The sequence below is a fragment of the Meles meles genome, chromosome X (genome assembly GCF_922984935.1).
Source record: "Meles meles chromosome X, mMelMel3.1 paternal haplotype, whole genome shotgun sequence".
NCBI classification, from domain to species: domain Eukaryota; kingdom Metazoa; phylum Chordata; class Mammalia; order Carnivora; family Mustelidae; genus Meles; species Meles meles.
Window position 1 is genome coordinate 100381153 of NC_060087.1, and position 288358 is coordinate 100669510.

The window sequence follows — 288358 nt, forward strand, 5'->3', positions numbered from 1 at the left end:
AACACCTGATGGGGGTTGGGGGTGTGTGCCTGGGTGGCTCAGTCAGTTAAGCATCTGCCTTCAGTTTGGGTCATGATCTCAGGGTCCTGGGATGGAGTCCCACGTCGTGCTCCTTGCTCAGCAGGGAGTCTGCTTCTCCATCTGCCTGCTGCTCCCTATGCTTGCGCTCTCTCTCTCACTCTCAAATAAATAAAATCTTTAAAAAAATAATAAAGTAGAGAAATTAAGGAGTCAATCCCATTTACAGCTGCACCCAAAACTATAAGATACCTAGGAATATACCTAACCAAAGAGGCAAAGAATCTGTACTCAGAAAACTATAGAGTACTCATGAAAGAAATTGAGGAAAACACAAAGAAATGGAAAACGTTCCATGCTCATGGATTGGAAGAATAAATATTGTGAAAATGTCTATGCTACCTAAAGCCATCTACATGTTTAATGTAATCCCTATCAAAATACCATCCATTTTTTTCAAAGAAATGGAACAAATAATCCTAAAATTTATAGGCACCCAGAAAAGACCTCAAATAGCCAGAGGAATGTTGAAAAAGAAAGCCAAAGTTGGTGGCATCGTAATTCCAGACTTCAAGCTCGATTACAAGGCTGTCATCATCAAGACTGTATGGTACTGGCACAAAAACAGACACATGGATCAATAGAACAGAATAGAGAGCCCAGAAATCGACCCTCAACTCTATGGTCAACTAATCTTCGACAAAGCAGGAAAGAATGTCCAATGGAAAAAAAGACAGTCTCTTCAATAAATGGTGTTGGGAAAATTGGACATGCAGACATGCATGCATGCAGACATGCAGAAAAATGAAACTGGACCATTTCCTTACACCACACACGAAAATAGAGTCAAAATGGATGAAGAACCTCAATGTGAGAAAGGAATCCATCAAAATCCTTGAGGAGAACACAGGCAGCAACCTCTTCAACCTCAGCCGCAGCAACTTCTTCCTAGAAACATCACCAAAGGCAAGGGAAGCAAGGGCAAAAATGAACTATTGGGACTTCATCAACATCAAAAGCTTTTGCACAGCAAAGGAAACAGTTAACAAAACCAAAAGACAACTGACAGAATGGGAGAAGATATTTGCAAATGACATATCAGATAAAGGGCTAGTATCCAAAATCTATAAAGAACTTATCAAACTCAGAGCACCTGGGTGGCTCAGTGGGTTAAGCCTCTGCCTTCGGCTCAGGTCATGATCTCAGGGTCCTGGGATCTAGCCCCGCATCAGGCTCTCTGTCAGTGGGGAGCCTGCTTCACCCTATCTCTCTGCCTACTTGTGATCTCTGTCCATCAAATAAATATATAAAATCTAAAAAAAAAGAACTTACCAAACTCAACACCCGAAGAACAAATAATCTAATCAAGAAATGGGCAGAGGACATGAACAGACATTTCTGCAAAGAAGACATCCAGATGGCCAACAGACACACGAAAAAGTGCTCCACATCTCTCGGCATCAGGGAAATACAAATCAAATCCACAATGAGATACCACCTCACACCAGTCAGAATAGCTAAAATTAACCAGTCAAGAAACAACAGATGCTAGCGAGGATGCGGAGAAAGAGGAACCATCCTACACTGTGGGTGGGAATGCAAGCTGGTGCAGCCACTTTGGAAAACAGCATGGACTTTCCTCAAAAAGCTGAAAATAGACCTACCCTATGACCCAGCAACGGCACTACTGGGTATTTACCCTAAAGACACAAATGTAGTGATCCAAAGGGGCACGTGCACCCGAATGTTTATAGCAGCAATGTCCACAATAGCCAAACTATGGAAAGAACCTAGATGTCCATCAACAGATGAATAGATAAAGAAGATGTGGGGTATATACACAATGGAATACCATGCAGCCATCAAAAGAAATGAAATCCTGCCATTTGCAATGCCATGGATGGAACTAGAGGGTATTATGCTGAGCAGAATAAGTCAGTCAGAGAAAGATAATTATCATATGATCTCCCTGATATGAAGAATTTGATAGGCAATGTTGGAGGTTTGGGGATAGGGAAGGAAAAAATGAAACAAAATGGGATTGGGAGGGAGACAAACCATAAGAGACTCAATCTCACAAAACAAACTGAGGGTTGCTGGAGGGGGGGTAGGGAGAGGGTGGTTGAGTTGTGGACATTGGGGAGGGCATGTGCTATGGTGAGTGCTGTGAAGTGTGTAAAACTAGCAATTCACAGACCTGTACCCCTGGGGCTAATAATACATAATATGTTAATAAAAAATAAAAATTAATTAATTAATTAATTAATAATGAAATAAATAAAAACCCCAGAGGTAAACACAAGTCATTTTGTGTTATAGCTATAACCAAAAAAATAACTGAAAATGAAAGCACTCCTGACAGGGCCACAGACTAGCTATGTGACTTGTTGTGAACTCTCCCTGGACCTCAGTTTTGTCCTCTGTAAAATGGGGAGAACTGCCTTTGGCACCAGCTCACTTCCTAAGGTCCTTATAAGGAATAAACAAGAGAGTACATGTAGAAAATGTAAATAGTTCTCAGTCCCAGACAGAGATGGCTTCTAGCAATTTCTCCAGCTTGGGTATATAATAGGGCTCCTGTTACAGCTCCCCAAAATCTATACTGGCTTCGGTCTCCAGACTGTCAACCAATACTACGGTCTACTCTTTCTAGCCTCTGACTAGAAAAACTTAAATCTTTGCGATTAAAACGCAACTGGAAGATCACCTACCTGTTATGATGTTGCCTGCAAAAGGAGAAAAAAAAAAATCAATCCTGGTTTCCCCTCCCTTTGTCAGAGGTGCTGAGAAGGATATCGATGTAGGACAAATGTCCTTCCCCCTAAATGGTTTTAATTCCAAGCTGGCAGAGCATGAGAAGCTGGTGGGGCCAAGTACAGTCATCTCAGGATAGGTCATGTCCCTAACAAACAGTAGAAAAACATATCTGGGGGCACCTGGGTGGCTCAGTGGTTAAGCCTCTACCTTCGGCTCAGGTCATGATCTCAGGGTCCTGGGATCGAGTCCCACGCTGGGCTCTTTGCTCAGCAGGGAGCCTGCTTCCTTCTCTCTCCCTCTCCCTCTCTCTCTCTCTCTGCCTGCCTCTGCCTGCTTGTGATCTCTCTCTGTCAAATAAATAAAGAAAATCTTTAAAAAAAATATCTGTGCTCCTCTGTCTGGTATTTATTATTCACAGGTCTGAAAGGAAACTGCCCATCTACCATCCCAATGTCTGGAAATATGCATGCACACACACAGGCACACACAGACCATATAGGCACCAGGCAGGCACCCTCCCCAGCTTGGTGAAAGAAAAAAAATACTTTTTCTGGCCCTCTGAGAGGATTTTGCATTAATGGATTGTGCAGTCCCACTAAGCAGAAAAATCAGAGTGACATTTTTTTACAGAAATGCACGCTTGTTCCAATTTTCTCGTCTAAATTAGCCAAAGCCCCTACAGTCCTGATCTGGTTCACTTAAAGATCATTACTCATGTTACTGAGTGGGCTGCAGAGCGATCATTCCTACGCAAGGTATTCTTCTGGGTGTTGAAAAATGACAGGAGTTCGCTCTAGTACTGAATGTAATGAAATTAACTCAAACTTGCGAAGTTCCATCAGCACCAAATAAGGGGAAGACACTGCAGCTGAAGTCAGGGAGCGGGGACAGGCAGGGGGATGGGAACAGTAAGTGATTTGTAATTGAAAAATGTTCCAGTCAGCAGACAGGCTAAAGGTCCCATAAGATGTTGCTAACAATAAGCAATAGAGCCATCAGGAGCGGTGTTTCATAGAAAGCACTAATGTAAATTAGAGGAGTTTACTAAATAAAGTCTGTCAATTTCTCCCAAATTACTGTATTTGACACAAAGGGCTATTTGTCATGTGTCATTGATAAGTAAGATCAAATGCGTACCATTTTTGAAAGAAACTGAAGAAATGACTGCCTGAACATGGAGATGGAAATGATTATTTCTAAAAAGTGAAGCAAAACCCCATTAAAAGCGTCTTGTGCCTTATAATACTCCCCAAAGAAGTGTCTAAGGTCTTAATTAGCTTTCCTCCTTATCTCTGGTAAAACAGGCTCACGAAGTTTTCTGTGTCGCTTCCACAAAGGCGTTTGGAAAATATATGCTCACCCACATGGAAGATTGTGTAAGCTCATTTCCATCCTATTCGAGACATATTGCCAGCAATGTGTAGTATGTTTGTACGTTTTGACTAATGACTATGGAAAATTATGGAAGACGCTGTTAGGAAAATCGGTTCCATTAGATTAGGAAGGAATGTTCTTCCAGTATTTCTACAGGCAGAGGTCTACTATCCTAAGAAACATGATTTACAAAATGAGTTTTAAGTCATTTTAGTGGAAATTATTCTCTAAGCTGTGATGATATATGCTTTCATTTGGAATTTGATTCTGCTCCATTGCGTTCCTTTTATTTTTTTATAAGTTCGTTTTTATTTAAGTACTCTTTACCCCCAAGGGGAGGCTCAAACTCACAAGCCCCCTGAGATGGAGTCCATGCTCCTCCCTCAGAGCCAGCCAGGTGCCCCGCCCCACCTAAAAACTCAGGAAGTTAAATTGAATTTTTTTTTCAAATATTTGTTGCCTAAAAAGGACCTTGTTTTTGAATGCCGTAAATAAAGGTATCCACAGATATCCTGTGTTGCCTCTCACTCTTCATTCGCCGACTCCAACTTTTTGATATTTTGGTGAACGCATTTTTTTTTAAGATTTTATTTACTGAGACGCCTGGGTGGCTCAGTCGGTTAAACGTCTGCCTTTGGCTCAAGTCATGGTCCCAGGGTCCTGGGATTGAGTCCCGCATGGGGCTCCCTGCTCCACGGGGAGTCTGCTTCTCTCTCTGCTTGCTGCTTCCCCTGCTTGTGCTCTCTCTGACAAATAAATTTTTTAAAACTTAAAAAAAAAAAAGGATTTTATTTACAGAGTGGGCAGAAGAAGCAGACAGCTCAGCACTCCACTGCAGTCAGTCTTCAACCATTTTATATGGGCAACCCTCCCCCTCCCCCACCCCCCAGTAGCACCAAGTCGGTCCCCTGGGTCCCCTGGGTCCCCTGGGTCCCCTGGGTCCCCTGGCTTCACACCGTACCACTGGGGTATATTCCTCATATACTCAGCCTGAAGCCGGTGCACAGCATCGAGCTGAGGGAAAATCAAAATGGCTGCACTACAGATTCAGAGAAGCTGATTTTTAAAGCAACCTTTTAGCTCTCTTCCTCAAACCTCCCCTCCTCCCTCCTCAGCTTGTTGTTTCAGGAACCCTAAAGATGGAACAAAGGAGGCTGGCAGGATGGCTAGATCCAGTATTCCCCTTTAAAGTGCCCCTAGCAATCCCTTCCTCCAGGAGGCCCTCCAGGTTTTTAAGGCAGAACAATAAAGCTCTTGTTCCTCTTGATCCCAAACTCTTTTATCTTGGCATTCTACTTTGGCTCCAAAGCCCCAAGGCGGGCTTTTGACAACGAAATCAAAGTAGCCATTATTTTACATACGGAGGGGAAAATCATTATTCAGCATAATAATATTAGGATTATTTGACATGCGCCTAAAAATCATAACGATAAGAGCAGCTCTCACTTACCTCGGGCATCCATGCTTTGGGAACCGTGCTCTAGGCTTTATGGACCTTGTCTCATTCCATCCCTACAAAATTCCTGTCAGGTCCATGACCTTAACTTCTCAAATGGAGAAACTGAGGCACAGAATGATCAAGTTACCCTAAACCATAGCAGCTAGCAAGTAAGAGACGTGGGGTTTTAATCCCACCAAATTCATACTCCCGCATTTCAAGCTGGTGACTCTTAACCCAGTCTGCGCACTAGCACCACAATTACATTTGTAGCTCTAGAAATAGGACTCACGTATCAGTAGTTTTTATCTTTTTTATTTTCTTAAACTTGTTTTATTTTATTTTTTGTAAGTGGGCTCCATGTGGGATCTGAACTTTCAACCCTGATATCAAGACCCGAACTGAAATCAAGAGTTGGATGTTCAAACAACTGAGCTACCCAGGCGCTCCTAAGTTTATTTATTTAAGCGATCTCTACACCCATCGTGGGGCTTGAACTCACAACCCCGAGATTAAGAGTTCCTGCTCTACTCACAAAGCCAGCCAGGCACTTTCGCATCAGCAATTCTTAAAAAGACTCCCAGTTGTTTCCATATTGCCAAACAATTTCTGAAGTTTTACTGAAACCTTATTCTCGAAAATATGTGTGGTATAGTTTAGTTACCTTTTTTTAAAATAAGATTTTATTTATCAGAGAGAGATACAGAGAGAAAGAGCACAGGCGGGGGGCGGGGGGGGGGAGCAGCAGACAGAGGGAGAAGCAGGCTCCCCGCTGAGCAGAGAGCCCAATGTGGGGCTCGATCCCAGGACCCTGGTATCATGACCTGAGCCAAAAGCAGGCACTTAACCCACTGAGCCACCCAGGAGGCCCAGTTTAGCTCCTTTTATAGGTTGCTGTATTAGAAGACATCCGTTTCCCACCTGGAAATCATATTTGCAAAACACTTCACTTCTGGTCCCCAAAAGTGTGGATGTTTTTTCCCCAATACCAAGCAATTCTCTGTGACACCAGCTGGGTATCTCACAGTTTAACTCAATTCTGACACAATCAAAAGACAGCTTCAGATCTCCCAGATTAAGGGTTCAGTTCTGTAAGACCGGAACCTCCCCGAACCCCAGCATGTGTGTGTGTGTGCACATGCGTGCACACACACACACACACACACACACACATTCCCAAGGCCAGCTGCAAGGCCAGGTCTTACCTGTGTTTCTGACCTACAGACGGTAGATCAGGGCGTTCCAATACGCCCTCCTTTGTTTCAATTACTTTGCTAGAACCGCTCACATAAACTCCAGGAAATACTTAACTTTTGGCAGGCAGTTCATTAAACGGATACAGATGAAGAGCCAGGTGGAGGAGATGCATAGGACAAGATACAGGAAAGGGGGGCCCCAGCTTCCATTCTCACCGCAGGTGCTCCATTCTCCCCAGATCGCCACATGTTCAGCAATCCAGAGCTCTCCAAACATCATCCTCTTGTGGGTATTATGGAAGGTTCATGGACTAAATCACTGGCTTTGGCAATAGAGTCAAGCTCCAGCCCCTCCCCCCTCCCTGGAAGTTGAGGGGTGGGACAGAAAGTTCCAACCCTCTAATCAGGTGGTTGGTTCCGCTGGCAACCAGCCCCCCATCCTTAGCGGCATTCCTAAAGTGACTTCATTAACATAGCAAAAGATGTCTTAATGGCTTTTATCACTTAGGAGATTAACAAGGGTTTTAGGAATCCGTGAGCGGAGAATTGCCAAATATATATGAAAAATATATTTTGGTTATCTGGGTGACAAAATATATATTTCTTATAAAACACAGTATCACGGTCTACCCACAGATCACTTACAGCAAAAACAATCCTAGAAGTCAAAAGACATGGGCACATTACTATCCCATTCAGTCCTTACTAACAACCCAGCAAATCACCAGATCCTGTGTCCCGGACCTTGCCACTCAGGTTTGCGAGGTTCCATTTGATCTTGTCCCAGGGGCGGCCATGTTTGATCTCGGGCAAGTTGTTTCCCCTATCCAAGTTTCACTTCCCTAACAGTGGCCATCTTGCCCTCTGTTTTCCAGAAGCTGGAATTCCCAGTGGCCCTTGTCCATGTTCACACCTAACCCTTTGCTCTTCAGTCTTTCTTCCATCCTTTATTCAACAAATAGTTACAGAGTAGATGCTGTGGACCTTGGCTCTGTCCGAGGGGCTGTGAATTTAACATTGAATAAACCAGACAAAAATCCTGCCCATAGGGAGCTTATATTCTAGTGGAAGGAGCTAGACAAAAATGACTGAACAAAAATGCAGTCTCTCTGATAGTAACAAGTGCCAAAGAGGAAAAGGAGACAGAATATGGAGTCAGAACACTGTTTAGGGTAGGCGGGTCTGAAGAGGGGATGGTCGAACAGAGGCTGAGTGAAGGGGAAAAGCAAAGCCATCTGATGCAAGAACATTCTAGGCTACGGAACTGAACATTTTTCTGGAACCATGCTGCGCCTAACCTTGCCTTTTTGCTTCCTACTTTCCAGGCCTTTGCTATCACATAATCATGAAAATAACCTTTGCACGAGCTTTGTTTAGCCAAAGAAGCAGGCTAAACAGCAATAATTAAATGCAGCAATAATTAAAGGCATACTGGTAAGAGAACAGAGTTTGTTTTGGTCAAATAATTTCCACGCCCAACATGGGGCTTGAACTCAAGACCCCAAGGTTAGAGGTCGCTACCAATTGAGCCAGTCAAGCACCCTAAGAGAACAGAGCTTAAGTCAGACAAACAGGAGACCTGATCTCAGTCCTAGCCTTGTAAGAGGTGTTCAACATGGACCAATATATGCCACTTCTCTGTCCCTTGGCTTCCTTGTCTGGAAAAAATGAGAGTAGCAAGTAAACAAGTAAAAGCTTTTTACGAGATCTGCCATAAGACATTTGTTCAATAAAATAATTATTACATTTCAAAACATGTGGGTGGAAGGAGAATGGGCCCTGGGTACAGGAGGCCTAAGTCAAAGTCCCAGTTCCACAGCTCCCTAGACACGTGACCGGGACTCCGTCTGTAAACTCCGAGTCCCACATGCCTTGTTTCATCTTTAGAAACAGGACAATAATCCACGCCTGACCTCAAGAGTTGTTATATTTTAAAAAATTGAAAATTGGGGCACCTGGGTGGCTCAGTTGGTTGAACAACTACTTTCGGCTCAAACATGATCCCGGGGTCCTGGTATTGAGCCCCATGTCAGTCTCCCTGCTCAGTAGGGAGTCTGCTTCTCCCTCTGCCTCTGTGCTTCCCCCAACTTGTGCTCTCTCTCTCTTTCTCACTATCTCAAACAAATAAATAAAATCTTAAAAAAAATAAAATAAAGAAATTTTTAAAACCCTAAAAATGGAAAATTGTGAAATACTGTTAAAACATGTGGGGGGACGCCTGGGTGTCTCAGTTGGTTAAGCAGCTGCCTTCAGCTCAGGTCATGATCCCAGGGTCCGGGAATCGAGTCCCGCATCGGGCTCCTTGCTCAGCAGGGAGCCTGCTTCTCCCTCTGCATGCTCTGCCTGCCACTCCTTCTTCTTGTGCTCTCTCTCTCTCTCTGACAAACAAATAAATAAAAATAATTTTAAAAACAAACAAAAAACAGGTGGGTTTTTTTTTTTTTGTCTTTCTTTTCAACTAGATGAAAAAATAAAGAGTAAAATGTGACCTGAGAACTACTGTTGGCTCAGGATCCTGTATTTACTGACACTTGGCAATGCAAATAGCCATTCTAAGCTAATTTTTGCAAAATCTCAAAAATAGTTCAGTTCCCCTTTAGCACTAATCCTTACCTTTTCTGGCCACCCAATTTTAACAAAATTGTTCTTTCTATTTTTTTGTTCTCTATAAAATTACTGGAACACAGATGTTTGTAACTGGAAGGGATCACATTGTTCATGTTATCCAATCCTATCTTTGTACAAACATACAAACGAGGAAATGAGGCCCAGAAAGGTAAAATGCCTAACCCATGCCATTCGGTGAGTTAGTGAGCGATCCAGAAACGGAATCGGATTCCCTCGACTCCTTCCAGTACTCTTCATGTTCTAGAATTGCTCTTCCCTCCAGTTTCCAAGCCTCAAGTCCCACCTATATTATTGCATTTTGAAAGGGGGTCTGTGCTTATAAAAACGCACTCCCTAGCTATGTTTCTTAAGATTTCTGTGTCTTCTTATCTGACTGTAGCCACAGGCTCATTTGAAAGTGGCCTATCGGGGTGCCTGAATGGCTCAGTTTTTAAGCATCTGCCTTCGGCTCAGGTCATGATCCCAGGGTCCTGGGATCAAGCCCCGCATTGGGCTCCCTGCTCAGCGGGGAGCCTGCTTCTCCCTCTCCCACTCTCCCCGTTTATGTTCCCTCTCTGGCTGTTTCTCTCCGTCAAACAATAAATAAAATCTTAAAAAAAAAAAGCGGCCTATCACAAAAATCTCGTAATGGTCCACATTGGTTGTTGAAACAGTACCAACAGCTGGACTGTGTTCAATTATCCATTCATTTCTCTGGGGCTGTTCAAACAGACTACAGTAAAATTCCTCTTCCCCTTATAAAAACCATATTTGAAATAAAAAGGAAAAAAGAAAAGAACAAGTGGCTTTACAAATCAGAGACCATGAAAACCCACAAATGGCTGAAATGGCCATAAAAATTCTAGCATGAGCAGAAACAACAAAGCATGGTATCCGGCCACAGGCTGGCCAAACCTAAGGATTCCTATGGAGAATAGTAGGAAGCATCACCTAGACAGACAGGACTTGTCATCCCGCTTGACACTTTCTTCCCAAGCCCTGGAAGCACTTAAGTCACAGATATGGTTTTCCCTAATGACCTCATGCTGTGGGGGAAATAATGAACAGACGCTTCCTCGAATGGTCTCTTAGGAAACTTAACAGCAAAACACACTCTGTGGCGAACTGTACCAGAAAGTTCCACCACCACTGAAGTTTCCAGGACATCATCTGAAAGGCTTGGTAAAGCCAGAGGGGTCAGTGGAGTGTGAGAATGTTCTATGGCAAGACATTAATAGAAACTCTCACAGAAACAATCTCTTTTCTTTCCGAGGGACTCAGGACCAGCTCAATTGTTCAAGAGACTGACACTCTCTGGCCACCTAACTAAATTAAATTTTAGAAATGTTTCCTGCTAAGTCAGCACCTCTCTTTATAGAGCCAAAGAGAAAAAAATGACCCTGGCTCACCTGGTCCTTCCCTCCTGCTCCACCTCACTGGTCAAGACACTGAGTGCTACCCAAAGACAATGGCGTCCTCTCCTGAAGCAAAAAATACCCAGTGTCATTTCCGATGCAGATGCTACGCTGGGCACGCTGATGACAGATCATGTTTCCTGAACACTCTACTCTGGACAAGGTAACTCCCTCTAGCTCGTTTAATCCTTGTAGCATGCTGTGGGCTCCATGTCACATCTTACCTTTACAGATAATGAAACAGAGCCTCAAAGAGGTCAAGCAACTTGCCTGAGTTGCAGGATAGGTGAGGGACGAGTAGGAATTAGATCTGAGCCAATATGGCTGCAGAGCCTACCTTCTCAACTATTCTTGCTAGCAGAGGTTAAAGCCTATGGAACCTACAGCAAAGGGATGGCTTAAGCTTAAGAGGACATAAAACAAAGATGGTTATGGTGTCTGGGTGGCTCAGTCAGTTGGGCATCTGCCTTCGGCTCAGGTCATGATTCCAGGGTTCTGGGATCAAGCTCCGCATCAGGCTCTTTGCTCAGCAGGAAGCCTGATTCTCCCTCTGCCTGCCACTCCCCCTCATTGTGCTTGCACTCTCTCTCTCTTAAATTAAAAAAAAAAAAAAAAGATACAACAAAAAAAGAGAGACTGCTAAGATTCCACACACTATCTCCAGAAAACCTACCCTGCTGATAGTTGTTACAAATAATGCACCTCTCTTTTAACAAATCATCACACCCAAATAGATAGACAGACAGATAGATATAAACGTTATAGAGATATAGGATAGCTATATCTATCGAGACTATCAGAGAGAAAGGGAGAGTCATACAACACTATGAAAGGGAGTTGTACCCACTTTGAAAGAGTCAGTCCATTTTATGTTACATGGAATTCGCCACAATAAAAACAGAACCTGTACCTGAGAGATTATTTTAGATTTTTTTCCCACTTTACAGAGGTATAAATGACAATCAAAAATTACATCTATTTAAGGGATACAACCTGACAACTCAATATATGCATACATTTTCAAAGAGTCACCATAGGTCACCTCCAACAGTCATGAGTTTCCTCTTTTTTTTTTTTTCCTTTTGTAGGGTGAGAACTGCCAAGACCTACCCTCTTTGTAAATTTCAAGTACATAATACAACACGGTCGACTCTGGCCACATTGCTGTACCCTGGTTCTGAAAAACTTACTCTTCTCGCCTAATGGAAATTTTGTACCTCTTGACCCACATCACCCATTTGTCATCCCCCAAGCCCCTGCTAGCCACCATTCTGCTATTTCTAGGGGTTTGGCTATTTTAAACTCCACAGGTAAGATCGTGCAGCATTTGTCTTTCTGCATCAGAATTATTTTGCTTAGCATAACGTCCTCCAGCTTTCTCCGTGTTTTCACAAACTCAATGATTTCCTTTTTTGTCATGGCTGATATTCCATTGTTTATATATACCACATTTTCTCTATCCATGCATCCATCAACAGACATATAGCTTGTTTCCATATTTGGGATATTGTGAATAATGCCACAATGAACACAGGAGTGCAAATACCCTCTTTGAGATCCTGATTTTACTTCCTTGGGATATTCCAGAAGTGGAATTGTTGGATCATACAGTCATTCTATTTTGAGTTTTTGGAGGAACCTCCCTATTCTTTTCCCAGTTGGCTGTACCAATTTACATTCTCACCAAGAGGGTAAAAGGATTCCCTTTTCTGGACATCTTTGCCAATATATATTGTATTTCTGAAAACAGCTAACCTAAAATGTGTGAGGAGATACCTCATTACGGTTTTGATTTGCATTTCCCCGATGATTAGTAATGCTGAACACATTTTCACATACCTATGGCCATTTTGGCCATAGACTTCTTTCGAGAAGTCTATTCAGGTCCCCTTACAGAAGTTGCTCTTTTACTCTGTTGACTATTTCCTTTGCTTTTCAGAAGATATTTAATTTTGGGGGTTTTGTGGGGTTTTTTTTAAGATTTTCTTTCTTTAAGTCATCTCTACAACCAATGTGGGGCTCAAACTCACAACCCTGAGATCAAGAGTCACATGCTCTATGGAAGAGCCCCAGAAGATTTTTGGTTTGGTGCAATCCCACTTGTCTTTTGTTTGTTTGTTTGTTTGTTTTGCTTTCATTGCCTGTACTTTTGGTGTCATATCCAAAAATTGATGTCCAGACCAATGTCAAGAAGCTTTCTGTGTCTTCCTCTAGGTAGTTTGACAGTTTCTTGTCTTACATTTAAGTCTTTAATCTATTTCAAGTTGATTTTTTTTTGAGTTGATTTTTTAATATGGTGTGAGATGAGGGCTCAGTTTCATTCTTCTGCATGTAGATAATCCAGTTTTCCCAAACACCATTGACCCAAACATCCTTTCCCCATGGTGTATTCTCGGTGCTCTTCTCAAAGATCAGTTGACTATAGACATTGGACACATTTCTAGTTTCTCTTTTCTTTTTTTTTTTTAAATATTTTTTATTTATTTGACAGAGAGAGGTCACAACTAGGCAGAGAGGCAGGCAGAGAGAGAGGAGGAAACAGGCTCCCTGCAGAGCAGAGAGCCTGATGCGGGGCTCGATCCCAGGACTCTGGGATCATGACCTGAGCTGAAGGCAGAGGCTTTAACCCACTGAGCCACCCAGGCACCCCTGGTTTCTCTTTTCTGTTCTATTGGTCCATAGGTCTGTTTTTATGCTAGTACCATACTATTTTATTATAATAGCCCTGTGATAGATTTTGAAATCAAGATATGTGATGCCTCTAGTTTTGTTCTTGCTCAAGACTGTTTTGGCTATTTGGGGTCTTTTGTGGTTCTGTATAAAGCTAAAGATTTTTTTTCTATTTCTATAAAGACAGTCATTGGATAAATTCCTAAAACATACAAACTACCAAAAATGAATCAAGAAGAAATAGAAAGCCTAAACAGATCAATAGCAAATAAGGAGACTGAATCAATAATCATTCTGAATCCATCTGACTGGGTAGCACAGTCAGGTGAGTGCCAGACTCTTCTTGGTTTTGGCCTAGGCCATGAACTCAGGATGCTGGAATCAAACCCCATGTTGGGCTCCATGTTCAAGACAGAGTCTGCTTGAGACTCTCTCCATCTCCTCCCTCTGCCCCTCCCTGACCTCTCTCAATTAACTAAATATATCTTAAAAAAAAAAAAAAATCTCCCAACAAAGAAAAAGCCAGGACCAGATGGCTTTATGCATGAATTCTGTCAAACATTCAAAGAAGTATTAATGCCAATCCTTCTTAAAGTCTTCTAGAAAACAGAACAGGAAACACTTCCAAACTCATTCGATGAGGCCAGCAATACCCTGATACCAAAACTAGAAGAAAACACTGTAAGATGAGAAAACTACAAGCCAATATCCCTGATGAACCTGGATGCAAAAATTCTCAAGGAAATACGAATAAACTGAAATCAACAGCATTTTAATAGGATCATACACTGCAACCAAGTGGGAGTTATCGCCGGGAAGCAAGGGAGCACATGCATAGCAATCAGTTAGAAGAGAAAACCCCACAGGATCATCTCAATAGATGCAGAAAAAACATTTGATCAAGCTAAACATCTATTCACCTTTAAAATGCTCAACAAAATAGGGGCACCCAGTTGGTTCAGTCAGAAGAGCATGCAACTCTTGATCTCAGGGCTATAGGTTTGAGCCCCACGTTGGGTGTAGAGATGACTAAAAAATATAAATTATTTTTTTTAAAAAGGCAAGAAATAACAAGTGTTGGCAAGGGTGCAGAGAAAAAAGGAACCTTCTTGCACTGTTGGTGGGAATGCAAACTGGTGCAGCTGTGGAAAATGGCATGGAGGTTTCTCAAAAAGTTAAAAAAAGAACTACCCCTATGACCCAGAAACTCACCTACTGCATATTTACCCAAAGACGACAAAAACAGTCATTCAAAAGGATATATGCCCCCTTATACCCCAAGGTTTATTGAAGCGCTATTTACAGTAGCCAAGATATGGAAGCAACTCCAGTGTCTAGCGACTGATGAATGGATAAAGAAGTGGCAGATATATACACACACACACACACACATATAGCAGTATTTCATCATATATATACCCATCATCATATATATGTATATATACATACGATGGAATACTGATGGATGTATGTATGATGGAATACTGCTTAGCCATAAAAAAGAGTGAAATCTTGCCATTTGCAACAACATGGATGAACCTAGAGGGCATTATACTGAGTAAAATGAGTCGGACAGAGAAAGACAAACACCATATGACTTCACTCATCTAAAATACCCCCCCAAAACGAACGAATACAAAAAAGCAGAAACAGACCCATAAATACAGAGAACAAACTGGTGGTTGCCAGAGGGCAGGGGAGGGGGGGGATGGGCAAAGTGAGTGAAGGGGAGTGGGAGATGCAGACTTCCAGTTATGGAGTGAACAAGGCACAAAGATGAAAGGCATAGCACAGGGAATGTAGCCAATGATATGGTAACAGCGCTATGTGGTGACAGATGGGAGCTGTGCTTGCGGTGAACCTAACAATGTACACACTTGTCAAATCACTAAGTTGTACACCCGAAACTAACAGAAAATTGCCCAATAACTATACTTCAATCAATAAAATTAAATTCTAAAAAGAAAATAGAATTTCAGTGCCTCAGAAGGAATGGCCATACACCAAGGGTTCGACAGACACATACGGCTCGGGGCCGCTGTCTTGACCCATGTAGTCCTAAAAACATTATTTCCATCTTCTCCGAAAGGTTTACCGGACCGTTCTCCTCTATAGCGAAACAGAATACTACATCCCGCACATGAAATGCTCTCCAAATGTTTCCCCTCAGTGATTTCTTATCCAGAATAAATAGCCTTGGTTCCTTCAACTTTGAGGAATGGGTGTGTTGGTTTTCTGCTACTGCATAACAAGGAGCAAGAAAGAGGTGGCTAAAAACAACATTCATTTATCTTGTGGTTCTGGAGATCAGAGGTCTGCAGGCTTACCTGGGTTCTGTGCTCTGGGCCTCACAAAGCCAAACCGAATCGTCCACCTCCGAATCTGCTCTTCGGGGGGTCTGGGGGGAGAATCTGCTCTCAGGTGCGTGCAAGCTGTTGGCAGAATCCTGTTCTATGTGGCTCCAGGCATGAGTTCCCTCTTCCCTTTGTGGATGGTAGCGGGGGATACTTTCCGCTTCTAGAGGCTGCCCTTCACTCCTTGTACGTGGACACAACGTGCCACAAAGCCAACAATGGTGCCTCAAATCCCTCTGAACTTCCTATCGTGCTACTAAGCAGAGAAAATCTCTCTGGATTTTTGTTGTTGTTGTTTTTTTAAAGATTTACCTATAGCTGGGGGTGGAGGAAGGGGGACAGAAGGAGAGAGAGTCCCAAGCAGTCTCCTCTGCTGAGCACAGAGCCCCAAAGTGGGGCTCGATTCCACACCCCTGAAATCATAACCTGAGCCAAAACCAAGAGTCAGATGCTCAGCTGACAGCGCCACCCAGGTGTGCAGAGAAATTCTCAGTTTTTAAAGGGCTCCTATGATTGGGTTAGTCCCACCTGGATAATTAACTACCATAAGGTCAACTTACAAGTAACATGCAAGGGGTGCCTGGGTGGCTCAGTAGGTTAAAGCCTCTGCCTTCGGCTCAGGTCGTGGTCCCAGGGTCCTGGGATGGAGCCCCACATCGGGCTGTCTCCTCAGTGGGGAGCCTGCTTCCTCCTCTCTCTCTGCTTACTTGTGATCTCTGTCTGTCAAATAAATAAGTATTTAAAAAAAAAAAAAAACGAAAAAGACAGTACCGTACAAAACCCATTCTCAGATATGTCCTCCTATTCACAGTCTGAGGATGAGGATGGGACCCCTTGGAAAGCCATCTTAGAATTCCACCGACCAGAAAGCAGTTGACCAGGTCATTTCTTCCTTTGCCATCAACAAAAAATATGTGCTAGCCCAGCAAGAAATAATTCTAAACTTGAATTTCAACCAAAACTTGGTTAAGTTGCAGGTTGAGGTCTCCTCGAGATGAGCAATTAGCCACAGGAGCACAACCAAAACCCAGAAGTAGGGCCCCTCGGTGGCTCCATTGGTTAAGTGACTGCCTTTGGCTCAGGTCATGATCCTGGAGTCCTGGGACCAAGTCCTGTGTTGGGATCCCCGCTCAGCGAGGAGTCTGCTTCTCCCTCTGCCTGCCCCTCCCCCGTTCCGTGCTTTTTCTCTCTCTATCTCTTTCTCTCTCTTGCTCTCATTCTCTCTCTCTCAAATAAATAATTAAAATCTCCAAAAAAAAACCCCAGAAGTAAAATCGTGTTCCACTAATTCACTATTCAAAGGAATTAGTAGGTCACAGTTACTCACTTAATGATGTACACATGTTCTGAATTAATGTTCAATTGGAAAACCTGATTTCGAGGAGAGTTCAATGGGATTAGCTGTATGTGGCTAAGACAAAGCTTACTGAGAGGCAATATAGCAGATTTTAAGAATTAAAAATTTAACACAGAAAATCACACAGAATTAGTAAAGGCAGTGGCCTCAGCAAAAGGTTAGCAAAATATTACATTTAATACTAACATACAATGATATTTTTCCATTATTCTCACCTGATTACCCTTGCTAACTCTTTCAAAATGCCAAGTGCAAAAATACTTCCCTCCATATGGCTTCATTAAAAAGACAGATGATTAGCACTTGGGACACCTTACAAGCAGCAGAGTGATATTCTAAAAAGTCTGAATCCTGGGGGCCCCTGCCTGGCTCAGTCAGTACAGCACGTGGCTCTTGATCTTGGGGTCATGAGTTCAAGCCCCATTGGGCATAGAGCTTACTATAAAATAAAATAAAATAAAATAAAAGGTTTGTGTCCTACTAGGGAACGAAAATGTTCAAATGGTGAACCCATGATAGCCTTCTCCCACCAGAAGTACCAGTTGGGGGAGAAATTGAAAACATACCTTACAACCACCAAGCATTCTCCCTTGAAGAATTCAGCACTTCCTGTGCTCAAAGGTCCACATCTGTGGATCAGTGTTTTCAAGCATATTTTCCTCCTCTACAAAGTGCAGTGGTCATGGGGCTCCTGGGTGGCTCAGTCAGTTAAGCGTCTGCCTTGTGGTCCGGTCATGATCCCAGGGTCCTGGGATTGAGCCCTGCATCGGGCTCCCAGCTCAGCTTCCATATTGTAATATTGTAATTATATTGTAATTGTCCTTTAGTATTTGACTTTCATGATCTTACTGCCTTTTTCTAAAGATTTTATTTGTTTGAGAGAGTCAGAGCACACAATCATGGGGGAGGGGCAGAGGCAGAGGGAAAAGCAGGCTCCCCACTGAGTGGGAGCCAGATGCGGGGCTCGATCCCAGGACCCTGAGATCATGACCTGAGCCAGTCAGACGCTTAACCGACTGAGCCACCCAGGCACCCAATCTTGACACTTTTGTTGAGCACGAGCCAGTTATTTTGTGGACCAGCTCTCAATTACATCAAATCATTTTTAGAGAAATCCAAATCACACGGTTCAGTAACGTGGTGCCTTCATTTTGCATCTTGGTCAGGCCCATATGTTTTACCACTCACCGCTACTTAAATAATACCTGTTTTGTTTTGGTTTGGTTATTGATGGACCACTCCCTAAATGATCGGAGGCAATTTTATCATCCCTCATTTGCCAGAATTAGATGGCCTTATCTTCCAGTGTCTCCGGAGAATCAGCTTGTGATGCCTTATGTCTAATGAGAGGCACTGTTGGGATGAATGATATGAAACTGATGAATGTGTGAGTCGTGAGTCTGTGCTGTTATCCGGCCCGGATTAATGAGGACGGAAGACTGTGATGAAGCGGAGCAACTGGACATAGTGGTACAGTCAAAAGCCATGAAAAGACAATGTGTTTGTTACACGCAAAGCTCTGGAAGCACAAACCATCGGAGGGCCAGGCAAAGTTAACTCAGGTCAGTCATATCCCAAGGCACCAAAATCCTCAAGTTCTGGGAGATGTTGGGCATGGCAGACATCAAAAAACATGCCAAGGGTGCCTGGGTGGCTCAGTCGCTTAAGTGTCTGCCTTTGGCTCAGGTCATGGTCCCAGGGTCCTGGGATCGAGCCCCGTGTCCGGCTCCCTGCTCAGAGAGAAGTCTACTTCTCCCTCTGCCTCTCTCTCTCTCTGTCACTCTTTGTCTCAAATCAATAAAATCTTTTAAAAATATATAAATAAATAAAAATTAAAAAATAAAAGCACTCGAAAACAATGGGTATCTCTTACATTCTCATTACATTATTTGAGATCTGATATGTACCCTCTTGGAGGGGCGGTGCCCCATGAAACCCACATTTCCATCTGTCGTGTTGAGATATTGAACAGATTTCCCGGCTTACGTGGTTGAGGAAGCTGAAAGGGCCAGTCAGAACTCCTGATCCCAATGGTGGTGGTAGAGCATAGAAGGGGTCAGTGCAGAGAGCTGATGCCTTGGTAAAAATACCATAGACTGGGTGGCTTGTAAACAGCAGAAATTCATTTTTCACGGGTCTGGAGCTGGGAAGTCAAAGATCCAGACACTGGCAGATTTGGTATCTAGGGAGAGCCTGTCCAGGTCACAGAGAGCCATCTTTTTTCTCTGTCTTCACAGGGCCAAACGGACAAGCTAGCTCCTCAGGGTCTCTTTTATAAAGGCACTGATCTCAATTACGAGGGTTCTGCCCTCAGGCCCTCATCATCTCCCAAAGGCCCAGCCTCCAAATACCATCACCTTGGAGATGAAGATTTCAACATCAGAATTTTGGAGGGACACAAACATTCAGACCATAGCTGCTGGCTTGCAGGGAATCCAAGAACCAAAACGATTCCTAGAGCCCCCCTGCCCCCCCAGCTCAGAAGGAAAGCGTTGGAGTATACCTTCTACGTATTTAATGAGGTGGAAAACCCAGAAGAATCCCAAAGGGTACAGGCATCCTGAGGCCTCGGCAGCCACACCAGGCTTGACGTCTCCTCCTTCTTGGGCCCAGGCGTGTGCCTCCCAGGCCCCACGTACGTTCTCCTGAGGTACGTTCCTCGGGTCAAGGAGTATGAGGCAGGAGGCCTGGCGGCCGCTCAAGGTAGACCAGATATTCATTCCTCCTAATTGATATATGCTCTCTGCTTTCTAGAACTACTAGGACCAAGATCCTCCTCCCCACCTGTGGCCTTCCCTGCTCAGTTTTCCTGAGAGTTACTAGACTTGGACACATGAGACAGCCCAGCCCCAGGCTGCCTAGCTCCCTCTTGACCCATCTTTTACTTCATTTCTGCCATGGCCCAAACCCACAGCATCTTCGCCCTCTCTTAAACCCTGAGGGTCAGAGGTGTTGACGGACCCCCTTGTTCTGTGTGGCCAAGGCAACTCCCTCAACTCCTTCTATCTTTGATCAGAGACCGCACACGTTCTCCCTTGGACCCAGAGAGCAAAGGCAGACACAGATGGGATTTCATTGTTTTCTCACCTCTCTGCGGACTCCTGGGACCGCCTATATGTCACCTCACACAGGCCTGGAAACAGTAGTAAGAACAGCCAATATTTCCTTGTCTCTTTGCAGCCCCTTTAAGAGTGGAGGGGACCCCAGTTTTCATTTAGTCGCTATTCCCAACAGAGCCTCTATCTCTCGTGTCACCACTGCTCTCCTTTTCCCTCCTGTGGACAGTCTTGAGTCATGTCCTTGTTACCATGCTGGGGCCCTTGAAGGCCCTGCCACTTTCGCAGAGGCCTCCCTAGTTCTGATAATGGTCACTAACAGCCACAGGGCAGATGTTCGGGGAAAATTTCCTCAAGAGATGGCTTCCCATCTAGTGTTGCTGCTGCCCCCAAAGGCACTCTAGATGGGGCTCTTCTCAAACCTTGGGAAGTACTATGAGTCCGTGGCCAAACATTTGCCAACCTGGGGCTGATTTACCTTTCCCCTTCCACTCTCAAGAACCCAGAATAGGCCTAGGTCCACTCTCTCTCACTTAACAACAGAGTCTTTTTTTTTTTTAAAGATTTATTTATTTATTGGGGTGCGGGGAGAAGGGGCAGAGGGAGAGAGAGTCTTAAGCAGACTCTGTGCTGAGCACAGAGCCCAACGTGGGGCTCAATCTCACGACTCTGAGATCAGGACCTGAGTAGAAACCAAAGGTCAGATGCTTAACAGACTGCACCACCCAGATGCCCCCCCAAAGAGTCATTTTCCAGAGACATCCAGGTGGTGGAATGGGCTCATTGTTCTTACATCTGATTCTTAGTCCACCCCCACGCTCCAGCACCCGAGGCCACACATCTGTCCTTTTCCTACATCTACTTAGAGTCTGAGCAAATTGGGTGTGGGACTCACTGGGCTCCCTGGTCTTTGTGAACCTGTCTGCTTGCTCTAGAGAGGGAAATAACAGATCGAAGGCTCCCTGCAGAATGAAAGACATGCTCAGTAGGTAGCTTCCCTACAAGACACCCGTTGCTTCCTCCCTGATACTTTGTGGGGACATTTTAATGATCTCTGCTGTTTTCTTGGATTTTTACCTATTGCAAGATAGCCCCTGGGTGTCCAAGTGGCGGCAGGAGTGGTGTGGCAGGATACCCCATGTGCATGGGGGCCACGATCTTATCAGGGCCACCCTCGCAGGTCGGCAAGAACACGAGTGGTGTGTGTACTTACCTCCCTCACCACCTTCAGACTCCCATGAGATAGGTGGCTCCTCAGAGCGTCTCTCTACAAAGGGATCTGTTCTCTCGTCCCTTTACATGCCCCGCCAGCTTGCTGAAAGCTGTCTTCTTGACCTGCGAGCACACATAATTTTTCCCTGGGAAGCAAAATTGGTGGCGCCTTCCTCACAGACGAGTGCGTGCTCTTTTACCTTCCAAAGTCTTCCACCCTTTCCGTGGATCCCCACTCGGATCTTTCTGTCAGATGGAAAAGAGCAAGATCTGCTCAGTCACATGATGAGGTAAGTGACTGATGGGGGTGCAAATGGGAAATCTGAGGGAAGGTGCCAGATGTCACCAATGTGCAGAGCCGTGGATTCCAGCCATGCCCCACGTGCCCGTGACACAACACTCCTTCCCCATCCTCTCGCAATGGAGCTCCAGTCGTGAAGATTGTTGGACAATAATCATGGGCCTTCTTTGAAGCACGGGCCTTGCTGGCCCAAGAGTCTTCCTCAGGCTCCAGATACCGCACTCAGACCCATCTAGGTCAGAGGTTCAAGTCCTCTGAAGCTTCCATAGGTGACCGGCTGACCAGTCCACCATGACCATGTCCTCCTCTTGACTTCTGCTCACTGAAGGGCAGTTTGTATAACTCTCTAGGCTTCCTGGGGCCGGAAGGCTGGCCAGTGTGCTGAGGACTGGCCTGGTGTGGCCTCCCTTACCACAGGAGCTTGCCTTCTCCATACTCCTAGCCACTGCCCCACAGAACCATCCATGCCATCGGCCAGGTTCTCCCCACCCTCTTATCCTGACTGATCCTTCTAGAAGATTGTCCTAGCTTCTTAAAACACCCAGGCTTCTTACCTTAAAGAGCTGGCATTCCTTGGGGCGCCTGGGTGGCTTAGACAGCTGAGCATCTGTCACTGTGGGGCAAGGCGGAAGTTCTCTGAGCTCCCATGCATGGGCGCCGCCATGTCAAGGAAGCTGGTCTGCAGGAGGAGGTGGTGAATCTAACCCTCAGGGCAAAGAAGAATGACAGAGGGCTACCACTCTCAAAGTCTTTGGGTTCTCCCTGCATCCCAGCTGCAGCTCTGGTTTTGCTCTGCTTCCGTGACTTGCCTCACCACGGGTCTAGGAGTTTTTCCCTCTTAACCTCAGCTGGTCAGAGTTTGGTTTCTTTGGTTTGCATTTGGGCCTTTTGTTCATTCCTTATTGATTCATGTCTACTATGACTACTGTTCCTTTGGGGAAATGCCTAAATTAAGAGATTTGTAGAAGGAAAACAAAAAGCCTGCTACCATGATTGTATCACCCATGCAATATTTGGGATGTGAGTTCTCTTCTAGTCTGGTCGTTACGCCAACTCCTGCAGGGCTAGGAGGGACTTGCTAAGTGGTTGTGGCTGCCTGGCTTTAATTAGTGAGGGAACAGGTAGGTTTTCAGACAAGACATGAGAATGGAGAAGTCAGACCTTAGGTGATCTATCTTTCGGTAGCAGCACTTCAAGTAATCCTCAGTGATGGTGCTAAGAAGGCCTTTGTGACATGGAGTGTAGTCAGGGGCCAGCGAGCAGCCCTTTCAACCACTCTCAATCAGGTCCTACATGAATAATTTTATTTATATTGTAACTACATACACACACACACACACACACACTCACAGGCATAAGTATTGTTTTGTGAATTTTATTAATTAAAATTAATCAAATCAAATCTTTTGAGATTAATCAAAAGAAACATTCACAAAACACTTGAACTAATATACGGGGTGTTCTATTTTTTATTGATTTCTGCAAAAACTGCTGCTAAAATTGATTTTAGGACTGATCTAGCAGTTCTCAAGCTTTTATGTCTCAGGACCTTTAAAATTTTTTGAGGACACCAAAGAGTGTCTGTTTATGTGGGTTGTATCTATTGATACTGTATTAGAAATGAAAAATGAGGTGGTTTTTTTTTCAAACACAAGAATACACAAAGGCATAACCCATCCCTTGACAGATGCATCATCGCACGTCCTTGACCCTCTGGAAATCTCCAGTGTCCACTTGGGAGGGAACGAGAGTGAAACAGGGAAATGATGTCTTGGGATTCTGATGACAACAGTCTTGACCTTGTGGGCCCCCTGAAAGGGTCTCAGGGACACCAGGAGCCTAGACCACACCTTGAGACTCTTCTGCGCTTTATAGCATGTGATCCAGACTTTGAAAAACACTCATCTAGAAAAAGGCAATTACAGATAAATTGGACCAAGTAAATCCAATTAGCTATATTTCATCCTCTGCGTTTCCCTCTTGTTCTTCCGGAGTGAGGAGGGTATTATGGTTAACTCCCCAACAACAATTTCACATCAGATAATTAATCTACGCCAATCCATGCATGGCATCGCAACCAGTCCGGGGGCTGTCCTATGTCCTGGGTTGGCTCCCTCGGTCTCGAGAGGAGGATTTAAATTCCACAGTTGAAGGGGATTTCCTCTCTTCCTGGATGTGAACAGAATCACTACCGGCAAAACAAAGTGTCGGCAATGCTGTTGCAAACAGAGTGGGGAGATACAAACCAAAATAAACAAAAAACTCCAGGTATTTGAGGACAGAGCTAATTCTAGCACATCTGGGGCCTCCTTTCCCTCCAGTGAGCTTTGCAGTTCTGTGAGTCCTTTAGGGGACAAGTTATGTGTGACCCGACCCGGAGCTATCCAGCGGGTGGTCCGGGTGATCACTGAGAGCTTTGTAAGGTCAAGTTGAATCTCAAGGGACGGGAGCTAGGATTTCAAGGATAGGTGGCTCCTTCCCTAGGGGTACGCCTTCATTTACAGCTATATTTATTAACACAGGCACTCTACTTTGTAGTCTCCCACTTTGTGAACTTCTATGCGTGTTACGGAGCTCAGGTGTTGCTTCTTTACATACCCGTCATGGCCATTAGCACGCTACTTCTGCTCAGCTCCTCAAAGCACCTTGAGGGCAGGGATTAATTTGCATTTATCTTTGTCGCCCTAGGACTTTTCATTGGCATTAATATGAAATAGGCTCACAATAAATGTTTGCTGAGAAAAATAAATGAACGATAATGAAACATACTCTTATAACGATAAGAATCAGCAAGGGAGAGACCATGGACCAAATCTGGTCTGTAGCCTGTTTTTCTTTCTTTTTCTTTAAGTTTATTTATTTATTTATTTATGTATTTATTGGTAATCTCCACACCCAATGTGGGGCTCGAACTCACAATCCTGGTATCAGCAGTCACATGCTCCACCAACTGAGCCAGCCAGGCTCCCCTGCAGCCTATTTTCCTATGGCCTTTGAGCTAAGAACATTCTTCCCATTTTTATTTTTGTTTTTCAAGATTTTATTTTTAAGTAATCTCTACGCCCAAACTCACAACCCTGAGATCAAGATTCACATGCTTTACTGACTCAGCCAGCCAGATGCCCCAGTCTTCACATTTTTAAATGGTGGAAAGAAGTCAAAAGAAGAGTGGTATGTTGTAATCCAGGAAAATTCTATGAACTTCAAATTTCATCATCCATAAAGTTTAAGTGGAACACATCCACACTCATTCATTTACGTACTGTCTGCACTCTAGCACTGACATCAGCAGAGCTGAGTAGTTGCTGCCAGACCATATGGCCTCCGAAGATTAAAATATTTACTGATTATTTACAGAGCAAGTCTGCCTCCCTTGTTGTTTCCTGGGGTTTTTTTTTGGGGGGGGGTTAATTGAGGTATGGCCTCTATAGTCATTTTTAAAATTTCCATCTCCATTTTACCTTAGCCACTTGGCCAAATAACACATGAAAGGGGAAGAAGCATTCAATGATGATATGGCAATACATGATTTGTGTATACACTAAGGGACACTAAATTTAAAATTAAGTTTAAGAGATTGAGGGACACCTGGGTGGCTCGGTCAGTTGGGCATCTGGGTCGTGATCCCAGGGTCCTGGGATCCAGCCCCACATCTGCATTAGGCTTCCTGCTGGGTGGGGAGCCTGTTTCTCTCTCCCTCTGCTGCTTTCCCTGCTTGTGCTCTGTCAAATAAATGAAAAAAATCTTTAAAAAATTTTATTTTTGTAAAGATTTTATTTATTTGAGAGAGAGAGACAGATAGCCAGAGAGCACAAGCAGGGAGGAGAGGGAGAAGCAGACTCCTTGCTGAGCAGGGAGCCTGACGTGGAGCCTGATCCCAGGATCCTGGGATCATGACCTGAGCCGAGGGCAGGCACTTAACCGACTGAATCACCCAGAAGCCCCTAAAAAAAAAAACTTAAATAGAGATTGAAATATTCATTTTGAAGTCTGGATTGTACAAATGACTTAGACTCACTGATTAAATAAATACTTATAGTGTCCAGGATCATTATTAATTCTGCAAACACCGGATTTGACATTAATGTTTCAGTATTTCTAAACTGATGAAAGCCCAAAACATTGCCCAGTAGTTATACCTCGCTTTATAAAGGGGCTTAGAAAATCTTATTCTAGATACTGCATTGATGTATTTTGTATCAGAAATTAATGCACTGATACATCAGAACATACTTTGTATTAGGAAATGTGATTTAGTACATAAAAACGTATGGTGCATACAGAATTTTTTAATAAATAATTTAAATCATCTTGGGCTGAAATTTTTTTTAAAGATTTTATTTTTTTAGGTCATCTCCACATCCTACGTGGGGCTCAAACTCATGACCCTGAAATCAACAGTCGCGGGCACTACAGACTGAGCCTGCCGGGTGCCCCTGTTTACTCAGATTTTAAATGACAGTGGTGGAAAAACCAATATCCTCATATTTAGCAGTAGTTATCTTGACATGGGGGAGTTAAATAACTATTTTTCTTCCTTCCTGTATTTTCCAATTTGTCTGTATTTTGCATGTTATAATTACCAAAAGAGTTTTTAAATAGGGCATTACTTGACCAATTTAAAATTCCCTTAATCCTCATGAACTTGCTTTGCATTTACTTTCCTCCTAGCCTAGCCAAAGAGCTATCTGATGTGGAAGGAAGTAAACCTGAGGTTTGGCAGTCTGAAAATGAAAAACAAAAGCAAGTCACAAGAGCCAAGAATAAAATTAGAGGCAGTGCCAACTTAGAAAGTCTCCTCGCTGTTCTTGGTGGGGAAAAAGCACAAAGGCCTTTGAAAAGGCAGGGGGAGGGGGACAGCGGGGGTGGTGGTGGAGAAAAGTTCACATGGTCAAAGTAATTAAATAAAACAGTACTTAACTGCCCCGTGGAATTCCCTCTCCGGGCTAAAGTGAGGGAATTATTTCAGCAACCTGCAAAGAAACACTACGTACCTATATATTTTCCAAAATCCCTCCAGTAGTATCAGACAGAAAACAGCTTTCAGGTCATAATTTTACTTTTCAGAGCAAAACCCAATTATCGGGTGCATTTGTAAAAATTCTAGAAATAGGCAAAGTAGATTTGTTTATTCGTCTTTCTCACCGTACCAGCATTGGCAGAGAAGGAAAATTATGAACCTTCTGAGAATTAATGTGTTCTAGAACTCCTTCTGCAAGGAGATCGAAAACCTAAGAAAGACAAGTTTAAGAAATGTTTGCGAGGCCAACTGATGACTGGCAGGTATTTTTTATAAAGAGAAATAGTTAATTCATTGGGAAGGAAAATGTGTAATCACTTATCAGCTGTTGGAACTATTTAATAATAGCACCATGTGACATTAATTGCTATTCCAAATGACACGTGGCATGGATGCAGAAAAGGTAAGCTGTCAAACGAAGCTGCGTGCGCTTTGCCTCATTCCCAATAGCGAACTACGAACAGGTCACCAACCCGATTCCCGTCTTTCTGGGTACGCAGCTATCCGCTGGTTCCTTGACCCCCTCTGTGCTTGCAGGTAAGCCCGGGACTGACTTCCGGCTGGGAGCATGTGGGTAGACGAGATGTATGGCTCTTTCCGGCCTGACCCTTATGGGCCTCACACCTGCCAGGCTCCATTTTTTCTCTGCTGACTGACTGGAGAGGACTCCAAGGCAGAAGAAGCGGAAGAGGCAACAAGGCGCAAAGACCCATTGCTGTTCAGAGGAGAGCCACCTGCCAAGGACACCTACACTGCACTGTGACAGGACCAGGAATCTGTGCATACACACACCTATCTTTTTTTTTTTTTTAGATTTTATTTATTTATTTGACAGACAGAGATCACAGGTAGGCAGAGAGGCAGCCAGAGAGAGACGAAGGGAAGCAGGCTCCCTGCTGAGCAGAGAGCCTGATGCGGGGCTCGATCCCAGGACTCTGGGATCATGACCTGAGCCGAAGGCAGAGGCTTTAACCCACTGAGCCACCCAGGTGCTCCCTACACACCCCTATCTTGACGCTGGTGTTTACCATGTGTGAAGGGCTACGGGCGCGCTGCCTCTGAGCACAGGACTGAAATCACTTGACCAGTGGCCCTGAGGGGAGGGTAATCTTTTTTTTCAAAGATTTTATTTATTTGAGAGAGAGAGAGAACGCGCACAAACAGGGAGGGAGAGGGAGAAGCAGGCTCCCCGCTGAGCAGGAAGCCCAATGTGGGGCTCCATGCCAGGACCCCGGGATCATGACCCGAGCTGAAGGCAGACGCTTAACGTACTGAGCCACCCCGGAATGGTGCCCCCGGAAGGGTAATCTTGACGAAGGGGGTCTTTCAAATTCATACAGGACTTCTTCCAACATTCAAGCTACCACAGATGGAAAAATTATTTTCTTCATTACGTTTAACTCAAGAGAGAGGTAGTGAGATCTGCGCTGCCAGTTCCTCACTGGGGAGGAAATCCGGTGACACTCTCGTTGTTTGCGAATAGCTCAAAATTTTTAGTTGCGACTTAGTGGGGTCATTTGCAGATAAAGGCAGGAAGATCTGTCACAAGGCCCTAACAGAATCCTCATACCATATTTCCCCAAAACACTATTCCCTTACAATCCTAGGTCAAGAACAAATCTCTTAGGTCATTTCACAGAACGTCTTCTCACTAGACAAGATGAATCTTCTCAAAGATCAGGGAACCTTGACCTCAGAAATGTAACTCTTCTCAGCGTTTCCACATGTCTGGCAGTTCTGTGGGGATGAGGCAGGGCCAATTAGCATCTTCAGTGAACTAATTCCACAGAGACAACCAGCCCTGAGTTTCGACCAATGAGGTTAGGCCTGGTCAAATGATTGTATTTCCTTGAATAAAAGTCATTAATAGTAATCCAAACTCTTCGGTGCTCTCAGTTCTGATCACTTAAATGTTGCCCACCCACCCCCGCCCCCCAAAAAATTAATGCGAGTCAAATCAGACAGTAATAGGATGCCTCAGACCAAAATCACATTAAATGCGTTTTTATTGAACAAAAAGAGATAAAACATGGAAGTTGAAATCACTGAGCAAAAGCAGCTCCCCAGGGGAGGCTGCTACACTTTGTGCTAAATAACCTTATGAATCGAGAGTATACAGAACACAGATAATATGCAAGTTACCTCAACAGCAAAGGAGAAGGCGTAGATTACAGTTTCGGGAGGAAAAATTTGGTCAAGTGACAAATTTAGTTGCTCAACATTTCTAGCCCTTGTCCACCTCAATTCAGTAGGATTCTCCGTGTGTGCTACTGAATTCCCATTTTAATGGAAGTTGCTTTTTGGCAGAAATTTAAAAAGATCATTCATATTTATTTGACATGCCATTCCACTTTTAAAATTTTGTGTCTGCTCAATGTACGTGTGTGTATGTATTTATACACACTTTAGAAACCCCAGGCTCTTGTTTCTAAGTAGAGGGGTCATGCTGTTTCTTTTTTATTATTATTATTATTAATATTGGTGAATTTCAGTTATTATTTCTCCTCTGTGTCTAAGAAACTTCATATGTTTTCAATGCGCCCACGCAGATCGGTGGGCTGACAGATATGTCAAAAATACTTTACGAAAAGAGGGAGGTAGCTCATGCGAGTTGGCAACCTTTTGTCTAGTGTTTCCTGTTGGAGCAAGCTGCCTCCCTTCGACATCTCACAGTCAACGATGAAAGGAAAACTTTTTACTTTGAAGCCGAGTTAGCACATTTGTACACTTACTACAATCCACCTTCGAGTTGGTTCGCTGGGCTCTCTAATATAAGATGACAAATACCTTACACCCAATACACAGCACTGAAAAAGTACTGAAGAAACATTTTATAGACAATATCTTGGGTTGGTTTTTTTTTTTGTGTGGTTTTTTTTGTGTGTTTTTTGTGTTTTTTTTTTTGTTTTTTGTTTTTGTATGTTAAACATCAGCTTCAATGGGATACACTTCCAGAATGGTTTTGTTACCACTTTATAAACACTCTAAGCCAAACAAACAGCACAAATAACATCAATGTTGTCTTTTTTTTTTCCAATATCTGTATCAATTACTGGAGGCTAATCCTAACATACACTACTAAAGGGGGCGCAAAAGAAGAGAATTCATGACACGCTGCAAAGATAGGACCACAGCATCTTAGTCGCGGGGTGGGGATGATCTTAAGGTGCAGAAAGGGGGGACTCTCTAGAAGGTGACGGTGTGGTTTCTTCAGGGGGGAACACCGTGAGTGTACAAGCTCGGATACCACCCAGGGACTCTGGGAGATCAAACACCTTATGCCACTCATCTTTGTCGGGATCATATTTCTGCACTATCTCCACCATACAGCGATTATTCCAGGAATACCCACCGACCACATAGATCTTATTTTCAAAGACCGCGACCCCGACATCGCTCTGCCCCCTTAACATGGCAGCAATTGGGGTCCACTGGTCAAGGATAGGTGAGTAGTATTCACAGCTTAGGACATCATCATAATCACTTGTGCCTCGGAAGTGATTGCCGCCAATGACGTAGAGCCTCTCGCCCACCGTACACATGCAGTGCAGGCCTCTGACCGTGGTCATCGGCGCCTTCTGGATCCATTTGTCGGTATCAGGGTCAAAGCACATGAGCTCCTTTTGGAAAGTGTCATGAGTGATTCCTCCTAGAGAATGAAGGTAGACACGAGGGTAAACAGATTATGATAAAGATGCAAAAGTAAATAAAAGGCTCTCTATCCTAGATCGTGGATGTTGAGCCAAATATTACGGATCTTATGGCTTATCACTAGTGTTCTTATAAATATCTGCCCTCCAGATATACTTTCTCTGGGATTAAAAATTCAGAAGGCAACACTTTCAGCTTCTTAAAGAACAACAACAAAAAAATATAGCTTATGTTATTGCAAGGACTTTCTCAAGCAGTGAGGCGTGGAATTTAAGAGGCTTTGCTAAAGGAAAAGAGATTTGGGCCACTTTTAGAGCTGGGTCTGCTGTAAATCTCATGTCCAAAGCATCATGCACTTCTTTAAAAAAAAAAAATTTATTCATTTGTCAGAGAGAGAGAACAAGTAAGGGGAGCGGCAAGCAGAGGGAGAAGCAGGCTTCTTGCTGAGCCAAAGAGCCTGATGTGGGACTTGATCCCAGGACTCAGTGATCATGACCCAAGCTGAACTCAGAGGCTTAACCCACTGAGCCACCTGGGTGCCCCCCGAATCACGTACTGCTCCTGCTTTGGGGCGGGCACACACTGGCAGCTGAGTGCTGGGCTCAGGCATCTGAATTCCAGTTGTCCATTTCTGCACTTAACCATCTAAGAATCTCTACTCCTGTTACCTCATTAGCATTGAGACTATGAAGTCAAATCAATCAAAATGCTTGGAAAAGTTGACAATATTATGCAAATGTCCCATCATATGAGACTACTCAGCGTTGTTTGTTTTTGTCGAGTTTCTGTCAGGTGGGTGCAGCTCTCAGCACGGATGAAGCTAGATGCTGAACACGTATGGAATCTATGATCATTTCTGAGAACAGCTGGTAGATCATCAGCAGTCTGCTGTCGACCCACTGAGTCCGTATCATCTACAGAGCATGTTCTGAGATCACACAGAAATCAGTCTACAAGGAAAGCACTGGACTCTATGTTCTGCGGATTGGCGAGAGAGCTACACAAATTTTCAGTCATATCAATCAAAGCGCTCCTATCTGGGGGCCAGTCAGCAATCACTGTTTCCTCTCTGCTTTTTACTTTTTTTTTTTCAGTTTGAGAGTCAGCTCTGGTCCTATCCTATTCTTGGCCAGGGAGGTCATTTGTGCATTTGTGAAATGCACGTTAGCTATGGCGAAGTGTCACAAGAACAATTTCACGTCATCCCCCCCAAGGATCTGAAGCTCTCATTATTACGGCATAGCAGCTATACCCATAAAATAGGTAGAGGGTGTAAATCATTGATTAGTGGAGCATATGATTTCCTGGATGGCTCTTTCAATAGAAGACACCCCGTAGTTGCTCATAAATTTAACTCCCCAAACCTGTCAATCACCCATTCAGGCCCTCTCGCTGATCTCTCCTGATTATAGCTTTCATAAGGCAGCGGCGGTCAGAGACCCAGACCACCACCATCACCTTAGTGCTTTTGCTTTCTAATAATGTAACTGCTGGCCTGGCACCGGCAAGCTCTGAGGAGAAAAATGTGTCAAAAGTAGAACACGACAGGGCCAGATGAGAAGAAGTGGCCTAACAAAGTAAAATGTCGATAGTGGAGGTGAGGATTACATTCAAATGAGACTCCTTTCTGCATCTGATGGAAGGATTATTTCAACACCAACAGTCTGGGAATGAAAGTTGCTGCAACAAATGGTAGCCATTTTAGAAGCTGTTATCAGAAAAATATAGGCGTGTGTGGCCAACACATATATAAGTAATCAGCATGGAATCATTCATGCAAGGACACCACAGTCGAGTCCCCTGATAATGCTGAGGAAAAGGGAAACCCCTATTATTGGTTGCACTAAATGAGGGTGTGACCATGATTACACATTATGTATATTATCAGGAACAAGCTTACGCACAGTAGAGTTTATAAGTTAAATGATGATATATTTCCTCATACAGTTTGGCTAAATGTAAGCTCAAAATGAATTAAGTGTTGCTACAGGGACTATGAATGGGGGTTGTTGGAGTACAGGGTTTATTAGAGTGCGGAGCGTGGGGACCGAAAGGCAAGCTGGAAAAGCTGAAGGCTTTCCAGTTTCTTCCAAGTTATGTATTCATAGCATGACTGGTTTGCTGCTAGTCTTATGAACTCCTAGAATACCAAAGGCATCTGTACGCAAACGCACATGTACAATATAGCTTCTAAAATCACCACAAATTATATTTTGATGATCCTTTTTTCTGGATTCTTTTTTTTCTGGATTATCTTTCTAATACTGTAGGAAAGATGGTGCCATAGTTAAAAGTGTATGTATTATATTAATCACATCTGTGTTATAATGGTTTACCTGAAATATACATGACTCCTCCATACACAGTCCCAGCATGGCCATAGTGGGGTTCACTCATTTTGGCAACATAGGTCCACTCATTTGTTCTTGGATTGTAACACTCCACTGTGGCTATTGTTTAAAAAAAGAAAAAAAAAGAACAGACAAGAAAATAATTTATAATTTCAAATTTAGCAAAGAGCTATTTTTCCCTTTAGGTAAAAGAATAATATTTAAACAATGAAACCCTATCTATTACAGATATGAGATACTCTTTGGGAGGTCTCTTTTTTCACTTATTGAGATTATATTACTAAGGTGAACCATTAATACACTTTACATTAGACTAGAGGCTCATGTGATAATCTAACACATCTCTGTCACTGCAGAAGTTGCTAGGATTTCCTTTCTTCTAGTATCTTGTTACATCTTTGTAATTTGACATTCCTCCCATTTCCTTGCTCTAAGTATGCAGGAAGATGAGGGTGCCTGGGTGGCTCAGTTGGTTAAGTGTCTGCCTGAAGCTCACATCACGGTCCTGGGGCCCTGAGATCGAGTCCCATCATCGGACTCCCTGCTTCTCCCTCCCCCCTCCCCCTGGCTCATGCTCTCTCTTGCTCTCATAAAAATAAATAAACCAAATCTTTAAAAAAGATAAATAGGTGGGAAGATGAGAAAATCATAAGGAAGAAGAAAAGTCAGTTCTGGTCCACCACCTAGGAAACTAAGGTTCATCGACAGGAAGCCAAAATCCGAGGTTGAGAATGAATGTATGTATGTACGCACACCGCCTGGTGTATGTTCCGGCTGCTTCTTGCTTTATTTCACATCTGGACTACACAATAGACATTGGCAATAATTCTTCTACATTTATACATTAAGGCCAATATCATTGTATCATGCTCCTACTAGAAGATGACTGGCAGTGTGGTATGACAGGAAGATTTCTAATAGGGGCACTTCCTTTCAGTAATAAATTTATCATCTTTAACAGAAAGTATTTTGGAGAAGTGGCCTCAACCTGTTTAAATATCACTCTGTTATAACCTCAAGAATAGAATGACAGATAGAAAACGTAATCCTTTTTTAAGAGGCAGAAAGAAATAGGGCTGTTCCGAGTACTCTGGTCAAAGACACAAAGTCTCGGGGCACCTGGCAGGCTCAGTCAGAAGAGTGCGTGCATCTTGACCTTGGGGTTCGAGCCCCACGTGGAATGCAGAGATTACTTAAATAAATTAAACTTTAAAGAAGAAACAAACAAAAACCCCATACAAAGTCTAGGTAGACTTGAAAAGTTTATACTATCGGCAACCTGATTTTTTGTCTCCCCTAATCCTGCTTTTTTCTTAGGAATAGAACCACGACACTGCACACAGAAGCGCCCTGCTAGACTCAACACTCAAGCTCCCTTGAACCTGGAGTTGACCTTATGATGTAGTTTTAGGCGATGGAACAGAAGCCGAAATCTACTGAGTGGGGCCATCTGATCAAGCCACTGGAATGCCTAACGGATGAATCATCCCCTGAACAAGATTTCTCCTTTAAAAAAAAAATAATAGTAACAATGAGAATGAGAGATGCTTTTCCTACTCTATTCAGTAATTTCATTTCCGCACCACATTCACTACGTGGAGCACTTATTTCTCGCCTAACAGCTCCTACATTATACCACTTCTCATATCCCTTCACTGATTGCCTTTTGCACTGGCTTGAGCTTTACATTTTCGGGCTCATCTCAAAGGCTTTTCCTGTTCTCATTTTGATCTACTTTGTTGGTTTTGTTCATTGCTTTAGGCCTGGATCCTAACCAACTCTATTTCTTCTTCTTTTTTCCCCCTCCCAAATCTATTTCTTCTAAATCCTTCCATTAAGTAGCCAGATCCTGCAAAGTCTTTCCCCCGAACAAGAGCTATTGCCACCATTCATGGCAAGCTGAAACTGATGGATACCGGTTTTGGCCATCTGTAGTCACCGGGCGTCTTCTCTAATGTTCATTTCCATTTGCCTTCAGCACGACTTTCACTTAATTGACAAGCACAGTCCTACTGGACATACATTATTATCTCTCTCTCTCTCTCTCCCCACTTATAGAGGATCTAGTATATTGATTGGTACTTGGCATCAGCAAAGTAATTAATGGTAGGGTTTTAGCTGATAAAAAAAAGTAGTCTAATCACACATCCTATCAGTGAAAGGGCTTTAAAAGACTTCCAGAGATCATCTTTTCCACGTATCTGAAGGCAAAGACAGGTTTTACTATAGTTCTGCTTTCCTTAATGGAAAAATTCTGCCTTGAACTTTGAAATTTCTAGAGTGTCACAGTCTCTCCTTATGTCTAATTCAATCTATTCTGATGGAGTTTCCATTAGTTTCCTCCTATTCCTTTTGGAGTGGAGCTAGCACTTGAACAGCTATTCACTCTTTATGATTATTAAAATTTTCCCATGTAGAAAGATAATGCCGTTCTTCTGTCAGTGAATTAATTGCATTTTTTCCCTAATAGGGGTTATAAGAATCCATCTATATTTTCTCATACAGGAGTAATCTAAGTGTAAGACGGCTATTAACCACCAATAATAAAAAAACTATGTAATAGTTCATCATCCCTCAACTTTTCTTCTTCGAGCTAAATTATTCGTATCCTTCAGGTTTTCCTATCATTAAATATCTACTCTCAACCTCTAGACTGTCTCCATCAAGTACTGTTGTTCTAAGTCAAACCAAGAGTATTTAGTTTTAAAATAGAACGCATCTTATTAAAAGTATATACACACACAAGTCCTTATTTTCCATATTCTCAAGGCAATGGGATATAGGCGCTTGTCAAAAACCTTGATAGGAGAAGGGGGCAAGGGATGATGCAAGGGACAAAACAGTGTTTCTGTCATAGTCTATGAGAGGTAGGAATGGCAATGAACTAATTAGGAAAGTCTAGAAGAGGGTTGGGCAATTACAGCCCATCAGCCAAATCCAGCATGCTGTCTGCTTTTTGTATGGCCCACAAGATAAACATGTGAATGGCTTTTTTTTAAATTTAAGATTTTATTTATTTATTTCAGAGAGAGAGAGAGATCACAAGCAGGCAGAAAGGCAGGCAGAGAGAGAGGAGGAAGCAGGCTTCCTGCTGAGCAGAGAGCCCAATGTGGGGCTCGATCCCAGGACCCTGAGATCATGACCTGAGCCGTAGGCAGAGGCTTAACCCACTGAGCCACCCAAGCGCCCCAAACATGTGAATGGCTTTTTACCTTTTTTAAAGAGTTGGGGGAAAAAAAATCAAAGGAAAAATGTTTGGTGACTTATGAAAGTCATGTGGAATTCAAATGCTGGTTTTCCTATAGAAAGCTTTATTGGAACACAGCCTCACCCGTTTGTTTATAAACCGTCTGTGGCTGCTTTTGCAATATGACAGCAGAGGCGATTCGCTGTGATAAGACCCTATGGCCTAAGACGCTGAAAATATGGACTTTCTGGCCCGTTTCAGAATTTCACTGACCCTTATTCTAGAAAGTCACCTTCAGTGACATGCAATTTCAGTTAGAGACCCTCTCCAATTTGAGAATTACATGTAGGTTGCTTAGTTCACACCAATCATGAAAGATTTGTAGTTGCTCAGGTGATTCTACTGGAGTCCAGAATTGGTCCCAAGGGATGTTGTGGGACTTACTTGTCCTTTTTGAGAGTAGGCAAGGGATGAACACTGAATCACCACTGGAACCACTGGTGCTTAATGAAGAAAACTGCAAATCCATGAAGGGATATAGGGGCAGTTGATAAATTTCAGTCATTTTACTGCACATTTATTTGAAAAAAAAAAAAACTAAACTAACATGTTTTTCTATAAGTTACTTCATTATCCAAAAGCTTGACTTACTAATAGTTAACAGAAATGAAAGCTATCTGAGCGTCATATTTCTCTTTAATATAGAAAACCTCAATGGAAGATCAATTTCTTAAATGACAGAAGGTTGAAAGATGCCGGGAATAACGGACCCCGCGTCCACTGAAGTGATAGCTCCTCTAAGCTTCACGTAGCTTCCAACTGTACCCGGTGTTAAAGGAAAGCAGCATTTTTAAGGAATTCTATTGCAGCAATATACCAGGCTCACAGACACACATCAGTAGGATCTTTTTGATGCACTATGGGTGTAGGTCCATGCATACACACTCCAAGAAGGGCTTTTAAGAGGCCAAATGCATTAAAACGATCTAAAACGTCTTGCAAATGCTGCCACTCTTTTCTTTTCAGAATTACATCTAGGAGATGGTCAGTGCATACATGCAGAATAAATAATATACTGGCACTAAATGAACCTGACTAATTTTTTTAAGAGAAGATTTTACTTTAAAGTAATCTCTACACCCAACGTGGGGCTTGAACTTATAACCCTGAGATCAAGAGTCACATCTTCTACCGACTGAGCCGGTCCGTGGTCCCGAATTGTTAAATTGTTAAATGACTCTCCCATTGATCCCCATTTGCCTGCCACCCCCCTTCCCCCCACTTCTCTATTTACACAGCATATTAATACGGCAATGTAATCAGTGAAGGTGGGAATGCGAAGTTACTATAACAGATGTTCTTTTTTTTTAATATTCTTTTTTTAAAAATATTTTATTTATTGGACAGAGAGAGACACAGCGAGAGAGGGAACACAAGCATCGGGAGTGGGAGAGGGAGAAGCAGGCTTCCAGGCAAGCGGAGAGCCCCATGCGGGGCTCGATCCCAGGATGCTGGGATCACGACCTGACCCGAAGGCAGACGCTCAACGACTGAGCCACCCAGGTGCCCCTATAACAGATGTTCTTGTGTGTGTGTGGAGGGCGTTCCCATAAAAAAAAAAAATATGGAGCAGGAGAAACGTTAAAAACTCAGCCTCTGGCTGGAACATTCAGAAATATAAGCAAGAGTCTTTTTAGGACCTAAATCTGCTATTGTACGAAAACCATGGGTCCAAGAAAACTGGAAAGGGCAAGAGACACATATACTAAGAGAAACATTATTAATAAAGAGAATTCAGAAGAAGTCAACAGCACAGAATGTGAGGAGACTGTTTTAAAACTGTCTACTTCTTGCTCCCAAGTACATCTAAAATAGGAGAAAGTCAAAGGAGGTGGGGTGGCCTGATTTCACTGCACTTAAGCCAATCAACTGATTTTCTAAACACAAACAAACAAACAAACCCTTCCAATATAATTTTAACTTAAAATATTTACTACAGACTGGCTTTTGCTGGGTATGCTGATTTTAAGGCAAACAGTCATTTTCTACAAAAGCATACTTACTTATAGATGACAGGAGGTAATTTCAAAGGGAAAGAAATGTCATTGGCCTTTAAATGGAATCAGAGTTGTTTCTTGGTATTGAGGGCTTGTGTCTCTATTACGACCATCTATGTATTTGTGAAACATGCAGTTTACAGACTTAGATAAAAATGGGCCTCTATTTGCCATCTGGAGGGGTAATCATTTTTGAGACTATGTAAGTCATTATCTTTAGGTTTAAACTCTGGGAGATTGTGATGTTAAAACCTAAATAGAATCAAATAGTTATTATGAATTAGGAATAGCTCATGAGAAACATGCTTCTCTTGTTTCTTTTTGCTTTCAAACTGAAACGCAGAAGGCTATTTTTAATAAGAGAGAGTGTGATTTCTGAAGGTCATGAGCAAGGAAGACAGCCGCCTGCCCAACGGGGTTGTCTACTTCTTGTTCCCAAATGAGTCTAACATGGCAAGAGCTCAGCAAAAGAAAGCCTCTAGCTTCTTGGTTTTATGTAATGACCGTCCTTGGCCTGAAGATGATAGATTCTCAGAAGAATAAGGCCTCGTTCCACCTATTAATTAGAGGGGATAACATCGCTAAGCAAGCACCGACTGAGAAACTGGAGCTCTTTCTCCTGAGGAAAGAAGGTCTGAAATGGCCACTCACGGCCAGGACTGATGACCTACCATTTGTAAACTTGCAGAGATGATCTCCTACGAGTGGGTTTCCTAAGAAAGAGCCAAATCACTAGTTACGGCTTCTGAATATTTCCAGACGTCCCCTAATTTAAAATAGTATCACAACATGAAAATCATGTGTGTGGGTCGAGTGAGGAGACCTGAAATGACAATTCGACGCGAAGGGTACTGGTGCCTCAAATGCTTTGAACGGCCTGATTATTAAAATAGATCGGGCAATCTGTGTGGTTCATGATGATGACCCCGAGTCCAACCATTTCGAAAGCCCGGTCTTAGGAAAAATATTACTGTGACAACAAAGGAAAAAAAACCCTGCAGGTAGGAGAGATTAGTAACATTGAGATGCCCCTAACAAGAAAGGGCTTGATCAGGTGGAGAGCGTTAAGAGCTGAGAGCAGTTCTTTTTGCCTCCAATAAACAGCTTATTCTTAAATCCATTAAGCTACCAAGAAAAAGATTCTGATAATTACTCTCAATTTATCCAGAGCCAAGGCCAATATTTTCCACGTCCCCACCATTACAGAGCCCGGAATACTGGTCAACTACAAGGACTCTATTCATTGCAGAATAAAAGAGTGGTGAAAAAAAGAGGCCAAACGATGATGGTAATGACAGATATGGAAGGCGTGACAGAAAATGCGGTCTTCCTGACTTCTTTTTGGACAGCTATCTTATTCCAATTTCATCTAAAATAACAAAATTAGAGTTCATTTATGTAGCCAAAGTACTTCTCTATGTTAACTGCACTTGAGACCAATCTTTGATTAGGGAGACAAAAAAAATGGCCATCTAATAAAGCTTACCAGAGCAGTTTACGGTGAAGAAAATTGGTATTTCACTGAGAGAATGCTTTTTTTTTAGGATTTTATTTTTCATGTATTTATTTGAGAGAGAGAGCAAGAATGTGTGAGTCAGGTGAGGACAGGGGAAGAACAGAGAGAGAGGGACAAGCAGACTCCGTGATGAGCACGGAGCCTGACGCAGGACCCGAGCTTGTGACCTGGAGATCATGACCTGAGCTGAAATCAAGGGTCAGACGCTTAACCGACTGAGCCACCCGGACACCCCAAGAGAGAATGATTTTAAAACTAATATTCACAGATCATATTACTCATGGTAAATACATTTGGGGTAATATTGAACTTTGTACATTTAATTGACAAAGAAAATTATCTTTCTATGTGGTCTAGGTTCTAGGATAGGGTAAAAGATTGTGTAAAAGAAGAAATGATAACAGTCCTCTGTAAGGAAGGATTTTAACCTGTACAGTAAAATATTATGTGGGCTTTTAAAAATGGAAAATAAGGAAACATGCCAGCTTCTGTCCAAGATTCTATTAGAATTTGAATGAGCAGAATATACTTTGTAGTTACACTGTCAAGATGAAAACCATACACACTGCCAAATAAAATATTCTGCAACATACTGATGTATTCCTAAAATATCATTTGTACCCTGGCCAAAAATATAAATCCGGATTAGGCATACAGATTGTCTCTGATATTTCCTGAGCAGAACAGTTTAAATGAAACCCTAGCTACATCTTTGTCTTTAATTTTCCAGAACTGCTTATTTTATGATTTAATGAGAATTTGGGGGTAAAGAAATTAGCCTCTCTGTTTAACATAAATGCATACACTTACGCAGTTCACCAGCTGCATTTCGCCCACCGACTGCGTACAGATATCCTTTGAGGGCACTTAGGTGGAAAAAGGTGCGCTTTTCATTTAAAGATGCAACCTGCATCCATTTATTGTAGCGAGGATCAAATCTGAAGACCGTATCGACTGCCGTTTTTCCTTTTGTGTCATAATTGCTCTGTCCGCCGACGACATAGAGGAAATTTCCAATGACAGCAATGCCATGCTGGTACCGTGGGGCATCCATGGGGGCTAACGATTTCCATTCATGGGCCTTTTCATCATACATGCGCAATTCCTTGCTGACAACCAGCTGCTGCCTCAGAACTCCTCCGAGTGTGACCAAATGAGTGGTGTCAGAGCGAATGGCAGTCCTGTCTGACTGCATCACTGGCTGCATGTATGGCATCATTTGGTAATTGCTGGCTTCCAAAAGGAGATTCACACAGGTATTGTCAGTTCTCATGAAATCCACGGTTTGCACATAATTGATGAGCTCCTGTGGTGTCATCAGTGGAAATCGTATGTTCTTCATTAATTTGGCAGCAAAGTCCATCCGAGGCTCTTCTAGGCGTAGCCAGCGACAGGTAGCCTTAAAGAGCTCAAGTTCAGTGCAATGCTTAAGGCTATTACTGGAAAGCACAAAGGCAAGACGCTCAAAAGGGAGCTTCAAGAACTCCCCAGTGCTCAGCAATGCAGGAAAATTCTTCAAGACAAAACTGTTGACATATTTATCGACTTCTGTCAGATTGTAGGTGTTGGCAATCCGACCAACTTCGACACAATTGTCTAAAGTGACCTATTAAACCAATAAGAAAAATTAAAATGCTACCAAGTTCATGACACTCCCAGTCTGGATAACATAAATACCTGTTCTAGAAGAAGAATAAACTAAGCCTTTTACTGTCCATATAGATGCTAATCAAAATTCTTATCTAAATACATTAGTAATCTAAAGAGAATTCACAAACCACCTTTACCTAGTCCCATAGAAAGGTAACTAAAAGAAAATTGTCTATATCACATCAACAAGAGAAAGGATAAAAACCCTGTAATCCTTTCAACAGATGCAGAAAAAAGCATCTGACAAAGTATAACATCCATTCATGATAAAAACCCTCAACAAAGTATCTTTAGAGGGAATATACCTCAAGCATAATAAAGGCCATATATGAAAAGCCTACAGCTAACAACACACTCAATGGGGAAAAACGGAGAGTTTCTCCTCTGAGATCAAGAACAAGACAAGGATGTCTTTTCTCACCACTTTTATTCAACACGGTACTTGAAGTCCTAGCCACAGCAATCAGACAAGAAAAAGAAATAAAAGACATCCAAACTGGCAAGGAAGAAGTAAAACTATCAATATTTGCAGATGATGTGATATTACATATTGAAAACCCTAAAGACTCTACCAAAAAACTATTAGCACTGATAAATGAACTCAGTAAGGTCACGGGATACAAAATCAATAAACAGAAACCCATCACATTTCTATATACTAACAATGAAGTAGCAAAATAAGGAATTAAGAAAACAATCTCATTTACAATTATACCAAAAATGATAGAATACCTAGAAATAAACTTAACCAAGGAGGTAAAAGACTTGTACTCTGAAAACTATAAAACATTTGTGACAAAAAATTGAAGATGGCATAAACAAACGGAAAGATATTCCATGTTCATGGACTGCAAGAATAAATATTGTTAAAAAGGCCATACTACCCAAAGTAATCTACACATTTACTGAAAACCCTATCAAAATACCAACAGCATTTTTCACAGAACTAAAACAAACAATCCTAAAATTTGTATGGAACTACAAAAGACCCTGAATAGCTAAAGCAATCTTGAAAAAGAAAAGTAAAGCGGGAGGTATCACAAGTCCAGACTTCAAGTTATATTACAAAGCTGTAGTAACCAACGCAGTATGGTACTGGCACAAAAATAGATACATAGTTCAAGAGAACATAAAAGAAAACCCAGAAATAAACCCATGATTATATAGTTTATTAATCCTTGACAAAGGAACAAGAACATGCAATGGGAAAATGACAGTCTCTTCAACAAATGGTGTTGGGAGAACTGGACAGCTGCATGCAAAAGAATGAAACTAGACCACTTACATACACCAGACACAAAAGTAAACTCAAAATGGATTAAAGGCCTAAAAGTGAGACCTGAAATCATACAAATTCTAGAAAGAGAACACAGGCAGTAGTTTCTGTGACATCAAATGTAGTAACATTTTTCTAGAGTTATCTCCTGAGGCAAGGGAAAACACAAGCAAAAATAAACTATTGGGACTATGTCAAAATAAAAACTCCTGCACAGCAAAGGAAACGTCAACAAAACAAAAAGACAACCTCAGAATGGGAGAAGATGTTTGCAAATAACATATCCAAAAAAGCGTTAGTATCTAAAATATATAAAAATTTATACAACATGACACCAAGAAGACACAAATGATCTGATTATAATATGGGCAGGGCAGAAGACAGGAACAGACATTTCTCCAGATAAGGCACTCAGATGGCCAAAAGACACATGAAAAGATGCTCAGCATCACCCATCATCAGGGAAATGCAAATCAAAATCACCATGAGACATCACCTCACACCTGTCAGAATGGCTAAAATCAAAAGCAGGAGAAATAAGTGTTGACAAGGACACGGAGTAAAAAGGAACACTCATGCACTGTGGATGGGAATGCAAACTGTGTAGCCACTGTGGAAAACAGTATGGAGGTTCCTCAGAAAGTAAAAACAGAACTGTATTATGATCCAGTAATTGCACTACTGGGTATTTACCCGAGGAATACGAAAACACTAGCTTGAAAGGATACATGCACCCCTATGTTCACTGCACCATTATTTACAATAGCCAAACTATGGAAGGAGCCCAAGTGTCTGCCAATAGATGAACAGATAAAGAAGATGTGGTAGACACACACACACACACACACACACACACACACAGAGGAATATTATTCAGTCATAAAAAAGAATGGAATCTTGTCATTTGCAATAACATGGATGAATCTAAAGTGCATAATGGCAAGCGAAGTAAGTCAGAGAAAGACAAATACCATATGATTTCACTTATATGTGGAATTTAAGAAAGAAAACAAGTGAACAAAGAAAAAAAGAGACAAAACAAAAAACAGATTCTTAACTACAGAGAACAAACAGATGGTTTCCAGAAGGGAGATGGTTGGGAGGATGGGGGAAACAGGTGAAGGGGATTAAGAGTATACTTATCTTGATGAGCACTGAGTAATGTACAGAATTGCTGACTCAGTATATTCTACACCTGAAACTTACATAACACTGTATGTCAACTATATTGGAATTAAAATTAAAAGAAAAGTGGACAACAAATATTTACTGAACATTGAAGAACTTAAAAAGTGTCAAAATCAGTAATCAGAAGTTACCCTAAGAAACAATGTTATAACTTGATTATGGCCAAAATAATTCCTTTTCTCTTCTTGAAAAATGTATGTTCCCTCTCAAAAAAAAAATACTAAATGAAATTCTGGCTAGATGGAAATTTTGGAAAAACAGAGTGTTATTCTATTGTGGTTCACCTTAATCCCCTTCTCAGTCATGATTTTTTTTTTTTAATTTTATTATTTGACAGAGAGAAACCACAGAGAGGCAGGCAGAGAGAGAGGAAGGGAAGCAGGCTCTCTGCTGAGCAGAGAGCCCGATGTGGGACTCGATCCCAGGACCCTGAGATCATGACCTGAGCCGAAGGCAGCGGCTTAACCCACTGAGCCACCCAGGTGCCCCACTCAGTCATGATTCTTGAAAGGTATATTGCAAGCAGAACAGCAAACAGAAAACCTCTTATACGGGATCTCTAGATCTCTCTTTCATGTAAACAGTCATGGTTCATTACTGTAATGCATTTTGATTCCTTCAAAAGTCATTGTTTCTAGTGAAGGGAATTTAATAAGGCAATTATTCCTAGGGTGAAGTTATTTTCACATTATTTATGTGGCAATACAAGGAAAGGATTCACTTCTGTGAGGATTGAAACAGGTGTATCTCCACCAAACTTAACTCATGGCACAGTTAATTTCTGGCGTCTATGATGATGGCTTGCGGCAGTTTCCTTGGCCATTCTCCTACTCCCAGCATACCCTAGCTCTGCCTGGAGTCAAAATGAGCCTAGTAAAGTCTCCCCTGCACAGAGGACAAGGCAGCAAAAATGGAAAATAGGAAAAGAAGACAAGTGATGGAGAGGCCCATCTTTAGCAAGATGGGCCTTTCTTTCTGATGCTTTCACAACTGGTCAAAAGTGAAAACAGGAAAATCATATCAGCAAATATTATGCGAGGCACAACTCACGGAAACAAGGCTACCATACAAGTACCTGTGTGTATACAAACACATGAGCAGGTCACAGGCAATGGACTCAACTCTTTTCTCTTAATTTTCTCAGTGTGTGTGTTCACATATGTCAGGAAAACTTCATGGACGCAACTGAATCGTTAACCGGTTGGCCGGTGATTAAGAGAAAACTGGCTACTCCTTGTATTATCCTTTTATTTAAAAGCTGAAATGAGACTAAAATAATTACTCCTCTGCATAAAATATCAGCCCAGGTAAGACATATCATCACTGAACGCTCTAAGGTCATGACACACACAAGGCTATTTTCATAGATTGATTACTCAGGAAGAATTTGAAAAATTTTAAGCATCTGATCTGCTTTATGGGAACGGCCCAAAAATTTTAATTGCTTTGTATCCTTAACAGCTATATATTAAAAAGCTAGCTAAAACAGAACTGCAACACAAAAGAAGTAGGAAAAATAAATGAAATTAGGAGCCTTTTGAAATACAGTTTCACTCCGTTCAGTACCTTGCATTTCCAATGCAGTTTAATAAAAAAATACATTTCAATCCAATTTTAATTACAAACTCCCCTCCTCCTTCATTTTCTCCTCATTGTTATTTTTTTTTAAAGATTTTATTTATTTATTTGACAGATAGATCACAAGTAGGGAGAGAGGCAGGCATAGAGAGAGAGGAGGAAGCAGGCTCCCTGCCAAGCAGAGAGCCCGATGCGGGGCTCGATCCCAGGACCCCGGGACCATGACCTGAGCCGAAGCAGAGGCTTTAACCCACTGAGCCACCCAGGCGCCCCATTTCAATCCAATTTTAGGCGTGGCATGTTGGCGTTTCATAAAAGTTTGCATCGTGTAAATGAGGTTACAGTCCATTCCCAGGTGCCCAAATCACCTTGGGTGGCAGGAATTAGTGTCTGGTGTAATGACTCCACTTTCTGAAGCACGAAAGACAGAGCCTTTCCCCAGAGCAAGGGTAATTTGCACTTTGGAACCCACTGACTAGTATGGATAAGCAAAAGCTGATGAGAACACAAAAATAATTATTCCCAGGTATGCAGATTCTCACCATTAGGGATATGATTGCCAATAAAAACCACAAAAAATGGGAACTTCAAATAGGCAAAACGATACTGTCAGTTGCTGGTCACCAAATGTAAGTCTCAATTTGTAGCATATAAAATGAACAGAGAGAAAAAACTAAAAACCAAACTATATAATTTAGAAATGTGATTAAGGTATTTAGTTCCTTCGCCTTTTCCCCCTTCAACTTCATCCAATAAGGAAACAATTAATAAAATAACAGTATTTTAAAAACCTACCTTTGATTTAAGGGCATTTGGAAAATATCCTCTATATATCAGTATCCTCAGAGACAGATAAACAAAACTGCAAAAGATCTTGACAGACCTCCTAGTATATCCAGATAGCTACCTACTCTTTTCTTAAAAACCACCAGAGAAAGGTATTTCATAACCTCCCAAATTATCATCTTCTTGATGGAAGGACTAGCATTTTCTATACCCCATGTACAACAGCTATCACATTGTGGGTATATAACGAAGGTTAAACACTCTAATTATCAGCAATATAAAAATTAAGATGTGAAGAGAGATACAACTAAAAATAGAACACATTCTGAATTAGTATAAAATATTACTAGACCCTTAATTTTTAAAAATGAAACCCAGATAAAAACTATGTAATAGCAAATTAGTTGTTTATGAAGTTCGTGTCATCAAAGCTAAAACAATTAATCATAGATTATAGGGATTATAGAAGCAAAGTCTAGAATAACAGTTAACAATATAAGCAGATCTGGGGCTCCTGGGTGGCTCAGTGGGTTAGGCTGCTGCCTTCGGCTCAGGTCATGATCTCGGGGTCCTGGGATCGAGTCCCGCATCGGGCTCTCTGCTCAGCAGGGGCCTGCTTCCCTCTCTCTCTCTCTGCCTGCCTCTCTATCTACTTGTGATCTCTCTCTGTCAAATAAATAAATAAAATCTTTAAAAAATATATAAGCAGATCAAAATGATGGTATAATGGTAAATGATTTTGGAAAAATATGCAATTATTCAATTATGGCTCATTTTCATCCACCTCTCAGTCATGATTCTTGAAAGTGCTTCAGTTAACACATACCCAAATATTTAGCCTAGATATTATTCAATAATGGATATGTGCAGTAATGTAACATTTAATGAAATTCATGTATATATTAGAATACATTATATTTTGAAATATAAAATATCAAGTTTAAAGCTTATTATAAAAAAGCTCATAAGTGGAAAGAACTCTAATTTCATCTGAATATATAACCTGGCCAAGATTCCAAAGAAGAGGGATTACAGACATGAATTCAAATATACATTCATGTTTTAAAGGATAGGGAAGCAAAAAAGGACAAAATTTTTCAACCACTTATGAGAACCAATAAAATTGTTTTTAAAATAATCAAGTACAGGGCGCCTGGGTGGCTCAGTGGATTAAGCCGCTGCCTTCGGCTCAGGTCATGATCTCAGGGTCCTGGGATCGAGCCCCACGTCGGGCTCTCTGCTCTGTAGGGAGCCTGCTTCCTCCTCTCTCTCTGCCTGCCTCTCTGCCTACTTGTGCTCTCTCTCTGTCAAATAAATAAAATAAAATCTAAAAAAAAAATAAAATAAAATAATCAAGTACCATCTAAGTTTCCTCGATATAAAATATTATAAATTATTCTATTATAATCAAACAACCTTCCTACGTCACCCTAAAGGCAGTTCCAGGCATCATAATTTTCAAAGTGGGGTTCTCATTAACACAGTGTTACTCACTGCTGCTATATTAAATTTTCAAATCACACTCAATGCACCCAAATATTTCATTACCATCACATGATATTTTAATGACAGGTTTCATCAGCAATCTGCGATGTTATTTTGTTGAAGATCACTGTGTTCTACAAATAAGCTTCCACTTAGGAGAAAAGCAAAACAAAAACAAGTATCTGCTTCTATACCTTCAAGGAAAATGCAAAGACTAAGAAATTAGTTAGCAAGAAATTAGTTAGCAAATTTGGGGGGACTCCTCAGATAGTCAATGCATCAAATACTCCTTGGTGGCATCTAGTTTATTAAGATGGGAGCCTGACATCAAGAACAACCAATGCAGAGAGAGACAAAGCGTGTCCATAGACTGGAAAGCAATCAAATAAGCTACTTTGGGGAAGGGGGAGCAGATGATGGAAGAGGCATCTTGTCCCGGGCCTCCTTCCACGGGTAGGAGCATCACAGGACACAGAGAAGGGACCTTCTGGTAAGAAGAACAAAAAGACGATTAAAAATCAGAAACTTCCTGTCTCAGGCTCTGTGTCTCTTCACATTCTAAATGCCATCTGAGGGGAATACTGATGGGGTGTCTCCAGCTTGGGGGGTCCAACTGTCTTACCGCTTTGCACTTCGAATGCACATCCCTTCTTGGATATACTATTACATATTATAATGGTCATGGGAGAATGGATTGGTTTGAGCCCAGGTTGGGCCTCTGCCTCCCCTACAGAGTCCCACATGGCAGATGGGCAAGGATGCAGTGATTCAAGTTACAGGGAGGAATAATATTTAGAATATTTAACAACCGGCACAGTCTGGTACCAGCTAGATGCTCAACCATAGACAACCAGTATCTGGGTGTGACTGGCTGAACATCTGCCTTGACAATGAACTCAAGAATGGTTTGGTTGGGGGAGGGGAGGAACAGTTTTGATTCATTGTAAAATTATCTACAGCAGTTTTCCTCTGATTTGCATTAAACCTCCCCAAAGGCCAAAAAAAAAAAAAGACCTGAAAAGACATGTTTGTTAATTTTTATGGGAAAAAATTTTATGGGAAAAATGGGAATTTTTATGGGAAAATCCAATTTAGAGCTAATAAGAAATATGAAATATAATTACTATATAGGAAATTCTGACATCAAGAACATTCCCAAAGCTTGCTGTTGATACCATCACTGAACAGTAAAAGAAACTGTCTTTTCCAATAATGTCTTCTGATTGCCTTCGTTTTTCCCTTGAGAGAACTCCTTTTTTCTCTGCCTTTTGCCTGTCCTACATATGCATCTCCTTTCTTTTCTTTTTATTTTAAGATTTTATTTATTTATTTGACAGAGAGAGATACAAGTAGGCAGAGAGGCAGGCAGAGAGAGTGAGAGGGAAGCAGGCTCCCTGCCGAGCAGAGAGCCCGATGCGGGACTCGATCCCAGGACCCCGAGATCATGACCTGAGCCGAAGGCAGCGGCTTAAACCACTGAGCCACCCAGGCGCCCCTCTTTTCTTTTTATTTTAAACATTTATTTATTTTATTTGAGAGAGAGAGAATGGGTGGGGAGGGGCAGAGGGAGAGGGAGAGAGAAACTCTCCAGCAGACTCCCTGCTGAGCATGGGACACGGTGTGGGGCTTGATCTGGTGACCTGAGCTGAAACCAAGAGTGGAACTCTTAACTGACTGAGCCACCCAGCCACCCCTCACCTCTTTTGTTTTCCACTGTCACTCATTCCTTATTACCCTCGGTTGCCTCAATAAATTTTCTCTACATTTCATTGTGACTTCCCACCCCACTCAGTGATAATAAATGTACAAGGGGAAGCAATGTTATACACGCATCAAGGAAAAAACACCACACAACTTTAAAAAGAAATGAGTTTAAAGAAAGTCTAAAACACAATGGCATCTTCATTCTCTGAATAAATATGCTTTTCTATAAAAAGAAAATGGTTTCTTGCTCACCTTCATTCTGGTTTGTTTATTCTGGATAATTGTATATTTAAATTATAATATTTCAGCTCAATGACAAATGTCCTCCTTAAGTAACCTCATATTAAAAATTGGGGTTTGTGGACTAGCCTGTAATCCTCTGTAACAGTAATTCCGTGGGGCAAATGCTAGATGTTACATGTTCCAAATAGCAGACAAACAATAAACAAAAAATGTAACCACAACCTGTTTGTAAAGCAGGGAATGGCTACACAGTATTTAGCATGCTGTAGTTATACAATGTCATAAAGACAAAAACAAATGCAATTCTTAGGCCTGTAACTAAATGAAGGTCATTTTCCATCATCTCCATGAGATAGGAGAGCAAATGTTTTTCGTTGAACAGATAATTTTACCTACTCTAACGTACATCCTTTGCTGGTATCCCTTTGTATCCATTTCATAGTCCTCTCTTCTACAACTGGCAAGAAAGAAACATAGCAAGAACAAAAGCGCCAGATTCCATAAACTATAATACTAATTAACACCTTAAGAGAAAAGCATTACTGCAAAAGATGGTGAAGTTGGGAGGGGAGGGCTTCTTGTTCTATGGAGCCTGATGCTCTGTTCTAGAACACTGGTGCTTCTACCTCACCAAAGGTGAGCGTGGCTTTATTACCTTATTTTTTTTTAAGATTTTATTTATTTATTTGACAGAGAGAGAGATCACAAGTAGGCAGAGAGAGAGGAGGAAGCAGGCTCCCTGCGGAGCAGAGAGCCCAATGCGGGGCTCGATCCCAGGACCCTGAGATCATGACCTGAGCCGAAGGCAGCGGCTTAATCCACTGAGCCACCCAGGCGCCCCGGCTTTATTACCTTATTTAAAGTTATCATTCAAGGGGCGCCTGGGTGACTCAGTGGGTTAAGCATCCAACTCTTGATTTCAGCTCAGGTCATGATCTCAGGGTCATGGGATCGAGCCCTGAGTGGGGCTCTGCACTCAGGTTCTCTCCCTCCCTCTGCTCTTCCCCCACCATTTGCACTCTCTCCCTCTCTCACATAAATAAATCTTGAAAGTTGTCATTCAAAACCACCATAAAAATGCTTTGGGAGTGATTTGGGAGTCACATTTTCACCTACATAAATGATTAAGAATGGGATAGACCAAAATTATATTGGAAGCTAATTTTTCTTTCTAAACACTCAAACCCAAGTAGTGTTTGGCTTATGTGAAGTATAATCATACCACGTCATTAAAAATATAAACCGACTCACTCAAAACCTTTGGTTTAAGCACAGAATCCTTAAAATATGAGATCATTTGATTTAAAACCTATCCATAATCTTAGCTTGTGGGAAAACTCAAAACAAATCAACCTTTGAAAAATACATTATCTGGAAACTTCCAGTTCTTATAAGTAGAAGAGACACCCAAGGGCGACTCTTCCGCCTGATCCACTTGATTGCTGAGAAGGAAACAGGAAATAAACAGGGTAAGGCTGAACATTTAACTAAGAAATGGAACGCATGCAAGAAGGATGAAGGAAAAGTTGGATTTTACATAATCCTTATGCTAATAATCCACCAACTGTTCTAAAAAATAGAACAGTAGAGTAGATTCTGAGATGGAATTATTTCCACAGTAAAATCACACAGACATATCCTCTGCAAGCAGGATGAAAGACAGGTTAAGTAGAATGGTGCTAAGAAAAGAGGTGTTTCCTCAGAGCTTGTAGAAAGTTCTAAAACCAAGAGAGGGAGGAGTAAACTATACCACAGGTAAAGCTTTGTCAGAGATAAGCCTCTTCTCCATTAGAAGTGGGTTTTAGGATGTCTGCAGAGGACACTAGAAATGAAGAATATAATCTTTAAGACAATATTAAGTGTTCACAAAAATGAAGAATTTTCCAAACAGGTAAAACACAGTTATAATAAATGCTTCAAAGAGGTAAAAGAACCGACATTCTGATTATAAAACATTTGTCACTATTGCAAAATTACTAGGATATCTTCTTTAAATAAACTTGTTTAAGAGTTTTCTAGAACAAAATTGTTTTCTAATGCTGTTACTTTGACATTTGTATGCGTTTATGACTTTTCATAAATCATGATTTAGGGGCGCCTGGGTGGCTCAGTCAGTTAAGCTGCTGCCTTTGGCTCAGGTCATGATCCCAGGGTCCTGGGATCGAGTCCCGCATTGGGCTCCCTGCTCAACAGAGAGCCTGCTTCTCCCTCTCTCTCTGCCTACTTGCGCTCTTTAACTCTCTATCAAATAAATAAATAAATATTTTAAAAATCATGCTTTATTCAATTTGGTCCTTTTCTTTCAGGTAACGGAACAGATCACAACCAGTATCTCAAGTTATAAGTACTGAACTCTGGTATTAGAGACGAAGTCGACAATACATGTCTATTATTAATGATTAGTTCCAAAGAAATTACCACACTGTACCAAGTTTGGCTCGGGACGACCACGTGTTGCTGAGATCAGTGTGAAGGACTGTTAAGAGTCTATAAATATAAGCCATCAGGTTATTACTAAGTTCATTATTGGCCTTGATACATTTTAAAAAATATATGTAATTCAGTTCGGTTTTTTCCTTGAGATGAAGCTGGCAGACAATATCAGTGGCACAAAACTAGAGGAGAGATGCGTATAGGTCCTAAGGGGAAGGATCTTGTGTGCTTAAGTTAAAAGGAAATTCAGTGTTCAGATTCCGTAAGGATGACAAACAGTATCACGGGAAATAAGCAAACTTCATGTGGTTACTTATACAGTAGTAAACAGGGCAACACAGAGCAATGTTATAACACCAGACTGCCTTAAAAGTGTGGAAAATAGCAGTTAATTTAAAAGTTTATAAATAATAGTGAGACAGTAGTCTGAGTCCTTTAAAATGGAAACAGGAACGAAACACATTTTCAATAGCCCAGCTAAATTAGCTGTAGGCTGACTCTGTAAGATAAGGAGTAGCTTATTAATAAAATCACCAAGGACATGTTCTCTTGAAACTTAGGGTTTGAAAAGCTCAACAGCAATTATTTACCAATATAAAAACTGGTATGAATTTAAATCAATTATAGAAAAATGTATTACCCACTAATTTAACAAATTAGAAAATATATCAAAATTGACCACTGCCATCATTTCCAGTCACAAAAGGCAGCTCTATAAGCTCTAGAAATCTCCTTGGCAATATTTCTTTGCAGCCAAAGCATTTCATTTCCCGGAAGTCAATAATTTAAGTATCTCCAATAGGGCGGTGCCTTCAGGAACCACGTAACTGCTACAGAGTTCGCTGATTGGTAGTTGTGCCCCCTCCTATCTCTTTGAAAGAGGCAAAAATGATTTAGTGGATGATGTGTTTCTATGGAATTAACATTTGTATCTTATAGGCTGTCACACAGGTGTTACTTCTTTTCAAGACCTAGCTCCCATATTGAAGGAAGAAAAAAAAATTACTGAGCCTAGTTTAAAAGACTTCGAGAAGTTCAGATTATGCTTTCATGGGATCCCACCTAAGAAAGCTTGCCCACCTAAAATCATGAAGGCAAACAAAACCAGATTAAAACATATAATGTCAGTAAACGGGTTAACGTGTATATTGTTATCAAACACTATTACTGTCTGATGTCATGGGATTACATGGAAGGCTTTTAGGAAATGATTCTGTTTTGTAAAAAAGACACCTGTACTGTTTCGCTCTCAATTTCATTCCAAAACACACACTCCCTGAGTCTTCTCTCTAAGGGCCAAAGTTTCAATTCACCAATTCACCAGGTTTTCCACAGGCTACCCCAGACTGTATCACAGGAAAAGATTTGAAGATTTGAAGACGGCTTACCCCAGATATGAGAAATACTTTGCAGAAGTCCAAAACCGGCAGAATCTGAAGAAAACTGGCAGCTTCCAGGGTGTCCTGAAGGTTGTCCATGTTAAGAGAAAGCTTTGCAGTATAAATGAAATCAATAATTTTCCTTAAGCCGACTTTGCTCACACCGTGAAGCTTAATGCACATTAAATCTTGTTCTTTCATTCCACCTTAAATAAAAAGACATTCAATGAAAGGAGGTGGGTAATTTAATTAAGGTCAAACTCACTTCTGCTGCTAATTAGATGCAATAAAATCAAGGAAGAGTTTTATTCTATGTAAGCATTCATGTCAGAGGCAGACTTCTACATATTTTACAGTTAAAAGAAAGTACTTAAGAAGGAATAGCTCTATACTAATGGAAGTCGTATATAACGCGAGAGCTTCCAAAACGTTCTCCTGTCACTTCCTATCTTTTGATGGGTTCAAGATTGTCTTAGACCCAGAGCCTCCGGTAGAGCATCCAGATGTGTAGCTGCAAAAAAGAAGTTGTGAAACAAAAGTGGACGGAAGTATGAAAAAGGCACCTCTGGTTCCCAAGTTTTAAAAACCGCCACCTACAACTACACATACTGGGTGTGTATTCCTTTGGAAACAATCTCTTCTTGGAAAGACAAGATCTAAAGAACTGAATTTCACTTTAGAAACACAAATATGGAAATCTGCCTTTTTCAGATTGTTTTAAGGGGGGTACAGAATTTAACAAGCCACCCTACCTGTGAACATTGCCTTGAAGTAATCACTAGCAGAGGCCATCATGACTCTGTGCACAGGGAAGGCGTCATCTGTGTCACCAGGCATCAGGGTCACATCGCAAAGCAATCCTTCAAGTCGAAGCTGGTCGAAGCCCTACACCAAGAGCATGAGTTGAGCCACAAATCAGAGTGAAATGCATATGCCAATTTCTGCCCACTAAAATTCTGTGTACACATTTGATGGGTGTTTTCAAACATAAAACCAATAGAATAATTAATTACTCAGAAGAAAACCAAACAACTTACTTGATGTGTGACGAACGTCGATTTAATTCAAAGTAGGAAAAGGTAAAATTAAGACTACTTTAGATTAAGAGCACATATTATGCAAATACCGGCTTTATCTTATTTTGAAAAGAAATTACCACATACGCTTTCATTTTCCTGCGTGCAGGATTAGGGTGGCAGATAACACGCTTTCTGTAATAATGTATTTATAGTTCTTCTATTGTACATTCTGGACACACCCTGTTCTTTTTAGCTTTTGTGGGGTTTTTTGCTTTTTAAGGATTTATTTTTTATTTGAGAGAGTGAGGGAGCATGGGGATGGGGGCGGGGTGGAGGGGCAGAGGGAGAGGGAGAGAGAGAATCTTAAGCAGGCTCCTTGCCCAGCACAGAGCCCACGTGGGGCTCCGTCTCATTGCCCTAAGATCAAGACCTGAGCCGAAACCAAGAGTAGGACACTTAATGGACCGAGCCACCCAGACACCCCCAGTTTTTGTTCTTTCTGAGAAAGAAGGTATAGAGAGTCTGTGTTAATTGCAAGACAGGAGTTCCTTTCCACTAACTAGATTGTTCCATCTCTTTGAGAATTAGGGATTGTTTTAGATATCCTTGTATGCGGCAGATTGCTGCTGTTTGGTCAATTATCTTTCAGGTATCAAGTTTGGACTTTAATTACCTTTGAAAAAGAGCTCAGGTAATGCTAACATGGGACATAATTGTTCCCAAATGCCTGAATTTCAGTGGAGAACTAATAGGTTGTCACGCACAATTCGGGGCCCTTGCGAGAAGAGGCCGTATTGGTTAGCTCTTCCGCTTACTCCCATGATGATCCCAACCTATGACAAACAGACAGGTGTTCCTTTGGTCTCTTCTTGGAAGAATGGAACAATATAAGATGATAAGATGCTGGTAAAATGCACAAAAGGGAGACAACACGTAATTTAATACTGAGGCTCAAAAATGAAGATTTTAGCAAGATTTACTCTATAGTTCCAAATGGTAATAAATTATTATTAAAAGTCAGGAAGGTCCTCATACAAGTTACTTTCTAATATATATTGTAATGTAATAATGTAACATAACAAGAACTAACAGCAAGGAGTACTCCATCCCCTTCGCATTTTAATGACCCCCAATAAAACTTTTCTTTAAAGTTGTGTTTCACAGATTTAAGAAGCAAAAGGCATGACATACTGAAGAATGCAGTTTGCGAAATATTGATCCTCCACATATGTAAAATATAAATCTCAGCCTAAACATCTTCTCATCATAATTTTTAAATCGCTTTTTAAAGAAAATGCTTGAATCTACAGAACTGGAACTTCAAAGAGATAATGTGATCCAGCCACTTTCTCTCTGGAGAGAGATATAAATATTTTTATTCCAAAAATATTTATACATTATACATATACTTTAGAACAGGATTATGTATCATATTTTTCTTTCTCCAACAGTGACTGACATATGTTTTTGTTCACAAATATCAAATCTTTCACAAATGCCTCTTTTCTTCTATAAACACAAACATTCTATACCCCGCCCTTGATGGTTTCCATTTTTCCATTGCTAAATGATCTCCAGCCTCTGTTATTTCGAGAAGTGAAGGTAAAAAGCGATGTCCATTGTAGGGGAATAGTCTCATGCAGAAGGTAAAAAGTAGCTCTTTGAAAATTTACATGTGGATTCTACCGTGCAGTAAGTTTAAGGGGGATTGCCTTTCAAAGGCAGACGAGCACTGGGAAGTACTGAAAGTGACCATGGGTGGGGCCAGGACTGTCAAGAAATTGACTGAGATGGAGGGAACCATCAGATGGAAGAGTTGAGGGACTAGCATGTTTGCATTCCCTGCTGCCTGGTATACAGTTGGCACTTAATGTATGTTCGATTTATGTCCAGTTACTGCAGGAACAAACAACCCTGATTTTACCAAGAAGCCGCCACCACTTGGTATTTTAAAACCATGGGGTCATGTTGAGCAGAGTTTTAATTTTGGGCCAAGCTGATGAGAAACCAGGCATTTTATTTGGGAAACTTCTCCCAATAATAAAAGCCAATTGTGCCCACGGTGCTTCTTTGTATTAAACTGTAATGGCTAAGAAGAGAGAAGAGGAATTGAACCAGGGTTGGCGGGAAAGGGTTGACTCACAAGGGCTTGGCCTTTTTCTCCCTCACACAAATTGCAGGTTTAAAAAAAATGAAATATATGCTTATTATAAAAATAGAAGATATAAATTGAAAACTAAAACACCATTTCTACATATAGGAAGTAATTATTGTTAACAGTTTAATATATATATGTCCAGACCCTCCCTTCCTTCCTTCCTCACTTTCTTTCTTTCTTTCAAGAATTTATTTCTTTGACTAAGAGAGAGAGAGAGAGAGAGAGAGCATGAGCCAGGAGCGGGGGGCCGGGGAGAAGGAGAAGCAGGGTACCCACTGAGCAAGGACCCTGATATGGGACTCGATCCCAGGACTCTGGGATCATAACCTGAGCTGAAGGCAGGTGCTCAACATACTGAACCACCCAGGCGCCTCTCCAGGCCTTTTTATACATATGCATAATGTACCGTTTGCTTGTATGTATAATGGGATTTTAAAAAGCAGAATACTCTACATATTATTGTGCCTTTTAAAAATTCACTTGAGCACATAAAATGGACAGTATTCTATACACACAGATCTACTTCATTCTTTTTAGGGGATTCCGTCATGGCGGCACCATTCATTATTCATCTGTTCCCCTCTGGACACTTGGGCCGACTCTCAGCTTTTGCCATTACAAGCAATGTTGCAACAGACCTCCTTGTATATATTCTGACCTGTGTAAGTAGATCTGTGGGAGGTATTCATAAAAGTGGAATTGCTGGTTTGAAGACGACGTATTTTTAACATTTTAATAGCTACTGGCAAGTTAAAGCATATGGTTTATCTTGGGAAACTGATTATACCTTGGGTACTGGCAAAAAAGATGCCAAAATACCAATGAAGTGAGACTAGGTACTGTATGCCACCTTGCTTCATTTTTAGTCATGAAAAAAATTCCTGAATCTTCTCTAAGGTATATACAGATAATTATCCGTGAAAGGCAATCATGACTTACTCTGTCAAAAGCAGTGATTGTATCCAATCCGTTATTTTCTTCCACTGAAAACAACAAAAGCCCAAGCGACAAACAAACAAAACCCTCAGTTCATTTGCTAGCCCTTCTGTCTTTAAACCATTCCTACAAGTACTTCATACTTGGGAACTGAATAATGTTACTAGGCTCCATTCCTACTCCTTATTATTCCTCCTTTTCCCTTTCGAACAAAGGAATAGCTGATACTTCTTGTATCATTATCTGTGTCCTTTCTCATTTTGTCTACATTCTATTAAAATATTACTTTTTGAGGTATATACTCAATCCTCAAAATCTGGATGCCTCAGCTAAGACACAAGCTGCACAAAATGAATCTGATCATTTTGCTTCCCTTTGCACCATCTAAAAAAAAATCCTCTGCCCTTCCTCAGTATGATCTGGGATCCCCAAAGAAAGGAAGCTGAAGCTCCAAGACCACTTTCACCACATTCTGAGTCTCTTTAATTCTAAGCTTAATCTATCTAGCTTTGCCAAAATGTCTGCTTCTATGAGGTTCTGCATTTATTTTCACCGCATATGAAGCAGTTTCCCTTTCTGTAGATTTCACAACCTTTATTTTCAAATGCATAAATGAACAATCTCAACATCCAATTCCATATTTGCCAATTTTATTCCTGATTATTGCTATCTTTATCTAAATAAGATCTGTCAATTCAGATTGTTTTCATACAGATTCTAAATATCTTGTTTGCATGCTGTTATCTGTATATCCCCACTCTGTCTCAAGAGAAAAAAAAAAAACAAACCAAAGTTCCTTCTACCATATATTCTGTTGTATAGAAGACAGTCATTTCTCTAAACAACTTTTATACTCTAATTTTGTGAAGAAGGCACATATTCAAAGAAAAGGGGAGGTTATTCTCCTCCACAATTGTCACCTGCCTTCTATATATCTACCTTTGGCTTTCACTCCCATAAATCTCTGGCCCTATTGAACTCTAGAAAGACCCTCAAAGATATCCTGATGGGCGGCTGGCTGGCTCAGTTGGTGGAGTGGGGACGTGAGTTGGAGCCCCACATTGGCTGTAGAGATTACTTAAATAAAAAAACTTACAAAAAAAAAAAGATAGCCTGCACACTTAAAATGTGCCCTTTTATTATAAAATCATTTTCCTCCACCAGATTTGTATTCATTCCTCTTGTCAAAATTCTATAAAGTCTGTTGTCTCTCTTTGTGTTTGAGTTCACCAAACACAGATACAGCTCTGCTTTACCAAAATGGCACCAAGTTTCCAGTGAGTCTTTTAGGGTATCTGTAAAATGGTTCCTGTCACTTTAACTGAACTTCTTTCTGCCCCAAGCCATATTTTAGTTCTTTATTTTTCTATTTCTTCTGGGCCTTGGGTTCCACTGACAGAGATTATTATCTGTTCTTGGTTTCTTTACTCTAACATTTCTCTTTCCCTCTCCTATAAAACTCCCCACAACTATTTTTTTCTTCTTCTTCACATACTTTTGTGGGGGGGGGAACGTGAGTATTAAAAAAAAGGGTTTTTCTGTTCCCTGTATTAAACTTACCCAATGTATCAAAACTTCAAATCCTATTAAGTAGAGGGAGGTACGTATGTAATACCCTGAAAGACTGAGCCATTTTAAATGAGTTTGATAAATTTTTAAATGGTCACATTAAAACACAAGGGGATATGCATTGACATTACACAACTATAGTATAGAAACCATATGAGCTACAAATAATTACTACCAAAAGTTGGTTGGATGTCAATAGCTTTCACATTCAATATAATGTCATTTTGAAAAAAGCTAGATTGATAATTTGGGGTATTAAAAAGCAATCTGATAAGCAAATATTTCCATTAAATTCTGCACGAAGTAACTTACTAGCATTTTGTATCAGTTTTTATCAGTATAATATTGAAAAAGAAGTAGGATAAAAAGGAAGTGCATCCTGAAAAGAGCAATAAAGATTATTAATGGAAAATGTGTTTTACGAACAAAGATAAAGGAACTCAAGAAAAGGTTAAGGAATGGGCTTATTCCCATCTTTAAGCAAATGTAATAATGTATTTGATCAAAACAATACCATATCCATGTTTTTATGATATTGTTCTTCATTTAATTCAGAGGACAGAAAAGGAACAGATGCATGCTTAAGGCAAAAGAGCTATACAGACTGGATATAAAAGTTTTTATTAATCTGAACTAAACTCTGCTCTTATTATGTAACACTGTGTGGAGTAAAAAACTCCCAATGGCTTTCTATCAGTGTTGTATCACAACATAGAAATTTAAAGATTTTCTGCTTTGTGTTGCTTTTTTAAGATTTTTAAGTAATCTTGGGGCACCTGGGTGGCTCAGTGGGTTAAGCCTCTGCCTTCAGCTCAGGTCATGATCTCAGGGTCCTGGGATGAAGCCCCACGTTGGGCTCTCTGCTCAGCGGGAAGCCTGCTCCCCCCCTCTCTGCCTGCCTACCTCTCTGCCTACTTATGATCTCTGTCAAATAAATAAATTAAATTAAATTAAAAAAATTTTTAAGTAATCTCTATACCCAACCTGGGGCTCAAACCCATAGCCCTGAGATCAAGAGTTGCATGCTCTACCAACTGAGCCAGCCAGGCACCCCTGGAATTTAAAGATTGTTTTAATCTGGCCCTAGCTCAACTGATCAACCTTATTTTTCATGATCTCCTTAAGTACTCCGACCCACTTTATCAGGTTGTTGTCTAGATTGGCTCATTGGTAAAAACCAGGCTTACCTCTTTTCTAGTACCTTTATTTATGCCACTATTTTCACATAGAATATCCTCCTTCCTACAAAGCCTAGTTCAAATTTGACCTCCTTTGTAAAGCTACCTCTAACCAAATCTCTGAAATAATCAGGAACCTTTAGTTGGAGTCTTACAATTTAGCATTTAATTATATCCTATACATTTTTTGTTTTCAGCGAAGATGAAATAACAGGGACTGGATTTACCTTACCTCTTGAAACACCCTAAAACCAGACAAAATATATGGGGAAAAAAAATTTAAAACTGCATGAAGGAGAAAGATCTGTGAAAGATGAGAGGCAAGTTAGATGAGCCCCATGATTGTTCTGGACCTTCCAAGAACAGAGGTATGGGGAGTAGCAACCCAGGCGAGGCCCAGCATTCTCTCCTGATGAGTCCTGTGGGAGTCAAGGCAGCTAGGTTTGTAGGGTAGAACACAGGAGAAGAGATCTGCATAGAGTGGGGGCTATGGAGATCAAAAAATAAATAAAATAAAATAAAATGAAATACAATTTTAAAAGTCTCCCTCAAGTATTCAGGTGAGTACTGATAAGTGTACTTGTCTGGGGAAAGAACCACCCAGAAGGAGCCCAAGAAAACACTGCAAGGCTCACCAAGGGCTGAGCACAATTCATTCCAACCATCAAAATGGAAACCTTATCTTTCTAGGGCCTTAGAGTACTCGTAAGTATTTGCCTCAGTACTGGGAAAAAGTTTGCCCTAGAATAAATAAATGGTGTTTTGGTGCAACCCCACAAAGCTTAAAAGTTAATGAAAAATAGGTTAATAAAAACAAAAGAATTAAGGAAGGAAATCAGAATGCCAAGTATGACCAAACTGAGGGTGAGTGTTCCACTCTATCCCCTACTTTCCCCTCCAATATATCCCAAACTGGAGTTAAGGTACCAGGTCACCTGGAGGCCATCATCGGGGAGCAGAGAAAAGTCCCAAAACTCAGAGAGAGCAGAAAAAATCCACTTTACTTTGATTTCCCTCTGCTCTTTTCCAGGCAATTCCAAGACCCTGTTGGCGGCAACAGTGACAGTGGGGGTGGCAAAGGCCGAAAACTGAGGGAGAGGAAACTTCCTCTTTGGTCAGAGGACCTGTGGTCATTCCTCTGCAATAGATGCGTCTCTGCATTTGGATGAGGCTCTGGGTTCAAGGGTGGTCAGTGAATGGCAGAACAGGATGAATAAAACCCAGCTTTCAGGCCAGAGGACCACAGAGAGCACCCTAGAGAACGGGACAGTACTGGAGAGATGGTCAAGACGGAGGAGCATGGAAAAGAGCCCCTGCAAAGTTCCACACCATGGAGTACTTCTCAACAATAAAAAGAAACAAACAACTGATACACACAACAAAGTGAATGGATCTCAGAGATATTAGACGAAGTAAAAGAAGCCAGTCTGAAAAGCTTCTAGGGTGTTCGATGCCATTTATGTAATACTCTCAAAAGGACAAAACTGCTGTGACAGGAAACAGATCAGTTAGAGGCGGAGATGAGTGGGACTACCAAGGAGTAACAGAAGTACAATGTATTTGTTAAAACTCATACATGGAGGGGCGCCCGGGTGGCTCAGCTGGTGAAGCATCTGCCTTCGGCTCAGGTTGTGATCCCAGGTCCCGGGATCGAGCCTTGCCTTGGTCTCCCCACTCAGCTGGGAGCCTGCATCTCCCTCTGCCACCCCCCTCATGCTTTCTCAGCTGAATAAATAAAAATTTTAAAAATAAATAAATAAAACTTGTAAAAGTAAAACAAAAACCAAAAACCTAACAAACTCATAAAGGTACAGTCCAATAAAAAAATCCATTTTGCTGTATGTTATTTACAAAGTAAAGATGTAGAAAGATGGCAAAAGATTTGCCAATTTAACACTAATTAAAAGAAAGCTGGCATAGGGGTGCCTGGCTGGCTCAGCGGGTAGAGCATGCAATTCTTGATCTTAGGGTTGTGAGTTCAAGCCCCATGTTGGGCATAAAGCTTACTTACGGAAAAAAAAAAAGCTGACATAAGTATAATATCAGACAAAACAAATTTCAGAGCAAAGAACACTTATTACCACTCTGATGAAAGATCTCAGCTTCCTCCTTCAGAAACTAGAAATACAAGAGTAGATTAACCATGGGGCACCTGGGTGGCTCAGTCAGTTATGGGTTCGACTCTTGATTTCAGCCCAGGTATGATCTCAGGGTTGTGAGATCGAACCCCATGTCAGGTTCTGCACTGGGCACGGAGTCTGCTTGAGACTCTCTCTCTCTCTCTGCCCTTCCCTCCCCATGCCCACATGCATGCTCTCTCTAAAATAAATAAATAAATAAATAAATAAATAAATAAATATTTTTTTAAAAAAGAAGAGCAGATTAATCCCCCAAACCAGGAAGTGGAAATAATAAAGATTAGAGAGAAGATTGATGAACTATGACACAAAAAGAGAAAAAAAATGATAAAACCCCAAAACCTGGTTCTTTAAGAAGATCCATACATATGATAAAACTCTAGCCAGACAGATTAGGGAGATAAAGGGAAAAAATGTAAATTACCAATACCAGGACTAAGAGAGGTGATGGTACTAGAGATGGTATAGCTTTTAAAAGGATAATAAGTAAATATGAACAACTGTATGCCAATCAATTTGACAATCAGTTGCAATGGATAAATTCCTTGAAAGATACAAGCTGCTAAAGGTTATTATAGAAGAAATCTATAACTGAATAGCTATATGTCTACATATAAAATCAAATTTTCACTGGTGAATTCTATCAAACGTTTAAGGAAGAAATAACAGCAATGCTACCCAAATATATCCTGAAAATTAAGAGGCAGGAACACATCTTAACTCCCTGTATAAGGCCAGCATTATCCTAATACCAACACCAGACAAAAGTAAGAAAATTAAGAAAACTAAAACCAAAATTCCTCACAAGCATAGATGCAAAAATTCCTAAAATTTTGGCAAATAAAATTTAATAAAATATAAAAAGGATAATCCATCACCAACAAGTGGGGTTTATTCCTGCAGTGCATGATTTCCTTAGTGTTCAGAAATCACTTAATAAAACTTACGATAGTAATAAATTAAAAAGAAAAATGATGAGATCATCTCAATAGGTGCAAAAAAGTATTTGACAAAATCCAAAATCCACTTCTGATTAAAAACACGAAATCCAACCCTCAGCAAATAGGAACAGAAAGGAACTTCCTCAGACTGACAGCTAACATCATACTTAAAAGGCGAAAGAATAAATGTTCTCCTCCCTAACATCAGCAAAATAGCAAGAAGGTATACTCAACCACTTCCATTCAACATTTCTCGGGAGTCCCTATGCAATGCAATAAGGCAAGAAAGTGAAATAAAAAGCATCAGATTGGAAAGAATGAAATAAATATTTTTATTCACAGGCAAAATGATTGTCTATGTAGACAATCCTACAGACTTTACAAAAAGAGTAAGTTGGTTTATCGAGGTTGCAAGATACAAGATCAATAATCATAACAAACTGTATTACTCTGTCCCAGCAACAAATAATCAGAAATTGAAATTATGTATTATAGCATATCTAACTACCAGTTGGTATGTGTTAGTTTCTCTGTTACTTTAAAGATTTTATTTATTTATTTGACAGACAGAGATCACAAGTAGGCAGAGAGGCAGGCAGAGAGAGAGGAGGAAGCAGGCTCCCCGCCAGGCAGAGAGCCCGATGTGGGGCTCGATCCCAGGACCCCGGGATCATGACCTGAGCTGAAGGCAGAGGCTTTAACCCACTGAGCCACCCAGGCGCCCCTCTCTGTTACTTTAATACATGCTAAATAACAACAATAAAACCTCATTTAAGAGAGCAGGGTAATACTATACTAAAGTAGACTAAAAGGAAAGGTGGTAGGCTCTCTTCCAACTGGTATCTTAATGATACACAATCAATTGTGGGAGTAGTAGGATAATTTATTGTACTCTATCCTGAGTGCCAAAAAAGCTATTCCCAAGAAAAATAATATATCCATTTCTCTATATTCTAGCTGCCTTTAGGTAAATGAAATAAATAAAAAGCTTCATTCTGACGAAAACTTCAACAATCTAGATTATTGAGCTTTTCTTTATGTAATATAATTTATTCTAAACCTTTATGCCTTCTTTTTTAATTGAAGTATAGCCGACACAGATGTCATTAGATTCAGGTGTGCCATATAGTGATTTGACAAGTGTAGATGCTACTTTGTGCTCATCACCAGTGTTGCTACCCTCTGTCACTGTACGACACGACTACAGTACCATTGACTGTATTCCCTACCGTGTGCCTTCTATTCCTGTGACTTATTTATTTCTCAACTGAAAGCCTTTACCTCCCACCCACCTTTACCCATGGGGCTCATCCCCCAACCTTCTCCCCTCTGATAACCATCAGTTTGTTCTCTATTTATGCGTCTGTTTCTGCCTTTTGTTTGTTTAGGTGTTTTGTTTATGGGTTGGTTTTTTTTTACATTTTACATTTAAGTGAAATCATACAGTATTTGTCTTTCTGCATCACTTATTTCACTCAGCATAATATACTCTAGGTCCATCCATGTTGTCATGGATATGTTGTCATAAATAGTAAGAGCTCATCCTTTTTTATGGCTTAGTAATATTTCATCATATATATGATTCATATATTCATATTATGTTTCATTATGTATAATATACAATAACTTTTATTCTTAGCACAAATAGAATTATGCAGAAATATATATGTGCATATATACTATTACTATAATATGTAATACATATTAAGTATACACATATATTAATACATATGTATGTCTCCTACATCTTTGTCCACTTATCTATTATGCCTCCCTTTCTTATGTTGATACATTTTTTTTTTGAGTTCAGCACCTTTATTTATTTTTTTTTTAACTTTTTTTTTCCATTTTATTTATTTTTTCAGCGTAACAGTATTCATTCTTTTTGCACAACACCCAGTGCTCCATGCAAAACGTGCCCTCCCCATTACCCACCACCTGTTCCCCCAACCTCCCACCCCTGACCCTTCAAAACCCTCAGGTTGTTTTTCAGAGTCCATAGTCTCTTATGGTTCATTTTTATTTTCAAAATTTTTAAGTAAATTCTACCCTCAACGTGGGGTTCAAACTCACAACCCTGAGATCAAGGGTCACATGTTTTACTGACTGTGCGAGCCATGGGCCCCAACAATACCTATTTAAAGTTGTTTATTTGATGATCATGAAGTATTAAAACTGGGCATAGTTCATCAACATGACATGATAAGCAACCCAAATGTCTACCTTAGCATCAGCATTTCATAAAGTTAGCCCACTGGAAGACAAGACAAGCTATTTTGTATAGGCTCTTGGGATAATTCATTTGTTTAACATTGTATTATACCTATAATAATGTGAGACTATAAAATGATCTTTTATTGGCTTTACAACTAAAATTGGATAGAAAAAAATAGTAGATAGAAATGCAGGAAAATATAGGAAGAACAATCTAGTAGGCACCAGTCTTAACATGAGAAAATGCCAATTAGGAGTTCAGACACCCAGAGCAAGGAGGCATTTTGAAACTCTACAGGTCTGAGTAAGTATAGCCAACAATCAAGAAATAGTTTGTTTCTACGTAGGTAACATTCTACAATTAATACACACTGCTACCAGCTGAAAAGGGTACTACAGTTATGGCCTCCTTGTCCTAAAAGGGATGTGTCCCACTGGCAGTTAACATTTTTTGTTTTGTTTTTTCCAATTTTGATAGGGGAAGGGAAGTAGGGCAGACAGGCAGGAAGACTTTCTTCCTAATTCTATTATTTCTATTAAAAATAAAATCTTGGGGCGCCTGGGTGGCTCAGTTGGTTGGACGACTGCCTTCAGCTCAGGTCATGATCCTGGATTCCCCGGGATTGAGTCCTGCATCGGGCTCCCTGCTCAGCTGGCAGTCTGCTTCTTCCACTGACCTCTCTCCTTTCATGCTCTCTCTCTCTCTCAAATAAAATAAAAACCTTTAAAATAAAAAATAAATAAATAAAATCTTTATGCAGCACCTGGCTGGCTCAGTCGGAAGAGCATACAACTTTTTTTTTTTTTTTTCACTTTAGCAGACTTTTTATTACAAAGCTGTTAAGCATAGCGGGGCCTGGGTGGCTCAGTCAGTTGAGCGTCTGTCTTTGGCTCAGGTCATGATCGCAGGGTCTTGGGATTGAGCCCCGCATTGGGCTCCCTGCTCAGCAGAGAGTCTGCTTTTCCCTCTGCCTCTGTCTGCCACTCCCCCTCTCCCTCTGCTGTGTGCTCTCCACCCCCACCGCCCTGTCAAATAAATAAAATCTTTAAAAAAAAAAGCTGTTAAGCACAAAGTGATACATCTTTTCTCTCTCTTTAGTTTATATGAGTAAATGTTCATTTAGTAATGTTATCTCAACTAGTTTATTGCCGACATTTATTAATGAGTGTGTAACATTGTGCTAATTGGTAGGCTCAAGTTATAAGCTAATATTTTGAGGATAGCTCATCTGTGTGTCTTCTAGATCACTATTTATCTTGGGGTTGTGAACTCGAGCCTTGCACTGAGTGTAGAGATTACTTAAAAAAAATCCTTAAAAAAAAAAAAAAAGAATAGGGACACCTGGGTGGCTCAGTTGTTTAAGAATCTGACTCTTTGGGGTGCCTGGGTGGCTCAGTGGGTTAGGCCTCTGCCTTCAGCTCAGGTCATGGTCTCAGGGTCCTGGGATTGAGCCCCACATCGGACTGTCTGCTCAGCAGGGAGCCTGCTTCCCCCTCTCTCTCTGCCTGCTTCTCTGCCTACTTGTAATCTCTTTCTCTGTCAGATAAATAAATAAAATCTTAAAAAAAAAAGAAACTGAGAGGCGCCTGGGTGACTCAGTGGCTCGGGGCCTCTGCCTTCAGCTCAGGTCATAGTCCCAGAGTCCTGGGATCGAGCCCCGCATTGGGCTCTCTGCTCGGCGAGGAGCCTGCTTCATCCTCTCTCTGCCTGCTTCTGCCTGCTTGTGATTTCTGTCAAATAAATATGGAAAATCTTAAAAAAAAAAAGAATGAAAGAAACTGACTCTTCAATTATCATATGGTTTTACTTATTTGTGGAGCATAAGGAATGACATGGAAGACATGGGGAGATGGAGAGGAGAAGTGAGTTGGTGGAAATTGGAGGGGGAGATGAACCATGAGAGACTGTGGACTCTGAGAAACAAACTGAGGGTTTTGGAAGGGCGAGGGTGGGAGGTTGGGTGAGCCTGGTGGTCGGTATTATGGAGGGCACGTATTGCATGGAGCACTGGGTGTGGTGCATAAACAATGAATTCTGGAGCACTGAAAATAAATATAAATTTAAAAAAATAAATAAAAATTAAAAAAAAAAGAATCTGACTCTTGATTTTGGCTCAGGTCATGATCTTTGGGTAGTGAGACCATGCCCTGATTCAGGCTCCACAATTAGCATAGAGTCTGCTAACGATCTCTCTCTCTCTCCCCACCCCTCTCCCCTCTCTAAGTAAACAAAATCTTTAAAAAAAGAATAAAATCTTTACTCTATCATTCAGAACAAATTATCTATTCACTTTTGTTAATACATGTTTTTAAACTTACAATGAAAACTTAATATTTACAGATATTATATTTTAAAAGATAATACAGTTTAGAGCAAGATTAAAAGAAACAAATTACAAAAACAGATTATAAAAACAAATTTGCAGTCAGAAAACCTGTGTTCAAGTCTTAGCTGTTGTCAGTTACTGGCTATGTGATCCGGGTAAGCTTCCCAACCTCCCTGAGCTTCAGTTTCCTAATCTATAAAATGGAGAGAATAAGTCTGGTCTTTTCTACCTCACAATGTTGTTTAAAGTCTCAACGAGGCAAGTATATATGAACGTTTTTATAACTGCCAGCCAAATTCATTTATTCTGCCAAGAATACAAATAATAGCAGTGAAAAGCTCTGAGTATTTCCTCTGTGCCAGGTGATGGGGTAGGCTCCTCGTATGTATTTCCTCTTTGAATGACAATAATAAGTCTTATAATAATAACAGTGGGTACTTATGAAGCAGTCACCATGTACCCCAGAACTCGATCAGAGGGCATACAGAAACAACAAATTAGATCCCACATGTAGTGAATCTCACTGATAGGTCATATTAACAGGGGCTAAGACGGAGGACTAGAAGAAGCTGGAAACTTTGCCTGGCTCCCACAAACTCTAGCTTCAAAAGTCAATTAAAGTAGCTGTCAGGAGGACAGACCCATGGGAGTGACTGTTTTCAGAAGTCCCACTCTGCAGGATTATCCATTATATAACTGTCGTGGGAAGGACATGAGTTTAGGGCAAAGCTAGAATTCTAGTTTTATTACTTACTGCTTAATATGGAACATTATGAATAAACAGGGGTTTACCAGAAACAAAAAGTAAAATAAGGGCATTTTAGGGATAGGAAGTGGGTGCAAAGACTGAAGTATGGAAAAAAATATACATGTAGAGAATAGTGAAAAGTCAGAAGTCTTCAAGCTATTTGCCTTGACCATCTGTCCTATGAACTCTACTAAGGTTAAGCAGAAGCAAAGATCATACGACTGAAATGAAAAAGGACAGGGGACTGGCCAGGCAGTGATGACAGTACAACAAGGGACTATAAAACCAAAGGTTCTTGGCAAAAATGCTGGCAAGTCATGTTCTCATAAGGAATTTGTATCTAGGATATACAAAGAACTCTTATGACCAAATAAAAAGATAAATAACCCAACTACAGATTGGGAAAAGGATATGAATAGACAGTTCTTAAAAGATGATAGACAAATGGCTATAAGCACAAATGAAAAGACAGTCAACATCATCAGCCATCAGGGAAGTACAATGCAAAACCACGAGATACCGCGTCATACCTACCAGTATGGCTACAATCAGAGATAATTAGTGTTGGCAAGAATGTGCTAAAATTGGAATCCTCATGCCCTGTGGGTGGAAATGAAAAATGGGGCAGCCACATTGCAAAACACCCTGGCAGTTCTTCAGAAGTTTAAAACACAGAACTACTGTATGACCCAGCAATTCCACCCCTAGGTATACATGAAAGATAAATGGATAAATAAAACCATGTCCACAGAGACTTCTCCCTGAAGGTTCACAGCAACATCACTCATAATAGCCAAAAAGTAGAAAAAATAAAACCCAAATGTCCATCAGTGAATGGATGAATTTTTAAAAGTGGTATATCCATACAATGGAATAGTATTCAGTCATGAAAAGAAAAGAAGCACTGATACAGGCTACAACATGCGTGAACCTTGAAAACATGATGCTAAGTGAAAGAAGCCAGACACAAAAGACCACATATTATGATTCCATTGGTAGGAAATGTTCAGAATAGACAAGTTTACGGAGACAGAGAGTAGATGAGTGGTGGCTTAGGTTTGGGGAAAGAGTTGGAAGGAGATGCAGAGTGAATGCTAATGGATACAAGGTTTCTTTTTGAGCGGACGATAATGTTCTCCAACGGATTGTGGTGATATTTGCAAAAGCCCGTGAGTATACTAAAAACTAAAACCACTGAATTATGCACTTTACATAGGTGAATTAGATGGTATATGAATTATGTCTCCATAAAGCTGTTTTTAAGGCACAACAGTGCCATGGAAGAGTATGATGCAATGAATGACCATAAACTAGGGTAATAAAAGAAAAATGCTGACAACCTGGGATAATAGGTGAAGCCAAAGGTTGGAAGCTTTCCATAGGATATAACCATAACTACAGTAGTACTGAAGGAGGGAAGAAAATGAGATAGTCCTTGATTTTACCAGTTACTACTCAAGTAAACCCTGGTTAACCTTCCTTAATTGAGTGAAAGCAATTTGCTCTGCTAACTACATCATGGATTCTCTGGAGATCCGTTCAAGTTTCTAGGAATCCGAGCCTAATAGATATCACAATTCTTTAGGCCCTTTCTTCGACAGCTGAGTTTGCGAAAGCCTGTTTATTTATTTATTTATTTATTTATTTTTAAAAGATTTTATTTATTTATTTGACAGAGAGAGATCACAAGCAGATAGAGAGGCAGGCAGAGAGAGAGAGAGGGAAGTAGGCTCCCTGCCGAGCAGAGAGCCCGATGCGGGACCCGATCCCAGGACCCTGAGACCATGACCCGAGCTGAAGGCAGCGGCCCAACCCACTGAGCCACCCAGGCGCCCCGCGAAAGCCTGTTTAACAGAGACAACTAATCTGCAGGAGCAGTTGAAGCCAACCAGATGGATGCCTCCCACCTTTGGCTCAAATGGAAGTAAAATAAGATGGATGTTTATGACACACCTCACTTTCCCATCAATTGTCACATTTAATCCTCACATCTCTTAACCATTTTATAGATAAGGAAACTGGCCCAGAGAGGATGGAGGGCTCCCAAGGTCATATAACTAGGAGTAAAATTAGGATTCCAGATTTGGCCTAAACTCATGTCTGTCCCACTAGAGGTATGCAGGGGGTAACCCTGCAGAGTGGGACTTCTGAAAACACTTTCTCCCCATGGGTCCCTTCTCCTGACAGTGACTCTTTTGAGGCTTTTGACCTTTTGAGGCTGAAGTTTATGTGATTGCTAATTTTAAAACAATGATAACTTTTACACATTAAACACTTCTCCAACTTGTTCCCTTGACAACCACACACCTAAGATAAGATACAGGGAAAAAGTTCTCTGTTACTGCTGCTACTTAAAAATATCCATTTGTGAGAACATCATCTTTAATGAACTTTTAAAGAAAGCAAAGTTTGGCAATAATGATAGACAGTGGGTATCTCCATGCTACTACAGAAAATAGTATAATAACAACAACAACCAAAAAAGTCAGCTGATGAAAGATCACCTTTACTCCATACAAACTCTCTAGTTACTTTCACCAGTCAGGACCAACAAAGGCTGAACTACAAGGTAATATCGCCAAGTGTCTAAGTATCTAAGACCCAGTCATACTGGTTTTTGTCAATAATTACACACACATATATATAGTAATAATATATATAACAATTATATATTATATGTGTATATAATAATGTATATAATATATATATAATTTTTAATTTCAATTCAATTTAGTTAACATAGCGTAGTATTAGTTTCAGGGGTAGAATGTAGTGATTCATCAGTCGCATTTCGCACCCAGTGCTCATTCCATTAAGTGCCCTCCTTCATCCCATCACCCAGTTACCCCAGCCCCCCACCCTGCTCCCTCCAGCAACCCTCACTTTGTTTCCCATAGTTAAGAGAACAATTATCTTTTTTAAAGTACACAGGCTATACACAAACATATTTCCATTGTAAAAAAAAAATTAAGCAGTGCAAGATTGTACAGAGCAGAAAGTATAAGATAACATTCACCAGCCTCCCTAATGCTTCCAGACATTTTGCTGTGTTTACATTCGTATATATGTATATATATCGTATAGTCTTTTTCTTTTTTAAAAAAGTGATTGATTTGAGAGACAGAGAGAGCACAAGCAGGAGGGGGAGAGAGAATCTCAAGCTGCTGAGCATGGAGCCTAATGTGGGGCTCGATCTCATGATCCTGAGGTCATGACCTGAGTCAAAACCAAGAGTCGGGCGCTCAACCAACTGTGCCACCCAAGCGTCCCGTTTATTGTATAGTTTTTCTGCCAACAGATGGGATTATCCACTACATACTGTCCTGTAACTTTAACAGCTTTATTGAGATGAATCGACATGCTATACAATGCACTTACTTACAGTGTAGAGTTCAGTGGCTTTTAGCACATTCACAGATAATGTGTGCAACCAAATCCACAGTCAATTCTAGGAGATTCTCATCATCTCGAAAAGAACTCCTGGAGCCTTTAGCGCCTTCATATCCTCGCATGCTCTCCAACTCTAGGCAACCACTAGTCTACTTTCTGTCTCTATATATTTCCCTCTTCTGGCCATTTGGTCTGAATGGAATCATATAAGATATAGCCTTTTATGACTGGCTTCTCTCACTTAGCATAAAGTTTCTAAGGTTCCATAGCCTTGAATAACCAACAATTAAACCATTTACATAGAGATTTCCTAGTCAAGACACATTTTGGAGATAAGACAAATGACGCCCAGAAAATTTACAAGCTTCTCTCTCCTGACCCTCACATTTCTGCTGATGAGACCCACAGCACAACAAACCATAAAACCTAGCTCCTATTACAAACCAAAATAATGGAAGATATGATCTCATGGAATTACGTATGGGAACTAGAATGGAATTTAGAGATTTCCTAGTCAAGACACATTTTGGAGATAAGACAAATGAAGCCCAGAAAAATTACATGACCCCACAAAGCCATACAGCAAGCAGAGGGCTCTCTTATTACATTATATGCTATACTGCCCACCAAACACCATATACTATACACTATATACTGCTTTAACTTAATGGTCATTGACCAGGAATATGCATGAAATTCACCTGGGGAGATTGCTTTGAAAAATACATTCAGAACAATTTTTCTTTATCTTACTAGAGGGAGCACTGATATAATTTGGTTCTATCTAGAAGACATTGAGGAACATCCAGTAGTATATTGTTTCCTAATTCAGCCATGCAACAGAGGTCAAGGGGTGTCCACAACCGCGGGAAGTACCAGGACTGCTTGTCCTTGTGCTAATTAGCTCCAGTTTGCAGTTTTTGATAGGTTGGGGTTTTGTTCTGGGTTTTGTTTTTTTTTTTTTGGCTTTTTATTGTATTTCTGTCCTCTCCTTTGAGGTCAGTTATTACCTCTTACATCTCACAATGTGTTTGCATCCAGCCATCCTTATCCATACTCCCACACCTACTATCATCAATGCGAGTTGAGACACCAAGTAAGTATGATCTTCAGAACTATGATAAAGGTGACAGTAAAACAGGTCACAAGTGAGGAACCAGGAAATTCAGCGTCGGGACTTGGTGATACGTATTTCGGCAGAGACAGAATGGAAAGTCAATGTTGCCAGACATAATATTCTATAAGAAAGTGACCTCCCTCATACAAACCAAACAAAGAGTACACTCTGGGTTTTTTTTGTTTTGTTTTGTTTTTGTTTTTTTGTTTAACATCAGGAAGGTATGTGGTTTCCCCCTCAAGTTTTCTTCCTTGATGTTTGTTTGCTCTTTTTTAAATTAATGAACTTAAATTTTTTTTAGAGCAGTTTTCAGTTCACAGCAAAATGGAACGACAAGGACAGAGGGTTCCCATGGGCACCCCGTCCACACACATGCACGCTCCTTGCCCCCCACTACTGACATCCCACACCACAAACACCCTGGGCGCTTTTAAATCCATTTAAATATTATACAAGGGACAGTTTAGATTACCTGTAACACCACCGAACTGTGGGTATTGCTGGTGAAGATGCGTGTGGTCCCTGCCTTGGAAGACTGCAGATGGGATGAGAGACCCATTTCGCTGCTTCCAAGGGACAATTTCATGTGCTGGTCCTCTTCCTCCACTAGAGATCTGAAAAGGTGGATAAATCAGAAAGAAAGGCAAGTTAAAAGTTGCCTTTTATATACTATATTTTTATATACTATAGAAGTATAATTCACAATAATGGCACTGTTTAGAGAAATAACCAGTCACTGGTGCCAATCATTTGACTATGATATAGACGGAATTTTGTTTCATTGTGCTTTAGGCTGATGCCATTGTACACCCTAGAAGAAATTATCTTCTATAATTGTAAAAAAACTTTTCAAGATCAGAAAAAAAAAAGTTAGAAGTGAGAAATCAACCTAAAAGCTGATTCAAAAGTACACACACAAAGGGTTTTTTTTTTTTTTTTTTTAATCTCTAGTGCCAGAGAAATTGCTTTTGGTATTGTGCTGTTTAGGTAGCAATAACATCAAATTGTGGTATTCACAGTTAAAAGTACTTTGGAATACCTACTTTGAGAAAGGTAAAAACAACAGCTATCATTTATTGAATGGTCACTGTGTATCAGGTACTTGCCCAGAAATTTACACACATGACCCCACATAATCCTTAAAACAATCCAATCCAATAGGTACTATTATTATTTCCTTTGTATGAAGGGTAGGGAAAATGAGCTACAGTGTTTAAAAGTTTAAAAGTAAGTTAGCTAGGGTCGCAAATTTATTAAAAGTAGTTGGGTCAGGATTCGAATATAAATCTAATGTGATTCCAAACTCCAAAGACCCCATTAATAAAAGTCAAAGATTAACTGTGACAGTAATACATTGCTTCCTCTTCTGTCATTAGTTATAGTTCTAATCAACCCCCAGCGGAACAAAAACTCTCACACATGAAGTAATTTCTTTTTCTAGCAGTATCTCTCACTCATCATTTTGGAATTATTCAGTTAAATTGCTATCATCTAGTGGCATTTCCATCTTTTCTAAGAAATAAAAAGTAAAAATAATGAATGCGAGCTATGCCCATGTATATATTACATTCATAATTTTTCGCAGGCCATAAAAACGATTGGAGAACCTGTAGTTAACAGGTCAGCTGGTTTCACAGAGATCATGGAAAATATTTAATGAAGGACCTCAGGTTACACTGGATGCTGACTACCACAGTACGACCTTTTATTACCCCTTAGACTAGGCAGGCCTGGGTTTCCTCAGATACACACTGCCAAAAGTGTCTCTGAATCACCTAAGAGCAGGGAGCGGGGGGCTCTGAATGGGTTTGTGTGTTCATGATGTAGACGCTAATACGGACACTGGGAGAGGGCGAGGAAGAGGACATCTTCAAGCGCTAGGAACTCCACTTTTGCTTTTTACCTCGAACTTCCTACATGTTGAATTATTTTTCTTTTTTCTTTTTTTTAATGATTCTCTTTATTTGAGAGCGAGAGAGAGGGAGGGAGGAGCAGAGGGAGGAGAAGCAGAGCGCAGAGCCCGACATGGGGCTCGATTTCACCACCCTGAGATCATGACCTGAGCCAAAGGCAGACGCTTAACTGACCGAGCCACCCAGATGCCCCTTTCTGTTTCTTTTTTAAGGTTTTATTTATTTTTTTTAAGATTTTATTTATTTATTTGTCAGAGAGAGAGAGAGGGAGAGAGGGAGCACAGGCAGACAGAGTGGCAGGCAGTCAGAGGGAGAAGCAGGCTCCCCGCTGAGCAAGGAGCCCGATGTGGGACTCGATCCCAGGATGGTGGGATCATGACCTGAGCCGAAGGCAGTTGCCCAACCAACTGAGCCACCCAGGCGTCCCTAAGGTTTTATTTTTTAAGTAAGCTCTGCACCCAACACGGGGCTGGAACTCACAACCCCAGGATCAAGAGTCACATGGTCTACCGGCTGAGCCAGCCAGGCGCCCCAAATTGTTTGTTTTTCTAACTCTGGCCTATCCACTATCGTGAAGATTTCACTTGTTCCCTACCATACCTGTAACCTCACTTGACCAGTCTGAACAAGAAAAAAAAAAACTTTAAGACTACCATACTTTAAGATCCTGCTTTTTGAATCCAGATTTCAATGAGATGGCTTTAAATCTTGTAATAATTAGCAAAATTCTGGCCTCAAGGGTGAGATCAATTCTTCTTGAGGATATTAGAGCCATAGTATAACCAAAAATGAATTAATAATACATGACAATGTTTTATTCAACCCTCATGGATATTTAATAAAGAGAATAATTTAAATAAGATTTTAACAAGCATAGCAGAAAATGAATATAGCTTTCTACTAATTTCAGAAATAGCCTTAAAAAGAATTAATTCTATACATGACATATAGCACACACACACTCACCCATCCTTTTAAACAGCTTTTGCAGGCAAACATTTAAAAGTACAGAATTTTTTTTAAAGCATGTTCAGTTTTGTTTTTTTTTAAAGATTTTTTATTTATTTATTTGACAGACAGAGATCACAAGCCGGCAGAGAGGCAGGCAGAGAGAGAGGAGGAAGCAGGCTCCCTGCTGAGCAGAGAGCCTAACGAGGGGCTCGATCCCAGGACCCTGAGATCATGACCTGAGCCGAAGGCAGAGGCTTTAACCCACTGAGCCACTCAGGTGCCCTAAAAGTACAGAATTAATGGGACAAGTGGGAAATAGATTGATGGTGATTGGGATCCCTAACCAGAAAATTTCCATTCAAACAGAATAATTTTAATGAAATATCCAAGGAGAATGTTTTATTCTTGTCTGTATTCTCTGCACAAAACCTAGCACATGAGAATTTTAGCATACGTCATTTGAATGAACACAGCATCTCATGTTGTGGACATTTCTTCCTCACGCAGTGCTTTCAATGACCATCAATTATCATTTTTATAGAACCACGGATGTAAAAGAGACAGGAATGAAGTTGAAGCCACATTGTGCCTATGACATATCCTGGAAATTGCTTTTTTTTTTTTTTTTAAGAAATCACAGATAACAACAACTTGTTTGCTTGTCATTTGTCTCTAGCTCCTAAAATCAAAAAGTAGAATGTGAAAATGTAGCCCTTTCTTGGCAAGATAATATGGTTGGCTTTCTAATTAATTACTTCAAAGGCTGAAGAAGCCTTCACTAAAGTCATCTTCTTCAGGACTTTTTATCAACATACTTTGACTTTTTAACATTCAGAGCCCTCCCTGTTATTTCTGCATCAGTAATAACACATGCCACGTCAACCTTCTCAGCAGATTCAATATTCTCTTCTGTCTCCTTTTCACTACGCTTACTGACTGGATGTGAAGAGCACTGTTTTCCAACACTGCAAAAAAGGTAAAAGCTCTCCTTAAAGGAATGATTCTCAGAGTAATTCCAAGGACAAACAACAGTTTTTAAATATTCATTTTTCAAGTCATGTGGTTCAAAGCCATAAAAAGACCAGGGGTTCTCAGAAGGGGTCAGGGGACCAAGGGGATTTTGTCTCTCCCCTCCCCACATTTGGGGACGTTTGGAGCTGTGCTTTGTCATCGCAAGGTGGGGGGGGGGTGTGTGCTTCCTTCTTCTAGTGGCATGCTGCTAAACCTCCCACCAAGGCACAGGAAAGTTCTCCACGGCAAAGATGTGCTTAGGCAAAAATGTCAAGAGTGCCAAGATTGAGAAACCCTCATACAGAGGGATTAACGTGCTCAGGAAAATTTTTCTAAAGCAATTTCATATTCTAAATGACTTCCCGGTCTGAGGGTTGACACTACATGACAATGTTGGCAGTAGAAACACAGTAGGATTATTAATTACCACTAATTCTTCTAAGATTACCTAACAATAAAATACCTCTGTTTCCTCCAGCCCTACAACTTGAACAAGCACGTGTTTACAGTAGATAAGTAGATCAATGGCTTTGAAGCTTAGAAGACAGTTGTGCAGGAAAGTTTTTGTTCTACGTAAATTCATGTAAGAATAAGAATTTCGGAGTTCTGCTTAAAACAAACGCTATTTGGGTTCACTTTCACACACTGACTTCGAATCAAGCAAATGTGGCCTGGATCAACACTATAAAATTATTCACGGGAGAGAGTATGTTCATCACTTTTCTGTCCCAAACTCAAATCTTCTTGCTACCTCGGAACAGTGCATCAGGCCTTCCAGCCCATCCCCCTGCCACTGGACACAGCTTATTTTCTTAACAATGACCAACCACAGAGCACAAAAGCCATCTTTCACAAAGTGTACATGAATCACTAGACTGTATGCTTGTTCAAAGAGAACAATTACTTTTCCAAAGAGCATTAGGGGAGAGATAGAAGCACCGTCTGATCATTTTACTGAAAGCATTGCAAAGCTGGTCAAAAGAAACAGAAAGTCAAAGCAATTATCAGGCTAACGGGGTGATGCTAACGTGCTGATCTTGCCTAAAAAAATTTCCATAATTTAAAAATCACCCCCAAGGGAAACGTGTAGATGCTATGAGCACACAAGTCAGAAAGACGTAAGTCCAAATGGTTAACAGAGAGAAAAATGTTCAAGCTCATTAGAAGTCCAGAATATGCAAATTACATCAAAGATTCCCTCTTTAAATTTATAAACGTACGGAGTTGAAGATACACTTTCGAAACTGCTAGTGGAAACATGCGCTGTCTACATGGCACTGTTCACCCAAATGGATTTTTAAGTTTTTTAAAAGTCATCAAATGGACGCAGTGAACACTGGGACGACGGAGGCTTGTGTGTTTCCACGTCTGACCTGGTAGGTAGGTTGCAGCCAGAGTGTTCTGTCAATCTGGCTGAAATGTGTTTTCTGTAGTGAATAGTTCTGCAGAGGTTAATAGTTTGGTACGTGTTCTATAAGGAAGCCGCACTCTCAGAATTCACTGCAGCAACTGGGCTTGTTGTGTGCAGTGTGAGTAAGGGAAGAACATCTCACAATTGCATCATTTGGCTCCAAAGCCTCAAACACTCTTCCAACGCTCCCTACCTAAATACACACATAGGAAAAGAATTAAAGTTTTAAAAATTCACCTCCAACCCACTGGGATGAGTACTTTTGGGTTTAAAAACTGGGGTCTTAGCTTGATAAACGGTGAAATGTCCATCTCAGTTTCTTGCTTTCTATCACTGCAAGCACTAGATGGTGTTACACAGAAAGCTAGGTGAGCGCTAACTTCCTTGTTGAGGAAAACGGGCCGTTTTAGCACTCTTTGAAATTATTAGCACAAAAACACGTGAAACACTTGGCTGTTTTTGGTGAAGATATTCTAGGTGGCTGGGGGGATGAATCAGAGAAAACTACAAAGGTACAATTATATGAATAACACCTTTAACTTTTCTCTGTTTAGTTCCCAATTAGCTTCATGGCACCATTATATTACAAAGTGGTTCAATCTATCAGTGTATTTTTTAAAGATTTTTAAAAAACTAATCTCTAGGGGCGCCTGGGTGGCTCAGTGGGTTAAAGCCTCTGCCTTCGGCTCAGGTCATGATCCCAGGGTCCTGGGATTGAGCCCCACATCGGGCTCTCTGCTCCGCGGGGAGCCTGCTTCCTCCTCTCTCTCTGCCTGCCTCTCTGCCTACTTGTGATTTCTCTCTGTCAAATAAATATTTTTTTTAAAAAAACTAATCTCTATACCCAACATGGGGCTCGAACTCATCACCCCAAGAACAAGAGTCCCATGTTCTGCCCCCAACAATGATTTTAATAACACAATTCCACCATGACAAAAGAGCAGGGGTTTCTAAGTTAGTGTTCAGAGTGCTAGACAAATGTTGTAATTTCTCAGAGTAATATTATCCTAACTGACGGTTAGCACCCAGTGGGTTAGCACGCAAGAACAGTGGGAATAACAAAACAACACATAAGTAACAACAGCAACGCAAGTCATGAATGGGACAACAAGGCGACAAATAGGGTTAGTTAATCAAGGCAGTGCCTCATGCTTTCCACCACCCGTTCCCCAGAAAAATAAAACACGCATTTGTCACACTCACAATTTAAAAAGAAAATCAAGAAAAAGGTTTTCTTCAAAGAAGTACTCCCCCTCCATTTGTTTTTCTGCTCTGAAACAGAGAAGTGTCTGCTAGCCGCGGCATTTGCTAAATGAAACATTTCTTGTGATGAAGTTGCATGGCAGGTGGGGGAGAAGTTTAGCCACCTGTTCTCAGACTCATTTGAATTTGAGTGCTAAATCTGTCAAGGTATTTCCTTCCACCCTTGAGAAATAAATTAAAAACTTAAGATGGTAGAAGTTATTCCCCATAGATTTTTCTATAGATTTGAAGCATGCACACTGCCTTGAATTCTAAAGATCTTCTTTTTTAGTTCTAAAGATCTTAACAACCCTCCTACCTCACACGAGTTGGAATCTCAGCTATCCTCCTTCAGCCCTCCCAAACAAAAACTGAACGATACACACACACACACACACACACACACACTCTCTCCATCTCTCACTCAACTTCCATTAAAGAAATGAGAAATGGTTTTTAAAAAATCAGCAAGAAAATTCCAACTTGTGAAATAAGGAAATACATATAAAATAAGCCTGGTACTTTCACAAAAAGGAAGGAAAAAACCTTAAAGACTTCCAATGTTTTAAAGCAATGTCCCAGTGAAAATGGCATTCACAGCATCATGACACAAAGAAATTACAAATATCATAGAAATTTTTCCTAATAAGGCCTAAATTAATTGCTGTTTAAGAAACAATGGAGAACGGGGCTCCTCCTGAGGTGCTTGCCTGAAAGAAATAAAAAAAGATAAAGCTTTGGTTAGCTGTTTATTTGTATTTTTTAATGACACAAGTCTAAGCACCTTATTGTCAACTTGCAATGAATTCAGTAATGGAAATCTTTAGCATGTAGCCTATAAAATGGAGGCTAATCTTTCCAAGGCTTTCTTTGTGCTGCAGCAATACCAGAATCCACAAAAGAGAAAAATGCTCGGTTCAAGGTGATAGGGTCAGACTGCAAAATGACTTTCTGAAGTAAAGAGGCTTCTTATAGGCATGTGTCTGTCACATTTAAAATAAAATCACAATAATAAATAGCTGATGTCAGTTTTAACATAGGAATAAGATCATTTACCCCAGCACCTGCTATGTACTGGGCATTGTGCCAAACGCATTCTCTGGGCTACTTAATCCTCAGAGCAATCCCATTTTAAAGATAGGAAACTGAAGCTCAGAGAGTTTAAGGCTTCACCATGAGTCTGGCAACTACGATTTGAACTTGAGTCTGATCCCAGACTCAAGTGTAATGTTCCCATTACACCAAGCCTGAAAAAAAAGAAAGAGAGAGAGAGACAGACAGACAGACAGACAGGACCTAAGCAATTGTCATTTCAATGCTTAATTGATAAATGCAAGCAAGATCTCAGAAAGACACGTTCTGTTACAGGAAAGTAATTTTTTGGTTGGATTAATTCAGTCTAAAAGCGCCCACTTTTCCCACTTCCATAAAAACAATACCGATGCTAAAGATCTCTCATGCCATTCTCGCGACACATGGAGGGTCAGGAGGCAGCCTATCTCAGGATATAACTCAGATCAAATTTAGGGAGAACTCTACATTACTGATACCAACATTTAAGGGAACACATTCCGAATTCCAAAGCCACCCATCACTCTCACAGAAATAGCACTACAACGCAGATGAGGGAAGCGGGCTAAACAAATGGAATGACAAATGATCCTCCATTAGATAACTACGACAGGATGAAAGTTAATTATCCAATGCATAAAGCATTCGCACTGAGCATCTCAATCCTGTCCCTGAAAAACTTTAAAATTAATGTTTGTTCCCTCTATCTACCATATTTGAATACTTTAGTCTTTCTTCATCTTGTAAAATTGATATACCAATTAAACTATATCAAGCCTCTTCTGTTTAGAAGCTTGGTTCATATACTAGTTCTCATTCTTCACATTTTTAAAAAGATTTTATTTATTCGGGGGGGGGGGGGAATAGTGAGCAAGCAAGCATGAGTTGGGGGGAGAGGAGAAAGGAGAGGGAGAAACAGCCTCCCCGCCGAGTCGGGAGCCAGAGGTGAGGTTTGATCCCAGGACTCTGAGACCACAAACTGAGCCAAAGGCAGATGCTCAACTGACTGAGCCACCCAGGTGCCCCTCATTCTTCATATTTCTTATTAATATTGTACTAAAGGCTATAGATAGATACATACATACATACCTGAAGTAGAGAGAAACGAGTAAGTGAAAGAATTCCTTCCTAAATGCTGATTCCATACCTGCTATATATAAAATAACTAAGTCAAAACTCCCTCGCCCTAAGAAGTCATACAGGGTAAGAGAGTCCACAAGAGATCGTAGTATAGGGAGATGGCAATACGTAGTTGTGAGCTGGGGAAAACAGCATGTGCTCCCATCACTGTCAATAACCCCCTTCCCAGGACACAGAGAAAATAATAGTTACAATCGTCTGGCCACACATAACCCCTACGTAGGGAAGATTCACCCTACAGCCAGCACCAGGCCTGCTGTTGAGAAGCCTAGCTGTACTAAGGCAGGAAGCATGCCTCCTTCTTCTACCCCCAAATGAAGAAACTACAATGGGAGTCCCAGTATCCTGGCCAACTTTCCTTGAAGGAGCTTTCTGCTTTTGCTCCCAGAAGATTTGTTAACCAAGGCGTCAATTTTTGTTGTTGTTGTTGTTGTTTTTGGTTTTTTTTTTGGCATCAATTTACTTCTATTATCTGTAGCCCACCAACTTTCAAATTTGACTATTGAGCTATGGTGCATTTCAATGGAAGAGCATGTTATTAAAGAATTGGGCTTCTGCCTGCCTAAAATGTCAGTTTGTTAAATACTCAAACATCCAAATTACCCAATTTTTTGAGTTTATTATAAAGGCAGATTTCCACAAACTCAAAACCAATTAGAAATCACTGAGATAAGTCTCTTTGGGAACAGAAGAATCATTAATCAAGTGGTAAAAATCCTACCCTTTTCTGTCTTTTCTGAATTTCTTAGTTATATTCAACTTCATAGTCAATAATTCATGACCAGATCTTAAGGGAATGTTTATTTCTCTTTTAAAAGGAAACATGACAAAAAACTCAAAGAGTAAGACTTTTAAACTTACAAAGTAATAGCCAATTGCATTTGGTTTTAAGAATTATAATTGGCAGCTCTGAGTCCCACTGCCTCTCTGTCTTCAAAGCCTGTAATAATGTAACAAATCTCAACCTTGATTTTGCAAGGACCTAGAGGCATCTCTAATCATTTCTATGAATGTGATAAAAATTTCAGTATTGAATCAATCATGTTTTAACACAGCATGTTTAGTGTGATGTAATCAAATCAATGTTTCAATATCACAACCAGTATTTTTCAGACAGGGCAAGGAAATACAAGAAAAAGTATCAGACAACATACCCTCAACTGCATGAATCTGGGAATCATCCTTCTTTTAAGCTCCTCTCAGATATGGAGCAAAGAACCAAATGGAAGCCAAGAACCAAATTTGCATAATATTTCATATTAAAATTATTTTTCATTTTGTACACCTCTGTATCACCATTAAGATTTTTTTTTTGAGAGAGAGAGAGAGAGAGAGAGAGAGAGGGGAGGCAGAGGGAGAGGGAGCAAGAGAATCTTAAGCAGGTTCCGAGCCCACCACGTGAGCCCAACATAGGGCTGACTCTCACAATGTCAAGATCATGACCGGAGTTGAAATCAAGAGTCGGACACCCAAATGACTGAGCCACCCAGGTGCCCCAGGGTGTTCTTTTTCTTCATAAAACTCTGAGTTAACCCTCTTGTGCTGTGTGTACATAACCACTGCCTACCTTACTCTCTCAAGTTGTTATGAGATGCAAAAAATCTTTACTGTCCTTTATAGTCTGCCCACCTACCCACAAATTCAAGTATCATAGTCTAAGGGTTAAAATTAAGTTTTTAACCTCAGAAATGGCTTCTGGTTTTTCTCCTCAAATACCATCAAGATCCACCACTTTCCTGGACTGCTAGAAAACTATTTGAGCAAGTTGATAACGTTCAGTTCCGTATCACAAGGCTATTTCAAGAACCAGCTACAGATATAACAAAAAATGCTCTGCTGATACAACAAAAAATGCTCTACAAAAATACTTTTGTAAGTTTTTTTCCACAGCACAGTAACACTACGGAAGGACTCCTTTGGGGAAAGTATTTATGGACCATGACTATATTTGTTTACTTTAAATATTAAATATTCTTTTTAAAAAATTATTTATTTGGCAGAAAGAGAGCGCAGGAGAGAGAGCGCGGGAGCACAAGCAGGGGGAGTGGGAGAGGGAGAAGCAGGCTTCCGGTTGAGCAAGGAGCCTGATGTGGGACTCGATCCCAGGACCCTGAGATCACGACCTGAGCTGAAATCAAGAGTCAGAAGCTTGAGTGACTGAACCACCCAGAAGCCCCTAAGTGGGAATTTTAAGTAGAAGATAATCCCAGCATTCTCAGACTGTGTGTGTATGTGTTTTGCAGAAGCCGGTTACGAATTGTGAAGGAGTAATGAAGTACTGCTTTGATCTGTTTGAAATAAATAGGAAAGAGGGATATTAAGCAAGAAGACAGAAGCTTCCTTTCCTTCCTTCCTACAGTCTTTCCTTTTTTTATTTAAAAAGTTTAAGATTTTATTTATTTATTTGACAGAGAGAGAGAGCACAGCAGGGGGAACAACAGAGGGAGAGGGAGAAGGAGACTCCCTGCTGAGCAGAGAGCCGGATGCAGGGTGGGATCCCAGGACCCTGGGATCGTGTCCTAAGCCCACGGCAGACACTAAGCTGACTGAGCCACGCAGGCACCTCCCTGTAGTCTTTTAAACCAGTGTTTCACACCCCACTTTATAATTTCTGACTCTCAGAGTATAGGTGAGAAGGAGACAGGGGAGAATCACCAAGTAGGTAAGGAGAGTAAAGAATCAAGGTGTTAAAATTCTGCCCAGCTAGTTGGAAAATGCTGCTATACACTACTTCCCTCACTCACCCCATCTACCTCAGCTACTTCTTGAAGCAGTAAGTCATTTTTTCCCTTTTTATTTATTTATTTTAAAGTCTTTATTTATTTATTTATTTAGACAGCGATCACAAGTAGGCAGAGAGGCATGCAGAGAGAGAGGGGGAAAGCGGGCTCCCCGCCGAGCAGAGAGCCCCATGCAGGGCTGGATCCCAGGGCCCCAGGACCATGACCTGAGCCGAAGGCACAGGCCTTAACCCACTGAGCCACCCAGGCGCCCCCAGTAAGTCATTTTCAATCTCCAAAATCTAATCTTTTCATAGATCCCACTTTAATGAGAACATTGGTTTATTTAAATGTACTCTCAATGGAAACAAATTCAACTACATAGTTCTTAAAGATTTTATTTTATTAAAGATTTTATTTTTTAAGCAATCCCTATACCCAATATGGGGCTCAAGCTCACAACCCCAAGATAAATGGCACGCTCCACCAATCGAGCCAGCCACTGCCCCAGACTACATAGTTCTTAGTGATCATTTTGGGAAGCTTGGTCAGACAGAAGAAAGTTCAGGAATCTAAGTGTCATGCATTCAAGAGAGCCATAGATAGGATATTTTGGATTCTAGAAGAAAATCATTATCATCAAAGTATTTCAGTCATCTTTGACTCCTGTTTCTTCCGAATCTCCTATGTCCAGTCAACTGTCAAAATACTACTGAATATCTCTCAATATGTTCCTATCCTTCACTTCTCTATACTGTCACTGTCCCAATACCATGCTTCTGGCATCTATTACTTCTTACTTGGATTTGGTTACTAATATAAAGTACATATTTGTCACATCATAGCTACTTTACATACTGTGACTGTATTTATAACTCTGAAAGTCACTTTCTTGCTCAAAAGTATTCAATGACTCCTCACAGCTTCCTGAACAAAAACCGAATCCCACACTCAGATTCAAGGCTCCTTTATTAGCCGTCTTTAACCTAATATGCATTCCAGCAAATAATTCAAAATAAATACATATTTAATGGTTAGAATATAAATAAAACCCCAATCTTTTCACAAACTATCAAATGTTTTGTTTTAGAGCATGTTGTTTTCATTCATCATAACAGTTATGCCTTATTTCTATTGTTAACCAAGTAATGTGTAAAAACCATTTATTTTAAATATTTTTATTTTTTTAAGATTTTATTTATTGATTTAGAGTGGGGGGAAGGGCAGAGGGAGAGGAAGAGAGAGAGAGAATCTCAAGCAGACTCCATCCTGAACTCAGAGCTGGATGTGGGGCTCGATCTCACAACCCCAAGATCATGAGCTGCGCGGAAATCAAGAGTCAGACACTCAGCTGAATGAGCCACCCACGTGCCCTTTTATTTTTTTTTTCAATTTGCATTCCAGTGTAGTTAACATACAGTGTTGTATTAGTTTCCAGTGTACAACAGAGTGATTCAATAGCTCCAGAGACTACTCAGCGCTCATCACGGTAAGTGTACTCTTAATCCCCTTGACCTATTTCACCCACTCCCCGCTGGTAACCATCAGTTTGTTCTTTATAGTCAAGAGTCAGTTTCGTGGTTTGTCTCTCTCTTTCTTCTCCTTTGTTCATTTCTTTTGTTTCTTAAATTCCACATATGAGTGAAATCATATGGTATTTGTCTTTCTCAGATTTATTTCACTTAGCATTATACTCTGTCAATCCACCCATGTTGTTGCAAATGGCAAGATTTCATTCTTTTTTTTAATGATTGAGCACTATTCCAGTGTGTGTGTGCATGTACGTGCGGATGTGTACGATACCATCTTTATCCATTCATCTACCAGTGGCTGCTTCCATAGTTTGGCTCTTGTAAATAATGCTGTAATAAACATAGGGATGCATGTACACCTTCGAATGAGTGTTTTCACATTCTTTGGGTAAATACCAGCAGTATAAATACTGGATGGTACAGTAGCTCTATTTTTAATTTTTTGAGGAATCTGCATTGTCCTCCATCCCAGTTCCACCATTTTGCACTGCCGCAACAGCATACAAGGGTTCTCTTCTCTCCACATCCTCACCAACAATTGTTGTTTTTTGTGCATTTGATTCTGGACTTTCTAAATGGTGAGAGGTGATAGCTTATTGTGGTTTTGATTTGCACTTCCCTGATGGTGAGTGACGTTGAGTTATCTTTTCATGTTTCTGTTGCCTATCTGGATGTCTTCTTTGGAGAAAACATCTGTTCATGACTTCTGCCCATTTTTTAATTGGATTATCTATCTTTTTGTTATTGAGTTATATAAGTTTTTTATAAATTTTGGATACTAACCCTTTATCGGATGTGTAATTTGCAAATATCTTCTCCTATTCACTAACGCTGTCTTTTAATTTTGTTGGTTGTTTCCTTTGCTGTGCAGAAGCTTCTTATTTTAATGTAGTCCCAATAGTTTATTTTTGCTTGTGTCTCCCTTGCCTCAGGAGACATATCTACAATATTTTAAACATTTTTGATATAAGGACAATTTATTTAATTTAAATCTAATATTTGCTAAACATGGGCAAATAGGTTGAAGTCCTTTTAAGTATAAAACAATTAAGTCAAGTAAATACGGATGATTTTTTGAATACTAATTTTTTTAAAAGATTTTATTTATTTATTTGACAGAGATCACAAGTAGGCAGAGAGGCAAACAGAGAGAGAGGGAGGAAGCAGGCTCCCCACCGAGCAGAGAGCCCGATGTGGGGCTCGATCCCAGGACCCTGGGATCATGACCTGAGCCGAAGGCAGAGGCTTAACCCACTGAGCCACCCAGGTGCCCCTTGAATACTAATATTAAATTCATGTCTTCTAAGCCTTAGTCACAGTTCCTTTCTTCCTAGTCTGCCCTTCTTTTTTTCAAATTAGACACACAAAACATGTTATCATTCAAGTGCAAACATACTAGCTTTAAAACACAAATTTGTCTAAAATAGTTTTTCCCATTATGATAAAGAACATGTGAACACAAGTCAAATCACTCTGAAGTCTAAGAGTGGTTTGCAGTCTTGGAACAGATTATAATCTTATTTTCTTTATCAAATTACTATTTGATGAACCATGACTAAAGTATTCTGGTCATTGGTAAATTGCTTCTACTAAAATTACTTTCAGTCTGTGCCAGCATCATGGTATTTATCAGCAAGCAAAAAACGGAATCAGGATTTTGGATTAGTTTTTTTCATAGGAAAGATAGGCATAACTTACTCTCTAATGAGACAGTGATATATTAGATTATTCCATATATCAAATGAAGAAATTCAACACTCTTAAGGGAATGATCTGCATAGGGCTACAAACCTAAAAACTGCTCTAAGTTCATTCATCTAACTCAGGGTTTACAGAGTACTTGCTATAGTGCTTGACCTATACGTCAAGACAGGTAAACAGATAGCAGGCAGAACACTTGCTTGTAAAGAAGTCACAGTAGGGGCACCTGGGTGGCTCAGTGGGTTAAGGCCTCTGCCTTCAGCTCAGGTCATGATCCCAGGGTCCTGGGATTGAGCCCCGCATCGGGCTCTCTGCTCAGCAGCGAGCCTGCTTCCTTCTCTCTCTGCCTGCCTCTCTGCCTACTTGTGATCTCTGTTTCTGTCAAACAATAAATAAATAAAATCTTAAAAAAAAAAGAAGAAGTCACAGTAAAAGAAATAATATGCACCACACCCAGTGCTCCATGTAATACGTGCCCTCTATAATACCCATCACCAGGCTCACCCAACCCCCAACCCCCCTCCCTTCCAAAACCCTCAGTTTGTTTCTCAGAGTCCACAGTCTCTTGTGGTTCGTCTCCGCCTCTGATTTCCCCCAACTCACTTCTCCTCTCCATCTCCCCAAGTCCTCCATGTTATTCCTTATGTTCCACTAGTACGTGAAACCATATGATAATTGACTCTCTCTGCTTGACTTTTTCACTCAGCATAATCTCTTCCAGTCCCACCCATGTTGATACAAAAGTTGGGTATTCATCCTTTCTGATGGAGGCATAGTACTCCATTGTATACATGGACCACATCTTCCTTATCCATTCGTCCGTTGAAGGGCATCTTGGTTCTTTTCACAGTTTGGCGACTGGGGCCATTGCTGCTATGAACACTGGGGTACAGAGGGCCCTTCTTCTCACTACATCTGTATCTTTGGGGTATTTTAAAAGCTTGTTTGTCCCAGATTACATCACATCATTTGAAAAAAAAAAAAAAAAAAAGGCAGTCTCTAACCGCACCTGTCCAGGTAATCCAGCAATGTGTCTATAAAAAATATTCTGATGATCCAGGTCTCCAGTCTCCTTAAGATCAAAATGTTGGTTTTGTTTAGCTTTTGTTTAGCTGTGAATCATTCAGAAATGATTACATGCAGACAACCTTTGTAGGAAAGTACTCATAATGAATGACAATTGTTTCATTTTGGTCATGCTAAGGGACTGGATAGCCAATTCACAATTTCAAACATCCACATACTTTTCAAAATTTTGTTTCAATTTTTTGTGGGTCCATTCAAAGTAAAGCTAGGTCAAACTAAGTGAGTTAATAAGGAATTGAGTGAGTTAATTGCAGACAAGAGAAAAGCTCCAATGTAGGCTCACCTAAAAGTCAAATCTAGTTGAGGCTTTTGTAGTAAACCAGTCTTAAACATTAATTTGTAATACAATTGATGGAATGGGATAAAATAATAAAAAGTAAATATAAATTAAGAATAGGTTGAATCATCAAATACAACCATGCAGGAAGGAAAAGCGATCCAACATGAATATCACATTCTCTTCCAAGGTATAAAGGTATGACAAAGAGTAATTTGTAAGGTTCCTTCTATCTCTTGGAATCAGAGAACGCTCACTGAATATGATAATTATGTTCTTTTTTTTTTTTTTAAGTAAGCTCTACACCCAACGTAGGACTTGAACTCATGACCCCAAGATCAAGACCCACATGTTCTATACCGACTGAGCCAGCCAGGCGCAGTCTTTTTTTAAAGTATGTTATTTTTAAGATGGCAAGGTCTTATCCCACTGATGAGTGCAAGGAAAGTATTTTTGAAACTAGAGAAACAAAACGTGAACATAGAAGATGTTACAGGGCAAGCTGTAGGGGAAAGAAAAGGTAATTTAGAATTTCTAAGAATACGTGGCAATGAGAGACTTCAATGTGGGAAGGAAAAAGGGGGAGAGAGAAGGGACAGACATATGGCATAAGCACTAACATAGTCCAGTAGCCCACGAACACCCAACAGAACTTGACCTACAACCTATCATTCTCATGATGTTTCCTTCTCAAATGTTAGTGCTGTAAAATATAGTAAGTGCTCAAGTCTTTTAAACAAAAAATTCAGTCAAGCCCCTATACCTTCCATAATAGAAAGGAAACAGTGTCCAGAAAATTAAAAATACCCACTTCTGAGTCCAGAACATTCCCATACTCAGCCCCAAGTTTAGAAATGGCACTTTTGGGGCACCTGGGTGGCTCAGTTAAGTGTCTGCCTTCGGCTCAAGTCATGATCCCAGGGTCCTGGGATCAAGACCCTCATCGGGCTGCCAGCTCAGCTGGAAGGCTGCTTCTCCCTCTGCCCCTCCCCTCCCCCACTCGTGCTAATGTGCATGAGTGCTCACTCACTCTCTCTCTCTCTCTCTCTCTGAAAAAAATAATGGCACTTTACTGGCCAGAATGACTTGCAGGAGAATCCAGTTTAATGCTCAACAGCCGAGTGGCATAGACAGTCCTCATTTGTGCTTTCACTGTTCCTATTTCACAGGTGTTAACAAAGTAACATCCAGATTTCAGTGTTTTCCTCTGCACTACACACTAAAGGGCATGAGCATGGCAACAGTATATAATTGTATGCCATCACCAGCTAATTTTTTTAAAGCAGGTTCCAGGCTGGGCATGGAGCTTGATCATGAGGCTTGAACTCAGGACCCCAGGATTGAGACCTGAGCTGAGATCAAGAGTTGGAGGCTTAACGGAATGAGCCCCAAGGACCCCATGCCAGGTCATTTTGTAGTATCTTTTTAAGATTTGTTGAAGGTCCTCCCCAGCTTATATTATGTATATGACATTCCAAGACATGTGAGGACCTTGTAGTTGTTAAATATGACTTTCTTGTAGCCTTCATGTTTTATCTGATTCTGAATAGTGCTCCAAATAAAATGAAAATGTTTTGAGAAAGCGGAAAGGAATGCAGAGTCCTTTGAAATGTTTTCTTTAATTCATCAGTACAATAAAACACAACATCAACCAACTTGTACGACGCACTCATTTTAGACAGCTCTAATATCAACCGAGTAATTCCGAATGTATCTGCCTGTTACATATAACCTTCTTAAGAAAACAAATTCTATGATTTCTATGATTTTATTCCAAAGATGGAGACTGGGTGGCTCAGTTGGTTAAGCATCTGACTCTTAGTTTCGGCTCAGGTCGTGATCTCAGGGTCATGAGTACCACAATGGGCTCTGTGCAGCACAGAATCTGCTTGAGATTTTCTCTCTCCCCTTCTGCTCCTCCCCCAACATACACTCTCTCAAGTAAATAAAGAAAATCTTTTTGGAAAAAAAAGGTGGCACTAATGCTTATTAGCTTTTAAAAGGAGACTTGGACCATGCAAATCATCTCAGAAATAGCCTGCATTTTAAGATGCCAAATCAATAATAAAGTTTGAAATGATTAGCATCTTAGTTTGAACCCACATCTGCATTTTACGTGTTTGTGTATACTTGCACATTTGATGTATACCTTTGCGCTTATTTTAGAGGACTTGGGAGCACAATACCACTTCTAACAGTAGAACTGGTTTTCATGATACTTTCAACAGAATCCCAGATCGTAAAGCCATGCCTGCAGAATTCTACTTTTTAGTATGATTTCCAGGAAATCATCACTTCAGAGTTTGAGAACTGCCTAGTTATGTCTGAATTATTAGAATTTTCAAGAGCAAAGCCTCTGCTGCAGAAATTAACAAATTTGGCTAGAAATAAAAATGCACAATTTGGGGAACCCCTCCTGTATTCTCCAGGCAGGCCCAGTCTAGTCACGTGAGTCCTCAGAAGTAGAAGAGGAAGGCAGAAGAGTGGGTCAGAAGAAGATTCATGTAAAAAGGAGTTTGGCCATTGTTAGTGTTAAAGACGGAAGAAAGGAGTCACAAGCCGAGACATGCAGGCCATCTGTAGAAGCTGAGATCAACTCTCAGCTCCCAGTCAGCAAGAAAACAGGACCCTTGGTGGTCCTACAATGGTGAAGAACTGAGCTGTGTCAGTGACCCCCAATAAGTGGGGAACGGGTTCTCCCCTGGAGTCTCCCATGTGAACACAGCCTTGCTGTCAACTTGATTTTAACCCAGGGAGACCCATACCAGACTTCTGAGCTAAAAAACTGTAAGATAATAAATTAGTGAGGTTTTAAGCCATGAATTTGCAGTGATTTAATATGACAGCAAGAAAACTCATACAGACTTCTTTTTGAGTGCTTGTGTGCAATTAAGCAACGGGACAATAATGTCTATCAGAAAATACTAAGCACACAGCCCAGGGAGTACCCTAGGAAAGCACTAAAAAGAGCCTAAAAGCTAGAGCACTGTCCACGGTGGCTGATTACCACGGTGGGTGAGAGAGGACGTGGGGAGTCAATAAAGGTAGAATGGTGCTTCAAGAGAAATAGGAAACAGGGGCGCCTTGGTGGCTCAGTCAGTTAAGCGGCTGCCTTGGGCTCAGGTCATGACCCCAGGGTCCTGGGATCAAGCCCTGTATCCACATCCCGCTCTCTCCTCAACAGGGAGCCTGCTTCTCCTTCATCTCTGCCTGCCTCTCTGCCTACTTGTGCTCTCTCTCTGTCAAATAAATAAATAAAATCTTTAAAAAAAAATGAGAGAAACAGGGAAAGGTGAAGTGAATCCTGATACCTTGATCAGCAAAGGAAAGATAACTGCCCCAACATTTTCCTACAACTTCACCACTTGCCAGTATAGTCAAGGAAAGCTCACCTCTCCTTAAGCCACTACCCAATTCAAAACAGCTTACCTCATCTATCTTACTTCCTTGTTCTTCTGACCCTAGTGAGATATTATCTAATTAACAGCTGGCATGAAAGTAGTAAAGTCGACAAAAACAAAACGGCATCAGAGAAGTTCAGAGCTTTGAAATGAAGCGGACCTGCATTTGAATTCTCACTTCGCCTCTTCCGTGGAGCGTGACACTGAGCAAGCGAACCTCTCTGAACCACTGTGCCCGGGTGTAAAACAGAGAAGACTTCCTCAGATAGTGTTTGGGAGACAGACTGCAAAGTGCTTAGTGTTTTTATAGGAGCACTCAGCAAACTTTATTAGATTTAGCTCTGTTAAACCAGGACAGTTCTTAAAAATTGCAAACAAATACATTTCACGTGATATGTATAATATTGGTCTTACAGGCTAGATTCAAGTTTCTAAGCTCCTGGAGTCCCGAAAGTTGTTTTTATTGACCTTTTTCTTAGGGAAGAATAAATTATTGCTTTTCACTATTTGAACCATATCCCAAGACATACTCTCCAACAAGGTAGAGATCCTCTTACCGTAGCATACCATAAATGAGGCAGCATTGGATGAAAGCAACATACATCCTCATCATGGGAAGTCACACCAGTGAAAATATTTTACTCTAACTGAAAACAAAATATAGTTTTATTTTTCACTAAGATGACAACCTAAAGACTGGGATCAAATTATTGCTGCTTGAAACGTAAGATATGTACACTTGTGCCCTAGAAAGCACCTATGCCCCATCCAACTTACAGGATGATACTCTGTTCCACTTGTTTAAAAAGGTTACTATCAAGTTCAAACATAAATTGGTTCACTTTCCATTCTACATGCCATGCACATTAAAGTCTGGTATCTTCATGGAACGCTACATCAAAAACTAATGAGGCACTATATCATACTTACATAACATAATACAAATAAAATTTTAAAAAATCTGGTATTTATTTTTGGGGCACCTAGCTGGCTCGATCAGCAGAGCATGCCACGCTTGATCTCAGGTCTGTAAGTAAGTTTGAGCCCCACATTTGGTGTACAAGTTACTTAAAATTAAAATCTTTAAAAGAAAATTTTTTAAAAACCTGGTATCTCTTTTCAGTTCAGGTCTTCATATTTAGCTCAGACACATTTCTCTTCTATAGTGTTTTCATTTTCTTTTTTTTTTAAGATTTTATTTATTTATTTGACAGAGATCACAAGTAGGCAGAGAGGCAGGCAGAGAGAGAGAGGAGGAAGCAGGCTCCCTGCTGAGCAGAGAGCCCGATTCAGGGCTCCATCCTAGGACCCCGAGATCACGACCTGAGCCGAAGGCAGAGGCTTTAACCCATTGAGCCACCCAGGTGCCCCGTGTTTTCATTTTCTGTTAAATCCATTATCAATACTGATAGTACAGTAAAGAAAAATTAACCTGATTATCTTGGATCAGAATTTTCATATCAGTAAAATACATGAAGCAATTTAATTGTTCGTGAGTGAAGATGGGACAGAAAGACAGTAACTTTGAGTGACGGCGAGGACTACACCCCTAATGCCCAGCAGAGTTACGCCAGGCCCATAACAGTAGTGAGTGATTCTAAATATTACAAAGTCAGTATACAAGGTGAGTGGAAAAGAGCTGAGCACTTTCAAAAATGGGTTGCTCAGCAATTTCTTTAGGTACTGATTCCCCAAGAATCATACACTGACACCAGCTTTTTCTCACGGTCTTGAGGAAATAAAGCAATTCCTGGGGGCTGCCATTTCAATTTAAAATATCATCAGGCATAGTGTTTATAATTCTTGGCCTTAACCACAAGGTAAAGTCATTAACACAAATTCTTGCCTCTTACTTCTTTCTTTCCCCTCCCCCCAACTTGGCCCAACTTGGCTTCTCATCTAAATAGTCTAACTTTCAAGCAGAATGTCTGGAATCCTCAGAATTCTTAGTTAACTCCAGACTTCCCGTGAGGCTCCAAGAGATTTGCATTTCTGCCACTTCCCTATGAGGCAAGTGTTTTGAGGGGTACCTGGAAGTCCCATTGAAGTAGAAAAAAGAAACAATGCATCCAGAGAAGTGCTTGACAAGGAAAATTCTTGGAAATCTCTGAAAGCATCAGAAATGCTAGCTTTCTGGCTTGTAAGTTTCTTTTGTGCAATATTCTAGAGTAACATTAAATGGTTTCAAGTGATTTTTTAAAACACACACACAATTGGCTCAAAGACAAGATTCTAACTCCCTTTGCACATGGCAGGCAGGCTTCCCCTGACTAAAAATTCTGAAGTAGCAAAGAGAATCCACACGGACTAGGAGGAGCAAGCCACCCATTCATGAACCTCTGGAGAGGAAGTTTGTCAATTCGGAATTCACTACGGAACAGTGTGGATCCTGTGATTAAAAATGATACAATCTCAGTCAGACAAGCAGAAGGTCTGTATAAAAGGAGAAAGGTGTCTTCTATTCAGACCACACAGGGAGCGCTGCATTGGGATGTAATCTCTGGTATAAAGATTAACATGAAAAAAGCGGGCCAGGTGAGGACAACCAGCAGAGCGAAGGGTCTGGAAAAGATGTCATATAAGCAAGGGTTAAAGAAAGAGATATCCAGGCTTGTAGGTAGTACAGAAATGAAAGATTTTTTCTATCCAGGTCCAAAAGGCTACACGAGGATCTGGAGATAAAAGATTTAGGAAAGATTTTGCTCAGCGCACGGAAGAGCTGTCCACGTGTGAGAGGTGCTGCCTTGGTGAGGTAATGAGCTATCTGTCATTGATGGTGATCAAGGAGAATGTTTCTTACCATCTTTCAGAGGTGACGCAGAAAGGATGCCTGCTTTAAAGGGGGTTTAGATTCTCTAATGACCTCTAAGGTCATCTTTAGCTCTAGGGTTTTCCATTAATGTGTGTTAAGCTAGCCCTTCTGTAGGCTCAGACAATAGAAATTCCCCAAGGACAGCCACCGAAGTTACACACTCATACTAAATGGTTCTTAGGCGATGTTTATGTTATTTCTCCACGTAATTTTGTTAGAGTGAGCATTTAGTAAAAACAAATTAAGCAGACAAATAAAAGTTTATGTATGTGGTAACTGTGAAAGGAGTTACATATATTCTTTTCTAATTTGAGATGATCAATTTAAGAAGTATTTTGCCAAATAAAACATGACTTCTAAAACCACGAGGTTTTATTATAATCATTAAATAAGAACAAAAGACAGTCGAACGGAAGACATGTCAAATTTTGAAAATGCCTGTTTTAATTCTCTTTTTTTGAATCACCCATAAACGAAGGATGCTTATACAGGCTGCGCAGTCTTTCCTCAGGAAATCTAGAGACTGAATTTTAATGATGCAATGATAGAAAACAATTGCTATAAAGTACTGTTCTATTGATATTTACTACAAACTCTATTTTACATATTAAACAAAATAACCGTAAACAGGAAGCTGACCAAAGCCAAATATGTTAGCTTAAGGTGCACAGGTCTAACACTCATTCTGCCCTCACTGTCTTTTAGCTTGAGAAAGGTAAAATTTCAAATGAAAACACCCCACTGCATGTGGCTCGCTAGAAAATTCCCTGTTACATTGCACTGCTTAATTCCTACCCATTGTCTTCCTCTTTAGTGCCACACCATTGTTATCAAAACTTACAGCTTGTGAAAAAAGATAAAAGGATTGCTAATGCTAATCCTGTTCTATTTCAGCTGCCCTTAGAAACTAACAATACATTAACCCTCTAACAGTAGCCTAAAGGAACCATTTGCTGTTTTAAAACATTGAATACCAAAACACCAGAAAACCACTTAGATGTGACTGCCCTTTCAGTTTTATTAATTTAGGCAAAATGATAGGTTAATTTATAGGGTTCACACCTGTCAGGAAGGGAGTCTTTACTAATTCAGTTTGCACTGACCAGGAGATCCTCCCTCAGGCTAAGGCTGAACTTCAACCTACTGTGGAACAGAGTGTAACACAAACACGTCACTTGGGTTTCTAGTAAGACGGTCCCTTCAGAAATCCGGATGGATGGCACACCACCTTGCAAGGGTTCCAAACGGAAGCTGAAGGAAGGCTCCATCTAACCAGTAAAGACTAGGCATTTGGTAGCCTGAAGGCCAAAGGATTTTTTCCTCCATCTTTTGTCTTTAGGGTACTCCCACTAGTCCTGAATCAGAGGCTAACACAACTCAAAGAACGAAGAGCGTTTATGCTATAGAAGAGACGATTCTCCTTGATATCGCCATCGACGTTGTCCCCATCATCGATCAGTCTTGAATATATGGACAGGTTGAGCCTCTCATTCAAGCTTTCCACAAGAAAGAAGGCAAACTTGGATTTGAAATCCACAAGGGCAAAATCGCCTTTCTGTTCAATGCTGGCAGTAAGTGAAACATTGTCTGTTGTCCCTTTCACGGGAGTAGCAAGCACTACACACCTAAGCGTCATCTACCTTGGGCTGAGAACGAGACCACAAGGAGCCTTTATATTTTTTCCATATTTGCTCAATTGCTACAGCACATTTTTACTATAGCCTCAAAGATTTTTATTGACATTTCATTCTTTGAAAAATGACCCAAATCCTTGATGAAAACCATGGAATGTGTTATTTGACAAACCACGATAAATATTAATACAACACTACAAACCAATACTGATGCAACTCAAGAAAACATACAAAAAGGTGTTTCTTGGAACTGTCCAGAATTCTGTATTCCAGATAATACTGTAAAGGGTTAAATATAATTTCATGGATCAACTCTAAAATATCACAACTGGCCAAAAAGTCAGAATTAAACTATTCCATTTCAAGGCAAAGACTCTAGACCCAAAGACACAAATAACTATTTAACCGAACAACTGTGAGAGCAAACGTAACATTACTTGACCCAGTTTTCTAACTTAGTCTTTGTGATTTTTGAAAGTAAAATTACACTCAACTTAGGTATCATTTTGTGTGCAGAAGTGTTGTGGAATATAAAGAAGGTCTGGTATTTTTATTTCTGGCCAAGTAAGGCAATGAACTCCAACCTGAAACAGTCAAAAACTAAGCAATGTATTTTAGAAACCAGACTTACACTCCCTAAGCCAGTCTTTTCCTATACTTAACATATTTTCCCTGAGTATATTGACATGATATTTAAAACGCTGTATTAATTTGTTTATAAAGAAAAATAAGTTAAGGCCAATTTAATAACTTAGACTGTGACAATGTCAAAATGGTGTAACCTAACACTAGCCCATCAAATGCACTTTCCCATTCTAGCTCAACATCAGCAATCAACATCAACATGCAAGATGTGTGGTATTTTCCAGCTTCCACCACCTAAATCAATTCACTCACATCATCAGGTCAAAGAGGCGAGTACTTAAAAGGAAGAAAGTGATTCATTACAGATGCTGCATTAAGCTGTACCTGAGCCTGTGGCCAGTATGAATTAATACAATATACATTTTTTTAAAGCATCTCTAAAAATCTAGCCACAGTAGGAGATACAGTTTGGATCCTCTGTATGGTGAAATATAGGAGGAACACCAGACTCATTAATAGCCATTATTAATTGTACCCCACTGATTTCAAGTTTGGGAGGGCATATGTTTTATTTTGTTTTTACAATGAAGTTGCTTTTGGTAAATCTTTGCTCATTTCTCACCAGCTAGGATTCATAAAGTCAACAGGCACATCACATTTTCTCAAATGATTTGAAGAAGCTCCATTAACTTGTCACCTCAATTAACTTGTCGCCTCCATTAATTTGTGCTTTTGACAAATTCAGCTTTTGAGAAACAAATATAGCTGATCTTTTTTTCCCCTTTCTTTCACAAATCTAACTTAAAATTTTAACTCTATGGGAAAAGTCAAACAAGCAAACAGATAAAATCACCTGAAGCATTTCTAAGGAAGAACATAAAAAATAATCTGAAAACGACATGATGTCAGAATTTCACTCTAAAATGTCCTCATCTTTCAACGCTTTCTAGGGAATCGTTTCCTTTGGACTGAGAGCACCAGTACAGTTCCTCAGCAGCTGAAAGCCTTTCAAAGAACCAGATACGACACCACCGTGCTTCTGAACCTCATATAAAACAAAAACCAATAAAATGGCAACTCACCGGCTTTCTAAACACATAATTAACCTAAAGCAGGAAGAATTTTCCATAGCTTTCCAACTGAAAAATATTGTAAAGGAAATACAGTTAGAACAGGCTTCTACTCCAAAAAGCTTTTCTTATGCTAATATTTAAAAAATAAAAAATAAAAAAGTCCAGCTTTCCCTTACTCCTTCCCCTACCGAAAAGGGGGAAAAAAAGGATCACAGACAGTATTTTAAAAGAAGATTTCATTATATCGCCTGGATTTTGTTTCTAAGGCAACAGTTTGCAAATTTAAAAACTCAGATTTTAAAAAATTCTAGTAAGACTTCCCAATATATTTTAGTATATATTTACTTAAAATAAATTTCTAAAACAGGCATTTGTAGACCATACTTTTCAACTCTATGTATGTACATAACTATTGACAGAACTAGAACTTGCACAAATTTGAACTTAAACTTCAGAACCGAAATTATAAAACTGGGAAAGATAGAACATTGAACTTATTAATATTCATCCACAAGTATAAAAGTCCTAGTTACAAGGCTCATTTTCTGATCAATGTGTTAACTCTGAATGTTTCCAATTGAACCAAAAATTATAGAGAGCATTTCCCTTCACCAGCAGTGTTTTGTGCCACTATACAAAAGAAGTCATCTTAAATATTTCAGCTGTACAAAAATTCGAAACAAAACCCAACCGGCATAAAACATGAAAGTCTATCCTTAGGCAATTCCTTAGGTATACCTTTAGACTTGTACATTAGTAGTCCGATGACCATTAAGCACATTAAATGAAAATAAACATCAACTCCTAGGACAAGCAACAGAAGGTAAAACGTGGGCATGCCAATATATTTCTTTATAAACCAGCTTGAGATTTTTTACATTTGTGGGTTTGGGGATGTTGCTGTTCAGGATTTTTTTTTTTTACCCCCGTTTGCCACAAGGTTGATTCAGGAATGAAACCCCACTTTAATATCCTCTTTTCTCTCACTTACATGTATGCTGGAGAAAGTGGAGTTGACCTGGATGTTTTAAGCACAGGAACTGGGAATTTCCAGATAGCAGGAGAGCTCGTTTTCCATTTCAATGGCATGTTGTCACCACGGTACTACAATAACAGTAAACAGCGTTTCCATAACAGACTACCAACTAGGACTTCCATTCCACACTGTCCCGACACAGCAGTGAGCGACTGCAGAGAACAAGCGAGCCATCTGCCCGTGCCCTTAACACCGAAGCCTCCGATCTGCAAAATAGGGCTGCAAGGTACCTCCTTTAAATCCTCCTGTCCCCTAAAGCAATATGAGGATTCTATCGTTCTAACTCAACAATAGTGCCACCTCTTTAGGAAAGCGTTGACTGCAGTATATATATACACATATATTTTTTTTAAATTTTTTTTTAAAGACTGCACCATGCAGACCACACAATGCAGCTTTATTTAATAAAAGCGGCTGGGGTTTTATTTTGTTGTTGTTGTCGTCGGTTTTAGCTGGCATTACCATTGTTCTACCTTAACAGGGATACTGCAGCGCTGTACTCGATTCTGCACCTATTAACCTGATTTCTGACCAATAGTAGAAGGAAAAAAAAAAATAGATGGGTTTCATATGAAAATGAAACAACATACCTACTCAGAATACACTTGTCATCCTCTGAACATTCTTCTTTCGAGCTGCAACAATACAAATGGGATATAAACCTCAGCATAGCCTTAGGCCACAGCTAATAGAGATCAGTGACTAAATTCGGCAGCCTGCTCGCCTCCCGCGCGAGCTCCGGCCACACAATACAAGAATGCCATTATGGGAAAAGCCCGTTTAGAAAAATGCCAGTCTCTCTGTTTTCCAGTTAGAAGAAGGCAAAATGTAAGAACAAGCATAAACTGCTGCAGAACTCTGCACGCTCTTCTAGTGGCTTCTGATTCAAGTTGCTCTCCTTTCCCTATTCTTATCTCCGAGCCGGGATGAGCAGAATCTCATCCATTTACAACATGCCGTGGTAACACGAATATCACTCTGTCTTCTGCAGCGGAGAAGTACAGAGTAGCGTGCTCTTAATAGCAGTCCTCGGAGGGACGCTATCAACAATCTAATTCAATGCTGCCCTCCCCTTCTTCTCTCCCCCTTTCCCCTCCCGTTCGGCTCCTCTCCCTCCTCCTCCCCCCACCCCCAAACAGCTCACAAATTGCCTAGAGGAGAGACCAATGCTGCTGGCCAAGCAGGTGTCCAGCAGGGACCATTCCAAAGCTCAGCGGCGGGTCCCGTAACCTCTAGGGGTTAGTGACTGACAAGGAGATTGAAATATTCAAGCTGCCGTCAAAGGCAACTTGAGGTATTTCATGAAAGCCCTGGCAAATACATGGTTCATCCGTATCATTTTAAAATACTGCCAGAAAACAGCCTTGCAAGTGCCCTGAAAGTGGCTGGCTATTGTAAGTTTCTCTTTAAAGCGCCAAAGTCACACATTTCCTACGCAATTCTAAGTAGTGAGAATAGGAGAGGCTGGTATTATGCCGGACTCCTTTATTTACGGGCTGATGTCAGGCAAGTCGCCATCACTAAGCATCTACCTTCATAGCACACCCTTCTACCTCTGCCTAAAAACAGAATTATCCTGCCTTCACCAGTGCGAGCTTAGTAAAAGCAGAACGTCCTCAACACAGAAGCCACTATCTTTAACAAGGGAAAAAAAAAAAAAAAAAAAGCACCGCAGTGACAAACAGCTCGTATTTACTTTCAGGTCCATGTGCAAACAATAAACTTGTGCTTCTAACTTCAGTGGCTGGCTTTCGGATACTCCCTCCAAATTATTCCTAGTTTTTAAAAAGACTGAGACTTAGTCACTTAAGAGGTTTCTCATTTGTATTCAAAAAGCACAGATGGATGTTACCATAGGAAGAAACCACCTTCAAAAATTCCACAATAGAGAATTGAATATACCAGAAATGCAGTGTGAAATGAGCTCGAGGTAATTACAAAGACCTTCCTTGAAGATACACATCAATATTCAAGCGAAGAGTATTTTCCTATGTCGGCCACCCATACATGTATATGCAGTATATACACACACCACATGCATACACACATCTATGGAGAGAAAGCTTATTCTGAAAGATGGACCAGTAACGCATAAACTTCATTAAATAGTAGGTAGATGTCAGCCATCACTAACTCACAAATAATTTGTATTCAGTCAACCATACGCAAGCACTCTCAAAAAACCCAGGCAAGCAACATAAAAAGTTAAATTGTATTTCTCTTTTTAGTAGCCACACACAGAACTGTCTCATAAAATTCTTCAAAGAAATCAGAGAAAGGAGTATTTATCAACACTTTAAAGAGAAAAATACATTTAAGAGGTAAAAAAAAAAAAACCCACTAATACAAGTAAGTCATAGTCAATATTTTACATTACAAGGCTTTCTGTAATAATGCTTAATAGGTACGGAGCAAAAAGGTCCCAGGTTCAACAACCAGCAGTTCCAACTTGTTGGAAAGCCTCCGAACAAAACACACACACATACATGCGCGCACACACACTCATCAAGCAAGTTTGGAATGTCCCATTCCAAAAATGTAAAGCATTCTCAGTTACAAATATAAAACGTAAAACAGTTACAAACTAGCTATATGTAGCAAAGAGGTGATGTTTTGGAAAGGAAATTCAACCACCTTTCCAGCTTATGAAAATATTATAAAGTAGTAATTGCAAATACAACTTCTGAGAACAAAGACCCCCCCAAAACTACATAAAAACATGGTTAGTAAAGCATTGTGAGCAGTCTATGAAGTCAACTCAACATTTATGAGTGGGATATAGGGCAAATGTGGAGTTCTCAAAACAAGGGGGTAACCCCCACAAACAGGCGAAGATCACTTCATTGCAAAGCTTCTCCAGTTATTCTTCTTTGCAAACAACTTATTCAAAAGACCCACATAAACTTTATCTAACCTCAGGCTCCAAAGAAATCAACCAATAGCACCAACCTGTTTTGGGGGCCCTCTGACAATTGTCATATTTGCCTAAAGTGAAAAGGAAACAAGACTGTTTTCCCTCCACACCACACTCAGCACTGGTAAAGACACCCAAACCCTAAAAGCTTACATCCAATGATGAACATTTATTTCTATTCAGTTCTCCTGCTCTAATAAATTGCTAGGAATCATTTTTAATTAGCTCTCATGAGCAAACAACTAACATGCCAAAGGCTTTAAAAATAATTCCTTTAAGTAGAAATACGGTCCACCAGATCTACTTTACATTATTAATTTGCTTAACAACAATGTTCTTCATACATTGTTTAGAAATAAACTTCAGCCAGGTAAAATCACCCCAGTTACAAATTAGAGGGGTCCAAATTGATCAGATTTTACTACCCTGATGGCAACTCCAGTAGCAACTATCGAGCGTAATTACCATTACATTCTGGAACTGAAAATGTGTTCTCCTCCAGAGTGAAAGGGAGAAAACGATTAAATGTGTATTTTAAATAGAATTTTATGCAGGCTCAGTGTCCCACTGCTTTCATATTTAGACTGGGAAATGTCAAAAACCCTCGTTGACTTTACAAGGAATGCTGATTTCATTTACAGAATGCTTGGTTTCTATTAGGGACCACTGCATGAAAGCAGACAGAAAGACAACATACACAAAAGCTTCAAAGCATTTGAAGAACATTAACTAATCACTTGAAAATACCTGTGAAATGCGTACTGCAGACATGTCCTAAACAAAGGACAATGCTGGGACTTGGCCAAGGCCACAAAAAGAGGGATTCTTGGCCAAATCTTACAATGCAGAATTCCCTGGTTCCCAACATAGAAAGAGGAGATACATTTTTTTTTTTAAGATTTTATTTATTTAAGAGGGAGAGAACGAGAGAGAGAGAGAGAACGCATGACAGGGGGAAAGTCAGAGGGAGAAGCAGACTCCCTGCCAACCAGGGAGCCCAATGTGGAACTCAATCCTGGGACTCCAGGATTCTGACCTGAGCTGAAGGCAGTCGCTTAACCAACTGAGCCACCCAGGCGCCTGAAAGAGGAGATATTTTATAATTTTTAGAATTCTTACAAATCATCTTGTTCAGTACCCTCATGGTACAGATGAAAGACCTGAAGCCCGGAGATATGAACATGTCCAATGTCACCATGTTAGCTACCAGCATGGCTGATACTAGGAATGAGGTTCCCATCTGCTAGTCTGGGACTCCCATTCTAGAATCCCTCCTGTCCCTCCTTCTCTATAAGACCTTTCCCGAAGACATGTGTTTCTTTGTGATGCGAACCACATTCTGTAAGTACCTCCATGTATTCTAAAGAAACAAGAATTCCCAAGAACTAGTTATTTCTTCCATGATATGTATGCTCAAAGATAGAAGTGGGAGACAAACACCCACAATACAAAAGTGTGTGCAGACCATTTGCAAAATCTTCATTCTAGAAGGTGTTGAAGAATGATGAGGGAGAAAAAGGTAAGTAAGAATTAAGCCAGTCACAGTATGGGAGAGAAGTAAAATACATAGCTAGGAGTGGGAATTTTTTTTCTAAACAAATATTTCTAAGTAACTTTACAGGAAAATCTCACTCACTGGCTGGCAGGGACGTTCTTTCGTCCCACCACACTCCACAAACGAACTGATATGTCACCTATCCGATCTCTCTCTATTTTCCTGATATTCCCTAAGAACTGACCTGCCTTCTTCTTGCAAGTTTTGGTGAAATCTGTGGTAGGTACAACTAGACACTGACAGCATTGAGCACAGTTTGTGTGAGCGGGCACTGTGTAATCTTCTCTTTGGTCCCGACGATGTCTTCTCAGACTAATCTGGGATATCCGTGTCATTCGTGTTGCTTGGACAAGACCATAGATCAGCCAAATTGTGTCCTCTGTTACGTTTTACCAATCAGTAAGAGTATTTGGATGGCGACCAGGTAGGGCTGTTAAACCTTTTTAAACACGCAAAAACTGGACTTGGGCACAACAGAGCAAAATTCTTAATACATTCAGGGCTCCTTATTAACAAAAAACAGAACCGTTCACATGAATGGCTACAAGTGTGTGTGTATGTGTATGCATGCACGTGTACATCTCCTTCTTTTGTTTCGGGAAACTGAACATCAATGACATTAAAAATTTTTTACTAGATACTCAAATATGTAGCCTTGCTAACATCAGAATGGAAAAAAATCCCAGATGTCTCTCAAAGATGACTACATTGGAAAGTCATGATTTCATCTTTTATAAGTACCCTTCTCACATGTCAATTTCGTTAGCAGAGTTCCTTCGAGTTCCACGAAGGATTTCGAGGGCTCTGTCTTGGATTAATATAGTACTTATGTTCTTCACATTACCAACAAGTACACAAACACAACTGTGCAGGCACACACTCGGGCACATGTGTGTGTACACGCGTATGGAACTTCTCCATGCTGGCAGGAGTGAAGCGAAGGGAAGCACGCTTCCCACCTCTAACATTTCCAAAAGGGAGGAAGGATACTGAGTTTTGGGGTAGGAGGCATAGAACAGCAATAAGCGGTGCTGGTAGGCTGGCAAGCCGGGAAACAATAGGAAAAGTGACAAAAGGAGAAAACGGAAAAGGAAAGGAGGGGAATGATGGGATGGAAGAAGAAAGAAGAGCCAGAACGGGACTGGTTTCAGAATGTGGCAACTTTTGTAATTGGGGGTCAGATGGATGAGGTTTTGGGGCTAAGACAGGAGTTGGGATAGGAAAGCAAATCCAGGGGACTGAGCAGGTGACAAGGAAGGTCTAGCTGTTGGGGGACCAATGACCCGCAGCTTCTCACTACCATTACTCTCCCATGACAGCTGAAAACAGGATTAGCACTGAATGAGACATTTATGAGTTCTTGCCTTTCCTTTCTTTTCTTTTCTGGAAGTATCTACACTCTAGTAGAATCTGTAGGCTTTTTTGTTGTTGTTGTTCTTGGCTATCATTTGTGATATTTGTATATGGGTGCCTCATTTGTATATGATTTCCAAATCCACACACCCAAGTAGGTCTTTATACAACTCTTGACATGCACCAACTAAATTAATCCTTAAGTATTCCCATAGATTCAAAACTGCCTTAGGAGGGCCTGGGTGGCTCAGTGGGCTCAATGCCCAATTCTTTATTTTTCTTAGGGTCATGAGAGTGAGCCCTGCATTGGGCTCCATGCTGGGTGTGAAGCCTGTCTAAGAGTCTCTCTCTCTCTCCCTCTCCCTCTGCTCCTCCTCCCGTCCCTTCATGCGGGTGCCCATTCTCTCTCTCTCAAACAAATGAAAAAACTGCCTTAAACTCCAAACCAGAGTGTCTGTATGTGTCGGGAGTGGCGGCGGTAGAAAACAATGATTTTTAAATGTATAGTATTTGAATAGCTGATTTTCTATTACAGTTATCAACCTGTTTGAAAAAAGCAACCAAGAGAGGGAGTATCTAGGATCTAGTGCCTCAGTAAGAGGCCATGCTTAACATGCCCTGTGTTCCGGCCCTGGGACTTCATCTGCCTGAGACCCTCTTCCCAAATTCCCGCACCTCCTGCAAGAAGGAATCCCTGAACCTTTGTATCTTCCTAACTGAGCACCACTCCCAGCATACTGGAAGGCACTCTAGAAATATTTGCTGGGTAAACTGAAAGAGAAGTTTATAAGCAGAGCGGCGATTAAGCAAGACCTGGGCTGGGTATCGAAGCCAGGATATATCCCGGAAGGATTTTTAAGTGTTATCAATTCTGCTAGGACTAAAAAGCAGAGTACAGGTAAAAAGAATATTCATTTGTTAACTGGATAATTTTAGGCTATGAATTCCTTAAAATGAAAGAAAAATTATCTCGTTGAAAATAAGTATATGTTAAAGAAAATCACCCAGAATATAAGCTTTTTTAAGAATGAAGTAAACACATCACTTATAGGGATGGTGGATTGCTCTAATGAAAAATCCTTGCTCTTGTCTCAAATAATGATAATGTATCTATTTAGCTGTTTTTCAGCTAATTCCTAAGTATCTCCTTAAATTACCATGGGTAAACAAAACAGCCAAACCATCATTAGATTTTCCTGACGTGTTTGTACATTAAACCTGCAACTTGTCAAAATAAAAAGCCATTAACAATGTACAGTTTTGGGGGGCCCGGCCGGCTCAGTCGGTGGAGCACGCGACTCTCGATCTCAGAGCCAAGAGCTCAGGCCCCACGTTGGGTGTAGAGCTGACTTAATTTTTTTTTTTAATCTATAGTGTTACTGAAAGAAAAGTTAAGAATATGGCTCTCCTGGGGCATCTAGCTAGCTCAGGTGGTGTAGCATGCAACTCTTGATCTTGGGGTTGTGAGTTCGGGCCCCATGTTTTGTGTAGAGATGACTTAAAAATAAAATCTTCAAACAAAAAGAATATGGCCCTCCTGCTAAAAAACACATTCATATAGAGTTTTTTAAATAGTTTCACTACGTTCTCTTCTTTTGGCATCACATACAGAAGCAAAACTATAGGAAATGCATGAAAACAAGGTAATAAGTAATATTATAATCGTAATTTTTTAAATTAACTTTTTAAATTTTTTATAAACATATAATGTATTTTTATCCCCAGGGGTACAGGTCTGTGAATCGCCAGGTTTACACACTTCACAGCACTCACCATAGCACATACCCTCCCCCATGTCCATAACCCCACCCCCCTCTCCCGACCCCCCTCCCCCCAGCAACCCTCAGCCTGTTTTGTGAGATTATGAGTCTCTTATGGTTTGTCTCCCTCCCGATCCCATCTTCTTTCATTTTTTCTTTTCCTATCCCCAAACCCCCCATGTTGCATCTCCACGTCCTCATATCAGGGTGAACATATGATAGTTGTCTTTCTCTGATAATTGTAATTTTTTTAATCCTGAACTATTTTAATAAGAGTAAACAATTTCTAATAATGCTTATCTATGACGATTGAAAAACTTTTCAATAATAACCACATTATATACCCAATCTCAAAAGGCATGTCAATTAAGGAAAGGCAACATTTGCCATATTCTGCATTGTTTCAGAAATGAGTATGCTATTATAAAACTCTGAGTTACGGAAAAACCTTTAGAATAATATATGAATTTTCCTCACCATTCTGATTACAATTAATGAAATAATGCTACTTCTTCAAAAATGATATTTATGGGGTACCTGAGTGGCTCAGTCAGTTAAGCGGCTGCCTCCAGCTCAGGTCACGATCTCAGGGTCCTGGGATAGAGCCCCGCAACGTGCTCTCTGCTCAGCAGAGACCCTACTTCTCCCTCTCTCTCTGTCTGCTTCTCTGCCTGCTTGTGATACCTCTCAATCTCTCTGTCAAATAAATAAATAAAATCTTTTTAAAAAATGATATTTATTTCCCTTTATCCAAAGAGTTATGATGACATTCACATCTATACTATAGACGATATAGCTAAAATGAGATCTAGAAGTAAACACTTCCATGGAAAGCTAATTCTAATGACTCTCTAAGATCATACAACTCTACTTAAAATTTCCACGAAAAAGGGCCCTTTATATTTAATTGGTTTAATTTTATTTTTGACATTTCCCAGGCCTGACTATTACAATTTCAAATTTCCTACACATACAGCTATAGAAACTATTGTTAACTAAAATAAAAGGCTGTAGCCAGATATGAATGAGAAAATTACTTCAACTCCAGAGGAGACTCAACTTCAAACTTGAACCCTATGACCTGTTGCCATGACATGAGGCTCAATAGTTTTCCTAAGGGTGTGTAGTTTTATAGTCAAAAGAGTTGCCTCCTATGGTGGCATCCAAGAGATTTAGCAATCAGTTCAATATCTCTATTTTCGTATTTTGAAATCCTTCTCATTTTCTCATTTATAATTCTTCTCTTAGGTGCTCTTAACTTAGAAAGATTTTATTCTTAGGGCAAGAAAAGGGGGTATAGAAACACACTGAAAGATAACAAACGTATGCTGGTAAGTCTAAATGACAGAAGCCAGCCAAATAGTGCAATTTAAAATCGTTACGCCTTGGGGCGCCTGGGTAGCTCAGTTGGCTAAGCGTCCAACTCTTGATTTCAGCTCAGGTCATGAGATCTCAGGGTCGTGAGAGCGAGCCCGGCATCAGGCTCTTCACTGGGCATGGATCCTGCTTAAGATCCTCTCTCTCCCTTTCCCCTGTTTAAAGTTATGTCTGACTTCCTTACTTAGATGCAATGGTTGTCCAGTAGGGGGCAATAATTTCTTTTCCTTTATCTCATGTTCTACTACTTACTAAAATAAATGCAGTTTTGATGTGAGGAAGCAAGAACCACACTTCATTTTCTAGGGTGTCCCTAGATTTAAGCTAGATGAAGTTTTTATGTATGTATTTATTTAAGTTTCTTTATTTAAGTAACCTCTATATCCAACGTGGGACTTGAACTCAGGACCCCAAGATCAAGAGTCACGTGCTCTTCATACTGAGCCAGGCAGCTCCCCCTTAAACTAGATGCAATTTAAATTTGGGTCTCATGACTGCCTTTCTAAGTCTGTCTACTTCAATCAGTTAGTTCAGAACCACTTCATGTCTTCAAAATCAAATATATGTTTTAAATAATTAGTTACTTCTCATGGAATTCTGAAGTTACATAACATTTAAGGGAACTATTATCTTCCCACTTGCTAGCATGTATTTATTCATTCGTTCCTTATTCAGCTTCGTCTAAGTCACAGTCACTGTTGAGCATTTTTATGAGTCTTCACCACCAGGTCTGGACATGTTATTTAAATTCCTATGATGCTGTTCAGTCAGTAAATGAAAATATTTATGTTTGGGGATTTCCAGAATTACCAGTTTTTGAGATGTCGATCTGTAAAGCACAGAGCAACATGACTTATATTCCAAAAAGGGAGAAGAGGCAGCAAGACTGAGCTTAAACTGATACTCTAAACAGGAAACAAGCATTCGCAAATGAATTAGGACCATGTTTCCATATCTGTCCACTAAAATGCATTTGTTTCCACTGAGGACTCCTTCCTGGATTAGCCATTGCCAACAGTGCAAGATTGACTCCTTGAACTTCACAAATACCAAAATCAATCAACTTGCTATGCCTGGCCCAAAGTCTATAAAGAAGAAGTGCATGAATTAGTTCAACCATCCATGAGTACTAAGAACTTAGGACTTTGCTAGATGTTACATGTATACAGAAGAACACATGTTCCCTGGTCACAAATCTCTAGTAATCTAATCAGGCAGACGGTGTATTCACATATGGAACATGAGTGGTAAGCATAAATATATTGCTACTGTAAAGCCTTGACTATCCAGAACCCTGGATAAGCCTAGTTTATTAGCCAATTTTAAAAAATTAACTTCAGGGGCACCTGGGTGGCTTAGTTGGTTAAGTATCTGTCTTCAGCTCAGGGCATGATCCTGGGGTCCTGGGATCGAGTCTCACGTATCAGGCTCCTTGCTCGGCGGGGAGTCTGCTTCTCCCTCTGCCTGCCGCTCCCCCAGCTTATGCTCGTTCTCTCCCTCTGACAAATAAATAAATAAAATCTTTAAAAAAATAACTTCAATTTAAAACAACAGGAATGGACTAACCCTTCAAATATAAAAACTTCATTATTTTTCACCCTTTGACAGGAATCCTTTGGCCCTTTACCGTCTTCAAGTCTAAAACAGACCCAAGTGGGGCGCCTGGGTGGCTCAGTGGGTTAAAGCCTCTGCCTTCGGCTCAGGTCATGATCCCAGGGTCCTGGGATCGAGCCCCGCATCGGGCTCTCTGCTCTGCAGGGAGCCTGCTTCCTCCTCTCTCTCTCTGCCTGCCTCTCTGCCTAGTTGTGATTTCTCTCTGTCAAATAAATAAAATATTTAAAAATAAAAAAAATAAAATAAAACAGACCCAAGTGTTTTCAAACTACTTCACAGACACCAAAATGCACAAGGGCTACTGGGGTAATGCCTCAGATGTAGAGCCAGCAATCTGGCCCAGCAATATCCGTCACTCCTCACCCTTGCCTGACTCCGGCCCCCGCATATACCTGGACATGAAACACAGATGCTGAGGGAGAAGTGGCTCTTTTTTTTACACTCTGATACCTACGCCAAGAGAAAAGTCCTATACCTTGAAGGCAGACAGTCTCCAACTTTAGTATTCCTAAGACGCATCTGGGGTGGCTATTTTAAAGGCAGAAGTCTGGACGTCCTGGGACCTAGGACCCTGAATTTTAACCAAATACTCCAGTTGATTTTCAGGCCTGGTGTACTGAACTTGGAGAAACACTGCTTTAGAGTCAAGGTCGCTAACCCCCACGCAAGACAGCCCCAGCTATGGCAAGACTGTTCTCTCTCTCATCCTTCCTCAACATCTCAGCGTCGGCTGCCCACCACTCATCGTCAGCCTGCACTGTCCAGGGCCATTATCTTGCCCTCCCACATTCTAGATCCTTCCACGTCTGGGAGAGTCTGACAGCAAGGTCTGCAGCTGGCTGACAGGAACAAAGGCAGACCAACAGAGACACCTGCGAAGTGGGGAATTGTGAAATCCCAACAATTAGGAAACAACGGCAGTATACATTACAGAGATTGTTCAATACCGTGTAGAAGTTAAAAAAAAAAAAAGAAAAGAAACTTGTCTCCAACTTTTCCGATGAGGAAGGATGGGGAAGAGGTCAGAGGCAGGCACCTGTGGTCTGGCTGCCGCTCTCCCACTAACGAGCTTTATGGCTTCCTGTGTCATCTTCCCTTATCTGTAAAACAGATGCCCCCTTTCTTTGCCCAGTGCATGGCAGTAGTCTGAAAACCAACTGAACTTTTGTTTGAGAAAGCCCACTGGAAAATGCAAAGCACAATACAAGGATGGATGTATGGTATTTCTGTAAAGGAATAATTTATCATTTTCTCAGCTTAATAAACACAGTAACCTAGACATTATCGAAAGTTTCCTTGATGACTAAACGTCTTCTAGTATCTCAGGGTCTTTACTGACGAAAATAAATTCTCACTGACAAAAAGGTAGAGGAAAATGCAGACCCTTGGACATACCCTGGAGTTGATTTTTTGAATATATCCTTGAAATCGGCTTGTTTTAAAGACAATTGCCTCCGTCTCCTGAAAGTGGAGTGCAAAAAAAAAAAAAAATCTGGTTAATGGTGACTTTACTGTATTTAGTTCGGATTTTTCAAAGCATGCTCTGCAGATATTTTAGCTGTAAATTAATAATCCATGTTTCTAAATCCTGAACAGCTAATACCACACAGAATAATTTTTAAGCATGTAAATTAACTGTAAAAACTTAACAAGAAAGCCATAAGATTCCATTTGTTTTTAGAAGCTCTCTTAATGTTTCAGAAAGTCTGGAATAAAGACTGACACGAAGTACAACATCTATTGGCAGTTGATCTGAAAGACTAAACTAGCCAAATTTGGACAGAAGGAAACACTTTTCCAGTAAATATATACGCGGCCTTGGAATGCTTTGTCATTTCTCATCTTTGCAGCCTAAAGTTCAATTCTTTGCTGAGAGACTATTTTGCCATAAAAACCTGAAAGCAAATGACACACATTACAAGCTTTCAGGGAACAGATGGCTAATGTTCTCCTAGGTTCATTTACTACCAGTTTTCTTATTCTCATACTGCTTGTAATTAATAAAAACATACAAATAGACGCACCGTCTCCTAAGTAGGAGATTTTGCTTTGGCGAACTTCTGCCATGTATCTCGCCCCTTTGGGCTGATCTAAAAAACGACGACAGACAGACAGACTTCTGCCACTGTCTGGGGAAGGCAGCTTTCAAACGAGAGACTGCTACCGGAGCGAGCACAGCGGTGATGCCGTCACCAGTCAACTTTGTGAGAAAATTAAAGTAAGCTGGCAGGTGCTGGAGGAGCTCTGAGCCCTAATTTAATATATTTAACATGTACGACATTTACGTTGCTAATAGCTTACAGAAAGTGACCATTACTAGGCATCACCCTTATCAAACTTTTGCTCCAAAATCAGCAGTTCGGGCTCTTTTCTGGGTCATCCCACAAGCCCCATTGCATCGTTAAAGTCACAACGAAATCAGAGTCATAGGCTAATAGTATCTTCTGCAAGACCCTGACCGAGACCTTACCCAACATGTGATCCTCAGTCTAAGGACCCTTATGCCAAAGGTAGGCAGCAACTCTTTTAGATCTTTTTTAGAACGATGAAGTCAAAACAGCATCCCTATAATGGCAATACTATTTCAAAATCTACTTTGAAAAATGCTATCCACATAAAAATTATTATTTTGAATCATAAAAAGCTACAATGGATTGAATTAATATTTGCCATGTTTTAGCATTAAGCCTCACCATGCAAATATCAATTATGTTATCTTTTCTTAAAAATGCAGGAAAGTATCTTTCAATACAGCTTATTTTATATTCCTATTAATATTATTCCTTTTCTTTGTGTATTTAAGAAGAATCTGGTGTGCCACCTTCTGGCAGCTGAGTGAAATTATGCATCTCTACACAAGTCACTATTCTTTATTTTAACTTTTTAAAAATATATCTATTTCTTACCCTGTATTACATTTAAGCTATATAGAGAGACATAGACACACATCTATACCACACCCTGAAATACAGCAGACTTTCCTCAGTGATTTTCATTTTTAAATCAAGCTTTATCCATGCTTCCTATGATTTTTACATGGTTACCAATATGTCTTCTGAATTCTACAGCACATATAAAATTGATTTTTGTACACCGCTTCCCAGGCACATATGAAAACAACAAGCTTGCTATTTCAATGAATAAGCAACAGCAGTAAATAAAGGAAAAGAAAGGTCTCTTACCAATAAGCCCATTTTTCTCTTAAGGTTTGAACTCTCATCATTTGTCATGTTCTTGTGGATCCCTCTCTCATCAAATTCTCTGGAGTTTTAAAGTTGAGAGCGGTGATGCACGGCTAGGCTCTGCTACCTAGTAGCGCACCCCAGTGCCTTTGCCTGGTATTACACTTCGGTTGTAGCTCCCAAAAGCAGCAAACAGCCTTTATATATTCAAAAACCTATGCACCGAACACTTTCCCTTGGTAGCAAATCGTAGCCAGCCTGGCTGAACTATTTCTATTTCTTATCTTCAGCGCGGATCCGATACGTATATCAGAACCACATGAATCTTGAGCTTAGTTCCAGTTAATTGAACAGGAACAAAATGTTCATCTTTAGAGCAGAGGTGGGATGAGACAAATACTAGCATCAGGAGATCTGACGTAGGAAAAAAACATGTTTACCTGAAAGTAGTCTCATTTTTTTCAAGGGTCACTGCTCTGTTATCGGTCGTATTACCTTAAATCTTCATTACCTATAACTCTCTCCTCTCTCGTGCCTCTAGCAGCCAGTCATTAAGTGCTGTCCTTTATTCTTGATCAATTTTACAGGTGTCTAAGTCCTAGTGTTTGTGTTTAACAAATGAGCTACTTCCAAAAATACATATGGGCTGGACTCTCTGCCCCTCCCATGTTCAGTCTATCCTTCGCCTTGCTTCTGGATGAGCTCTCTTAAAATGCAACGACGCATGATGTAAATTAAATGTACAATAAATATTTTATTAAACAAGTATTTGTTAAGAATTTGCTTTAAGGGGGTGCCTGGGTGGCTCAGTTAAGTGGCTGCCCTCTGCTCAGGTCATGATCCCTCAGTCCTGGGATCGAGTCCTGACATCGGGCTCCCTGCTCAGTGGGGAGCCTGCTTCTCCCTCTGCTGCACCCCCTGCTGCTTCCCCTGCTTGTGCGTGCTTTCTCTCTCTGTCAAATAAATAAAGAACGTCTTTAAAAAAAAATAATTTGCGGGGCGCCTGGGTGGCTCAGTCGGTTGAGCAGCTGCCTTCGGCTCAGGTAATGATCCCAGGGTCCTGGGATCGAGCCCTGCATTGGGCTCTCCACTGAGTGGGGAGCCTGCTTCCCCCCTCCCTCTGCCTGCCTCTCTGCCTACTTGTTCTCTCTTTCTGTCAAATAAATAAAGAACATCTTTTAAAAAAATAATGTGCTACATGTTTGGTAGGAAGTCTGCTAGGTGATATGGATATAAAGGTGAACAAGACACAATCCCTTGCTCTCGGGAAGCTCTTAGTTGAGTGAGAGAAGCAGACATGCACCCTGACAGCATAAAATAGGGCACAGAAGATTTACTAGTATATGTCTAGGATTCTACAGAGGAACAATAAAAATCAGAGAAGCAATAAAAATCGGGCTGCGACTGAGGTCGAAGAATGAGGCGTTCCCCAGGCAGACCCCCGAAGACACAGTCTGTGCAGACACAGAGAGATATAAAGGAGTCCATCATGTTGGAAGGATCGAGAAAGTCTTCAATATTACTGGAAGGACTATAGGTACATAGTGTTGACAGGAGTGGGTTTTAAGGTCTACAGAGTGAGTGAAGAGGCTTGGATTTTAGCTATTGAGCTATGAGAAGCAATTTGTTGAACGAGTAGATCACTCGAGGAATTAATCAAGCAACAGCACCCAGCACTAGGAGCTCATTACCACCAACTGCCCGTTCTCTAGCTCACAAGCTTGTTTGTTCTTTGGCTCCCTTTGCTCCAGAGGTCCTCCTACGTGAAATCTCTTTCCCTCTCCACTTTTTTAAACTCAACTCATCCTTCTAGATCCAGCTCAAATTCCATTCTTTTCTGTGATGTCTCTCGTGGTACTGAGTCTCCTCCAGTTTTTTTTAAAGGTTCCTCCATTACACCGGCCCTGCATTCCTTTTACCGTTGAGCACATACTGTTTGAAAAACCCTTTGGATTCTGCCTATGAAGCCAAGTGAGCAGAGCGATGGCACGAAGGCCAGCAAGAGCCTGAGGGTACAGTGGCCGAAGAAACCACACCACCCCAGACTTCACAGTACACGCTAATCTCGGTACCTTCTTTTTGCTACTCTCAAGCCTGAAAAGGAAAGTCTATGAACTGTGAAGTGAACTCCATTTGCATTGGGCAGCAACTCTGCATTATCATGTAACAACGCCGGTTGTTCGAAGGCCCCGTTCAAAAATTCCAGAAAATTGATGAGAAAGGGATACCAACAGAATAGCTTAATTATGGAGCTGTGATCTTTGGAGTGGGGGGGGCGGTTAGAGCTGTAAGGGGGTTTGGGTGGGGGAGCTGTGCTTGTGTTTTACTACTTGCCGTAAACCAAGAGAATTCACCTGAAGGTGCATACAACAAAAGGAATTCATGAAGACCACAGAAAGAAATGGGAGACAAAGTGAGGGCAGGACATTAGATCTAGAAGGTTTAGCATCTCACGAGGTTTAAGGGAGAAAAATCCATGTGCAAGAAGGGGGGATGTTTCGAAAGGGGGGCAATAGTGTTAGCTGGAAGATGAATCTAGCACGAGACGCTTTACCAGAGAAACAAGTCCTGGGGTGTAAATATTGAGTGTTCTCTCCCTGTGGAAACACACCCCATTATGCTCAGTGTCAAATACTCAGACAGGCTTTCGTTGATGTTGGCATTTAGCATTCAGCTTTGCCTCATCCTTTTTATGTATGCAAAATCTCTTACATTTATGCAATGATGCAAAAACCGTGGAGCTTTCTTTTATGTAGACAATAAAAAAATCTTTTCATCTTATCCAACCATTTTATGTTAAAGTGGGTTAAGAGGATTCTGCCAATAATTTCAAAAAGCAGTTAATACTTGAAAATATTCTTTCAATGACATAAAATGTCCCAGATAAAAGCTGTCTACACCTTCTTTCTTGTTTATTGAGTGCAAAAACTGACCACTTCCCTTTCCATTAACTTATAAGGAAAAAATTCAAATACAGGGAAAAAAAAGGAGAATGTGATTTTGGATATGGGCCACACTTTTCTCAAGAATTCTTCAAAAAAGGGCAGTACTTACGGAACATAAAAATGATTTAATCCACTAGGTCCTCAGAAGAATGTTTTTAAACTATGTATCAATGGTCCAGACTTTAAAACAAAGAGAAAATAAACCAGACCATTTCCTCATTTACTTTTGGGGGAAACAGAACAATTGCCAGAGTATTTCCCCCAAGCCTGGCAGGAAAAAAAAAAAAACAACCCATCATCATTTTATATTATAGTTTGAACTAGAACAGGTATTTTATCCAAATTCACATACACCTTCATAGGCACGAGCTCATCCAGGCGAAGTGAAAAGAAAAGAATAACTACCTCCTGGTAAGTACACAGTAAATCTCTCAGGTTATTAGTGATTTTGATGACAGGCTCTATATTAATCTAGTATAAATAATTCACTTACATTCCGCTTAAAATAACCTCATTGTGTCATCTCATCCATGGCCGTACTGGACGCTCCTTTCTTCTGCTATAGGTAAGATGGCTCAGAGCAGGACTTAAGTGTTTTAGAGAGTTTTCAGTCATGCAGAAATGTCCTTGGATGACAGATTTGGAAAACCATTGATCTAAACAAGGGCTGGTCAGGGGTACTTATACTGGGAGCAATGGCTCATATACCCACAGCCCAGAAGTTCCCATTAGTCCAGATTCCAGTAGTCTTACCATTCAGTCTAGCGGGCTAGGTGGGGTCAAAGGGGAAGAGAGGTCCTTTCCTGTTACTAATAACTCTACCTGTACTGTCACTGGATTAGGAAAAATGCCCCCCCCCAAAAAAAGGCAGAGCAGAAGTCCTGATTCATAACTTCCCATTCCTGCTGGAATGAATCACAACCTTTTTATGTATCCCTGAAATGTAACAAAGTGCAGGTCCTTCCACTATATGGTAACAAAAATAACTGAGGGTAATTCATGAGTAATTCAAATTACCTGATGGATATAAATTATTCAAGGTTGACCATGAAATACACCAGCTCCTATTTTATTAGCCTGTCTTTTTTTAAAAAAAGATTTTATTTATTTATTTATTTATTTATTTGAGAGAGAGAGAGAAAGTATGGGGAGGAGCAGAGGGAGAGGGACAAGCAGACTCCGCACTGAGCACGGTGCCTATGTGAGGCTCAATCTCACGACCCTGAGATTGTGACCTGAGCCAAGATCAAGAGTCAGACACTTAACTGACTGAGCCAGCCAGGCAGGTGCTGCAGCAGTCCGTCTTAAATCTATTATATTTAATAGCTACCGTGAGAATCTAAAGTGGTGAAGTTATACACGGCAGACCGTGGCGAAGAAGGAAATGTTATCATGTGAGTGAAGAAACACAGAAATGGGCAAAACGACATGCCACAGACAGAAGGGCCGATGTAGGGCGTTAATGAGGAAGCAAGAATACTCCTATTTGTCAACATGCTTTCAACCTAATTTTCATCTCCAGATACTCCCTGAAGTATTTTACTTGTCTTAAGCATCAGGTGACAGACAGCCTTAGCTAGCAGAGTTCCAAATGAAAAAGTGTTCTATGCCTTTTAATTTTTAAGAGTCTCGTTTTCCTTTTTGCCCGGACTCTGAGGTAGGCAATGCAGGTGTTAACAGTCCCATTTGAAAATTCCCATTTTCGTGAGGAAACCGAGTTATTAAATGACTTGGCTCAAGTGACGCAGCGGCTGAGAGAGCTGGAAAACAAGAATCCAGGTCCCCTGGCGCCGAATTTGGTGTCCATTAGTCAGCCCTGTGTTGTATTAATATTTATTTGAGGGAAAAATCCCCGCAAATATGACTCCTCAGCTCCCCCATGGAGATGCTTCACGACGAAAAGAGGAGGAAAAGAGGGCTGCGTCATGGGAGACGTAGGATGATACCTGATTAAAGTTGCAGAATCATCGACCTGTACCTTTGCCAGAAATACCCTCCTGGGGCAACCCTCAGAGCTCCCCTTTATCCCTCAGTTGGCACTTCTTGGCATGGATCTCTGACATGCCACGCTCCCTCGTGCCTCAACAGGTTTTCCCAGGACACTGTCTCTGCTTGGAATCCTTTGCTCTCCTCGTCTACCAAGCCAATTTCTAGTCACACTGAAGTAAGTGTTCAAGTATATGTCCTCCCATGAAACCTCCCCTCACACCCCTCAGCAGCCTCCGTTGCTAGGTTTTCTTTTTTTTTTTTTTTTAAAGATTTTATTTATTTATTTGACAGAGAGAAATCACAAGAGAGGCAGGCAGAGAGAGAGGAAGGGAAGCTGGCTCTCCGCTGAGCGGAGAGCCTGATGTGGGACTCGATCCCAGGACCCTGAGATCATGACCTGAGCCGAAGGCAGCGGCCCAACCCACTGAGCCACCCAGGTGCCCCATTGCTAGGTTTTCTAAAGCCCCATGACACTCTGAATATTCTAGGTCCTGTCATTTTGCATTGTAACGGTTTCTGTAAGCTAGAAACTAGGCTGTAAACTCCTGAGAGCTGCCTCTGGGTCCTCCTTAATGTTTTTATTCTACCCATCTCAGTGCCTGTCACACAGGAGCCCAACTGTAGGAGGCAATTTTGGTGAAATCAAGTTTGGTGGAGGTAGGTTTTTTCTCTCCTCCAAGACTAAGCTGTTTGGGGGTAATAATGAAACAAGAAACCGGGAGAGGGCCTTAGGCTTCCTGAACTAAGTTATGAATGGTAAGAAACCAGCGAGAGGCTCTAATTGCAAACAGAACACCTAAATACCTAGATGGCTCCTTTTTGATGTCTGCTTGATTGACCCTGTGTGTGCCTAGCAGGGTGCCCAGAACAGGTGTACAGCTGTGTGATGGGGTGACTGACTCTGCGAGTGACGGCTGAATTAAACTGAGCCAACCAGACACTTCGCTACAGTAAGGAAGGGAAATGCCAATCATCCTTTGTCTCAGCGAGATAGGACTGCTAAAACCGGAAGCTGAAGAAACGCCTTTCACCGGTTCGCCCCCTAGACCAGAACACTGAAAGATGAAGCAGCATCGCAGAAAACCAATCATTTCTACAGACTGCTAATTGCAAAGGATAAAAGCATCTTCTTTGGACTGTTAGATCCTCTTCAATTATTGTAGTCAGTGAGGATGAAAAAGTAAGCCACAAAATCCAATTTTGCCAATAACTGCTCCACGAGATGGAACAAAAAAATAAAATAGCAAATTCAACCAAGCAAGCCACTGCACATCACCAATACCCAGTCACTCAAATGGCACAGTGGGCAGTCAAGAGGAAAATACACAAATGGGGCACGGGAGGGCCCAATGCTAACAAGCCCCTGTAACTTTCCAACTAGAGAAAAAAAAATATATATTTTTTGATTAAAGACCTATGAACCTTCTGTTCCAATCTGAGAATTATAATTTAGGCTGAAGGAAAGGCGTCAAATCCTTTTCTCATGCCATTTCCTGGCCTTCCCATTTATGCAAACTGGCAGGGTAGAGATATCAAGGACATCAGCATGATGAGTAATAAAAAGAATCAAAGATAATGGAGTTCCCCATAGGGAAGAGCATATTCACAACCCAACTGTAGCGTCCGCTTAGGGTCGCGTCGAGGGGGTAGAGGTTCCCACCGCTGGGACGAGCTAACTATACAGATTAGCCACCATCTTGCGGAGTGTTCTGGGGTACGAAGGCTGGAGGTTTGTATGTAAATGAAAGTAATGTGATCTTATAAAAGGGAGCCGTGTTTCACTAACACTGCCCTTGAATTTTGCTGCTGGGACACAGAAACAGAGTGTATAGGTCCCTAGGAGATAGAAACATAAGAATCGTCTAGTTTCTAGGATTCTGAATCAGAGAGGAAAGATCGGCTCAGAACCCACACAGGTCAGTCAGATAGGCACAGATTCAGACACTAACAGTTAATGAAAGTCCCAGAACAACGAAAAAGGGGTAGCAAAAATTAGGATACTATACTGACCACTCGCAAGAACCAAGAGTGAACTTGACACCTGGTCATTACTAATTCAAAACTCAGAATGAATTATGCCCTCCATATTGCTTGGATCATCTCAATCCTCTATTCAAAAATTGTCTATGACTCCTTCGTGTGTGGTTGTACTTGTCGACTCTGCACTCAAAGTCCCCTCCACCCCAGCTCTTCCTTACTTATTTAACCTTATTTCCTGTTACGGGTTGTCCCAGATTTGCACACAACAGAAAAACGTGAAATCTCTTTAGCCAAGAACTGTCATGGGAGCTACAATTTTTTTATTTTTTAATGCAGCTTACAGTTGCTGTGGCTTCCAGAGAGGAATATACCAAAAATACATAGAGGAGGGTTTAGAGCAGAAAGGGAAATTAGCAAAGGCTTTCCCTGTCCCAAAATATCTTCTCCTCTAGTGCCAACTCTGTCTCCCAACAAATTTTCTCTCCCTCCGACAATGTTTGGACCTTCACTTATTCTCTCCCTCCCACTGTTTGCTGTGTACTCTGGCCAGAAATTCTAGCAAGTACGTGTTCTTCTGAGCTCCAAAGAATGCTGTTAAAATGATAATAGGGAGAGCAGCTGGAATAAGGTGGCTGTCAGTTATTCTCACATTGGTGTGAATGAGTTCAGTCAGGTTTCTTCAAATAGCAAAGAGCTGTTGCCCTCAGGGAATGGGGAAAGCCTGGTGCGAGAACCTTCTGGAGTTTGGCAGACTTGGATGGGGTGCTCTATGAAGGAAGTCCGGTGCTGGGGCGCGGGGTGGGGGGTGGAAGCTCAGGGCCTAGAGAAACTATGTCTAGAGGTAGAGAAGAGAAACCGAGATACAGAGAAGTGTGCGGAGAGGGTTGTAGAAGAAGAGCAAAGCCCCACTTTCTCTACCACTCCCTGTCTTCCAGCCCGGAACCCGTGCGGCCTTTCCTGACTCCCTGCTCCCAGCCCCTGGAGCTCAGGAGAGTACTGTCCAGGGGACAGATCAGCTACTTAAGTAAGTTAAATACAATATTTTGGGCACGGCCAGAAACTTCACTGTCAGGCAAACAAACAATCTGTAATAAACCTTCAGAACACACACTGCTGTGAGGCTGGAAACTGCTTGTACCGTCTCTTGCCTCACCCCTGCTCACACACCCTTGTCAGGCTGCTCTCTTCTGTCTTTGGGAGATGCTACAGATCTTTTTTTTTTTAAGACTTTATTCATTTATTTGACAGAGAGAGAGAGATCACAAGTAGGCAGAGAGGCAGGCAGAGAGAGAGAGAGAGAGAGAGAGAGAAGCAGACTCCCTGCTGAGCAGAGAGCCAGACGCAGGACTCAATCCCAGGACCCTGAGATCATGACCTGAGCTGAAGACAGCGGCTTAACCCACTGAGCCACCCAGGTGCCCCAGATCTTTGGTTTTTTATTCTGTTATCTATTCAACTCATAAAACACTGCCCCCCCCCCGCCTAAATTATGGATGTTCTGCTGTTCCTTTTTATTTCTTGTCAAGATTTTAAGGAATCTTTGCACCCAACATGGGGCTTGAACCCATAACCCCAAGATCAAGAGACACATGGTCCACCCACTGGCCAGCCAAGAGCCCCAATTCTATGTGTTCTTAGGTTCCAAATCAAGCTCTACTGCTTTTTTAATTTTTTAAAGATTTTATTTATTTATTTGAAAGGGGGGGGAAGGGAGCGTGAGCAGGGGAAGGATAGAGAGAGAGAGGGAGAGGCAGACTACCCATTGAGCAGGGAGCCCGACCTGGGGCTCGACCCCAGGACCCTGAGATCATGACCTGAGCCAAAGGCAGATGCTTAACCAACTGAGCAACCCAGACGTCCCTCTAACTCAGCTTTTTGAAGCCTAATTTGATTTGTCTGACACCCACCAAAAGCCCTTTTCTGAACTCTGGCGGGCCTTAACACACACTGTCCTTATTTAGCCTTCTGTGTGCTCACCTCAGCTAGCAAAATCTACACTGTGAACTTGCTTTCCAGAGGCAGAGACCATTCATTCATCCACCCAAACAATTAATAAGCATTTGCTTTGTAACAAGTGTTGTATTTCGGCTGGAAGTTCAAGCCTGAGTATAAGCCCAGATCCTTACCCCTCCAGGTGCTCACAGCCCAGGGAATATCAAGTACGGTCACAGTACTGTGACATGCGCTGTAATGGAGGCGTGCTCAAGGTCATAGGAACACACGCAGAGAACCTTAACTGGGCTCGGCCAGGGAATCAGGGCAAGTTTCGCAGAGGGCACACCAGAGCTGAGTGCTAAGCCTAAGCAAGAAGGTTTCCGGCAGTCAAGTGAGACAGAGGGAAGGGTGGGGCAGAGGAGGCCAAACTAGCTAAGGCACCACTACAATCAATTGTAACAACATCAAGTCTTAAACTAAAGCAGCAGTGTGGGGGGGGGGGTAGGTAGGATGTGATTCAGAAAGATTTGGGGCAGCTAGAATGGATGGGAGATGACAACAGTGGCTAATGTTTGTTAGCCTTCTAAATGCTTTACCCATTCACTCACTTAGCTGACTTACTCTTCACCGTGACTGTATTCTGTAGGTACTATTATTATCTCCATTTTACAGGGGTGCCTGTGTGGCTCAGTCTGTTAAGCATCTGGTTCAGGTCAGGATCTTGGGATCCTGGGTTCCAGCCCCACATCAGGCTCCTTGCTCAGCAGGAGCCTTGAACTGTTTCCTCCTCTGCCCCACTCGTGTGCACAAACATGTTCTTGTTCTCAAAAAGTATTTTTTAAAAAAATCTCCATTTTACAGAAGAAGAAACTAAGGCACGGAAAAGTCTAGTGACACGACTAAAATTATACAGTGAGTAAATGTTGGGACTGGGATTCGTCCGCGTGCAGTCTAGCTCCAGGGTCTACCATGTGAGCCCTCCGCTCTGCTACCTCTGAATGTGAGATTGCTGGGGAGAAGGGAGTCCAGGATGACCGCAATGTTAATGAGAGAGAGGGAGAGGCACAGAGGGCCACAGCAGATGAAACTCGAATACTGAATACATTGTCAGTTGCAAGTGTTAATTCCCTCTGTTCCTTGTTCCTAATGGCAAAGGCAAATTTCTCAGTTCATGTTCTCTTGGTATATTCTAGCATTTTCTTCAATGGGACTGGTCACCCGGTTTGGATCTCGGTTTGTTTGTTCTCGGTTTTGGCACTTGGCACATTTAGCCTCTTCCTAGAATTATTTATCAATGTAGCTTATCTCCTTTACTAGGTCAAAAGTGTCCAAGGCAAAAAACAGGTCTTCTTCACCTTCAATGAACAGCAGCCAGGACCCAGTAGACACTCAATAAAAATTAATTGGCTTACACATAGAAAATAACATTTCTTCAAGTTTCTGATTCTTCAGACAGCTGTGAATTACTATCATTTGTTGTTATCTCAGTGACACCTTTTTTTTTTTTAAATCAGCCCTTTTAAATTCACACTTGTCTTCAAAGGAAAACTTTCTACTTATTATGGCAAATGGCAAACTGTTACAACTTACAATAATCAGAAGGCAGCTATAAAAATAGATGCATAACTCCTAAAACCAGAACTGCTTGCACACAACTTAACACATCATCCTATCCTCAGGACAGAGTTTTTTTTTTTTTTAATTGAAGTGAAATTCACATCACGTAAAATTAACAATGTTTTTTAAAGTAAGCTCTGCGCCCAACATGGGGCTTGAACTTATGATCTAGAGATCAAGAGTCACATGCTCTACCAACTGAGCCGGCCAGGTGCTCCGAAAATTAACAATTTTAAGCTAAAGAATTCAGTGACACCCAGTGCATTCCTAATGTTGGGCCATCACTACCTCTGTCTTGTCCCCAAGTGTTTTCATTACTCCCCCCAAAAAACTAGTATCTGTTAAGCAGCTGCCCCCTGTTCTCCTCTCCCCACAGCCCCTGACAACTACCAATAGGTATTCAGTCTCTATGGATTTATCTATTTTGATGTTTCACACAAATGGAATCGTACACGACGTGATCCTTTGCGCCGAGCTTCTTTCACCAAGTGTGATAGTTTAGAGGTTTACCCACAATGTATGCTCATGGCTAAATATTGCATTGTAGGAACACAGGCCGTGTTTTGTTTGTTCATTCATCTACTGATGGATATCTGAGCTGTTTCCACATTTTGGCTCTTGTAATGTATTTCGTTGACTATCTGTTTTCAGTTCTTTGGGGTGTATACTTAGAAGCGGAATTTCTGGAACAACAATAATAGTAACTTTTCTTAACCTTGTGAGGAACGTCTGGGGTAGGTTGCGTACAACGCTCTGTGGGTCTCAAAATAACATGTGACACTGGAAGGCCTCATGTCAGGGTGTGTGTGTCCCGACATGATGTGTGAGGAAAAGAGCTCATTCTCGGGGCGCCTGGGTGGCTCAGCTGGTGAGGCGTCTGCCTTCAAATCAGATCATGGTTCCGGGGTCCTGGGATTGAGTCCTGAGTTGAGCTCTTGGCTCAGCAGGGAGGCTGCTTCTCCCTCTCCTTCTGCTTGCAGCTCCCCTTGCTTGTACTCTCTCTGTCAAAAAAATTACTAAAGAAAAAGAAGCTCACTCTCATCGTGCTTCCTAAAATAAAAATGTCAGATTTCATCATATTGGTATGAGAGTTGTTTTCTTTGCACTTGTCCTTTGACATCAAGTAGCAGATGGTTCAGGCAATTATTAAATGAGGTCTTCATATCTGAAGATACACGATTGACTTCATCAAAACCATGCCTGCCTACTAGCATTTCCCTCAGAGTCTGGCACCTTCACGTTTTCGAAATTCCATTTTATCCACTGATTCATGTTAGTTCAACAGAGAAACAGGAAAAAAAGTAAAGAAAACCCACCACCGTGACAAAAAAAGAGCACAGGCCTGATTCCAATTCACAATCACATATACTCTAAATACTTGGTATTTAAAAGTTAGCATTTTCTGGGCATCAAGTTTTGCTCTGTCCCTAAAAAGATCATAGCCACACATTCCCAGGCATGCCTGAGCGCACCACTAGTCATTCGGTTGGTGTGGATAAGATGTTGTAACCTGCTCTAGTTTTGACTTCAGCAATAGTATTCATGAAATCCTGGGTTTGGGATACCAGACTTTTTTTCCCCCCTCTAATAGCATTTAAAAAACAATAACAGAACTACTCAGATTGAAAGCACAGTTCTGTGTACAGCCAGTTATCTGCATACCCCCGGTAGTGTGCACACCAGACTTCAGAAAACACTGATCGGTTAGGAGTGATTTCTTAAGGCTGCACAAGCTAGGCTCACATACCCTGCCAAATAAACAGGAAGTTTCCATGCTATCTGCAAACTGACAAAGAAAGAATGCACAGCTCATCCCAAAGAATTCAAAACCAGAGATGGGCTTTCTAATGACTCTGAGGATGCAGATCTCCCGATGAATTCTTTGGTGGGCATCTCATAGAAGCCAATCAGTGAAGACAAGGGCTTTTGGAAGGACTCGGAGTCCCTTGCACTTTGCAATATCTTCCACTGGGAGATGCACTCATCCTGTGATTTGACAGAACACTGGGTATTCAGAGAGCATCCATCTCTAATTTAAATGGCATGCTGCATTTCTTCCCGTAGCCAACCGTGTCATCCCTGAGAATGTACTACGCCCACCGACACCCTATTTACTGACCAATAAGAGGGAATAATTTTTAAACAAATCATTTCCCTATTTCAATATAGAGGTGATAGGGAATCTTTCTCTCCATCCTTGTTCTAACATGAAAACATTTGATCAATTTTTCCAATGCAGGTATCCAGGGAGAGATACAAAAATAGAATATACCTGAAATGCTGCAATAAAAAAGTAAAATTTTCTATCGTGAAGACTTTCACTGCCACTGACTACTCACATGTAAGTGGAAGGGGTTTTCAGTTCGAAACAAAAAAGATGAACAAAAATCTGTCCTTGAGCCAAATATTTAAAAAAATGAATCCAAGAAATAATAAGATGATAAGAATAAATTTAAAGACTAAATATGATAATATATGTAAAGTGCCCAGCACAAGGCCCATTGGTATCACAGAAATTGGTTGAATGGCAGCTTTAGCTCCTTCAAGACTAGGTGGCTCCCGTCGGAACTAAAACACCAATCCTCAGGCCAAAATTAAATCGTAATTGTCAGGGCTCCCATAATCCTATTTGTTCCCCAATTTTAGCACCCAGCACATTCTGCCTCATCTAATAATTATATGTATTTACATATCTGTATCATCAGGTTGTAAGTACCCTTGAAAGCTCCTTACAGCGTTTAAAATAAGATATAACCTAAAAATTCAACACATGGAAGAGGAAACTATTTAATAAATGCAAGTTATCACACCTTACTTTTGCATGATGCCCTACCAATTACAGAGCATTTTCATGTCCTAATTTCATTAACTTACGATCTTTCATTATCTCGGCCTCAACAAGACAGATCCTGAGACCAAGGGAGGTCACATGATAGCTTATTAAAGGTGAGGCCGAGATTAGAAAGAGTCAAATCAGGCGAACAGGGAGAGACGGGGAGGAGAAGAGTAACAACAGGTAAGAGTGAAGGCGGGGGACATGGAGAGAGAAGGGAGAGACAACCGCACAGGTACACAAAGACTCCATGGGAAGAACATTTCAGCTTTATGGCATTTTAAGATACTTCCTTGAAGACTGAAATGCACGGTCTTAATTTTTTCAGCTGCAGGCACAGTGGTATCAACTCTTAAGAATCATCTTGGAAGGGATGCATGTACCTCCTAGGGACTTTAACTGCTTGGATCTGCCTAGGCCTAATCAGCAGAGAGAAACCAAACAGGAATTCGAACTGGGAGAGTTTTACATAGGAGTAATTAACTGTGGTGGGATTGGAATAACAGAAAATTGGAGTGATGAACAATGGCCTTGTAGTAAGTTAAAAAAAAAAAAAAAGAAAAAATAGAGGCATCGTAGATATCAGAAACAACTACAGTCCCTAAGGCTGAGACAGAGCACCCAAGGAAGAGATCCCTCCCCTGGGCTGCTGTATAGCATCTCAGTGTTCAAAGGAGTGCCGCGCACCCAGGAAGAGATCCTGACCTTATTTGGAGATAGTAGAGCTGTGGCTCACTGAAGGGTAGAAAAGATGCAGTGACCATCTTCTGGAATTGACTGGAAACCCATCCTTAGAACTTTCTGAGACTCACCCTCTGGAACATGCCCCAAATACATCCTCCTGAAAGTGTCTTATCAGCAGTAGTTGGCTATGAAACTACCTAAGGGGGAACCAGAAAAAGCTCCTGACCATTGGGTGACGAAATCAAGCACTAAAGAACATGCCAGAGCTGTAGGAACAGTCTGCAAGCAAGCACACAGGAAACAGGAAGCAAAACCCTCTCCTTCTGATGTGCCTTCCCAGCACCCTCTACTAACAAAACTTCAATGCCAGGTGTGAAGGAAACAAATATTGAAAGGGCTCTGGCAAAAAGGATGAATTCGAAGCTGAAGGGCAATAAATCAATAACTGGCACCTTGGTTAACAGAGAAACGCTCTTTGTAAGCATGCAGGAGCCAAATGACAGCACAGCTGGGTATAATACTTGTTTTACCAAGTCCACACAAGAAACAGATTTGGTAGGGTAACAATTAAGTAGCTGTGCTGCTTTCATTCTACTACTTTCAGACTTCTTACTTAGATAATATATCCTATTAGAATGTTAGAAAAGAGAACCTTTAAAGATCACATAAAGAAGTCAATCACCTCTCCATCCAGAAGCCAGATTGGACAGTTATACACAATGAACATGTGGTATGAAGGGTAATATATTGCAGTTACAGAATTACTCCTCAAAATACCAATTTTACACATTAAATTGGTCTTTACTGTTGAAGTGCTTTCAAGGCTGTAGCCTCATTTTAAACTTGCAAGATGGAAATTGTTAGCCCCATCTGATGGGTAGGAACATAAACCACAAATGCCAAAAATTCATCAGTTAACTCAAGTTCACATAGCTATTTGCTGTTACCCTTTCCCAACACAAACCTATCTCCAGGGTCTAAAGTTCACGTATATATTTGGCCAAACAGATGCATTCAATAGGATCTTTCAGGCTATGACCAATTCCTATCAGAGAATCCCACGCTATCACAGGGAATCATGGGTGGTTTTCAGCTACAAACTTCTCTTCTGCTCATCTCCTAAAATTGCTACAAGACAAACTTAATTTCAACTTACTTTTATTAGAAGTATATTTGAGGAATCATCCAGCATTCAAAGATGACATTATCACTAGATAGGGATGAGTATAAAAGTCAAGCTATCCTCACTTCAATAGCTTTCAAGGGCATGTCTTTCTATGCTCTTGGATTTTGCAGACCAGTGAAATTGCAAAAACATCTTGGGGTCCTACAAAGGGTAGCCAAATTTATTTTGCAAAGTAAGAAACTTTAAAAGGCAACTATAAATCCATGACCCCTTATCCACAATTTCAAAAATCTAAACAATTGGAAATCAGATGGCCTTTTTTTCTTCTTGCCTGTAATTCATTTGGCAGCAAAAGTGAACTGACCTGAGCTCACCTGGCAGTTAAGCCTGACCTGAATGAATGTGAGGCTATCCACAGACTTTTTCTGTTTAACTTAGTATAAATATTCTTCCATTTCACTGCAGAAATATTACTGAAACTGATTTTGGGGTGTCAATTCAGTCCTGGCTGGGCTGTTTTTTTTTGGGGGGGGCTGTTATATAATATACCATACATGCAATTTATTACGTGTACAAAATCCAGAAAGAACCTAAATTCTGAAATGTATCTTGCCTTAAGGTTTTCAGATAATAATGATGCACAACCTCTTATCGCCATCATTCCATTACAGAAAGGGCAAGAGGATTTTTTAGCAATCAAAAAGTCAAGGGCAATCTCAGAAAAAAAGGATGGTTCTTTATAGACAATAGCTTTAGCTTTCTGGAAGAAAAAAAAAATCACTAAATTGTGTTTTTTCTTTTTTTTATTCTAAACATGTAACAATAACCACAATAAACCAGCTTCCATGTACTAAATGGCATCTGGGAACCGTTTCTGTTCGAAGACACTGCACTCAGAAGCCTTCACACTCAGATGAGGTGCTCTGGACTCTTTCTGTAGTCTCAGGCAGAACTGAAATTCTAGGACAGAAACAGGTTAAGCCACGCTAGGACTCTGTAGCCCAGAGATAAATGATGCTCACGCAGCACAAAAGCTAGTGGTCACATGGAATCCTCCAACAACAGGAGTTCTACAACTTTCCCACCTTAAACCACCTCTAGTGAACAGATCAGAAGGTGTTCGCACCTCTGTTCCAGACCTAACTGGAAAGGTTCTTTGCTTTTTAAAGAACCAATGCAATTGAATGAACATGTATATATAAGAATAAATCTAGAAAATCTAAAGATGTATCCTGATGGTTAGAACACTGGGCAAGTGAGAAGGAAAAACCACCAGAAGACCCGCTTGTGGCATATCTTCTGGCTTTCTCAGACTGCTGATTTCCGAGCACTGCCTATTCCCTGAACAGTCCGATGAAGTAACAAAAACTGAACTTCTTGGACATGTCAAATTCTGTCCTAATAGATGCTAGTGAATCGGGTCTCCTGTAGTTTAAGAGAGAACATTTAATCACTCCTACAAGGGCCACCATCATCTGCATCCACAGACAGGACAATGAAAGATTCAGTTCGACAATATTTAATGACTCTCTACTTTGCGCTAGTCACTGTGTTAGACACGGGAAAAGGATACCTTGATAGGAACTTCTCATTTTCCTCATGGACTTCATAATCCACTTAGGAGAGACCATTACAAAAAGTAATTATTACACCATTTGCTATGTAATATGATGGACATTCAGCCAAATACTGTGGGATGGGATATCATGTAATTCAGTTGGGGGCAGGGAGCAGAGTTCACAGACCCAGCAAACCACAGGCACAGAGGAAGTTCTGAAAAAACCTCGAGAAGCTTTCATCACAGAAAAGGCCAAGGTAACTCTCTCACATGTATTTCAAATTACAGATTCAACAAAGTTCTAATGTCTTTGATGAGAGCAAATCTGACGCTTGTGGAATAGCAAATACTCTTTTTCTCCCCTCATTGTTTGGGACCTATGCCTGCTTGGTTTTCCAAGCATGTGCTTAACCTACCTATTGGGTAATCCAACAGTACCACAGAAATATGCAAGAATGTGGTATTTTGGGGAAGGACAAAAAACAGGGTGCAGGAACAGCATGGGGTGCTGAATTGAAGTGGCAGGAAGTAGGGCTGGAAAGGTGGTTCGAAGCCCAGTACGAAGGGCTCTCTATGCCATGCTAAGAAACTCGGACTTCCTGAGCTCAGGACCCCAACCTTAAAAAACCGGGGGAGGGTTACTGTGCAACAGGTTTTTAAATAGTCTTCATTTCAGGATGTTTATTATGAGAAAGCAGTAGTGATTCTACAAATTATACCATAATTATCTGAAAAACCATCCTACTCCCAACTGCCTCTTTTTCAGACAGTTGATTCTATAATTAAGTAAAAGTGAAATCAGCAATAATAATAAACCAGTAAGCTAATTAATATTCATCTAAAGAAAGTACTCAAGTTGAGAAGCAAAAATATCGTCAAACATAATGAAGAGAAAAAAAAAACATAATGAAGAAAATATAGATGTTGATGGCAGGGAAGTGTTATTTAGAAGAACAACAAGAGGTATGTGAGGTAATGGAGCATCCAACAGAAGGGTAGGAATCATTAAAAATTATGTTTGTAAAAAAATTATGTTTGTAAGGAAAAATATGACAATAACTTCAAAGTCAAAATATAGAGAATGTTCATTGCCTTCCCCTTTCTGAAGAGTTTAGTCCAAAAGCCATTAGTTAAAGTAAAGCAAAGAAGGCATTCTGGCCTAGGTGAGGGTGGGGGGTGCAGAGAAAGCACCTTACGGGGCTTCAAGGGATGAGGGTCCCTGTGGTATTGCTGCGGGCCCGACACAGTGAGTTGAACCAAATGAGAAGGGTATTCATGTAGAGGGACAGTGGCCACAGATGGGCAGGGACTGTCGCAGGCCAACATTTGAGGAGGTAAAGGGCAAGGCTGCATTGGTAGGGTCCTGACTACCTACTACATACAGGGGCATTGGTCAAATAATGAGACACATTTGTTTCTCAATGTTAGAGATGAAGGGGTGAAAACATGGAAATGGAGAAATCTAGAATGATCTCCATGGCGTTGGACTGAAACTTGAGGTATTGGTGAGAACTCATGGTTTTCAATATATAAAGATACTGAAATCTAGATGTATATATGTGTGTATAAATATTCATACATACATTTCCAAGCTCTGTCCACTGAGAGGGCCCGGAGACAGCAATACTGCAATAGCAGTGAACACACATTAGACGCAGATTTCAGCTCTAGATACCATTCTCCACGAAAAGGAACCAAGATGGCTGATTCCAGGGCTAAGGCAGAAAAAGTCCAAGATGAACCGTAATGTACGGAAGTGCTCAGAAAATAAAAGATAACTCAAAATGCAAGGAAGAAATGATGGAAACATGTCAAAAGGACATAGAAACCAACCTAAATGGGCCCCTACTGGCTGAATCGGGGGCCGTTTGGCATCAAAAAAAGTAACAATAATTCTTTGATTAAACTGGGAACCTATGACTACATACTGATACAAATAAATAAATAAATGCAATAGTAAAAGTACGCTGAAGAACAAGATATTTACAGACCCTCAACATCCTCCCAATACCCCCTCCCCAAAATATCACTGATGAGAACAAGCTGAAAACGTAGTTTTACAGAGGAAAAGCTAACACACACCACCTTAAGCCACCTAACCTCATCAGTATGGGTCAAATCAAAACCACATGTCACCTGATAGGGTGCCATGAGAATACAGCATCATCACCGTGCAATTCCTGCCAAAGCAGCAAAACCTGAGTATAATCATGAAGAACCACTGAGACCAACCCAAACTGAAAAACATTCTGCAGAATAACTGCCCTCGAGAGTCCTCAAAAGTGTTAAGGTCACGAAAATCAAGGAAAGACTGAGGAAGTGTTCCAGATGGAAGAAAACTGAAGAGACATCGCAATTGAATGCAATGCGTGACGCTGAACTGGAAATTTCTGCTATCAAGAACACTTTGGGGATAATTGGAAAAATTTGAATAGACTTGATTAGAATGTAGTAATGTATTAATGTTCATTTCCTGATTTTGATGGTTGAATTGAGGTTATATGGGAGAATGCTCTCATTTATAGGAATTATACTCTAGAGAATTTGGGGCTGATGGGCACCGTGTCAGGGGGAAAAAAAGTTCTGTGCCCTGATCCTGCAGTTTTTCTGTTAATTTGAGATGTTTCAAAAGAAAAAGATTCACAAAGAGAAAAATGCTAATATAAGTTTTGGCACATACATACAATAAAATAGTTCTTAGGATGAGGTTGACAACGACTACAAGAAGAAATGACATTTGAGTGCTTATTATGTTCAGACAGTTTGAAGTACTTTATAAGCATATCTCATGTGATGCTATGTAGAATGATGCTGAAAAACAATGAGGGCACAAAATAGACCCTTGTCATACTGAGTGAAAAATGCAAATATAAAAGAGTATGGATAATATGAGTCCATTTTTATAAATCAACCACACACACATTTTATACGTATATAGGTCCAAATATCGACTGAATTATGAATGATATAAATTTTCTTATTTTTCACATGTGTACTTTCTAAGCTTTAAAAATAATTTTAAAAAATTAAAGAAAATAAAAATAAAAATAACGATCGGGGCACCTGGCTGGCCCAGTGGAGGAGCATACGACTCTCGATCTCAGGGTTGTGAGTTTGAGCCCCATGCTGGCAACTTAAAAATAAACTCTTTAAAAAAAATAAAAAATAACAATGGCCATATTAATTTTGCAATACAGTCTATTTCAATATTTACAGTTGAAAACAATATACACTAAAAACATGGGGAAGATGTTAAAATTATATTATTATTAGAGAAAAGCATGCTACAAAGTTATGTACAAGATAGGAGTAAAAGAGTAGTGAAATTTGAATAATGGGATAGGAAATTATTTCTTATTTATACTTTCCTATATTTTCTAAGTTTTCTACTAGGAATACAGACAAACATTATAAGAAAATTGTTATTTTTCTCATTCGGTGATTAGGAAGACTAGTAACAATATGGAAAGTGTTCATGGTATCATGTTTGTAAGAAAAACAAAATCTTGGGGCACCCGGCTGGCTGAGTTGATGGAGTGTACAGTTCTTCATCTCAGGGTTGAGCTCAAGCCCAACTTTGTATGTAGAGCTTACTTAAAAAAAAAGACAAAATTGTACATAATCATGTTAACTATGTAAAATATAGGCATGGAGAAAGTTGAAAGGTAGTATACCAAGACGGTAACAGGTTTATATTAGGCAGGGTGGAGTAATGTGTGATTTATGTTCTTTTCTGCATTTTCTGAAACTTCTATAATTTTCATATACATATATCATCTTTAATGTGTGGAAATTCTCTTAAAAAGCAAAAAACTCTCTTAAGCAAAAATTTTCATATACATATATCATCTTTAATGTGTGGAAATTCTCTTAATAAGCAAAATCCCGATACATGGGGGTATCGGGATAAGCATTAATGATGAGTGTTTTTAAAAATAATGTTTATAGGGGCGCCTGGGTGGCTCAGTGGATTAAGCCGCTGCCTTCGGCTCAGGTCATGATCTCAGGGTCCTGGGATCGAGCCCCGCATCGGGCTCTCTGCTCCTCAGGGAGCCTGCTTCCTCCTCTCTCTCTGCCTGCCTCTCTGCCTACTTGTGATCTCTCTCCTCTCACTGTCAAATAAATAAAATAAAATCTTAAAAAAAAATGTTTACAGTCGGAAAAGGGCCATTCATCTTAATATCCTCAGAAGAAAAAGACAATATGGAATGACTGGCATGGAGAGTGGGTGTAACAGGCAAAATAATGTCCCTCCCCCAAAGCTCTGTACTTCCTAATCCCTGGGACCTGTGATTATGTTAACTCACGTGGCAAAAGAAACCTTGCAGATGTAATTAAGTTTTACAAGATGGAGAGATTATCCTAGATTACCCAGCTGGGCTAAATACAATAAAAAGGGGTCATTTAAATTAGAAGAAGAGGGGCACCTGGGTGGCTTAGGGGGTTAAGCCTCTGCCTTCGGCTCAGGTCATGATCTCAGGGTCCTGGGATCGAGCCCCACGTCGGGCTCTCTGCTCAGCGGAGAGCCTGCTTCCCCCTCTCTCTCTGCCTGCCTGCCTCTCTGCCTACTTGTGATCTCTGTCTGTCAAATAAATAAATAAAATCTTAAAAAAAAATGAGAAGAAGAAAGCAGGAGAGGTCTAAGGGATGAGATGTGAGAAGAACTCAACCTACAGTTGCTGACTCTGAAGGTGGAAGAAAGAGACTCCAGCAAAGGAACACAGGTGGCTTCTGGAAGCTGGGCAAGGCAAGGAAATGGATTCCTCCAGAAAGGAAGGTGGCCCTGCCTGTATCTTGGGGTTCGCCCAATAATGTTCCAAACTGTCAAACAATAAATCTGTGTTGTTCTAAGCACTGGGTTTGTGGGAATTTGTTACGGCACCAAGAGGAAATGAACGCATGGGGTTATGGATAGCTAGGGGGAAAAATCTGAGTTTAGCCATTCATTTTAGTGAAAACAAAGTAACTGAGGCAGGAAAGTGAGTTGGAACAGAATAAACAATGTTGTTAATGGCAACATTTTGTACATGTTACATTTCTCCTATGTTATTTGATGGTAAATATTTCAGCCTGTTCTTTGGATGTAATCTGGATGTAAATGGGTAAGTAGAGGCTTAGGCCAAATGATACACCAGAATTGCATTCGTAGGAAAGGGTAGGACAGATGGGGTTGAGTTTCCCTTCTATTTCAATCCAAGTCCCTACTCCCCACTGATCATTAGAGTAATACTTATTTCCTATCCAACCCACAGAATAGAAACTACTTGAACTATGTAGCCAAAAGAAAAATTATTTTACACATAAAAATAACAATAAAGGCTATACCAATTTACCTGTAAATATTAAATGTATCGGGTTGCCTGGGTGGCTCAGCTGGTTAAGCGACTGCCTTCGGCTCAGGTCATGATCCTGGAGTCCCGGCATCGAGTCCTGCATTGGGCTTCCTGCTCAGCAGGGAGTCTGCTTCTCCCTCTGACCCCCCCCCCTTCTCATCTCTCTCTCTCTCTCATTCTCTCTCTCTCTCAAATAACTAACTAAAATCTTTTAAAAAATGTATCACAAGCCCTGTACAATATAGAAAATCTGACAAAATAGCTTTTAGTAAGGAAGTGTGTTTTCATACTTGAAATAGATAAAATGCAGCTTTCTGATGTTTAACTAACACTCAAGTGTATCAGAATACAGGGAGACTCATGTGTTGGCTGTTTCCCTTGCTAGGTGAACTTCGGGAAGCTCTCTCGACTTTGCATATCAGATTCCCTGTCTTTTTACATTTAAGGGTTGAACATTATCTCTGCAGTCTTCTCCTATCTCTAAAGAAATGTAGGCTGGTATTTGGGGAGCCACAACTATAATTAGCAAAACAAATAAGCGTAACTGTGTTTTTCAACTCCTTTCAAAAATCAAGGTGAACCGATTCAGCATCTACCTTCCAGGGAGAACAAAGTAATTCAAGCATATCACCTCATTAATTTTCAAGGGAAGGGGAAAGTATTTCTGTTCAGAAAATAAGGAGAAAGAAAAAGAAACTGCTAGCCGATTAAATAAATCGTCTCCACTACAAGATGGCAGCGCCAGGGCCAAAAAACAGGGTTTCTCAAGCTCCAAACTCTGTTCTGCATTCTGCCTTTTCCACAGAAGAGTCAGTCAGGCAAATGAACTATGTTTAAGGGGAACGCGTAGGAACACAGGCTCCAGAGCTAATGTTGAAGTACTTCCCCTTCACAGGACACGGTCAAAGGATAAAGGTAACATGGGGGTGCAGACTGCACTGCCTCAGGGAACCCAGAGAGAAAAGTGTGTTCTGGGTGGCCTCCCAATGATGCGAACAGCCACTGAAGCCTGGAGAAGGCCAAGAACAGGAGCTTCATGAAGCCTGACAGACCTGCCAACTCTGGACAATGGCTGATCTCAGACAAGTTCAGACAAAGTTACATAAGAGCATTTTCAGTAAGGTGCCAAGGAAAAATAAACAACAATGTCAAAGCTCCTGTCAAAAAGAACATCAAGTTTAATTCGAATTCACTCTGCTGTCTCTGTTATTTTGTTCCCCAGAAAAGAGATTGCTAAGACCACCAGAAGATTTCTTCCTGGCTGTCTCTAGCCTGTATCTGTGTCAGCCCATGCCATGCTGTACGGATACAGGGAAAGTGTCCTCGCCTCCAGGAGAACTGGTTTCATAACATACTGTGAAGAAGGAGATCCCGAGGAAGGGAGGAGGATGCATTTCTTTTTCTTCAATGCCAGATTAGGGCCTTGGGCTCTCAGAGGAGCCCCAGAATAGGGTTGTCTAAGGTTCACAAAGTTTAAATTGCCATAGCTCGATGCCAAAGGCAGGTACGGAAACTCTAAGCCAGTGAAAGGGTAGAGCTTCCAAGAAAGAGTAAAGGTATCAATCTTTTTCTGCTCGTTTCAATCCAAAATGAAGCATGGTCTAAAAAAAAGTACTTTTTTGTTTGTTTTTTTTTTTAAAGGCTTTGAAAAAAAAGATTTTATTATTTATTTGACAGTGAAAGAGAGAGAGAGAGAACAAGCGGAGAGAGCAGCAGGGAGAAGGAAAAGGAGGCTCCCTGCTAAACAGAGAGTCCCACATGGGGCTCGATCTCAGGACCCCGGAACCATGACCCAAGGCAAAGGCAGGAGCTTAACTGACTGAGCCACCCAGGCACCCTTAATAAAAAAGTGTTGACGGGGCGACTGGCTGGCTCAGTGGGTATAGCAAGTGACTCCTGATCTTGGAGTTGTAGGTTCAAGCCTAATGTTGGGTGTAGAGAGCATTTAAAAATAAAATCTTTTTTTTTAAGATTTTGTTTATTTATTTGACAGAGATCACAAGTAGGCAGAGAGGCAGGCAGAGAGAGAGAGGGAAGCAGGCTCCCCGCCAAGCAGAGAGCTTGATGTGGGCCTTGATCCCAGGACCCTGAGATCATGACCTGAGCTGAAGGCAGAGGCTTTAACCCACTGAGCCACCTAGGCGCCCCTAAAAATAAAATCTTTTAAAAAAAAAGTGTTGGTGGATTGGGAGTCAAAATACCACACAACACCAGTAACTGGCAAGATAATGGAAACCTCTATTTTCTGGCAAATTTTTGAAAAGCATCCACATGCATTAAGGCTCTGAATTATTTCATTGGTCCATATGCCTTGTTACCCAAAATAGAAACAAATGTAACCCAAAATAGAACGTGACCCAGCTGTGCTTCAGGAACCCTTGGAAATTTGACATCATCTTTTAACACTCTCCATGAAACTGCATTTGCTGGGAAGATGAAAAGGGAGGGAAATGAAAGATAAGAAAAGGAGAGAAGTGAAAAGTTTTAAGAGGAAAAACTTACTTTTATCCCCTTTCAAGTTCCCAATTCATTTATAGCACTAAACCTATCAGTTAGAATGTATGTAGACACCGCCAGTCAGCAGAACCGGCCTGGCCTTAAGGTCAACACCGTGGGTAGCAGATATGAAGCTCTTCACAAAACGCAGAAAGCCATTCCTTTTTATTCATGTGCTGCTCACTCTGAAAGAGCGTCATGGAACTGGTTACCCATTACCCACCTACCGTGTCTTTGCTTGTCAGAGATTAGCGAAGCAGTTAATGGAATGCATTTAGGGAAGGGAACATCGGACCGGTGACACAGGACAGTCAAAACCCCCCTCCTTAGGGAACTCACAACCCAAGGAAGGAGAAAGAGAGGCAGAAGGTTAAAGGCACAGACTTGGGAGCTGAACTTCCTGGATTTGAACTCCGTGTCCACGTATATCAGTGTGTGATCCAGACAACTTAGCTAAACCCTCTGCATCTCAATTTCTTGTTTGTACAATGAGAATAATGATAGTAGCTACTTCATGGGGACTATTACGAAAACAAGATCAATTAATAGGCAGGGTTTGAACCTGGCCCAAAGCAAGTGCTACTTAAGTGTTAGCTAATATAAGGACAATTGCCAATGGAACTATTAATACTACTTACTGGGATGCCAATCGCTGCTACCATCGCCAGAGGAATGAGAGTCGTTGGTAAGGAAGCCGTAAGAAAGGACCCCAAATTCTACTTGGAAGAGGCAAGAGGGTACACAAGCTTCACAGACGAGGAGACACTTGTGCTGAGTCTTGAAAGATAAACAGGAGTTGGTTGGGCCAAGAGAAAGAAGGCATACCAGGAAAAGGGATGGAAATATGAGGGACTATGTCACATTCCAAAGTTGGGGGAACGTTGCAACGCGCGTTCTAGGCAGAAGAGGAGGCCGGTGAGATGGAGAGGAACAGCACGAAAGGCCCTGTCACACCGTGAGTCACTGAAGAGACCTAAACAGGGAAATGATACAAACACATTTACATTTCAGAACGATCATCATGGCAGCAAAGGGAGGGCTGGACCAGAGAGGGAGGCAGGGGAGGAGAGGACCGGAGAAATAATTAGGAAGGAGAAATAGGACCTGGTGACTGGCTGAACATGGGGGATGAGAAAGAAAAATTAGAGTCCAGGATGATGCCTCTGTTTCTGACTCAAGCCACTGAGTGAGTCGGGGGTCGTTAAACAAACCCAAGACTAGAGAGCAGGAGACAGGTGCTGGGAACGGCGATTCTATGGGTTTGGACCCACGGCGCTTACAATACTGGGGAATCTTTGCATGGAATAAACACTCATGCATTTCAAAACATTAACAGTGCTTCAGAAAAGTGGGATCATACTTTTCCAAATACTTCACAGTGGGCATCAATTATACATTAGGGTGAGGAAAACTTTAAGACGGATATATGAATGGGCTGCCTTCCCCAACTTCCCACTAAATGTCAAACAGACAAAAGAGTGAGGAAAACCAGCACCAGCACGTCAACTGAGAGTTGGCGAAGGTGCTGTTCCTTTCTGCTGGAGGTCCCTTCCGAACCCTGCCAACCCCAGCACCTCTTCTGCGTTCATACCAAGTCAGAAATGACCATGGCCGGAATATACTAGGAAGCCTAAATGCACGCTCCACCAACACGGTATACTCCATCCTTATTGCTGTTGTGACAAATTCCTACAAACTCAGTGGCTTTAAACAACACAAACTGATTATCTTACGGCCCTACGGGTCAGAGGTCTAAAATCAAGCTGTTGGCAGGGCTTCAGGGGAGAATTTGTTTCCTTGCCTTTCCCAGGTTCTAGAAGCCACCTGCACTTTGTCACTTGTGGAACCTTCCTCCATCATCAAAGAGTAAAGCTCTAACTTCTGTTTCCATCTTCCTATCTCCTTCTGACTACAACTCCTCTCGCATCCCTCTTAGAAACTGTCCCTTGTGATAACACTGGGCCCTTTGAGATAATTCAGGATAACCTTCTCATCTAAACTCGATCATGTCTGTAAAGTCCTTTTTGCTATGTAGAGTATCAGTCACAGGTGCTGGGCATTAGGATTCGGGCCTTTTGAGGGGCCATTATTCTGACTACTACAGGTAGTATTTGCCAGATTTCTTCACTGTAAAGGTATTTTTTCTTTTCCACATTCATTTCTTTGGAAGTGGATCAGGAAGTCCACTCAAGGACTTCCCTGAGTGGACTCAAGGGAGGAGGGAGATGAAGTTCTACTTCATCTGAACACATACACACATGTAAAATTTGGAATTCCTCTGTAAGGAAGATTTGGGTCTTCTCCCTCATTAATTTTTTTCTTAAAAAAAAAAAAGATTTTATTTATTTATTTATTTGAGAGAAAGAAGAGTATGTGTGTGCAAGTAGTGGGGAGGGGCAGAGTGGGAGGGAGAGAGAGAGAGACGCAGACTATGGGATGAGTTTGGACCCCAACACAGGGCTCGATCCCAGGACCCTGAGATCAAGACCTGAGCCAAAACCAAGAGTCGGATGCTCAACTGATTGAGTCACCCAGGTGCCCCTCATTTATTTGTTTCGATCATTTATTTCTCTCAGTATTGACTCATAGGTAAAAGTCTGAGAAAGGGGTTGGATTAGTACCCAGGAGCACACGGAGAGGGACAACAGTTAATTCATTCACTTAGCAAATATTTATTGAGCAACTAATATGTCCCAGACTTGGCTGTGAGTAGTCACATTAAAGCAATCAGTAACACAGACAAATCACTGTCCTCCTACAGCTTCCATTCTAGTGAATGGTGGTAAATAATAAACAAAGGAAGAAACAAAGATTGAAACTAAGGGGATGTGTCACTACATAGGTAGCCATTTCAGACTGGGTAGTCAATGAAAACTTCTCGAAGGAGAGGCCTTTTAAGTGGGTATCTGAAAAGAAGAGTCAGCTACACAAAGACCACAGGGAAGGACGTTTCAAAGGGAATAGCCAGTACAAAGCCCTTCTGGGAATCTTTCTTCCTTTGAGAATAAATAAACAGAAAAACAGCAAGCACGGGGCCAATGAAAATGTATTGAGAAACAAGGAAGAGATTTGTCATCATAAACACTCAGGGAAAGAGCAAAACTCTGCAAATGTTTTCATAGAGTAGCCAGAAAACAATGTTGAAAGCCTCCTGCACATTCAAGGAGAATAAGAAAACATGGCCTCAGTCAAGCAGGAAGAGGAAGTCATATGTAACAAGATCGGATGAGGGAAGTTATACATTCTATCCATCAGCTGCAAGGAAACTCAACGAGAGTCACAACCAAAATGTGCATCGGAGGGAGGAAAGAGATTTGATACAGTAGAAAACAAATTCATGAAATGGAAGGAAAAAAGATAAATATTAAAGCGAGGAGAGAGAGGCCCCTGGGTGGCTCAGTCTAGTTAATGGTCTGCCTTTGGCTCAGGTCATGGTCCCAGGGTCCTGGGATCGAGCCCCGCATGGGGCTCCCCGCTCAGCGGGAAGCCTGCTCCTCCCTCTCCCACTCCCCCTGCTTGTGTCTCCTCTCTCGCTGTGTCTCTCTGTCAAATAAATAAATAAAATCTTAAAAAGAGAGCAAGAGAAGAGAAAAGATGTCATATATGGAAGACACTACAACAAACCACACCCCAAAGTGGATTCAACCTAAATATGAAATATTTCGTTCCATGAAGAGTTTCTACTTTGTCGCTACTATGTCTCTAACAAGTTTGTTCTGACCTGTGAAAATGCTGACAGTACAACTAAGAAAGCTAGCAGGATACAGACCTGATCTACAGTATATAAAACAGTGAATGTTTCCATTTCCTGAGCATTTACCATGTGCCAACGACCTGACTCTCTTGAAAACATTTTACTTTATCCTCATAGCAATCCCACAGAGTGATACTATTTTATTTTATAGATGAGGAAACAGACTGAAAGAGGTTAAGAAACTTCCCCAAGTTCACCCAGCTACTGAAAGTGGAAGAACTTGAATTGAACCTGTATTTGGCAGACTTCAAATCCTCTGCTCTTAATCAAGACACTGAAACCAGATCACGTTCCGTAATTACAAACGCAGTTCCATTTAGAGAAGCACCAGAAGACTAGAGCGGAAATGCCCCAAGGGGTTAATAGAGATTACTTTAGGTGATTATTTCCACTGTGTAATTTCCACTGTATAATTTTCTCTTCTGTACTGTTCTATAATAAATATGTATTACTTATAGAGTCAAAAAACAAAATGGTAGAGAAGGGGAATAAAGAACTTTTTAGTCTGGGACTCATGAAAAATATGTAGACTAGAGATACAAATGCTAAGGTCTTTAGCCTACAGTCTGAGATTGAGGAAACAGTTGTAGAGGAGCTTGTCTAGAAAGATATGTGTAGAATATGCACAGAATTATGGACAGCAACATTCAAGATATAGGTAAAGAGGATTAAGGGTAGTAATTCCTCTTCCCAGGAACAGAAATACCATCAATGGCCTGGAAAATTCCTCTACATGGATCAAACATGCAACATTACTAATAAGTCCATGTCCTTTGTAGGTGGGTACACGAGTCTTCAGTGACAGGAACAAGCATGCTGACAAATTGCACAGGCATCTATGGCAATATGTTATGACAATAATAATGTGTAACCCAAAGCTACAAAATACCTGGGCCGAAAGAGAAGTCCATTACGTAGAATGTAACCGGCCTCAGACATTCATGCATTACGCTCTTATATTATAACCCTTAGTGGCATCTTCTAGCCTAAGGTTTGAGTTTATGATCATCATTGCCTCACTTACTTTAGCAAAGGAAAAGCTAGATCCTCGTGAGTTTTTAAGCCTTAAAAAGCACAGAAAAACATATCTGTATGGAAGTTCACAAAATGATGAAAACAGTAACAAAAGGGCTTATCTTCAATGACTGATCATCCTTAAATTTAATCAAAGATGTGTTTACTGGGGCACTGGGGCGACGCAGTCACTTAAGCATCTGACTCTTGGTTTCAGCTCAGGTCAAGATCTCAGCGTCTTAAGATTGAGCCTTAGCATGGAGTCTGCTCGAGACTCTCTCTCCCTCTCCCTATGGTCCACCCCACTGCGTGAGCATATGCACGCTACCTCTCTAAAATAAATAAATTTGGGCACCTGGGTGGCTCAGTCAGTTAAGTGTCTGCTTTTGGCTCAGATCATGACCTTGGGAGCCTGGGATCAAGCACCGAGTCAGGCTCTCTGCTCAGCCTGCTTCTCCCTCTCCCCCTGCCTCTCCCCTCTGCCCATTCTCTCTCTCAAATAAATAAATAAAATCTTTAACAAAAATAACAAAATAAATCCTTTAAAAAAAGATGTATTTATTTATCACCTACTATGTGCTCAGGCTTAGTAATATAATTCCAGGCTTTTAAAACTAAAAAGAAGGAAAGGATCTTCCAATTCTTAAATTTTACGGAAGAGGGCAGTGCTTGACAAAGAGTAAGGGCTCAACATTTTTAAATATCTAACGAAATGAATCAAAGCCCCATGTTCCCCTTGAACATCACACACTATTAAGAAGTAATTATATACTACTTCGGTTTAAAAAAAAAAAAAGCCTGAACTTATTCCTAGAATCTGCACTGAATTTCATTAGCTTATTTTACAATTTTAATGACTATCACTTAATATTCAATTATTTAACTATAAGTAAGACCTGACTGTGGGAAACAAAACTACCCAAACAATTTAACCAAGTAAAATCATCAGCAACAAAATAATTTTTCATATTGTACATTCTCCAACATTTAAAGAATGCCTATTATGCACAAAATCCTGTATTATACAGGATTTAAACAAATTAGATATAGTCACTCTCTTAAAGAGCCTCCTTAATGATGATGAAAGCAAAGACATGCTGGAATTACTTTAGCGCAGAAGAGCGCGTGATAAAATTCACTGCAGGGTTAAAATAGTTCAGAGGCAAAAGACACGCTATTGATCATCTACTTGCATCAATCAAGGAAGGCTTTTGGTAGGACATGGAATTTGATCTGCGTCTTGAAGAACAGTTGGAATTTCAATAGTCAGAGACGGGAAAAGGCAATCTGGGTGGCATTATCAGCTTAGCAATTTTAATAGATCACTTTGACTAGCGTAGGAAAAATCTAGCTGAACACCAAATATTGTCAAATTTACTCTGAAATATTTCACAACTCCATCCCCACCTGTCTCTTTCTCTATTGACCTCACCTTTGTTCAGACGCTGCTTAAAAAAAAAAAAAAAAGATTTATTTATTTATTTGACAGAGAAGGAACACAAGAAAGGGGAGTGGGAGAGAGAGAGAGGCAGACTTCCTGTAGAGCAGGCAGCCTGATGCAGGGCTCGATCCCAGGACCCTGGAATCATGACATGAGCCAGGCAGACGCTTAATGACTGAGCCACCCAGGTGCCCCTGTTCAGACGCCCGCTCCTCGTTTCTTATTCTGACCACTATGATAGCCACCAACCGGCAGGGAACCGTGTATTATCATTCACCACTATATCCCTAATACCTTTCCCTGTAAGTGGTACGTGATATTTGTTAAAGGTATGGAAACCTTATTGCACAGTGTTCGGCACTCTTTTGCCTATATTGTAAGTGCCAGATAATATCTTATACTGCGTTTTATTCAACACAGTACTTCTAGAAAACTGTACCACTGTCAGAGCTTTGCACCTCATTGCAGAATTCCTTATTAGAGCTAGGAATCTCCTAAAAACACATCGCCACCCCAGTAACAAATGGGTGACTCTTACCACCATGTGCCTTCCCAGACATGACTATAATGTGTGAGTGAGGATGGCGCCCAGAGAGAGATCTTGCTCTGAGCAAAGGAAGCCACCTACGGGCTCATCTTTCTCAGAGCTTCCTGGAAACTTCTGGAATAAAACTCCAAATAGGGTAAAACGTATGCTGAATGGCAGATGGCAAGACTAAAAACATCTAAGACGAGAAAGAGGTTAATGCTCTGTTGTGCTGTCACTCCAGCCCTTAGTTATCTTTCTATATGCTTTATTAATTTTTCATAGCAATTTTCTCCAATACATATTTTTTCTCTGACCCTACCCCTACAACCATCAACATATAAGCTCAATGAAAACAAAGAGTCATCATTTTTCATCATATTTTAGCACATGAAAGTGGTTAGCATTTAGCGATTGCAGAGTAAATGTTGAATTACAAATTGAAGAAACTGAGATTTCTTTGATTAGCAATTACTACATGCCAGACATAGTGTTATGGAATGGGGATATATTGCTTCAATACACCCATTATCTTATTTGAATGATCACTTTATTAAAAAAGACTTTATTGGGGCGCCTGGGTGGCTCAGTGGGTTAAAGCCTCTGCTTTCGGCTCAGGTCATGATCCCAGGGTTCTGGGATCGAGCCCCGCATCGGGCTCTCTGCTCCGCAGAGAGCCTGCTTCCTCCTCTCTCTCTGTCTCCCTGCCTACTTGTGATCTCTGTCTGTCAAATAAATAAATAAAATCTTTAAAAAAAAAGACTTTATTTATTTATTTGACAGACAGAGATCACAAGTAGGCAGAGAGGCAGGCAGAGAGAGAGGGGGGAAGCAGGCTCCCTGCTGAGCAGAGAGCCCGATGCAGGGCTCGATCCCAGGACCCCGGGACCATGACCTGAGCCGAAGGCAGAGGATTTAACCCACTGAGCCACCCAGGCGCCCTGATTGATCACTTTAAATTTATGTTAAATCTACATAATATTTTGGGAAGAGTTAATTTTTTAATACAGGATCATAGTAAGCCTGCTTTCTTGAATTTTTTAATTTCTTTAGATAGGTTTGAATCATTTTCATTGGGGTTATTACTATATATTTATGGTTTATGGTTTTTGTAAATGGATTTTTATATTTTGTCTTTTTATCTTTTAAATGGCTACTTTTGGTATAAATAAAAGGTACTGGTTAATTTTTACCTTATATCCCACTACTTTTTTTTAGCACTCATTAGCATTCTATCAACTAAGAAGTTGTTTTTAAGTCTTAGTTTTTGTAGGTACATAAGCCTATGTTCTAAAACTTGATCATTTTTTTGGTCTCCTCCTTTCTGTTAGTTATGCTACTTTATTGACACTGGCCAGAATTTATAAATATGTGTTAAATGATGATGACTGGAGGCATCTTTGTTTTGTTGTTGCTTATGGAACTATTCCCACATTAAGTATGACTCTGGACTATTGGTTTTAGAGAGGTAATTATTTTTCTTGTTAAGAGAGCAAGTTTCTATGACTTTTCTTTAAATTTATTTTTTAAGGTAATCTCTATACCCAATATGGTGTTTGAACCCACAACCCTGGGATCAAGAGCCACATGTTCTATGGATTGAGCCAGCCAGGCACCCCTCCTATTTTTATTCTTAAAGGGGGCACTGAATTTTTAAAAACACCTTCAGCATTTATTTTCTTCAAGATTTTTATTTTTAAGTAGTCCCTACACCCAATGTGGGGCTCAAACTCAAGACCCAGAGATCAAGAGTCACATGTTCTACCGACTGAGCCAGCCAGGTGCTCCCCTTCAGCATTTATTTTTTTAATGAGATCTATTGATAGAATGCCTCATATAACTCTCATAGTATTAAACAATTAACACTCTGAAATAAAACGTTCTTAGTCACAAAGGATCAATCTCTGTATATATTCCTAAATGTGTTTGGTTTATACTTCATTTACAACCCAAAACTGATCTATAATTTGTGTACACAAACAAGCAACATTATTCTCAGATTTTCAAACCTGAACTATGCAGCATCATAAAAATGAATGGGGTCATTTTCCATCATTTTCTATGCCATCAATCAGTTTCTTTAATATCAGAATTATCTGATTCTGTCAAAGGAGTTTTATTTATAATAAAGATTGTAACAGTAGGAAACCACAGGTCACTGATTTATAAACTAAGAGTTATACAACTAGTTGCTTATGCCTTGTGAGGTATAGCTTAGGTTATAACTCAGTTCCCTTGTCATGTACAAAGGTATTAATTTAAAATTAAAACTACAAAGAGACTTTTCTTTTATAAAGTGTTCTTATTAATTATTCAGATTCTAAGTGAAACCTAGGACATAAGTTCATTTCTTTGGTTTCTGGTCAAGAAAGCACTTATAACATGAAGGCTAAAACTTTAAAACTTCAGGAAGAAAGCCTAAAATTTGAGAGAACAAAAATTTCTTGGTTAAGATACAAAAAGCATGAGCATAAAAGAAAAAAATAATGAATTGAACTTTGTAAAAATTTAAAAAATTCTGCTCATCAAAAGAAAATGGGATGGCAAGGCATAGATTGAAAGAAAGTATAATGCAATATATTGAAATATTCAGAATAAGTTTAAAAACTCCTTAACTGCGAAAAGATAACCACCCAATTTTTCAAATGGGCAAAGGACCTGAGCAGATACTTCTAAAAGATAAATAATGAATAAACATAGGAAAATACACTCAAAATTATTACACACGAGGAAAATGCAAAGTGAAATCCATTATGAGAAACCACTACACACACAACAGAATGGCTAAAATTAAAAAGGCTAATAACAAGGGGAGCCTGGTTGGCTCAGTCAGTAGAGCATGTGACCCTCGGTCTCAGGGTTGTGAGTTCAAGCCCCACCTTGGGTGTGGAGCCTACTTAAAAATAATTAAACAAAATTAAATTTAAAATGCTAACAATACCAATAGCTAGTGAGGATTCTCACTTGTCACCAGTCAGAGGAGAAAATGATACGATCACTTTAGAAAAGGCTTTGGCAGGGGCACCTAGATGGCTCAGTCAGTTAAGCATCTGACTCTTGATTTCAGTGCAGGTCATGATCTCAGGGGCCTGGGATTAAGCCCCGCATCAGGCTCCACATTCAGCACAGAGTCTGCCTGTCCTCCCTCTGCTCCTCCCCTGGCTTGCTCTCTCTCTCTCTCAAATAAATGAAATCTTAGGAAAAAAAGTCTTTGGCAGTCTACTAATGCTAAATAAATTATAAATGCTACATAAAATAGATTTAATAAATTCAAATAAAATAAATTTAATAGGGGCGCCTGGGTGGCTCAGTGGGTTAAGCCTCTGCCTTCAGCTCAGGTGATGATCTCAGGGTCCTGGGATTGAGCCCCGCATGGGGCTCTCTGCTCAGCAGGGAGCCTACTTCCTCCTGTCTCTCTACCTGCCTCTCTGCCTACTTGTGATCTCTCTCTCTCTGTCAAATAAATAAATAAAATCTTTTAAAAATATAAATTTAATAAATAATTTATGTTCATATTTTAGATACATATCCAAAGGAAATTTTGTGGCTATATATAGCCACAGAAAGATCTGTACAAAAACATCAAGAGCAGTTTCATTCATAATAGCCAAGAAATGGATGCAACTTAAATAACTATGAACAAGAAAATGGATAACCAAATTGTGGTATAGTTTAAAAAAAAAAGGAATACTACACAGCAATAAAATAGAAAGAATTCCTGATACCGGCAGAAATGATAAATTTCAAAATCATTACTTGGAACTAAAGAAGCCAGGCACAGTGTCTGACTCCATTTACATGAAGTTCAAGAAGATATAGGATATAGACTGGAAAGGGGAATGAGGTAACTCTCTGGAAGGATGGAACTGTTTTATATCTTGATCTGAGTCATGGCTACCTGGATGTAGGCAAGTGTAAAAAACTATCATGATGACTATTTAAGTGTTTGTATATTTTTCTGCACTTAATTATATCTCTATAAAGAGAAAGATGTATATTTAAGTGTATGTTTTACTGCACTTAATTGCAACTCTATAAAAATAATGGAAATAGGGGCACCTGGGTGGCTCAGTGGGTTAAAGCCTCTCCCTTCAGCTCAGGTCATGATTCCAGGGTCCTCGGATGGAGCCCCGCATTGGGCTCTCTGCTCAGCAGGGAGCCTGCTTCCTCCTCTCTCTCTGTCTGCCTCTCTGCCTACTTGTGTTCTCTCTCTGTGTGTCAAATAAATAAACAAAATCTTTAAAAAAATAATGGAAATAAATTCAAGTACGCTATGACTCCCTCAGTTACTGACTTGACCTTTGGAAGTCCTGCCCTCCTATTCTTCCCTCTTCCAAATGCATGATAGAGACCCTCCTACTCAGTGGTGCTTGGCCTTTGCAGACTCAACTCACCAATGTGAATTCAACCCCCAGCATACACACCTTATTCTTTTCTTCTCTCTTTTCACCCAACATGGCCACACATTATTCCTGCTAGGATTTCCTTGCTTTTTGTGTCTCTGAGCAAGCTTACCTTGCAGCCCCTTGCCCACAGGAGAGTACACATTCCAACCAACAGGCACCCATCATATATTTCCATAATAGGATTATTATGTAAAATCCCGAGTATTACGGTATCTGGCAAATAACAATGACTTTATATATGTCCCCTTCCTACTTCAAACTCTCCCCTCTTTGCACATTCTTTTAAGACACCTATTTTAAAGCATATCAGAATTCAGAAACACAATGCTGTATTTCAACATAGTTAAAAGCCTCACATTTATGTTTCAGTAAGAGCACCAATACACCGTGCATTGCTTGCCAAGCTCTCTCTGTCTCCACACCCCACAAACACTTATTTAATCCTCCAAACAACCCTGAGATGTAGGTAATTTTATCCCCAATTCATAGATGGGGAAGTTAAGGCACTGAGCAATTAAGACATTTGGCCAAGTCTAGATGACTAGTAAGTGGCAGAGCCGTGATATAGACAACTCCAGCACATTATTTCAAAGGATTCATGCAAACCATGCAATCCAACTATTAGGACTAAGGGATACTCTTTCGCACTTACAAAGCAAAGGCTATGTTTCTTTAAACCATGAATTTAAAACCATAAGTAGTCAGAGAAAGTTCGGAATTTCTCATAACTCTCCAAAAAAGTTTTCACTGGATTTTTAAGTAACAGAAATGTACAACCACAGGGCAATATTGTTAAAAAAAAAAAACTTGGTTGAGACATCTGTTCTTAAGCAATGGATACCTGTATTTCTTCACTAACATGCTTTAAGACTAAAAAACAAGTCAATAGCTCTATTTATTGAATGTCACGTGGTCACAATTTACATCGAGTATGATTTCTAATTATATTCTCTATTTCTTCATTAGCTCAGAACGCACAGTCACTATCATGCTCTTCATTCCATCTCTTCGTCACCCAGTCATTCTTCTACTCACTCACATAGCAAATATTTTATGTTAACCCAGGCATTCAACAGATATTCATTAAGCAGCAACTATGTCAGGCATATAAATAGGCAGGAGAGACATTATAGAAATTATAAGGTAAGTTGCTTCCATAAATATACCGGTTACGGAGTATTGCAGCGACTGACTCCCCTCTATGAAGATGATCCATCACCTCTAACACTTGGATGATGACCTGTTCAGGAGGAAAAGAAGTCGATATTTACTATAAAAATCAATACTAGAACTTTCAAATTATGCTATCTATGTAATATTTGATATAATTCATGACAGAAAGACAAAAACGTGTGTCTGTGGTCCCCATGTCCATATTCTAGCTTATGAAAATTAAGAAAATGGAGAACACTAAAGGGACTGAATCTGTAACAGTCAAGTTAGCTACAAAATTCCACAGTGGCTCATTAAATAGCATTGACTGCGTTTTCCTTTCATGTCAAATCATTAGAATAACAACTGAATATAGGGGAAGTTGGATTAAACCGAAGGAGACCTGAGGAGTCTGGGTGAAGTTGGGAGAGACATGAGGAGTGAGGGGTGGAGAGCGGAGGCACACATTTGCCAGGTAGAGACACAGACGGCACTGAATCCCGAGTTCCCAGGAGCACATGAGGCCTCAAAAGCCCATAAGCAGGGCCCAGACTTTTAGAAGAGGTTGGTCACAACTAAAACTAGAGAGTCCATATAAGATTTTGAAATCTTAAAGACATAAAATAGGTAGTGGGGGTTGTCTTCTTGATCTGGACTGAAATTTTGTTTGGGGGGGAGGTTTTTTTAATGGGAAAAGAGCTGGTGAGGTGGTAGCAAACGAAATCTAATATATTGTTTCTAGTCATGTGAATGCTTTGTATTGGAGATAGTATATTTCAAGGGTTCCATTAATTTCAAATATATTGGACGCAGAAAGGTATAGTTTACTTAAATGTTTCTGGTTAATAAAATCAACTGATTGCACTGGGGAGATAAAAATACAGAGTATGAATTTATTTTGTTCATATAATTATGTCTGTTATAAAGCTATGTGAAGACCTAAAATAATTAAGCCAGAAAGAAAGGTTCTCTTCACTGTTCTCTACCCTCTTCCTGTCCCTTCATTTGGGGTCAGAGCAAAAGATGCAGAAGGGAGAAAAGTACTCTATTTCTTGGGTCTTCATAATTCTAAAAAAGAAACAAATCAAATGACACTATAGTATTTTTATTTATGTATACAATCATATTTTCTGTTATTATAAGAAATTGGGTAGACTAAATGAAAAAAAATAATTTTTTTAAGCATCTCAAAATCAACTGACCTTTGGACTTACCTTTTCTAAAAGTGCTCACGTGGTGACAGAATTTTAAGGTGTTGAGAAATTTTAATTTTTCTTAGGCTACACTTTTTTAGAATATGTGCCAAGAGAAAAACATCTAGATTATCATTAGGAATCTGGGAATGTGAAAATAAATAACTCATGCCCCTTTTCATTAATTGCATCTAGAGTAGAACATGTAAGTCCCCAAAGTAGGTATTCAAACTCTCACCCAACCCCATTGTTTTAACCAATCTGTCTATTGCCTCTCAGAGTCTGTGGCTCTTCCATTCAAATTACCCAGATAATAAACCTCCGGTCTCCTGAGGGACAGGGAGCAGATGAGAGGACATGGGACTCCAGCCACTTACTATTAAGACTTTCAAGGAACAGCCCACATTTTCAATATCAAGACTTATTCCTGCCTTCCACAGACCAGCTATCCCCAAGTCTTGAATTATTACGAATTGTATGGGAAGAATCAGTTGGTTTCTCTCAAAAGTTCGTGTAGGGGGAGATTCTCAAGCTGTTAACTGCCTTTGACTAAATAAGAAGTTAGTTTAAACCTTAAAATTGTCAGTGTTGCCCCTCCTGTTCTCTTTTGGCTTTTGGAATTTTTCCATTTCTTTCATTTCATTTTAATGAAGTTAGGAAGGGAGAAGAAGTAAATGATGGAAACAATGATCAATTTACACAAGATTTAACTAAAAGCTAAAAAAAAAATAGCTAAAAGATAAACTAAAAGCTGCTGTTTTTTAACCAGGGAGTCTGTATGATCAAATCTGTGCATTAGAAAATTAACACAGTTTGCAACGTGGGGGTAGATCAGAGAGAGAGAAACTAGAAGTATGGAGACCAGTTAAGAAACAACTTCCAGGGGCGCCTGGGTGGCTCAGTGGGTTAAAGCCTCTGCCTTCGGCTCAGGTCATGATCCCAGGGTCCTGGGATCAAGCCCTACATCGGGCTCTCTGCTCAGCGGGGAGCCTGCTTCCTCCTCTCTCTCTCTGCCTGCCTCTCTGCCTACTTGTCATCTCTGTCTGTGAAATAAATAAATAAAATCTTAAAAAAATAAAAAATAAAAATAGACACCCTAAGAGGCACAAGGGGAAGTCTCCTGGCCAGGCTGGCATCCATCCCAGTTACTTTCACATCCCGACTTTAGTATATGTGCTGCCGAAGCGAGCACTCACATCCCCACTTTAAAAAAAAAAGATAAGAAACAACTTCCATGGTCAAGGCATGAAATAAGAGCATAGACCAGAGCTGTGGGAAAAGCCAGGGAAAACTAGGACCTCTGACTGACAGATCACTGGCAGATATTAAAGGGACAAAGCGACATCAAAGACAAAATCTATGTACGTACCTGGGGGAAATGGTGATGATAGCAGGTGAGGCAGGGTAGAGGGAAGAAGGAAAAATACCAGAAGGAAGGAGAACAAAGGTTTAGTGCAGACACACTGAAGTCCTCTAGGACACACCGTATGGCAAAAAACTGGATATATACACCCAGGTTTAGACTGGCACTAGGGATGAAAATATGAGGATATTTGGCCAGATAAGTAAGTGCTGAAGTAAAGAGACTGGGAAATATTCCTCAGAAGTGTATTTGCCACGAGAAGGTAGAATCCCAAAAACACTGTTGTGCAAGAAACCGCAAAAGCTAAGCTAGCGAAGGCAGAGCTAATCGGCGGGAGGGCAACTAAGAGAGATGTGAGCTGAAAGCTAAGAAAGAGGTCGGTTCGGAAGAAGAGTGGTTGGCAGGTATTCAGCTGTTGCAAGGTCTGCCCAGCCCAAGGAAGATACCGGCTACCTGATGTGACAGCTATAGAGTCAGTGATTAGAAAGTATTTTGAACACAGGTGTGGACAATCCCACTGCTGTGGTTTGAAAAATAAAACTAACATAAATAGGGTCACCTGGCTGGCTCAGTGGGAGGACCATGAGATCCTTGATCTCAGGGTCAGGAGTTCAAGCCCCATGTTGGGTGTAGAGATTACTAAAAAAAACAAAACAAAACAAAAACACAAGTTCTTTCAAGAAGTTGAAAGGAACTCAAATTCATCAGGGAATTACTCTGCGGTAATGGTGGCCTCTGAACAAATAGGGGAAAAGAGATGATTAAGTAAGTGACTAGGGAAGAATCAGGTAGCCAATTAGAAAAATAATAAGTTTATACTACTTCGCTTCACATTAGGGGATCCTAAATAAATCTCAGACAGATCAAAGATTTAAAGGGAAAAAATGAAACTCTGAAACAGTATGAAAGAAAACCCAAGTGAAATCATTTATAATCATGCAGTACAGAAGACAAGAAGGACTCCAAACTGAGGAGTCGTAAAAGAAAAAAAAGATTGTTAAATCTGGGGCACCTGGGTGGCTCAGTGAGTTAAGCCTCTGCCTTTGGCTCAGGTCATGATCCCAGGGTCCTGGGATCAAGGTCCGCATGGGGCTCCCTGCTCAGCAAAGAGCCTGCTCCCCCCTCCCCTGCCTGCCTCTCTGCCTACTTGTGATCTTTCTCTCAAATAAATAAATAAAATATTTTTTTAAAAAAAGACTTAAATCTGATTGTACACAACAAATGACAACTCTGTACTTCAAAAATATCACAAAGTCAAATGGCATTTGATGAGCTAGGAAAAAAAAATAGTCCCCCCACACACGACTTACACACATACAAAATTTAAAGAAAAAAACAATAAAACATAATAGTAAAAGTGAACAAATAAAAGAAATAGAATGTACACATAAAAAGATACAAATTGTTAAAAAAGAAAAAGAATAAATACAATTAAAAATGAGGCATTGGTTCACCCATAAGATTCACACACACATGCCCGAAGTCTATATATCCATTTTTAGTGAGAGGGAATGTAAGTTTGGGAGGAATGTTTACTTTTCATTCTAGGCTCTTTTGTCCAACTGATTTCAAAACAAAAAATAAAGAGGATCTGGCAAAAGGAATAAGAAGGAGTGGTGACGTGGTAGGAGAAAACCAGGAAGCGGTGGTAACTGACAAGGCTGAATGAAGTGTTACATAAAGAAAGACGTGGGGCGCCTGGGTGGCTCAGTGGGTTAAGCCGCTGCCTTCGGCTCAGGTCATGATCTCCGGGTCTTGGGATCGAGTCCCGCATCGGCCTCTCTGCTCAGCAGGGAGCCTGCTTCCCTCTCTCTCTCTCTCTCTGCCTGCCTCTCTATCTACTTGTGATCTCTCTCTGTCAAATAAATAAATAAAATCTTAAAAAAAAAAGACATAATCAAATGTGTCACCTAGTGCTGAGAGGCGAAGTGAAGACTTGAGAAATGACAGCTGGTTGTGCTAACAAGGTCGCCGGACACCTTGATGAGAACGGTTTACATGTCATGGTGGAGAAAGTGGCTGATGAGCATGGGTTCCAGGGAGCACGAAAGGAAAGAAGAAAAAAGAAATAGGTGGTAATTGGAGGGGACGGGTTATAGGGTGGAAGGAGATGGTTTTTGTTTTGATAACGGGGGATACAATGGCAGGTGAATCTGAAGATTGTGATATTTCACAGAAATGGGAACTGAAGAAGTACGATAATATGTCAAAACTTCAAGAGCATGTAAGACCATACGTGTGTGTATACATATACACGTACACACATACTCACTCTATACATATACATGTATACGGAAAAAGCTTTAAAATATTCATGGGAATGATAAAGTCCCAGTTTGGGACAGTGTTAGCTCAGGAGAGAAAGGGAGAGATGCAACTGAGGAGGGACAGACAAGGAGCTTCACCTGTATTTAACATTTTGACAGGTGTCGGGGAAAAAAAGGCAAATGTTAAGGTTTCCCATAGCTAAGGGGTAGTGATAGGAGGGGTTGTGATACTGATTTCTGTACTTTTCTGTATGTTTAAAATATTTTATTTTTTTTTAAAGATTTTATTTATTTATTTGACAGAGATCACAAGTAGGCAGAGAGGCAGGCAGAGAGAGAGGGGGAAGCAGACTCCTCACTGAGCAGAGAGCCCAATACGGGGCTCGATCCCAGGACCCCGGGATCATGACCTGAGCCGAAGGCAGAGGCTTTAACCCACTGAGCCACCCAGGCGCCCCTGTTTGAAATATTTTAATCAAATGAAACAAAATTATAATATATGATCTCTCCCCTAAAGTAGGGACCGTGTAGATGAACAGACAAGACATGGACATACAAAGGCCAGCAGACACAGATAGGTGGATAGAACATTTCCGAGATAAAGGAAAAGGGCAGGACAAAAACATAAGCAGACACACAGTATAATTAAAAGACACACTCCTCCACAGCCACGGTACTCTCATGAATAAAAGGGAAACTAATCATTACTCAGAGCTCACACCTGACAAACACGTAATTGTGGTTTTGCCCTTAAAATATTCTACCTCGCTCACCAGAAATAAAACTGACAAGACAGTTTTGGCTCGTTGAGATAACTTGCGTTAAGTTCAACCAATTTTACCCTTAAGCCTTTATTTTAGGTAATTCGCAAATCTAATATTTCATAAGCACCTATCCTACAGTTAGATAATATTTCAATTAGAGATGCCAGGTTATGACTAAGCATTTAATTAAATCCACTGTCCCACTCCTTCCTGCTCTGCCCAAGAGCTGACAGCTTTAAAAATAATGAGATTTGAGAGATGCCTAGCCAATTTTACACCATGTTCGAGTAAACCCTGCTGAGGAATTAACCTTATGTTATATAAAAGAAATTCAGAGTGGCTATGATGGGATGGTCTGCCTTCACATAAAATTGTGTTAAGCACTCTGATAAAAAAAAGCTGACAAAAAAGATCGGTGAAAAGTGCTCAACACTACAAAATTGAAAAACTGCACAATGTAGAAAATTGTACATAATTGCACTTCTCCCAATCAAGTAAGATAGAGCAGCAGCACCAAAAATTCAAAATCATCTTGACACGGCAAAAAGTGATGTGTAAGAAACAGAATTGTATTCTTTGGGAAAAGAGTTTGTTCTACAAAAGTGATTTTTTAAAAATGTCACAGAAGGTTAGATTATCAGATCTTTCAGCTTTCACCCAGGCAAGAATACCACACTTACCTCTTATCTGGGGCACCGAATAGGGCTTAACCTAAGACACCCGAGTACTAGATGTTGGGCCGGTTGGTGATTATTTTTCCCCCTAGAGTATATCTAAAACCAGCTGGGACTATGTAGTGTGCTCCCACATATGTGTATCCACCAGAAAACTGGCCGACGCTAAAAATGATAAAGGTTGTGCTACCCTAAGCGTTGCAACTGTACCTGATTTTAGAACATTTATGCAAGTGATTGATCTGCCTGTTTTCCTCTTTATCAGCATTTTATGCTGTAACAAGAGGGTCCAGAGAGGTCTAAGAGCCATTTCGTGGTCTAAACTTCTACCAAAAAGACTAGATTCTGCATGTTCTAGAAGGTTCTCTCTTTTCCCTGGCCGCATGCCAGAATGGCTGATACACTGTCCTCAACAATTACGGTTTCCTTTCCATAGTCACTAAAGCGATCTGCCCCTGGACCACCACGTGGTTACTACCATCTTGCTCTGGATTCTTACGGCATACACCCCACACCATGGAGTTCTGCTGCTTCTTGCAGTAATATCACTCTTTCTTTCTTAATATGATCCCTGGGTTGTCCCTTTTCATTTTGTCACTCAGGCTTCAGAAATTCCTTTGGGACATGTCGTTGGCTAATGGCCTCATTCATCTTATCACTGCAACTGGCCTTTTTACCAATGCTCAAGTTGTTACCCTTGTATTAATATAATTCTATCTGACTTTTCTAATAGTGGCTGCCCTCTTGTAACAAGGTCTAAACTTGGTCTAACAAACGTTTAAGTGTCAACTGCCATGCTTAGCTGTCTCCATTTCTTTCAGCTTCATGTTATCACTCTTTTTTACAAGATTTTTTATTTATTTATAAATAAATATAAATTCACTATAAAGTCGCAGTATTTAAAACAGGGTGGTACCAGTATGGGGACAGACAGATCAACAAAATCAAGTCCCAAAACATATAGAATTGCATATGGTTATTAGTAACATGGTACATATGGTACTTGGGATCAGTAAAAGATGAGTTTCTCAATAAAGAGGTTTAGGGGAACTGGCTATGTTGGGAGAAAAACTGAAACTCTACCTATACCACATGTATGTGTGTGTGTGTGTGTGTGTGTGTGTGTGTGTGTGGTATACATCCCACAGATGGAATAAATAACTAAACATGAAAAAATAAAGTTGTAACAGTAAAAGATAAAAAGAATATACATTTTTAATGAGGCAAAGATAAAATCTTTCTAAGGGCCAACACAAAACTCAGAAGTCACAAAGAACAGTAAAATGGTTTCCAAGTTTGTTAGTGAAAAGCAGGTTTACAATTCTAGAGGGTACAGCCCACCATAAACATACTGAAAAGATACAGCAGCCAGTGGGGAGATGAGGAGGAAGCCTGAGACACAGAACAGGCGGAGGTTTAATGTTCACAATACATAAAGTATTCCCCCCCCAAAAATCAGCAACAAAGGTGTACGATCCAGTAGGCAAGTATCTGAAGAGTCCTGGCAGAGACAAAGAATAGCAACAGAAAGAATAAGTATAAGGACGGTTGGTGGGAATGCCAGCTGGTGCAGCCACTCTGGAAAACAGCATGGAGGTTTCTCACGAAGTTGAAAATAGAGCTACCCTATGACCCAGCAATTGCACTACTGGGTATTTACCCCAAAGATACAAATGTAGTGATCCAAAGGGGCACATGCACCCAAATGTTTACAGCAGCAATGTCCACAATAGCCAAACTATGGAAAGAACCTAGATGTCCATCAACAGATAAATAGATAAAGAAGATGTGATATATATATATACACACACACATACATACACACACACACACAATGGAATACTATGCAGCCATCAAAAGAAATGAAATCGTGCCATTTGCGATGACGTGGATGGAACTAGAGGGTATTATGCTGAGCGAAATAAGTCATTCGGAGAAAGACAACTATCATATGATCTCACTGATATGGGGCATTTGAGAAACAACACATTGGATCATAGAGGAAGGGAGGGAAAAATGAAACAAGAGGAAACCAGAGAGGGAGACAAACTAGACAAACTGAGACTCTTAGTCTCAGGAAACAAACTTGAGGGTTGCTGGAGGGGAGGGAGGTGGGAGGGGTGAGGTGGCTGGGGGATGGACACTGGGGAGAGTATGTGCTATGGTGAGTGCTGTGAAGTGTGTAAGACTGATGATTCACAGACCTGTACCCCTGAAACAAATAATACAGTATATATATTAATACAAAAAAGAGTAAGTGTAAGGAAAGACGTTTGACATCAATCACATGGGTTTGTGTGTGTGTGTGTATGTGGGTAAAACTGTGAGAAAACACACAGCCATATTAAAGATACATTCATCACACAACATCCTGGTCTTCCTCACATTTTCACTTTCAAAAGATAGTAAGACACCTCTCAGGTCCTATTCACCATGGAAAATCCTGATCTCCCACTAAAACTTCCAAACAAGAGAAAGACAGCGAAAGAGAAAAAGGCAGCTTACAAGAAACCTAAAAATGAAATCTAGATCAAAATTCAGGAAAGGTAAACAATTACTGTGCATCTTACTGGGGAAGGGAAACTAAGTGGGTATCATCTATGAAAGCTTCCGGTTTGGGCTGCATTTAAGCAAGCAGGTGAAGGTGGTTGTTTTTCCCCATCTCCATGCCAGCCGGCCATAATTCAATTTGTCCTCAATGTTCCAAAGGGTAAAATTCTTAAATGGTTTTATATTACAGTAATCATCTTACCAGAAAGCTGTTTATCTAAGCAAAATGAGATTCACAAGCGATCTGAAAAAAGAAATGCTTGTATCTCCAATATAATGGAATAATCAAGTTCCAAGTGACTGCTGAAAAATCTAGATGCAGTGCAGGGTTTTTATTACATTATATTTTTCTAGTATTATAAAAGTAAAGATTGAATCATTTTATTGTCTTTGTAAAAGAGATCGTTAAGCTGATGGATTCTGGTCTTCAAATCAATCCATAGCAGAAATCTAAAGTCCATGCTTTAAATGCTAAGCAACATCTAAACAGTAGCAAAAAGAAATAAAAGTATTTCCTTCACAGTGACAAATTCAGTATGGTATTTCTTTAAAAAGTATTAATCGTTCCTCAGTAACTTAGGCTAATATGAATAGAATCTTCTGACTATATTTTGGACAAAATTTTTATGAGAAATTTTTGAAAAATTCACACTGATGAGACTTGTTAGTCTACTTATTTGTGTATAACACACATTTATATATGTTATATAAAATATTACATATACTTGTTATTCTGACCAAGAAGAATATATTGAGCTCTGCCCATATGATCAGTAATTTATATTAAGAACCCTCTTTAATTAAGAACCACAGTAATTTATATACCACAATCTCAGAAAAAAATTGGGTATTTAATAGTAATCTGCCTTCTTAAAGGTTTATCCTATTCATCAACATTAAATTAAAAATACAAAGAATTTCCTTTTAAAAAGATACAATACTATTTGACATCCCATTTGGTCATAATCAACATGAATCAACTAAATGAAAAACAAAAAAAAACCCTGGTCTCATCACAATTAGTGTAGTCCATTCACTAGAGTTTTACCTCTTTTTAGTAAGTAACTTTCAAACATGGTAAGAATTGTTAAGTGGCAATTCACTACTCAGAATTCCAAACAAAGCCAACTCTTTCAGGCTAAGAGTTTTTTTTTTTTTCATTTTATTTATTTTTTTCAGCGTAACAGTATTCATTGTTTTTGCACAACACCCAGTCCTCCATGCAAAACGTGCCCTCCCTATTACCCACCACCTGTTCCCCAACCTCCCACCCCTGACCCTTCAAAACCCTCAGGTTGTTTTTCAGAGTCCATAGTCTCTTATGGTTCGCCTCCCCTCCCCAATGTCCAGAGCCCCCTCCCCCTCTCCCAGTCCCACCTCCCCCCAGGCTAAGAGTTTTCCAACATAAGTCTCCACTTTACTAATTATGCCACTCAACTTTTACTGTGCAAGGGATTCAAAGGAGTACAGGATCCAAGTCTAGATAGAGAAGAGTTTTCCTGGGTCCATACCAGGTAAGTTTAGCAAATTTAACAAAATGAAAGAAGGCAGCAAGGGACATGCAAGGGACCTCTATCATTTATACGATCTTACATATCCACAGTGAAAGTTGTATTATGGGATTTAGTTAGGCCCATAGTTCATTGGTGAATCAAAAAAGCGAAAGTAGGAGTCATTTGTGATTTGCCTTATCATTTGATCTACAGCCAAGGCCTTTTCTCTGTGCTCTGGCCTACTAATTAAATCTTGGCATCTTCTTTCATAAATTAAGCTCACCATCACAATAAATGTATGAACTGTGATTTATTGATTTGTTTTCTTTAAAACAGACAGAGACTATAAATGCACTTGTATAACAATATGAATTCAGAATCCTTAATATGTTTTACAATTTCTCCCAAAACTTTTTTCTTCAAAAAATTTTTTAAGTAAACTCCACACCACACATGGGGCTCAAACTCATGACCCCAAGATCAAGAGTCACATGCTCTATCAACTAAGCCAGCCGGGTACACCTCTCCCCCAAATCTTTAAAAATGGCAGGGGCAAGATGGAGTGAATGGAGTTACACAGCAGACTCAAAATTTTAAGAGGGTACCCAAAGCTCAGTATTAAAATAAATGCTAATTTAATGCAATTTTTAAAGAGCAATGCACAACTACTGGCATCTATATTAGAAGGGAGGTAGGTAATAAGACTATCTCTATTAGCAGATGACTTGAACTTGCATAAAGAAAATCCTAAAGCATCAAGTAAAAGATTATTAGAATTAATAAATGAGTTCAGCAAGGCAGGCTATATATACACCAAAATCAATTGTACTTTCATACATTTGCAATAAACAAAATGAAAATGGAATTAAAAAAGCAATTCCAATAATAACAGCATGAAAAAGAATTTAAAAAACAGGAGGGTGTATGAATCCCAAATGGGACACCCCTACAGTGTCTGGCTCAAGTGACCATGGTGGATGGCACTCCTGGGCCCCACAGGACACCTTCAACATAAGGCCACTACTTTCAAGAGCAGGCAACATAACTGACCTACCTAATACACAGAAACAGACAGCAAAAGTTAGACAAAAAGCAGAGGGGAATATGTTCCAAAGGAAGATCAAGACAAAACCTCAGAAAAAGAACTAAACAAAATGGAGATAAACAATCTACCTGATCAATTGCTCAAAATAATGGTCCCAAAGATGCTCACTGGACTAGGGAGAAGAATGGATGAACTCAGAGAGAATGTTAACAAAGAGAAAATATAAAAAAGAATCAATCAGAGCTGAAGAATACAATAACTGAAATGAAAAATACACTACATGAAATCAACAGCAGATTATAGGAAGCAGAAGAAGGGATCAGCAATCTAGAAGACAGGGTGGTGGAAATCACCCAAGTTAAACACTAAAAAGGAAAAAGCATTTAAAAAATGAAAATAGGTTAAGAGATCTCTGGAACAACATCAAGAATGCTAACATTCACATTTTAAGGTTTCAGAAGGACAAGACAGAACAGAGCAGAAAGATTCACTGAAGAAGTAACACCTGGAAATTTTGTTAACCTGGAGAAGGAAACAGATATTCACATCCAGCAAGTACAGAGAAACCCAAACAAGATGAACCCAAGAGGGTCCAGGTATGTAATAATTAAAATGTCAAAAATTAAAAATAAAGAAATAATCTTAAAAGCGGCAAGATAAAATAGTTACTTAAAGAGAAAGCCTAGAGGCACCTGGGTGGCTCAGTGGGTTAAGCCTCTGCCTTCGGCTTGGGTCATGGTCTCAGGGTCCTGGGATGGAGTCCCACATCAGGTTCCCTGCTCAGTGGGGAGCCTGCTTCTCTCTCTCTCTCCCTCTGCCTGCCACTTCCCCTGCTTGTGCTCTCTCTCTGTGACATGACATGATATGACATAAAATAAATAGAAACCCCCAAATATTATCAGCCAATTTTTCAGCATAAAGTTCGTAGGCCAGAAGAGAGTGACATAATATATTCAAAATGCCAAAACGGATGACCAAGACTACTTGGCGTAGTTATTACTCAGAATTGAAGGAGAGATAGAGTTTCCCAGACAGATAAAAGTTAAAGGAATTTGTTACCACTAAACTGACATTATAAGAAATGTTGAAGGTATTTCTAGAGCAATAAATCAAGGCTACAACTAGAACTAAGAAAAATACGAAAAGGAAAAATTTCACTGGTAAAAGCAAACATATAGTAAAGTTAGTAGGGAAATCACTTATAAACTAGTATAAAGGTTAAAAGATGAAACAAGTAAAATCAGTTACATCTAAAAAATTAGTTAAGGGATATATAAAGTGAAAAGATGTAAAATGTGACATCATATACATAAAATGTGAAGGGAGGAATATAAATGTAGTGCTTTTAGAATGTGTTCAAATTTAAGTGACCATCAACTTAATATAGACTGCTATATTACAGGGATGTTATACATGAACCTCATGGTAACCACAAAACAAAACCTATAAGAGATAAAAAATAGAGAAAGAAATCTAAGCACAAACACTAAAGAAAGTCATCAAATCACAAGGTAAGACAGCAAGAGAAGAGGGAACAGAGAACTATAAGAACTACCAAAAAACTCAACAAAATGGCAATAAGTACATACCTATCAATAATTACTTTAAGTGTAAATGGAATAAAGGCTATAATCAAAAGACAGGGTGACTGAATGGATGAAAACACAGGACCCTTGGGGCGCCTGGGTGGCTCAGTGGGTTAAGCCTCTGCCTTTGGCTCAGGTCATGATCTCAGGGTCCTGGGATCGAGCCCCGCATCGGGCTCTCTGCTCAGCAAGGAGCCTGCTTCCTCCTCTCTCTCTGCCTGCCTCTCTGCCTACTTGTGACCTCTGTCTATCAAATAAATAAATAAAATCTTTGAAAAAACAAACAAGCAAAAAACCTCCACAGGACCCATCTATATGCTGCCTACAAGTGGATTCACTTCAGACCTATAAACACATACAGACTGAAAGTAAAGGGAAAATAAAATATATTCTATGCAAATAGAAGTGAGAAAAAAAAGCTAGAGTACCCATACTTATTTCAAACAAAATAGATGTTAAAACAATGACTGTAAAAAGAGACAAAGAAGGGCATTACATAATTTTAAAGGGATCAATCCAACAGAGGATATAACAATTTTAGGTATCTATACACCTAATACAGGAGCACCTAATATATGAGGCAAATACTAACAGACATAAAGAAAGAAATTTACAGTAATAATATAACAGTAGGGGACTTTAATCCCCACTTACATCAATGGATAGATCAGACAGAAAATAAGGAAGGAGTAGCTTTTTTTGTTTATTTGTTTTAGAGACAGAGTGTGCCAGTTTGGGGTAGAGGGGCAGAGTGAAAAGGAGAGAGAATCTTAAGCAGGCTCCACACCCAGCAAGGAACCTGACACAGGGCTTGATCTCACGTCCCTGAGATCATGACCTGAGCTAAAATCAAGAGTTGAATGCTTGACCAACTGAGCCACCCATGTGTCCCTAGAAAGAGTTGCTTTGAATGACCCATTAGACTAGATGGACTTAGCAGATATATACAGCCTACTCCATCCAAAAACAGCAGAATACATATTCTTTTCAAGTGTACATGGAACATTCTCCAAGACAGATCACATGTTAGGCCACAAAACAAGTCTCAATGAATTTTAAAAGATTAAAGTCATATTGAGTATCTTTTTGAAGACTGAAATGATATCAAGCACCTTTTCTGACCACAGGAGCGTGAACAACCTTGTAGAGGTTAAACAACATGCTACTAAACAACAGATGGGCCCAAAAAGAAATCAGAGGAAATCAAAAAATGAAATGAAAACACAATAGTTCAAAATCTTTGGGATATACCAAAAGCAGTTCTAAGAGGAAAGTTTATAGTGATACAGACCTACCTCAAGAAACAAGAAAAATTTCAAACAAACAATTTAACTTACACCTAAAGAAACTAGAAAAAGAAGGGGAGGGGAGCCCAAACTGAGAAGAGGGAAATGATAAAGATCAGTTTGGAAATAGATGAAATACAGACCAAAAAAAAATCAATGAAACTATGAGCTATTTCTTTATACTTGATCTTAGCCAAAAGGCTGAGAAGCGACTGAGTTGTTTCTTTAAAAAGACAAAATTGATAATGTTTAGCCAGATTCAGGGGGAAGAAAAAGAGGACTCAAATAAACTCCAAAATGAAAGAGAAGTGATAACCAACACCACAAAAATACTAAGGACTGTAAGAAACTACTAAGAAAAATTATATACCAACAAATTGGACAACTTAGAATAAATGGATAAAGTTCTACAAATATCCATCTTCCAAGACTAAATCAGGAAGAAAGAGAATATCTGAACAGACCGATTACTAGTAACAAAATTGAACTGGTCATCAAAAACCTGCCAACAAACCAAAACCCAAGAGCAGATGGCTTCACAAACAAATTCTACCAAACATTTTAAAAAACAGTTAATATAGGGGCACCTGATGGTTCGGTCAGTTAAGCGACCAATTCTTGATTTCAATTCAGGTCTTCATTTCAGGGTTGTGAGTTCAAATCCTGAATTGGGCTCCATGTTGGGTGTGTGGTGTCTACATAAAAAAAAAGAGTTAATACCTATTCTCAAACTATTCCAAAAGATAGAGGAAGGAATGCTTCCAAGTTCAGTTCATGAGGTCACAATTGCTCTGATACCAAAACCAGAAAAAAGACACTAGAAGAAAAATTACAGATCTATATTTGTGGTGAACACAGATGTAAAAAGCCTCAGCAAAATATTAGCAAACTGAATTTAACAATACACTCAAAAGATAATTCATTGTGATCAAGTGGGATTTAACTCAGGGATGCAAAGATGGTTCAATATCCACAAGTCAAAGTGATACCCATATTAAAATGAAAGATAAAAATCATATGATCATTTCAAAAGACGCAGAAAAAGCACTAAAAATTCAACATCCATTCAGGAACATATCTCAACATAGATTAGAGTGAACACATCTCAACATAATAAAGGCCATATATGATAAATCCAGAGCTAAGATCATACTCAATGGTGAAAAAGTGAAAGCTTTTCCTCTAAGATTACAAAGAAGATAAGGATGTCCATTCTCACCACTTTTATCTACATGGTTCTGGAAGTCCAAACCACAGCAATCAGACAAGAAAAATAAACAAAAGGCATCCAAAATTGTAAGGAAGAAGTAAAACTGTCACTATTTGAAGATGATATGATGCTATATACAGAAAACCATAAAGACTCCACCAAAAACCTATCAGAACTAATAAATTAATTCAGTAATGTAGAATACAAATTAATATACAGAAATCTGTTGCATTTCTATATACTAATAATGAAGTCACAGGAAGAAAAATTAAGAAAATAATCCCATTTACAATTGCATAAAAAGAATAAAATACCTATGAGTAAGCTTAACCAAGCAGGTGAAAGACCTGTACCCTAAAAACTAGAAGACAATGATGAAAGAAACTAGAGATGATACAAAAAGAATGGAAAGATATAACTTGCTCATGGATTAGAATAATTAATATTTTTAAATGTCCATACTACACAAAATAATCTACAGATTCAATGAAATACCTATCAAAATACCAATAGTATTTTCTGCAGAACTAAAAGAAATAAACCTAAAATTTATATGGAACCACAAAAGGCCCCAAATAGCCAAAGTAATTTTGAGAAAGAACAACAATGCTGAAATTACAGCAATCCCAAATTTCAAACTATATTACAAAGCTACACTAAGCAAAAGAGTATGGTACTGGCAAAAGAAAAAAATGTCCACAGAGATCAATGAAACAGAAGACAGAGCCTATGACGAATCCATCAATTAATCAATGAGAAAGAAGGCAAGCATATACCATGGGAAATCGATGGTATTTTCAATAAATGGTGTTGGAAAACTGGACAGTTACATGCAAAAGAATGGTACTGCACCACTTTCTGCTTCCCTCTCACTCTCTCTGCCTGCCTCTCTGCCTGTGATCTCTCTCTGTCATAAATAAAAAAATTAAAAAAAAATAAAAAAAAATAAAAAAATAAAAATCTTTAAAATACCATATACAAAAATAAACTCAAAATAGATTAAGGACCTAAATATAAGACCTGAAACCATAAAATTCTCTTTTTAAAAAAATTTTTATTTATTTATTTGACAGAGAGAGTGAGAATGAACACAAGCAGGGGGAACAGGAGAAGGAGAAGCAGGCTCCCTGTTAAGCAGGGAGCCTGACATGGGGCTCGATCCCAGGACTCGGGGATCATGACCTGAGCTGAAGGTAGAGGATTAACCAACTGAGCCAGTCAGGTGCCCCCAAACCATAAAATTCTTAAAAGAACATACAGATAGTAAACTTTTGGACATTTGTTTTAGCAATATTTTTCTGGATTTGTCTACTCAGACAAGGGAAACAAAAGCAAAAATAACTAGTTGGGACTACATTAAACTAAAAAACTTTTAAATATTATTTATTTATTTATTTGACAAAGAGAGAGATCACAAGTAGGCAGAGAGGCAGGCGGTGGGGGGGAGTGGGCTCCCCGCTGAGCAGAGAGCGTGACATGGGGCTCGATCCCAGGACCCTGAGACCATGACCCAAGCCGAAGGCAATGGCTTAACCCACTGAGCCACCCAGGTGCCCCTAAACTAAAAAACTTTTGTCCAGCAAAGGAAACCATCCAAAAAAATGAAAAGGCAACCTACTAAATAGAAGCAGATATTTGCAAATGACATATCCAATAAGGGGTTAATATCCAAAATATATTTTAAAAACCCTAACAACTCCAACACCAAACAACAACAAACAATCCAATTAAAAATGAGCAGATGGCCTAGAGACATTTTTCCAAAGGAGACATTACAGATGGCCAACAGACACAAGCAAGGATGCTCAATATCACCAACCATCGAGGAAATGCAAATCAGAACCACAATGAAGTATCCCCTCGTACCAGAATGGCTAAAATAAAAAAGATAAGAAGTCACAAGTGTTGGCGAGGATGTGGAGAAGAGGGGGAACTCCTGTGCACTATCAGTGGGAATGTAAATTGTTACAACCATTACAGAACACAGCATAGAAGTTCCTCAAAAAATGGAAAATAGAAATACCATATGGTCCATTAATTCCACCACTGGGTATTTACCCAAAGAAAACAAAAACACTAATTCAAACAGATATACGCACTCCTTTGTTCATTTACAATATTTACCCATATTTACAATAGCCAAGACATGGAAATGACCTGTCCTTCAATAGATGAATGGATAAAAAAGATGTGGTATGGGACGCCTGGGTGGCTCAGTCAGTTAGGCGTCTGCCTTTGGCTCAGGGCATGATCCCAGGGTCCTGGGTTAAGCCCCCACATCAGGCTCCTTGCTCAGTGGGGAGCCTGCTTCTCCCTCTCCCTCTGCCTCTCCCCCCTGGCTTGTGCTCTCTTTCTTGCTCACTCTCTCTCTCAAATAAATAAACAAAATCTTTAAAAAGGGAGAGAGAGAGAGAGAAGGAAAAGATGTGCTATATATATACACAATGGAAAATTAACCATAAAAAAGAATGAAATCTTGCCATTCACAACATGGATAGACCCAGAGCATATTGTGCTAAGTGAAGTAAGTGAGAGAAAGACAAATACCATATAATTTCACTTACACACAAAATCTAAAAAACAAAACAAACACAAAATAAACTGAAAGAGACTTATAAATACAGAGAACTGGTGGCTTCCAGAGGGGAGAAGTGTGGGGGTGGTGGTGAGTGAAACAGATGAAGGAGATTAAGAGGTACAAAGTTCCAGTTATAAAAATAAATAAGTCATGGGAATGAAAAGTACAGCACAGAGAATATCATGAGTACTATTGTAATAACTTCGTACAGTGACAGACGGTAACCAAGCTTACAGTGTATGTATTAACGTATATAGGGGCACCTGGGTGGCTTAGCGGGTTAAGCCTCTGCCTTCAGCTTGGGTCATGGTCTCAGGGTCCTAGGATCGAGCCCCGCATCGGGCTTTCCTCTCTCTCTCTGCCTAACTTGTGATCTCTCTCTCTCTCTCTGTTAAATAAATAAATAAATAATATTTTATAATTATCAAGCACTGTATCATACACCTGAAACTAATATAATATTGTATGTCAACTATGTTTCAATTACATTTTTTTAAAAAATGAATAAAGAAAAAACTAAAAACAAAACCAGCGGAAAAAAAAATAAAAAGTTTTGTGTACCAAAGGACATTATCAAGAAAAGTAGGGGGCACCTGACTGGCTCAGTTGGAAAAGAGCATGAAATTCTCGATCTTGGGGTTGTAGGTTTGAGCCCCACACTGGGTATAGAAATTACTTGGGGGAAAAAAATAGATCTTAAAAATAAATAAATAGAGAAGAAAGAGTAGGCAGCCAGAAGGAGGCAACTGTGGCGGAGATGTTCTCTTCTCCTCTGAGCAGTCACACAAAAGAAGGGCTGTGGAAAAGAGAAGTTTTGAAGCCTCAGGCTTGCTGCCCGGAGAAAAGAGAGAACCTGCAGATGGGGTGGGTGAAAAGATGCATCCTGGGCACATCTCCAAACAGCAAACATGGACAAAGCTCCCGGGCCTGGAAGGAAGAGGGAGAGGGCCTCTGCTCCCTGTTAGCCCCCTGCAGCCTGCCTGGGAGGCCTGAGCACTACGCTCAGCCCCATTTCAGAAATAAAATAAATGAATAAATGTTTTCAAAGTGTGAAAAGAAAATGAAAAAAGAAAACTGAAAAGACAACTCCCAGAATGGGAGAAAATATTTGCCAATCACATATCTGATGAGGAATTAATGCCCAGCACTCCAACTTAACAAAAGAGCCAGTGAAAAAATGAACAGAGAACCTGAATAGATATGTTCCAAAGAAGATAAACAAATGACCAACAAACACATGAAAAGATGCTCAGCATCACTAATCATTAGCAAAATGCAAATCAAATCCATATCGAAATACTACTTCACACCCATTAGGATGGCTACGATGAAAAACCAAACAAAACTGACAGTAACAAATGTTGGCAAGGGCATGGAGAAATTGGACTCCTTGTGAATTACAGGTGAGAAGAGAATATGGCACAGCCACCATCAAAGAACTTGGCAGTTCCTCAATGCATTGAACGTAGAATTACTGTATGACTTGTACATCAACTCCTAGAAATATACTCAAGAGATCTGAAAACAGGGGATCAAACAATAACTTACACACACATGTTCACAACAGCACTATCTACAATAGCCCAAAACTGGAAAGAACCCCAATGTTCATCAGTGGGTGAATGAATAAAGAAAACATATTGTGTCCATAGGACGGGTCATCAGTCAGCCACTATGGAACAAACACTTGGGTGGCACAGTTGGTGAAGCATCTGACTCTTGATTTTGGCTCAGATCATGATCTCTGGGTTGTGGGATCAAGCCCCACGTTGGGCTGTTGGGCTCTGTGCTCAGAGGGGAGGGTCCTGAAGATTTTCTTTCTCCCTCTGCCCCACCCCCTCCACGGTCCCTAAACAAACAAACAAACAAATCTTAAAGAAAAAAGTAGCCAATCAAAAAAGGTAACATATAGTATGACTCCATTTGTATAAAATGTCCATAATAGGGAAATTTATAGCCAGGAAGTAGATTAGTAGTGCTTAGTGCTGGAGGAACTAGGGGCAGAGGGTGACATCCAAAGGGCAGGGGTGGTATTTTTCTGGTGATAAAAACTTACGAACATGGATTGTGGTAAGAGTTGCACATATCTGTGGATATACTAAAAATTATGGAGTAGCACATTTTAAACGGATGAATCCTATGGTATGTGAATGAACTATCAATAAACCTGTTTTTCCAAACATCGAAGTTAATGCAGAAAACCCATGATGACCAAAAGATGAGTATTTTCAATAAAGACAGCATCAGTGTTACTGATCTGTCCTATTGCCTCAGGCTCCAGGATGGCTCAGCAGGTAAAGCCGAGGTCTCACCCACACCCAGTGGCAGATCCTTTGAAATTCAGCACTTAAATACATCCTTGAATTTTCAGTGGTCATTCCAACACAGTCAACTTTGTTTTCTGAGAAACAACTCTCTGTTCACACTTGCATTCGAAGGGTGAGTGTAATATATAAATGATGTAATCACAGTAACCAGTACAAAAGGCATAGAGAGGTTAGGTATTGAGGCACCTGGGTGGCTCAGTTGGTTAAGCGTCTGCCTTCGGCTGAGATCGTGATCCCAGGGTCCTGGGATAGAGCCCCGTGTTGGGCTCCTTGCTCAGCGGGGAGTCTGATTCTCCCTCTCCCTCAAATAAATAAAGTCTTTTTTTTTTTTTAAGAAATCAGTGGTTTGGTGTCAAACCACTGCTTCATGACGCCATTGACAGTACAACTGAGACTAGAAGGACAACTACAGAAGAGAACCCTAGTCAAGAGAATTCAGTGTGTCATGGCTTCCATTAATATGACTTGAAGGCTTGTTATGACTTGTTAAATGGGACCTCTAATGTACTTGGCTCAGAGGAGGGTTGCCAGGCGAAATGGAGAACACTGATTCAAAACTTCAGATAAACAGTAAATACATTTTTTTTTAGTAAATACATTTTTAAAAAGATTTTATTTATTTATTTGAGAGAGAGAGAGCATGAGTGGGTGGGGGAGGGGCAGAGGAAGAGGGAAAAGCAGGACTGGATCCCAGGACCCTAGAATCATGACCTGAGCCAAAGGCAGGCGCTTAACCGACTGAGCCACCCAGATGCCCCAGTAAATATATTTTTAGGATAAGGATGCCTCCCATATTGCCCAGAACTTCCTTATACTAAAACAAATCAGTTGTTGTTCATATAAAATTCAAATCAAATGGGGCATCCAATACTTTTATTTGCTAAATCTGACAACTGGACTCTAAAGAAATTGCTCGTAGGGCAAACCATGGATACCAAAAGTGACCAGTGAGTGGCTGAGAATCTGGGAGTCTGACCTGTGAGATGCAGCTTCATGAATTCTGAAATAAGAGTACGGAAAGGAAGATCATCCAAAAACACAAGATTCATTTTACTAAATATTTTTATTACTTAGCATTTCCAAATGCTATTCCATCAACCCCAACAGACTAGAAAACAAAAATTTAATGATTATTTACATATTTACTTAAGAAAAATACACACAAACACAAAAAACTTTTTTGTAATATTTTCTTTTTTCTTTAATTTTATTTATTTATTTGTCAGAGAGAGAAAGAGCGAGAGTGAGCACAGGCAGACAGAGAGGCAGGCAGAGACAGAGAGAGAAGCAGGCTCCCCGCCGAGCACGGAGCCCGATGTGGGACTCGATCCCAGGACGCTGGGATCATGACCTGAGCCGAAGGCAGCCGCTTAACCAACTGAGCCACCCAGGCGTCCCTCTAATATTTTCAATTAAAATATTTCTCTCTTCTTTCCTGAAATTTATATTAACAGGAAAAGGCAGACTTAAGGCTTTGGTTTGGGTTAGTATTTAAAAGGGAAAGAAAAAAGTTCAGTTGCAAGTGTCCAGAACACCAAGGCTGACATTTAGAACTTCCTTCCCCCTGCAAAGTTCAGGACTCATATCTGAAAGGCTCCTTTTCTCTACACTACAGGAAGATGGCCAGCAGTCCAGCTGGGAAACCTGTGGTCCAACACAGAGGCCCAACTTCCCATCACCAGCCTGGGCAAGAGTTTAGAAGCACTTGCATTTCATCCTCTGTCTGCTTTATCAAGGACAAAAAACAGTTTGCTTCAAAAAGCTTTTACCAAAGTGGTTAGAAATCATGAGATGGGGTGGGGGGGGGGGGAAATGTTGAAAGAAGAAAAAAAGGTATTTTTACATATTTACTTCTCACAATGTGTATGAGAAGTGGAAAATATAACAACAACTGTGTAAATATGCTGTTTTTAATAAGATCACATCAGTTGTAGGTTTCAGAATCTCCATGGCATCTCATTAAATCAGAGAGATGCAAGCTATGGCCAATAATGAGGGAACTGAATACAAACCTTGAACACATCAACTGCTGACATAATAACCTGCATTACCACGAAAAGCCCAATCATACCAGCATTAACTCACTACCCGGTATTCCACATTTCTATTGTCAGACTACACAGGATGTCCGTAAGCTTCATTTAAGGTAGAAGTTCTCTTTTCTTTTCTTTTTTTAAAGCCTTAATTATTTATTTGACAGAGAGAGAGATCATAAGCAGGCAGAGAGAGAGGGGGAAGCAGGCTCCCCGCTAAGCAGAGAGCCCGATGCGGGACTCGACCCCAGGACCCTGAGATCATGACCTGAGCCGAAGGCAGACACTTAACCCACTGAGCCACCCAGACACCCCTAAGGTAGAAATTTTCTTAAGAGATCTAACTTAAGGGGCGCCTGGGTGGCTCAGTAGGTTAAAGCCTCTGCCTTCGGCTCAGGTCGAGCCCCACGTTGGGCTCTCTGCTCAGCGGGGAGCCTGCTTCCTCCTCTCTCTCTGCCTGCCTCTCTGCTCACTTGTGATCTCTGTCTGTCAAATAAATAAATAAAATCTTCAAAAAAAAAAAGATCTAACTTAAGGTCTTCTTAGCATCCTCACAAGGCTCTTCATTGTAGTACTAATTGCAAAAGCAGAAACCGTCCAAATAGACCTTAAGAGGAGACTGGTTGAGGGGTGCCTAGGTGGCTCAGTCAGTTAAGCGTCTGACTTTTGATTTTGACTTAGGTCATGATCTCAGGGTCCTGGGATTGAGCCCCACATTGGGACAGAAAGACAGAGAATCTCTGTCCCACTGCCTCTGTCCCTCCCTTTGCTTGCGTGCTCAATCTCGCTCAAAATAAATAAATAAAATCTTATATCTATATGGAGTGACTTTAAAACACAATTTAAATATATATTTCTGGTAGGATACACCTTAAGGACAAAAACACCTGCCCATGAGCACAATCATGTAAGCAGGCCCATGTGTCAATGTTCACACACACACACATAAATTGTCCAATAATCATGTTGTTCACAGTACTGTTGATATTGGTTTTTTGGTTTTTTTTTTTTTTTTTTTTTATTTATTTGACAGAGAGAAATCACAACTAGGCAGAGAGGCAGGCAGAGAGAGAGGAGGAAGCAGGCTCCCTGCGGAGCAGAGAGCCTGATGCAGGGCTCGATCCCAGGACCCCGGGATCATGACCCGAGCCGAAGGCAGAGGCTTTAACCCACTGAGCCACCCAGGCGCCCCACTGTTGATATTGTTATTCTGAGTATGTATACTGGGATAAACAAAACAATTACATAGGGGTCACTGAACTTTTTGATTTGTTGAAAGGGGACAGAGATGTGATATCAATAAGGTTAACTAAAAATCATGTAGCCTTAAATTTGGATTAGCATCATCAAAAAGAACACGTGACATAGCTTATCTTAAAGGAAAATTATAACTGTGTGCCAGAAAAAGGCTTCAACACAATGACTATCCTAGTAATAATAATGCTTCTACCAAATATATAGTAATACCGAAATCACATCTCTCCCCCCCCAAAAGGAATAAGAACTCCATTTTTTTTTTTTTGAACTCCATTTTTTTAAATGGCTGGTTATGGGGTCTAGAGCAGAAACTGTAGAAGAGGAGACTGGAAAAGTTTACACTGAAAAGCAAGGAAGTCATTAAAGACGATTAGGGCCATGCCAAAAGGACTCTGAAACCAACGCAAATAAGCTTCCATTGGCCAAATGTGGGATCATTTCAGCATCCCTGAGGGTAATAACTACAAGGATTGAAGCACGTCATATATGTTTAAATGCAGGAGCTCATAAGGATGCCAAAAATGATCCTTGATCGTCTTTGGAAGTTGCTAAAAAGCCAGCTCGTTATTTTGGAAACTGGTAAATAAAGGGAAAGTATCAAGTACTCCTCTCATCTTTTCCATGTGATTTCTACCTCAGGATAAATGTACCATAATAGAAATAAGCGTACAAACGTGGGCACCAGTGAGAAGTGTGTCAAAATCAAACTAGAGGAACTGGGGAGCACCTGCCAGAGTGTGGAAGACCAATGGGGAGGTGCAGAGAGCGACGGCGGCAAGGACACTCTGCAATCGTCCTAAGAGTCTAAAGGAGTGACAGGTCGATCTGGAAACAACATGGCGGCGAGAAGGTAGGAGAGGAGTAAGCGAATGTCACTAACTGGATGGATGGAAGGAGTTTAAAAATATCACTAACGTTTTCGCATCTTGGGTCATTAACAGATGGCGGTGCCATGAACCCAGCTGATGACTGTCAGGAAAAGCTGTGCTCCCATCAAATTCCAGCAACGTTCGAAATCACCCTTAGAAAAAAATGCACAGTGGTCAATCAGGAGATAAGGAAAACTAGGCAAAGTAAGGGCTGGTATTACCCTTCTTTTTTAACTACCTTTCAATTTTTACTTGGTCCATAGGATCCATTACAACCCCTTCCACTGTACCCAAGTACTTGTTCAATGCTGACTTTGCTAGGTTCATTTCTGTGGAAGACACCTCAAATAAGTGATTCAACGCTGGCTGCTTCCAGGATGATGAAACCAAAGACCTGGGTTTCAGTTCTCCCTCTGCTTCCAGTCATGTGACTTTGGGCCAGCTACCTTTCTAAGCCTCATTAGTCGTATCTCTAAAACAGGTGATAGTATTTATCCTATTTATTTCCCACTCTGTTCATTCATTCAGCTAATAAACTACAAGAAGAGCAGTGATAGCAGCAATAAGATAAGTCAAAGCTGCTTTGAGCACTGTAAACAGGAGATTTTCCAGCAGATCGTTTTAGTGACTTTTTGCAGTCGGATATGTTGAAAAGTAAAACCTTTTCTGCTTTACTGAAAGAAACGGTGCTGTCATTTAGTCTGTTGGGAAGGGGGAGAAAAGTCAACAAATATTTTCAGTGGTAGTTTTGTGACCTGCATTTATTTAGGTACTTTGCAGGTGAGTGACTGAGTGACTCATTCTTTTTTTTTTTTTTTTAAGATTATTTATTTATTTATTTATTTGAGAGAGAGAGTGAGCACAAAGTCAAGGGAGAAGCAGAGGGAGAAGAACAAGCAGCAAAAACTCCTTTTCTAGGAGAATGCAAAAAAAGAGGGCATGTATGCTTTAAAGTATTCTAGAAGATACGTCTTCAATTTATAATTACTTATCAACAGTTGCTAGATGTACATCATGGTACAGGATTAACCATACATTAGTAGGTATCCAATGAAAAATTCACTACTTGTCAAGCACTCTCCTAAGCAATCAGTATGTATACTTTCAGTAATTCTCACTCTCCTTGAAGGTAGACATCATTATCTGAAATTTACCAAGGAGGACCTTGAGATCTGTCCAATGTCAAATCAGCCAGAAGTGATGAAACCAGGGATTTAAACCTGGAATGTCTTCTGGATCAAGAATTATAACTCAGGAGGCTCCTGGGTAGCTTAGTGGGTTGAGTATCTGACTCTTGATTTGGGTTCAGGTCACGATCTCAGGGTCATGAGATCGAGCCCCACATTGGGCTCTACGCTCAGCACAGAGTTTGCTTGTCCCTCTCCCTCTGATTCTCCCTGTCCTCAACCTCTCTCTCTTTCTCTCTCTCTCAAATAAATAAATAAGTAAACTTAAAAGAATTAGAATTCAGTCACTCGCCTGTAAAGTACCTGAATAAATGCAGGTCACAAAACTAGCACTGAAAATATTTGTTGACTTTCCTCCCCCTTTTTCAACAGACTAAATGACAGCACCACTTCTTTCAGTAAAGCAGAAAGCGTTTTACTTTCCAACATATCCCATTACAAAACGTCACTGAAACAATCTGCTGGAAAGTTACTTGACTATTAAGCCAAACAATTCTTTTGAACCCATAAAATGAAAATGCCTAACATTTTACAAGATAATGCCTGGAATGAACCCATTTTGTGGGAACTTTCTTCAAACTGCAGCAGAGAAGTACATAAATCATAAGAGGCCTTAGAGACAAAATAGACGTCACAAAGCTCAGGCACAGATGAACATTCACTTTAGAACTGACATGCCCCTTGGTCCTTCAAGTCCAGTTCTCGAGAAGCTGGGCAAACTGGTTTTGCGCCTGCAACAAATCAGAAGGGGGCCAGGAGGCAGCTACAGGAAGACACACTGGCAATGCGACCACATGACATCTGATGGCAATAGAAAGAGGAAAATCATAAATACCAGTTCAAGGAAGATAAGAAGAGCACTGCCACCTGAGATCATATGTTACAGAAGCAAATATTTCTGCAAGTCTCAACAAATCCTGAGGACATCTCTAAAATACTGTATAGCAATAGCTGTCAAGATGAACATGAGTCAGCGAGAAAATATGTAACCAAAGTATTTAAAATGAAACCATGTTGGTGATAAGGGGGTAAAAACTGTTACTTAAGAGGAAAAATTCTACAGTGGCCCATTGCCCAAGGAATTGAGAAATCTGAGTGGTGTCTACTCTCCACCTTTCCTCACCTTATTTTCACTCAAAATACAGCGAGTTGCCTACAGGTATATCAATGGCCTTAATTCTGCCATGGAAGTAAATCTCATAAGGTGAGAAGTAGTCAGGGCTAATGACAGCGGTGTACTGAGAGACTGAGGGGGCTTACGGTGAGAAAAATTCACTCGTCATCACTATATAAATACATTGATAATGACCAAAATGCATTTCAGAGATAAATTCATTGTGTGCACCTTCATTACTAATAGTTGATATCACACAGGAGAAAACTGTGTACAATAAAATACGACTTCCTTTCTAAGTAAGCCTCGGGAAACACACACATTCATGCGCACACACACCAGCTTGCTTCCAGGTAAGATGCGCTTCAGGCTCCTGATGGTGTCCCCCAGGAGACGCTCCACATTCTCTCTGGCTAACCTTGCCCTACAGTATCCCAGATGGCAACCCTTCCGTTCTCAGGGGGAAACACATTCCAGCATCATGGTTAAGAGCTCAGATGCCTCAGACAGCCGACCTGAGCCCAGATGCTAGCTCTACCTATGAGTCATGTAACCCTGACCACAGAATTCCCAATGTCAAGTGGACATTAAAGGTACCTGGGGCAAAAAATAAATAAATACAAAATAAAAGTACCTTGTGCTTCACATCACTCGAAAACCATTAGTGATACAGATTTTATAGCATGCCTACAAAGAACCAGGCACTGTGCAGGGCAACAAGCATACCAAGGTGGAAAGGAAGAGCTGCCACTTTCAGAGAACTCAACTGCACGGGGAAAACAGAACATCAAAATAGAGCAGATCCACGTTATGAATAGAGGTATGTGAGCTATGGTGCTACGGAACACAGGAGGAGGACTTTGGCTGATGGAATTCCCAGAAGACAGGTCTCTTGTGTCTTAAATGAAGTTAGACAAGCAAAACAAAGGCTACAATAATATCTCCTGAGGCACAATTAGGGTTAATCCTCGCCCATCGTGTGTAGCTGCTATGTCTTGGTAAACTGCATAGCATCCTAAGCACATGACTGAGTACAGGGGTGCTGAAAAAGCCCAACTGCTCCCAAACCACTCCCCCATCCAGCAGTCAGGCAGCCTGCAAATCCCACAAGAAAGGCTCATCTCCCAAGCACACCATCGCATCCTTTTAGAAAATGCAAAACCGATCTAAAAGTGGAGGCAGATGAAAAGGGAACTAATATTTATAAAAGTCTTCTATGTGCCGAGCTTGTTACAGGAGTCATTTTACCTAATCCTCAAAACGACCCAGTGACGAAGGTATGATGAGCCTCATTTTATGCATAAAAAAATGGAGCTTTGGGGCGCCTGCGTGGCTCTGTTGGTTAAGTGTCTGCCTTCGGCTCAGGTCATGATCTCCCAGTCCTGGGATCCAGCCCCACGTCGGGCTTCCTGGCTCAGTGGGGAATCTGCTTCTCCCTCTCCCTCCACTTCTCCCCCTGCTCGTGCTCTCTATCTCAAATGAATAAATAAAATCTTTTTAAAAAAAGAGAGAGAGAGAGACTTCAGAAGGTTAGCATGCCCAAGGTCACTATGACTAAGTGGATGAGTCAGGATTCCAACCCTGAACACACGAACGACCACCCGTCAATTACAGTGTGGCCCTTGTGGGCCAGTATGGAGGTGATCCACATCAAGATTTTGGAAATGCACTGATGTGCTTTTACAACTCCTAATTATTTGGGGACACTACTAACATTCAGTGGGCAGAGACCAGAGTCAAGGAATGCTTGGAGCAGTCCCACGCAGCAAAGAATTGCCCCATATCCCAAAAGAAAGGAATGTTCTAGCAGACTAAATCCAACACACATGGTATGAGGAGCACTCTCGTGTATACTAACACTAGGTAGCTTTTATAAGAAGCTAAGAGGGGGTGCCTGGCTGGTTCAGTCGGTTACGTGTCTGGCTCTTGATTTCAGCTCAGGTTGTGATCTTAGGGTCATGGGATCAAGCCCAGTGTCAGGCTCCACACTCAGTGGGGAGTCTGCTTGAGAATCTTTCCCTCTGCCCTTCCCCCTGCTCACTACCCCCCCTCAAATACATAAATAAATGTTTTTTTTAAAATAATAAGAGAAAAGTCTAATAATTTAGGGCAAAGTCTTTTTTTTTTAAGATTTTATTTCTTTATTTGACAGAGAGAGATCACAAGGAGGCAGAGAGGCAGGCAGAGAGAGAGGGAGAAGCAGGCTCCCACTGAGCAGAGAGCCTGATGCAGGACTCAATCCCAGGACCCTGGGATCATGACCCAAGCCGAAGGCAGAGGCTTTAACCACTGAGCCACCCAGGCGCCCCAGGGCAAAGACTTTATGGAGGTAGAAGTTTGAATCAAAGACATTGTCTCAAAATTATATAATGTACTCTCTCCACGCTCTCTATAGTAAAGCATTTCTCAACAACCCATTATTGAAAAGGGTTTGGGGGTAATAGTGGCATTACTGCAAAAACAATGAAACTTTTGCAACAATGTCAGAGATTATGGCTTTCTTTTTAATAAATTTCAAACAAAATGTCATTAGACACATAAACCACATGACTCTCAAGTTATTTTTAATATTTCAGATTATTATTATGCTACATACACATATATATGGGCATATGTACGCATTTTTAAAAATTGGGCTCCACACCATGCAAGGAGCCCAACATAGAACCTGAACTCACAACCCTGAGATCAAGACCTGATTGAGATCAAGAGAAGGATGCTTAACTGACGGAGCCACCCAGGTGCCCCATGCTATATGTACTTTTTTTTTTTTTAAACATTTATTTGACAGAGACAGATCACAAGTAGATAGAGAGGCAGGCAGAGAGAGAGAGAGAGGGAAGCAGGCTCCCTGCTGAGCAGAGAGCCCTATGTGGGACTTGATCCCAGGACCCCAAGATCATGACCTGAGCCAAAGGCAGCGGCTTAACCCACTGAGCCACCCAGGCGCCCTATATGTACTTTCTAAAAAATTTTGGGGCACCTGGGTGGCTCCATTGATTAAGCAACTGTCTTCAGTTTAGATGCTGATCCCAGAGACCAGAGATCGAGCCCCGCATCAGGCTCCCTGTTCAGCAGGGAGTCTGCTTCTCCCTCTGCTTTTCACCCCACTCATGCTCTCCCTCTTTTTCTCTCTCTAGCTTTTGCTCTCTCTCAAATAAATAAGAACTTTGAAGGAAAAAAAAAGAAATCGCTAAAAAAAAAAAAAAAATGTCTAACACTAAAAACCTCAGCTCTGAGAGACCATATGGGAAGCACCCAGGAGCTGCCTGGTGTTTTTCCATCTTCTCTGTGCACAGACATCTACTGCTCAACTTCTGTGTATCTTCTTATTTTACCATTTCTCTTCTTTAACCATCCTCTATTCCTCACCACCTAAAGAAGGATACGGTCTTCAAGATTTGTTGAAGTGCTGAGATCCTAAAATATGCCTTGATAGGTGGTGGTATTTGAAAATACAGAACACACTTTCTGGGATTCCCCCACCATCCCCTGTCCCACATCACAACAAAGGGAGCTATTTTGTCACTAGACGTATAAATATGGCCCAGGTCTGAGAATTATCACACTTCCTCATTTCCCCCATTTTGACAGCCTATCATTTGTCCCGGCAAGCTTTCTCTACTTCAGCTGATTCCTTCTTTCTCTTATCATACACAAACAAGTCTGTTCAGTTGTCCTAACATTTTTATTTTGTGGTTCATGTGCATCACTGATTTTTTATCTTCCTGGCTTCTTACACATAATTATCTTCTCACTTCTCACAAGCCCAAACCCACTCTACGGAAGTAGGGACAAACATCCATTCCTTCATTCCATCTTCTGGTACAACTGTGCCTTCGGAGTCACCTCTTGGAACACATGCTGTGTTCTTAGACATTACATACACTTGCCCTTTATGTTACAGTCATGGCATTATATAAAAAGGCAGGTTATATTATTTATGAACATTATTTCTGGTGAACCAAGTATTAAAAATTTTTATTTAAAAGTAGGATGTGGGGCACCTGGGTGGCTCGTTAAGTGTCTGACTCTTGATTTCAGCTCAGGTCATGATCTCAGGGTTGTGAGATCGAGCCCCGCATTGGGCTCCATGCTGGGCAAGGAGCCTGCTTCAGATTCTCTCTCTATCCCTCTGCTCCTCTCCTTCCCCTTCTCTAAAATAAGTGGGGGGAGTTTAGGGGCCCAAGATGGATAAGAATACGTACAGTGCCTTGCAAACATCTGAAAAAACTAGGAATTGGTTCTGAATCTGGTCAAGAGGAAAAGGTAAATGTTCTTTATCATTGATACTTGGATAGCTTAGCAAACAGAACTAAGAAACAGAAACTGGAAGCAAAAAAGTCAAACAAAGAGCAGATAAGTAGTTTATCAGAAAGCCAACAATTAAGTGTGGATATGTAAAACTGACCCCTGGTAATGGTCTCAGCTCAAACCCAGCAGCAACCACAGCATCAGGGGGAATTAGGTGTCTAAGACAGAGGATGTCTAAAGACAGACTAGTTAGAATTTCAATCCTGAAAGGGTGGCAAGAAGCTGACTTTGACCGATAGATTAATTCCTTAAATAAAGTCTGTGAAGGGGCACCTGGGCGGCTCAGTTGTTGGGCATCTGCCTTCGGCTCAGGTCATGATCCCAGGGTCCTGGGATCGAACCCCGCATCAGGCTCCCCGCTCAGAAAGGAGCCTGCTTCTCCCTCTCCCACCCCGCCCCCACCGCTTGTGTTCCCTCTCTTGCTGTCTGTCAAATTAATAAAATCTTTAAAAAAAAGAAGTCTATGACCCACATAACATGCTCGCCACGAGGCGGAAGTTTAGTTGTAAATCAACTGACCTGTATATGTGCTGAACTTTAGCAAGTAAGAAAAGGGGGGGTCAAGAAGTCAGAGAGAATGTGAGGTGAAGAGGCCAAGAGGGTTTAGCTTGAGAAGAATAAAATTCTGTCATTAAGAAGTTTCCATTGCCTGCTCTAGGCATACCAATGAGAAAAACATTAGGGGTACCGAAGAGAGGAGGACATTTGGTTCAACCCATTGACTCTTTTTTTTTTTAAAGATTTTATTTATTTATTTGACAGACAGAGGGATCACAAGTAGGCAGAGAGGCAGGCAGAGGGAGAGGAGGAAGCAGGCTCCCCGCGGAGCAGAGAGCCCAATGCGGGGCTCGATCCCAGGACCCTGAGATCATGACCCGAGCCGAAGGCAGTGGCCTAATCCACTGAGCCACCCAGGCGCCCCGAAGGTTGTGGGTTATTGTTAAGCTGTTTAACCCATTGACTCTTAAGTGTGCTTCATTTTCCCTAACCCTGGGCCAATGTCTGAGCCAGTAACTCATGGTTACTTTTAATTAGGTACTTTTAGAACAGAAATGCTGAAAACAGTTTGGTCTGGACTCTGATGTTTGACGTTTGAAACATGTCATGCTATATTAGTTTGTCCCTTAACTAGAAAAGATAGTTCCTAAAGAATGGCCAGACAATTAAAGAACTAGGCAATCTTTTTTTTTTTAAAGATTCTATTTATTTACTTGACAGAAATCACAAGAGAGGCAGGCAGAGAGAGAGGAAGGGAAGCAGGCTCTCCGCTGAGCAGAGAGCCCGACGCGGGACTCGATCCCAGGACCCTGAGATCATGACCTGAGCCGAAGGCAGCAGCTTAACCCACTGAGCCACCCAGGTGCCCCAGAACTAGGCAATCTTCATTCCTACTCCTCATGTCCTAAAGGATAGCAGCAATATGAATTCTGGAATATCAGAGCTCATCTACTTCCCCCATCCCTCTTTTTTTTAAAAAAGGTCACTGCGAATTCTTAATAATAAAGAAAGCATTAGGCTAGATTTAATTCGTATCAAATTAATCTTAAGTGAAAAACCAGGGAGACCACATCTGATTAGATTACCTACAAAGAGAGCACATTCTTCTGTTTTGCTAGAACCTTAATGAATATTGTTCACAACCCCAAAGACAAAAATTTGTTATTTTAGGAATTACGCCCTTGCCATGGTTTGAAAGTTTTTCAGACTGAGTCTGAAATTACAAGAAGCCAAATGGTGATTCATTTTCATTTTACTTGACAAAACCATTTAGGTTGATAAATTCAAAGGTAAACTCTCATTAACACACAGGTAAAAATCATGAATATTTGAAGGATAGCTTTGCCTCTTTAATATCATCAATAACAACCAATTTAAATTTGTTCAACCTAGTTACACCATAAAACATATGTGTTATAAATATTTCTCTTCAACAAATATTTCTGAAGCATATATTTCTTTTGATTTTTCACATTAAAAAAGGAAAACTGAAAATACCGCTTTATACTGTTTAGCCAGTCTTTGCTTTCCTCTGCCTGTTTATTCAGATGAGAAAAGAAAGGTCAGTTTTCCGTCTTCGCCTCCAATTCCCAATTTAGCATACATTAATCTTTAGAATATAAGGTTAAAAGACAATTTTTTTCCAAACTGAGGAATCTACTGCTATTTTTAAATATTGACTTATCTCTTTGCTCATCTCTGAAAAACCCAGGTGCTTAAGTGACTAACATTAATTTGATAACTGATAGGACTCTCTTTTTGCTCCAGATATTAGAGAAATAAATGGTTGCCACATGTTTAACTCTGAGACTGAGTCTTAAGCACTCAGACAAGAAAATGAGCTAGGCCACATCAGGTTCCCTGATCTGCAGGAAGCCTGCTTCTCCCTCACCCACTCCCCTTGCTTGTGTTCCCTCTCTCCCTGTGTCTCTAATAAATAAACAAAATCTGGAAAAAAAAAAAAAGAAAATGAGCTAGGTAGTTTCTGTATAGTCCTACTTACAGCCTCCTTTGGAATGGTTTTACCAATAATCTTTTCTTACTCCTAAATGGTAAAGTGGAAAGAAAAGAGACTTTCAAGTCAGGACCTGAGCTTAAATCGTAGCCTGGTCACAAATTTCCTCTTTCTCCTACGATTTAATTTCTTCATTGGCCGTGGGATGATAAAGCCTACTTTTCAAAGGGTGGTTTTAAGGACTGACTAGAATAATACAATGTTAAGTGCCTGACTAAGCAGAATTGTAATAAATGTTAGTTTCCTATCTTCCTCTCTCAACTTGGAGATGACTTTGAATTTTAATATATCAAAATGAAAACTCTTCAAATGAAGTGCCTTCATGCAAGCCATGAGAAAAAACTTACTGCAATTTCAATCTGTAATTCATGTTTGATATTTTCGATTTTGATTTTCCTTAACCTCCAACTCCCTCGATAGTTGAACCCACAGATATTTTATATGTTAATGACCGCCATCTTTTAAAATAACAAGTACCCCAGGGGGACCTGGGTGGCTCAGTTGGTGGGACATGTGACTTTCATTATAGATCAGGCCATGAACTCAGGGTTGTGAGATCAAGCCCCAAACTGGGCTCCTCGCTGGAGCCTGCTGAGGATGCTCTCCCCCCAACCCCTCCCCCGCTCACACTTTCTCTCTAAAAAAATAAAAATAAAAAATTAAGAGCACTCTGTACTCAATACATTCAACTTAATTTCTATGTATTATATAAGTTCAATTACATAAAAAATGAAAAAAATACATAAAAATGAAGGAAATAAAAAGTCATTCTTGGATGATGCTGTGAATTTTCTGGTTTTGCAATCCCTAACTTACTTTAGTTTTTTTTTTAATCCCTACAAACCTTTTCTGAACTTCTGCATTCTGAAAACCAAATTAATTTAAATACATATTAAAAGAGGCACCTGGGGGGCTCAGTCGTTAACAAGTCTGCCTTTGGTTCAGGTCATGATCCCTGGGTCCTGGGATCGAGCCCTGCATAGGGCCCCTTGCTCAGTAGGAAGCCTACTTCTCCCTCTCCCACTCGCCCTACTTGTGTTCCCTCTCTCGCTGTCTCTCTCTCTCTGCCAAATAAATAAATCAAATCTTTAAAATAAATAGACACATAAATACTAAAAGATAAATGTATGCCAATCAGCCTTACTGAACTTGTGGGAGACTCTTCTCAGTCTCTGAGAATTGCATATCTTCTATGCACAGCAGAAGACTAGGGTTGTATTTTCTGGTCCCACGCCACCTGGGCAGACGGGACCAGGAGTGAAACTTGCCCCAAACTAATTACACGGTCTTTTCTGGGCATTGCAGCTGAGTAATTCTAGGCTGGTTTGAAGTAAACTCAGGGTCTCGGGGCAGCCATGTGCAAAGAGAATCAGAGAAAGGCAGTCTTCAGAGAGAGAGGAATGAAGGAATCACACAGAAAGAAGCAAAATGAAACCAATGGAGGGGAGCCGGGGTGGCTCAGTCACTTAAGCATCTGCCTTTGGCTCAGGTCATGATCTCAGAGTCCTGGGATTGAGTCACACGTCGGACTCCCAGCTCAGCAGATAGCCTGCTTCTCCCTCTGCCCCTCCCCCAACTCATGTTCTATCTCTAAAATAAATAAAATCTTTTTTAAAAAAATGTAGCCAGTGTAGCCCAAAACACAAATGCTACAACAGTTGCAATGTTACTGAGATTTGCCATTTCAATGCCCTGGACTCCACTCCATAAAACCATTCCTTAACCCACCGGTAAGTTCTGTTACTCAGAAAAAAAAAAATTGACTAAGATAGGGATAGACAGTGAAACACAAACACCAAAATTTTATAGCTTCCCAGGGGCTGAGCATCACCATTTTAACAGATACTAAGATTTTATCACAACTAAAATAACAGAGAAAAATCACCATGTTTATAGTAAATTCTTTCTACTATTTTCGGTTGTGACAAAAATTGTGTTTAGAGAAAAACTGAGTAGGATTATTACTTACCAGAAAGAAAATGGTAAAAACAAGTTACGTTTATGAGTGGAGGTGGTAAGTGTTGTAAGTTCTAAGAGTTAAGATGGTGTTTTTCACTGATCTGGACCCATTAATGGGATATGAAATCTCTTTAGTAGGTCAGGACATGCATTTGTAATGACACAGAAGTGCAGGAAAACGTTGTAAGAATAAATACTGGTTTCAGGGTAAGTTTTCTCTCATAAAACCTTTGTTTCAGATACATATACTTTTGAATAACTAAGTCACGATATTCCCTACTGCTGGTCAAGGAGCTTGAAAGTCACTGACAAAGCCATGTTTCCAAATTACCAACCAGAGACAATGAGTCCTACAATTACGCTTCCATACTATATTTGTTCTCTGAGTTAAAACAAATTAAATTATTCCAAGGAAATAAAACTTTAACTCAAAATGGATCACAAGCTAATATAAAATGCAAAGCTATAAAACTTCTAGAAGAAAAGACAAAAGAAAATCTTCAGGATCTTAGGATAGGCAGATATCTTATAGTTATGCATGAAAAGCACAATAAATGTTAAAAAAAAACCTCATCAGGGGCTAAAATGAATAAATAAATCTTTTTAAAAACCTGAAAAAAGTGGTCTTTATCAAAATTAGAATCTCTTGTTCTGAGAAAGATACTATCAATAGAATGAAAAGACAAGCCACAAACTAGGAAAACATTATTTGTAAACCATGTATCTGATAAAGAATTTGCGGCCATGATCTTTCAGGAACAATTACAAGGAGGGAGGGACAGGAATTACAAATAGTAATGAAATAAAGAACAACAATTACAATTCGACGATAAAGACAACCTATTTTTATTTTTTATTTATTTATTTTTTTAAAAGATTTTATTTATTTGATAGAGATCACAGGTAGGAAGAGAGGCAGGCAGAGAGGGAGGGGGAAGCAGGCTCCTTGCGGAGCAGAGAGAGAGCCCAATGTGGGGCTCGATCCCAAGACCCTGAGATCATAACCTGAGCCGAAAGCAGAGGCTTAACCCACTGAGCCACTCAGGCGCCCCAAGACAACCTATTTTTAATGAACAAAAGTTCCAAACTGATACTTAACCAAAACACAGGAGTAGGCAAGAAACACATGAAAAGGTGCTCAAAATCATTAGTTATTAGGTACATGCAAATTAACACAGTTAGGTAATTCTTTACCCATTCTCTCCTTTGGTACATATTTAGAGAGCTTTCAACAGTTCCTCATGCAAGTAATATTATATAAACATTCCTATTGTGAAAATTAATAAAGGGAAACCTCATTAAACTCAAGTCGGGAGGCCAAAAGGGATAAGGTCTCATGTGTTCCCACTCCTCAGTTGTAGACCCCAGCAGGAAGAGACATACCTTCTAAGTCCCAAGTGAATACTACCTTACTATCCCAGCAGGAGGAATAAAGGTTTCCTCCTCCCCTAGCAAGAACCCAGCCAGTGAGAGATTGTCATGACTGATCCAATGAGTATCCACTATACTTTGATCACCCATTTTGTGCTCATGAACACTTTGTTTATAAGAGCACCTCTCAACTACCTCCTCTCCTCTGTAAGAGTGCTCCTCTCCTCTGTTCTCTGGACTTGCCTAAGGTTTTGCCACGTTTGCATGTCCGGAATTGCAATTCTCTGCTATTCTTCCTAAATAGACCCATTTTTACTGGTAAAATCACAGTTTTATTTTTAAGGTTAACATTGTCATACATCTTTGCACACATGTGAAACTTTATTTAATTCAGTCCTCAAAGCAGAATCAATGGAATGAAGGGTATATGTATTGTTTTTATGGACACTGTCAACTTGTTACAAAGCCCATAGTAATTGAGACTCCCAGGAAGAATAAGGAATTGAATTTCCTTTCAAAAAAAAAAAAGAAAAACCCCACTGAATTTCCTGATACTTAGTGAGCCCGTATTACACTTACTGGCTAGTCACACATCTTTTTCTATTTCTATCATATACCTATTATTTGTGATTTTATTTTTAATTTTATGAGTTCCTTTTCTACCTTATTCATCCTTAGTCATTTTTATATGCTACTATTGCTTTTTCCTACTTTGTTGCTGGTACTTTTCAAAAAATGATCACCAACTAGGATATAATTTACATACAAAATTCATTCGTTAGGCACGCCTGGGTGGCTCATTTAGTTAGGTGTTTGCCTTCAGCTCAGGTCATGATCTCAGGGTCCTGGGATTGAGTCCCACATGGGGCTCCCTGCTTGGTGGGAGCCTGCTTCTCCCTCTCCCTCTGCCTGCTGCTCCCCTTGCTTGTGCTCTTTCTCTCTGTCAAATGAAATGAATGAAATCTTTTTAAAAATAAAATTTAAATATATAATTCATTTATTAAGAAAATACAATTAGTTATCTTACTACCTACAGAAGGGCTAAAAATTTTTTAAAAATACAATACTAAAGGGCTGGCAAGGATTCTGAGCAGCTGAAATTTTCATACACTGCTGGTAAAAACAGTCAGTCATCTTTTTATAAAGTTAAGACATACATTGGTCATATGATCCATCAAGTCTACCCAAAGGTATTTACCCTAAGAAATGAAAACATAGGTTCACACAAAAATCTATAAATGAATGTTTATGGCAGCTTTATTGATATCATCCCAATCTGAAAACAGTCCAAGTGTCCTCCAAGTGGTGAATGGATAAACAGTGGTACATTCACACCAAAAGATAACACTCAGCAGTAAAAAGGAACAGACGACTGATCCATGCAACAATTTGAACGAGTCTTGAAGATGTTAGCTAAGTAAGGGAAAGGAGCCAGATTCACAAGACTAAATACTGTATGATTCCATTTATATGACTAACTGGGAGAGGCAAAAGTTTAGGGACAGAGAACAGATCGGTGGTTGCTCGAGGCCCAGGTGAGATGCCATGCTGACATGACAACACAGCAGGCGAATCTGGGTGGTCACAGAACTGTCCTGTATCTTCATTGTGGTGGTGGGGGGGATGTGACAATTATAGGTTTGTCAAAACTCAGAACTGTACACTAAAGGGGGAGAATTTTTTTCTATACGTAAATTATACCTCAATAAACTTAATCAAAAGTGTCTAAAACTTAAATCTATGTGACTTAGATTACCAAGTGGACCCATATTTAGGGATTACGAAATAAGAACGTGCTACAGGGCTGCTACAGGTGACACAAAGGAGTTCTTTTAGCAGCCTTTCCTAATTAAATCCTTTGCATGAGGTTCCAAAACGGCCCATCAGGAAAATGAAAGTAACTTAAAAAAAAAAAGTTACGGGGTACCTGGGTGGGTTAAGTATCAGACTCTTCATTGCAGCTCAGGTCACGATTTCAGGGTCCTGGGATCAAGCCTGCTTCCGGCTCTGCGATCCACTGAAAGCCTGCCCGAGGATTCTCTCTCTCCCTCTCCCCCTCCCATTGCTCGCGCGCCCTGTGCGCACGCGCGCACACACTCTCTCTCTCTCTCAAATAAATAAACCTTTTTTTAAAAAGCTATTGTACCAATACTTGATTACAGAAAGTTAAGAGTTAAGGCCTCTGCTCAAAAACTTAAATATGACACTAACATAACATCCACTGTCTGTAGAGAGAGAAGACTTATGATAATGACTGCATCTGTTCAGAGCTTTGCAGTTTACGAAGTGCTTTCATACACTCCACCTCACTGGAGTTATTACAAAACACCTCAGAGCAAAGAATGCCTCACTAACAACAACCAAAAATACCTTACAGGGCTCCTCCAACCCCCAGCCACATTCCCAGGGAGCAGCAAGCCCGGCCAATGTGTGACAAGCTCCGAGCACAGCTGTGAAGCAGGGACTGCCAACCCCCAAGCTTCATTTGCCTTCCATCCCCTGAGGGATGCTGAGGCCGGAGGGAAAGTTCAGTCAGTCCCAGATAGCAGAAGAGACCAGATTAGAGGATACGGCCATGGTGTCTCTAACAGGAGCAACCCCGGTGGAAGAAACCCAGCTCGCGTGTATACAGCCTTTGCACATTTGCATTCGTTCCTGCCCACAGCTGCTGGGAGCAAGCTGTCTCTTTTCTAGGGTCCATTACATGCTGAAAATATCTTGCTACAGAGTATTCCTGCAAAATAAGAGTCACATTTTTTTCCCTATCCCCAGTGTACCGCCTACTTCCTGAGTCCTGGGCCTTCGGTCATCTTATTACCTCTTTCTGGGATGCATCTGTGCGACCCCACTTTCTCCACCCCAAGGCAGTAAGTAGACCCCATCGTCCTTAAGGACCAGCTCCAAGCTTCCCCAAGCAGCCCCTCAGAAGTCAGCAGTCCCTTCTGATTCCTACTGCACGCTGTGCAGCTTTCTCTTACAGAACCCATCCCAAGCGGCCTTATCCCCCAGATGTTTGCTCACTTCGGTTGTAAACTCCTCAAGAGCAGAGACCTAGCCTCATTCAGCTGGGAGCCAGCGAAGAGCAAGCCGCGTACCTTACTCGATGCCCAGGGAAGTCCCAGCATGTTTGCTGACCTGCATCTGTGATCAAGTGTGTCTCGCTTTTCCAGAAAGCACCAAATCAAGGGGAGACACAGAGGTAGACACAGAAAGCAAAAGTATTTAAAATAATGAAGCAAAACTGTGTTTTCCCTTGCACTAGTGAGGGTTCTCCAGAGAAACAGGAGCAGTAAGAGTATACACAGACACACACACAAACACACACACGAAATACTAAATATAAAAATATATTTTATATATATAAAATTTTATAAGTAAGGTCTATACCCAATCTGGGGCTTAAGCTCACAACTCCAAGATCAAGAGTCATGTGCTCTACCAACAAAGAGAGCCAGCCAGGCACCCCTATATATTTAAATATAAAACACACACACACGTGCACACACACACGCACACACACATGCATAGGGGAGGGGGGAGACAGATTTTAAGGAATTGGTTCACACCACTGTGGAGGCTGGCAGGCTGATGTTGAAGCTTGAGTCCAAAGGTAGTCAGATGGCTGACAGAATTCTTTATTTGGAGTGGATCAGTCTTTTTCTATTAAGTCCATCAAATAATTGGATAAGTCCCACTCACTATGGAGGGTAACCGGTTTTACACAGTAAAGTATACTGATTTAAATGTTCAACTCATCTAAAAATACCTCCAAAGAAACATGTAGAATGTGTAGGCGAATAGCCAAATTGACATAGAAAATTCATCTTAACACCCCCTTTTCCCCACATACTACTCCACACCTCCCTCCTCCCAGTCCTTCTCCCCAGTGCTACTACCACAGAGGGAGCCATTTCCTTTAAAAAAGAAACAGTTTTATTTAAGGGAAGCTATACAAACTCCCACTAGGTTCTAACAAATGATAATATTCCAGAAGCCCAAATGACTAAGGTCATGTAATACAAATTATCCAATTATGAAATGTTCAAAGGCTCTTTTAAACTCGTAGATAAACCTAAATTGTGAATGATTTATATTGTAATTGATGCTAGTTTGTTACGTTGCAGTAACAAACTTTTAAAAAGTCAGAGTTCATTTCAAAATAACCTGACTCCTACAACACAACCCAACCTTCTCTTCCTATGCGGCTCTTTTTAAATAAGGTACAAGCCTTCTCAACAGAAAGTGAGGTTTCAACATATCAAAGAGGAAGAAACAAAAGAGAAAAACTTGCAAAATAAAGTAAAAGTATCAATCATCATGAATGCTAACATCCCAATGCGCAAAGAAACACAAAGTGAGAAACTATCTTAACTATTTTAACCAAGAATTTTCAAGAGTTTATCCACAAATATCTTGTGACACAGAAGCAGAATCTAGGAGACTATTAGTCTACCCACCAAACACCGAACTTTCAGCAGAGCAGACCCAGACCTCAATCAGGATTTCTCTTAATCGTAAGGACGATCACATTCTAATTTATTAATGCAACAACTATTTATCAAGTGCTTGCTACGTGTCAGGTACTGTGGACTACAAAAAGATGTCTCCAGTGGAGAAGACCGGGTAAAAACATAATTGCAAACGAATGTGTTACAGGCAACTGCTCTCACTCACCAAAGTCACTAACAGGCTGTAGTAGCTAAATCCACGTCACTGACCACGTTCGCTTCTTCCTGACCTGGCATTGCTGGAGTGTGGCATGGAAGACTACTTTTTAGATTAAATATTAAACATCTCTTCCATCATGTTCTAAATCCACTCGGGCTTGGTTTCCTGATTTTCCTGATGGCACAATTTTATTTTTATTTATTTTTTTAATATATTTATTTATTTGACAGACAGAGATCACAAGTAGGCAGAGAGGCAGGCAGAGAGAGAGAGAGGAGGAAGCAGGCTCCCTGCTGAGCAGAGAGCCCGATTCAGGGCTCCGATCTCAGGACCCCAAGATCACGACCTGAGCCGAAGGCAGAGGCTTTAACCCATTGAGCCACCCAGGCAGCCCCCTGATGGCACAATTTTAGATCTCTTCTTCTCTGCCCAGCTCTATCTACAATGCTGGTGGTTCACTTATTTCTGTCCTTCTCACTTTATGAGCCCACCTAAGAGCCAAGAATCTCAGGCACTCCCTGGCTTCAACTACCACCCGTTTGCGGGTAATTTCTAAACTACAAATTTTGCAACATGTATGTTATTTTAAAATTATCTGTCATTGTGCTCAAAAACATGTAACATAAAATTCTTTTATTTTAAGCCAAGACCTCTTCTGAGATCCAGAACCACACAGCCAACTGCCTCCTAGATCACAGAGGTGGAAGAGGAGCACCTTCATTTTAGTGCGTTCCGACCGAACTCATCACCCTGCCTACGTGATTGGCTTTTTGCCTCCCCCAATCCTGTTGTATACTATGGCCCTGGGAATGTCGGGTCCTTGACCAAGTCAGTGCAAGCCAGAAACTTGGGGCTTTGCCCTTTGTTCCTTCCCACATTTTCCATCCTTCATCCATTCAAGCTGCAAAGCCTTCCACTGGCTTTCAAACCCATCCTTTGTCCTCTCTCCTTTCTATGAGATCTTAGTTCAGACACATTATTTTAGCTTGAATTACTCTATCAGCCTTCTAACTCATCTCCTGATTAATCTTGGGACTTGCCCTCCTTCAGTTACCTCTACAAGCTACAGCCTGACTAATACGGCTAAAAGGCAACTCTGAAGTTACCTCTCTGCTGACAAATATCGCAATGACTCCTCAGTATAAAAACTAATCTCTTTGGAGTTACATATAAACCTTTTACGGAGGACCTGGTCATATAAACCTTTTAGGGAGGACCTGGTCACTTGCAGATTCTCATCCCTCTCCACTGCCAGCACAGAGTGCCTAGCTCTGGTTCGCGTTTTACCTCCCTCCCTTAGAGGGTTCACTCAACCCTGGAAAGCCCCTCCCTCCCCCAGAATACCTAGTTAACTCCTACAGATTGTCCAGACTGAAATCCGTCCTCATCACTGACGAAATGCTCTAAGGACACAGGAAGATGAACTATAGTGTACTGAATTTGGGAGAGGAGCAAGGATCCGAGATACTCAAACTAAAAGCCTCATAGATGTGAAACTTAATAAAAGGCAACCTCATTTAGAAAGAAGCCAGGAGGCCAGAAGGGGGAGCTCTCGTGCCCTACGCGTGGTGGTCAATTGCAGACCCAAAGGAAGAGACCTGCCTTACAAGCTGATACTACTTCAGCTACTTTACTACCCCAAAATGAAGAAGAAAGGTTTCCCCAACCACCACCACCACAGCAGAGTCAGTGAGAGACTGTCACAGCTCAGTCAATGAGCCGAAGGCAGCGGCTTAACCCACTGAGCCACCCAGGCGCCCCCAGCTCAGTCAATGAAAAGCTACTACACCTTGAACCCACCATTTACTTCAGTAGACTTTTTGTTTATAACAGCCCCCGCCCCCAACCCTTCCCTTCCTTCTGTAAAAGAGCGTTCTTCTCCTTTGTTCTCCAGACTTGCCTATGGTTTTGCTTCAGCTTGCTCATCCCAAATCGTAATTCTCTGCTATCCTTGTATGAACCCATTTTTGTCGGTAACACATGTGACAGTGTTATTTCTCAGGTTAACACAGACCATGGAAACAATCCTCCAATCCAAAGAGCATAGACAGTAGTTCTCAAGATATTATCTTCTGTCATACTGTTCACCGTTGTAGTGCCTTCCATCGGCAACTCTCAATACACGCAGCGACCCTCTAGAAAGTAAAGGGAAGCTCAGACCAAGAAAAGTAAACGTGGACATGGTGGGGCAGGAGGAAAAAAGCAAAGAAAGGGAACCAGCTACACAAACCCACAGACACCTTCACAAACTTCTAGGTTGTGAGCGGGGGGGGGGGGGCAGTAAAATTAAAAATATATATATATGGATTTACTAGAGTCCAGCCTTCAAACACATATACTTACAGGCAAAGAGCTTGTGATGTCTTCTAAAATCACCAGTGGAAGATGTTTGTCAATGTCATCAATTCCATAACCAGCCTGAAGCACAGAGGGAACTCACCATAAAGGGAAGTCCATCCGCCCCCACAAGATCGTACTAGCCACCAGTGGCATAATCCCAAGGAGTGAGAACATCCATGGGGTAGATGCTGGCAGTTGTGTAACTGAAGAAAAAGCCGACCATTAAAACCCGTGCAGCGGAACCGCCACAACGGGATGAAGCCAACAAGCTTACTGCACTCAGGGAAATATGTAGGAACATCTGCTGCCAGGTCAGAGTCAGAAATATGCATTTGAAGAGGTTCTGGACCCTCTGGAAACCAGTTTGTTCCCCAGTCTCCAAGAGTGGCGAAACTGAAAAGAGCTGACAGAATTACGGTTGAGATTTTTACTCCAACAAGCAAATCCTTCAGTAGTCTGAGGTCATAGTGTCCTCTGTACCCAACAGAGTCCAAAGAAGAAATCGTTTATAGCAGCTTATACAGGTAGAACATTCCAGTAATTGAGCAGGTTGCTCACTCTTGACTATCCTGAGAACTTCAAGTGGGGAAAAAAGTAGGAAATGTAAGACAAGGAAATCAGGAACGGAACTTTGTTTCTCATCTCCACTCTGCTAAAAGGTCTAACTCTGAAAAACTTAATTCACCTACAAGGCGCTGAGCTTCTTCTTCTATCAAGTGTCCTTGGGGTGAGAAAAGACAGCGAAAAAAATCTTCTGAGGTCCCTTCCAGCTTTGAAACTAGGTGACCTTCCTGACAAATACAGAGGAGGTAGAAGAGAAACAGGCAAACATGAAAACTCTCAGCAAGGAAGACACATGGGTACCGACAGCTGGTAGAAGTAAGTAAAAATCTTTACTGGATATAAGGAGTCAACATAATATTATTAGTTAAGAAGTTTTAGCGATTGGTTTCCAAACACCCTTTCCCCCAAACTTCAGAATTTCTTCCTTCATTCTTCTAAGACTTTCTATGGTTACATTCCATATTGGGGGAAAATTGAATTACAAATAACATGGTTGTTTTCCCAACAGATAGAGTTGAATTTGCAGTGGTCTACTGTTATTCCCACAGCCAGGTGTGTGTAGGGAGGATGTTCCTGGGGGGAAAAGGAGAAGAAAAAAGCCAGAGGGATATAGGATTCTTTCTTCTTCTGACCACATCAGGAGAGAAGTTTCAATTTACAAGAAAGGCAAAACAATTCTAAACTTCTATGCCATTAATACATAGCTTCAAAACATATTTTAAAATGGGTGAACAATACTAAGAAACTGAAAAATTCACAGATTAGAATTTTTTTTTAAGATCTTATTTACTCATTTGGGAGACAGAGGGGCAGAGAGAGCACAAGCAGGGGGAGAGGCAGAGAGAGAAGCAGATTCCCCAATGAGCTAGAAGCCCAACGTGAGGCTTGATCCCAGGACTTGGAGATCATGACCTGAACTGAAGGCAGATGCTTAACCATCTGAGCCACCCAGATGCCCCAAGAATATTTTAAACCACTTCTCTCAGTAACTGCAGACAAAACAAGCAGACAAAAATAATCTGGTAAGGTTATACATACTTCGAATTCAATTACCGAGTTTAATCTATTAAGTATACATAGAACATTATTTCATCAAATGGAGAAAATACCTTGTTTTCACGAGCACACACACAGAATATTTTTAAAACTGACCACATACCAGGCCATAAAGTAAGTCTCAACAAATATCAAAAGGACTGAAAATCAAACTTTATTCTCGGGGTGGCACAGTTCGTTAAGCACCCAACTCAGTTTTAGCTCAAGTCCTGATCTCAGGGTTGTGAGACTGAGCCCTAAGGCAGGCTCTGCATTCAGCAAGGAGTCTGCTTGAGACTCTCTCTCCCTCTGCCCCTCCTGCTAGTGCACTCTGTCTCTCTCTCTCAAATAAATAAATCTTCTTTTAAAAAGTATATTTTATATTCACTATGAAATTATGCTAAAAATCACTAAGCGATAACTAAAACCATCCAAGTTTGGATATCAAGAAACACTCCTAAATTACACATAGGGTCAAAGAAGAAATCACAAAAGAAATTAGAAAATGCTTAGAATGTAAGAATAACAAACACGACATAGCACAACTTGTGAGGTGCAGGTAAAGCAAAGCTTTGAGGAAAGCTTATGACCTTTAGTGCTTACATTAAATAAGAGAGGCCAAAAAAATAGACTAGGCATCCAACGTAACAAGATAGAACAAACCCCGACATAATAAAATTTCAAAACATATAGAAATAATAAAGAGCACAAATAAAAGAAATGGAAAACAAAAATAATACAAATCAAGAAAATCAAGAGTTGGGGTGTTGGGCAACAGGGGCAGATAGCCTAGTCACAGGGTCAAACCTCTGGCAAAAAGAGTCAGCATAAAATATTAAGAATAAAAGTGAACATTACAAATGCTGGGGAGATTAAAAAGATAACAGAAAACACTGCGAGGGAACAGATATGTGGAAGCCTCAACTGATGAAACTTCTCCAGGAGGCAATGAGGCAATATATTAATCAAAATGAAAAATTACACATATCATTTGATGTGGTAATTCCAGTGCTTTACAATGTTGTCTCACAAAGCTGCAGAGAAATGGATGTGCAAGACAGTTTGAGAGAGATTTAATTACAGTGCTTACACCTAATCCAAATGCCCTGAGTAGGAGACAAATTTAGATAAACTACAGAGCACCCACGTGATGGGTTACTATGAAGTTATTAAAAATAGGAAGGCAACACACCACATAAACTTGTGCACATGAACATTCGTAGCAGCATTCTTCATACGAAGCAAAAAGCAGAAACAAGCCAACTACCCATCAATGGATGCGTATGCAAAAAATTTTATAATATCTATCCAATAAAATGCTATTCGGTCATAGAAGGACTTAACTACTGATACATATTAGAGAACATGAAGGAACCCTGAAATCATTGTCCTAAGTGAAAGAAGCTAGACAAAATACGCCGTATATTTTATGCTTCTATTTATATGGAATCTTCAGAATAAGCAAATCCAAAGAGACAGCAGGGGGTTGCCAAGGATGGAGGGCGGTGTTGTGAAGTGTCTGCTAATGGATACAATGTTTCTTTTGATGAAAATGTTCTGTAATTAGTGGTAATGGTTGCACAATTTTGTGAACCAATTTTTTAAAAAAGACTAAATTGTGCATTTGAAAAGGATGAATTTTATGTTATGTGAATTATATCTCAATTGTTAAAAATTATATAAAGAAGTTATTTATGTCCTGACACTGGAAGATCTGAACATATGTTAAATCATTTTTAAAGAGCACGCAAAGTGCAGTTTCTATCATTTGTTCTCATTTGTATTTAAAAGAGGATAGGGGTGCCTGGGTGGCTCAGTGGGTTAAAGCCTCACCATTCGGCTCGGGTCATGATCCCGGGGTCATGGGATTGAGCCCCGCATCGGGCTCTCTGCTCTGCAGGGAGCCTGCTTCCTCCTCTCTCTCTGCCTGCCTCTCTGCCTACCTGTGATTTCTCTCTGTCAAATAAATAAAAAAAATAATAAAATAAAAGAGGATATATGTACCTACTTTTATTTGCATAGAAAACACCTGTACGCATAAAGACAAAAATAAAAAAACTAACAATGTCTGCCACTAGAGAGAGAAGACTTCTTTTTCACAGGTACTTTTTTGTTGTTGTTGTTTTTCAGTGTATTGCTACGTGTATGTTACACTATAATAAAGACTAGAAAGCACCTGAAATATCTATTGAGAAGGACATTGGACATGACTGTATTGACCCCTACTAGAAATTAAAACACATTCATATCTTCTTATAGTGGGAAATCTCCAGCACACAGACTAAATCTGGTGTTCTGCTTCCATTCTCCTACCCATGAGAAATGCATGGACTAAAATGTTAGTTCTGTAGACATCTCTGATGAAATACAGTGTTGGCTAATGTAATATATAATCCTGATAATGAGAATGTTACTCCACAGTGATCGATTTTTTCTAATGTTGGATATGACAGCTTCATTCTCTAAAAATCAAAAAATATAGGATTTCCCTGTATCAAATGAGGAAAATAAAATATTGTACTATGCTTATATCTCCAAAGCTTAGGCAGCAATTCAAATAATTTCAATAATAAAATCTTAGAGTCCAAGGGGAACTTAATAGATCATCTGGATCCCACCACCTCCACTATGCTTAATTCTCCTATAAACCAGCATTCCTGTCAAGACGTTGGTGAGCCTTTCCTTAATCATTTCCAGTGACACAAGTCCCTGTACCCTGAGATGACTCATTCCACCATTCAAGGACTTTTAGAAAATCTCCCTTCTTGCTGCTGTAGGCTTTAGTGGCTGGTGTCGAGATGGGCAAGTTCATAAAACCCAGGAAGGTGGTGCTGGTCCCAGCTGGACAGTACTTCTGACGCAAAGTGGTCATCGTGAAGAACATTGAGGATGGCACCTCAGACTGTCCCTACAGCCATGCTCAGGTGGTTGGAATGGACTGCTCTCTCTGCAAAGTGACAGCTGCCATGGGCAAGAAGAAATTCCCAAGAGGTCAAAGATCAAGTCTTCTGTGAATGTTTATAACTACAATCATCCCATGCCCACGAGGTACTCTATAGATATCCCCTTGGACAAAATGGCCGTCAACAAGGATGTCTTCAGAGACCCTGCACTTCAATGCAAGGCCCCACAAGAGGCCAAGGTCAAGTTCGAGGGGACCTACAAGACCAGCAAGAATAAATGGTTCTTCCAGAAGTTGCAATTTTTTTTGTTGTTGTTGCAGTCATCCCCCCACCTCCCGCAAGCCTGTATTGGCTTAAGACATGCCTTCGTCACTAAGCTTCATCATCTACCTTGTGATTTAAAGTGAGACATGTGACTCCTTTCATTTGAACACTTACTGGCCATTGTAGGGTTATTAATTTAACCCTACAATGATTTAAACTGATTTCAATACTGTAATGTCTCAGAATAAGAAGCCTCCAAGAGAGGGAGACTAGGGAACATGAGGTCGGTGGAGCAGTCAGAACACAAGGAACAGGGGTGCCTGGATGGCACAGCCATTAAGTGTCTCACTTCGGCTCAGGTCATGATCCTGGGATCCTGGGATCGAGCCCTGCATCAGGCTCTCTGCACTGTGGGAACCCCGCTTCTCCCTCTCCCACTCCCACTCCCCCTGCTTGGGTTCCCTCTCTCACTGTTTCTCTGTCAAATAAATAAAATCTTAAGAAAAAAAAGGAAACACACACAATATTTATCAATTAAGTTCACCATCTTATATGGACGTGGTTCATGACACTCCAAAATAATCAGAATAGTAACATCAAAGACCACTGATCACAAAAGACCATAACAAATATAATAATCATGAAAAAAAAACCTGAAATAATTGCAAAAATTACCAAAGCATGACACAGAGACTTGCAGTGGGGAAATGCTCTTGGAAAAATAGTGCCGACAGACCTGCTTGGTGCAGGGCTGCCCCAAACCTTCAATTTATAAAACACTCTATCTGTAAAGTGCAATAAAAGCAAAGTACAATAAAATGAGGTGTGCCTGTATATAAACACTCTACGCTGGGTTAAATAAATTATGGAAAGTTCTAAACCAAGCACCACTGTCTACATTTTTATCCTAGGAGCATAACTTTTCAAAATAAAAACCAGTAAGTTTAAGGATCTCTTTCTCTAAAAGAGTTTAGAAGCAAGGTTTCTGACTTCTTTCCTTTTCTTTATGTATTCATAGGGCAGAACTGAAATATATATATAGGTATGTATATATATATACACACACATACACACACACAGATTTTTTTTAAAGATTTATTTATTTAATAGAGAGAGACACAGCGAGAGAGGGAACACGAGCAGGGGGAGTAGGAGAGGGAGAAGCAGGCAGAACAGGGAGCCCGATGCAGGGCTCGATCCCAGGACCCTGGGATCATGACCTGAGCTGAAGGCAGACACTTAACAACTGAGCCACTCAGGGGCCCCCTGAAGTATATTTTTTTGAACTGACATGTATTTTTAAGTGACTGAAGAATTACATTTCACAGAACTTTATCTGACGATCTTTTATGAGCGCAGTAACTTTCTACCACATTCTCTAGTTACTTTTGTCCTTGCCATCTCCCGCACTAGAATTCTGGAGGGCAGGCTCTGGGTCTCAGTCTCCCATCGCTGTACCAGCTAACGGAAAACACAATGGCCCCAGGTTCAGGGCATCTGACTTTGAGCACCATTTCTTTCCAAGTAGTTGTTACCTCTCCCAGGTCTGACAACATCTCTGAGCTTCAAGTTCTTTGTCTCTAAACTGAGAGGGGTGACATATATGTTCACATTCAGCACTCAATATTTCATTATACTAAGTTAAATTTTAACTCTGGGGCCATCCATACCCCCTTCTAGCCCTTTAGTAGTGTACCTCAACTCCAGGAGCAAAGGAAGGCTTTGCCACTGCTATTATCTTGGAGCCGTTCTAACTTCCTTAAGAGAGAAACAACAGAGGGCCCCTGGGTGGCTCAGCTGATTAAGTGACTACCTTTGGCTTGGGTCAGATCCCAGAGTCCTGGGATCGAGTCCCTCATCAGGCTCCCAGCCCCATGGGGAGTCTGCTTCTCCCTCTGACCCTCTCCCCTCTGACCCTCTCCCCTCTGGTGCTCTCTCTTGCTCTCTCTGTCTCTCAACTAAATAAATAAAATCTTAAAAAAAAAAAAAGAGGAAAACAACAGAAAAGCCAAAGTAAAATCACAGTCAGATACTGAAACACCGAGGAAATTCACTGCTAAAGCAGAAAATCTTTCAATCAGTTCAGTCTATATTTACTGTTTCAGGACACGTAAAACAATAATGTGCACCAATACAGTGTGTCTCTAACGGATTTTTAAGGAGAGTTATGTGTTTGCTAGTTAACTAATGCAGCAATAACATGCAAGTTTAATCATTACTTAAGCACTATAATTGCATTACTAAATTCAGTCTGACACTAGTCCCGCACTCTCACTCTAAGATTTTATTCTCTGTGAAATCTGTCATCTATACATCCGTCCTCTTTTATTGCCCTTACCTCAAGACGGATTTGTTTAATACATGTAAATTCTTAAAGGTATGACAGACTCTCGAATGTGAGGTACCAGTTTCTTAGAATTAGCACTTTGCCTTACAAACTAAAGAAATGTTGCCTATAAAAGATACCTTTAAATAATAAGAGCTAAAGTAAAAATATGGCATACAAAGATACTCCAAAAATTCTCCAGCTCCAAGTTAGGAGATAGAACTAAACCTTAATCACTGGCAAAATTCAGAAATACCAAAAATAAGTCAAACTTCTGCTTTGGAAGAGATGAAGTAGATGTGTGTTTCCCTATTCCTCCTACAAAGTGCCACTAAAAACAATGGACATCATATATAAAACAAATACAAGAAAGCTCTGAAAGGTGGAGAGAAGAGGAAGACTGGCCAGGGAACTCAGGACCCAAGGAACAACACAGTGGTGAGTTCCATGGGTTTTTCTACTAAACCCATATATTCTAGCTGTGAAGCCGCAGAAGCAGAAAGCCAAAAAACGACAATGAGCACAGAGGAAAAAAGAAACCCTGTTCACCTAGCCAAAAGATCAGGAAAGGGGCAGGTTAGCAGGACAGAATACTTTTAGATAAGAACTGCTCTATTCCAGCCCAACACCACGGAAAAAATTGTAATGATACACGCATCGACAAAGACTTAGGAGCCTAAACGTTCATACTCGCAAGGCTGTAATGAGGCATACTTAGCCCAGCTGGGGTGGTGTCAGAAGAAAGTGCAAACTTGCACCACTGCCCAGTGGTAATGTGGCTATCCTTCACCACGGCGTCCATGGATGCCATGTACAGAGCAGTAACAATGCGCTCCTACCCTTCTCAGTCAGGGAGGTACCACTGACGGCCTAATGGGGAGCCAGTACTCCCACCCTTACGCAGCGTTAATGAGAAGCTGACCCCTCAAGCATCAACAGAGGTCAACTGGGGCATCTAGACATTGAGACCCACTTGGCAGTAATGAGTCACCATTGTCCCCACCCTGACGGAGTGGTACCAGAAGAAGCTGGTACATCAATAAAACTCCAAATCTCATGACATGTTTAAAATGTCCAAGTCTACATCCAAAAAAAAAAAAAAAAAAACCCATTCATCATACCAACTCAAGCTGAATGACAAAATAAATGTCAATGTCAAGATGACAGAGATGTCAACATTATGTGACAAAGATTTTAAAGCAGCCATCATAAAAAATGCTTGAACAAGCAATTATGAACATGCTCAAAACAAATGAAAAAAGAGTCTCAGCAAAGAAACAGAAAGTCACAGAAAAGAAAGAGAAGATATGAAGCAGCCCCAAATGGAACTCTTGAAACTTGAACATACAATAACTGAAGCAGCCCCAAATGGAACTCTTGAAACTGGAACATACAATAACTGAAAATAAAACACTCAGCAGATAGGCTCAGCAGCACAATGAAAGGGGCAGAAGAAAATAGTGAATTCAAAGACAGGATAATACTAATTACCCAACCTAAACAAAAGGGAGAGAAAAAACAAACAGAACATCAGAACTTGGGGGACCATAAAATATCACCAGAGTCTGAGGAGAGAAAAATAAAGTGCCATTGAAAAGGTACTCCAAGAGGGAGCTGAGGGAAACTGGAAGGGGAGATGAACCATGAGAGACTGTGGACTCTGAAAAACAACCAAAGGGTTTTGAAGGGGCGGGGGGGGGGGGGGTGGGAGGTTGAGGAACCAGGTGGTGGGTAATAGGGAGGGCACGTACTGCATGGAGCACTGGGTGTGATGCCAAAACAATGAACACTGTTATGCTGTAAATAAACAAATAAACGAATAAAAAAAAATAAAATAAAATAAAAAAAAAAGAAAAGGTACTCCAAGGAATAATGGCTGGAAATTTCCCAAATTTCAAAAGAAAAAAGCCTACAGATTCAAGAGGCTGTGTGAACCCCAAATTGGGTAAATCTGAAAAAATCTTATCTAATATACATCATAGTCATATTTTTGGTGCATAAAAAAATCGTGAAATCAGAGGTAGACAGAGAAGTGCCACCTTGCCTACAAGGGGAAACAATTCACATGACAAATTTTTCATCAGTAAACCATGGAGGCCATAAGGAAGGGGCATACGAGATTTTTCGAATGTGGGAAGAAAGGAACTGTCAACCCAGAATCTAATATCCAGCAAAAATTTCCTTCAGGAATGAAGGAGAAATCAGTCTATTCTCAGATGAAGGAAAACTAAGAATTTGTTGCCACGAGACCTAATCTAAAAGAAAGGCTAAAGGAAGATGTCTCAACTGAAAGGAAATGATAAAATAAGGAATCTCATAATATCAGGAAGAAGAAAAAAAGAACATGGTAAAGAAAAGTATGGGTAAATACAACAGATTTTCTTATTCCCTTGAGTTGTCTAACTTGGGTTTATGGAGATGGAATAGATCTATATCTTTTTTTTTTTTTTAAGATTTTATTTATTTATTTGACAGAGAGAGAGATCACAAGTAGGCAGAGAGGCAGGCAGAGAGAGAGGAGGAAGCAGGCTCCCTGCAGAGCAGAGAGCCCGATGCGGGGCTCGATCCCAGAACCCTGAGATCATGACCTGAGCCGAAGGCAGGGGCTCAATCCACTGAGCCACCCAGGCGCCCCTAGATCTATATCTTGATGCAGAAGTGGTTAGATACATATATAAAGTGACAAAATGGTGTAAAATTATAAACACATTGTACCAATGTCAATTGTTTAGGCTCTGAGAAATTACTATAGTTACACTGAGGAAAGCAAGGTAAAGGGCACATGCTTTCTTTCTGTACTATTTTTGCCAGTGCCCGTGAATCAGTAATTCTTTCACAATAAAGTTTTCTAAAAGTCTAATTAAAATCAGGTTATTTCCTAAGTAATAGTGAGGCACTTTAAAAGAAATTCCACCAGTAAGAATTAAGGCAAAGTCATTCAAAGCCTGGTGGTTAATTTTTGTCATTTTCTTTAGTCATTTGTCCAAATAAGTGACAACAATATCAAGTAATTTACCAGATAAAAATGTCCCCTATTCTTTGGTAACTACTAAGCTGCTGATGTTGTCACTTAGCTCATTCTTTTGATTTTTTTCTTCTATAGATGTTTGCTTTAAATAAAATAGCTGGAAAAAAATGTAAACTAACAGCCAAAATTCTTTTGAAAATCAAATTATACTATTTATATAAAATAATAGTAACTAGCACTCATTGACTCTTAGAATATTGTAAGTATTGTGCTAATTTTTTACATGCATTATTTTATTTAATTCTTTTTAAAAAAGATTTATTTACTTATTTTAGAGAGGGGGAAGGGGCAGAAGGAGAGATCGGATCTCCGGCAGACTCCCGGCTAAGTGCAGAGTTTGACACATGGGGCTGACCATATGACCCCAAGATCACCACCAGAGCCGAAATCAAGAGTTACACCTGTAACCCACTAAACCACCCAGACACCCCTAGATTTGTTTCTTATAAAATCAAAATAAATAAATCAAATAAGATTTGATTCTTATAAAATTCCTTGTTTTCACCATTTGAGACAAAGCAACCATGACTCCAAGAAATTAAGTAACTTGCTTATTAACACATACGTAGGAAGTGGCTGCCTAATTTCAAGTCAAGCTTAGAGCTGATACTCATCACGACTATAACTCTTAAGTCCACAATGATTAAGTACTACTTTATGTAATAGATAGACAGCCTGTGTGCCGATGTCTATTGAATGATTCCTACTAAATAATACACTGCAAATTATTATTTTAATTATTCCAATTAGGATTTCAGTCACATAGAGAACTAGAATAAATAAACATTTTTCAATATATTATAGCTAAGAGATCACAAGAACTGGGTTTATGTCTTAAAGTCACATTCAATATCAGGACTTCCCTATAATGATAATAAGTCTTATAATAGTGTATGATGCTGAAACTGGTTGTTATAGATTTTCATGTTTTTATAAAGTCATAAGTTTAGGATGGGCTAAAGTTTACCAAATTTGGGACACCTGGGTGGCTCTGTTGGTCAAGCACCTGATTTCAGCTCAGGTCTTGATCTTGGGGTCCTGGGATCAAGCCCCACGTTGGGCTCCCTGCTCAGTAGGGAGTGTGCTTCTCCCTCTCTCTCTGCCCCTCTCCTCCCCTACCCCTCACTCGTGTTCTCAACTCTCTCTCATGTTCTCTCTCCCAAATAAATAAAATCTTTTTTTTTTTTTTAAATCAAGTTTACCAAATTTTCTAACAGAGTGGCAGGTGTGGGGTCAGAGAAAAATACACTCTTTTAGTTGTTAAAACACTTTAAATTTTCAAAAGCGAACACACACTTAACTTTAAATCATGGTGAAATACAAAAATACTATAGGTTAGGTATTGATACCTTTAACTGTACATCTGAAACAAATATTTTTGGGGTAAGCTTCCTAAAAATGTTTCACAAACACGCTAGGCTCACATAAACACAACTTAAATGAATCTTCCTTTAACTGGAGATTTTCCCTGTAATTCTTCGGAGAAAGATTAAGGACCTTAAAAAATGATTAAGTACTCAAGATATGCTTCTGAAGCTATACATCAAGACAGTTTCAAAAGCCCATCCACAGTTCCCTTCACATCCACACATTTATTGCCCTTAAAGATATACATTCATCCAGGACTACCAAAAATGCTTCTCATTTTTGGATAAAGTTTTAGTATGTATCGCTGACCAGTGTTCCCTCTTTGCTTCTGTTTTGCACCAAGATACAATATTTCATTTTAGTTTCCTAAAGAAAACATTTTTTAAAAGATTTTATTTATTGATTTGACAGGCAGAGATCACAAGTAGGCAGAGAGGTTGGCAGAGAGAGGAGGAAGCAGGCTCCCCGCAGAGCAGAGAGTCTGATGCGGGGCTCGATCTCAGGACCCTGGGATCATGACCTGAGCCGAAGGCAGCAGCTTAACCCACTGAGCCACCCAGGTGCCCCCTGAAGAAAACATTTTTAAACAAAATGGTTTCCAAATGCATCGAGCGGGTTCCTGCTCCTTCATGTTAATTGGCTGGACCGGCGAAGCAGCGAGGCCTGGTGCTGCAGCTGCTCCCACGTTCTCAGTTACTTCCGCAATTTGTGCAGTTTGCTGGGTAATGTGAGAGTTTATACAATTATCTACAGTACGTCATGTCATGACTAACATAAGCACATTACGATATCACAAGCTTGTAGGTTGGGCTTGCTTTTTCCATTGAGAAGAAAGCTGACATGTTAATTATCACGGAAACTGGGGGTGTTTCGTGTTTTCGCCACTGAGCGATAACTTTAGAACCCACAAAGTTCATTTTTTTTAAAGATTTTTAAAATTATTTATTTATTTGACAGAGAGAAATCACAACTAGGCAGAGAGGCAGGCAGAGAGAGGAGGAAGCAGGCTCCCTGCTGAGCAGAGAGCCCAATGCGGGGCTCGATCCCAGGACCTTCGGATCATGACCTGAGCCAAAGGCAGAGGCTTTAACCCATTGAGCCACCCGGGCACCCCAAGTTCATATTTTTTAATTGGCATATTAGACAATGTGCCAGTTTCGTGACCCATTTAGCCTTCAACCCGGTCCACATACAAGTCAAATAAAACATGCAAAAATCGCCTTCATTGTATCAGTCACTTAACTCAAAGTGCCAGTGGTCTCCCTCTGCAGCATGATATTCAAGTCCCTCCTTTTTCTGACTCTATTTTTCTCCTTTTTCTCTTATTACTAAATACCATTTAATGGAACAGATCATAACAGTCACCTGCACATCCTTATATGTGCACTTTTTTTAAGGGGGGGAGGGGTAGTGAGAGAATCTTAAGCAGCCTCCACACCTAGCACAGAGCCCTACGCAGGACTTGATCTCACGACCCTAAGATCATGACCCCAGTGAGCCAAAATCAACAGTCAGAGGCTTAACCGACTGAACCACACAGGCACCTCTTATATGTGCACTTTTATTCACAATTTCCCTTTACCTGGAATATCCTCTCATATCAAAATCCTTCCCAGCCATCAAGATTCTCTTCGAAACCTAAGCCTGTAGTTGAACCTACCTGACTAGTCCAGGCTTCTCTGCTCCTTGGGCACGTTCTTCGCAACGACCTTTTTCATGTCTGTACATACCATCTATCCAATGACACTGCAGGCTCCTTGAACACAGAGGCCCTTGAGCAAGTGATTTGACTTTTTCCTCTCCATTACATTAAATACCTTTTTAAAATCAGTAGGGTTGGATGAAATGATACCTAGGGCTCTTCCTTGCTCTAAAATTTTACACATCTGGGGATGCCTGGGTGGCTCAGCTGTTAAGTATCTGCCTTGGGCTCAGGTCATGATCCCGGGGTCCTGGGGTGGACTCCCCGCATCAGGCTCCTTGCTCTGCTCTGCCTGCCACTCCCTCTGCTGCTTTTCTGTCTGCCTACCACTCTCCCTACTCGTGCACGCTCTCTCTCTCTCTCTCTGACAAATAAAACCTTAAAATAAATAAATAAAATATTACACATCTGTTTCTTGCATCCCTGATAATGTGTGTATTTTAGTCATCTGATAAATATTTCAAACTATTTGAGTTTACCAACGCCTTATATAAACTTACCCAGTGCTGTCTACTGGATAATATTCTAAATATGACAATTTCCAAATGGCAAAAAAAAAAAAAAAAAGCCGCCAGCTTAATCAAACAGCCATAATTAGTAAGCTAAATATTCATTCATTTTCTCACTCAACAAACATTAATTAAATAGCAGGGTCAGAGGATGCCTGGGTGGCTCAGTTGGTGAAGGGTCTGCCTTCAGCTCAGGTCATGATCCCAGGGTCCTGGGATCAAGCCCCACATCGGACTCCCTGCTCCGTGGGAAGCTTACTTCTCCCTCTCCCACTCCCCCTGCTTGCACACTAGCTCTCTTGTTCTCTCTGACAAATAAATACAATCTTTATTTTTAAAAAAATCAGGGTCAAGTGCCATATCAGACAACACAGATGTAACTGACTTGGCCCTTGCCCTCAAGGGACTCACAATCCAGTGGGAGTCACAGAGCAGTCAAAGCACTCATCACAATAAAGATTGCTAAAGAAAGGCACAAGTGATACTATGCAAATATATGAAACAACTGGCAAGAGCTGTGAAGTCGAGGAGGCCCAAGGAAATGTTCCCAGGATGGGTGACAATTAAAGTCCTGAAGGACAAAAAGTAGTCATCATTTCAGGAAAAGCAGCAACTACAAAAGTGTGAGGGTAAGGAAACACGGAAAGTTTGCGGAAGCGCAATTAAAACACCACTTTAGGAGGGGTAAGAGAGCAGCTAGAGGGACAGGCAGGAGCCAAAATCTGTTGGGACTCTAATCCCGAAGTGACAGAGGACCTGAAGTGCCTGGGCACCGAATATTACGGAAATAATATCTGCAGGTAAGTCATCAAGCTGTACATGAGAAACCACGTGCGACAAAGACTGGGAGTTGTCCCCCAGCATATTTTCTTCCCTTCTGAGAATGTAATCATCATTTTAACTGGGCACATGGCCCCAGAGTTCAGGACCACATCTTCCAGCCTCCCTGACAGCTAGGTGTCAACCGTATGACAAGGTCTGGCTAGTGGGCTACACGAGCAACTGGTGCACACGTCTGTTAAGTTTGATCCTTAAGTGGAAGGAGTGTCTTATCTCCTGCCCCTTCTGCCATCCCTGTGGTTACAATAAGGATGGGACAGTGAGTTACAGCAACCAGCTCAAATCACGGCATGGAAGGTGCGTTCTGAGGACGGCAGAACAAGAAGAACGCATCTGGGTACCTAATAATTGAGAAGCGCCATCCGACCCTGATGTGGGCAAGAGCAAGCTTGTTTAAGGCACTCTATTCGGGGGGCCTCTGTTAGAGCAGGTAACTTCTATCTACACGAATATACAATGGAATTTAAAACTGCATCAGAAGGATTCAAGAACCGCTCATATTTACCAATAACACCAGACAAGAAAAAAGGAGCTCTAAAAATAAATACGCAATAGAGAGAGAGATAAGGAGTTCTAGGATTCATGTCTTTCAAGTTTTGTAAGCATGTAGAGGTTATCAGAATGTCATTATGTTTCTTAAATTCCACATAGAGTGAGATCATATAATTGTCTTTCTCGGACTTATTTCACTGAGCATAATATCCTCTTTTGCTTAGCATAATACCCTCAAAACAGAGGATCATAGGAAAAGAGAGGAAAAAATAAAACAAGATAATCAGAGAGGGAGACAAGCCATAGGGACTCTTAATCATAGGAAAGAAACCGAGGGTTGCTGGAGGGGAAGGGGTAGGGGGACGGGGTAACTGGGTGATAGGCATCAAGCAGGGCACCATACATAATGAGCACTGGGTATTACATAAGACTGATGAATCACTGACCTCAACCTCTAAAACCAAAAATATATGTTAATTAGTTGAATTTAAATTTTAAAAAGAATGTCACTATGTTAAGACCATGCTAAGTAGTAAACACAATTAGAAGACAAAAATAAGTTGTCAACATGCATTACTTGCATAATGCGGTCAGGACAATACAGCAATGGGCTCGTGTTAATTCGTGGTCCTACAGTTATTATTCCAGAATTCAAAATCAGTTTTTTAAACGGATAGAAAATTTTCCATTAACAAACATAGTACAGAAAAGGAAGTAAGAGATCTATACCTAAATTTACCAGTACCCATGCCCCTCAAACTAAGGAAACTGATCTTTAAGATTCTCAAACTAGTTAGGTAAAAGTGAATAAGTATAATAGGTCTTCAGGAATCTCAGGTTGTCCTCTAGTACATTCCTAACACACAACCTATACACAGGAGCCCAAGAAGCCCTTTGGAGAACCTCACTACGGCTTAGCCTGGACCGCCAACATCCCATGCTGCCTTCTATGGTGGATATCCACCTCCCCTCCATGCCTACCCTACTGGAAATTTATGGTCATGGTCAGGTACTTAGTATACTTCAATAATTACATATCAAGTAAACTATTCCATGTTAATGAGTAAGTTTAGAGAAGACAGCACCAAGACTTTCTGTAAACCCATTCTGATCTTCTATGGCAAAAGTGCCCAACTTTCATTTGGTCAGACTGTTTTTTTAAAAGTAGCTCTGTTGGGGAATGCCTGGGTGGCTCAGTTGGTTAAGCCTCTGCCTTCAGCTCAGGTCATGATCCTAGGGTCCTGGGATTGAGCTCTGAGTCTGGCTCCCTGTTCACCGGGGGGTGTGCTTCTCCTTCGCCCTTTGCCCCTCCCCACTCTTGTTCTCATTCTTTCTCTCTCTAATAGATAAAACTTTTAAAAATAACTTTAAAAAGAAAAAAAGTGGTTCCATTGGGGCACCTGGGTGGCTAAGTCAGTTAAGTGTCTGACTCCCAATTCTTGATCTCAGGGTCGTCAGATCAAGCCCTGAATCAGGCACCACATTGGCAATGGCACCTGCTCAAGATTCTCTCTCTCCCTCTCCTTCTGCCCCTCCCCATGCCCTCTAAAAAAAAAAAAGTGGTTCTGTTAACTAAAACCCAAAACCCAAACTAAAACAAAAATTTTTTAAAGCCACAGATCTAACCAAATAGTGGAAATGTCTGACAAATCGTTAAGACTTCAGTACTTATGGAAGTAACATTTTTCAAACAGGCAGGACCATTAGGCACCTGTCATGTCATCCTACGGTATGGAAATTACCTATTCCTATACCAGTCCCTTGGCAGCTTATATTTCCACTGTTTTTCCAGTTGAAAATTAAATGATGCTGGTCACAACTATGATCTTATAATCCCCATTAAGTTACTGGAAAGGGATACAAGGAACAACCAAGAAAGTACTCTGGGCTCCCAAGAATTAAACAAGGGTTTGTAACTAAGGGCAGGGCTTCAGCTTGATGGAGCCAGAGACCAACTATCCTCTTCCTCCTTCCAGTTACAACTTCAAACCCAGAGTGCCGAGCAAGATTCACTCAGCCTTCTAAGGCCTTTCCACTGCATTCTGAAGAACAAAGAAAATGAACAGGATACTGCAACTGCCTCTGGAAAGAAAAGTAGAATTTTGCCTTGTGTTCACCCCCTGCATCCCCAGGACGTAGGTCAGAAGACGCTCACTAAGTTTTCTTGAATGAATTTACATGAAACAACTCCCTTCCTCTCATCAGAGCATGTTGCCCTATGCCGGAAGACTAACTAGAGCCGGGGAGTCTACTGTGTATGCAGGGAAAGCAGATTTCATCTTTGAAACAGGTGGATGCAGTCCCTAACCCACATGCAGTCACTCAGAGCCATTCTAAAAGATTAAGGCGTCTCCACCATTTTTGGCACTAAATTAAGCAGAAAATCAAACTACTGTGAAGTTTCAGAGTGTACTGTAATGGGTTCATTTTTTATTATCAGCGAATGACATCTTAAGTCATAGAAAACTGATTATTCACATTACTCTAAATCCTCCTTTCTAAATGGGTGATACTTTCTCGTTGTCACAACGGCCCTCTGAAACCAGACCGGTCTGGCTTGTCTTAAATCAGCAAATTTGACCCCTTTCCATGTCATAATGGCTTAATAAACAAAACTAGCCACCAAAAAAGGGCAGCATCAAAATACAGACACCTAAGCTCCTAAGTCAAGCATCCTTTTTTTTTTCCCCACCCCACAGCCTCTCCTATCCTAACTCCAGGTGATGTTGATATTAATCTCTACGATACAGATGAGCTTCCAGCGAGCGGACATAAAGGCATTCTTGGTGCCTCTCCAGTGCCAGCAGTGCTACCTTTTCTAATTCCATCCTACCCACGAGCTGCCAGACTATGACACCAGCCCCGCACATGATGAACAGAGCATCCATTTAACAAGTAAAAAAGACCCCCTTACAGGGAGGCTGGCAGAGCAGAGGGTCCTGAGCTCACCCCCCCCACACACACACACTGAGGCTGCAACTACATCAAATGCAACACACACTGCAAGTGCCTGAAGACTATAAGAACAGGTCTCCCCCAGCTAGGAGTATGAAGAAAAACACTCACTGAAAAGAGTAGGAAGGGGGGACGCCTGGGTGGCTCAGTTGGGTAGGTGTGTGCCTTTAGCTCGGGTCATGATTCTGGGGTCCCTGGGCTGGAGCCCTGCATCGTGCGTGCTCCCTGCTCACTGGGGAGCCTGCTTCTCCCTCTGCCTGCTGCTCCCTCTGCTTGTGCTCTCTTGCTCTGACATATAAATAAAATCTTTTAAAAAATGAAATAAACATAACCTTCATGGGATATTATATAGCTTGGAATATTAGAGTTTAAAAAAGGAAACCAGTTGGGACGCCGGGGTGGCTCAGTGGGTTAAGCCTCTGCCTTCGGCTCAGGTCATGATCTCAGGGTCCTGGGATGGAGCCCCTCATTGGGTTCTCTGCTCAGTGGGGAGCCTGCTTCCCCCTCTCCTATTCTTCTTCTTCCTCTCATCAGAGAGTGTTGCCCTAGGCTGGAAGACATTCTTCACCCTGCTTGTGCTCTCTTCCTGTCCAATAAAGAAAAATCTTTCAAAAAGAAAAGACAAGAGTAGGAAGAACAGAGACATGTTCTGGAAACAAACCCCTGGCACTTCGATGCAGAGGTGGAAGGGATGCCACAGGATTGGAGGTCCTGCTTGAGGAAAAAGGGGACCAGGCCCCATACTGGGCACCCCACCCCGAGGACCTTCACTGGGAAGACAATTCCCCCAAAACATCTGGCTTTGGAAACCGGTAAGGTTTAACTCTGAGGAAGTCAGAGGGCTCTAGGAAACTGATACTCCTCTCTTAAGGGGCCACCATAATACATTACTCTGACTAAGATGCACTGACTAATAATTGACTGATTTTAGGGAATGTGGTGAAGGGAGAGGTACCTGTAGTTTTCTCCTGGAAAGCAAGTGCCGGTGGATGCTATTTTTCTTGGCTTCCTTCAGCCTAGCTGGTGAGACACTGGCAGAAGCAAGCTCTGACACTCTCCATCTACCGTAATACCACCCCTCACCTGGTCGCAGCATGTGCCCCAGGCCCAACCCACGCAACTCCCCCATTCTGGAAGCTGCAAGTACAGAGCACTCCCAGCCCACCACACCTGTCAGGCAGACCCAGTTAAGATTGGTCTCCGCTCAAAGTGACAACGGCTCCACTACACCCGGCACAATTAGCCCTGGCCAGGACCAGCACACCTCTAAAACAACACTTGTCCTAGAACGAGGGGGACCAGCTCTGCCTACCAACAAACGCACAGCAGTCACAGCAGCAGCCCACAAACAACAGAAGGAAGTAGGGCGTAGTCAAAAGTAAAACTATGCTTGCAAAAATTAGTAAAGGGATGGATATGCAAAATGAAAAGATATAAAATATGATGTCATGTACATAAAATGTTATTGGGAGGAGTAAAAACATAGTAGTTTATTTTTTTAAAAAGATTTCAGTTTTTTAATTTATTTGACAGACAGAGATCACAAATAGGCAGAGAGGCAGGCAGGGTGGAGAAGCAGGCTCCCCACTGAGCAGAGAGCCCAATGTGGGGCTCGATCCCAGGACCCTGGGATCATGACCTGAGCCAAAGGCAGAGATTTTAACCCACTAAGCCATCCAGGCACCCCAAAACATAGTACTTTTAGAATATGTTCTCAGTTAAGTGATAACGAACTTAATATTGACCGTTACATACACAGGATGTTATATGGGGACCTTATGGTAACCACAAAGCAAAAGCCTATAATACACAAACAAACAAAAAAAACAAATGTAACCCTAGAGAAAAAAAATCACCAGATCACAAGGGAAGACAGCAAGGGAAAAAGCAATGGAGAAGAACTACCAAAACCAAAACCAAAAATCAAAAAAAAAAACAAACAAAAAACCAAAGTAAAACAAAATGGCAATTAGTACATACCTATCAATAAATATTTTATGGAATGCCGGGGTGGTTCAGTCAGTTAAGCACCTGACTCTTGACTTCAGCTCAGGTCATGATCTCAGGGTTGTGAGACTGAGCCCTGTATAGGGCTCTGCAGTGGGCGTGGAGCTTTCTTTGGATTCTCCCTCTCCCTCTGCTCCTCCCTTCCCACCGTTTACCCCCACTCATGCACACACACACACTCTCTCTCTAAAAATAATAATAAAAACTTTATTTTAATATTTTTAAAGATTTTATTTTTAAGTAATCTCTACACACAACCTGGGGGCTTGAACTTACAAACCTGAGATGAAGAGTCGCACACTACACGAACTGAGCCAGGCAGCGGTCTCCAATAATTACTTTAAATGTAAATGGAATAAATGCTATAATCAAAAGACACAGGGTGACTGAGTGGATAAAAAAACAATGTCCATCTATATACTACCTGGTACCAACACACTTCATACATAAAAACACATACAGACTGAAAGTGAAGGCGATGAAGAAAAATATTCCATGCAAATGGAACAAAAAACAAGCTGAGATAGCAATACTTAGATTAGACAAAATATATTTTAAAACAAAACTGTAACACGCCACAAAGGAGGGAATTACACAATGATAAAAGGATAGATCCAACAAGAAGATATAACAGTTGTAAATATATATGCATCCAACATAAGAGCATTAAAATGTGTAAAGTACATATTAACAGACATAAGAGATGAAATTAACAGTAATACTATACCAGTAGGGGATAACACTCCACTTGCATCAATGGGTGATAATCAAAACAGAAAATCAATAAGGGAACAGTGGTAGTGAGTGACATATTAGACCAGATGGACTTAACAGATACATACAGAACATTCCATCCAAAAACAGCAGAATACATAATCTTTTCAAATGCACATGCAACACTGTCCAAGATAGATGACATTAGCCAACAAAGCAAGCATTAATAAATTTTAAAAGATTAAAATCATATCCAGCATTTTTTTCCTGACAACAATGGTATGAAAGTAGATGTAAATTATAAGAAAAAAACTGGAAAAAAACCCCTACAAAGATGTGGAACCTAAACAAAGTGCTACTAAAACAACCAATGGTCAACCAAGAAAAAAAATTCAAACAGGAAATCATAAAATACCTGGAGACAAATGAAAATGTAAATACAATGGTTCAAAATGTTTGCAACACAGCAAAAAAATTTCTAAGAAGGACGTTTATAATGATATAGGCCTATCTCAAGAAACAAGAAAAATGTCAGATAAATGATATAATCTAATACCTAAAGGAATGAGAAAATGGAGAAGAAACAAGGCCCAAAGTGAACAGAAGGAAGTAAGTAACAAAGATCAGAACAGAAAAAATGTAATATAGACTAAAATCACAAGTGAAAATGCAAGTAAAACTAAGAGCTTGGACCTTGAAAAGATAAGCAAAACTGATAAATCCATAGCCAGACTTATCAAGAAAGAAAAGGGGACTACTCAAAATAAAATAAAATCAGAAATGAAAGTGGGGTGCCTGGATAGCTCAGTCTGTTAAGCATCTGCTTTCAGCTCAGGTCATGATCTCGGGGTCCTGGGATCGAGACCCACATTGGGCTCCCTGCTCAGCAGAGAGCCTACTTCTCCCTCTCCCACTCCTCCTGCTTATGCTCTCTCTTGCTCACTCTCTCTCTCTTTCAAATAAATAAAATCTTTTTTTAAAAAATCAGAAATGAAAGAGAAGTTACAAATGATACTATAGAAACACAAAGGATTATGAGACTACTGTGAAAAATTATACACCAACAAACTAGAGAAACTAGAAGAAATGGATGAAGTCTAGAAATCTACATCCTCCAAGACTGAATTAGGAAGAAGTAGAAAATCTGAATAGACCAATTAATAAGCAAACTGAATCAATAACAACAAAAAGAAGCTCCCAACAAATAAAAATCCAGGACCAGATGGCTTCATAGGAGAACTATATCAAAGATTTAAAGACTACTTAATAACTATTCTTCTCAATAATTTTAGAAAACAGAAGAGGAAGGAATACTTCCAAATTCATTCTATGAGGCCAGCATTACCCTGATACCAAAACCAGACAAAGAAACTACAAAAAAAAAAAATTACAGACCAATGTTCCTGATGAACATAGATTTTAAAAACTTCAACAAATTTTAATCAACCGAATGGAACAATACATTAAAATGGGGCGCCTGGGTGGCTCAGTTGTCAGGTGTCTGCCTTCGGCTCATGTATGATCCCAGGATCCTGGGATCAAGCCCTGCATTGGGCTCCCTGCTCGGCAGGAAGCCTGCTTCTCCCTCTTCCACTCCCTCTGCTTGTGTTCCCTCTCTCACTGTGTCTCTCTCTGTCAAATAAATAAACAAAATCTTTTAAAAAATACATTAAAAGCATCATTCACCACAAGTGGGATTTATTTCAGGGATGCAAGGATGGCTCAATATCTATAAATCAATGCGATATAGCACATTAACAAAATGAAATATATAAATCATATGATCATCTCAATAGGTGCAGAAAAATCATTTGATTCAAGAAATTCAACATTCAAGATAAAAACTCAACAACATGGGTTTAGAGTGAACATATCTCAGCTTTAAAAAGGCCATATATGACAAACCAGGAGGTAAGATCATACTTAATGGTGAGAAGCTCAAAGCTTTTCCTCTGAAATCACAAATAAACAGGGAATTCCACTCTTGCCACTTTTATTCAACATAGTACTGGAAGTCCTGGCTGTAGCTATCAGACAAGAAAAAAAAGTAAGCCAAGTGGTAAGAAAGAAGAAAATTTCACTATTTGCTGATGACATGATACTATATATAGAAAACCACAAAGACTCCACCAAAATCTATTAAACCTGTTCAATGAATTCAGTAAAGTTGCAGGATACAAAATTAATGTGCAGAAATCTGCTGCAGGGGTGCCTGGGAGGCTCAGTTGGTTGAGCATCTGCCTTCAGCTCAGATCACGATCCCAGAGTCCTGGGATGGAACCTCAGCAGGAAGCCTGCTTTTCCCTTTCCCCCTCTGCTCGTGCTCTCCCCCCGCCCTCTCTCAAATAAATAAAATATTTAAAAAAAAGAAATCTGCTGCATCTCTATACACTAATAATGAACTAGTAGAAAGAGAAATTAAGAAAACAATCTCATTTACAATTGCATCCAAAAAAATAGTACCTAGGAATAAATTTAACCGAGGAGGTGACAGGCATGTACTCTGAAAACTGTAAGACATTGATGAAAGAAACTGAAAACTACACAAATAAATGGAAAGATACACCACAGTCATGGATTGGAAGAATACTGTTAAAATATCCATACTACCCAAAGCAATCTATAGATTCAGTGCAATCCCTATCAAAATACCAATACCAATTTTTGCAGAACTCAAACAAATAAACCTGAAATTTGAATGGAACCACAAAAGACCTTGGATAGCCAGAGCAATCTTAAGAAAATGAACAAAGGAATCAAAATAAATATCTTCTGCAAAGCTAACGATCAACAAAACTAAAAAGCAAAGTACAGAATGGGAGAAGATATGTGCAAATGACATATTTGATAAAGGGTTAGTATCCAAAATATATAAATAAAATTCAACAGGCAAAAAATGAATAATCTACTTAAAAATGGGCAGGAGACATGAATAGACATTTTTCCAAAGAAGATATACAGATGGCCAACAGACACATCAAAAGATGTTCAACATCACTGATCGGGGAAATGCAAACCAAAACTACAATGAGATATCACCTCACATCAATCTGGCGCCTCCTCAGAAAGTTAAAAATCTACCTAAAAATGCATTAATTACACTACTAGTTATTTACCCAAAGAATATAAAAATACTAATTCAAAGGGATACGTGCACCCTGATGTTTATATCACCATTATCTGCAATAGCCAAATTATGGCAACAGCCCAAGTGTCTGCTGACTGATGAATGGATAAAGAATATGTGGTGTGTATATATATATATATATATATATATACATCAGGGGGGCGCCTGGGTGGCTCAGTGGTTAAGCCTCTGCCTTCGGTTTGGGCCTTGATCTCAGGGTCCTGGGATTGAGACCCACAACAGGCTCTCTGCTCAGCGGGGAGCCTGTTTCCCCCTCTCTCTCTCTGTCTGACTCTCTGCCTACTTGTGATCTCTGTCTGTCAAATAAATAAATAAAATCTTAAAAAAAAATATATATATATACACATCAGGGTATATATATATAAATAAATAGATAAAATACATCAGGTTATATAAATAAATAAATATATATTATACATCAGAGTATATATAATATATTTGGATTATATATTATATATGGAACATATGGATATGTACTTATAATGGAATATTACTCATCCATAAAAAAGAATGAAATCTTTCCATTTGTAACAACATGGATGGAGCTAGAGTATATTATGCTAAGTGTAATAAGTCATCCAGAGAAAGACAAATACTATATGATTTCACTCATATGTAGAATTTAAGAAATGAAACAGATGAGCAAAGGGGAAAAAAAGAGAGTGGCAAACCAAGAAACAGACTCTTAACTATAGAGAACAATGTGAGGGTTACCAGTGAGGAGGTGGCTGGGGGGGATGGGTGAGGCAGGTGATGGGGATTAAAGAGGACACTTGTGATGAGCACTGGCTATTGTATGGAACTGCTGGATCACTACATGGTACACCTGAAACTAATATTACACTGCATGTTAATGAACTGAAATTTAAATAAAAACTTAAAAAAAAGAAAAAAGGCTGGAAGTATCACAATCCCAGATTTCAAACAGGTATTCAAAGCTACAGTAATCAAAATAGAATGGTACTGACACAAAAAAAGGCACAGGACTGACATAACAGAATAAGGGACCCAGGAATAACCCTTATAAGCTCAATTAAAACAAAGGAGGCAAGCACATACAATCAAAGAAAGACATCGCTTCAATAAATGATGCTGGAGTGCTCGCTTCGGCAGCACATATAATAAATGATGCTGGAAAAACTGAACATCTACATGCAAAAGAATGAAACTAGAGGGGTGCCTGGGTGGCTCAGTCATTAAATGTCTCCTCAGGTCATGATCCCAGGGTCCTGGGATTGAGCCCCACATCGGGCTCCCTGTTCTGCGAGAAGCCTGCTTCCCCCTCTCCCATTCCCCCTGCTTGTGTTCCCTCTCTTGCTGTGTCTCTTAAATCTTAAAAAAATCTTAAAATCTTAAAAAATCTTAAAATCTTAAAAAATCTTAAAAAAAAAGAATGAAACTAGACCCCTTTCTTGTGCCATATATAAAAACAAACTCAAAATGGACTAAAGACCTAAATATAAGACCCAAAATCACAAATCTCCTAAACAAAAACTTAGGTAGCAAATTCTTTTTTTTTTTTAAGATTTTACTTATTTATTTGAGAGAGAGAGGGGTAGAGAGTATGAGTTGGGGGCAAGGGACAGAGGGAGAGAGACAAAGACTTCCCACTGAACACAGAGCTGACACAGGGCAATCCCAGGACCCTGAGATCATAACCTGAGCCAAAGTCAGACGCCTAACTGACTGAGCCACCCAGGTGCCCCAGTAGCAAATTCTTGGACATGAGTTTTAGCACTGTTTTTCTGGGTAAGTCTCTTCAGGCAAGGAAAACAAAAGAAAAATAAACTTCTATAATTACATCAAACTAAAAAGCTTTTGAACAATGAAGGAAACCATCAACAAAACGAAAAGGCAATGTACTGAATGGGTAAAGATATTTGTAAATGGTACATCCAAAAAAGGGTTAATACCCAAAATACATAAAGAACTCACATAACCCAACACCAAAAAGAGATATAATCTGATTAAAAGAAGAGGACCTGACTCAATTTTTTTCAAAGACATCCAGATGATCAGCAGACACATGAAAAGATGCTCGACATCACTCATCATCAGGGAAATGCAAATCATAACCACAGTCAGCTACCACCCCACACCTGTCAGAATGGCATCAAAAAGACAAGAAACAAGTGTTGGTGAGGATGTGGAGAAAAGGGAAGCCTCATGCCCTGTTGGTGGGAATGCAAACTGGTACACCCTGGAAAACAGCATGGAGCCTCTTCAAAAAATTAAAAATAGAAATACCATAAAATCCAGTAATTCTATGTCCGGGTATTGACCCAAAAAACCAAAACACTAATTGAAAAAGAGCTAGGCACCTCTATGTTTCCTGCGGTTTTGTTTATCATAGCCAAGATACGGAACCAAGCTAAATGTCCACTGATAGATGAAGGCGTAAGGGTGATGGGGAGTGTGTGAGTGTGTGTGTGTGTGTGTGTGTGTGTTGGATATTACTCAGTCATAAATGAAGTCTTACCATTTGTGACAACATGGATGGACCTAGAGAATGTTAAGTGAAGTACAATTCAGAGAAAGACAAACATCATATGATTTCACTATGTGGAGTCTAAAAAACAAAGCAAACAAACAAAAACAGAAACAGATTCACAAATGCAGAGAACAATCTGGTGGTTGCCAAATGAGAGGCGCTTGGGGGGATGGACAAATTAGGTGAAAAGAATTAAAAGGTATAAACTTCCATTTATCAATAAGCCACAGGGAGGAAAAGTACAGCATAGGGGATATAATCAATGGTATTGTAATAATGCTGTATGGTGACAGATAAGAACACTTATCTTCGTGAGCATTTCTTAATGTATATCATTATTAAATCACTATGTTGCACACATGAAACTAATATTATATTAAATGTCAACTATTGTTCAGTTAAATACATATATAAAATATATAAATTTTATCTTATATATATATATAACATATATATAGTCACACACATACACACTTAATATTTACAGCAAATCATTCTGAGTGAATCAAGTCACTTTAACTTCAAATGAAACTACTTTGGCCACTGAAAAGAAACACAATTCACGTATATAATAAGCATTAAAAAAACCTACAGAGGAAGCATAACATAACATTACAAAATCATTCTGAAAGAAAAAGTAGGTGAAACCAGAAGTAGGAAGAGACAAATCCAAAATTAGCTCATTTAGAAAGAAAGCTATACTCTTCAAGACATCTAATCATGTCCAAAGATTATTTTTATTTTTATTTTTTTGAAGATTTTACTTATTTATTCATGAGGGACAGAGAGAGAGAGAGAGACAGAGGCACCAGAGAAGGAGACTCCCCACTGAGGAGAGAACCTGATGTGGGACTCGATCCCAGGACCCTGGGATAAGCACTTGAGCCAAAGGCAGATGCTCAACCAACTCAGCCACCCAGACATCCCTTATTTTTATTTTTTAAAGATTTATTTATTTGAGAGACAGATAGACAAGAGAGAGAGAACACTAGTAGGAGGCAAACAGGGAGAGGGAGAGGGAATCCCAAGCAGATTCTGCATTCAGTAGAGTCCAACATGGGGCTCGATCTCATGACCCTGACATCATGACCTGAGCCAAAATCAAGAGTCTAACGCCTAACCAACTGCACCACCCAGGTGTCCCCCAAAGATTATTTTTAATAATAAAAAGTAAATAGGGACGCCTGGGTGGTTCAGTCAGTTAAGCATCTGCCTTTGGTTCAGGTCATAATCCCAGGGTCCTGAGATCGAGTCCTGTGTCAGGCTCCTTGCTCAGCGGGAAGCCTGCTTCTCCCACTCCCTCTGCTGCTTCCCTTGCTGTGCTCTTGCTCTCTCTCTGACGAATAAATAAATAAAACCTTAAAAAATAAAATAAAAAAAAGTAAATAAAAAAAATAAAAAAATAAAAAATAAAAAAATAAATAAAATAAAAAAGTAAATAGCCACTCTTCGGCTGGAAAGTTGACACTGACCGTGACTTATCACTCTGAAGGAGAACTGCGAACAGCCTGCCTTTCCTGCAGCACACACAGAAACGTCCTCGACTGTAACAACAGACTCTATTTTAGTGAGGGACGAGTGGCTGAAAAATCTTCAGATTTTTTTAAAAAGTTCTAGTTATTTGTCAATACCTGCACACAATATCACGAAATGTATTTTATGGGACATTTTCCAAAACACACCATCCCAATATTAATTCCCGGCCAAAAATGAGTGCTTTTTACCTCCACTGTCTACCTGTTACTAACCTATGTCAGGTATAATCTTTAGAAATATTAAAAAATGCCAGTATGTACACATAAAATTTCTCTGGTATCTCTGGCTCTGGCACACTATGGAAGCAGGTGTAGACAAGGAGGGTGTAGATACACTAGTGAGTTAAGCAGTTTTGTTTTTATTTTATTCTTTAGCAGTTTTGTTTTTAAATACAAGCCTCGCTTAGTTATGTAGCACTAATAGCCATATGCTTGTGGTAAGTACATAATGAGCAAATCTATACAATTAATATGGACTCAGAATTCAAAATCAAATATACGATCTTTTAAAACACCAGTCAGTGATTAAAATAAAATTTAAGGGGTGCCTGGGTGGCTCAGTTGATTGAGCGTCTGCATTTGGCTTGAGTCATGATCTCAGGGTCCTGGGATCAAGCCCCACATCAGGCTCCCTGCTCAGTGGAGAGCCTGCTTCTCCCTGTATATAGCCCTGCCTGCTGTTCTGCCTACTTGTGCTCTCTATGTCTCTGTGTCAAACAAATAAATAAATATTCTTTAAAAATAAATACAATGAGGGGCGCCTGGGTGGCTCAGTGGGTTAAGCCTCTGCCTTCAGCTCAGGTCATGATCTCAGGGTCTCTGGGATCGAGCCCCGTATCGGGCTCTCTGCTTGGCAGGGAGCCTGCTTCCTCCCCTCTCTGGCTGCTGCTCTGCCTACTTGTAATCTCTCTCTCTCTCTATCTGTAAAAAAGAAAATAAATAAATAAATAAATAAATACAATGAAAATGAAATTTAAAGAAGGCGTTCTGCAGCAAGTTAGACCTACACTACAAAGAATGGCGTAAGATCTGAGTTACACTGAGCAGGGACTCTCTGAACATTTTGCTAGAAAAACAGTGGTACCAACAGACACATTACTTTCATTCCCTTTGTGGCTACGTTTGTTTCAAAACACCTGTTTCTCTTTTTGGGGTGATGAAAGTGTTCTAAAATTGATTGTGGTAATGGTTACCCAACTCCATGAAGATACTAAAACCACTGAATTGTACACTTTAAATGGGTCAATTGTAGGGTAGTTGAATTATAGCTCTATGAAGCTGTTACATACTTTTAAAAACATATTTGCGGAGCCCTATAGTGTACACAAAAACAGAGCTATGATTGGCTGTCAATATAAAGGATTCTCAATGTGATTTACCCTTGCAATTTTTTTCCAGTTCAAAATAAACACACACACACGCACACACACACACCCTTGTGCATACACATGCAATATACACATACACAGCTTTGGGGATTAAAATATTCAGAATACATTCCTTGCTTTTTAATAAGACCTGCTTCAAAAGTACCTTATTCCAAACAGCTTACCAACTTTAACCCCCTGCTCTGATCCTTCTTTTCTCTGTTTTTATCCAGAACATTTTCTAGCATGCCTTTTAGCTATCGTGTTCTTATACAATGTCCCCCGTCAGAGGTAGGATAAAAAGGAAGCACTGTGGTTAAAACACAGACTCTAAAACTAGGTTGCAGAGATTTTCATGCTAGCTCTTCTACTTATTAGGTGTGCAACCTTGGGAAGTTATCTCACTTCTCTGCCTCAGTTTTCTCATCTATATAATGGAGATAATAACAGTACCTCACAGCACTGCTACATGGTTTAAATGTGTTCATGCATATAAAGCACTTACAGTGCTGCCACACTCATGGGGTGCCATAACAACTTAGTAATTATTGATGGGAATTACCATTAGTATTGGCTGGGACGCCTGGGTGGCTCAGTTGGTTAAGCGTCTGCCTTTGGCTCAGGTCATGATGCCCAGGTCCTGGGATCAAGCCCTGCTTCAGGTTCCTTGCTCAGCGGTGAATCTAGCTTCTCCCTCTGCCTGCTGCTCCCCATGCTTGCACTTGCTCTCTCCTCTCTGACAAATAAATAAAATCTTTCAAAACATTTATTAGTATTGGCTGATATCAGGGTGCTTCACATTCTCTCTTGCCCCTGCCACACTGCAGGATATTTCAGGGCAGTGGATATATTTTCTTACTCCTATGTACATATAAATACTTAACAAATCCTTGCTCATGAATGCTTAAATAAAAATCTCTGTGATGCCAAAAGTGCTTAGAAAATTTCTTAATAAACCCAGAATTCACTTTGCTAAATGCCAAATTGTGCAAGAAGTTATATAGGTACAAAAAATGGTTGGACTCTCCACTGCCAAAATTCTGATTTCACCCTGTCAGCTCAAAGATGAGAAACATGAAAGAATCCAGGGCACCTGGGTGGCGCGATCAGTTGGGCCTCTGACTCATGGTTTCGGCTCAGGTTGTGATCTCAGGGTCCTGAGATCGAGCTACGCCTCGGGCACCCCGCTCACTGCCGAGTCTTCTTGGGCCTCTCTCTGCCTTTGCCCCTCCCTGCCTGCACTCACACACACACTCTCTCCCTCTCAAAACAAATAAGAAAATATTGAAGGGGGAAAAAAAAAAAAGAAAGGAACACGAAAGAATCCTTTGGGTAACAAGTCTTTTCCATTATTACTGAACGAGCACTTCGTTAAAAACCAAGAGCCCTACATTTGGCTCCCAGCTCCATCTCCGGTGGTGAGACCTTCTGCAAGTCATTCAGGCTTGCTGTGCACACGCCACTGAAGCAAAGAAAATGAGAATAAGTAACCATGCTTCAAAAGAAAGTTAGTTCTGTAAGTAAGTGGCATTATCCTTAACATTTGAGCTTCTTACCTAAGGACAGAATAAGTCTAATTTTTCTAAAGATACTTCTGAATGTTGTCTTTTCATGTTCAAATCCAATGCTGATCAAGACGACGATCAGTGCAGGTAACACTGCTAATTCGTAATATATCCCATCAGGATGGTAAGCCAGGATTTTCAAGTATTTGAATGCGCATCATTGTAACAATCCTCCCAAAATACCGAGCGAATATACAGTTACCTGAGCAATGTGTCTCCCGGTTCGCTCCCTTCTGTATACCAATGGCATTCCATAACCAAGTTGGCTACCCGAGGATCAACTGCCTTACCATTTGTCTGACACTGGAAAGGAAGAACACTAGGACGGGGGAATGTGGGAACACTACCATCAAGCACTTCCAACCCAAAAGGCTACATACACTAGCCCTCCAACAACAGAAGCTGCTCTCAATGATCTACTTAGACTTACCCATCCATTTCTCAAAACTGCTACTGAACTTTTATCATCTCTAAGGTCTTCTTTGATTTGTTGCCAGAGTAACTACTAGAAAACTTAAGATAACCATCACAACTCAAATCTATAGAAGACATTATTCAAACAGAATTACCCTCCTCCCAGTGTCTTAACTGTTATAAATATTTCAATATTTTCTTCTGCGAGAACCTCAAATCTGGAATAGAGATAAATCAAGAAAATATATGACCTCTTTGAATATCGGAACACCAAAAATTTTCATTTCAAAGACAACATTGTTTATTGTATACATTTTCCTGCATCTCCCTTTCCCTTAAAAAATGAAGATTAAACTTTTAAATCCTACTAAGCTGAACACTATCATATTTAAATATATATTGGGTCAATCATATTAAAAAATTTACAGTTTCCTTGCATTCAATGTGATACCATCTTTGAATAAGTAATAAACTGAGTACTTCCCATAAACTTTCTTCTTTGCCAGAAAACCAATTATTTCTAAGCAGTCAGTTCACTGTTTAAGAGATATATGTGGAAAAAATATCATTCCCGCAGGGATTAAGGCAATACAAAGGAAAGACACAATTTTCCCTTATATTTCTTGTTCATACATAAGTGGCAAAGCTCCCATAGTATGTCACAAATTTTAGCTCTAAGCCATGAAATCTACTAAGAGTCAATAATATCTACCATGGGGGCGCCTGGGTGGTTCAGTGGGTTAAAGTCTCCGCCTTCGGCTCAGGTCATGGTCCCAGGGTCCTGGGATCGAGCCCCGCATCGGGCTCTCTCCTCAGCAGGGAGCATGCTTCCTCCTCTCTCTCTGCCTGCCTCTCTGTCTACTTGTGATCTGTCAAATAAATAAATAAATAAAATCTTAAAAAATTATCTACCATGTAGCTTGAATTATGCTTAGGATTTCATATGCATTAGTTCATATCATCCTTAAATCCACCAGATGAGACTGTTTACAGAAGAGGCAAACAAGGAGAAGGTGAAGGGAGTTGCCCAAAACCACACTGGCAACAAGAGGCAGAGTCAGGATTTGAAACCAAGCCTATGATTCCAGGGCCCAAGATCGTAACCACTGATTTCTACTGCCTTCCTGCTGAGAGGTACTCAACAAGAGAACAGAAAACATTGCTGACTATGAAGTTCTTTAGAAAACCATGCCCATTTTTGTGAAATGGAACCAAGAAACCAAACTCTATAACTCTATTATCCCCTTTTCCTGAAAAGACTGTAAAATGGAAAAGCACTTGACACACAGAACATAATGACCCTCCCTTAATTGCCCCTCTGTGTCCTGATGAGCTTTGGGCAATAACACAACAAGATAACAATGGCAGGCCCTGTGAACCACAATGAAAGTGAGACAGCAATAATCAAAATCAGTTGAGAGATTCAGCGTTTGACTTACTTTGGTTACTTTCCCTCCTTTTTCTTCACTTGCCTTTTTCTTCTTCATCTTTCTCATTCAGAGCAAATCAAATCATTCACTTGGTAACAGGCATTCCTCCAACGCACTGCTTACCCTTTTTACAAACGGTCTGAAACTCTAGAAACCTTTTGTTACCCTCAGAGCACATGAACCTTGACAACTTTCGGTAGTCAGCAATTAACAAAGCAGCCTGTAGAATGTATGTGTTATAAATGAAAGCAGCTTTAAAGTTAGCAGGAGTTGACTTTAACTGGTGACACAGGCAAGTGCTCATGGGATGGGATAAAGCTGTGACCCCATCAGTTGTGCTTCACAAGTTCATGGTCATTGTGTTCTAACAGCCTGTCTTCTGAAGACCAGGCCCTTTGCTATCAATCTTAGCTATTTCCCACCAATATTAGAAACTCTGTTAGGACTCAACACATTTTAAGATTTAGATCGTTATCAAACAACCAGAGTGTTCTCTTGAACTAAAAGAAATTGGGCAACATGGTGGAAAAATTTAATAATGTCTATTACGGCTCCTGAAGGTCACCATGAAAATTTAGGGCTATGAAAATGCCCTGGCATTTGACTAAAGGAACAGACTTGGCATACTGTGGCCTCGGTGCTTTTCAAAGGGTCACCCCAGGGTTACCACAGCTGACCTTGCACAAGCAGAAACTACTCTAAGTACTGGGTTTTATGTCAAAATTTTCACATGAATATTGCACTCTAAAGCACAATGCATATGAATCTGTTTAAATATTATTAAGTAGTTTTCATTAGCTACCAGTGAATGTTCTTCAAGGATACACAAGCTGGGGGCGCCTGGGTGGCTCAGTGGGTTAAGCCTCTGCCTTCAGCTCAGGTCATGATCTCAGGGTCCTGGGATCGAGGCCCACATCAGGCTCTCTGCTCAGCAGGGAGCCTGCTTCCCGTTCTCTCTCTGCCTGCCTCTCTGCCTACTTGTGATCTCGGTCTGCCAAATAAATAAAATCTTAAAAAAAAAAAAAGAATACACAAGCTGTTTACTTTGTTGCTCCTGGGACACACTAGCACATCCCCACCCTGCTCACCCAGTATGCCCAGTATACTCCAGTTTGAAGGAAAAAGTACCAAGCAGAGATTCCATTGGTTTAAACTTGTTCAATGCCTGGAATATAATAGGTACTTAACACATATCCATTGAATGAACTGGTAGAATGATTTCAAGAACTAGTCTTCCAAAGCAAGAGAACATTCCCGAAAAATCTTTTGGGACATACAATTACTCTCAAACCCACAAAGGCAAAAGGACAAAGAAAATGTATCAATTATGATTTACAGATATTGATAAGGGAGAACAATAAAAATCATACTGTAGGGCGTCTGGATAGCTCAGTTGGTTAGGTGACTGCCTTCGGCTCAGGTCATGATCCTGGAGTCCGGGGATGGAGCACCGTATCAGGCTCCCTGCTTGGCAGGGAGTCAGCTTCTCCCTCTGACCCTCCCCCTTCTCACACTCTCTCTCTTTCTCTCTCATTCTCTCTCTCAAATAAATAAAATCTTTAAAAAATCATATTGTACTTAATTTAATGAGAAAGGAAAGGTTGCCAGGATGTCATATAGGGATAGTATTTCAGGAGGTAGGGCATAGTTAAGGTATTAAAAACCAATTCCATGGGGTACCTGAGTGGCCCAGTCAGTTGAGCGTTTGCCTTCGGCTCAGGTCACGATCCCAGGGTCCTGGGATCAAGCCCCACATCGGGCTCCCTGCTCCGTGAGAACCTGCTTCTCCCTTTGCCTCTGCCTGACGCTCCCTCAGCTTATGCGTGCTCTCTCTCTCTGTCAGGCAAATAGATAAAATCTAAAGAAAAAACCAATTGCATATACTGGAACCAAGACGAGTTCTCAATTGCCTATCGTGTTTTCTTTTGCACATTTTTAATATTAATGAACTCAAACTTACGAAGTAAAAGAAAGAACTGCAATGGACAACCATGTGCCCATGTAACCGTGCATGGTACTGGAACCACTAAAAGCAGGAACTATGCCTCATTTGTTTTGTACCTTTCTCCTAATTTAAATACTGATTTCCATATACATGAGGAATTCAATAAATATTTAGCAACTGCAAAGTAGAAGTGTCTCATCATATTAAATAAATTCTTCTTAACTCGATCCTCCCCTTTACCCCCGACTAAAAGACTCACCCTAAAGAAGCATGCTCTGGTTTAAATAACAAAAGCAAAACACAAAAATAAATATTCCTAATGGCACTAGATGAGAGAGTATTGAGAGATCGAGTTCTTGGCTCATTTCAATCACATGACCCATATCTGTTTTCCTATGATAAAACGATGCTCACACAGCCAGCCCTCTATTCAGAGTAGTTGCATGAATAAATCAGCATTTATTTACATGGTAACCAGTATGAGAAAGTTATTGGGGAGGAGACAGTTGTATATTTATCTCTCTAATCTCCACCACCAAGAGCAACAACTTCTTATGTGCACGGCGCTGATTTAAGCACTTTACCGTGAGGTATACAATCCCTTATCTGAAAGCCTTGGTGCCAGATATGTTTCCAAATCCAGAAATGTCCAGGCTTTTGGAGAGGCAATAACCTGTGTATACTAGGTATTACATAATACCCCAGGAGGGTCTGAGGCACTGTCCCATAAACATACTACTAATTCTACAGCAAAACCAAATAAAGATGAACACTAAAGAGAATAAAAACTATAAATACCCTCTTCTCAGTTCAAGTCAGATTTTGCCACCACCTGCCTAGGGCACTTACCAAACAAAATTTTTACCACTTTTCAGAGCTTCTGAATTTTAATAACTGCAAACAACAATTTGGAGACTTAGGTAACTCATTTGATCCTTACAAGTACCCTAAGTGGGAAGTTTGATTATGTCCTACCCCACCGGTGAGAAATAGGAGGTACAGAGAAGTTAACCAACTGGCCCGGTGTCACACAGCTAGGAAGTCTCCTAGCCAACAATGGAACACAAATAGCCCAAGCCCAGCGTTTGTGCCCGTAAAAACTGTACTCCTGGTCTTCTCAGAAACTGCTTGAGAACACTTGACAGATATGTGAAAAGTGAAACAGCATGAAATGATTTAAATACCCAAAACAATAACAGGAGAAACATCACAAGGCAGCGCCTATTCGTTATCCGACAACTATTAATAGAGAGCATACCAAAAGCCAGGTGCTCAGGATACAATGATGAGAGAACCAGACAAATCCAGGTCACCTTCATGAAGTCAGAGGCCCGTGGGTGGACAGCCAAGCATCACATCAACATAATTAACGTGTCACGTGGCAAGAGTGTGGTTACCGTTCACCTCCAGAGGAGGAGACTGGGTCAGGGGCGTTGGTGTAAATTAGGGCAAGGGATCTGAACTGTCCCATGACTGGTGTTGGGATTTGCCATGATGGAAAAGAAAGGAGTTGGCTTTTCAAAGAGTTGATGGCCTGGCATCCATTCAGCAAGCAGTTGTGAACCTACTCTAGGCCAAGAATGAAGCAAAGCAGAGAAGTTCCCAACTGGAGAAAATCAGTTCAGACCAACATGGGATTTGTGTAAGAGAAGGATAAAGACATGGAGGACAAGTCAGCTTGGCTCAAACTGTGAAGAATCCTTGAGTGCCAAGTTACGGAGTCGGAAGTAGACTCTGTAGGAGTTGCTGAAGATTATTTCACAGGTTACTGCCCCAAAACATTCAGATTTACCCCTGCGGAATGTTCATGACTGACTGAATTCCTATTTGGGGTCAATCAGACCTCAAAGCTGGATTGCTTTTGAGCAAGAGGTCAGGGCACAAAATAAATACCAAATCGAAATTCATGTAAGCCTCATGGAAGAGGAACCCTAATCTCTCAAAGAATAGCAATTGGAAAACTCTGGAGAGGGGTGCCTGACTGGCTCAGTCGCAAGAGCATGCGACTCTTGATCTTGGGGTCATGAGTTTGAGCCCCACTTTGGGTGTAAGGATGACTTAAATATATGAAAACTTCCAAAAAATCATCACACACACCAAAAACAAAACAAAACAAAAAATCTCCAGAGAAGGCAACAAGTAAAGGAACATGGGAAGCTCCCCTGAAAAATCTCACAGCCTTTACTAAAACCTAAGTATTCTTTCATACTCAAATGAAACTTCCAATCTTCCAAAGGAAACATATTTCTTTTTTTAAAAAAGATTTTATTCATTTATTTGACAGAAAGAGCACAAGCAGGGGGAGCTGAAGGCAAAGGGAGAGAGAGAAGCAGGCTCCCCACTGAGCAGAGAGCCCGATGTGGGGTCCCAGGACCTAGAGATCATGACCAGAACCGAAAGCAGACACTTAACCAAATGAGCCACCCAGGCGCCCCAGGAAACATATTTGTATGAGAAAATAAAACATCATTCTTTGAAAAACAAATTCTTAGGCTGAACAATGGTCTGATTTTTAATGAAGCTGTTGACAACTTACCTCAGGGCACAGGTGACAATATAACTCTGGAAAGTAAACTGCTTTTCAAGCATTCACCTCAGAGTTCCCAGTCCCCTATCTCCTTATGTACAAAGAGTTGTAGAGACCAAATTACTTATTTATTTAGCATACATATCAAACTTAGCTTTTCATCCTCAGGTCTTAATGTAAACAACTGAGTAGCCAGACAACCTCTGCAAAACACATTTTTATTTATTTCCACTGAGTAATTTTTTTTCCAGCTAGTGATCTTCCACAGAAAAGTAGTTCATAAAGACTCTTCCCTGGCTTCCTCTTGTTCTGAGAATCAAGCCCAAATTCTTTCTCAGAATTTCCAGGCCCTATATTTATTATCTGACTCCCTTTAGGCTCTGGAACACCTTTAACGACTCCCTCCACCCATGTCATTGGGGCTGGCCATCCTGGCTTGCTTTCTGTTCCTCAAACACCCTGCTGTCCGTTTGTCTGCCTCAAGGCCTTGGCTCTTACTAGTCTCTCTGCTCTTCAAAGGTACGATTATTCTCTCTTCTCTTTCAGGTCTCTCCGTTCAAAGGTCACCTTCGCTGCTGAGAGGCCTTTCCTGACCACCCTTGCCAAATAAGCCTTTCCCAGGTCTCCATATCACATTTTGTTACTTATTTCCTTCATTGTTCTTCCTACAATCTGTGAGGATCTTCTTCGTTTGTTTCTGGTTTGTTTTCTCTATCCTTTGGTGGACTATAGCCTCTGGGAGACTCCACAAGGCCAAGATCATGCCTTGTAATAATACAGGGCCTCGTGCCTAATAGAGGGCTTTGGCAAATGGAAGGCGCTCAACAGATTTTGTCAAAGACATTACTAAATGAATGAACAATATATTTAAAAGCTGATTGATACGAATGTTAATAACTTGAAAAAAGCCCTTTTCTCCCCCTTGAATTTTGAGATGCTTTCTCTAGGGCTGTTCTTTTTCTTTTTTTTTTTTTCATAATCTGTCTACATTTTCTGAAATCTGATGATGCCTGGCAAATTGTTGAGTTATTTCACAGCAGTAAAAATAGGTCCTTTTCAAGCACTGGATTTAAGAAAAAATACTTTGAGGAGGTTGTAGTAGTTTATTAAACATCAAAATCAATTTGAAAACAGCTCGGTCACCTTTCACTACTACAAGTCAAATTACATGAAGAAAAGTAATGTCAAATGTAAAGAAAATGAAAAAGACGATTCATTAGCAAAGTGCAGTTACGTGTAGTGACATCAGAAACACTGGTTCTGATAACCTCTGCATCTACCAAATGGGTTTATTAAATACATATAGAGACATGTCTAAAAGATTTGGAGAAAAATGCTCGGGATGAACTCATAACCAACTTTATTTTTTTTCTGGCAAACAGAAATAGTTCATATTGGTGGCAATCTTAACTTAGACTTAGTATCAATAATAATCACAAAAGGAAAAAAAACCAGAATGATACAAACTGTTTCCCTTGAAACAGTTTGCAAGTTAGTATGTCTTTCCAAAATAGGTTGCCAAGAAAATTACAGATTTAGGTTGGTCCTATTTACTATATAAATCCTCTTTACCTACTCTATTCCATTTTTTAAAAATAAAACTAAGGTGAAGTCAGGAATTTACCAAATAAATGAGGGAAACTACAAACCATATGTAATCCATCTAACTAAACTGATAATCAATGGCCTTTACTGTTCTCCTAAAAACTGCTTTCCTCAGAAGCTCAACTGCAAACTCCATCGAGGCATACCACGCTTTTCAAAGTGTGCTTAATGAAAGTGCAGATTTTAAAACCAGGGAAAATTGAGACTCTTATTCATGTTTTTTCTAAATACATCATTGGATGCTGCAGCAGAAACTTACATTCCTTGTCTCACTGCCAAAACAAGTGCTACCAGGACAGTGAAATTTAGCCCTTACCTTCATTCCCAACACAGTTTCCTCTGAGATTACTGCCGGTTAATGCACATTATGGCAATGGCAACACCTGATCACATATCCAGCAGACAATGTTATCATTCTAAGTGTAAGGATAGTGATAAAAACTTGCAATTCAAGGAGCTACTATTTTTAAGGGTAAAATGATGTCATAACTGCTTGGTTGATCATTTCACTTTTCCCAGTTTTCAAAGCTGAGCACTAGATACATCCTATTTCCAAAAAAAAAACACAGCCACAAACGTCAGCATGTGCTAATTCACTGCATTCTGCCTCCATTTTCAGCCTCTCCATTCAATTTTCTTCACACACTAATTCCAGCACGGAAGTGAGTAAAGGAGCCTCAGTATGGGAGCGACTGGACATCGCTGAGAAAGTGGTACTGTGTCAAATTGACTTAAGGAAACTAATCTCCAGTCCATAGCAAAGCAATCTCTTTTCTAACTATGTGCTTTGTAAATGCTGCCTCTTGAGGGTTTATGCAAATAGGAAATGTATACTAAGAGACTCTAGCTTCTTTAAAAAAAAATAAAATTAAGACAGATGCCCTCCCAAGAAATGCAGCCTGAAACCCCGGATTTTCTCAGATCCCATGCAGTGTGCTTAGTAAACAGCCTATACTAACTAGAGTGACTATCCTAAACGCCTAGAATTCTCTCTGAGCACATCCCAGTTTGCAGATGGAGAAATGGAAGCAGGCATCAAAAGTCTCTCTCTCTCTCTCTCTCAGGCCTGCTCAGCAGTGGAGGAAGAATCAGATTTAAGGCCATGTGCTACGATTGCATACAAACAGACACACAAACATACATAACATACATTTCAAGCGGCTGTGGTATCTTGGACTAAGTTACTGAAACCTAGAAAGAAACTTTAGAGTTCCTTAGCTAATATATACTAGAAGATCATTCCCATCAATTTCAGTAAGCCGTAGGCTAGACAGTAAGCTTCCAAGAAAATCATTAGTCAACTGTGATTAAACCAAGGAAGCCAAGACATTCAGAGATAAAGACGTCCAGAGAGGAGTTAAAAGCTTCGAGGAAGAGGAGTGTGCTCTAGACTCGGGAGCCAGCAGTGAAGCCTCCCAAGTTCAAAGATTCTGAGGGAGGGTTGAGAGGCACAAAGCCGAAACTGTTAGAGCGCAAGAGACAGCGGGGCTGAGGCGAGCAGAGGGACCCCAGACCATCAGGGCAGCGACAGCGAAGACCGGACAAGAAGATTTTGGAGGGATAACAAAGAAGCAAAGGAAAACTGGGGTCAGGGGTGCTGAAAGAATCCAGGCGTCTGGCGGAGCCTCCGACTCCGGGAGGTAGGGATGAGAAGGTGCAGGGATGAGCGCGCACCCGCACGCGAGAGAAAAAGCGGGTGGGGGGGCGTGCAAAGAGTCCAGCTGGTTCCCTGTCCCTCTGCCCCCGGTGCAGATCGCAACTCCTTACCGCGCACCGCCTCGCCGCACCGGGTCCCGGAGGCGGGGAGGTGGCTGATGATGGAGCCCCTGCGACTTCAGGACCCCGCCTCACCTTGTTTGCCGCGTCCCCGCGTCCCGCCGCCCGTCAGCCCGCTGCCGCACTCCGAGGGCCAAAGAGAGAGTCGCACGGCGCAGCCGGGGTTCCCTCCGGCTTGCGAGACACGGGCCCCTGCACCTCCGCAGCCCCTGGCTCGTCCTGGTCACTTCGCCCTCGCGCAGGAGGAGAGCAGGACCCTAACCCGGACGCCGCTCCACTTATTTTCCAAAGTCCCCGTTCCCGGCTTCCCCGGAATGGGAGATTGAGCTGCAGCGGCCGCAGCGGCAGAGCCTCCGCCTGACCTCACGGGTGGGGGGGTGCGGGGGGAGAGGGAGGGGGCGGGAGTCCAGTTAAGGAGGGGAGGGGGGCGGGGGGAGCGAGCGCGCGGGCGGGGGAAACATGGCGGCGGGGGTGGCCCCGGCGGCGCCTGCGCGGGAGGCGGAGTGGGGGGGAGCTGGGGCTAGGACCGTGTGTAGGGTCCGAGTAGAACTCCACCCCCACAGCCGGTGCGCGGCGCGGGTGGGCTCGGCCCGGCGGGGCAGGGGCGGGGGTAGTGGAGGAGGCGGCGGGGACGGGGAGACTTCCAAGTAGCCCTCACGCCTCCGAAACCCGGACACTCGCGTTGGAGCCCACATGGCCTCTGGTGCCCAGGAGGCAAGAGAGGTGAAAACTGTCAAGTATCCAGGGCCGGCGGCGCGCCCGCCCCGGGACTGGCCGCTCCAGGAGGCCCGCGGTAGTCTCGCCCGCTCGGATTCACCGAGGGCCCGGGCACCGGGGCGTGCCCTGGAAGCGGTGCCGCTTCACCTCCGTGGGGCGCGCCCCTCAAAACCAGCCTGCCCGTGCGCTGAGCGCTTCGTGGCTCCCCCCTCCCCACGGGAGTGCAGAGTGTTAAGAAAGAGGAAGAATAACAACGGATCCAGCAGTTTAACAGTTTACTGAGCGTTTACTAGAAACCACGCGCTGAACTGTTAATTCCCGTAACTCTCCCAGCTCCTCCACGAGGTCCACGTTATTCTCATCTCCGTTTTGCAAGTGAGAAAACTGAGGCGTAAAGGTCCAGCAAGTTGCGAAGGTGACAGAATTAGGTAACGGACAGAGCAGGACCCGGGATCCCAAGCGATGTTGATGCCAGCCAGCGCCCACGCTCTTAAACCGCCGGGCTCTATTGCTTGCAAACTGGTAGGACTGCTGCTACTCTAAGTCTGATTTTTGACTCTCCTCCCAGTTCGGTCAGCCTAGCCCCCAACAAAAACCCCAGTCAAGCCTGTTTTTCCCCATGCAGGTCTTCTATTCATTCCTTGCCTTCCAGAAAGTTACAGCCTGAGGCCACCTTCCTACACCTCTCCGTTTGCCTTGTCTCCTTGTGATTCCAGACTCCTCCTAGGAAAAATAATGGGCGCTTGCCGTGAACAGCCAGTTTACTCCCGTATTGTTTTTTGTTTTCCTTAAGGAAGTGACTGGGTGAGTGTGGGGACTGTAGTTCGTTCTATTTCCTAATATTTCTCCCTTTGCCTACCAGTAAATGGAGCAGGGATCTGAGGTCTCAGCATTGCTGACCTGGTATTTCAAATCCCATACACTGAAATTCTAGCAGCGGGTTTTAGGTAACTTTGAAAATAATCAGCTATGCGAAAGTCTTTCTAGAACTAAAGATATGACCACATGGCTAGGCTTTATCAAACTGGTGAAGAGAAGAAACTGCAAATGCACATGGAATTTGCATTATTATCTTTTACCTGTCAGTATTTTCAACACAATTCATCTTTGTTAACCGGAATGCATTGGTTGGCTTCTCCACCATGCTTGTTCATTAATTACCGTATGCCTAAGTTACACACAAAATGCCCATTATACCAATAGCACCTGTTACAGAAGTTTACAATATCCTTGAGGTGATATGTTTAAAGCAATCAATTTCAGCATATGTTAAAACCTGGCACGCAGGTTAAAAATAAATAAAAACTGAGCTGATACTTATCTAAGTCATTGTATCACTTCTGCCATACAAAGGTTCAAGTGGGGTTGTTTTACAATAAATTCTCCAACAGAAAACAAAACAAAACAAAACAGGAAAATGGGATAATCAGGTGTGGCCTGGGGGTCCTTATTCACAGGAAGAGAAAACCGTTCATGATGCATAGCAAGGAGAGGGTTAATTTCAGAATCTGAATTTGAACAACCAGATGGGAATAAGACATTACAAATACATTTATTCTGTAGGAATTAGTTGCTGTTTGGGTTAGGATGTTTTGAATATTTAATCTAGTGGACAGAACACTCCAACTTAGAGTTAGAAGACACTTAGGCCCTATGTGACATTCTTAGACCCATCAGCTCTTTGAGTGTGTTTTCCTGAATTTACAGTGGGGATCATAATGATATTGGCCAGACCTGCTCACTGTGTTATTCTGGATTTCAAATCAAATAAGGCACATGAAAGTACCTCGTAAATATGTAATGTATGCAAATGTAAAGTGATGTTTTTATTTATCTCAGACTGGCCACTACAAGCTAGAGATGTAATTATGAAGGATTTTACATGCTAACCTGTACCCAAAAATGTCAAGAACTAAAAAAAAGCATTTGAAATACAATTGTATGGTAAAAACCTAAAGAATGGGGAGATACAACGGAGATTCAAGAAATGAGAAAACAAGTCAAAAGGAAATATTGGTACAAAGAATACAGAAAAGGATAATGGCTATTATGGGCTGAATTGTGTCCCCCTATTCAGAATTCATACGCTTGATCCTAACCCCCCATACATCAGAATGCAATCTTATTTGGCAGTGAATTCTTTAAAGCTGGAATTAGAATGAAATGAGGTCTTTAGTGGGGGTCTTAATCCAACATGACTGTTGTCCTCCAAAGAAGAGGAGATCGGGACACATACCTGCGTGTAACACAGAGAAAACACCACGTGAGGATCTAGGGAGAAGTTGGCAAGCCAAGGAAAGAGGCCTCCAAAGAAACCAAGCTTGCTGACTGACTCTTGGATCTCCAACATGTAGCCTCTATGAGAACTGTGAGAAAATGCATTTCTCTCGTTTGTTTTGTTGATGCCATCCAGTGTAATGAACTAATATAATGGCAAACATTTAAAATTCCAGCTAGAGGATCCTCTGTAGTCCCTATTGTTAATTGCTGCATAATAGCCCACCACAGACCTGGAGGTCAGCCTAAAACCACACAAATTTCTGTTTGCATGGGTCTGAGTCCAGGCATGGCTGAGCTGGGTACATGGGTTAGGGTCTTACAAGGCTGGAAGCAAGATGTCAGCCGGGCTGCATTCAGACACGGAGCTCAGAGTCCTCTTCCAAGCTCATTCACATCGTTGTCTGAAATCAATGCCTCATACTTGTCGGACTGAGACTCCCAGCATCCACGGACTCTAGAGACTGCCCCTCTCCATAGGCAGTTGATAACATGGCTGGTGGCTTTACCTGGTCAGCAGGCGAACTCACATCTCCAGAAGGGACTTGAATTATACCTTCAAACTCTCTTCTCCTTTCTCATATAATGTAGCCTAACCATCAGAGTGACCTCAGCATATGCACAGGTCTCAGCTTCGCTTAAGGGGAGGAGAATTTATGGGGCATGTGTACCAGAGGCCAAGAATCTTGGAGGTCATCTTAGAATTCTGCCTACCACACTCTCCAGAGTTTTGATGGCACCAGTTTAATTACAGATTTATTTAAAAATTCACCAAGACAGAGATGACAGGGGCACCTGGGTGGCTCAGTCAGTTAAGTGCCTGACTTCTGCTCAAGTCATGATCTTGGAGTCCTGGGATAGAGTCCCGCGGGGGTGGGGGGTGTCCCTGCTCAGCAGGGAGTCTGCTCCTCCCTCTGACCCTCCCCTTCTCGTGCTCTCTTTTTCTCTCTCTGTCAAATAAACAAATAAAATCTCTAAAAAAAAAATCTAAAAAAAAAAAAAGGACAGAGAACATGGAGGCAGGTAGGAACACACACGCGCACACGCACCGTGCACCAAAGAGCACAAAATTATGGGAGAGGCCTAGTCCCTCAAGAAGCATTTGTAAACCTGCTATGTGCCTAAGAGCTGTGAAGCCAAAGGATTACGATGATGTTCACTCTGATTAAAGAACAAACGCAAAGTATGAGGACACCTTTTTCATCTCTCTGCTCAATTTGTATTTCTTTGAAACACTCATCTGATCCATTACTGAATGGAACCAGTTTTCTGAGAGCCGGCAGGGTGTCTGCTTAGCCCTTCACTCCAAAAAGTGGAATAAGGAACAGAACCAGGAGAAAGCTTTCTATTCTTGTGTGGCCCAGAAACTAGTCCAGAGAAGAAAAGTACTCAAATACACATGCGCGCGTGTGTGTGCACGCACACACATGCACACACACTGTATAGCACGGTGGAGGCAAGATTGTGTCTTTAAAACACAGAAATAAATACACACTTGCTAAGTGAAGAGAAACCAACATACTCCCACCCCCTTAGGCAGATAATGACCTCTAGAATAAGTGAGCCCTTAACTGGGCTTCAAGGAAAGGTCAAACTCAAGCTGGAAGAGTCAGAGGGAGGAAAAGAACTAAAGGATCTGTACAGGTTTTCCAACATCAAGAACGACCCTAGCCATAAACTACACTAACTCTGCGTGGGGATTTTTGAGAAGATTCTAACCCTGCCCGCTTCTGTCAAAACTTTTCAGAGCTGACTTCTCAGCCCGGCTCTTGTGCGTTTAATACTAACAGGAGCTCGAATTTGGAGGGTGAGGAATCAAAACTTTCCCAGGGACTCTGTAAGCATAAGATTCTAAAAATAAACCTATAGGAGGAGCTCCTCTCTCTGCCTCAGTGTGCCAGCCTATGTCCCGACTGTACAGAGAACTAACTGCACCCACAGAAACCCCCACTGCCCAAAGGGTCCTCAAATTCTATGTCTCAACTGACTTCTTACTCTGTGTTTTCAAACAACAAGCAAGTTTCCCTCTTAACTTGCCCATTCATAGCCCTCTGGCTGCAGTCCTCTGGCCTTCATCCTTTCATTGATACCAAAAGCTCATCATGGGTAAAGGCCCCGACGTGGGAACAACCTTGGTACATTTGCAGAATGAAAGGAGGCCACTGATGGGGCACCTGGGTAGAATATTGTCAGAGTTGAGCAAATCGTGTGTGGCTACTTAAGGGAGTAGTTCCTGACTATACAGATTTTGTTCTGTAAGGAAGTAGTTATTAAACTATTGTATGTTTTCCCAGGGCGCCTAGTGGCTGGGTGGATAGGCATCTACCTTCAGCTCAGGTCATGATCTTAGGGTCCTGGGATCCAGTCTGGAATCACGCTCCCTGCTCAGCAGGGAGCCTGCTTCTCCTTCTGCTTCCCCCCACCCCCACTCATGCTCATGTTCATGCTCTGTCTCTCTCTCAAATAAATAAAATTATTTAAAAAAAAAGAAAGAAAGAAAACAAGGCCACTGAGTACCAAGGGAGAAGAGGAGACCATGAGGAAGTCAGAGACACTGCCAAAGGTTAGATCCTGTAGGGCCTTGCAGGCCACGGTGAAGTGTTTGGAATTGACTTCAAGAGCAAATGACACCACCGATGACCTTTTTAAGCATAAGAGTGAGAAGAGACAATGTATGTTTTAGAATCACCATGGCTTTTTTGAGTTGGCAGTGGGCAAAAGCCAAGCCAAGAGAGACTGGGAAGAAGGCTACAGTAAGCAGACCAGTGGCCATGCAGCTTCGAATATGGTGGTGGCAGTAGAGACAGAAAAAAAAAGACAGAGGGATTAGAGATCTATTGAGGGGGATGACCCAGCAACTCGGAAGACCCATCGAACTAGAGGAAAGATGATGTCATTTCATAAGATGGGGAAGATTGGAGCAACCGATTTTGGAGGAGGTTTTTGGGGGGGGGGGTTGGGAGTGGGGTTGGTGCCTGTAAAGTTCCTTTTGTCTGTGTGATATTCAAGGGGAGAACACCAGCAGGCAGGGATGTATGCCTCAAAGGCTCAGAATATTCTCTGTGATAGACAGCCCTCATTGGCGGGCTTCTACAAGAAATAGTATGTAATGCTGTCTGTCTCCACACCAACATGCTACAACATGATATACATAACAACCTGGATGAAACTCAGAATGATTACTCCAAGTGAAAAATGCCACACACACACACAAAAAGGTACATGATTCCTTTTATAGAAAATTCTAGAAAATCCAAATGAATCTGTAGGGACAGAAAGCAGATCAGTGATTGCCTGGGGATAAGAACAGGGAGTGAGGGGAAGTAAGAACGATAAAGAGGTACAAGGAAAATTTTCTTTAAAAGATTTTATTTATTTATTCGAAGAGAGAGAGAGCGCGCGCAAAAGGTGAGGGTCAGAGAGGGAAGCCGACTCTGTGCTAAGCAGGGAGCCCGATGTGGGACTTGATCCTGGGACTCGATCCCAGGACTCCAGGATCATGATCTGAGCCCAAAGCAGACACTTAACAACTGAGCCACCCAGCTACCCTACAAGGAAACTTTTAACAGTTAATGAAATGGTAGGTTCATTATCACTGCCGCAGTAATGGTTCACCTGTATATACAAATGTCAATATTTATCAAATTGTATACGTTAAATATGTGCAGTTCATTGTATGTCCCTTCTCTGTTAACAAATCAGTCATAAGACTTGCCCAACTGCAGTGTCTCTATTTTATTCTCTTTTGTGAATAAGAATACCAAAAAAAAAAAGGGGGGGATACAAGTCAAGGCTCAGGAATGGATTTGAATCAGAGACCAGAAAGCTGGCAGGACTATCTCCATCTTTGTCTCTGTACATTATCAAGGAAGCCACTTCCTTACTCTCTCTTAATACAGACTGGCATTTTACGCTTTCCCAGGTGTGTGCTGGGACATGATTGGCCACATATCCCTAAGGTTATATCCTCTCTATTCGAGAGACCAACCAGACTGAAGTTAGGATCTCTAAAACTCAATTCCATAGTCCATTGGAGTGTCTCTGATTGGCCCTTTTTGTATTGGTATGGACTTCTGGATCAATGAACTAATCTCTGGCCTGCATGCATGGAATCTAAACAAGATGAGAAAAATCTTAGCCTAACCATTAAAAACTTGGGGAAATAGGGGCACCTGGCTAACTCAGAGGAGCATGTGACTCTTGATCTCGGGGGTCATGAGTTCAAGCCCCACGTTGGGCATAGAGATTACTTAAAATAAATAAATACGTTTATTTAAAGAAAAAAATTTGAGAAAAGATTCATCATGACTTTAGTCATTATTGGAGCTTCACCTAGCTCCAAGAAGTTTTTGTTATTGGCAGCCAAGAGCTCTAACTAAATGGTCTGGCATTTCTAATGGGGGCTACAGGGGGAAAGCCAGACATATTAGGTAAGGAACTTCAATTTCTAAGGTCTCACCGACGAATTTCCTGATGCCTTCTGCTACACAAATGTGTTTGTGGTTTTCATTGTAAAGCCAATAATACTGTGATTGGTGTAATATATAATAGAGGCATCCAGAAATTAGAGAAGGGAAGCCCCCATTCTTTACCTTCACCTTATCGCAGTTTTCCGCCATGTTCTCAAGTTAAGACCATTAAATAGAGAACAATGGGAACAAATAGAGCCCCAAATGTCAACTTTTAATCAAATTAAGCAAAGACAGGGTTCCTGGGTGGCTCAGTTGGTTAATCATCTGCCTTAGGCTCAGGTCATGATCCTGGAGTCCTGGGATAGAGTCCCGCATCAGGCTCCCTGCTCAGCAGGGAGTCTGCTTCTCCCTCAGACTCTCCCCTCTCTCATGCTCTCTCTCTCTTTCTCATCCTCTTTCTCAAATAAATAAAATCTTTTAAACAAACAAAGCAAATAGCATACCATTCTCACCATAAGTAACCAAGCTGTTTTAGTAAAGAATCCGGGATGCCACGTACCACAAAAGGGCTCTGGAATTGTCCTGTAGCTTGAGTCTCCTGAAATGAAATGGACAGGTGACAGATTAAGCTATTCCAGGTGTTGTTAAAAATATATATTTTTAAAAGATTTTATTTATTTATTTGACACACAGAGAGAGAGAGAGAGATCACAAGTAGGCAGAACAGCAGGCAGAGAGAGAGAGGGGGAAGCAGGCTCTCTGCTGAGCAGAGAGCCCGATGTGGGGCTCGATCCCAGAACTCTGGGATCATGACCTGAGCCGAAAGCAGAGGATTAACCCACTGAGACACCCAGGTGCCCCATCAAAAAATATTTTTTAAAAAACTAAGAACACCATCACCTCAAACTAAACATGTTAAAAGTCAAATTCACCCTCTTCTCTTTTCCCTCAACCAATGCCCCTCTTTCTGTCAATAAATGTATCATTCTTCCTGTCACCCAAGCTTGGAAGCTCATCTCCCCATTCACTCAATGAGTATTTACGGAATGTCTCCTTTATGCAAGGCCAATGCTAAACTCTATGAGAGACACAAAGAAAGATAAGATCTGATTTCAAAAATTGTAAAATCATTTTGGGGAGATACATCAAAGCTCGGGTAACCTGTACAGCAGCTGTGTGTGATAAGTGCCTGCAAGCAATGGGAATTCATATAAACACTGTTTGTTGTATCTGTTGATATGGATGTTGGAAATAAGTTCCCAGTATCAGGAATTAGGTTAAATACATTACATGAGTATATAATTGAATAATCCACAGTCTTTCAAAATGATACCTGATTTTAGGTATTGAAATGGAAAGGTGTTCACAATAGGTTACAAAACAATATGTATGATATCATGATACACACACACATACATATAAACTATATATTATACTCTTTTGTTTGTTTGTACTTTTTGTTTTGTACTTTCTGATTTTTCTGTACTGAGCATGGAAGAAGAAAATAAGGTGATTCTTCTTTTCTAATAAAGAGAAAAGGCTTCAGAGAAAATTTGATGCAAAGTCATATTTTAGCCATGACATTTCTTTTTTTTTTTTTTTAAAGATTTTGTTTATTTTTATTTATTTGACAGAGAGAGATCACAAGTAGACAGAGAGGCAGGCAGAGAGAGAGAGGGAAGCAGGCTCGCCGCTGAGCAGAGAGCCCGATGCGGGACTCGATCCCAGGACCCTGAGATCATGACCCGAGCCGAAGGCAGCGGCCTAAACCACTGAGCCACCCAGGCGCCCAGCCATGACATTTCTAAGGGGGAATATATCCACTAGAGATAAAAAGTAGAGTAGTTGGGTCCCTGTCTAGCTCAGATGGTAGAGCACATGACTCCTGCTTGATCTGAGGGTTGTGAGTTCAAGCCCCATAATGGGTGTAGGGAGTACTCAAAAATAATATTGAAAAAAAAGTAGAGCATATTTCAATCAGAAGATATTTATATAGAGATGGTAGTTAAAACAATAGAAACAAGAAAATCCAGGGGAGCCGAGTCTCTTAGAAGTCTTAGGTGCCAGAAGAGAGACCAAAGAACCACGGAAAACAAAAGAGGTCACTTCTAAGTGAGAAACAGAAGAACATCAGGACCAAAGGAGAATCAGGTGTGCTAAACATAGAAGAGAGCGTGGAGGGGCACAAGGAAACACTCTCCAATGGAAGTGTCCAGAGCAAGTGAATTTTAAAGCTTAAGATGCCTTTTAAAAAATTTACCATGGGGGAGCCTGGGTGGCTCAGTGGATTAAGCCGCTGCCTTCGGCTCAGATCAGGATCTCGGGGTCCTGGGATTGAGTCCCGCATTGGGCTCTCTGTTAAGCAGGGAGCCTGCTTCCCTCTCTCTCTCTCTCTCTCTCTCTCTCTCTGCCTGCCTCTCTGTCTACTTGTGATCTCTCTCTGTCAAATAAATAAATAAAATCTTTAAAAAAAATTTACCATGGTATTCCCATATAAAATAGTGTCATCTTTATCAAATGTAAATCTACAAATCTCACTTACCAGTTCAAAACTGGGCTTCTTTTTCGCACATTAGAACCACAGACATCATGAGACCAGCACTGGAAGGGAATGCAAAGACCCTTTCGTCTTGACCCTTGATTTCACCAATGAGCAAAATGAGGACCAGAGAATGAAGCTGATTTGCCTTGGGTCGGGGGCGCCTGGGTGGCTCAGTGGATTAAGCTGCTGCCTTCAGCTCAGGTCATGATCTCAGGGTCCTGGGATCGAGCCCCGCATCGGGCTCTCTGCTCCGCGGGGAGCCTGCTTCCTCCTCTCTCTCTGCCTGCCTCTCTGCCTACTTGTGATCTCTCTCTCTCTGTCAAATAAATAAATAAAATCTTTAAAAAAAAGTATTTCTGATTTGCCTTGGGTCACACAGCCAGTGACTTAAACAGAGTTAAGTTTTCAGCTGTCTGGGCTAAGGGACTGCAGGAGCTTTAGTAAATGAATCCTTAGGTATTCTGTTAAACTCCCATTGTCAGCAGTTTCAAGCTTTCTCCTTTTCCAACAGTTTCCTTCCCTGGAGCTCTGAATGGCCTACTCTGTTCCCCCTCTGTCCATCTTCCCCTCTCCTTTTTCCTGAACCTGTTTATTTTGGGGGTAACTGCTCCTTTTTGCCAGGTCTCTGTTAGGATCACCATAATAGGAACACCCCCTTCTTGCCATCCTAGCAAACAGCTTCTCCTTTTAGCAAGACTCAATTCAAGGGTCATTTTCCCTAACAAGCTTTTTCTGTCCACCCAGGTGGTAATGCACACACACCTGTGTGTGGTGGTGAAGAGCAAAGTTGACCTGGCTTTGAATCCAAGCTCTGCCACTCACCGTGACCTCAGGCAAATTACTGAATCTCTTTTTGCCCACGTGCAGTATTGAGTAAAATAGGAATGGTATTCATTCCTTATCTATAGCATTCTCCTAAAGGTTGAATAAGTCATTAAAGGTAAACACACTTAGAATAGTGCCCGGTCCACAGGAAGGGCTATGTAAGTCTTGCTTGTCATTAGCTAGGACCTACTCTTCTCATCAGCATAGCAGAAACACTTTCTGTCTCCTCTTACTAGAGGCAGAAGGAGTTTCTGCCTCTTCTTTTTTTTTTAAGATTTTATTCATTTATTTGACAGACAGAGGTCACAAGTAGACAGAGAGGCAGGCCAGGGGTGGGGGAAGCAGGCTCCCCGTGGAGCAGAGAGCCCGATGCGGGGCTCAGTCCCAGGACCCTGAGATCATGACCGGAGCTGAAGGCAGCAGCTTAACCCACTGAGCCCCCCAGGCGCCCTTTGCCTCTTCTTACTAGACTGTAAACTTGCTGAGGTCAGGGATGATGGCAATAATGAGAGTTTAATAAATGCTCAGGGAGGGTCAATAAATGACTATGTCTAACAAACAAGTAATCCCTCCTCTAAACAAGCTAGGTCTGAAATAAGGCTATTATGAACATATATAAAGGAAATAAATCAATGTCTGTACATCCTTGCTTTAAATAGTAAAACCCCACGAATACATTTAAGTCAATGTCCATTTACAAAATGCTCACCCAGTTGTTCAATTCTGTTAGTCAAGGGAACGTAGAAAGCGGGGATGTGCTATTCTGCCACATCCTTCGGAAAACAATCTCAAAACTGCTTTGCAAAGGGCTTCCATTTCATTTCTTCCATGCCCGCCAATGAGTTCTCCTAAACACATTCTCACTCGGACAAGCCTTTTACCTTCATTGATGCTCCTTCATCCCTAAATGGGATAATAACACTCATTACTGAACATTTGACAAATTGCGATGATTCGTGAATTAATGTTACTAATGCACTTCAGGATGAAATGGGTTATGGGATTGCAAACTATTGTTGCTGGGGTTTGCCTTATCCTTAGCAATGGCGACTGTGGATATGAGAACTTTGTTTACAAGGGGGCTCAGCTTCCATTTCCTCAGGTTAACTTTCTCCTCATATAACACGGCATTTCCTTCTTATGGGCTTTGCCTTGCTTTCAGGGGCAAAATAGGCAGCAAGAACTCCTTGGGAACAATGGTTCCACTTTCATGAACACAACAGTGTTAAGGATCTCCTCTCCTTGTTAGGTGGGACTCGAACAGCATCTGATCGAGTTTCTTCCTCCAATCCCTCATCCCCAACAAAGTCTCCATGGCATGAAGGGTGTTGATTTTTTTCAGTAACTGAACTGATTTGATTCAAAAGCCAAACACTCCCTAACCCGCAGTGATGACACACACCCCTGCTGTCCCCCACCGCTGTCCCCCGACATGCTCGCTAACAGCCACAGCACACATTAGCCATGTCTCCCGACTAGCCTCAGCCTCTGCTCACATAGGCAAATTAAAGAAATCTAGAGCAGGGCCAGCCAGTAGAAATACAAGGTGAGCCCCAAATGCCAGCCGCAAGTGCAATTTGACATTTTTGGGAGCCATTTGTAAAATGTAAAAAAACAAGCAAACAAAAAACAGGTGAAACCAATTTAATAAGAACTATATTATATCTAATTAAAGAAAACAAAACACCTTTAATATGCAATCATTACAAAACAACAATGAGATATTTTACATCCCTCTTTTTTTGGACCAAGTCTTTGAAATCTGGTGTGTATTTCCTACGTACCGTGCATCTCATTCCGATGAGCCACACTCTAACTGCTAGACAGGCTAATGGCTGCTATGTTGGAGAGTACAGGTCTAGAGAGCTGGTTTATGGACCTAGAGTAACCTGAAACTACACACACGCACACACACGCACACACGAAATTACGTATATAAAATATACCACACCAAAAAAATACCACAGAATGGTCTCCAGCACTACTCTCCTCACACAACACCCTATGAGTGCAAGAAATGACAAGGAAAATGAAATTTTCTATTGTCTACACATTACAGGTTCCACTACTTACCGCTAATAAGCCACAATGGCATCATGTGGTAATATGTTACGACAGTGAATGTTACGTAAATTGGAAAGGATTGGGACCGCACCTACAAGACACTGTTACATTCCTGACCAATCCAAAGATAAGTGGGCGCCAGGAATGACTTACTGAGTGTATCCAGTGTAGACCAGAGGGTATTTTTTAAACAGTAGCAACTCTTGTCTGAAGTTGTGAAGATTTGGAATCTTTTTTTTTTTAAAGATTTTATTTATTTATTTGACAGACAGAGATCACAAGTAGGCAGAGAGGCAGGCAGAGAGAGAGAGGAGGAAGCAGACTGTCCACAGAGCAGAGAGCCCGATGCGGGGCTTGATCCCAGAACCCTGGGATCATGACCTGAGCCGAAGGCAGAGGCTTTAACCCACTGAGCCACCCAGGCGCCCCTGGAATCTTTTTAAGAAAAGCAATTTATATTCCTCTCAAGTATATAGAGAAATGCAAATTAGATTGGCAAAGAGTTGAGAGAAACCCTTGACAGACCTGCTCTATTAATCAGAAAGTCAGCCAAGCGATGGGTTTAGGCACACCATTTCCCAGGCCATTCTCCTCAACAACTTCTACTACTCTTCAGGTCTCAGCCCCATGGTTTTCTCCAGAAGACCTCTCCTCATATTCTAGACCACAATGGGTATGTCTGTGCTATCCCGTAGTACGCTGTACTCCTCAAATCATACCCTCCCATGAATGCAAACCCTTATTCGTCTTCTTACTAGAATGTAAGCCCCGTGAAGGCATGGACCAGTTCTGTCTCCTTTTTGCGGGATCCCAGTGTTTCAAATGAAGCCTGGCCTATTAGTAATGTGCAAATACGGCTGACCTCATCTATTCACTCAAGGCCCTAAGTAAGTGTGTTACGTGAAGGACTGACTATATTAGCATACCAATTATACCTAAAAGAGTCCATCAACAGGGTCTGTTCTTCTAAGTACTTCATACTCTCCTGATATAATCTTGTTTATAATACTGATGTTTTTGGCAATGCTTTTATTTTTCCATAAAAAGGGCACAAAATCTCAGTCTCCATCTAAATGTTCTGATTCTCAAGCAGTGAACAACACTTTAATGAGGCTCTACTGTATTCTGATTAGATTGTCCTTGAAACTTCATACCCGCCACCTCATCTCAAGGATTAAAATTTCAGAATATGATTTATCTACCTAACGTGAATGATTTTAAACTAGGCATCTCTTTGATTCAAGCCCCGTGTGCTTTAACTTCCTAACCACAGAGTTTGGGGAAACATTCCACATTCATACATTCAAGAGACAGGAAATTGCATTTCAATGGCATTCAAACTTTTCTGGTACCTTTGGAAAAAATACTTTTGAAAAAGGTTTTATTTATTTACTTAGGAGAGAGAGAGAGCATGAGAGGGTGGGGAGGCAGAGGGAGAGCGAGAAGGAGACTCCCCACTAAGCGGGGAGACAGATGCAGAACTCGATCCCAGGACTCCGGGATCATGACCTGAGCCGAAGGCAGACACTTAACCTACTGAGCCACCCAGGTACCCCTAGAAAAAAATACAGTAGTTTAACAACTGTTTCCTTACAGAACAAAATCTATACAGCCAGGAGCTACTCCCTTGAGTAGCCACACGCGATTTGCTCAACTCTGACAATATTCTACTTAGGCGTGTATCCTCACGTGTGTCAGCAATGTCCTGACTTCTTCCAAATCTTCCACCTCCCTCTTCACCCCAGCCTCCTCATCAGCCTTCATTCGCCATTCCTTGGGTCTGACATTGGCTGCTGCTTCCCTGATTGTTCTTACTAATGATAGCTCAGATCTGCTGAATGCTATGGTGCACCAGGCACAGGCTAAACCCTTTGCAAACATGATCTCATTTAAGCTTTGCAACAGTCCTGGGAGGCAAATGCCACTGGTGTCCTCATTTTAGAGGTCCAGTCTGAGACACAGAATGTTAAACTACTTCCCTAAGGCCTCACAGTGGTCGAGAGAGGCAGAGCTGGGCTTCCATCTTCGGCAGAATGACTCTGGAGTCTACATTCTTGATGGAAAGGTAGACACTCTGGGGCCACCCAGGGGAGGGCTCCCGTCTACCTTGCTCGGGCTTTCTCAGCAGAATAGGGGAAAAAAACACTATTATTTTTACTCAAGATACCTGGGTATATAACACATCATTGCATTGTATACCTTCAACTTGGGCAATATGCCAATATGTCTCAATCAAGCTGGAAAAACCATTTCTAGAGATACATGGGAGGATGTGGAAAAAGGGGAGTCCTCCTACACTGTTGGTGGGAACACCAGCTGGTAGAGCCACACTAGAAAACAGTATGGAGGCTCCTCATGAAGTTAAAATTAGAGCTACCTTACAGTCCAGCAATTGCTCTACTGGGTATTTACCCCAAAGATACAGATGTAGTGAAAAGAAGGGGCACCTGCACCCTGATGTTCATAGCAGCAATGGCCACAATAGCCAAACTATGGAAAGAACCTAGATGTCCATCAACAGATGAATGGATAAAGAAGATGTGGTCCATATACACAGTGGAATATTACTCAGCCATCAGAAAGGATGAATACCCGCCATTTGCATCGATATGGATGGAACTGAAGGGATTATGTTAAGTGAAGTACGTCAAGCAAAGAAAGACAATTATCATATGGCTTCACTCACATGTGGAACATCAGCAATAGCATGGAGGACCATAGGGGAAGGGAGGGATATCCGAAATGGGAGAAATCAGAGAGGGAAATGAACCATGAGAGACTATGGACCCTGAGAAACAATCTGGGGGTTTCAGAGGAGAGGAGGGTGTGTGGGGAGGGTATAACACAGTGATGGGTGTTGAGGAGGGCACATGCTGTGATGAGCACTGGGTGTTATACTTAACTAATGAATCACTGAACACCACATCAAGGACTAATTATATACTATTTAGTGGCTAACATAATAAATTTTTTAAAAAAGATACTTGGGTATATAGATACAGTGACAAAGAATGCTGAATAATTTTTTTCAATATAAGTTTCCCCATCATTCCTCAACCCAAACTCTACCTATATTCTTATTTATTTGGAAATCACTATGATGGATTTTTTTCCAACACAAAAGTTACAAATAGAATATTTATTCTCATATTCCTTGTTATTGACTGATTTTTCTTCCCCCAGCTCCAGCTTCATCTAAGAACTGAGTTAGAGACATGGGAAGAATAAAATTTTTGACTTGGAAAGGGCTTTAGAGAAGATCCAACCTCTCCAATTTACAGGTGAAGATTCCAAGGTCAAGCCTGAATAGGCCAGGCCTTTTGTTACTTAATTAATTCACTAATTCTGTGTGTATTTATTGAGTACCCATTACCTATTCTACATGGTGCAAAAGAGACAAAGTATGTCTTTACAGCTTATATACCAGCAGGGAGAGTAAGATAATAACCAGGCAAACAGTTGAGTAAATAAGGTAATTCCAGGTAATAAGAAGTGTTATGAAAAAAGTAAAACATAAATGGGATAGCGAGTGGGGCACCCGTGTGGGTCAGTAGGTTAAGCATTTACCTTCAGTTCAGGCCAGGATCCCAGGGTCTTGGGATCGAGCCCCACATCAGGTTCTCTGCTCAGCGGGGAGCCTGCTTCCCCTCTTTCTCTGCCCCTCCCCCCATGCATGCTCACTCTCTTTCTCAAATAAATAAAGAAAATCTTTTAAAAAGAAAGAAAGAAAGAAATGGGATAGTGAATGATCTGGGATGGGAGGAGGCTACTTCAGAAGGCGTGGAGAGCAAAGACTGCTTTCAAGAAGTAAAATTCGCACAGAGCTCTGAATGACAAGAAGCCACCCAAGCAAAGATCTGAGGGAAAATCATTCTAGGCAGGGAACGGCAAGTGAAAAGCCCTGAGGTGGAATGAATTTGATGCATTGGAGGAATAGAAAAACAGTGATTATAGCTGAAGAATAGTAAATTATCAGCCAAAGGTAGGGCATGACGTCATGAAAACAGCATCATGTAGATGTAGATAAACACAAAATCATTTAGGGCCTGTGGGCTGTGCCAAGAAATTTTAATATCATTCTGATTGCAGTAAGAAGCCATGGGAAAATTGGGAGCAAGGCAGTGGTATGATCTTAGTATTATTTTATTTTTTTAAAGACGTTTATTTATTTGACAGAGAAGTAGAGCCAGAGAGCGCAAGCTGGGGGGTGGGGCGGGGACAGAGGCAGAGGGAGAGGGAGAAGCAGACTCCCCATTGAGCAGAGAGCCCAATGCCCAGGACCCTGGGGTCATGACCTGAGCGGAAGACAGATGCTTAACTGACTGAGCCACCCACACGCCTTTGATCTTCGTATTTTAAGTGATAACATTAAGTGGTGCTAAAACCTTAAAGCAGAGTACGACAACAGCTCTACCTTCTCATTAGGGTTCAGGGGCTTACAGAATTCCCTGGCCATGAGTTGAATTCATTGAATACTGATGCTTTGAGAAAACAATGGACATTTTTAGAAATCGTAACAGTTAACTTTCATAGCAATGGCCCCAATGGCCTGAATCACATCTCCTGGTACCCATTACCCTCCTGTAACCCTCTACCATATTGATTCTGTGCTTGGCCTCCTACATTGACTCTACGACTTCCCTGGCCCGTGTACACGAGCCAACAAGTCACAGACCAAGTCTTGAAAAGCATTTAGGCATGGGAGCCTGCCCATCGGTGCCGCTGGTGGAAGGCAGCGACCCTGTGAAGTTCAGCCTAGCCTGCAGGAATGTGAGTGACGCTTGGCTCAGTGACTTCCATCACCCCTGCTGACACCCAGCTAACTACCAACAGACATATGAATAAGCCCAAGCCCAGGAGGAAGGCATGCCAACACCGAGTACAGCAGGGACCAGCCACCCCCGCTAAGCCCAGCCCACACGACCAGCTCACAGAAGAGTAAGCAAATCAAAGACTGTTGTTTTAAGCCACTAAACTCTGGGGTAACTTATTATGCAGAAATGGGTAACTGAGACAGCTATATAAATAGAATCCCATTTTAATAAGCTCAAAAGCATATGAAAATTTGTGCATTACCATATCTAAACTACTTTTAAGTTATGCTTTATAAAAGCACTTAGTTTCAAAGGTGCTTAAGGCAGTTTAACTGCCTTAGAGTCACAGAGTGCCACTGATACAATATTTTAGAAACCATTGTTTAGTAGACTTACTGTGATGAGCACTGAGCAATGCACAGAGTTGTTGAATCACTATATTGTATACTGGAAAGTAATATAACACAGTATGTTAATTATACAGGAATTAAAAAATTTTAAAGGGAAAATTATTAATTAACCAATTAACAAATCAATAAAAACCACAATTAATTAACCAATATATTAATATCAGTGAATCCTGCATCTATATCCAAATTTTGTTAGTATACATAAAACATTCCAAATGGGATGCATATGTATTAGTTTAAGTGGTTATTTCTCAGGAAGGGACTTATAAATTGATTTCATTCATACAATTTCCTTTTCTTTAATTCAATTTTTGAATAATGAATAATTTTAGAAGGTTCAAAACAAAAAAATGATAAAATCATATCCAGCGAAAAAGTCCTTCCATTTCTGTCCTATCTACCTACTACCACCATCCCACATAACCATTATCATTCCTTTCTTATGTATCTTCCAGAGTTTCTTTATGATTTTTTATTCAAGAACGAAATCATCAGGGTGCCTCAGTGGCTCAGTCGGTTAAGTGGCTGCCTTTGGCTCAGGTCAGTATCCTGGGGTCCTGGGATCCAGCCCTGAGTGGGTCTCCCTGCTCTGTGGAGATCCTGTGTCTCCATCTGCCTCTGCCCCTCCCCCACCACTTTTGTCTCATCCCCCCCCCACTCATGCTCACTCTCTCCTGTGCTCTCTCTCTCTCTCTCTCAAATAAATAAATGAAATCTTAAAAAAAAAGCAAAAACATATATATAAAAAAATCAGCAAAAACGTATACGTATGGATTTTAAAGTAGTAAATGGGGCAATAAAGGGAAGATACAGTGGTATTTGTTAAAAGAGGGCTATGGACATTGGGGAGGGGAGGCGAACCATAAGAGACTATGGACTCTGAAAAACAACCTGAGGGTTTTGAAGGGTCAGGGGTGGGAGGTTGGGGGAACAGGTGGTGGGTAATGGGGAGGGCACGTTTTGCATGGAGCACTGGGTGTTGTGCAAAAAGAATGAATACTGTTACGCTGAAAAAATAAATAAAATGGGGGAAAAAAAAAAAGAGAACACTTTCTGCACAGTATATTTGCCCTTCTCTTTACTATCAGCTTTTGGTTGGGTTTTATTAACTGACTTAGTTGAAGAAGGATTTGTTGAGTTTTCTCTGGAACACATTCTCGGTGCTAGCTACATATGTATCCCATATAAGAACGTCAGCAATATACTACAATGAAACCAAAAACAGGTTTTAACGGATGACATAAGTTCCACAATAAACTAATTTTGACAAATGGTAGTCTTCTCTATCCTAGAAATTGAAATTTTTCCACTGAACATATTAAAGGAAATTGAATATTTAGAAAACAGCAGATCAAAACATAAACAGCTGGAAAGAGCCAACATGAAGTCAAAGAAAAGAAAAATGTAAGAAACTTGAGAAAGCAGCTTAAGGAATGTCCATAGTTACTAGCTTTCAGCCACCAGGAAGATGTCCAACCAAAACTAAGATTTAAGTGCCTTCAGGGAAAAAAAGAGTTTCAACATTTAGTAGCTTAGTTACTAGGAGAGTATCTGACGTAAATTCACAGAAGAACCACGCATATGTTAAGTTACCTCATCTACTACTCCATTCTTCAGGCTTATAAATGTATTGGTGATGTGATGGATATGAATGCAGTTTAAAACAAAGACCACACAGGAACTTTAATATTAACTTGCATTGAGCGAACACGCTAAATAATGTACGTCTCAGGAAGAATCATAAGCCAAAGCAGCCACACAGCATCACGATGAGCAGAAAGCCAGAAGACAGGCTTGGTCAGCCATGAGATCACCACTCGCATTCACATATCCCCCATACCTGGTGTTTGAAAAAACTTCCCCAACTAGAATCAGTTCAAACAAATATGTCCACAATGTCTCTTAATATCCTTTGGAGTTCAACATTTCATTTTCATGGGACTACTTTTCCACACATCATATTAACTATGGTCAAGGTTTGATGTCAAAGGCAAGCAGGTCTTGGGGCACCTGGGTGGCTCACTCCATTAAGCATCTTCCTTTGGCTCAGATCATGAGCTCAGGTTCGTGGGATCAAGTCCCGCATCAGGCTTCCTGCATATTTGGGAGTCTGCTTCTCCCACTCCCTCTCCGACTCTCCCCTCACTCATATTCTCTCTCTCTCACTCTCTCCCTCAAATAAAATCTTTTTAAAAAAGCAAGCAGTCTTAAAAGTAGATATTTTCAAAATGCGGTTAATATCTAAAGTTTTCCAACTCTGTGACTTTTTTTTCTATTATCCTTGTGATAGATCCAGATGGGAGAAAAGTATAGAGATCCTACTAATGGAATGGTTTCAAAGGAAGCATGACATAAGCAGGTGATACCCTTCAGTGGAGTAAAATTCATGTAATTCATATTAGACAACTGTGTAAGTTCCAGAGAAATGGTCCCAATAAGATCTATAGAGAAAGGGGCGCCTGACTGGCTCAGTAGGTGGAGAATGCAACTCTTGATCTCAGGGTTGTGAGTTCAAGCCCCACACTGAGTGTGCAGATGATTTAAAAAAGGAAGTCTTTGGGGGCACCCAGTCAGTTAGGCATCTGCCTCTTGATTTCAGCTCAGGTCATGATCTCAGGGTCATTAGACTGAGCCCCTCATTGGGCTCCGCACTGAGCATGAAGCCTGCTTGGGATTCTCTCTCTCCCTCTCCCTCTGCCCCTCCTCCCATGCGTGCTCGCTCTCTCTCTAAAAAAAAATTTTTTTTGAAGATTTTATTTATTTATTTATTTATCAGAGAGAAAGAGCATAAGCAGGGAGAGCAGCAGGCAGAGGGTGAAGCAGACTCCCCACCAAGCAAGGAGCCCAATATGAGATTCGATCCCAGGACCCCGGGATCATGACCTAAGCCAAAGGCAGATGCTTAACCAACTGAGCCACCCAGGTGCCTCCTGCCCCCCCAAAAATCTTTAAAAAATAAAAAATAGGGGTGCCTGTTTAGCTCAGTCAGTAGAGCATGTGACTCTTGATCTTTGCATTGTGAGTCTGAGTCCCATGTTGGGTGTAACAATTACTTAATAAATAATAAAAACCTTAAGATATAATGAAATAAAAAGAGAGGAAGAGATTTAAGGAACTGGCTCCCACAGTTGTGGAGGCTGGAAGGCTGGAGACCCAAAGAACAGTTTATGTTTAAGCTCAAGTCAGTCTGCCGGCAGAATTCTTCCTTCCTGGTGGCAAGCGAATCTTTGTCCTAAGGCCTTCAACTGATTAGGTGAGGCCCAGTCACATTATGGAGAGTAATCGGCTTTACTCAAAGTCTACTGATTTAAATGTTAATGCCATATACCAAAGCAACATCTAGAATAATATTTGACCAAATATCTGCATACCATGGCCTAACCAAGTGGACACATAAAATTAACCACCACAACCCCTAATCTTCAACAAATATTTGAACAATACAGATGTTTTGGAAAGTGGTACATAAATAGGGTTCTTCTAGATAGAAGCCCTATGTGACTTCTTAAACTAAGGTTGCTTTCAACCTATAGCTTGACCCTGTTAGTTCCTGAGGCAATTAAAAAGGGGCATGCAATAATGCAATGGTTGGTAGCTTCGGTGACCCTAGGCTTGAGTCCTGGAGGACTGGTGGTTGAGAGAAGCATCAGTCTTCTTAAACTGGTGGACCTGAAGAGTGAGCATACTCACACCTAGTCATTCTTCTAATCCTCACTGGCTTTGTTCAGTCTAGAGAAGTGGCCTCCTACCTTGGATTCTTGCTTGGCAATTCAGTTGGTCAATTTGAGGCTCAATGCCTGCCCTAAACCTCAACTTACTTGACCAGAACCCAAACGCTCCACTTATCCTAAACTGGGGTTGCTTTCACCCTACCAACAGCAACTATCAGCCTGACTCCAAACATCACTACATGGCTGTTCTACAAGGCGGAGTTTGCTGTGTCCCTTTGAACACTCAGTTTGGGTTTTGTACCCAATTCCAATGTGTGGGGGGTTGGGGAGGGCTCCCTCACACCAACAAGCAATTCTCCAGACAGCGGGTAGGTTTCCTACAATTAAACTCAATTCTGACACTATTTACCTAGAGATAGCATCAGTTTTCACAAGTTAAGGGTTCACCCCACAAGACCACGCCCTCAATGTCAGGTTATCACCTGTGCCTCTGACCAACCAGCTATAGATTGTAGAAGTCCAATTACATAAGCACGATTGGTTAAATCATTGACTACTGGTGATTGATTCAACCTCCAGGCCCTCTCCCTTCTTTGGAGGTCAAGGGGTCAGGGCTGAAATTTCCAACCCCCTAATCACAAGGTTGGTTGCCCTGCAACCAACTCCCATCTTTAGATGTGATCCCAAAGTCATTTCAATGACATAAAACAGACACCTTTATCGCTCTCTTTATAGGAAATTCCAAGGGTTTTAGGAGCTCCATGCCAGAAACAGAGAAGACCAAATATATATTTCTTACCAGAAATCACAATATCACAACTCGATTTGGAATGTTTTCTCCCCAGCACCCATTCCCTTTCAATTTCCTTATCCTTGGGAGCCGATATATAGACTGTTTAGTTCTCCTATTTTTTTTCCTGTCCTTCCTTGGGTTCCATGGCTTCTCCACCACACTCAACCAGCTTACACAGGTTATGGCAGTAGATGAAAAGGAAAAAAAAAATAAACATGAGTGATCCAGTAGTAACACAAACAATCCCATTTATCCATTTTGCAAGGTAAGACTGACATTTTTATAGAACTGAGTACATCCAGATTTGAACGTGGATTCAGCTTATGAAACTGAATGAAGGTCAGGACGCCTGGGTGGCTCATTCAGTTAAGCATCTGCCTTTGGCTCAGCTCATAATCCCAGGGTCCTGGGATGGAGTCCCACGTCGGGCTCCCTGCTCAGCGGGGAGCCTGCTTCGCCCTCTGCTTCTCCCTCTGCCCCTCTCCCTGCTCACGGACTCTCTCTCTCTCTCAAAGGAATAAAATCTCTCTAAAAAAAGAAAGAAACGGAATGGAAACCTCATTTAAATTTGAGTCGGGAGGCCAGAAGGGGGCGCTCTCACAAGATACCACTATTTGGAAATCACAGACCCCCATCAAAAAGAGTACCTTGCATTCACTACAGAAAAAAGCCTACTTGACTATTCCAGAAGGAGGAAAGGATTTTTCCTTGCCCAGTAACAAGCTCAACCAATAAAAAATGACCACAAGTGACCCAGTGAGAAACCATCACCACCCTGAACTCTCACTTTCCTCCAAAGTATTTTTGTTCAAAGGGCCCCTCCAAACTTCCTCCTTTTCTCTACAGTTCCTCTCCTTTGTCCTCCGGTCTTACCCACGGTTTGCTATGGCTTGCATACCCTGAATTGAAATTCCTCTGCTGTTCCCGAATCAACCCATTTTGCTGGTAAAATAAATGGACTGTTTTACTTTTGACGAGCTGAATCTTGTCGAACAAACCTCTGAAAAGTGCGCACTGTAGACAACAATACAGTCATGACGTTTCTGCTAATGAGTCTCGGTTATTTTAACCCTACTGCAAAGGCACTTTCTTTGTATTGGAATCACATATTCTGAAATTATGATCTTAACAGGGAAATGAGCTACAAAAAATATTTTTAAGTGAAAAAAATAAGAACAACTGAATATAAAATTATTTTTTTAATTTTTTACTCATTTTAAAAAGATTTTATTTATTTATTTGACAGAGAGAGAGAACAAGTAGGCAGAGAGACAGGCAGAGAAAGAGAGGAGGAAGCAGGTTCCCTGCTGAGCAGAGAGCCTGATGTGGGGCTCCATCCTAGGACCCCGAGATCATGACCCGAGCCGAAGGCAGAGGCTTTAACCCAATGAGCCACCCAGGTGCCCTAAAATTATTTTTTAAATACCTATTAAGTATATTAAACTAGGCTGTCCAAGAGAACCTAGTTTGTATATTGGGCACCTCTGAAAAATAACCTCTTTTCAGCTAATGTACATTTTTAAAAGTACTAGATGACAGTCTTAATATTAACTTATATTGATGTCCCTAATTAGTTGATATTTACTATACATTCCCAGCTTTTTTTATTGGTATCTTTTGGTGTCTTTTGTTGGTGTCTTTATCATCCTCAAATGGAGCTCCCTAAGGGCAGCAAACCATGTCGATTTTTTTTAATTTTAATTTTTTAATTTATTTGACAGAGACACAGTGAGAGAGGGAACACAAGCAGCAGGAGTGGGAGGGGGAGAAGCAGGGAGCCTGACGCGGGGCTCGACCTCAGGACCCTGGGACCATGACCTGAACTGAAGGCAGAGGCTTAGCGACTGAGCCACTCAGGCGCCACGCCCAGGTCAAATTTTTATTGGTTAGCACTCACCTCCTCCCACCCACCCTTACCCTCAGTCATTCTTTTTTTTTTTTTTTAAGATTTTATTTATTTATTTGACAGATAGAGATCACAAGTAGGGAGAGAGGCAGGCAGAGAGAGAAGAGGAAGCAGGCTCCCCGCCAAGCAGAGAACCCGATGCGGGGCTCGATCCAAAGACCCTGGGATCATGACCTGAGCGAAAGGCAGAGGCTTTAACCCACTGAGCCACCCAGGCGCCCCACCCTGGGTCATTCTGATTGACTGCTACAGAATTCAGACCTGAACGGGTGTTAGGAACCTGGGCAGGAAAACAGGATGAAGAGGGAAGTCCTCTCACCCGAGGCAACTGGAAACTCTATAGAGGGCCATAGCGGTGAGCTAAGCTGGAAAGGATGCTAGCTAGCCGACATCCAAATGCCAAGGAGAAAGTTAGGGAAAAGAGCAAACCCTGGAGGCATCAGAGATGGGAACGATCGAAATCAGAGAACACAGCCAAAAGAGAGAAGGAGGGAGACAAGATCTAGCAAAATCCAATCAGGACTAATTGAGGGCTAGAGAAGCCGCAACAATCAAGTGCCTGATAGCTATTGGGACTGACTTCACAGGCCCAAAAGGGAGTGTTGAAAAGAAGGGTAGGTGCCTCAACTCAACGTAAAGAGTCAGCAATGGGGTGCATTCACCTTTCCTGTGGTGCCTTTCACATAGTAAACTGTCGGGGAATATGAGCTGGGCTAGCCAGGCGGTAATTAGTTACACACCACCCGGGGGGTCTGGAAGTTAATGTGGCACATTAGCGTGCACGAGAATAAAATGGATCAAAGTTTTGAGCACACGCCTAAGTCATGGGACTTTTTTATGATAGGAAAATGAGAACTGCTTCAGAAGTCTGCAAGGCTCACAACAGCAATGATGAGGCACATGGAAGAGAAAAGAAAAGGAAAAGAAGATCCTAGTTAATGAAACCAACGCATTACCCGGTGCCTTGATGGACTGGCTTGAATTCAATCTTTCGAGGCATAGGAGGGCCTCTCGATTTTACAGTTGAGGAAACTGGAGAAAGGTTAAGCCTCTTTCCTGAGGTCACATGGTCAGCATTCAGATGCAAATCTGTCCATTCCAGAAGCAACGCTTTTTTGGACTAGCCTACCCTCCACCTTGCGAACCAGGATGGGGAAAGGCGCAGTCTAGTCTAAGTAGAAGATCTGAGAGTTCTGGGAACGTGTCCAGAGCAGGGCAAGGGGGATGCGCAAACGAGAGGACTAGGTCACTTCTTGGAAAAAGACTGCAATTCAACAACACTCCTTGTGACTTGGTTTGGTTGACCTGCAGTAACCAAGTGATGGTCCCAGTAGCAATAGCTATTACTGAAAATCTGTGTACTAACCGCCTATGCTAGAAGCTTTACATATATGAAGTTTTATCATTTCCAAAGCTTTTTCATAGCCATTGTTTCACCTGGCTGATACAAGGACTCGGATATCTATCTATCCATCTATCTATCTATCTACTTTACATACATGTAAAACAACACCAGGAAGTCCTGCTGTTAAAAATGGGAAGCAAGGGGGGCACCTGGGTGGCTCAGTAGTTTAAAGCCTCTGCCTCCGGCTCGGGTCATGATCTCAGGGTCCTGGGATCGAGCCCCGCATCGGGCTCTCTGCTCAGCAGGGAGCCTGCTTCCCCACTCCCCCTCTCTGCCTGCCTCTCTGCCTACTTGTGATCTCTGTCTGTCAAGTAAATAAATATAATCTTTAAAAAAAATGGGAAGCAAGGTTACAGTAGGAATAATAAGCCAATACTAAAATCTGGATGGCGAGGCTGGAACTGCCTCCCTCCTGTCTAGAATCAAAATTGGTCCAAGGGCTCAGGGGGGATTGAACTTCAGGTGGGAAAACAGGTAGCCCCCGACCACAGAGGAAGAAAATCAACAAGGCCGGGGAAATAGGCAGCACTTGATGGCAATCTCATTCAAGAATGCCACGCAGATCTGGACATCCAGATCAAGGGACATCTTGAGTTTGACACCCCTGAGAATGTGACAAATTGGTGTGAGCTCTCCCACATGGCAGCAAATGCAACAGAACTTGGAGGGACAGAGCCGAATGGGACACCCCGAACAGCAGCTGATGCTGGGGCCCATTGCTCCCTACTGAATCCCGCCCCCTGCCCCGTTTCCATGCTAGTCTCCTGCTTCGCCTACCACCTTGTCAACTGCTCTTCTGTCTCTTGCAAGCTCCTTTCACTGTCCTTCGAAATTCCCCACCTCAAGAACATACCACCAGCCACTCGGCCGTACAAATCGGGAATTTAAACATGTTCCTTAACATTTCCTCTTACCCCCACGCCCACAGGACCATGAATTACTGTCAATTTTCCCTGCTGAATGTCTCGTTAATCTATTCATTTCTCCCCATCACCACTAAGTCTGGCCCAAGACAGTCACCTCTTGGCCTTGACAACTGAGTGTTCCCCTGGGATGAAATCCCAGCTCTGCCGCATCCCGGCTATGTGATCTTGGGCAAATCTCTTCACTTCTCTGAGCGTCGTTACTCACAGGTTATGTGGGGATAATAACCAGCCACCTGACAGGTCGTAAAGATTCCATAATGGTCTGTATAAAACCCTTTATAACAATGCTTAACTCAGAGTATGTGGAACCCACATGAGAGCTTTGTACATTTTATCTTCATTCACCCTTCCCCAGCCACCACTCATTCTCCACGCTGTGGCCAAAGTGGCAATTTTCCAAAATAAATATGACCATATCATCCCACTGCCGCCATGTACCAGTACCCGCAGAACCTTCTGACTGACCGACACTGCCTTGAGGATAAACTCAAAACCCCCTCACCTAGGCTGAAACAAGGTAGTAAGTGAATTTTTACACCATAAAACCACAGCTGAGCTTCCCTCTCTAGAACCTAGAACCTCTCTAGAACTCTCTAGAACCTTCTTACTCCTTTACTGACCTTCTCTTCATTCCTCATGTTCCACCTGCTTCCTCCCACCCCAGAGCCTTGTTCTGCTTGCCTTGAATGTTCCCAGTCCTTTTTCCTAATGGCTCCACATCCTTCAGTCCTCAGCTCAAACCTCACTTCCCCAAAGAACACACTCCTGACTAATGATTTATCAACACTGTCAGATCGTCACATACCGTCCCTGTACTGCACATATTACGGGGGCCATTTTTATTTCTCTGTGTGAATGGAGGATTCGTTTCTGCTTCCCCTATCTAACTGGGTGCTCAGTGACATCAAGGAACTTGATTTTGTGCCCTGCAAACTCAGTAGCTGGTAGCCTATGCCTTGCGCATAATAAATGCTCAAGAAACTGAGAGATGAAACGAATGAATCTAACCTGTAGAGAAAGATCAAATGGCAGCAAAAAGTACTGGAAAGCTGAAGCTCCAACACTGCAGATAAGATGGTAAAAATCGTCTTGAACTTGAAATGTTTATGATGCTTAAGAATCTGACTCTTGATTTCGGCTCAGGTCATGATCTCCCGGTTGTGAGATCGAGCCCTGCAGTGGGTATGGAGTCTGCTTAAGATTCTCTCTCTCCCTCTCCCTCCGCCTCTCACCTCTACCTCCATGTTTGTGTGCGTGCTCTCTCTCAAAATATAGAAATAAAGGCCAATAAGATGGGGAAATGTAGAGTTTTGAATAATGGAATAAGGAGGGAGGAAGAGAGAAGGTTGTTGAATCCACGGAACTGGGACAACAAAGCAGGATTGTAAAGTTTGGGGCATGCACGTGTGTGTACCGGACACACTTTATAGACTTTTACTTTGTGGGGTTTTTTTTTTAAATCACTCCAAGGCTATTTTTGGTAGGAAAACAAAAATCTGGAAAAAGGGAGAGTCCCTGGGGTAGGAGAGAGACCAATGTTCACCTGACCTTCTGTCCCACCAGTTGTGTTTCAAGGGAATTGTTCCCATCCCTATTTTTCTTTCTTCCTTTGTTTTTTGAATAGAACTGCTGGAATGACCTAGCTCTGTATTGAATGTTTTCACCTTCAAAACTCAGCGCTTCCTAGTCAAAGCTCTATCCTCCCCAGCCCTAGTCGTCTTGATCGGCCTCATCTCTGCTACTTGGACTTGATCCCTGAGTGTCCTCAAAGCAATTGCCACGGGGCACCGGCCCAGCGTTTCTGTTAGCGTCCCACTCTCTACACACCCACCGCCGTGGCTGCTTCACGGTATAGCCCACGGATTTCAAAAACCACAGGTTGAGACTCATTAGCAAGTGTTTGAAACAAATGGAGGGGACCAGGACGTGACATTTTTTAACAGAACGAAATAAAACAGAAGACAGTATCAGACTGTTTGGTGTATAATACGGTTCATCTTGCACAACTCCCCAAATTCGAGTCTGCGGGTATGTGTGCAGGTAGGATGGAAACCAAATTTAGCCACGGTGAAAAGGCTCGAGAGCGACCTCTTTAGCCTCACCTTCTCCTCCGTGCTGCCTCGCTGTGCTGAGCCCTACAGGGTGTGAGGCAGACAAGCATTCTTCCCCCATGGAGCTGGGTTCAGGAGTTGAGCCCTTATGTAAATAAGTCTGATACAAGAAAGACAGTTGTAGGTATCCTAAGAGAACCATAAATAAAGTTGACAGAAAATAGATAACAATGTAGCCTCCAGGATAGCCGAATGCTATTTACAATGGTTATTGAGTATCTTTGTGTTGGGCGATGGGCTCATTAAGTATTTTACCCCCATAACCTCATTCAATCCTCCTAACAACACTATGAGATAAAGCCCACCCCAGGCCCTGTGTTGGAGAAGGAAAAACGGAGGCTAAGAGACATGGAGAGAAGGAATCATCCTGGGTCCCACGTTGGGTAAGAGGCAGAGAACCAGACTGAACAGCAGCCTCATTTGAGTCCAGGGCCCTATTGTTCTATCAACTGCTGCCAGTAATGTATCTTTTCCTACCGCTTCTCAGAGTACCAAGGAAATACTCCCAGGACACCCTTCCTCTTTACTAGTCAGGTCCACTTAACCTCTCCGGGCCACAGCAAATTCTCAAAAAATAAAAAGTCCCCTCGCTACTCGGTAGTCACTGAATCAGTTATGTCCCATGAAAACAGAACCTCTGTTGTCATGAGACCCCAATGGAAAAACAAAAACAAAACAAAACAAAACAAAAAAGGAAAAAAGGGTTCACTGTGTGGTATGCCCTTGGTTGCCTCCCATTCTTTATGTCTTTGGGCTCATAAAGCCGAGCAGGAAGACATTAATACTCTTCCCAAAGGCAATCAACCAATTCCTGCATAAATTTTCTTTGGCGTCCAGGAAGTTCACTATAAATATGAATGGTGTTTTTAAGCTAATAAATGTTAATATGCTTAGCGCATTAAACCTTCCGCGGAATGATTTATAGCGAGGGAGGGCTTATTAACATCCATATACCCATCTGTGTGCCTTCCGGGGGTGTATGTGCTGCCCAAGGAAACGCTGGGCCAGCCTTGGCCCGAGCACAGCCTGGGAGTGAAGGCGACTACCCCAGGCTCCAGCTGCTGGTGCTATGCAGCCGGTCCCAAGGAGCGCTCCAGCGCTAAGTATGACAGGTAACTCAGGATCGGGCTTCTTGAGAGAAACTGGCTGAGATACAAGAAGAAGACAGGGGAAGCCAGAAGCATGGACTCCAACTTGGATTATCCTCATATGAAATTTTTTTTCCAAAATGCCCCCAGACCATTGCAATTTTAATGATTAAACATTAGAAAGCTTCAAAGAAATCTCTGCAATGTATATGTAAATTAGAAAGCACAGTCCCAGGGCGCCTGGGTGGCTTAATCCGTTGTGCAACTTACTCTTGGTTTTGACTCAGATCATGATCTTGAGGCGGTGGGATGGAGCCCTGTGTTGGGCTCTGCACTCAGTGCAGAGTCTGCTTCAGATTCTCTTTCCCTCTCCCTCCTGCTTCCCCCCAACCCCCCCCCTCAAATAAATAAACAGCTTAAAAAAAAAAAGAAAGCATAGTCCCAACACCTGTGAACCCACTGTCCACCAAAGAGATGCTGAAAGCCACCTTTGGCCTCTGTATTTGGCCGTTGTACTTGGTTCTGATTTTGGTCTAAGTCTTTGAAAGGTTGAATAGCAAATGCCTACATCAACCACTTCTCAGTTTTTCTGAACTTGTGCATGACCAAGGCACAGCATTTGGAATTATTATGAATATCAAAATATTCTGTTTCAAATATAGACAAGCATTCTAGATGATACTTGGACTGAAAATTCCCTTATTATTGCAAGAGTAAATTGCTACATTAATAAATGATTGATATATAAATGATCTGTTAAATTTATGTGCAAGCACAATTACTATGAATGTCAAAGAGTTAAACAGGGAGATAGACTGAGAATATAAATATTAAAAGAGTGTATTTGTGAGATTAATCTATGAGGAAAATTACACACTTTCTGAGCTAATGTTATAAAAGTTAAATAATAGTTCAAGGCCAAATAGTATAGGTTAGATTGTTTAATAATTATATTTTTTAATTGTTTGGTGTGCTTATATTTCTAACATGAAACAAAATGATGTTTAAGGACCAAATTTAATCTTTAGGTATGTAATTCCACTTAAGCCACCAACTTTTCAAAGAAAAGTTCTATTTGAGAATGCTTTACATTTTATGAGGATAAATTAAAAATGGAATATCAACTTTGTCACTTTAAAATTTCACAAGGAAGAAAAACTCAAATCAGTTATAGCCACATCCACACCAAACCATCTTCAACCTTCTATGTAATAGTGTATATAAAGAACGTAATGAGAAAAATATATATCTACTTTTTAAATGATTTTAATTATTTACTTATTTTAGAGGCAGAGAGAGACAGCTTGGGGGAGAGGAAGAGACTCTCAGGCAGGTTCCATACTCAGTGTAGAGCCTGACACAGGACTCGATCCCACAACCCTGAGATGATGACCTGAGCTGAAACCAAGAGTCAGATGCTCAACTGACTGAGCCACCCAGGTGCGCCCCCCCCACAAAAAAAATATATATATATAACTTAAATAAAACTTAATATATATATCATTTATATATAAAATATATAAGTTTTGCTTATTTAAGTAATTTAAGTAATCTCTACACCCAATGTGGGGTTTGAACTCACAACCCCCGTTGGACGCTCTTCTGATGGATCCTGCCAGGTACCTCAGTATTTTGTATTTGTTGATCTCTTACTGCTATTTATTGCTTTACCACACATACTGCTGAGCTCTGCTCATAACTGAATTTTCTATAAATGATATTGGCTGTATTTGTCCTCTGGGTTTTTTTTTTCCACTCAACAATATATTTGAGACTTGTTTTCTTTGCTGTATCATGTTCCACATTAGGTATATGCTTCCAATATCTATCCATTCTGTGACTGGACATTGGGGTGCCTTCTTGTTTTGTTATCTACTATTATTCATAAAGTTTTAAAGCTTTTCTGAATACTCTTTGTTTTGGTTGGAGAGGGACAGAAGAAGACGGAGAGAAGCAATCCCAAGCAGGCTCCATGCCTAGCACAGAGCCCAACACAGGGCTCAATCTCACGATGCTGAGACCATGACCTGAGCTGAAATCAAGACTTGGACACTTAACTGACTGAGCTCCCCAGGTGCCCCATTTCTGAGTATTCTTTTTAAATGCCAATTATGTACAAGTCCAAGAATGCTAGGATGAATTCCTGGGAGTTGAACCCCTGAATCGAAATGAACAAACATTTTTACCAGATAATAACAAAGCGTTTTCCAAAGTGGTAGCACTATTTCCTGCTACATCCCCAATACTCATGTCCATGGTTTCCCTGTAACTTCGCAGTATCCATGGGAGACTACCAAAGCTTTCAGGGAGAAGGAACAAGGGAACATGAAAAGAGAATTATTTGTGTTCCAGAACATTTGAATCTTTCTGTGTCTCATTTTAATCACGTCCCGAATAAAGTATTTGGACCATTAGGAACTTTCATTCAGCTCTAACATTCTCGTTCTACCTAACAATTGCAAATACTGAGACACAGAATGATGATTGTGCTTTGGTCAAAGTCATATATCATTCCGAGGGGCTCAAGTTCCTCATCTATAAAGGGTGGACTAGACTATATGATTGTAGATATCACTTCCTATTTTATGGGTCTGGACTGAGAGTCTATGATTTCAGGGCCAGAATTAAACCAGTATGCATTACTGGATCCATTACGACAAACACTAAGGAAGTATATGCTATGTGCAAGGCAGATATCACCGGTACCAAGGAGATAACAGGCCACGTTGCCCGCCATTGAGGAACTCACAATATAAGATAGGTAGGGAGGTAAACCAGACCCTTTCCACTATAACAAAATCAGCGCTATGATAGAGCTATGCACACATCATGGCGGGAAGGCCAAAAGGGGGAACCAGAGACTACTTATTGAAGGAAATGGTGCTTGGAAGAAGTTTCGAAGAGTGAGTTATCTAGAAGACGGAGCAAGGTCTCCAGAATGTATCTCATATTCTTGGTTACTGACTGTTCTGCCTCCTCTGGAATGTAATCTCCATGAGGGGCTGGACTATCCCTTTGCGTGCCTTCTTCTCAACGTGTTTGCCAGCATCTAGCCCAATGCCTGGCTCAGAAGAGTCTCTCAATAAATATTTATGAAATGCATGAATAAGAAGAATGCCCTCCCTTCCAAAAACACTCAACACAGTATCTCAGTTGATCTTAGGAGACCCCTTCTGCTACCATCAAGACAGATGGCCTTGAGAAACAGTCTGTGAACCGCAAGTATCAGCAAAGATTAAAGAAACTCTGATAAAGTTGTTGTGGTCACTTTAACAACATAAAATCTGATCTTCTCAGCAGTTGTTTCTTCCCCAGGAGGAAAGGTTGCACCCGCAATGCAAAAAGAATCACACTGAAAGACAGCGTGCCTCCTCGCCTCCTCGTTCCTTATGGCCCAAACCAAGGTCTCCAGTCAAGTGCAGGAGGCCGCTCTCTTGCATCTTCCCACCCCTCCCCTCTCGCCTGTATATGCTCAAGAAATGAAAAAAACAAACATAGGGCTAATGGCTGTGAAAATTCAATGCCTGTCATTTTCTATTTTTATCATGACAATGAATGCGGGATTGTTGCATCTGAACACAAGAATAGGGATTATTCATGTAGAAGAAATCAGACATGGAACAAAGAACAGTTCTGTAGGAGCGGGGTTCAACATTTCTTTTTTTTTTTTTCTTTTTTTTTAAAGATTTTATTTATTTATTTATTTGACAGAGAGAGAGATCACAAGTAGACAGAGAGGCAGGCAGAGAGAGAGAGAGGAAGCAGGCTCACTGCTGAGCAGAGACCCCGATGCGGGACTCGATCCCAGGACCCTGAGATCATGACCTGAGCCGAAGGCAGCGGCTTAACCCACTGAGCCACCCAGGCGCCCCAGGGGTTCAACATTTCTGAGCTCTGCTGGAGATGGCTGTTCAATTTTCTATTTCCTATCCCATTTCTTCTTCCTCTTCTTCTTCTTCTTCTTCTTCTTCTTCTTCTTCTTCTTCTTCTTCTCCTCCTCCTCCTCCTCCTCCTCCTCCTCCTTCTTCTTTTGCAAACCTGCACTACTGCCTTGGAGCTATATTTTAAGACAATTGCTCTTGATATTGTAATGACCCAATCTGGGTCTCTGACAATCTACCAAATATGGGCAAAGAGTGGCAGAGTAAGTCTTTCATGCTTTCCCTGTCTAAATGGGGTCCATCGGTTGGTTATCTTGGCTCTTAGCACCTGCGCTCTTGCCTCACAATGCTTATCACAACGAAGCTCCAGCTCACCCACAGGTTAGGTTCTAAAATCCGTGTGAGGAGGAAATAGCAGAATCAGGTTTACCATTAACTATCATTCAAGGGGCACCTGGGTCGCTCAGTCGGTTAAGTGTCTGCCTTCGGCTCTGGTCCTGATCCCGGGGTCCTGAGGGGGAGTCCTGTGTTGGTCTCCCTGCTCAGCAGGGAGCCTGCTTCTCCCTCTCCCTCCGCCTGCAGCTCACCCCCACTTGTGCTCTCTTTCTTTCTCTCAGACAAAGAAATAAATAAAACCTTTAAAAAAAAACTTAAAAAGAGATTATCCAAGTTAGAGGCAATAGCTCACTTACTGAAATAACATTCATTTCTATAAAATGCAAGTATATTAAGACATTTGTTAATGGGAGCTGACTGCAATGAGACTTTATCTAAAACTGGAAATAACAAAAGTGAATCAAAACAGTACAAGGAAACCATATGATAATTGACTCTCTCTACTTGACTTATTTCACTTACCATAATCTCCTCCAGTCCCGTCCATGTTGATACAAATGTTGGGTATTCATCCTTTCTGATGGAGGCGTGATACTCCATTGTATATATGGACCATTTCTTTTTTGTTTTTTTAAAGATTTTATTTATTAATTTTGACAGCGAGAGATCACAAGTAGGCAGAGAGGCAGGCAGAGAGAGTGAGAGGGAAGCAGGCTCCCTTCAGTGCAGAGAGCCCGACGTGGGACTCGATCCCAGGACCCTGAGATCATGACCTGAGCCGAAGGCAGCGGCTTAAACCACTGAGCCACCCAGGCGCCCTGGACCATTTCTTTATCCATTCATCTGTTGAAGGGCATTTTGGCTCTTTCCACAGTTTGGCGATTGTGGAGCATAAGGAATAGCATGGAGGACATTAGGAGAAGGAAAGGAAAAGTGAACTGGGGGAAATTGGAGGGGGAGAGGAACCATAAGAGACTGTGGACTCTGAGAAACAAACCGAGGGTTTCGGAAGGGGGTGTGGGGGGCTGGGTGAGCCTGGTGGAGGGTATTATGGAGGGCACGTATTGCATGGAGCACTGGGTGTGGTGCATAAACAATGCATCTTGGAACACTGAAAAAATAAAGTAAAATTTTTAAAAAAAACACATAATGGCAAACAGTCTCACATAACTCAAAATGCCCTGGGAGCATTGCTGTATTACATCACAAGACAATAATTTAAATTCTGACTAAATCATCAATGACAGTTTAAAAGGTCTTCAGTGTGTTCTCTTTATACATACAGGAAGGTATTTAATAAATTTCAAAAATGTATGACAAAAAACAAAACAAAAAATACCCCAACAAAACAAAAAACAGTACAAGGAAGTTCATCAGTTCCTTAAGGAAGGAAGTTAATCAAGTGAAATATTTTATGTGGAGATTATAAGCTCCGAAGTTTAAATTCCAATCTGGCTGCCATCTGATGTGTTTACGGTCTCTTCCTTCCAGTTAAGCCACATTTTGGATTTAAAATCTAAATAGAAAAATAGATTCCCTGATCAAAGACCGACAGCATCACTGTCCTGCCCAGCAGTTTATTACCAGCTTCCCTGTGTTCCTGGCATTTTTAAGGGGTATAACTACAATATCACTTGTGTACTTTATCCCCACTTTGGTACATTTTAACTCTGTTAGAAAACTTATAACCTCTCTCTCCTGGTTTAGCTGCCATTTTACAAAATACACGAACCTACTGCAATATTTATGTTCATTATTTAAAATACACCCAGAGAGGGGAGCCTGGGTGCCTCAGTCAGTTAAGCATCCAACTCAATTTTGGCTCAGGTTATGATCTTCTGGTCATGAGATCGAGCCCCGCATCAGTCTCTGCACTCAGCATGGCATCTGCTCGTTCCTCTCACTCTGCTCTTCCCCCCCTGCTCGCTCTCTCTCTCTCTCTCAGTAAATAAAATCTTTTATGTTTAAAAGTTTTTTTAAAAGATTTGATTTTATTTATTTAACAGAGAGATTGACAGCAAGAGCAGCAACACAAGCAGGGGGAGTGGGAGAAGCAGGCTTCTCGCTGAGCAGGGAGCCCAATGCAGGGTTCCTAAGGAAATTCATCAGTTTGCCCCTAAATAAATAAAATCTTTTAAAGTTATACCCCGAGAACATTTTAAATGTCTTCCAAAGACACAGACCACCCTGTAAATGTAACTGGTACCTTTACACAGCTTTCTTAATGATACAGGCCTAGAGTTTATTAATTCAATAACTTTCACTTCTTGAGGGGCACCTGGGTGGCTCAGTCAGTTATGGGCCTGCCTTTGGCTCAGGTGATGATCCCATGGTCCTGGGATTGAGCCTTTGATTCAGCAGGGAGTCTGCTTCAACCTCTCCCTCTACCGCTCCCCACTGCTTGTGCTCTCTGTCTCAAATACATAAAAAAATAAAATCTTTTTTAAAAAATCATTTAAATTTCCCATAAAACACAAAATGGATGGTTTGTATATACTGCTTCATACATGTACTTATAAATGTATTTTGTGCACAGGAATATGCAGTATATAAGAGATTACATAGCAAATTCTATGTCATTTTAATTACATAAAAAGGAAAGTGTTCTGAATGGAAATCACAGAAGCGCACCTATGCTATGACTATATTTATTGGCGTAATTACCGAACGCTTAATACTGTTAGTTTATAGTCATCACCCTGTTATGATGTCTTCCCTGTCATCCATCTCTAACTGTGCCTAGCCCAGTTCTGCTCAGAAATAAATGTTTTCGGACAAACATTAAGGTGAGATGGAAGGACACAGAGAGTCAGGAGAAGAGATGACTTCCAGAACCAGCCGACTCTGCCCCCATCATGACCTAAACAGTGACCATCTGTCCAATCAGCTCTCAGAACCTAAGATCACCCTGCTGGTCAGCAACTCTCGAGCCGTCTACGTGTGTTCCCAGAAGCCAAATGAGAATCATACTTTGTGAATTTAGCCCGCAAGTTTGCTTCGAGAATTTCAATGTTTACTGTTTTAAAAGCAGAGACAGACCTCAGAGATGTTGTGGGTGTACTTCTAGAGCACTACAGTAAACCAAACATAGCCATAAAGTGAATTAAATTAATTTTCTGGTTTCCCAGTGCCTATAAAAGTCACGCTTATAATATACTGGAGTCTATTATGTGGGCAATAGCATTACATCTAAAAAAAATTATACATCTTGATTTAAAAATGCTTTATTGCTAAAAAACACTAACCATCAACGAAGCTTTCAGCAAGTTGTAATCTTTTATGCTGGTGGAGAGGCTTGCCTCGATGTTGCATGGCTGCTGACTGGTCAGGATGGTGTTTGCTGAATGTTTGGGTGACCATGGCAATATCTTAAACTAAGACAACAATGAAGTCTGCCACATCGATGGACTCTTCCTTTCACAATTTCTCTGCAGCATGAGATCCTGTTTGATACCATTTTACCCACAGTAGAACTCCTTTCGCAATTAGAGTCCATTCTCTCAAAATTGCACCTGCTTCGTCAATTAAATGTGTGGAATATTCCAAATCCTTTGTTGTCATTTCAACGATCTCTGCAACATCTTCACCAGGAGTAGATGTCATCCTGAGAAACCACTTTCTTTGCTCAGCTGTAAGAAGCAACTCCTCGTCTGTTCAAGTTTGATCCTGAGATTGTAGCAATTAGTCCCACCTTCGGGCTGCACTTCTGCTTCTGGTTCTCCTGTTATTCCCACCCCGCCCCTGTCTGCAGCTACTTCCTCCCTCAACGTCAGCCATGACAGTTGGACTCAACTTCTTCCCAACTCCTCTGTATGCTGACATTTTGACTTCTCGCAAATCGCAAATGTTCCTAATGGCATTGAGAATGGTGACTCCTTTCCAGAAGGTTTTCAACTGACCTTGCCCGATCCATCAGAAGAATCATTATGTATGGCAGCGAGAGCCTTACCAAATGTGTTGCTTAAATAAGACTTCAAAGTCAAAATGACTCCTTGATCCACAGGCTGCAGAATGGATGTCGTGCTAGCAGCCACAAAAACAAGATGAATCTTGGAGGACCATCTCCACCAGAGCTCCTGGGTGACCAGGTAAACTGTCAGCTAGCAGTGATTATTCTGAAAGGATTCTTTTTCTCTGAGCCATAGGTCTCAACAGTGGGCTTAAAACATTCAGCGAACCATGTTGGAAACAGATGGGCTGTCATCCAGGCTTTGTCATTCCTTGTAGAGAGCACAGGCAGAGGAGACTTAGCCCAATTCTTAAGGACCTGGGATTTCGGGAATGGTCCACGAGCACCGGGTTCAACTTAAAGTCACAGGCTATAGTTGCCTCTAATAATCAGAGCATCGGCCCATCCTTTGCCACGTGGAAGCCAGGCACTGACTTCTCCTTTCTAGCTATGAAAGTCCTAGATGGCATCTTCTGCCAGTAGAAGGCTGTTTCATCCACACTGAAAATCTGCTTAGTGCGTACTCTTCATTCCTGATCTCAGCTAGACCTTCTGGATGACTTGGGGCAGCTTCTCCATCAGCGCTTGCGGCTTCCCCCGGCGCCCTCATGTGCTACAGAGGGCTCTTCCCTTAAACCTCTTGAACCGCCCTCTGCTGGCTTCACGCTTTTCTTCTACAGCATCCTCACCTCTCTCAGACTTCATAGAACTGAAGAGAGAGAAGGCCTTGCTCTGAATTAGGCTTTGCCTTAAGGGAATGTTGTGGCTGGTTGGATCTTCTGTCCAGACCACTCAAACTTTCCCCATGTCAGCAGCAGGCTGTTTTGCTTTCATATTATTCATGTGTTCACTGGAGTAGCACTTTTAATTTCCTTCGAGAACTTTTTATTTTTTCCTTCACAAGGAGGCTGTTCAGCGCCTGATGCCTAGCTGTTATCCTGTCTCAGCTTAAGACATGTCTTCGTCACTAAGCTTCAACATTTCTACCTTGTGATTTAAAGTGAGACATGTGACTCCTTTCATTTCAGCACTTACTGGCCATTTTGGGTTATTAATTTACCTAATTTCAATACCATAATGTCTCAGGAAATAAGGAGTCTCCAGGAGAGGGAGAGAGACAGAGGAACTGCTTGTCAGTGGAGGAAATCAGTTAATGATTAAGTTCACTGTCTTTTATGGGTGTGGTATGTGGCACCCCGAAACAATTACAATAAAGATCACTGATCAAAGATCACCATAAGGAATACAATAATGAAAAATCTGAGATATTGTGAAAATTACCATAACATGACACAAAGACATGCAGTGATCAAATGCTCTTGGGAAAATGGTGCCAATAAACTTGCTTGATGCAGGGCTGCCCCGGACCTTCATTTTGTAAAAAACATAATTATCTGTGAAGCGCAATAAAACAAGGTATGCCTATAATCACTCTTACATGTGGATTTCACATTAAAATCAGGTAACACAAAAGGGGATGTGATTATGACTGAGTTTTATTTTCTTTTTTCAAATTTCCTGTATTTCTGAAAGTGTTCTAGGATGATTATATATTTTTTTGAAACTCAGAAAAACATATTTAAAGTAGTCAATGTGACATTATCTTACTCCCATTTTAAGGTATTTTAATCTCTTTCAAATGACAAAACCTCAGTATTATACCATCTAGGATTGTGATAAAAGAAAAGTTGTGAGACTATTTGAAACAGGAACTGATCATTTTAAATATTTTAATTGTTTAAAAATACTGCTTATTTCTAACCTAGTGCTCTTCTTTTTTTTAAGCTTATTTATTGATTTAAATCGTCTCTACACCCAATGTGGGGCTCAAACTCATGACCGTAAGATCAAGAATTGCCCACCCCTCCAACTGAGCCACCCAGGTGCCCCTAACTCAGTGCTATTCTTTAAAAGTCAGTTTCTTTCAAACTTTCTGAGATAAAATTGCATCCTTGTGACTTTAAAAAAAAGATCCCTTCTTGACTCAAGTTTGCCTTGAGTTCCATTGACTACTCTGAAGTGGGTACCATTTATAGACTATTGTAAATGAGGGGCTTGGTAGGGGTTGGGTGAGTGCTGTGAAGTGTGTAAACCTGGTGATTCACAGACCTGTACCCCTGGGGATAAAAATACATTATATGTTTATAAAAAATAAAAAATAAATAAATAATTTAAAAATAATAATAAGGAAAAATAAAGAAGGCAAAAGTAGCTTTATTTTTAGAGGGGGGACGGCCAGAGGGAGAGAGAATCTTAAGCAGGCTCCATGCTCAGCATGGAGCCCAATGTGGGGCGAGATCCCATGACCCTGAGATTGTGACCTAAGCCAAAATCAAGAGTCAGATGCTTAGCCAACTGAGCCACTCAGGGACCCACAAAAGTAGCTTTACTATAAGGTCTGCATGAAAGCAAGTCAAGTGGTAGCATAAATTATTTTAATGTCTCTGATGTGTTAATTTTTGTATATCACATATTTAAACATGTAATTTGTCATGCTTTTAAAATATATATATCATATATTTTTAATATATATTTCATCATATATTTTAGAAAAATAAATCAAATATCCATGGAAGCTCTGAAGTACTGGTACAGAATCTTTGAGTTCATGAAATATAGTTAGAAGTCCTTGCCATAAAAAAAAGTGCTTGCTGATCTAGCCTCCATATATTCTTCCAAACTTATTGTCCTCTACCACCTTTCACACATTTTAAAAGAGATTTCATTTATTTATTAGAGACAGAGAGACCACAAATGGAGGGGAGAGGCAGAGGGGGAAGCAGGCTCCCTGCCCAATGCATGGCTCGATCCCAGGATTCTGGGATCATGACCTGAGCCAAAGGCGAACGGATGCTCAACTGACTGAGCCACCCAGGCACCCAACTTTCACACATTTTTAAAAGCAAGAAAACTTGTTTATGTTTTTCAGATGATCAGTATTAGTGGTTGTAGAAGGAAATCTGTTGCATACAGAAAAGAATGAATTACAGATGGTCCCCAACTTCCAATGGTCAGACTTCCAATTTTTTGGTTTTACAGTGGTGCCAAAGGGATATATTCAGTAGAAATCATACTGTAAATTTAGAATTTGGATCTTTTCCCAGGCTAGCAATCTGGGGTACAAGGCTCTCTGGTGATGCTGGCCAGCAGCAAGCCCCAGCTCCCAGTCAGCTACACAATCCCAATGGTCAACAAATATAACCATTCTGTGTTTCACTTTGGGTACAGGATTCAATAAAGTACATGAGATAGTCAACATTTATTTTAAAATGCCCTTTGTGTTAGCTGATTTTGCCCAACTGTAAGCTAACATAGGTGTCTGGTAAGCTATGCCAAGCTTTGTTCAGTAGGTTAGCTGTACTAAATGCATTTTGACTTTGGTATTTTCAACTTACAGTAAGTTTATTGGGACCTAACCACATTGTGAGTTGACAAAGATATGTAGAGCAAAACCACCCATCATCGTTCAAAGGAAGGATAGCTACATAAATATTTTTGTGTAATTTTTTTTGAGTCTTTGACCTTTCATAGTAAGACGAATAGGTTATGGGGAATGGTGCCAAGTGCTTAAATAGATGATCTCATTGAATACTCACAAACACCCTATCATGCAGTTCATTTTATTATTTCCGTTTGACATCGAGGAAAGAGAAGACGAAACAGGTTGAGCAAATTGGCCAGTCACAGAGTACATGGCAGACCAGTCTGCATCAGACTCCACAGACCAAGGACTTAACCCCACCACGGTACCAACTGCCTTTTCATGCCCTCTTTCTCTTCTTTGATGCTCTGCCCTCTTAAACTTCATATTTGTTGAAGACCTCTTCCTCTGCTCATGCCATTCCCTTTGCTCAGACAGCCCTTTTCCATCTTTCTGCCCAGCCAAAGCCTGCTGGTCGTTCAATGCCACCTAAAGCTTCTCTGACCCTCAGCTCTCCTTCTAGAAGTCCCAGTATTCTCTCCTGTACTCCTCCTTCCTGTCTCAACCTCTTCGCCTTCCTCTGCCTCCCACACTAACACAGACAGCAGGAGATTACTATATTTGTCGGTGCTGAGTGACTAGTGGCTCTGCTCCAGTTCCCACGCTTTGGACCTGGAGCTAAGCACTTGCTCTGGGATGCAGCCACTGGGTAAGAGGGAGCTGGCTTGGCCTTCCGATCCTAAGAGAAACCAAAGCTCCCATGCACGCAAGTCAAAAAAAAATCATTTCTCCTGTGATCTAGGTAAAGCCGATCTGCCACCCCTCCTCCCAGGGCTGCCTGTTGCATTTTTCACTGCTTTTCCCCTCAAGGCTGCCCTTTGAAGCTGATTTCCTCCTGACAAAGTCGCTCACAATGTGGGATAGTGCCAGCTTTCTGGTCTGCCCTGGGTTCTGAAAAGGCAGCCTTAGTGGCTGAACAAGTTTTTGTTGTTGTTGCTGTTTATTCCCAAGTTTCTGTGCCCTCTCCCTCCGCCAAAGAGGCCATCGCAATGGAAAACCAAGGCTCTGGATCCATGATGACGAAACTTTGTTCCATGGAACCGGGTTTCCAAGCTTCACACATCACCCCTAGGGGTCCTTGAAAGAAAGTGTGGACATGTTTATCTAACCCACATGCTGAAAGGTGAAAGCCAGAGACCGTCTGTCCCCACGCCAACTGGAATGTGGCCTCAAGCGACTGGGCCCGGAAGCCATGAGCACCCCAGATGCAGGCCACCTTGAGAAAGACAGTTAGCTGATGGATCTCTGATGCACCACATCCTTCCTACAGGGATGGGGAAAATGGGACTCTCCAGTCAGAACTGTGCCCTCACTCAAGATCCACATGTCTAGCAGACATCTTTACGTAGGTGTAGGCCAGACACAGCAAACTTCACAGGGTCTAAATAAGCCCCTGATATTCCCTCAACCTCTACCCTGTCACCCCCGCAACCCATCCTTCCAACTTCTCACATCAAAACCTTAGGGCATTCCTGGGCCTTCGCTTTTTTCTCCTGCGCCATTTATGGCCCAGAGAAAATCCTGTTGGCCTTCCTGCCCAAGTCTGACCACTGATCACCGTCCCATTGCCACCACGGTGTCCCAAGTCACCGCCATTCCTCTCTTGGCTTTTTGCAGTAGCCTCCTGCCAGGTCTCCCCACCCTGACCCATGCTGTGTTTTCAGTCTCTTCTGCATCCAGCAGCCAGAGTGATATTGTTGGCACTGAACAGAATCTCCTCGAAACCCTCCAGGGACTTTCCATTTGGCTGCTAATGAAAGCCTTGCTGTTCTCGAACATGCCATGCACACGCCCACCTTGGGGCTTTGCATTTGCTCTTTCTTCCACCTGGAAGGCTTTTTTTAAACCAGATCTCCATGAGAATAGGGGGGAAAGGGTCTTCTTCATTTCCTTTGGGTCTTTACTTAAAATTAATCTTTTCACGCAGGCCTTCCCTAGTCACCCTGCAAAACTGAAATAGAAATATCCTGGCAGGGGACCCTGGGTGGCTCAGTCCGTTAAGCGTCTGCCTTTGGCTCAGGTCATGATCTCAGAGTCCTGGGATCAAGACCCGCATTGGGCAACCTTCTCAGTGCAGAGCCTCTTCCCCCCTCTCTCTGCCTGCTGCTCCCCCTGCTTGTGCTCTCTCTCTCTCCCCTTCTCTGTCAAATAAATAAATAAATAACCTTTAAAAAAAGAGAAATATCTGGGAACCTCAGATCTATGTTCCCTGTTTCACAGTTCTCTGTACGACTATCACTGGTGAGAAAACTATACATTTCACTTGCCTATCATGTCAGTTGCTTGACTACTTCATTTGAACATTAATTCCATGGGGGCAGAAAATTTTACCTGTTTCATTCACTGCTGTATCAACACTGCCTGTCACAAAGTGGTCACTCAACAAATGTTTGTTCAGTAAACAGACGTTGAATGAGGAAAACATACCAGCTCTGGATGAAAAATGGATTAACCCTAGTTTAATGATTTTCCAACTACTTTCAGAGTTCCAGTGCTCCCTTTACAGGAAGAAGGAACCCAAAGAGGTAAGGCTCTAGACCCCCAGTCCCCTTCTTTAACCTGAATCTTAAATATTGGCCTTCTATGACAGTTTTGTTTTAATGAAAACATAAGTTGGATGGTATTCTTTTTTTTTAAAAGAAACAGAGAGAGGGTAAACACGCAAGAGCTGGGGTGGGGGTGGGGAGAGGCATGGGGAGAGACACAGGGAGAGGGAGAGAAAATCTTAAGAAGGCTCCATGCACAGCCCGGAGCCCCACACAGGGCTCAATCTCACAATCCTGAGATCATGTTATGAGCCAAAATCAAGAATTGGATGCTTAACTGACTGAGCCACCCAGGTGCCCCTACTTGGATGGGTTTTTAAGAACTGTTTGAAAACAACTGCCCTAAATCTAAAGAAATTAGAGAGCATAACCTCCTCAGGCTAAGAACAATGACCTGCTCCAGGGGATGGATACTCTCCCTAGAGTACCTAGGGAGGTAGGTACCTAGATAGGGTACTCTCTAGTTCCACCTTCCTAAAATTGGGCTCTGACAATGTGGCCCGGGTGTCCCAGAGAAGGTCATAGGATATAAACATAGCACATTAATCCGAGCAGCAACTTTACCTCAAATCTGGGAGCAAAAACTAGGGGTGCCTGGGTGGCTCATTCAGTTAAGCATCTGACTCTTGATTTCAGCTCAGGTCATGATTTCAAGGTTGTGGGATCGAGCCCCACATCAGCTCCATGCTGAGTGAGGAGCCTGCTTAAGATTCCCTCCCTCTCCCTCTGCCCCTCCTTCACTCTCTCTCTCTTTCAAAAAAACAAAAACAAAAACAAAAAAACAACTAGGGGTGTCTGGGTGTCTCAGGCAGTTAAGCGTCTGACTTTGGCTTAGGTCAGGATCTTGGAGTCCTAAGACAGAGCCCCACGTTGGGTTCCCTGCTCAGTGCGGGGGAGGGGGTCCACTTGTCCCTCTCCCTCTGCCCCTTACCCATGCTCATGATCTCTCTTGACTGCTTTCTCTCTCTCTCTCTCTCTCTCTCAAATAAATAAATAAAATCTTCCTAAAAAATAAAATCAACTAATTTTTTACTGAAATAAGGCCATAGCTGAATAAAATCTTCTCATGAATTTAACAAAACACAAACTTTTACAGAAATTCTGTCCATGAAACATGCTACTTCAAATTACTTCATGACTTGCCAAGGTCCACATGTAACTCTTCTCCACTATAAAGACAAGCAGAACTGTTTGAGAAGCACCACACCCAGCTGATCTTCTATACCATGGGAAGAACCGAGGAGCTAAGAAATATAGAAGTGTCATCAAGACGGCCTGAAACTATAAGATATGCTTACCTACGGACGCTCCTTACAATAATGTTTTAACATCAGCCAGGAACACTTGCTGATCAGGCAGGATGTGCTAAGCCCTGTCTATATGGTATACAGATGCCGTTATAAAATATTCACAATCAGAGCCCTTTGCTGTTGTGAATGCTCTAGAAAGTAGCATTGGATTTCCTGAAGCTCAGGCCATGTGTCCCCCTTCTCCTGGAAGTTCAGGACCGAAGGACAAAAACAAAAGCTAGAATCACAGTGAACTGTTTATTTCATCTATCCATATTTATTGAAAAGCTACTCTATACTCAATACCAAGATTTTTTTAAAAAGTATGACAGTGTTTTTCAAACCTAAGATTTTTTTAACCATTACCATGATCATAGTTTTCTAACCAACTAAAGACTGTGTAAACAATAATTAGGGATGGTGATACTTGCAAAATGTATATATACGTTTATATATATGTGTGTGTGAGTATCTTACAAAATGTGTGTGTGTATATGTATATGTGTGTGTGTATATATATATATACACACACATATAAAGGGTTCCCACTGATTACTAAGTCTGATGACTCTCCATTGGATGTGATCAGCTAGCATCTAGGAAACAATTTTCACCAGCAACATTTTCTGGAGTAGCTATCATTCTTGTGGGATTTCCAATGTTTATGGGCTTCTTAGGAAGGCAAGTACCAGGGTCATGAATGAGGGGATGGCTGATCTCCACAAATGATCTATGAAACCATGACACATTAGGAAATAATAAAGACAAATAGCTCTGGATTGAAAAAAAAATAAAATAACAGGAGCCCTGCGTTCAAGAGCTCTGCCACAAAAACACTTGGCCATTTCTCTTCTCTGGACCTCAACTTCCTCATCTGGAAAATGAGGGCTCTGGAGGACAATGTTCCTTCAAGATCTGAGATTTTCTGGAGTCTATAAAACCTGCATTCAGGGTTCAGGGATGCCCAGCTGGCTTAGTCAGTAGAGCATGTGAATATTGATCTTGGGGTTGGAAGTTCATGCCCCACGTTGGGTGTAGAGATTACTTAAAAATAAAATCCTTAAAAAAAATAAAAACAGGGGCACCTGGGTGCCTCAGTGGGTTAAGCCTCTGCCTTCGGCTCAGGTCATGATCTCAGGGTCCTGGGATCGAGCCCCGCATTGGGCTCTCTGCTCCATGGGGAGACTGCTTCCCCCTCTCTCTCTCTGCCTGCCTCTCTGCCTGCTTGTGATCTCTCTCTCTGTCAAATAAATAAAATCTTAAAAAAATACCATTGACTATATTCCCAGTGCCGTACCTTAAAAAATAAATAAATAAAAACATACATAAAACCCACATTCATCACCAGGCCACTCAGCGCATGTTAGCATTCTGAAAGAGTCAACAAATGCCACCAACATGTAACGACTAGAAGTGAGTCAATAAGTTGTCAGGGAAAGCCCCATTAAATGGACCTTGCTCCTCATTCTCATTTCCAACAGACATGAGTAAGAATTCAAAGTCCAAGAAACTATGCTGCCCAGCCCTTCCTCACACCACATTCCAATGCCAAATTACTATCCAGGGCTTTAGAAGTCAAATCAGGGATCGACTTCACATCCAAATCCAATCCCATCTGCTGGCTGGCCGCTATGGTGACAAGCACTGAACAGATGTGACCTATACTCTTAAAGATTTGGATGTGATTGGATTTAAGGCTACCTTGGAGAGGACTGATCTAAACAAGAGGTCTGGGAGACCACTGGGACCAAGGAGGAGGTCAAGGAAACCTTCATGGAAAAGAAGTATAGGGGTGCCTGGGTGGCTCAGTCAGTTAGGCATCTGCCTTCAGCTCAGGTCATGATCTCAGTGTCCTGGGATCGAGCCCTTCGTCAGGCTCCCTGCTCAGTGGGGAGGCTGCTTCTCCCTCTCCCTCTGCCCCTCCACACCACTCGTCCTCTTTCTCACTCTCAAATAAATAAAAAAAAATTTTTTTTAAAAAGAGGGAAGTAGATGACTGCCCAGAACAGGTTCCTCTCCAGTTTTCTCTGGGAGCAACAGCATTTATTTCTAGAAGCTGTCTGGCCACACATTTACTTGGCCTCCTTTCAGTTTGGGTTTTAAAAGTACTACCAAATAATGAAAGGCCAGAGCTGGAGGGCTCTTAGAGAGAGGATCTAGGCCGGGGTGCCAACTGTTAGCAGGTGAGCCTAATTCAGCACATGTTTTGTGAGAACAGGATGGACCCAAAATGACTGTGATTTTGGAACACCTTTGGGAGGAGCACATACTCTCCCATTTCTGTAGGCAGCCACCACTCCTGGACTTACACAGAGCAGATTGACCCCAAAACACTCTTCAGTTTGAGCTAAGACTCAAGAGACCAGACCTTTCCATGAAACCATTGTTGCTTTCCAGTTTCCCTCTTCCTATTTGCCCTATGAAGGATCAGCCTCAGCCTGGTCTCCAGCAACCACCCAAAGCTAAACAACCCCAAAGTCAAATCGGTCTGAACCTTCTCTTTGAAAGCATTTCATTCAAATCTAAGAGAGCTTCGCCTGCACTAGCAACCCAGCCAACGGAAGAAGCACTTGGGAGGGGGCCTGCATACTAAGCAGCGGTCTTTTCTTGCCACTGAAGATGGGGACTAGGAAAACAGGGAACTATCTCAGGCAAGGGTGGGGTCAGCCAGGTTCTTCAGTGCCTTGAAGAAGAGCCAGAGGGCCCGAGCCTCTATGTATCTGCAATTCACTAGAAGGCAGGTCCATGCAAAAGGTTTTCGTTGCTGAGGTATTAAAAACCCAAACCACAAAAGACCCCATGGCAGGAGACTACCACCTGGAAAGAAGGCAAAACAGTAAATCCCTAGGAGGTAACTCAAATGGGTTTTTATAAAATGTCTACCGTGTGTCCTGTATTGTCCTGAACATGCCCATACTCAAGCACTATGTCTCACTGTCAGATCACGTGTCCCAGCTTGTTGTTCAAAAAGTGTAATTCCTAGGGCACCTGGGTGGCACAGTCAGTTGAGTGGACAACTCTTGCTTTGGGCTCAGGTCATGATCTTGGTGTCATGAGATCCAGCCCCACGTCAGACTCCACGCTCAGCACAGAGTCTGCTTGGGATTTTTTTCTCCCTTTCCTTCTGATCCTTGCTCCCATGTTCTCTCTCTTACTTGCTCTCAAATCAATAAATAAATCTTTAAAAAATTAAAATTAAAAGAGTGAGGGGCACCTGGGTGGCTCAATTTGGTTAAGCATCTGACTCTTGATCTTAGCTCAGGTCTTGATCTCAGGGTCATGAATTTGAGCCCTATTTTATTTCCATCTTTTCTTGAAAAATCAGAAAATCTGGCAATGTTGGGCCCATACTCTCATGTGGTCATGATCAGCCAGACAGAGCTGACCAGAAGCTGCCCCTGTTGAGGGGACATGCAATCTCTTAGTGGCCATGTTCCTCACCATTCCCTACTGCCTTCTCTACTCCTCTCCTGCAGATGGATATAGAGGGCCATTTATCATGACATTCGAGCTACTGTTTTTCTTCCAGTAAAGGAGATGAGGGGTGCCTGGGTGGCTCAGGTGGTTGGGCATTCCACTCTTGATTTCAACTCTGGTTGTGATCTTGGGGTTATGAGACTGGGCTCCGTGTCAGGCTCTGCACTCAGCGTGGAGTATGCTTGGGATTCTCTGTCTCTTTTTCCCCCTCCCCCACTCGCGCACTCCTTCTCTCTCAAAAAATAAATAAATAAAAATCTTTTTAAAAAAGATGAACTATTTCTCTTGTCTAACAGAAGTAGACAAACAAATGCTAAATATATGCCACTTCTTTCCAGAAAAACAAAGAATTGTTGGCAAAAATGAAGAATATCACTATGTATTCAATAGGCCAAACAAATGTGTCTCTCAATAAAATATGTGTCCTGCTTTATTTATTTAAATCACATGTCTGCACCTACAGTCATACGAGCTGCCACTTCTGCTTAAAATAAACAAATATTCAGACATGAGTCTGTAGGCAAGGAAAATGGATTTTTTCTACTACCTTCCCTGGTTCTCCAGCTGGAATTCTGGAAATTTGACTGGCAAAAGGCAGATTAACAAGAGAAAACAAACAGGTAAAAAATAACACACATAGCAAAAATACACATGGGGAAACTCAGTGATGAGTAACTCAAAGAGGTGGTTAAATCTTGCTCTTATATAGCATCTTAACAAAGAACAATGAGTTTATACAGAAGGGACAAGACAAAGGAAAAGGGCTTTGGGCTCCCAAGGGCAGCAAACTGTGGAGATGCAAATAGATGGGGGAAATGAATGAAGTAAGATATTTTGGGGAAGGCCCACACGGGCCTCAACTTTCTGCCTTTTTCATAGCCAGAATCCTTCCTGGGAGATGGGACTTAGGGTTGTACTCATTTCTTAGAAGTTGCTCCTTTTATTTAGATAAGGGAAACTCTGGGAAGGTTCTTTCTGTATCTGTTGAATCTTACATGCCTTCAGCTCAAAATAATCCTTAAATTTTTACGCTAATTTGTCATGCCAAAGTGACACGTTTTGGGGTGGCAGATTATGATCCCCTACAAATCCTAATGCCATTTGAAGCTAGGAGGACTGTGCCTACTTAGATCCCAGGATCTTCTTCTGTTCTGTTGGCTAGACAGAGGCTGACTGAGGATATCAGGCGATAATCTTCTTTCCTTTTTATTTAAGGTGTCCCAGTAATATGGCTGTATGTAATCCATGTTGGGAATGCCATAGGAACACACACACACACACACACACACACACACACACACCCTCCAGTTGATTTTATGTGTATGATAAATTTTCACCCTGAGGATAGATTTTAGATGATATTATGATGCTGTCTGGTGAGTATCTTCCAAGGTAACATGGTACAAAGTACTGGGCACGCACTGACATTTCTACACACTGTCCATACTTCTCTTATGGCACACATCCCTGCTTATAATGTAGTAGACACATTTTGTAACTCTCTCACTTTAAGTTAAGCTCCTTCAGAATAAAATATCATCTGGTTCATCTTGATATTCCATGGAACATAAAACAGAGCCTTGCCCTGAGCAGAGACTCAAACCATATTTGCTGGCTGACTGGCTGGCTGGCTGGATAACAGGATGAATCAGCTTCTCCCACAGTCTTTTCACTACTTAACCATTCTGATCTCTTTCTTCACCATTTCTCCTTCGGGGGCCTGCAGGTAGAGTTAAGCATCTAGCTATAAAGGGAAGCGAAGGTAGTATTTTTTTTTTTAATTTTGGACACTTAAACCAGGCATGCATATAGTTCATTAGTCCAACATGGGTCCGGACACATAAGACCATTTGGTCATGATCAAAGCTGTTCTGCCAACCCTGAGGCCCACCCTCACCCCAGTAGACTGATCAGTAACCACCCTCCTGACTAGTTCAACCTCAAGACTATCTCCTATGAACATGAGTCCTTAAAGGCACTGCCCATAATTCTGGGCTCCACCTCCTATTCTACTCAGATCTGGCCCAAAAGACTTAAAATCCAATTAAGGATATAAATTCTGGAGACAACATGGTTTAATGGTGTTCATCTTCTGTCTTTTGATTCCTTTGAGAACAGATCACTATAAAGTTTGTGGATACTAATATACGCTTATTTTTAAAGGTGACTTTATCTCTAATACAGTCTTTTTTTTATTATTGGCTAACTCTGCCATGTGTGGACAAAACTGTAAGCAGTCATCAAGAATAAACCTAGTTCTCATATTCCTTCCCAGTCAATTTAGATGGTGCCTGTTTCCCTCCACTGAAATGTATATTCTAAATTAATCCTACATCATAGACCACAAGAGCTAGAAATAGCTTCAGAGACTGCCAAGTCCAACTCCCTCATTTTATAATGTCTCAGTTTCCTTTTGCTGCTATAACAAATAACCACAAATTTTATGACTTAAAATAACACCAATTCATTCTCTTGTAGCTCACCAAGACAGAAGTCCAAAATCAGTCTCACTGGGCTAAAGTCAGGGTGTTGGCAGGGCTGCTTCCCTCTGGAGGTTCTAGAAGATGGAAGCATCCTCCCTTCTTCTTGTCTTTTTCAGCTCCTAGTGATATGTATTCCTTGGCCTGTAGCACCTGCCACCATCTTCAGAGCACATCACTCTAACCTCGGTTCCATCATCACACAGCCACTAACTCCTCCTCCCCTGAATCCTCCTGTGTCTTCTTATAATGATCACTATAATTACACTGGGCTTGCTGAGCTAATCCTAGATGAAGATCCTTAACTTAATCATACTTGCGAAGTTCCCTTTGCCAAATAAGATAACATTCATAGCTTCCGGTGTGGACATTGCAGGGAGTGGAACATTTTCCAGTTTACTACAATAAATGAGAATATTGGGGCCCCAAAAGAGGCAGTGATCTAGCCCAGGCCACATACCTATTTAGCGGCAGAGCAGAGCACAACTTAAACTTTGTTTCTTGGCTTTCCAACCACCATTCACTACAGAGCCAGTCTTCCCAGGGTTAACCCCTGTACCTTCCAATGTAACAGTGAGCTCATCTGATAAGCCATCTTCAAATGGCTAGAATATGACAATCCTCCTCCCTTTTCCAGACAATGTCTGTATATTTTAGCATATCCTTCCAGAGTTATTTTAATGGTAGAAATTTCAGAGCAGATCAAGAAGAGAGGGTTGATAAAAGCAACACAGAGGAGCACCTGGATGGCTCTGTCAGTTAAGCATCCAGCCCTTGGATTTCAGCCTGGGACATGATCTCAGGGTCATGAAATGGAGCCCTATGTCGTGCTCCATGCTGAGCTTGGATCTGCTTAAGATCCTCTCTCCCTCTCCCTCTGCCCCTCCCCCAACTCATGAACACACTCTCCATCTCTTATAAATGAATGAATGAATAAATAAATAAACAAATAAATAAAGGCAACATAGAGATGAGGTGGGCCAGACTAGAGTTTTCAGAATTATCTAAACTGAGAGAGGCTGAGTCGATTAACAAGATTGTATAATTCTGAAAATTACTTTACACAAGTGGACTATAGCGTGTATTACTACCAATATATGAACAAATTAATAAATAGTATCTACTCTCCCCTATTCCTGAGAGAACTGAGGAAATACGTATGTTTCAGCAGGAAACACACACAAAACACAAAAGGGAAGTGACTTCTATTCATGGAGAGTGAATCAAATTGATATAATTAAGCTCTTATCAAAACAGAGATACTTTTCTCTAAATGATAGTTAATAAGAAAATTTTTAAAATATTTTGAAATACAGTAGCATAGCAAGTACCATATTCCTGAAAAATCTCCATCACACTGAAGTGGAATCCATAAATCTCATATTCATGAGATATTGAATTCTATGCCTCTTAACCCAGCTGTGACTTTGCTGAGAGCATAGTAGGAATACCAAAAACTCATTTTCCATTCATTCTGATTACCACAGAGAAAGCATAAATTCCATTTACAATTTAGAGCCATGACAAAGAAGCACTCTATCTCTTGGTTACAGTTAAATTCACACTAAATATAAAATTATTGATTGCTGCCCAGATACACACTACAAAGCATAGCTCTAAAGATCAATAAATTTAAATGGCACCAACTATAATGAGCATGAAATAAGCCAATACATTTAGTACAGTGCCTCCCTAAAGGGGAATTATCGTCAGACTCAACACTTTATCTCCACAGGCAAACGTGTCCCTACAGAAATGGTGCATTCCTCTCTACAGGCAAGCCATAGAAATCCACTTGATGTATTCCGTTACTGACAAAGAATTCACAATAAAAACAAAAAGTAATCTTTTGTACAAAATGATGGGGACTCTAAACCAAACCAAACCAAGTTGATACCTTCTCACTTATGTCTGATTCCCAAATATTAGATTCTTTTTGTTTCTGCTCCAAGTTCATCAGCTACTACTTACCTGTCATCAGAGACACTCAACCCTTCCTTTGAGGGTTCCAGGTCCCATCCAAGTTTCAAAACCACAGTATACTCTCTTCAGTCACCTCAAGCCCAATCCACAAGGCTCCAGAAGCTTCTTTATCCTATGTGAGCCAAGTCATTTCCTCCATTTCCTTATCTGAAAAATGGGGATAAGAGAATAATAATATCTCATAGGTTTAGGGTAAGAATGAAAGATGTAACTTTCATAGGGAGCCTGGTTGGGTACTTGCTAACCCGGGCGTGATTTAAAAAAAAAAAAAAAATCTAGCCATAATAACAACACTAATAATCATAATCAGTTTGCTCCATTTAACTTCTCCCCTGTTGGACAGAAGAGATATTCACACTTGCTTGTGTTTC

At 41.0% G+C, this 288358-nt stretch overlaps 1 protein-coding gene and 1 pseudogene across 11 annotated transcripts; one reads left to right on the forward strand and one right to left on the reverse strand.

The window, feature by feature from the left end:
* Positions 1-28763: 28763 nt before the first annotated feature.
* KLHL13 (kelch like family member 13) lies at positions 28764-234961 on the reverse strand. Of its 11 annotated transcripts, none has more exons than XM_045996358.1 (9): positions 234680-234961; positions 150149-150222; positions 111559-111624; positions 73467-73608; positions 54012-54144; positions 53269-53465; positions 40348-41143; positions 32763-32876; positions 28764-30424 (listed from the first exon to the last, which is right to left on the reverse strand). In XM_045996358.1, the coding sequence occupies exons 2-9, from the start codon at positions 150196-150198 to the stop codon at positions 29937-29939; spliced, it is 1986 nt and encodes a 661-aa protein (XP_045852314.1). In that variant the 5' UTR covers positions 150199-150222; positions 234680-234961; the 3' UTR covers positions 28764-29936. The 11 variants fall into 11 exon arrangements, with proteins under 11 accessions (XP_045852314.1, XP_045852315.1, XP_045852321.1 ...); XM_045996359.1 differs by having other exon boundaries at positions 234596-234961; XM_045996365.1 differs by lacking the exon at positions 111559-111624.
* On the forward strand, positions 198492-199003 carry LOC123934731 (annotated as a pseudogene).
* Positions 234962-288358: the final 53397 nt, after the last annotated feature.

Bases quoted from the DNA above. Each gene is read 5' to 3' on its own strand.
- KLHL13 (XM_045996358.1), bottom strand. From the start codon at position 150,198: ATGGATCATCTTCATAGAGGGGAGTCAGTCGCTGCAATACTCCGTAAC. The intron at 111,625-150,148 runs GTATATTTATGG...CTCCACTTTCAG, and splicing joins GCTGCAATACTCCGTAACCG to GAGACGGAGGCAATTGTCTT. The intron at 73,609-111,558 runs GTATGTCCAAGG...CCACCTTTTCAG, and splicing joins TTCAAAAAATCAACTCCAGG to ATCTCTAGTGGAGGAAGAGG.